The sequence below is a fragment of the Tyto alba genome, unplaced genomic scaffold (genome assembly GCF_018691265.1).
Source record: "Tyto alba isolate M040663 unplaced genomic scaffold, T.alba_DEE_v4.0 Super-Scaffold_1000006, whole genome shotgun sequence".
NCBI lineage: Eukaryota > Metazoa > Chordata > Aves > Strigiformes > Tytonidae > Tyto > Tyto alba.
The window spans coordinates 19,777,657-20,066,014 of NW_024881272.1; the positions used below are offsets into that span (position 1 = coordinate 19,777,657).

Here is a 288,358-nt window from a genome sequence, read left to right on the forward strand (position 1 = left end):
AAATAAAGGTATAAAAAATCCACACAATAATTTATGGGCGTTAACATATAGGTGTAAGTTTCTCCAGGGGTAATTATGTGACTATGCTAATAATGCCAAGGATGCTTTGATACATTAAAACAAATTCTCACAATGATGATTTTCATTACTGTCAGGAGTGTATATATTTAAACAGGAGAAGGGGATGAGAGAGGCCCATATGTCTTTGCAAAAATAACCCTCTCCCTTCATGCTACAGGCAAGCTGAGGAAGCCCTGTTTGACACAGAATCTTACCTTAGCCGTGTTTACTGGAAATCTCCTGTTTTGAGAGCAGAAGACTACACAAAATGGGCTGAGGGGAGCAGCATGTGTGGTTTGCAAGGATAGCTGGAAGAATGGGTATTACTGACAGCAAAATGATCAAAACCTCCTGGGCTTTACAGGACTTCTGTACTTTTAAAAAGTGCAATCTAGCAGAGTTTGGAGCAGACTGCTGTGGTTCAGAAATGCACCTGCAGACCTCCATGACATGTCTGACTGCCAGGATAGATTAGCAGGCCTTGGAGACAGGAAGGTTCCCAGTTCAGAGAAATTTCTCCCAAAGCTTCCCTTGACTTGCTGGCCAACAGCTGGCATGGAGCCCCAGGTGTCCTTGAAAAATTCTCCAGTACATTGCTCATCACTCCCATGGTGAGGGCTCAGTATATTTTCAGTTGTTGTGGAGACACCAGAAAGCAATCCCACCATAAAGGCTGCCCTGTAAAGTGGGCTCAGGCTGCAATGCCTGTGCTTGTTTTCCAGTATTGTAATTGCCCAGCTGGCATTTAACTTTACACAGTTGAAGTTTTTTTGCCTTCAAATTTTTTTTTTTTTTAAGCTTTTCTTCTAGTGAGGCTAATGTCTAATCCTTTGACCTCTTGCATTAAGTCTGTGTCAAATTGCACTCTTTCAACACAGCAAACCACTACCCTAATGATCCACAATTACTAGTGTTACAGAAGCATCAGTGACAGGGAGACAGAGTTCTGCCCTTGCTCTGGGGTGGCAGTGGCTGTGGTGAGGGTAGGAGATGTCCTGGTGGGTGAGCGAGTGGCAGGCGTGTATTTTGAGAGGCTGTATTTGCATTTCCTGCCCCTTGCAAGCTTGTCAGGCGTGCTGGGACCGAGTCTTGGCTTGTGGAAATGATTACAAGGCAATTTATACCAAACAACAATCCCTACTGTTGTGTTTGTTACAAACTTGGCTGCAGCACAGTAGTGTTTAGTGGATTAATAATGTCTGCTTTTGGCCTCTCCGATTCCCTCAGCAAACAATTTTAATGTATAATAAATGTTCTCATTTAGTCTAACTAGAACAGAGCCCAGGGGGCAGAATAGCCATACCTGCATGCTGAGGAGAGACTCTGGGTTTCCAGACGAGAGACAAGCTTTCTCCCCTCTCCATGCCAGGGTCCAAGACTTCTGCCATTTTGCAGGATCAGCTTTGCTGAAATCCCCCTGAAATTGCAGAAGGGGCAATGCCAGATGTGTCCTTCCACAGGAGAAGGTCTGTCCAGTCAAAAGGGTCACAGTGGGCAGCAAAGGCAGCACAGAGTCACAGGGACAGGCAGATATTTGTTGAGCATTTGGCATTTTGAAAAAGAACAGCACATTTTAAAATTTAAAAATATATGAATATGTATATAAAATATGCAAAAATGAGTATTTCACACCAATGATTGATCACAGTGCATGCTGTGAGGGCATATGAGATGGAGTAAGTGGCGTATGGTCTTGCCTTTGCATAGGAAGCCTGAGAACTACAAACCGGTTAGAAATCTGTATGGTTTACCTTGTTGATTATCAGTCTCTTCTGGGAAACAAAGAGTCTGCCCATGTTTCATAATGTGTGTAGTAGAAATACCAGGATATGCAAATACGGAAGTTACACAATGAAAGCAAAACTGAATTAAAGCTGTTTACAGTCAAAAAATGAGGGAACCAGAACTGCAGCCTTTTTATTGCTACACCACTGACATGAGTGTGTGCACAACCTGGCTATTTAGGTGCTTGTAATATTGTATGGTACAACTGTTTCCATCTTCCCACTGCTGTTTATGCCTCCTCAGTAACAGCTAAAATGGAGGCTACCAATCTTGGGTATAATGAAAGAGGAATGTTTTAAGTAGTCTTATGAAGCTTTATGACAGCTATCATTTGATCAAATAATGAAGAATAGCAATTAGCACTTAAAGTCAAGTGATGGACTGTTGACTTTTAGCCTGGGGAGGAGGGCTGTGGCAACACCTCTGTGACAGCCGGTGGATGGAGTCTCTTTACTATTGAACTCTGTGACCCAAATGCTGTGGCTGAGCATCTACCGTAAGAAATGCAGGTTGTGTGACAGGTCCAGGTGCCCTCTGATGCACCATGGTGAACCTCACCCGCACTGTCTCCAGTGACGGGCTTGCCATTCCTGTACACCAAGGTCCTGCATATGCAAAGCTCTGGGCGAGACGGACAAGTTCAGTCAGACAGGTTGGGCTAGTGTCTGCCACAAAAAGGTGGGCAAAGAAATTCATTTTGTCTTGGCTTATCAGAGTGATGCCCTACCATCCCACTGCTCAGTGTTGTGTGTCACTGGCAATTTTCACTGCCACAAATAGGTGTTGCTTGACCACTGCTAGTAAAACAACTAAAAGTATATACGTAAAACAATTTGACAAGCATCAGAGAAAAAACATTGTCAAACAAATTATTTATCAAATGTTATTTGGTCATACTCAGGGAAAAGAAAAAGACTTATTTGGTGCAGAATATCTAAGCTATCTACATTATTTTCCCAGAGCTATGAGACTTGGGTTTGCCTTTAATCCAGACTGACTAAATAGGAAATCTTCTCCTGCACAATTCTCCTCATTAAGCATGCCAGATACATTCTTCTTATTTCTTCACGAAGTATTCACAAATGTTTTCTGAAATTAGTTTGTTTGGTACTTCATACGCTTTGTTGTTTGGTTGATTTTTCAGGGTGAAAAGGGACGGAAATCTTCAACAACTTCTTGCAGTTGTGGGGCATTTCTTTATATCTACTCCCTTTTAAGACACTGTTGTAGAGAATCAGTAGTATGGAGTATGAACACAGCAAAACAGAAATGTTAGTGAGAAAGCCAGATCTCTAGACTGGAGTTTATATTAGCTACTCAGGAGGAAAATAAAAATACAACTGAGATATAACCCTTTAAATAAATGTAGGAACATATTAAATACAGATACACTTTTGAAATCTGAACCCAAGAGTATATCAGGATTTTGAAAGTTAGCTTTGTCTTTATAGCAAGTCCATGCAAACTTCAGGTTCTAAGCCTGAGACCAGAGGTATTGAAAACTAACAGCCACATTTGTTGTAGTGTGAAAATGTAGGTGAAATAACATCTTCCTTCAAACATTTTCTTCTCTTTTCATTTTTTTTCCTAATTGTCTCCATTTTTCCTTTGTCAGCTATAAAACATGTAACCAACCACAAATAACTATAAAGATGGAAGAGGGAGACTGTAAACAGGCCATTTTCGCTCTTAATTTATTTTGCTTATTCATATTTTGGACATGTTTATTTGTTCATAAGATTGCTGTATATGAATAAAAGCACGAGAAATACTCCCAAGCCATTGGTTACAAATGATTTAAAGCTCACTTCTTCTCTAAAAATTAATCATGTAAAATGAGAGCTTTCTGTCTGCAAGTCTACTCATCTCCCTGTCTGTATCCAATTATGTCAGCTCTTACGAGATTCAGCCCAAACTGAGCAGAAATGCTGTGATTGATCTCAACAGCGCCTGGAACACGGGGCGATTTTGAAGCATTTTGGGGTATTTTTTTCTCTTGCTAACTGCCCAGCCCCGACAACCCAGCTAACAAGGCAGGTTTCTGTTGTCCCTGCTGTCCCATGTCCGGCGTCACTCAGAGGCTGCCCCAGGGATGCCTGTGAGGTGCTTTGGGGCAGCCTTGTGCAGCAGCGGCCCGGCCCGGCGCTGGTGGCCAGAGGGCCAGGAGAGAGCGGAGGGAGCGTGGCTCAGCACAGGCAGAGCCTGCTGGCCCAGCACCCAGAGAAAAACAGCCATCATTTACCTGCACACCACCTGCTTTTATGGCTAAGAAGGTGAAGGTGTGACACATCTGGCAACTCACAGGGCCATTCTTCAGAGAGAAAATATAGTTTAAGAGAGACATTTCCTACACTTTCTATGTCATGAGGGGCTGTGCTGTTTGGGAGGAACGGTTCATTACATCCATGTGAAAGTATTGGTGCAATTTTTGTAGTGGATTATCAAATGCCTGAAGGCTTTATAGATGTGTTCATTCTGTGTACAGATGAACCCACCACTTCTCCAAGCTTGCTCGGCAGCGCGGTTTAAGTCTCCGATGCAGGTCCACTGATCTTTGGATTTCCTTGAAACAGCCCATTTGGAATGATCGTTAATGGAATAAAAGGTGGAATTCAATGGCATCCCTATTAGGTTTATGTTATAGACGTGGTAGTTGAGAGAGCAATTTGAGGGAAGTTTTTGACCAGAATGCTGCCAGGATTCAGCCAACAAATCGGTTTTCAGTTCCTGAGCCATCCAGGCCACGTAGATATCTGTGGAATAACACAGGGTGTGGGAAATTAGTCTTTAACGTTCCTTCATTTCAGAGGGGACTGAAAAGCATCACCTTAACTGGGCTCATTTAAGTCCAATGCATAAAGTGAGCCAGAGGGAATTTTGCCCCCTCCCCTTATTTTGAATTTTATTTCAGAATTTAATTTCTGCTTCTCCTCGTTCTCCTGAAAAACCTGTTACAAACAATCAGCAGGAAGAAAAAGAAAGGAAAAAAAATTTCAAGCCTTCTTCATAACAAAAAGAAAGCAGATGATTAAAAGCCTGTTTTTGTTCTTTGTTGTAACTGTTGAATAACAGGAAATAAATTTTCTGAAAACCCCACTGTGGAACACCTTAAGGCATTTGAAGGACCAGACAGCTTTTTGCTTTGTGGGGCTGAGAGAGTATTATGATGGGACACCATTCCTTGCCTTCTGTTGCATTTATTTCTGAAGCTGAACTTCTTTTTTCCCACTCAAAGAAAATACTAATTGCCAAAGAGCATATTAATTGCTTATTTCTTGCTTGAGAATGTGTCCTAGATAGAGCAATAGGTACTCTTACCATCTATGAACAAGTGTGACTTTGCAAAGTGAAGAAAGGTTTCCCCCTGAGCTGACTGGAGCTTGGAGAGGTGGCGCAAGGGGACCGAGGGCAGCCTGGACCCTGCACAGAGCTTCTGTAGGTTTGGGAGATCAGCTTGAAAGATGTTAGGGATGGAACAGCTGTAGATTCCTGGATTATAGCTCAGCATCTGTTGATCTGAGAAAAACCCAAAGAAATGAACACATGTGGTATTAAAGTGGGTTAAAGAGAAGCAATCAGGAGAGTAAACAAATCCTTCTTAATCTTCACAGCCTATCTCCTGGAAGAGTTCAGTGTCAAAGTATCTTATTTTAGCAACCAAAACCATGTTTAATTGCTTTGTATTCTGACTGGCCCTGCAGCATGTAGACTGGCTGGGAGAGTATGCTCAGGTTTTTCCACTTATACCTCATTATTCTTAGCAGAACTGTTAACCGGTGGTCTCAGTCCACTGCCACTTCCAGCCATGCTCATCTTCAAACCTCTAAGCTGTCACAGCGCTCAGACAGCATGTGTAAATCCAAGCCTGTCCATATTTGCAGTAGTAGTTTCCAGCCAGTTACAGTTGCCAAGCCAAATGCAAACAGAACTGCCACAAGCTCTAGTTTGGTTTGAGAACCTAAACTTTCAGTGTCTGGCTTGAATTTGCAGAAGAAATCTACTTTTCTGTACAGTGCACAGCTTAACTGCAGAAGTCCTCGCGATGGATATTGTAAAGAGGAAGGGAACAAATGGGCTCATTAGATGAGTTCATGGAAGACCAGTCCATCAGGAACTTTCCAGTCTTTCCGGCTCAGGAAATCCCTGAACCACAGATTACCAGAAGCTGGGAGGATGGAGCAGGGAAAGCATTAGTGTAAGTGTCTCATTTTCTTGTCCCCTTTTCCTAAACACACTCATACATGCTCTTCCACAAGCAGGAACCTGGTTTAGATAACTCTGGGGTGTGGCCAGCCTGTTCATTTGCAGAGCGTATATGTTTCATTAATATAATTTGAGGTTTGTAACTGAGGAAAGAGTGAAAAACAGTGTGAAAAGTGTTAAGGAGCATGCCAGTATGGCTTCTTGTAATGCCTTTTGATAGTCCCTTTTCAGGATTCCAGTACCAGATATCACTGTCAGATTGTTCTGAATCTTACAGGTATAGATTTTGAGGCTTTTTATTTTTAGTATTGGTATTTTATGTGGCTAAAAGTACCTGGGTAAATTCTGGATGATATTTCTTCCATACTTCATATTTCTGATGTGTCAAGGCTACTACTCCAGCTCAAACAGTGGTTGCCTTACATCCTACTTGGTAATTCCAAAGCATTTTGTATGCATGGACTGAGTTTACCCTCGATTTGCACTTGTGACTATTAATATCTCAATAGTCCCCACAGGGAGATAGAGATAGAGTGGAAAAGTGAATTTCCCACAGGAAATCGTTGGATAAGCATAATTGAAGGCAATAATGATGTTTCCAGGCCCCACTTGGTTTCCCAATTTGACAATGAAGGACAAGAACAAGCAATTTTTGAGGCAAAGCCTCAAGGAAAGCAGTCAGAGAAGTGCAGTGGGGCAAAGGCTTTCTTAGGGAGATGATTTTCATACCTATTTCTGTGAACTGGTCATATTTGAAGGTTATACAGATGGCTGTCTGTCCGTAGGACTCCCCACTAGCTGGGTACCCATAACCATCCTCAGGGATGGGAGGGAACAGGGGCACGCTGTGAATCACCCAGAAGCCTTGGGATTTGTCCAAGAGCAGAAATCCTGTCAAAAAAAAGTTATTGCAAATGAAGTAAGAAGGAAAAAGCCCTGAGATGATAGAGCTGTGTCCTGCTTTGGATTTGCTGCAGTAGATACCACAGTTCAGTGTGTTAATGTCTACAGTAAACTGGCTCCAGAGTAGATTAATGGATTATAGGAGACACTAATATTGTATTAAAATTGCATTAATTCTCTCCAACATAGCCTAACTCAAACTATCACCATGTTTCTTTTGGAAAAACAAAAAAACAAACAAACAAAACAAAAAAAAAACCCAACCAAACAAAAAAAACCAAAAACCACTTTTCAAAACCTTTCTTTCTCTGCTCAAATTTGGTCTTCAAAAAGTCTGATGATTTAGTGGCTGAGACCCTCTCTCCACAACCCATTTTCCTTCCCTTCACATATTCTCTGTGTATGGGGAAACAGAGTCTGTCAATACCATGTCTTCTTCCACAGCCCAAATTCTCCTCTGCGGAGAAGCAGCAGAGCGACGGGCTGTGCCTCCCCCCACAGCAGGGTGCTCTGGGGAGCAGCACAGCTCCTGAGTCGTCCCCATTGCTGCAGCCTGAAAATACAGCCCTGCAAAATGTGGTCATCCCAGAGTCAGGCTGGGCAAACCTCATCTGCTTCCTCAATGGAACATTCAGACCTCCACTGAAGTTTACGCTTATTTAAAGACTTGCTTTACTTTAACTGCATACTTCAGCACATCCATGATCTCAACAACAGTTTCTTGCCCCAGAGAGTTTGGAGGGGTTTATGTTTAGGGTGCCTTTCCCTTCACATCTTGTGCTGCTGTTGCTATTAGACTCAGGGCAATGTGGTCTGCACTCGCTGAAAGTTGCTATATGAGTTTTAATTCTTGAGAATAAAGAGTCCATAAGCCCTCAGATTTCGTCAACATAGCACAAGCATAGCAAAACCAAACCAGAAGCTGCATCATATATAACTATACAACAAACCATGCATCACGCAAATAATTCTCCAGTTTTGCTTTAGGCAGGAATTTTAGATACGCAGATAGACAAACAGACAAATAGATGCTATCCACAACTTCATAAAGGAGAAAATAATAGCTTGAGACTCTCCCTGTACCTTTGGTATGTCCTCTTTGCCAACTATTGGAGTCTGATTCAGGGACCTCATCGTTGTATATTGCATACGCAATGCTGTTCCTCTGCAGAAAAACACACATTTCTGAAACATGATATTCAGTAAAAGGAAGGCATTTATGCAAGCATGTTCTATGGGAACAGAAGAAAGAATTCAGGACTTCTCTGTGTGAACATCATGAGCCTAATCCTTCTCCCAGTTGAGTTGACACAGTCTCTGCAGAAGTTACAGTAAAATAGACCTGAAGACTCAGCATTAGGATCCTGGTTAATATAAAGTGGAAGTTCTCTCAATCGTTGCAGTAGCCCTTCCTCAAGAGGTCGAATATGCTCACTAAGACAATTTATATGGGCTTATTGGGCACTCACTTGCAAAGAAGTTCCCCCTCCTTTTTTTTTTTTTTGTGCCACTTTTTGATTTAGCAACCAGATCCAATAAAAATGTTTGCTGAGGAAAAATAGACATGACAAGTGTTCTTATGAAGGACAAAAAATTAATGCTTTTTTGCAAAATACTTGCATATGGCCTCACCTTATTCTCCCTGAACTTCAAAGAAATTGGGAGATGCTTCCCCTCCCGATGTACTTTGAGTTTGTAAACAGTTTATTACAATTACAGCAAGACTTGGAATAGGACAGTTGCTGGGTTGCCAGTATTTGACTGCCTTCTGGGAATCTCTTCTACATAGAAATTAATGACACTCTACCACCACTAACCCACAGCAGAAATGCAAAGACACACCCAAACTCCCAAGAATACTATGTAGATGGTAAAAAAAATAACTATAGGCAGATCTTGTGGTATTTTATAATCACTTCACACAAATATAAATGAGGTATCTGACTGTGGAGGGAAAAAAAGGCCTAGCAAGCAGCATATCACTGCTGAAGCAGTTACAGTGATTTCAGGGAGAAGAGCAAAACCCAGATTTGATTTGAGACAGAGCATGAAAGACATGCACATGGGAGGACTTGGGACAAGTGTCTGTAATAGTCACCACTGGCCCTGGTCTGAGTTCATAGCGAGGTCACAGCTTCAGATGTTGTTCAACATGAATTGCAGAGAAGCTGCCAAAGGGACTACGTACCAACACTAATTTTTTTGATGGGCAACACTTTAAGTGTGTGAAAGGCTTGGCTAGAAATTGGAAGTTCAAGGGTAACTTCTAATTGTAGCCAAAACTGCAAATAATCTGCCCAGCTGTCAAGACACTCCCCTTGACTTGCTTTAGTAGATCTAGTTGGTCAGGTCCAGGCATACCTCTAAGTGCTTATTTTGGCTGGTTTAATTTCATTTGCATGTAGTATCAGGTAAGTGTACTAATAAAATGATAATTAAATGTCACTTGCCTCAGATTCATACATCTCGTACAGCTGCTTCAGTGTTTGTCCCAGAGCACCCTGTGTCATGTTGATGAGGTATTTACCGAGCTGCCACTGCGGAGCCAGGGTGTCCATGTACATGTACTCCAGCCCCAGCATAGGAATCTCTCCTTTGGCATGTTTTGGCAACTTGTAAAGAGCAAACCTGCAACAGTGAAGAGCAATTGTTTTTTACAACCATCCTGTTTGAATGTGTAAATCAGTATCTCCTTCCCACGTGAGGATTTAAGAGCTGGGGATGCCTATGCTGGAGGGGGACCAGTGCCACCAGATGTGGTGTGGATGTCTCTCGGCCTGGAGGAAGTGACCAAGTTTAGGAACCAGCAGCACTTTGGCAGCACAGTACCTGCTGCATACAAGTTTGTTCTGCTTCTTAGCAAGCAAGGGAGGCTGTTTCTGTGGCCAGACTGCTGTTTTGGTACCCCGAAAGAATTTGAGGTGGTCCTGGTTTGGAGTCCTGCTTAGCCACCAAATCCCTATTGCTCCTGGTTCTGGTAGAGAACCTCAGGTACCAAACTCAGTCTGACATTCTCATGGTCAACCTGGACCCCTCTTACCAATACATTTTTATATTATATAACTTTATATGAAATAGATAAAATTATGTATTAAAATTATAAAAATGCATGTTATATTTATACATATTAAAACCACAAAATAAGTATAAAGCCGTGTGATAATGCTGTTCCAATCCTACTTTTCTTAACAGACTCACACTCTGCTGAACTGTTGCAGACTGGATATTTGCAAACCATTAGCCAGAAACACAAATCTCTTCAAAATTGTAAAGCAGTCAATATTGTCAGTAAATGGCTCAGTTCATATTAATGTCTCTGATGAACTAAACAGGTTTTCCCAGTGCACAAGTCCATGGGATTAATTGCAATACAATTAATTGAGCCACTTTCTTTGAGTGCTGTACTTGAGTAAGTTATTTATGCCAATAGTAAGAACTGAGTGGCATTATATTTAATCCTATACTATTTACTAAAAATGCAGCCTGACTGTACTTGACCCTTCAAGTATATCAGGAGGAGCAGCCTTGTCCTACCAATTTACAGTCTTAAATTGGTCAAAACCAGCATCTCTGAAAGCAGGTAAGAAGTGGCAGGAAAGCATTTTGCTAGAAGAACTTTTAATCTATGGGAAACATACATGTACTAGCAGAAGAGAAACACTTCACTGGTGATCCTGGTTTGCCTTCATTGCCACTGAGTGATGTTCCTTAAATATCTCAGGAGAAATTGTTGCTGATGACAGATCACAGAGAAGAAAAAAAATAAATCTATATAGCAAGTCTGGGGAGAGCTGTCCATGCATGAGGCGTCACAACAATTCCTTTATATGATATGAAGATTTGGAAAGCAGAGGAACAGCAGTAGCTACAGTAGTACGAACTGATCCAGGAATTAGTATACAAAGCCTTTCCAAACATTCCTTTGAAATGTATTGGAAGAATTTATGCTCTCAGGGTGTTTACAGCCTTGAATCTGACAAATCCATGTTAGCAGGTATGCTCACGGAAATGGCAGTAGTTGAGCTATCAGTAAATTGCTTGCCAATTCCCAGTGGATACGTGTTTTGGCCCTTTCCAGAAAAGCAGTTGAGTGTATTAGCAACTGAAGTTGTATAAAAGTCTTCACTGCTATTTGTGCACAGGAAGTTTCTCAAGAGTTTAGGCATTTGTGGGAGCAGAGTGAAAGTTATTTTCCTGAGAATTAAGGAAAAACAAATCTGCTTATACCCGGTTAGCATTGTCACATTGCTTGTGACTGAACACTAACTTACTACAAGTAATCACATCTTTACTTCTTAATCACTTCTTCTACCACCACCCCCCAAAAAAAAACCCCAAACAATGGACATCAGTGGCTTCAATCCTTGACTCAACACTTCTTGGAAAGCAGAGTTTTGACTTTTATTTGCATGAAAAGCTTCCCACAGAATACAGTGAGTTTGGATGAACAAAGGAAAGCGTCTGTGCCCTCTTAAGAGAGCTCACCCTACGGCCATTTGCTCTGGTAGCCCCTGTGAGAGGTGAAGATGGTGGGATGAGATCCTGAGTGGAATGAAAACATGGGGGAGACTTTTGCCAGCCCAGACACTGCGTGTGGGTAGGAACTGCAGGCGCGGCTGGGGAGCACAGGTGGGATCAGGTCAGATAAGGCAAGTGATTCCTCCAGTTCGGCAGCAACTGAAAAGATGTCTGAATACATGAGTAATTACAGAATATTGCAGGATGAAACCACTGAATACTAAGAACTCACATAAAGCTCTTTCTAACTGAATATAAAACCTGCAGTGCTGTGTTTGTTTGAAAGGGCATTGACATATTTTGGTTAAGAGGAAGCTTTTCTCAGCAGTTTCAGTTCTGCTTCTCCTATCAGCTTCACAGCAACTAAATCCAGAATCAGGAAAAATCTGACTATTTCTCGTCAATAAACTAGGATGATCCCTGCAGATAGGCAAGCTTCTCTTTCATTTGATCATGGCACACTGGAAAGGAAACCTTCCCTGTCCTTCCTGCTAAATTTGTCAGAAAGGAACACGGTTTTGCCTGTGCAGACCCCTCAGTTCCCCTCTGGAATGGGTCCCACGTTGCTCGTGTTCACACAGAAGCACAGGTGACTTACTCCTAGCCACAGCTTTCAAATAATTTCTCAGAGAATTTGGACACAAGAATTATGTTCATTTAAGAAATGGATGGTAAATGTTTTTTTGTTTTTGTTTGTGTTTTGATCTGTTTTTTTTTTTTTTTTTATGTTTAGCTTTAACACAAACAGACTCAAGGAATAATTGCAGTTTGTGGAGAAATGAGGTTTCTCTTAAGTTGTTGGCTAGCTGCACCAACTAAGAGTCCGATTCCTGAAAAAATGACATTATTCAGAAGGGACTTGGCAAGGGTGACAAGTCACAGGGATGGACTGGAACCTCATATGTTTGATGCTACGCTAATACAGAGCAAAGCTGGCTTTATGCTCCTTGAATAGCCTGCCTGCAGTGTGAGAAGCTCCTGCCTTCCCTGCAGCTAGCTCTGTGGGCAAGGGAAGGGATGTGCAAGAATAGCACCTACTCCTTTATCACTTGTATCCAAACTAATCACTGTTCCATGAGAAAGACACTTTTATTTTGAAACTGGTTGATATTTATCTTTGGGAGGCTTCTGTGCTCTTTAAGAGCTCTTGTTTCACTTTTTAAGCGTGGGCTGGCTATTACGTAATTACACTTTGTGTCTTTCATCTTCAAAGTGCATTAATCCAATTAATCATTTAATACCCAAACTTGGGCTCACTGCTGGCAGCGGGATGGCACCAGCTCTAACGTGCTGGCGGCTCCGGCGGTGGGGAAGGACCTCCGCTCTTCAGTCACGAGGTGTGGACGGCGCTTTCCCACACTGCCGCCCCTGTCCCGCGCCTCCCCCACACCCCTCCCGGGGCAGCCCAGCCTCCGCTGCCGTTGGGGTACGAACGACAAGGCTAAGGGCAAGAAACGGATGTTTGCCCTCAGCCAGATGAGCTCCGTGCCGGAGCCCTGGCCCAGGCCAGGCACCCCCGGGGCCGCTGGCGGCGAGTGCAGCCTTGGCACGCGAACACAGGTTACACTCCCTTTGATGATGAGACATGAATGCTGTGTAAAACGGTGATTATTTTGCGGTTAGTCATAATGCAGTAGGGTGGTTGGTTCAGTGAAACAAAATCACATTTCAGTAACTTGTGCTAGGTTTTCCAAATGCAAAATTCAGCTACTACTCACAGGCTAACAGGAGTAAAACAGTGATTGCTATGTATTACTTCTCCGTGATCCACCTACTTGACACGGTTTAATCTCAAGTGTTATTTACTCACCCAGAGTTTCTCCCCTGCGTGGTATTTACTTACCAATCGACCATCTCCCCATCTTCATTCCTGCAGGAAATCTCAGCTGCCCACAGGGGCGTGGAGGAAAGAAGCAATAGCACAGCAAGGTGACACGGTGCAGATCCCGCAGGCATTTTGGTTTCTCGGCAGCACAGGGCGAGCACTGAGTAGGCTCTAAAAGGAGAAGTTGTGTTGCATTAACTGTCAGCTCCTGCTGTGTGAGGCAGTAACACACCCTGGGTGGCTGGCGGCAACGGCTGAATCAGCCTGGGGAGTCGAGCTCCCGCCGCAGGGACGGACGGCTGTCGTCAGTGGGGCCAAGGCTCCTGGGAGCAGCTGGAAACTGCTCACACTTTCTTTGGGCAACAAAATGGCAAAATGACAGTTGTCAAGTTATGGTTTTGGGAAAACTTACTCTTGTATTTTAGGAAGTAGTATTTTGACTATCTAGAATATTCAGGGTATTCTGCTTTAAAAAAAAAGAAAAAAAAAAAAAAGGCTGAAGATACCGAAACCCTTTTTGTTTTCTTTTTAGTGCTGCATGACCGAAGTACGAATTTTTTACAACTATCTGAAAAAAAAATGGTGTTCAGACAAGCAAAACCAAATCATTTCCACCTCACTACCTCTCCATCCAGCCCTTGCACAGCCTTTGCACTGTTCCTGCAAAGAGGGTTTCTGGTGCGGTGTGGAGCCCTGCCCGGTTGTGGCTCTGGCAGTGAGGCCTTCATTTGTCTGTGGGGATTGAGCCCGCAGGGACTGACAGTCAGAGAAAATGCTCTGATCTCTGAGCCACAGTAATTTACTTACAAGTAGTTAATATATTTTTTTAATTATCTTTTAAGTGCATTAGCATTTCTCTTGGGAACAATGTGTGAATCGAGCAATTTTACATCTGATAATCTTTTAGCAACTCACACATAAAAAGCTTCAATTTGTATTTTGGTGTGTAAAATATTCTTTCTCCCTCCTCATTATGTTTACATTAAAAGGTGATGATTTTCATTAAAAGATGTTGATACCACATACGGGATATTTCAGCCTCAGGGAAAGTCTTGTGCAATAGGCTCTGGGCATTTTAGCATAACAGAAACCCTCACAACCTTCTCAGTATTTTGTCTCCTTTGTAGTATAGCCTTTCCAACACTGTAATAGATGTGTAAATTGGGTGTGTTCGACAGAATCAGGATAAAATTGAATAGGCTTAAAGTAAAGAAAATCAACAAACCCAGAAAGCCAGGATTTTGAAGGTATGGATGAAGACCTGAATTTTGCTGCTTAGACTCGTTTATTTTGCCTTTGGTGGGAGATCAGAGCTCTAACACAGTTGTGAGGAACCACTTTCAACCAGCCCAGCCCGGTCTGTCTTTTTTTCTTGCTCTCATGAATTGCAACGTGCATAGAGGGGGTAAATAAAACACACAATGTGCCAGGAATGTGTTAGCTGTTCTCATTTTCTGTCTGGGACTTCTGACTGCTTACAAAGCAACCTTTCCACTCCTCACAAAGAATTGCCTTGCTAACAGGGGGTTCTGCCATGCAGGATGCTGACCATGTTTTGCCAGCTTCTGAGTGAAAATGGAGAGGGCTCAGCGCATGGTACACGTGACACCTGGCAGCGGTAGTGATATCTGGGAGCCAGAGGAGTAGGTGGTGGTGAAAGTCTGTTCTTGGTGCCAGGGAAAACCAGGAGTGGTATCTGGAGAGGCACAGCCCAGCCTGGCAGAGCCAGCCCCGGTGGAGTGACAGGGAGGCGCAGGGGTGCACCCTGTACCTGTGGTGACTGATTGCACTGGGACAGTCTGAGTGCAGAAAGAGGCGATGGAGGGGAGACTCGGTGGAGGTCTGTGTAGTCAGGACTAATCTAAAGATGAAGAATGAGAGAGACCAGTTCACTGTTATTATATGATCTGCCCTCCATAAAAGTTTAAACTTTTAAAATTCTATCACAGCTGCTACTATTGTAATAATAACTTCCTAAGATATTTTTTCTTCCTGTTAGGACTTCGCAATGCATAATGGAAATATTTTCATTATCACAGGTAACCACCGAAAAAAAGGCCATAAACACTGTCTATGTTTCATTGACTGAGTGTACCTCAGGCTTCCATTGAGTTCCTTTACAGCTGTCACATATTTTCTCTGCAGATCAAGGATGTAGAAGTCCTCAACTGCGAATATGGCAAGAACACAATTAAGTTCCTTCGCCTTCATAGAGAAGGGAAGAAACATTTCGTTAAAGAAGTGGAAGTGTGTACGCATCTCCGCCTGACTTCTGCTCAAGAGTACCTGGAGGGAAACAACTCTCTTGTGATACCTACAGACACCATAAAGAATACTGTCCTTGTGTTGGCCAAAAAAAATGGGGTATTTTTTACTTTTTTAATAAGCCTTTAATAAGCTGTTTCTTATGACTTCATTTGGAAGTGTTTGTGATACTAACTTTATTTTCAAAATGCATCAAAATAATCTCTCCCCCATCAGCATGTGAGATCAGCACTAAAGTCACCTTCAGTGATTTAGGAGAGAATTTTCCAGAGCCTTTTTTTGTAGATCTATCATATGAGAGTCATCTTTTTTTTTTTTTTTTTTTTTTAATTTAATTTAATAGCACATAATACTGTATTATTCCTATATAGCATTTTTAAACAGAAGGCCTCAAAGTATGTGAGACTCCTCTTAATTCTGTTAACTGCGTTCTTACCTCCCTCAGTTGCATCTATCACAGTGACAATCTGTAGCATAAATTGTCAGTCTCAGTAATGAAATCCCATCTTTAGCCAGTAAAGCTTAATCAGAATATCACTATGATTATTTCAGCATTATATCCTCAAAGTGTAAGGCTTCTGTAGCAGTTTCTCTCAGACCAAGGACTGCAGTTTGCTATACCACAGAATGGGGGATTTCTGACATGACCCTGTAGCTGCTATTTGCAGAGTATGCTGCAAGCTGATCAAATGACTAGGCACAGTGCACAAAACCAGAAATGAGAGAAATCTGTATTTCTAACAACATTGATCCTTCCCAAATATTTACAACAATCAGAACAATCTATTTTTGTATGAGGTAATTGCTTCTTTCTAATAATACTGTTTGCTGTCTTAGATCTCAACTTTGGAACAATTTGCTATAGATATCTGCAAACACTTCATGACAACATTTTGCCAAGTGGCATACGTCAAAACCTACGTTCAAGAAGTACCATGGCAACGTCTACATGAGGTATCTACAATACTAATACATTCAGTTTGTTTTAATGGAGCCATTTGTCTCTTATTTCCTGTTTTCAAGTTAAGATAGTATTTACTGCACTTTTACTTACATGTCTGCTCTAAATTGCAGAATGGCGTTCCCCACATCCACTCATTCATATGCGTTCCTGATGGCATCCGCTTTTGTGAAGCTGAGCAATGTCGAAATGGTGAGAAAAGAATTTGCAACTTCCCCTACTTCTCTGTAAATATTTCCACCGATGAGAGATGAAGATGGCTTTAGAGATACCTAAAGGCGTTGCAGGGCTTACAGCACAGCCAAATCACTCCAGAGGTCTAAAACAAAGAATACTTTTATATTCTAGTTTCGCAGTTCTTGATCTCTGAGACATGGCTGAAGAACTACTGTAGCTCTCATTTGTATGTATATCCTAAACGTATAATGGTTACAACAGCACATCCAGCAGAACTGCTATATACTGTCACAGGATTTAATAGCCTTCTGAGAACAGTCTGCCTACTTTTTTTTACATTATACTATATTCTGCAGTCTCATTATTATCATTGTGCTGTAGAGATGTATCATGAAACCACACGCTGTAGGCCAATTGCCTAGTTTGCAGTTATTTTCAAAACCCTGTCAACATGCCTTGCTTTTATTTCTAAGAAAGATGCAATTTCATTGCTGCAAGCTTCATGAGCTCTCAGGTCTATATGCAAACAATTTTTCACGTGAAAATACTTCAGAGTGTTTTTACTATTTTTGCACACCATGCATAAACAATGCAATTGTTTGGCTTCAGTAAGAGTTTTGTGAACTTAAAAGACATAGGCTTTCAAGCTCAACTGTCTGTCTATAAATTGGCATTCCAAAGAGAGTGTAAAAATCATCTCTTCTTACTATGACTCATCACAAGAGCATAAATTCAAGCTCACTGTGTTGGTGTTTCATTTAATCCATCTCTCAGACTACTGGGAACTGAGCTGAGACCACTACATCATTTCACACAGTGGGTTTAGAGGTTTTAGACATTAGTTCGGTACCTATCTATTACTGTCCTAATGTATCTTAGAACTATTTCCCATCCTACCCTCTCTCTATATTTTCCTGAAGTGTCAGGGTTAGGACCAGTGGCAAGACCAGTTTCACTTTCAGACAGGACACAAGTTCTAAAAGCTGCAGTTGAGCATTGTCCCTGTCTTCCTATTGAAAGAAAAGGGAGAGCCCGTACAAGTCTCCAGTGCCTCTTGGCCTAATCTTTTTTAATCTTCCTAGTAATGTTAACTACTGCAGTATTTTTGGCAGCCTCAATAGTATTGACTTTGGTTTCTGGAAAATGTTAAGAAAGAAACCTGAATGAAAAAAAGAATAAAAAGAGTTTATGCTTTCTTGAAAAGCTGCTGCTTTTAATGTGCAGATTGAATTAAACTTTTCATCATCTTGAAAATTCAGCATGAAATTTTGCAATTTCAGGTTTTACACAAACAAAAAGTCTTTAAGGCTTACTAAAGACATTGCCTTTCCTTCTTAAGTCTTCCCTTCATGTAGCCTTTTAGCTGTTTCTTTAGGATTCCCTGCCTAGGTGAACAATAAACAAAGAGAAGATTTTCAAATCCCTTTTATTTTTCTTATACGAGAACCTTCTCTATCATTAGCATCCTCCCATGCACCTATCAGCCAGACACAGAAATGTATTTCTCAGTTAATCCTCTCTTTTAATGCTTTTCTCATAATTAAAAGAAACCTAGTGAGGCTTAATAGAATTATAGGCTTATTTTTTGCCATTATATCAGCTGATAAAAGGTTCAGAGTTCTTTGGAAACTGAAAACATCGTAAGGAACTTAATGGAGTCAACATTTGATAACTAAAGACAGCAGAAGCACAAAACAAACTGAAAGCACAGCATGGGCTGCTCACCTCAAAAACTTTGCCGAGTCATTAAATTCTCCTGTGCAAGTTTCAGGTCAATTGCTGCACAGCCAGCCAGACAGCCAGCCTTTCAGTAAATCATTCACTGCAAGGAGCTCTTTCTAACAAGGCTATGTATTTGAATATGAGATAAATATATCTCCAGGTTCACTGATAGTATCTGCACTACATTAATACCCGTGTATTACAGTCTTATACCCAAGCAACGAATTCATCACCCCAGAATATCCTGTCCAAGGACAGTATCTTTAGATTTTTTTCAAAGCTTTCATAACAGGGGGATGTAGCCGAAATTACAGATACACCTCCTTGGACTCATTCAAAAACAATAATGAATGTAAACAAGAGAAGAAATAGATAAAATGCAGGTTTGATAATTTCCAGTGACAGAGCAGTTTAAAAAAACCAAACCTCTAAACAATCATGTAATTTAGAAATATCCATCCCAATGAAATTATTTCAAGTGTAAATTCCTGCAAAGACATGGTTTAAAGATAAAGTCTGTTGTTATTCCCAGTCCAAGGCAGGATTACTATGTACTGGATGTATTCAAGGATTAATTTTGAACTAGCTGGTGTGAGCACCAAGAGCAGCACAGAAACAGCAGCTTGGGTTTCAGCCACTGACTATCTGTACAGGCTCTGAGTAAGTCTGTGTGCCATGAAGTTTCTCTTTTCTGGATGTGCTTTATTGGCAGCTCTGGTCAGTGAAATTTTCAGTTATCAGTTTGGTGTGCTCTAGATGACTGACCGCTTGAAATTGTTTAGATGCCATCCAAAAGGTTTGTCAGAAGAAAAAGTTTAGTACACAACTGTTTGGTCTTTAGAAAAGGATAATCCACCCATGCAGCAGCACATTTCATAAATATTGCCTGAGAGCAAAACCGCTGTCAGTTTGAACCTGTGGGTGGCATCTGTATCAGTGCCAGTTCCTAGTAATTAGCTGAACTGGAGGGATTTGCATTGGCTCTTCGCCCTCTCATTCTTACAGATGCAGAACTCACAACAGGATGGGTATGTAAAGTGAATTTCTGACTGAGGCTCCAAGTCTTTGTACAGAGATTTTCTACACTTGTCTGTGTTGTTAGAAAAGGCTCATCACACCTCTCCTGTACACCGCAGCACTAGTAGCCTATTTAATTTCCCTTTAGATCAATTAGTGTCTGAACTGACAGCAGTGAGAGCCAACCCAAAGCATGCCCCAGCTCCAAGGAGGTGAGATAGAGAGCCCTCCTTGACTGCAGGTCACTTGATGGGATTCTCTATTTTCTGGACTGAGCTCTGGTTTCAGTAGTTTCTGTCTTGTTTCTTACCTTTCTGCTAACATCAGTGCTAGGCTTGCAACAGAAGCACACGAGTGAATCCTGGAGAGATCGCTTCATGGCTCTGGAGATGTCACTCTGTATGCACCCAGAGGTTCCTTTCTCTCTGCCTGAAAAGGAGCTCCTATTGTCTTGTATTTTTGGATCACAGGTCCTCTGGTTGTTTTTGCTGGAATTAAAGATCTGAAACTTATGAAGACAACACAGTCTGGATTTGAAGGCTTCTATAAGGATGAGTACACCACTCTTCCTGAAAGGAACGACAGGATTTTATGCGGAGAACTCTTCTGCAAATGGTCATATGGAGAATGCAAAGATTTTGACTTTGACTGCATATGGTATATGTCAAATCAAATAATATTTATTACCTAATCTATGATCCCAAAGATCCTCTATACAATACAGCAGGTGTGAGGGCCAAATCTACAGTTGTGCACCAGCTACTCTCACAGATCACAACAGTGGTGCTAAGCACTTGTTAGGAGGGGTGAGAGGCACTTCTTGGCGGGTACTCCTCTCTCTCATGGTGCATCAATGGGCAGTATTTAAATGGACAGTTCAGTGTTCAGCACAGAACACTTTAGGAGAACAAACTAACAACTAATTTGTTAAATACTTTTAGCGAAACACCTATTGGTGAATTATAGAGCTGGGGGAGTGGAATTTGGAGGTGACAGGACAAATAAATTGTTCTTCCATAAAATTTCATGTGCTATGTATTTGTCACAAAAGGCAAAGAAAATAAATAATTAAAAAAAAACCCCTACATTAAAACATTATGGATATAGACAGACACAGCTGATACAAGGTTTTGTAAGAACCTGTGTTACCTCTAGGAACAAAATCCGTGAATGTATCCTTGAAGCCTTTTCTGGACCACCTGACTGTGGGGAATATTCACCCTCTTACCAGAAAACTGTCAACGGTATCCAGATGCTTGTCCTTTCCAAAGTGTCACAGGTATCTTCTTTCCTCTTGCTGATGTTTTACTTGAACAATAATGAATGTTAATTGGACCACTGAGAAGACCAAAATGAGCCTACTGTTTCCTCCAGCAGTTCTAAGACTGGAAACTGTTTGGTGGCACAGCTAGATGGTCTGAAAAAATATGAACACACAGAAGTTCATATGCTGCTCCCCAGCTGTGAACACAATGGAGGAGAATATCACTCAGTGCTTGGCAGGACATGAGTAAAAGTGAAAGAGGTGCTGCAATATTGTCTACATGTTCAATAGATTGCATTTTATCAACTGTACATATGGGGGTGGGGGTTGCATTGCTTTTCTTTACAGTGAGTGAAAAGACTGCCAGGCTGTGTGCTGAAAAGGTGCCCTAATTCAGTGTCTCATCCATTTTCATGGTTTCAGGTACAGGTCATAGAAACCGTATTGAACAACACTTTTTATAACGTCGTAGATATGAAGAATCTAGGCTTGACCAATGACAAAGAAGTAAGTAAATGCTCTGAATGCGACTTGCCTTGGATTCGTTTAGAAGTACTCAGCCTTACAGCATAGCAGCAATTCTGTATAGAACAGAGTTAAAGGAAGCAAACTTTCTCCCCCAGCCCCAGTGAAAGCTCCACCTTACCTCTAAATGAAATTTATGCCAATTACATAAGAAGGATAACTGTCTTCTTGTGTTGCTGATAAAAGCTGAAGGAGCACAGTGGAATGCTTTGGAGATCAAAGGGATCTGTCACAGAGACTACCCCTGAAAAATTATTCCTCTTTTCTCCACTGAATTTGACTTTTAGTTATAATGTTAACCTGTGTGGTTTTAACCAAGCAGAACATGTCATGGCATCCTTTCACACAGCCAGGTCATGTGAAATGCTAGCCCACTATGGCTTTTTTTCCTGCTCCATTGCCAACACTAATGAGGCCAGGGAGCATCCTTGGTGCAGTGGTGTTACAAGTAGGTTAGCCAAGCTATAGGCTAACTGTAGGGGACAGAAGACAAGGCCAGGTTGGACAGGGCTTTGAGCAATGAGGTCTAGTGGAAGGTGTCCCTGCCCATGTCAGGGGGGTTGGGACTAGATGATCTTTAAGGTCACTTCCAACCCAAATAATTCTACGATTCTATGAAGACCAGCACTCTAAGGGAGCAGTGAGGGGATGTTTCCGTTTCCGTAGCCATTAGGAGCCAAAGCAGATTGGTCCAACAGTGGACAATGTATAAGCCTGGGATCAGGCAGAGGGTGAAAGATGTTGGGGAATGAGATATATTTGCTCCTCCCTCCACAGCTGCTCTAGCTGACAGCCGAGTCCAGATGAAATTATGTTATCCTCACATGACAGAGAGAAACTGGTTTATCCCATATTGCATCAATGGTCTATAGTCTGTTTATTCTCTAGTCCCTCCATATGTCTTGTGATTCTGCTGCCATCCTATCCCACCCTTGCCCTCTTTCAGGTGGATGTTATAGATCCACTTTCACTTGAGGTAACAGCAAGATCTACCACTGATGCTCATATGAGAAGTAAAGGACCTGGGCATGATTTTATGAGAAGAATAGCTGCAGTTTCTGCTGTGATGGTGCTGGCACACCCCTGTCTCAGAAATAACCTCTGTGTTTGTGGTCATCCCCCTCAGGTTCTGGTTCCAGTGGAAGCTCCCTATGGCTCCTGTGCTTGCACGCTTGGCAGGAAGAAGTTCTTAGAGGCACAAGGCCGTGTGCTAAAAGATGAAAGGCAAAGTCAGTTTGGACTGGCAGCTGCTCAGGGAAACTAAACCTCCTGGCTACACTCACACCTTCCTGATAACAGTATGGCTTTCCTATCAACATACGCTCCTCATCGGCCTCTTTCATTGCTGACTACTTTTCCCCTCTATGAACTCCTGAGGTTGGGACTTCTGAAGGACCCTTAGGAATTTAGAAATCAGTCTGTTCCTGAATCTCAGTGTGATTTGCAAGTTGAAATCCCCTATGCTCTTCTGAAAATCCCAGCTGGAAGCATTATAGTCAATTAATTTTTAAACCAGCTATTCCCAGGCCTCTTAATGAAACAACTATTTTGATAACGTCTGTAACATGCTTTTGACATGTAAAATCAGCAACTTCATATATTCTATTTATTAATGTTCTTTCAGTAAACTGAATATACAGGCACAAGACCAGATGTTTCATTGACATAACTGTCGTCACCCCTTGATGCCACACTGACCTACAGAGCTGAGGTTCTGACCCAGTAACTGAATAGGGAATCAGTCAGACACTGATTTCTTTGTGAAGGAAATGACAAAAGAAAAAAAAAAGTGTCTCATATCTCCTTTGCAGTCTGAATAGTTACAGCTGTTGACTAGTTTCTCTGCATATATTCGGACTGCATGGCTGCTCCTGCTACTCATCAGACTATACAGTTACTATATAATTACTTTTATATTAATCACATGAAGTGTTTTAATTTTTGGGCTATCTCTGTAAATTTAATTAAATAGTTTTCTTTAATAATCTCATCATGACTTCTGAGCAGGCAGGAGTCAACCTAAGTAACCCCATTACTTTTGGGAGAGGTAGAGATAAAGCTAGACAGGCAGACAATGCGTATTTTACTTTAGTTACCCTAGGTGATAGCTTTGAACATAGAGATAAAACTATAGAGCCAACAACTCTCACATCTCAAACTGGTGACCCATCCCTGGAAGGGTTCAAGACCAGGCTGGACGGGGCTTTGAGCAACGTGATCTAGTGGAAGGTGTCCCTGCCCATGACAGGGGGTTTGGAAACAGATGATCTTTAAGGTCCATTCCAACCCAAACCTTTCTGTGATTCTATGATTTGCAACAGAAGTCCTGATCAACTTCTGACAGCTTCTAACTGCTGCTCTCATTGCTCTGAGCATCATTTTCACAGACTCCATGTGACAGAGTTCAAATCCGATGGGAAACGCTCAAAGTTACTCTGAAAACTGCAATTCAGTTGCCTTTGTGACTTCTCAATTTGGCAGACCTACAGCATTCCTCTGGGTACAGTCATTAAATTCACAGGCACTGCAAATAAGGAACATGTCCTGCACTGTGTGACATTCTGAGGCACTCTGCAAGATAGGAACTTGCCTTGGTGAGCAGGACGTAACAGATGTGACAGGAAGGCACTGTTCACAAGCCTGAGATATCTCCTGAAAAACAACAGGACAAATGACACCACAGAGTTAAGCTGTCCCCAGATATGCTGTTCTCTGGTCATTAGCCAATTCTGAAAGTTTTTTTTTACAACACACTTAGCTTTTGCCAGGGACATTCTTTCTTACCTTGTTAGATTGTGTTGTATTGTATTTGTGGGCTTATGTCTTGCTATTTCTGCTGTTTTTAGGTGCTTGTAATTTATTACTGTATCTTTTAAGGGTAAATAAAGAGCAACTTCAAAAAACAAATTAGTATTTGACTATTTACCAAATAAAAACTGAAACCACTTACATATAAATGCAAACACTGTAAGTAAAAGAAGTATGTTTAAGTTCAGTCAATTTTCCTCAAAAAGTGAACAGTCTTATTCTAAATGACAGTTCACTACCAATAGATGGAAAAATAGATTAAAAAGGATCTTACTGAACATTTCAGCCTTCACCTCTTTCTAAAGAAGGCAAATCGTCACAGACCACTTCTTTCCTACCTTAGGAGAAATTTATTGCATTAGGCAGAAGGTTTCCTTCATTACTATTTGTGCTTCATTTGTGGGCTTGTAAGGTAGTAGTGGACTAACTTTCATGGCAGAATAACACAAAGGAGCAAGAAGTTTTTATTTAGACTTTCCTGTGGCAACAAGCACACATGTACACTCATGCAATGTGGTTTCTATAAACCTCCACAGACATGCAGACATTCAGCAAGTCTTTAAAGGCTCCTCAGCACAGCTCAATCTAGCACTGCAAACCTGAGTCACTTACGTGGGCAGATTGATTCTAAAGAAAGTACTTTTCAATCGGTAGAAGCCAAAATTTTCCATATGGCAACTAGATTCAGGTAACAATGGTATAAATCATTCCTGAAAATGGGACTTAGCCAGACTTACTTGGGCCTGAAACCTGATTAAATTCCCATTGGTTTCATTAGATTCAGTCTCCACAATGGACTTGCATTATTTTAACTGAGAGATTATTTTTTTTTCAGTTCCTGTCCTGAGGAGCTATTCAAGTTGCTTACTGTGTTTTATTCAGAGGCAGCTGTGAGGCTTTGCTGATGAAATCACACTTGAGGAAAATGAGCAGCAGCTAATAGACTGTAAAATCCCCATTTAAAATACATCTTCTTGCTGGTAACATGAACCTTGCCAGTCCTGTACCCAGTAGTTCATAGGGCCTGGAGCCTCCTACCAAGAAACAGGGTTTTTCAAGTGCACAAACATTTTACTATCATTTTAGCATCCGATTCTTTCACATCCTGTTTCTGTTCAATTCTGATAGCTGCCCAGGACAGTCCAACCACAATCCTCCTCAGCTGCTGATCATGCTTCGTGTGCAACCAATGCCACATAGATAAAATGCACTAGCTAAAGTCATTAGTCAATATCTAAAACAGATGAAATGTCACCGTCAGGGTCAGTACAAGTGATCTGTCTTCACTGGCTGTATTATTCTAGATATATATTTAGGCTACCTGCTTTCTAACACACATTTAAACCTGTCAGAGTTTTTATTAACTATTATAACTATTCTTTTTCTTTTTTAAAGTTGTCTTTTTTTTTTTTTTTTTTTTTTAAATCTTGCTTTTATCAGGAGTACAGGACAAGTTGAACTGAGCTGACTTAAAGTGACCAAAAAACCCCCTTCTGCCTAGAAATTTCAGTATACTTTTTAAGTTAGAATCCAGCTAATTGTGTAAATACAACAGCCCACCACCTTCTTCCTGGAAAGTGCACAGCTGTATCTAGAAAGGAAACTTACTAAATTCCTCCAGTTATAGGAACAAAAATGTCAACTCTCATCTCAGCTATAATTAGAATATAAACTGTTTTCCAAGACTGAACCTTACCATTCATAGCAGGCTGAGAAAGAAAAGACACACATGTATCCGAGTGCATGCACACATGCCTGGTCTCATAAGTATACATACATATTTAAAAATGTATGTATAAATGGATCAGCTGGTGTATGACTGATCTATGGCAATCAAGTAAGAAACAACATGAGCTGGGGTTAGTTGTTACATAGTTTTATTACAGACTTGCAAACTCTCAGCTGCACTGAGTTGAAGCCTGCCATGTTCCCTTCAAGATCCATCCCAAATTACACACCAGGACAGCAGTTCACTGCTGTCAGGCTCACAAAAAAGGAAACGGGTGGAGAGAACCAGGAAAGGGGCACATACCCTATTGCTGCCTGCCAGAGAGAACTGGAGGAGTACTTCATGGGCCTGGGGGGCAGAAGCAAAGGTCATCATTCAATCCCATTAGCTGACCACAGCAGGTCACATACTGCTGCAAGTAAATGCTGCCTCTGGGAACAGACTTTTGTAGCCCAGGCCTGGAGCGATGGAGGTGCGCAGGGAAACCAGCCTGGAATGGGAACATAAAGTAACAGAGGCAAGAGAGACTAGAAGATAAACAGGGAAGATGAGGGGGGGGAAGAGGAAGGAGAAATACAGTGACAGTAAGAAATATCAGACAAGACAAAGAAGGGAGAGAAGAGAAAATAAAAAAAATCAGTGCGGACAAGTATCTCTCCTATCTTCAGCCACTTCAGAGACATAAACAAAAACCCAAAACAATATCGGAGGAACTCAAGGTTAGAAAAATAAGGGGGTAGAGAAACCTTTGGTGCAGAAGGAAATGTAACACCAGAAACCAGAGTACTGAGGGGGGGCTTCTGCCACCTCTCAAGAGTGGCATGAGGCATGAATTCCCACATTAACATCTCCATCTGAATGGAAAAGGCAAGAGCTCAAGTTTTAATGTGCTTGTACTCCAGCAATGTTTCCAAATCTTCTAGATTACACATATTTCCAGACAGAGAAGCCCAGGGAAACTAGCATGTGGTGTTTATACAGAAGGGAGGAGGGAGTAGAAGACGAGTATCCTTACGAAACAGGATTGCTACACCCAGGCACACACCCACTTCTACTCCCTATGGTTTGGTCACCAGATGGGAAACAAACTCAGCTACAAGTTCCTGACTCTTTACTTCCTTCCTCCTGCTGTAATCCACCAGTCCAAGACAAAGCAATGTTACTCTTGAATTGGTGCAACTGATGAGCCTTCCCTCCCTTTTTTGATATGATTTAGCTGCTACGAAGTCTGGGGTATCCTCAACATAGCAAGTACTGCAGAGTGTTTACAGAGGGGCAGCTGGATGTAGCAATCGTCTGAAAAGGGGAAAAGAACATCTTGAGATGACCGCAAGCCTGCCAATGCCAAAACATTTGTTGTTGCCTTATCAGCAGATCGGCTGATGATACAGCAGTTGTAACTGCTGGCTGTTCCTTTAACAAAGATGCTCATGAGTGCAGCATATAAATACAATGGTTGTCTCCAGTGCTCACCAGCAGCCTTCAGCAGCAATGAAACTCTCACATGGAGACTTGCAGTCTTCATGGTGCTCCTCCTTGGGCTCTCCAGGTGCTTGACATTACAGTTGCATTCCCCAAATTTACAGTGTTACCAGCTGATGTTATTCAGGAATTAAGTTAAATACACATCTGGGATCCAAAGGAACATCACTAAATCAACAAATTCCCTAATTACAGGGGCTAAGCAAAAAAAGAATTTAATGGCCGGGTTGGATTATCATATTAAAAAGAACGCAGCCTTTCCCAACAGGAATGAAAGCTACTTATTAAATCAGTCTGCCCATTATTCCAATGGAGACTGCCCTTGCAGGCTGCCAGGGGGCTAATGACAGCCACTGCCCTCTGCACCTCCCTTGGGGGAAGCTGCTGTCAAAACTGAGCAATGCAGAGGTGAAGGTGTATGGAGGCCTTCAGTATGACAGAATGGGATGTGGATGGGCTCTCCTGGCTGACATCCCCAAGCACCAAGTCCTCTCGTTCTGTTAAATGAAGCAGAAGCCAATCTCTTGCCTGGGTAAACTGTCCCTAAGGTGAAGGTGAGAGAGTGGACCCTTCTCTATACCGCTCCGTGCATCCTGCTGCCTACTGAGCCAGTGACCATTACACTCTTCACATGCACATTTACAGTCAATTAATTTCCCATATGACTTTTGGGCTAAAACCCATTCCCGGAAGGGAAGGAACTACTGCTTTGACTTGGAATAGCCAGAATGGAGGCAGTGAGAATATTTTTCTGGTCCTGATAAGACTCAACCTTCAAATTTTAGACAATACTGCTATTAAAAAAAAATGAGAAATAAAGTCGTAGCTTCCCCCAGACTCACAGAAAGTAAGACCCTCTGCTTTTCAAATAACTGTGATTGTAACTTAAGTGTGACAGTGGAAAGAAGAGTGTTGATAATAGACCAATTAAATGATGATTTTTAAAAAGAGAAAACGGTAAAGGTCTTGGTAGAATTTGAACATGTTGAAAAAAAGCAGAGAAAAGAGTTCATTTAGCAAGTAATCCCCGACAGCAAGGGCTTAATGTGACATTTTGCCTAGACCATTTCCAGCCAGAGGTGGCTACTCCCTTCACTACAGCTACCAAGTCTTGTCCTGTAACTACAGGAGTGAAGAATTTTCAACAAATTGATAAAGAGCAGCACATTAGAGCAAACTGTTTTAAGGGGAATAACACACAGGGCTGGAATTTATCAGCAAGCAGACAAAACAATTTTCACTGGGTTGAGAAAGTGACCTTTGTGTACAGGCACAGTCACAGCCTCCATAATTTGCCGGCAGTTGCCTTACACATGGTACTTGGCACTATATTTGGATGCAAAGAGAACATGCTATGCATTGCGTATCTACAGCTTGAGAGAAGAGCAAATATCAGAGCTGATGAACAATACCAATATGTATATTTCACAACCATCACACCAAAAAAGGCATGCTATAATGCTTTCAAACCATTTTTAGAAGTGTTGTGAAAGACTCCAATAGATGTGCGTTAGTGGTATTATGAAAAGGGTAAGAGGAGGGACAGGGAACAGGAGGACTGTGGCTGCAGCGCATCTTCCTTCTTGTGCTGACCAGCAGCAGGGCAAGGCAGCTGACTGCTGCTTTGCTCCTTAAAGGCGCCTCTAGGAGGAGGTGGCCACTCTAAATTACTGGTTCAGTGTAATCAAGACCTGCAGCACGGAGACCGTTGTCACTCCCACACCCAGTATCAGCTGAGCAGTCTGTCACCTGGCAGCCTGACCACCACCCACAGCCCAGGGAGGGCTTTTAAGGAGGAGGGACTCTCCCAGACGCAGGCACAATAAGGGCATGTTATAAACTGCATTCTACATAGCTCTGTGACTCCTAGAACTGCAATACTGACATGGTATCCAGTAATGCCCATCAGTTGCTTCCTCATCTCAAAAGCAGCTGTGTTTTCTGCAAGAGGAATGGTAGCTAAAAATAATCTGGCTTTGACTTCCTCTTTCAAATCCTCCAGTCTCTTTTAGAAAGATTTTATTTTTTTTTTGTTCTCTCAGAAACAGTAAGGAGAATGTAACAGACAAAAACAGAACGGTCACCCTCACAAAGATAACAGCAGCATTAGAAAGCTCAGAGAACAGTAGGACACTACAATAAAAATCTGGGATGGTAAAAAAAAATGTTACAGTTCTGAGCAACATCCTCCACATTTCCTTTCATGCTTGCAGCGAGCTTTCTGTTAGGCCTCTATTTGTATGAACCAGTTAGCAGTGGTGATCAAAAGAGGAATACAATCTGGATGTTTCTGAATGCAATGCATTTACTCATTAAAACATATTAAAAGAATGAACAGCGCTCAGTAATCACTACATGCACTCTCATGGCTGCACAGTGGAGATTTTTTACTCCCTCACAGAATAAATATGTTTTACTTTTAATTCTCTGTCATCCGTAGATCTGCAAAATGTGTCAATCCCACACTAAACATGCAAATGGAGAAAGAGAGAATATTCAATTCATCCTTCAGTAACAGCACTATGTATTCTCCTCCAACAACAATTCTTCAAATACAGGGTTGGTAGGTATCTCCAGACTGCTACACGCAGCTGCTTCACATAATCCTTTTCATAAACATACCTAATTCTGTATTAAAATATTTAGGAGTTCCATGTATAATTTTTCAGCTGCAGGCTGTAATTAGCCTGATACAGACTGTACCTGAAAACTCCCCAAGGCAGAGATGATGGTCTCTATTTGAATCTAGTGTTGCAGAAGATCCCTACTCCCAGTAGGTATTCTATGGACACTACTAAACTATAAATCAAATCATAAGTAGAATTCAGAGTGTGACTTACAAACCTGCTGCTAACAGACCAATACTTGAAATGAGCACAGTACCAGGGACAGAAAGAGAAATGGTGAATACATCCCTGTCTCCTACTGTGTGTCTCAAATTCCATAAAAATGCTGTACAATATAAAGCTTAGAAAGTATACAAGAAAGCATGCTGCTGTATATAGTCTATGTATTATACCATACACTGTGAGCTTTACCTACAGCATAGCTATTAACATGGCTTTATACCTTCTCAAACCTCAACACCAGAAACCATAAGCAACTCTAGCGCTGTAGCATCAAGTCACCTCACACCTGGGCAAGTCAGGCCCACAGCCTAGGCGGGAGACTACAGGAGCTTCTTCCTCTCCCTGAATCCTGTCCCCACATGGCAGAAAGCACCACTCTTTCTTACGTTCTCCCTTCTCAGCTGCACCCCCTCACCATTTCCACCCACACCCTTTCCACTTTCACCACACATTCCTGCTTATTTCCTACTTCCAATTCCTTTGTTCGCCCTCACTGATGCAACCCCACGTTCCAATTTCAGGGGTCATCACAAAGCTGTCTGGGCCAGAGAAGCTGGTGAGCCCAGACAGTACCATCTGTGGGCTATCTCCCAGGCATTCTGAGGTAAATCACCCTGCTGTACCAGGGTCAGCACCACTGACAGCTCTAGAAAGGGGAAAGAGAAGCACAGATGTTACTGGTGAACTATGACCAGGGCTTCTCCTTCAGCAGTATGTAACACTAGATAAGAAGCAGCAAAAATAATGAAATCTTTAAATATCTCGGTAAGTGTTGTTAAAAGTAAGCACAAGAACATAGAATATTAAGTAGGTTTTGGTACCTTTTTAATGGGAAAATGAAGAAAAACAGGAGCTCCAATATACCACAACAAAGAAACAGAGAAAGTAAAATATCTGTAAAGTAAACTGAATCCAAACAGAAGCAATGCTTTATTGGGATATAGCAAGCAACCTATCAAATAGGGAACTGGTACAAACAGATTGAACAAGACTCTCTTTTAACAGAGATGTATGGTGACAAGACAGCTTCTTTCAGTTTTTAAAATAAGTATTCAAACTGTTAAGTAAAGCATTAAAAAAAAAATGAACCATTACAACACCAATGACAGACAATATTAAAAATGTGCAGAATTTTACTCTTTTTACAAACTTCTGCATAATGCTAGAAAACAAGTTATCATAAATTAAAAAAGGAATAAAATGAAGCTTTTTTTTTTGCAAAGCAACACAAACTTTTAAAAACCAACTATATTTTACATAGAGCTACTATTAAAAACAGGTGAAAACAAGCTGAAAATTTAAAGGACAGCAAAAAATACACAACCCAGTTTCACCTGTCAGCAACACCTTCTGCTATCGAAGGAGTTATGTTAGTTTTATGTACAGCTTTAAACATTGCAGCATACCACAAGTAAACCTTAATAAGGTCAAAATAGGACCCTCTGCAAAAAAGGGTGAGTTGGCAAGCGTCAGTCCCATCCTAAAATTATAAGTAGTAATAATTTTAGTAGGTCTTTAGTGTTAACCAAAACCTACTTTAATTGGTTTCTATCTCCCAAAGATGCATGTAAACTTTATTTGGGGGTGGGGGTGGGGTGTGTTTGGTATTTTAATTAATGAAATCAAGAACATGTCTGGCTCAAAAATGAGAATGACATACCTCCCATTTGTTCTGGATACAGTGATGTAGTTATCTCAACATGCTCATTGACACTTCCTAAAAGAGAAAATCATTATGTACTACCTAAAAAATACACACTACCTCTCTCATTTCAGACTCAGTATATAGTATATTGCCAACTCTATCCAATAGGATATATATTGTCATTTGGTTTAAATTCTTAATAGATATATTCTCTCTTTACAAAGTTCCATCACATGAAACCAAATTGCTTATTTATTGTTTGAGGCACAACATGACCCCAATTAGACAATTTGCTATAAAGAGTTGTTCTTTAGATGTTGTGTCTGTAGAGGTTTTACGTGATATTCATAGATTTTCAGCGCAGGCCCCAGTTTTAATGAAAGTCCAGTCAGTACATCATTTCTTGTCATCAACAGTAATGATTTGCCATCAATTTCCTATAAGAAGAATTAAAGAGTTGATAAAGACAAATGTACAAATCTAACAGATGAGAACAGTCATGCAACAAATGGAAGACTACTAATGAGGATCAATGAGAAAAGAAATAGTAGCCTTTATTTTCCTGAAACTATGTTTATAGCTGCTAAATTCTGCTGTCTGCTTTTCAAGCGCTCACCTGTGCTAAGGCAAAAATACTACTTAGTCAAGCACAAAACCCAGATGAGCCTAATTTCAAAATTCCCTCCTTGTAAATCTGTTTCAAATTAATAGGTACATGTGCAGATTGCCTAATTATCAGCCATTAAGGGAAGGATACTCTTAAGAAGATGACTTATGAAGTGCATTTCAGAAGAATTACCATTGACAGCAATATGCAAGTTTGGACTAGTCAGCATCTGCTAATAAATTCAGGTGCCTTCTTTAAAAGGCCAACCTTCCCATGTGTCTGAGGTGGGGGAGGAAGAAAAAGACTCCTGCAATCAAAAATTTTTCAGCGGCCTACCTGTGGAGCTCAACACTCTGAGGGAACTTCTCTTCCTCCATTTACAACAGAAGAGGCTAAAAGTAGCAACTTCCCAGCTTAGATCTCAACAACTTCTAGTTGTTCCTGCTTAAAAGTCCCATTTTTAAATCATAGATATGTTGGTTTGGGTTTTTTTGTTTTTTTTTTTTTTTTTTCTCCTCTCAAACCTTGGCTTTCTGACCTAGATTAGAAATCCTGTAGGCTTTGGGGTTTTTCCCACCTCAAAACCTTGTTGCACGTTTGAGAACTACCTGTAAATGATTTTTCAAACATCAAAATGGAAGAGAAAGAATCCACATCTCTCAACTCCCATCTCTATTTTAGACATGGGACGGTGCTTTTCTTTATACATTCCCACACCTCAATCACACTGCACTGCTTAGGAACAGGAACTACAGGTACAAAACAATGCATTGACTGGTGTCTCACAACACAGCAAGACCTCCCAAGGTCATCGTAGCCCAAAGAAGTATAGTCTTATGGCATTCCCCTGCACTGGACTTCACTTTGCTGTTGCTTTCTTTTTTACTTTTAATAAAGCACCCCAAAACACTATTAGCTGTTGAATCTGTTATCAATAGCCAACAACCAGTTCAAATGCTTGCATATATTATTGTTGTCCATGATAATACATTGCCAAAATTTTGCATTTTTATGAATATTAAACATCACACATCAATTTATCCCACTGCAGCACCTTCCTTTGAAACATTAAATGTTGTCTTGAAAATGTCAGAGATCCCATCCTTGATTAAAAGTCAATGTGAAAAGAGGAAGACTTAGATGAGAATTCAGCATGAATTTGTCCAGACTGACCTCTCTCATGATTTGATAAAGTTTATAAATACAAAATACATGGACAAACCACTACATAGTCAAAGCTCAGCTGAAAGTGGAATTTAAAATCTCTCCAAGAGATATGACTGCTAATCCCTCAGAGGAGCACAATGTAACAATATTGCTAAAAGAAAAAAAAGTTTCTAATAACTTTTTACCCAATTATAGCAGGTGCCTCTTTCCAATTACTGTTGAGAATCTTAATGGTTAAAACCAGTTTCTATCCTCTTTTCCATTCGTCACAATTCATTCTGTGGGAATTTTGACACCAGTGAGTATTTTGCTCATTGCTATGACCGATCTGAAGTTGCCTTTTCTGCTGCTGTTCAACGATGCTATGGAGGAAGAACAGCCTCCATCTTGGTAGGATCCAAATGAAGTAAGTCCAGTACCTGGAACAGGAGAAACTCCAAGAACAGGAAAAAAGCATCTATTCCTTTCCCTTCTTCTTCCACAGGGTTCCCTGTGGACTCTAGAAATGCTGGTAACTACTGAGGCTTTCACTGAATAGAAAACCTGTTCTCTAAATATATCTGGGTAGAAATGAGTGATTACGTGTTCAGAATAAAGTATTTTATATCTTTTTGTGTACTGTAAGGTTTACCTCTTTGACTTCTTTTTAGTTTTCCACTTAAACCTGCTTCTGTACGTTTGTCATAGTCATTCTGTTTTCTGGCACCAGGTAAGATTTTGTGTGCTTTGGTGACTTCTCTGAATTTCTTCTCTGCTACTTCTGTATTTTCTGGATTTTTTTTCAGGAAGCAACTTCAATGCCACCTTTTGGTATGCTTTTTTAATGCCATCTGCAGAGGCACCCCCTGCACAATTAGATCTAACAGTAATTCCCCACTGTGCCATGATGACCTCAGCAGAAATAGCACATTGTCTTCAGCAAATAACAAGAGGACCGGTGAAGCTTCAAGTCCCCCCAGCACTCTTTCTGCTCATTCTCCAAGTGACTGCAAACTGCAAGGTTTTACAGTACAGCTGACAGAAAAGCATGGCAGCCAGCACACTCACATGTTCCTCCATGCCATGGCTCTGCTAGAAAGCAGCAGTGGACACAAGCTAGCATCAAACCCCAGCTTCCCTTCTGGTAAGGCACTGCAGTGAGGCCAGCAAACTACCACTGGGTTACTTGGGCCGCATGGGCAATAACGAAGGTCAGGCATAACACTAGCATGTCTTGAGACATGGCAATTGGAGTGGGCCACAGCCCCCTGTGCTCCTAGGGCTCCCAAAGAAAGCTCAGCCATGTACTAGCAGGCAGCAGTTCTTTGAAGGTCACCCTCATCCTGCATCTGGTCTGCCTCTCTCTTTAGTTATCCCGTGACCTCAACTTCTTGGCTTGTCTGATTTGCTTGATGTTATGTTTTTTTGGTATTGGGCAACATCTTTCAGTTGAATCTGTTTTCATCAGTGAGCTCTTTTGACTTGCTGACATCAGTGGAACTCCAAGAAGGAATAACGTATAATCATCATACAATCATCACTTCTTACCAGCACTTAAAATACAGTTTTAATAAAACATTCCGCAGTCCTTAAAATGTCTTCTCATTTTTCTCAAAATGTTGTAAGAAAAATTCAGGTCTTAAAAATTCTTTTGAGTCATTTTCTTTGGGTGAGTCCAGATGTATTCACATTCATCAAAAGAAAGCGTGGCTCAGTTACTGTTGTGTAAAAGCTGAATGTAATAATAGGTCTCATGGTTACATTCTGGGCTATGACTGTTTTGTAAGGAAATCATTGTGCTACCTCTACTGAAGCAGTTCAGTGGAAAACAATTTCCCAGTGTTGTAGGTGAAACAGAATACTTTCCTTTACCATCTACAACTTCAGTTGTACATATTCAAGGCAGTAGCGGATCAAATTAATTTAGGTTTCTGTGGCCCAGGTAAGCTGTAGTACAAATGGCAGAGAAAAACGGAGACGGCTAGAGCTTCAGCTGCATGCCTGGTGACTCTATAGACAGAGGATGGCTAAGTATTCAAAGTGAACCTGACTGCACTGCCATACCTGGAAGACCTGGGAGATCCTGATAACAAATACCATAACTACACAGAGTTAAAGTCAGTGGCTAGTAAACAGTGTAGAAGAAACAGAACGCCACTGCTGGTAAGAGGTTTAGGACAAGGTTGCTCCTGGGGCTGTTCCTGATGCAGGCAGCGAATGGGCTGGCGGAGCTGGCATGGAGAACCAGGCACCTGATGCTCCTCATGCTGCTAAGGAAACAGAGAGGCAATGACTTCGGCTGTGAGTGTCCTTCCCACATCTCCTGGCTGCATCCTGGTGGCAGCTGTCAGCCTCTCTCTCCAAGGCATTGGCATAAAGTAAAGTTGGCAGTGGAATCATAGCCACATTTCTGCCCATGGCTATCCTAGCAGATCCCTGGCAACACACTGCTAAAAAGCAGCTTACTTCAGCTATCCTCATGAAGCCATTTGCCCTCATTGCAGAATACTAATAAAACCTTTACACTCTACTTCTATACTGCTTTCCACCAGGAAATTGCAAAATTGCAAATTGCTTTGCCAAAACTCATGAGCTAGCCTCACCTTGCTGCTGCAAGATCAGTAGTAATTACTGCAGTATTATTGACAAGCCAGCTGAGGTGCCAAGAGGTTAAGATATTTGATCAGAGGTATCTGTCAGTATAAGGAAAAAAACCCAGAGGCCACAATTACTTTGCCTGTGTGTTTTTTTTAAGTCACATTTCCAGGGCTGTTGGGGAAACATGGATGCTGGTATTAAAAAATGGATATACTTAAACAAGTTTCTTTGCCTGTTTACCCATCTTCAAATTCTGAAAAATTAGTTGCAGCTGCAGAAAGAGCTTCTCTCTGCACCCTACCAGAGAATTACCCAACACCAGACTTTTCACTCCCAAGAACAAAGAGCTAAATTTAGATACTCTGTTATTATCATCAATTACAATCAGATGGGATTTCACTGTCCAGGTGCTGAAGGTCAGCAAGATTAACCTGACCAACAGTAATGTTATTTCACATTAGATGTACAGTTTCCCTGCAAAATGACAAGAACTTGCACTAGCTCAGTGCCTTGGAAGATCAAGCCATCCATTTTGATAACTAAAAACAAGTGTTGGTAACTTAATTTCATGGTAGTTGCATGCAAACCTATAGACTTGTCAGGGAAGGTGCTGAAATGATGATCTGGAGACGTAAGTTCATAGAATCACAAAATGGTTTGGGTTGGAAGGGACCTTAAAGATCATCTAGTTCCAACCTCCCTGCCATGGGGGCCACTAGATCAGGTTGCTCAAAGTCCCATCCAGCTTGGCCCTGAACACTTCCAGGGAGGGGGCAGCCACAGCTTCTCTGGGCAACCTGTGCCAGTGTTTAACCATCCTCACAGTAAAGAATTTCTTCCTTATACCTAATCTAGATCTACCCTCTTTCAGTTTAAAAATGTTACCTCTCATCCTATGACTACACTCCCTAATAAAGAATCCCTCCCCATCTTTCCTGTAGCCCCCTTTAAGCACTGGAAGGCTGCTATAAGGTCTCCCTGGAGGCTTCTCTTCTCCAAGCTGAACACCCCTAACACTCTCAGCCTGTTGTCATAGGAGAGATGCTCCAGCCCCCTGATCATCTTCGTGGCCCTAAGTTCCTTCTCTACAGAACAGGTGGGCTGTAGGCCAAGTAACCCAACCTCCCTATCTTGCCCCACTAATACACCCTACCAGTGTGCCAATAGGTGTTAAGGTCTTTGCTGATCAAATCTACCAAAAGAAGCCACCCATCAGCATCAGCAGTTACAAGGCCCAGAAATTAAGACCCAATCTCTTTCTCAGGCTGAGTCCTACAAATATGCTGCTCCTGTGCCTTAAAAAATTCTTCTCCTTGTTACCAAATTCTTACCCTGTCCACTTGCACTGCCAAGTTCAATGCAACACAGCAGCTCCTTTTTCACCTCTGATCTTCAAAAGCAACATGTTTCATAGGAGCCCCGGATTTTATAAATACTCAGGAGTGTATTTGCACAATACACTAAGGAAGAAGGGAACTACCATTCACATTTTAAGTAACAAGACAGTGAAACTGAGTGAGTTGTATAGGGAGACTGAGTCCAATCCAGAAAATGTGGTTAGATTCCTCACCTTTCAGATGACTGTTTTAAACTCCAACCCGTTATCCATACCTTGTAGAACAATATTATTACTCAAAGATCATAGTCCCATGGATTTCCACCCAGTAACACACCCAGATCCCTCCATTAATGTGTGATTTTCACTCCCATTTAACAGCATATAACTGGGTCCATGGCAAAAATGTGCAATGTGAGAAACTGGTGGCAGTCAAAAGGTGTTTCCTAACAGATTTACCTGTTCTTGAAAAGCACTGGCTTGTTCTTCAAATCCAGCTGTTCTGAAATAATTCACAACATCGATAACAGCCCAGTCAGCAGGATCTGGAGGTCTCCCATTCTCTACTGAACTGCAAAGTGCAAATCCAGAGACAAGTAATCACTAAATGTCTGCACTGTCTGCTGCTGCTTTGTCCACATCTCATGTACATCCCCTCCCTCCTTGTTCCTCCAGGAAAAGTATCCTTTGACACACCTCCTCCCACCCCAGTACAGCATAGTCACTCCTGTTCTCTTCCATTTCAAAGACCTGATGCTGGGGACAACTGAGGCACCTCTCCCTTCAGAAAAGAAGAAAGCATATGAATCCTCACATCATCCAAAGGTAATCAGTTAGGATCTTTTCCTGCAAGTGTGCTGCTTCTGCAGTTGGAGAACAAAGACAACCATGACTGAGGTACCAAATCCTCTTTCAAGACTGCAGCTTGTTTTCAGCTACCAGGTACATATAAAGAATTGCAGTATGTGGATTATTCTTTTCCCAGATGAGACTGTGCTTCCTTGTAACATGGGTATAAACTACTGGAAACCATCTTTACCTTGTAAAACAAAAAAAAGAGGCACCAATGATTTCACTAATTGCTCAATATGGAAAGTTTCCCACAACTGCTTTTGGACTCATCTTTGGACTTTTAAAATAGGTATGAATCCGAGAAAATATCTGTTAAACGCAGTCAGAATAAATTCCTTCTGTGATTGGCTGACCTTGAGCAACTGCTTTCCACAGTAGCAAAACCAACCAATCATTCATATTACTATCCTTATCCTGGATTTCTTGTCCTCAGCCTGCCATCACTCTATCTCAGATAGCTTTTGTGTACCTGCAAACTCTTGGTAAAAAAGACACATAGTGAACTTGATTGCCTTTCCTATAGAAATTTAGGAGGATGAAGAGGAAGACATCAAAAGAAAGAGCTTTAACATGGTTTTCCAATTAGAACTTCCAAAGTTCACACCAGACGTTTTCCACAGTTCTGCATGCTTAACCATAATGCTAATGAAGAAGTATCAAAAATGTACAGATCAGGGCAGATGTCAGAATCCTGTCCATTTCAGGTCCTGAAGCTTAAGAGGCAGGACTTTGATTTTCAACAGCACCAGCTAGAAAAGAAATAGAGATTATACTCTCCTGACAGCATTTTTGCTCTGTCCTTCAAAGTTTTGTTTTCTAACCGCCACCACCTCTGTCTTGCCTAGACCTGTATGTCTTTCAGCAAAATAACTGAGTGAATCAAGGGCCAACCATTTTTCCAACCAGCCATAAAAAGAGCAGAATCACATACAATGCCTCCCATCACTGTTTCTACAACATTCCAATTTCTGCAACTAGCTGAACCCTGGGAAGGAGTACTCACGAATACAGTAATTTTTGCTTCTCCCCTAGCTCTTAGAATGTACCTGTCAACATGGCAACAAAACTCTGGCCCTAGGGACTCACACTGCAACCTTGATCTCACACTGTATGTTGCATTTGTCCTTCTAAAAGCAGTTTCTTTCACTTATCACATGGAATATACACGTATCTCAGAGCAATGAGCAAAGGGCCAGAGTTTCTTACTTTTGTTCATCAAGTAACAACTGACTTTGTGAATTACTTCACTGATTGTGATTACACAGAAAAGCAACACTCAGCAAAGTTGAAAACGAGACTATCTGGCCTTATCAGAGCTGCACTTTTTTTTTTTTTTTTCTAAATCAGGTGATGTCTTTCAGTTAAGATTTTTGGTGTTGTACACATTCTGAGACTTAAGTAGTAAAATGTGCAAAGCGCCACGCAAAACCTACATGTATTTGTGAAAGCAGCATTTGAAGAATGATACTTGAATATTTGCATTTTCCCTAAGACACAATCACTTTCAATGACGCATCTTCTACTTAAAATTAAGAATAAATAAAACTCCAACAACTTAGTATTTAAAAAAAAAAACCCAAAACATAATAAATCCTAGAAAATATTTAATTCCTCCTAAACAGCAAATAAAATATTCAATCTGTAAAAATACCTCCTAACTGTATTTTGCTTACTTCCCAAAACACTTTAATTTCAAACTAAATATGGTCCCAAACCCTCCTTCCCACAGTTCTGTATTTCAGCCCAGGTATGTTAGTTCTTCATGTAGCTCTTCTTCTGCTAGGAAACTACAGTTTGGCCCTGCCCCATCCCAGGCTCAACTGCAATGACTTCAGGGGCTCTACCTTAGTCATTAACTAATGACAGGAAATAATTGCAAGTTCCTGCCTCAAGGAATAGCATCATGCTGGACCTCAAGAGGAGCCAATTTGCACAGTTACAGCTGCAAAAGACTCAAAGGCATGTGTCAGACTGTTGGAGGCTGGCTGGATTTTAACCCATCTACTCACACAGATGCTCATTTGGCTTCTAGACTTTAGCAGTCTCCTCCTTGCCCTGCTGTTGCACACAGCTCTATTCCTTAGACAAGAAAACGGAATATATAACAGTCATGGCTTAGCCATACACTGGTTCATGCCAGACATCCTGGATGCTGTAAAATCTTAAGAGGACTGGTATTTTAGGCTTGTAAGGAGGTACTAGATGCACTGATAATGAATAAAGATTAGGCTTGTCTGCTTTTCACCCCTGTCCCTGTGCCTTTATTGCCATCATGTGGTAGAAGCATCAAGGCCTGAAAGGATATAGCTGTGAACAAACAGATTTTATCCAAGCTATTTAAAACCACTTCAAGTAAGTGCCAAATACTTCCTTTATAGATACACACTCATACATATTGTATACATTCATTTAGAAACCATAGCTCCTGAGCAGTTTAATTAAAATCCCCATCAGTTTTAAAAAGCCACCTTCATAATTAGTAGTTGAACCTTTATCACCTAAGCCTCAGTGGAAAATGATTACACATAAGCTGTCCTTGCTTTGACTGCCTCCTTTCTCCTCCCACCACAGAGCCCTCACTGTAGAAGCAAGACTGCCTACTGAAGGTGGCTTCTGAGGGACATACATGATATAATCTATTCAGGCACTGAAAAGGAAAATGCATTTTATGTTGGTGTGGTATAACCAATGTCTCAAGTGAAGGGGGACCATGCTGATTTTAATGGCTGCCATCAGATCTTCTGATGCTGTGTTAGAATCAGATGTTTTATCAGCATCCTGAAATTACCATTATTATTATTATTATTTATATTAGTCCAGTGCCTGGGAGCCTAAGTATTGTCAAGTTTTCTTGGAAGACTTATAGAAAAGATATCTGAAAGAGAAGAATGAGGTGTACCTTTGCAGAAGTGTTGCAGTTTGAGAGGACAGACTAAGAACTCTCTCTAGCAATTTTATTTGGGTTTTGTTCTGTTTTGGGTTTTGTTTGGGTTTTTTTGTTTGTTCTTTTGTTTTGTTTTGGGTTTGTTTGGTGTTTGTTTGTTTTGTTTTGTTTTTTTTTTTTAATATATCTATATGTGTATATATATCTATCTCAGCATGGCTTCTATAACCCTAAAGCAACAAGGCCAGATTTTTCCAAACAGAACTCCACTTCTCAGATCATAACTTCATTCAGAATTGATGGTCCTAATCTAAGAATTGCTTACATGTGAGGATACAAAAATGTCTCCAAAACAGTTCCTATCCTTTAGCCTGCAGTCCACCACACTACAGAAAATTGTAGAGCAGTGCACACCATTTCTCTGTCCTATTCCTGACCTAGGTCTGAAGTAAAAGCTCAGCAGTTTAGGGCTTCTCCAGCAAACAAAGTATCTGTTCCAGAAGAGAACTGATACCAAACACATGCTGCTGCTACTACTTCTCAGCTTTAGATGGCTGGGCAGTCAGCAGAGAAGGGCGTATGTGTCTCTGAATGAGACAGAGAGAAGACTTCTACACAGGTCACTTCTCTCCATCAGACACCAGTACTGCAAAAGCCACCAGCAGACATGTGAGCAGAGGTACAGTATTGGTTACCGCTTGGCTTTAGTTTCTGGTTGAGAGGAAACATCAGTGGAGAAGAGTATACCCCTAAATTAAGTTACTAGCTCCTACATCTCTCCATTGATATACAGTCCTCCCATGTATCACTTTTAATCGATTCAGTGCCCGAGACTCTTCTATATTGATGCTAAAATACAGTAAAAGTAATTGAGAACAGGGAAGGTTTGAAATGAGCAAAGATGGAGGTGCCCACCATTGCCAACAGCATTAAGTCAAACTACAATCAAAATCCATGTGCTGTTTACATAAACTGAACACTATGGATTCACTTACTTTTTGACATCCAGAGAGCCATTTTCCTTGTTTTCCATGTCAACAGTTAGCATGGGGAGGATAGAGGTTTCTTTTACTTCAGCAACTGATCAATAGGGGGGAAAAAAGCTGTGTTTAATTATTGGTAGTATGAAAAAAGCAACATAATGTAACAAAAAGCAGCATTCTACAGGGACACAACCATGTTTCCACCTGAGAGCAAAGGTGCTGCCAAAGACTGCTTTCCTCAGAAGCCTGATAAAGTAGAAAATAGCTAATGAACTAAGAAAAGTTGACCCGTGCTTCAAACACAATAAACTCTTTATGCCTGAAAAACAAGGAAGGTAATGTTACATTTGATCCCTTTTTGAAACTAATAAAATTTTGATCAAATTATATATTCATACACATAGAAAGTGACCTGCAACATATAGCTAGATTTCAAGAGAGCTTATTATGCCTTCAGTCATCCTGCTATACAGAGGATCCAAACAGAGGTTTTAAAATCCACAGCCTTGTTTTACAAATGGAGAATCTGGGATACAGATGAGCACAAAGTGTCTTACACCCATCTCAAACATAAAGCTGGTAAGCAGAGTTACTAATTGAGTGCCAAACTCCCGAGGCCTAAATCTGCATCTTATCCGTAAGACCATCCTCCTGCACTAGCACAGCTTCTTTTATAGGTATAGTATACTGAACTCTGAAAAGGAGCATACGAAGGACACAGGAGAAAATCCAGTTTGTTTCCCTCCTCACAGCATGATGGAGTACTTTCACCACACAGCTTTTTCCACCACTGCATCTACCATGCAGAAATGACCGGAGCCTTTTCTTTCTGTTCTCAAGTAAACCATTTCTATTTCAGAACTGACCAAGGACTCAGGATGTTCTTGCTGTAGCATTAATGGATGCCTGTGAAATGTCACAGAGCTCTAGAAGTACAGAATAGGGAAATTACACTCTTCAGCTAAAACTTTCTAAAAATAGAGGATAGCAATTAATACTGCTGTTTAAAAAAAAAAAAAAAAAAAAAAGACCCTTTATTATACAGCTAGCAGCACGCAAAGCACCAAGAAACAGTAAAAAACTAATCAAAAAGAAGCTTCTTCCTGCACTGCTAACCAAATAACTCAACGCATTCCCTCAAATCACTTCTTGGTTCACCTGAGGTGACTGCAAAACGACAACCGCACCAGCCCATCTGCAGAAGATCCCCCGGCCCCGGCCGCGCAGGACCCGGCAGCCGCCCCGGGCTCGGGGCAGGGCACCTCCCGCGGAGCCCGCAGCCGCCGGGGGGGCTCCCGGGGCTCCCCTTCCCCGCGGCGGGCGAAGGGACGGCTCCGCCGGGACTGTGTGACACGCGTTCACCATTTTACAAGCATCTCCAAAACCGTTCGCCAAGCAGCACTGCACCACATTGTCATTTTTTGGCCGGGGGGGATGGGGGGTGGGGAGAGGGAAGAATGGGGGGGGGGGAAGTAATACAGAAAAACCTACCTACGAGCAACTAAACCAAAGCATTGCTACAGGGTGCTCCGGAGCGGCGGAGCCCCCGGCTCCACGCCCCCCCCGCCGGCAGCGGGGCGCTCTGAGGCGGCTCAGTTTGACACCGGGCAGCCGCCCCGCCTGGCTCCCGGCCCGCGTGACGCGGCCGCCACACACGGCCCGCACCAACCGCCGCCCGCGTCATGGCGGCCGTTTTAAAGGCGCAGCGCCGCGCCGACCCCGGCTCTGTCAGGGGGCGCGGGGCGGCCCGCCGCAACCCCGCGTCCTCGCCGGCGGCCGCACCGCGGAGGCTCGGGGAGCGGGGTCCCGCCGGCAGCGCTTACCTGCGGGGCGGCTGCGGGCAGGGCTGCCGGCACGGGCGGCTGAAACGCCTCCGCGGCGCCCGGGCGGAGAGGGGCACGGGGGGCCAGGTTCGTGACCGGAGCGTTTCTACTCCGGCTAAACGGGGTGGGTGCAGGAACGGTGGGAGTGAGGTGGGGGAAAGGGAGAAACGCTGCAGATAGTGTTTGAAGGATGCGGGACTGAGCCGAGGAAATTTTATGCAAGGTGGGAAGCGGGAACAGCCAAACCTCAGAAAATTGGTAAAGTTGCATAAAATTATTTTCTAGAGAGAGATCATCAGCTCGCAGGTGAGTAGCAGACACTTGGCTGTTTTCTGGAACTGGAGTGGCGGCGGGCTCAGGGTGACGGGAGTGCCGAAGGACAGCTTCGTGCCACCGCCGCCGTGCCACCCCTGGGACCCAGGCAAGAGAGGGGATGGAGACAGCGATTCCTGTGAACGGGTACGTCTCCTACTCGTGTAAGTGCCGCACCTTATTTCACAGGGAGACTCACAGATACCCATGGGATTTGCTGTACAGTCAGGTACAACTCAGAGTGTCTACCAACGACTAAGTCTGGCCCACTGGCAATAAAATGTTGCCCACAGAGAGCAATACAAACGTTGGCAAGTTTCTCCAGCAATTGTACTTTTTTTTTTTTTTTTTCATTCGTTACACTAATTTTTAATTTATTTGTCCACATTTCCCTTGATTTAGCTGTTCTCTAATGGCATATATGCGTTACATGGATGACGGGCTGTTGGCGCTGAGGAAACAACACAAGCAACACCAACCATCCAGCACAGCCTGCCCACTCCCCAGCCCCCCCACAGCCTCTGCAGGCTTCCCTTCTGCACCAGGGCTGTGTCCCAGCCGCAGCGCAGATGCTGTGACCTTTTGACCATCCTTAACAGTCTGGGTTAGTACAAATTTGTGGGATGTTTTACTTGCAGAATTTCCTTCTGGGTCAGACCACTCAAATCACACCCTCACTGTTCTCCGCAAGACAAGGGGGACGTTCCAAGCTACCTAGGGGTTTATACAGAACCAACTGGTGGCTTCAGCCTGATTTCTGCAGAGCGAGTCACAGCTGTGTGACACAAGTGCCCCAAGCCCGCACTGATGGAGCCGGCAGTGCGGGCGTGGGGCTGGCCCAGGCACCGCACGTCTGTCTCCCAGCAGCAGCTCACTGCATCTCGGCTGCACCTGTGAACAGAGATCCAAGCTGCCTCACTGCTGTCTGGACACAGCCACAAGCACTAAAATCACAGGGAAGGGGCACTTCTGAGCAAAGGGCTGTGGATGTGACTTCCCCAACCATTTAATTTTGCCTGACTTTCACGCTGTCAAATAAATAACCAAAGCTCGCAAAACCTATGCAAATAATGGGACTTGAGTGTTGGTAAAAGCATTGAGAATGGGGACTAGTGGGAGTCCTCACTGCTTTGGATTTTAAATAAATGCAGATAAACAAATAGAGTATTAAACATACTGCACCCTAAAGAAAACCCTCTTTACTTCTCATCCCAAAGTGTACTGTAAAACGTGGCATATGTGTGTTGGACAAGCCGTGCAATGCAATTCTTTTTTGTCTCTCAAGGAAAAAGCATTCTAAATGAGGCCATAATGAGTTTTTTGCATCAGCTGGTTTCTAACTTTGGTAATGAACTGACATTTGAGGATACAAATATAAACCAGCTATTTTACTCACACTCTTCTTCCTTCCATCATGCTCTTCAATTAATCCTTAGAGTATTGGAAGTGAGGCTCACACACTGTGTGCGTTCCATCTAAAAGACCTTGAAAAGCAGGGAGAGGAATTTTAAGAAAACAGGCTATGAAAAAATTCAATGTGGAATATGATGTGTGGTTTGTATTTTCATTCACTGGGGTAATTTAATTAAAAAGAGATTATGTCTGGAGGGAGACAAAGCAGAAAAGTGAATTAGGCTCTTGTTTGTCTATTTGCATCCCTCTTCTGGCAAAAAATGTTTCCAGGCCATGTAGGGAACAGAGCAAGACCGGGGTTGGTAGATCCATGTTAATGGGTCAGCCCTGTGTGTGTCTGAACTTTGGCTGTTACACAAGGAGAAACATGCAGACGTCAGCGTAGATATTGTACACCAGTTGACCCTGTTTTCTGGGTATTGGAAAATGCAGGTATTCTACTGAAAAGCTACTAGTTGTCCCTGGAAGTGAAAGCAAAATGCACCGTGCATGTGGCAAAGGAGAGCGTAGCATCCCGTTAGCTGTTCAGCGGGTACCAAACTTCAACTCCCCCAGAGCAAAACAAAGCCCTTTAAACCTTTGTTATTCCAACGTTCTGGGTAAAAACACGGCTAAACGTGTTGATAGGGAAAGTTACGTGAGAAAACAACGAAGGACTTGTGTGATTTCACCTTGAGGGAAGCTAGGAAAGCTCCTCTGCATAAACTAGTCTCATGGATTATATCCGTGTACGAACCGCCTATTGCTTCGCCAACTCAACCCGCCTGCCCCGGGCCGCACCGCCCCTCAGCCGCTCGGGGCGCGAGGCGGCGGTAACGGCCGGCGGCCGCTCGCGCCCCGCCCCGGTGGGCGCGGGGCCTGCCGGGAACTGAAGTCCCGCGCGGCCGCGCCCCGGGCTGTGGGCTCCGGGCCGCGTAGCGGCCGGCTGCCGTTGCTGACTGACCTGCTGCGTGGAATAAACGCGGGTGCGGGCTGTGCTTTTTCTCGGGGGGTTCGGGGAGACATTTCGGGGCTGGCGCCGACCGTCTGTGGCTCTGGGCAGCCAGATTGGAAATGCTGCTCACCCTGAGTAAGAAAATAAACCAGAGATAGCCAAAATGCTGAGACTTCATCCAGACGTAATCAGTGGCCAAAAGTCATCGGATCCTCTTAGTGTACAACACGGGGGCAGGGGAAACAAACAGGGGATGCAGGCTGGTGTTAAGTAACTTTTGTCACAGATGTGGAAGTCACACAGGTTTAAGATAACTGCTTGCCACCTAAACTGGATTAATTTATAGCTATTTCCAGTCTATTAATAACAGTAGTAAAAAATTCCCTTTCTCATCATTTCCTTCCTAGTAATACTGGAGGAAAGGGACCTTCCAGGCCATGGAGTCTGACCGCTTGCCACCACAGGCAAACCCTCACAGACCCACCTCCGCATCGAGCGCTGGTCCCGAGCCCGTAGGGAATCTCACTCCACTCCACCACTGAGAGCCCGTGTCAAGATCCCTCCCCTTTACTGGTTGTTAAGAACTTTTGATTCACAACTTGAAAAATAAATGAACAGCTTATACCTAATTGTTCCTATAGTAATATTGTTCAGTTTAATAGTTGATTTATTTGTTTCTCTGATATTTACTTGCTTATGCAGACTCAGCTGTCTGAATGACCACAGCCCTTTTAGACTCTGTAATAAGTTCTGCATTGTCTGAGCTTGTTCCCCTTCTCTCTTTGTGCACATTTGATTTCCAGAAGCAGACATTTGTTTCTGCACCCTAGGGTGCAGTAGGGTCTCCACAGTGCCTTCTGCCTTCCCTGTCTGAATAGCCGCTAGCTCCACACTGCACTTACGGGGTCTTTTATCACACCCATATGGCACTGATGGTTTTAGTTATCCTGGGATTGGTAAGTACCTCAGGGTCTTTTCCACAGTCCCTGGCAATTACTGTACACCTAGAAAGAGGTGAAATCCCTGTTACTGGTCCAGGTTGCAACTTTCCAATATTTTACTCTCCAAAAACTGTCTTTACTCAGTTAAGGTCTTTTCCACTCCAGCCCATATTCTTTCCAGTATGCTTGAATGGAATTTTGCCACTTACCTTACTTCACAGCATCAACAGCTTAATACCCATCAAACTGCTCTCCCTTCCCTGTGTCAACATGGCTCAGAGGAATGAGGGACACTTCCCAGCAAGGTACTCCAGTCTACCCACCAAGTCCAGCAATGAAGCACCTCTCTTCAATACCTGCCTTGGCCAGGAAGGTCATCCAAAAGCCATGCCATATCTTCTTCACAGTCCCCTTCTAACCTGCCTGGGTTTTCTGCATGGCTGAGCATTGTCATGCTGTTCTGAAGTTCTGTATAAAGCCTAGACAAGAAGCCAAAGATAGCATTGGTCTGGAGGGAAGGAAGGCAGAAAACCTGTGGCAAGAATACATCAGAGTGACTTGTACCATCCTGGTATTAATTTCTAAGGCAATTAAGTTGAAGCACGTGTTTAAGTACTAGGTTAGAGCACAAGAGCCACTCAGACTCAATTATATTCCATGCAGTTATCTGAGTACACTCTTATAAGGTAAAACTCAGGGTCCATAGATGTGCAAAAGGTTTTGTATAAGCTCTGGGTTTCAGGACCAACGCACGGGTTAAGAGCTCTGCAGGTGCACAGTGCTGAATCAGCAACTCAGCTCCCTTGCTGCAACCACGGAGGGGAGGAGCACTGCTCAGATTTACTGACGAGGCAGTAATTAACGGGATGGCAAAGACCCTCTGATTTGTCCTGATAGGGAGTCCCTTAAATCATTGCTTTAGTATGCTAAGGTTCTTTTTACACAATAAGTATTATCCAATCTGCGTTTTTGTTGTTTTTTGTTGTTGGTTTTTTTTTTGTTTGGTTTGGTTTTTTTTTTTTGGTAACCATATGAATCTCCAATAAGATGACTAGAGTTGCACTCTCTTCACACCAGGCTAAAAATGAATACATACAGCAGCTGACTACAATGCAAGGCCAGTGGCACCTTTCTGCTTTTGCTTCCTTTGGTTTCTAAGACTGAATTGCTTAAATAAATCTTCCTGCACATGAGTTATATCCACTTCACTGAGAATTTCCTGCCCTACTTACTTTGTTATGCTCCTTGTTATTCTGATAATTGCTTTATATTTAATAACACCACTGTCCAGACTTAAGATCTTGTTATTTTAAAGCTTATACTTTATATATATAAAAAAATCATTATATAAACCACAACTCATTCTGCCCCTACTAGCAGTAGTATCTACCACATATTTGCCTAGCTTGTGACAACATGGCAAGAAGCTTATAAAAAGTATTCATATGAAATACCAACACTGTAAACCAGAATCCAGCCTAATAAAAATATTTTAAATAAATATGGCTCAGGCATCTCAGTGAGGTAGCTGTTAAATCCATGGGAAAGCTGAAAGGTACCACTTTGGTTGTATGAAGTGAGACAAATGAAAAAGGACAACATGCTGATGCATACAAGAATGGAAAAACAGTTATAGACAGAAAAATGTCAATAAAACACAAGCAGAAATCACAACTATATTTCAAACACTACATTAAGGAATTAGCGCTAGTTTTTTCCTCACTTTGCTTTTTTTTTTTTTCCCCAGGAGTGAAGAATCTGCCTGTCACTGAAAGACCATCAAATGCCTGATGCCGACGCCTCGCGGCCCCCTGCCCCGCTCGGTGCGGAGCGCTGACAGTGCGATTCACAGGCGCTTTTGCTGCCGGGGCGGCAGGAGCCCGGCTCCTGCCAGACAGCTTTCTCCTGCAGCACGGTACGCTTCTGCTCCTGCTCCTCACTCTCCGGACAATATTTACAGGGGTGAGGCTCCCATCTTCTCAGTAACAAGACAGTCCTGGCTGTAAAGTTGACTTCTGGTACCTCGCCATCTTCCTGTATGAGCTTTTACTTCCCTGGATGCTGCGCCGGGCAGCTGGGCCCAGTACAGGCCCCTGTGGAGGTCAGCGTACCTACGAGCCCACACTGCTCTCACACGACGCCTTTTCAAGAAACAGGGGAGACCCGCACCCAGACACCTAGTCCAAAAGCTGGAAAATATTTTCTGCAGGGACAACCCCAAATAACTCCTCCACTTCTAAAAAACCCGATTTATGCATTATTTTTACAACAGATAAGACTAGTGTCTAGTTTCCTCAGTAGCCACCTGACAGCAACAATCAAAATGTTCCAATGCGGTTGTGTCGAGCTCTCCCCTGCTTTCAATATGGGGATATTAAGAGCTTTCTCCACACCTGACCATGGAGGTTTCTGCTCAATCCTACACAGACTTTCTGGAGTGTCTGGGTTTCTCCTTAAAAGCATAGTTATAACATTCTTACATCACCTTCCCATTAAGAGGTTGTCTTAGAAGTCAAGGTCAGTAAGATTCAGCACCATGTACACACTTGATTAAAAAAAAAAAAAAGAGCAGAGGCTTAGTCACAAACCCACCTTGGTATCAGGAGTTCATATTAACCAGTCCGTTCCTTTATGGTTTTCTTCTAAAAAACTCTTCTGAGCATGCAGTGAGATCTACACAACACTTGGATAGTGGCAAGCTCTTGAAGAGCATCCACCTTTGCTAACGATAGCCATTTTGGGGAATGATCATATTTCAGAGATGTTCAGGCAGATCATTAGTGAGTTTCTAGAACAGTGAGGTTTTTCCACCAGATATCTGGTAGGCAAGCAGAGTTAGCCAGTAGCAGGTAGTTTTAACAAATCTTAGAAACTGGATGTTTCTAAAGCACCCCTGTCCTGGTAAATACTGTCAGCTTCTCTACTCGTTGCAGTTCTGGTTTAACTGCCAGAACTGATGTGAGGTGTGGAAGACCAGGATATGGCATTTTATCCATGGATCAGCCATGGCAGATGCTGCTCCTCAGCCTGCTGAAAGCACCATGGACCCAGAGAAGGGTGTTTTCTGCAGCTCTGTCACTGGTGCCAGGGCTTATGGCTTCTGTAGCTGCTCATAGGCAATAAATTATGAGGAAACTAAAAGAAATCATGACAACCTATGCTTTGTGTGTAAATATGAAAGATCAAAGGATGTGCATGTTGTTTGGCAGACTGTGGTTGCAATCCATACCACTGACTGTAAGAAAGGAATCAGCTACAGCAGGACAAGTGTTCATTCACACATTAGATGACCCTGTTTCCCCTCTCTACTCTCTCTTGATAGAAACCAAACCCAGATATTCACATGTAAACGTGAGCAGACATGACATTCCAAAGTTACACACTAAGGTTATAACAGTTAAACTGACCTTTTACAGTTTTGCTCAGCTCTAATTGGTTGATGAAGCTCTGATCAGAGGTGGTCTCAAAAACATGTTTGCTGTAACTTTACTTTCTCTCCAGCTGCTCTGGTGGTCATGTAACTCAGAAAAATATTGAACAATGTTTCTTGCCTGTAAACATAATTAGTAGAGATACATCTAAATTTGTTCAGAATCCAACTCTAGAAATGTATATCCTCTCTACTATAAATATTATATATTTAATGAACCATCTTAGAAGCACTTTTCAAATTTCTTTGGTGACAATCTTTGGTTAAAAGTAGTGTATTTCTGAACTTTCAAGTGCACATAATACAGAATTGTGATTGTGTGCTATTAAAACAGACCACTCACTTCTAGCCACTAATGAAAATAAGATTTATCAGGGATTTTCAGTGGAATTTTTATACAGCTTGTGCAATAATATATAGTATGAAAAAAATGCCTTTTTTTCCAATTAGTGTCAGAAACTCCTTTTTTTTGCGGATGCTGATATGAAAACCAGTAAAAAAATATTGCAGGTATTAACAATTAGCTCTAAAAGGATTTAAAGGCAAAATATACTAATACTTAAACAACGAATACTCATGGCTGGTATTGCATATATTACCTGACATATTTTGTGACTGGTACAATCCAAATTTCTCATTCCCTACTGCTCTTAAGTATTTTCCAAGTCTCTCATTCTTAGATGTTCTGCAGCTGACATTTCTTACACACACTGTTCAACAGCACATAAATGTGCCATCTACTGGCAAATGAATGCAACTAGAGCATTTTGTTATAGAGAAGGTGGAATCACGATTCATTTTAGTTTATAGGTTTTTGTAGTAGTTTGGAACATAAAAAAATTTCAAGAGAAGTCAGAGTTGAGTTCAGTTGGTCAATAAGTAGTTGCAGAATTAAGACCAGTTTAATAGCTTCAGATATAATACTAGAAATGCCCTAAAGCATAGCTTTGGAGTCTGCAAATCCCAAGTAAAAAAAGCATATATGTTGATATTTCAAGTTTCCTTCTGTGGCTTTAAAAAGGACCAACTAATTTATGAGACTTTAGGAAGTTATTTTTCCCCCAGCATTCACTACAATACTTCTCTTAGCAGGAAACGTACCTTGCAGCTGACCCAGTCGTGTTATGACATTCTCTTCCAGAATGAATGAGCTTTGGCCATGGGAAGCAGCCCCCTGATGTGGATGTCCTCTTGGAGCCAAGTCCCTGGGTTATGTTCTAAACCACAGAGCAGATACTTCTGGGGAAGGAGAGCCACACTCCTGACACGAGCTAACCTGCCAACATTAGCAAACTATATCACTATGTTATACACATAATATCACGTAGCCCTTAGAATGACTCTGCCACCATCATCTTGTTTCTGGTACAACATATTTTTTCTAAGGCTACCTACACAGCTCCTTTCTTAGTTTTCCCCACGGGCAAGTAAGCTTGCCCAATGCGTATTTCCCGGTATGTATGGTAAAAGAATAAAGGGAAATAAAGATAATGTATTTACTGGGACACACTTTTTTTTTTTTTTTTTTTTTAAGGTGGCAGTTGGAAGAGAGGTTATTTTATAAACTCTGGGTATTTATGAAATGACAAAATATTGTTTGCTTAAACTCAATTAACATACCTGTGAGATAGGAGAATTACAGTGGTTTATTCATCCAAAGTGTTACCTATCATTATCGGAGTCTTGGCACCTAGATCTCCACTTTACGTAAACATCAAGTAGAAAGATGATGGTAAAGATGGAAGAAATTGAAAGGACATCCCAGTCAAGCATTCATTTTGCTGAACTGACTATTACTAAGATAACTATTTATACATTCAAAGTAGCAATAATTCCAGTAGAAGAGAGTTCTTGTGATATTTCTGTGTAGACCAAACCACTGATATGCCACTAAGTGTAAATGAGGTGTTGGATTTATTTATTTTTTATTTATTTACTTATTTAATCAAATTATCTTAATAGTGGAATAAATTCGGGAAGTTAAACAAGCCTTTCCAGTGCTCCAGTTTTCTCTTCATTGCCCTAATCACCAGTATTTCCTCCTGTAACTGACTGGACACACTCAGAACGTACCACACTGCATGGTAGGCTGCTGAGACCGTGATCCATTTGAGTCAATATATCTACAGCTGTGTCCTCTCCAATTTTCCACAGCTTCTAGGAAGCAAAGGCAAAGGACAAAGCCTCCGACCTCTACTTCCCAGCAAAGGAAAATATCTGTTACGGGGCTTGGGTATGTATTGGAACAGATCACTGACTTCCATACTCAAAGTCCTTCCAACTAGAACAACCTTTTAATCCTAAAGAACTTTTGTGCTGCAACTGTGTCCACACCTTGGGCAAAGTGTTTTCTTGATCTTGTCCTTAGCAAAGATGCCTCATCCTCAGATAAGCTGTTTCTCAACAGAAAGAGCAGAATTTGCAATTAGATACAACATAGCTACTGTGTAATCTATCAAAATCCAAATCTTGTAAACTTGAGCACTAGTAAGGAATGTGCAAGTTTGTCACTGGGTCTTTCTTACATGTTTCACTAACCATGAGCTAATGCAAATGAACACCACAAATATGCTGCTTTTAAAATGTAAAGCAACAAGCCATGTAAACACAATTTTTAGAAATACATTTTTGCAAAAAACATTTGTATTTGACCCTCTGAGGGAGGGAACAGGACAACCAGACTGTAAGGATTCTAAAGGAAGTTTTACAGGCTTTGAAATAGGCTATTAGGAACTCATCCCAATGATTTAATGGAAACCTCAAGCTGTTGTTATCTCACTGAAGTAGGAACTTTTTGTAGTAGTGAATTACAAGAATAAACTACATTTCCAATATATGCAAGTTTCTTTCAGGCAGACATCCCTTTTTGTAGTATTAAAAAAACCAAAAAAACAAAAAACCCCACAAACCAAACCCCAACAACAGAAGGTCAAAATGCAACTGCATTTCAGACTTAATTCAAACTTTTATTCATCATCAAATTCAAAAGTTAGGAAGGGAAGCTATCTTGATATCCTATCTTGCTGTGAGATACCCACCTTATCCTCCTAAATACCCCAACACTTATATGACAAATATTTACTATCTATAACACAGGTAAAACATCCTTGTGGAGCTCTAACCCTTTTTACTGGAAGTGATCACTGCCCAGCCTGACATTAGATGCTCATATTTTTACCCCTTCTGTCAGAGGCCTCGAATTAATTGATTCCTCAAGCTGCCAATTAAAGACATTTTCTAAATGTTTGCAGCAAGATTCACAATTGTAAAACTAGGGTGGTCAGACCCCAGCTAGAGAGTGGAATTGACTTTTTACGAGTTTCTTATGGAACAGTTCTCAAAATTCTTATCTGGGATAAGTCCTCCTTACACGTGGCAAATTAGAACAACAACAGATTTGAGTGACACCTTCAAATCTGCTGCTTGACATGCTGTGTTTGTTTGTATGGGAGCTGTAGTCATAGCAGAAGACATTTTTTTTGCAGTTTCTTACCTCAGCTTTAGAAAAAGTACAAAGGTCTTTAAAACGTAGTATGGCTTTGTACTACGAAACCAAGAACACAAAACCACAGTCAGTAGGTGTACAGCAGCAGAAGCAAAGAGGCCGAAGCTCCGCTCAGAAAGCAGGAGGAGGAGCAGCTGCATTACAGGGAGCAGGTACCAGAGCCTCTCTGAACACCACTTGCAGAAAAAGCCTCAAGACAGACAATGCCAAGACCATGAACAGTCTTTACTTCTATCAGTTGTTTCACAGCACAATGAGACACAGCACAAAGTTTGTACAGCGGGATCTGCAGACAGTTTAGAAACAGGCAATTATCTTTAATAAAAAGCATTGAGTCTGAATGTGAAAATATGAAGACAAACAATATTGCAGCTAACAATCACCTTGCTTGCCTTGGAGTGTCTAAGAAGTCCAATTCACTGACTTCTCATAGTGGCTTTAATGTTCTCCACACCATCTTCTCCAAACACCCTAGTTCATGTAAAGCTTAATGGGTCCTGACTAGTATGTGCAGTATGTTTCATAACCTTGTCCTCTTGCTTTCAAACCCTGTTTGCAGTGTGTGGGGAGATGCAACGACTCTCATCATACAACATTCTGATTCACAAAGAAGCAGCACAAGTGTTATACATAATTTAATTTGCACTTCTGTATATAAATGTTTACTATATTGCACACTATTGCAGCACTTAAAAACATCTAATTATTTGCAAAAATTAGTAAAATACTTTAAAGGATTTAAAAATAAGGGTTTTAATGCAACCGACAAGATAATAAAAAAGCAATTTACTTAATGAGATACAATCCTTTATGTTGGAAATGAAAGTTACATACAACTAGAGTACAATTAAAATATGCCATATAGTTCAACACTTAATTCCTCAAATGTGTAAAATTAACAAGCTTCTACTGTCATAGATATACAATTTTTCCATATTGTGAAAAGGATTTTTCAAATTAAATACAGGTAACATAATATTCTGTAGTTATATTTTATGACTGTGTTTAAATGAGAGGGTTGTATAATACTCACATTGTCAAATGTACTCACTAATGCCTTGGAAATTGCACACTTCCCCTCCTTTTCCAAAATAGAATCTCATTTCCATACTGAAGTCTATTATGCCATATTGGAAAAGTATTTTACTTTCTAACAGGATTTTCATAAAATTAAAAAATAGCATAATATCATGGCATTAAGATGACTTTTCCACTTATGCCCACGTAGAATTTAATCTGGATATCAGACAGACATGTCAGAACCAATTTCCTAGATTTTTGTCTTATTGTACACGCAAGATGAATGATTACAGTATTTTACAAAACAGGAAAATCTCTGAACCTTACTAGAATTATAAATGTAATGATTAAAAATTAAAATCATAACAGAATCAAATTGTGATCTCCAACATTTATTAAAATCTTTTCAAGTTCATAAACGACAACAAAGTTACTGTAGAATTTATCGCATACAGCTAGCATACAGCAGCATGTCCTTGGTCTAAATGAAATACAAAAGATTTTAACATTTTCATACAAAGGATTTCTTTAAATTTATTAATGTGACGATATATCTTTGTTACATAAAATTTGCTACAGCAAAGTATCTTATACTTTTCTTGCACATATGTAAATATGGGTGGACAAAGACTGCATTCAGTGTCAGCCTCCTAATGACGTTGTGCAAAAATGCTCAACAACCTAAACATACAGAATGTTAGATGGTACGTTTCATACTCTTTTGTAAAATGTCTACAAAGGCTTTTCTTAAAGGAGTGTCATACAGATTAAAAGGAAGGAATGCCAGTGGTTTATTTGCACTGACATTCAAACAAATACAATGGCTATGTATCAATATAGCTCATTTCTTTTAAAAACAATTCATCCTTGTATGCATGTAAATTTATCATAAAATATGAGTCTAGTTTAAATGGTTTAGATGTCCTGTTTTAAGACAGGTCACTGAGACAGCCAGAATCAAGTGTACAAATAAAACTACTATGAATAAGTTTAAAAGCAACCCCCAAAAAAGTGCTGAGCCACTGATTATTAACATTGAAATAAATGTGTAAAAGTGCCCAAAGCTAGCACATGGTAGCAATATCTTTTAAGTCAGTTGGTGAGAGTATACAAAACATAATTAAGCCCAAATACTTATATCTGTGTGACCATACATTCTGTTTGATTGAAAGAAAGTAGGTTAGAAATGAAGACACAATGCAACTAAAATAAACCCAGCTGTTGCAGTTTTTAAACTTTGTCTCTTTTCTTTGTGAGTGAAGTGCTGTAATTAAAAAGAAAATGATTGTAGCAGTACTCCATCCTCAGTTTACTAATATAGTATACCAGAATAAAAACTTGGCAATAACCTCTTATTCTTAACAGCTAACAAAAAAATAACCGTGTTCATCCAGCGATGCATCTAGAACATTATTTTGCATTTGCTAAACCATTTATTTGTTTTTCATAGCTAATGGCAGAGCGCATTTTGCTTTTTGTGGTGTGGTGGTTTTCATTTTAATAGATGCCTTTTTTCTTCAAAAAAAGGCTCAAATCAAGGAATATTTTGGGAGCCCAAACATTGGCTTTTTTTTTTTTTTTTAAATAAGAAAAAAAAAAGGTGAATCAAAATTTATTATATTCTCTACAATACTGACCAAAACTTCCTTTAAAAGTTTAGGGTTCATGTTCTTAAAAAAAGCCATTTCACACCTGCCCAACTGGCTGGTAAGTCGACTTGGTTAAATATGGTCCAAAATCCAGACCAGGTAGAATTACTCCCTCTCACAAGACTGTAAGCTTTCCATGGTACAGTCTGGTTATGGCAATTTACCTACTGCCGAGGTGGGAAATACAAAGGAAGGAGGCAGTGACGAAAACTGCAGGGATGTAGAAAACCAAGGCACGGGGTCTAGCTACTGTCCCCTACTTAAGCCATCCAATTGATTCTACTGAATTTTGGTCAGTCTCCAGGAAGAAATGTTAAGTTAATTTAGCAGACATTTATATGGCGATAAATACTACCTTCAAAAATGCTAAAAATGTTGGCTAGGTTTAGTCTGAGCTACTAAAAAATTATTATAAATTGTAGCCTCAGACACAAGACAGACAAGAATTATTGGCTGGCACAGACTAGAAGCAACATTTATCTTTCACTTCAGTCTAAATCACACTAGCCGCAACACCTTCCATTTCACTCACACAAATAATACATTATTCAAAATAAAATGGAGCATTCTTGGGTAAAAAACTACTTCATTTTAAAGGGGGAAAATGAACAATACACAGAAACAAAGAACGACAGAAACCAAAGTTAAGTAGGAAAGTGGTCTATTATTCTGTGTTACTGCACAAACAGTGCTTGCTTAATTGTGCCTAGTTAGAAGGGTTGGTGCAAACTGCACACATGGAAGATGGCAATAAAGACCTCAGTCAGCTTTGTGGAATGAAGTAACTAGGTAACTGTTTTGACATATGATGGTCTCAGCTCCACCTCATCTGTTAACAGAGTGCAAAGATCCCAATGTGAGCCCTGATGTCATCTTGTCCTCTTACTCCTACTAAAAATCAGCAAATTCTTTTGCACATTTTTCTGTTAGAGACGCACGAATATCTTCTTCTTCATAGTCATCAAAGTTGCTGGTATCTCCAGGGCCTCTGCACTTTGGTATGAACGGAGCTTCTACCTGTGTTTGGGGGTAGGGGAAGGGGGAGGAAAAGCACGCAAAATGTTATTGGCCTAATATCCTTAGATTTAACATTGTGATAATGAGCACAATAATATTCCCATTACTCCTCAAATCCTGCCAAAAAAACAGATATTACTGCTTGAAGTCACAGCACATAAATAAAACCAGCCTAAGAAGGTGCCGTCCTAGATGTTCTGAATGTAAGTTGAAAAAACCTAATATCTCACTGCCAAACATCCATAAAGATGGGATACCCTGCTCTCTTCAGCTTATCAGTTGCATGGTGAGGCTTCCAGCATGGCAAGGGCTGCACCTAACAGTTGCACAGTCATGGCAGAAGCAGAGTAGATTGATTGCCATCTCCACTCAAAAATCTTTGGAGAGTTTGGAACCTCTCTCCTTCCACTTACCAACAATCCTCTATTTCCAAATAAAAACTAACCCAATACAAGTTTAAAACAATTTGTTGTGCATCTCCTACAAAGTTCCTCCTAGGACCTAACTGTAAGTGGAAGTGAAAGCCTTCTCAAAATTAGACCACAACTGAGACACAAGCAAAGAGTTGAAGGGGTCACTAAAGGGCTGTACAGAATGCCAAAACAGCTCTAATTAATGATGGAAAAACCCCTTCTGGTAAAGACTGCCTGCACATCCTCTCAGATCCATATATATACTCAATTAGCCTTTAGATTCAGTGCATCTCATGTCAACTGTATGGTAGCAAGCCATTCATGCTCAGGTATTGGAACCAGTTCTTTTCCAGGACCCTCTTAACTGCTGCTTCTTGAAGTTGAGGGAACCCACAGCATTTTGAAGTTGGCCTTACTATAAAATCCTTGGGTCTGGCTAAAACTTAACAGTCTCAATCTTGCTGTCCCTAATTTTAGCCTCTACTCGTCTTGGAAGTTAAACTAAAGATGACATTAAATGAAGTTATGGGTTTGCATAGGGACATACCTGCATATTTACTGGCTAACAGCTTATGCTGTCCCTATACAGTTTAGGGAAAAAAAATAGTTCTTGCCAACTTGCAGACACTGAAATGCTATTTTTGGGATCAGACTACTAAATTCTAACTTTACTCAGCTAATACTAATTCAAATCTTAATCCTTCTAGTCTATGACATCTCAAAGTTCAAAATTAAGCTTAATTGCTTTTTAAAATAACCGAAATTTTAGAATCAACTGCATGCTTGAAGAAGGAAGAGGCGGTGTTTGGGGTTGATGGGAGGCAATAATGAAGAATGAATGGTAAGGAAGGGATCAGAGGATGGAAGACCAGGGAGGAGAGATGCTCTACTGCAAGAGGTCTCTGACAAACTGGAGTGTGAGGCATAATTATCAGTACCACATTCCTCATTTTCATTTGACAGGTGCCTGATTTATCTACTTTTATGGTAAGCAAAATGACAGCAAAATTACTGAGGTGATACAAATTTAAATCCGGAAATGCAAAGTAATCAGACAAATGTGTGTCTCTGGGACATCCCAAGGAGTATGTGTGCCAGAGGCAGCACTGTGGGGAGACAGCTAAGCAAGGCAGGCATGGCTCCAGGTGAGGCAGGGGATCAGATCACACTGTGCAGCCATGGAGCTGCTCAGTGCCCCATGTAGATTCCTGATGGCGCGGGGTGTGTGGGTGGAAATCAGTAAATTAAAGAGGTACAGCACAGACTAAATACAAATTAAACTCTGCTGACTTTGGGCGATAACACTACACCCCCCAAGAAATAACACTAACTTTCTGCATTTATAGACTGTGCTACAATTGTCCCATGTGTATCCTTTTGTTTCTAAAACAATATACGTGTTTAAGTGATTTATCCCAAGGGGATACACAGTCTGTGTACATACCTAGCCTACAAAGTCACATATTTACCATTATCTCAATTCTGTCTCGGTGCCTTGTCAAATTGATTTTCAATTACTCTCTTACAACAAAGCTCAGAGCACAAGAAATATCTTATTTACTGCTGGAATTTTAGAACACATTCAAATGAGATGCCTCAGACTTTTTCCTATTATCTTCACCAAGGAAATCGCTAAAAAGAGATTGCAGGAGTTAACACTGGTTTGTAGTAGAGATACCTCTTTAGCCCTAAGTACAACCATATTATCAGGCAGTATTTTAGTAAACAGCTATGCAAATACACAAAGAAAATAAGACTTGATCTTATCTGAAATATTAAGTAATTGACTGGTTCACTTATGACTGTAGCATAACAAATTATTCACATTATATTAGCTGCCAAGGAACACTACGTTTATTGAGGAAAATACATGCTGCCACTGTGAAAAGCTGCTATAAACCCAAAGTTTATTGCTGTATTTCTATGACTGCCTAAATGACATTACAATCCATGCTGTTGTTTCAGACCCACCCTTAGTATTACAGTATTTATTCCTTACAATTAGAAGCTTAAAACTTACTCAGCAACAGTTTTCACAATCCCTTAAAACCAGTAATAGCTATTCTGACTGTACTACTAGTTCACATTTAAAAATATGTCTTGTTTCTGTGAAAGTAATTCTCTACAGCGGTGCACTAGCAATACTAAGAATATTTAGCACAGTATTAAAACATGTGATTTAATATTATGTGGCCTGGGTGTCCCCAGACAGCATATCGGCGAATGAAACTCAGTACATATAAATCTGCCTTGTAAACAGGCATTAAGAAAGCAAAGAACAGATAATTACAATTCTGCAGTGGGGAATCTTTTCTTAAAAACATCTACACTTAATTCAAAGAACACAGGATGTGTTAATTATAACCTGTCTTCTAGTAATTAATACATTAGCGAATACTAAAACAACTGCACTGTCAGTTTGTGTAGCCAAACAACCAGTTTCTTTTTATAAACTATTGTTAGTATTTAGCCTTGGCCTTTACAATACTGCTGTTATAGCAGCAAGTTCATGCCTCTATAGTGAGGTCTATTGTCATTGCAACAATGTAAACCAATTCCTTCAAACATTATGGCTTAACTCTAACCTTTTTACCAATATATAGACACAAAATTATTTCTCCACCCAAGTCTCCTGGGACACCACCAATTAAGTTACTTTAGTCTTCTTTTTTTTTTTTTTTTTTTTTTTTTTTTTTTCTGTCTATTGAAAAACCAAGAATTCAGAGGTTGCATTTAAGAGAACAAAAAATTTCTTAGGAATCTCTTTCTAGTAACTCACTAATCTACAGATATTTAACGTTGGCTCTACATTCAAGGGGAGAGGGAGCTTTAGAGCTACTGGAAGGCAGACCTAGACTGAATTGTCATCATCCTCATCCCTTTCCCCAGCTTCCTCTCCCAGTTCTGCTTCATTCATCATGGCGGCTACTAATGTGCTCCCCTGAAATTGATATGTTAACGGCTGCTCATGTTCTGAAAATATTCCCAGTTGTCTCTGTTGCTTGTTTTCTAATGCAAGTCAGAAGTTCATAGTGCAGACTGGGCATGGACTTTCTAAAAACCACAGTACAAGTCATGCTGGTCAGGCAGGTCTAGAAAACCATTCTAAAAATGCCAGAAAAAAGCATTCAGCAGGGCTCTTCTCATTGCCGCAGCTTATGGAACCACTGTCAATTAAAACATAGTGTCAAAAGACAAAAACCCCTCAGCAGATACAGAGGACTGAGTAGACACTCTCTACATCTGATCCTGTCACAGATAAAGCAAGAGCAAGAAGGAGGTAGCATACTTGTTTAGCAGAAAAAGAAAAGCTCTAGCTTTGGATAGAGCTTCTCCACACTGAAGGATGGTCTGACTGCTAAGAACTAGCTGGAAAGAAAAACAGATTCCTCTGTGCTGTGGAGGAGTATTTATAGATGCCACTACAGCAGGGGTTAAATAAAAAGCAAGAGAGGCAGGAGATGGCTCATTCTGAGATATTCCAGAAATAGACTAAAGCATAACACTGGTTAAGAGAACATGAATGTACAGAGGTCCAGGATAAAATACCAATATGAAACAAACATAATTCAATCAATACCTACTCTTCAGAGTCTTAAAGTACTTTCACCTTTTCTCAGTTTAAAAATGACAGATTTAAGAAAGAAAAAATAAAAAAAAATAATTAGGAATTTTACTTCAACCGCTTTAAGACCTGTAATAGTTTTGATCAGGAAGGGTCTTACCTTTCTCTGATAAATGGCAATCCAATCTGTAGTTGCAAACCACTTGTGATTCTTTATGTCATTTACACCATTCTTGAGATTTCCATATCGTTTGGTCAAATCTACCTGGAGTAAATTTCTTAGAAGATCCTTTAGGTCTGAACTGAAGTGTGATGGGAACCTTACCTAAAATTATACATCCACAACATTAAAAAAAACAATATACAAATTTGATTGATCCTCCTGTGAAGTAAAACAATATTCACATGAAAGGAAATATGGGAGCCATTTTTTATTCTTCCTCTAAAAACAAATCAAGTAGGAATGCATGAAAAGAGAGATGATGTTGCACATGTACTTCTGTTTCACAGAGCTTTTATCAATAGCATTACCGTGTTGATCTAGCATTTTTTGCACTGAGATTTTCTAGATCTGACTGAGTTTGGGAAAAACATTTATTTAATGTAATAATGACATAAAAGATAAATTTAACTTGGTGTCTTGCCAACATAACATAATCTCAAGGCATTCTCAACTATTTTCTAGGAACAGATTTTTAGATTGTATTATATATATACACACACAGAGGAGATATAGTATAGTATAGCATATATACAACATATACAGATAAGCTCTGAAATAACTGAACTTTCAACAGTCATATATGAAAATTCAATCTGGAACTTTATGCTGTAATCCATATTTGATAACTAAATACACCAACACCAAAAGACTTTACATAACCAATACAGAACTATTTGAAGATAGCACAAGTGACTTGCCAATACAATTCAAACCTGGCTAAGAAATATTTGAAGATGATTCATGGGATGTAGTTACATAGGGTTTTACTAGTAAAAGATCTACTGACACCATCTGAGATAGCAGAAAGAAGAAAGGGGAAAAGAACAGGCATAAAGTTGTATTTGTCATGCCCATAGTCTCAGAGTTCGACACTCCCTATATTCAGCTGATCATTTATGACATAAACACAGAACATGGAATTAGTTAACACAAAAACACTTTGTGAAGTCAAGAATGACAATGAAAGACACTGCTTCAGTTTACCTGTCAATATGGCTCTATTTTAGTACATGAGAAATTCATGGGTTTTAATGAATATAATGCTTAGACAGCTTAGAAGTAAGGAAATATTAACTCAGTTTTTTAAGTAGATAACTAAGCGCATGAGGTAGACCAAATGAAAGACTTAAGGTTATAAAGGAAACATACTGCTAGCTGAGAACTTAACATTAGAGTTTCCAGGGTTCAAGTCCAGTGCTGTTTCTGCAATTATCCATGAACTCAGTGAAAAAAGTAGATGACCAACAGTACAAATGTCGAGCAAATTAGATACAACTGCAAAAAATGCCCATGTTTTTTTTAGTTTAGAAGATAAACATTCCTTTAAAAATGGATCTTTGGAAATGAATTCCCATATATTCATGGAGACAGCTGACAGGTCACAGTATTACAGCCTTTCAAAGTGCAATCACCTCCCTGATTTAAACAAGGCCCTAAACAGGAATCAATCTCACTGCAGTGTACCACAGGGCCTACTGAGGCCTTTCTCTTGATTAGAATTACAGAAGTACGTAAAATGTGGCTCAGCATGTGTTTATGCAGGGAGAAGGAAGAGAGGAACCGTAACAAATAAACTGAGCACAAAGAAGCACAAAGAGACAACACTGGCTGGCAGGAGAAACAACACAATGATCACATTTTTGTGCTATCTGGCACACTATGAGATATTCATGAAAAATAAAAGGGAACAGTTGGAAACACTTTTTTAAAATTTTATGTAACAATGAAAGCTGAACAGAACATTAGCCATGTCTTGAACTACAGGTCTGTTGAAGTAAAGAAACCTACTATGAAATATGGAAGCTCTTTACAACTTCTCAAAAGCTGCAAAAATATTTCTAGAAAAGAAAATAGCTAGGCATATTAAGCATACAGCTAAATAGTTGTTAATAGTCATTGGATCATTTTTATCCAAGCATAAAAGGATATAATACCACAGTGTCTGTAAATTTAATAGCCTGCATTTTAAATTAGAAGGCAGGGAACAGATTTTTGGAACTTTGATTTTTAATATTATTATAACAGTGTCTGTACTTAAGAAGTATGCATTACAAGCTTTTGCCATATTCTTTCCAAATAGCTCACTGTCTAGAAGCCAGTAAATTCTGCATCTAGTTCACATGAAAAAGAGGTTCTGCAAAGACAAATAACTGCATTTGCAAAAATACACAGAGCCCTCACCTTGCCAGACACAATCTTCTCATAAATTTGAATGGGCTGATCTGCAAAGAATGGGGGATATCCAGCTGCCATTTCATAGATTAACACTCCTAATGCCCACCAATCCACTGCCTTGTTGTAACCCTGGATAAAATGAGAAATACCACTGTTAGTACCATTTCTAACACAGTTTAAGATTTTCAGTATGTATTCATGGAATACAAAGAAAGCAAATGCATTATTCCTTGTTTGATACAGAACTTACAGCCTAATTCAAAGCAAACCAAAGCTCACAGATTCCAACGGCAATATACTTAAAACCTACCACAGCGATGAAACATTTTGCACACATTCCTGTGCTGAGTTTCAGTGATGTCTTTACACTGATGTGAAAAGACTCCCTAAGTGACAGAAATGGGCACAATTTATTTACTTATTTAAAATCAAAATAAACTTGTTACAGAATGATTGAAACCTGTTTCAAAGCTTAGAGAAATTTCATTAAATAAAGCAATAATTCCTATATTGTATACCATCCTCTTTTAGCTTGAACACCCCAATTTCAGAACATTCACTTTCATATTTAGTAAACTAGCTAAAAGGTTTAGTTAGTTAGCTGTTATAAGTTATGATCTGATCTTTAAAGCCTGAACATAAAATCATTAGTAAAACCTATTAAATATTAAAAATGACAGAAAACCCCACCAGCCCCATCAATTTTGTATGTGTTCTCTGAGATCTTTTACAAACCTCAGGGCTAAGACTCAGTCTTTCCTGAAAAATCTACTATGGAGAATTTGTAGTAGATGTGTTGCAATTTCTTCTGCTGCTTTAGCTGCACAAGGGCAAAAAAAGCTTTAAATAACAAGCATTTTCTCCCCAAATAAAAGTATTTTTGGTTTACTTCCAAAGACCTGTAAAGGTTATTTAATTAAACCACATATCAAATGCATAGTTTAACATCATGCATTATGATTGTTTATCTCAAACAGATCCATAAACTGTAAGGATATTTTGCCTTTGCAAAACATAAAGAGCTACAGTTGAACAGCTATATGATAAACAATATTTCTGCTATGTTCAAACAGTGCAAGTACTAGACACAATTGGATCAAGAGTAAGCTTAGACTGCATGTATTTTATGTGTAAAACCAGTGGTTTGTCATGTTTGATTTCATGTAAAGTGCTTTAAACCTGAAACATTGTAACTAATTATTTAATGACTACTGATTCATCTACTATGTGTTTCTTGTTACCTCTGGAGCTCCCCTTCTAATCTATTACCATATTAGGATGTAATCACTCAGCTATGCTGTTCTGATAAGGATGCCAGTTAAATAACCTAATTACAGATTGTTTAAAACCCTTTTCCCCCTCAAGTTACATGGCAAGCATATGCAGAAAGTTCTGTACAGTTACGTGAAAATCCCTGCTTTGGAATAAGTTTTAGTACACTAAAAAAAATACTTACAATGCACTGATTGCATTGTGTAATTCATGAAGAGCTGACTAGACAAGATTTGATTTTTGGAAGTATCAGCAATTGCTTATCTCCCACAGTTTAATAATTGGGTGATAAAATAACAAGACAAAGTACCTTGCTGAGAATTATTTCAGGTGCCAGGTATTCTGGAGTCCCACATAACGTCCAAGTTCTTCCTTTTACTCTTTTTGCAAAACCAAAGTCCGTGACCTGTCATCAGAATAAATAAATTGACTGTAAGTGCATTTCTACAAGGAATTTTAAAATTAAGTACTTTTGAAATATTTTGGAAAGCTACTATACAGAGGAAAAATTTATTTCTCAAATCACATAGTGTCATATAGTCAGATGTACCTTTAGTAGCCAGTTCTTCTGATACTTCTAATTCAGATAAATAGAAAGTTTCTCATGATAAAATTAATAAACAACACAAAATACCTATTTTCCCCCGACACAAGCTTCTATTTATAATTTTAAAATTGAAAAAATCAGTGGGAACTATGGCTTACTAATCTTCCACATGTACTTCAATTACATTAATCATTTCTCTTATACTTTTCACATCAGACTGTTTATACTGCTGAAAGTTTATAAAACATGAATACCAACAAGATATTTATCTTTTCCTTTAGTTAACAAATAAATGAATCACAAAAAGGGTCAAGATATCTACCAGTCTTGTAAATTTAGAATTTTATTGCCTAAGTGTATAAATGTTATATGTAAAATTAGTGTGGGAATAAGACAACATAAAAGAGGTCTTTCCAGTAACTTCTGAGTATATTTGAAAGCATCAACAGAGCCAAGCTTGTTTATTTGAGGAAACACAGCAGTAACTGTATTCACAAATGGCAAGTTCTTGGCCATTAAAAATTCTTCATTCCACTTGTCGTGTTTTCTGCATTAAGTTTTCAGAACTCTGTATGCAATATCATCCTCTCTGTGATTTTTCCTGGACTGCATGGAGGAATACATACAGAAGCCAGGGAGCTACATGTATAATTCTGGGATCAGTTTCAAGATATCAAGTCTACATTTGTTTGGGGATTTGTTTCTTTTGTCTCCTCCTTCTTGGTATCATTTTCAACCCACTCCCAGAGAAAGCATACTGTACCACAATGATAAGAACTGGTAATTATACAATAACTTGTGCAAATGTTTCTGATACACTAGTATCACAAACAAACAAGCCAAACTCCAAACTATCAAGGCAGCTTTTGCTTCATTTTTGGTAGAAACAGCAGCAATCACAGCTAGAACTGAACAGAGAAGGTAATGTGCTGACTAGACGGACCTGCTTCAGTCAACAAAGAATCATTTCTGTGTTTGTGAATGCACATCAGTCTATGTAAGATTACACTGCAGGTACAGGACAAATGGTAACGGCTTTAAAATTCAAAAAGAAAATGAATGGAGTTTCTAAACAAAATTTAGTTGGAGCTGCAGTATCAACATATGAACACAAATCCCACTCTGTTCAGAAACAGAAGCAAACCAACCGCACATGGGAGGTGTAACTGCTGGATCCACTATCATTTGCAGTTTGCCCACTACAACAAAAACATACTATTGCATATAGAGGGTCGCCAGTCTGGAGTAAGCTGCTCATACCTTTACATTAATGGTGCTCCCCAACCACATTAACAGAACTTGTATTTCTCTTCTCCCTACAGCGTTATTTTATTCTCCATGTAAAATTATTTTACAGTTATAAACAACATAAGATACGAACCCTTCTCACTTCTCTCAAACATTTTTATTCCCTAATTTTCTGTTAGATTCTGCTACGGCAAAAGGTGACACAATGAGGAAAGAAAAGCTTCTATAGTTTAAGGGCTGCAAAGCACTGTAGAGTGCTTGTTGCTCTATAGCACAAGCCTTCCCATTTGCCATTTAGATCAAAAACATTAGAGCTAAAAGGAAAATGAGGAGGTGCTGTGAGAGGCTGCTGTAAAACCGAAGTCATCATTTGCAGCACTGCAGTTCTGGTGTGATCTCAACTCGGCTCTTACTCCAGATGTGCTGAAAAGATTAGGACTCTCCAAGGGTGGGATTCATCTGGCTGAAATTAAGTACTATAGTGTCAGTGTTGACATCTAAGCTGGTTATCCTAAACTACTTATATAGGCAATACAGAGAACCAGACGTTCTAGGGCACCTTTCATCTTGTTCTAGAGTAGACGTATAAAATAGGTCAGATGAACAGAGCCACGTAATCACCCACTTCTCACCACAGACCCCAAGGGAAACCTTGACAGCTTGGTCAACTGCAGACAGCTCCATTCTGCATACTTAATTTTAGTCAGAGGAAGTACAATCCAATGGTTTTAACCATTACTAAGCAGTAGCACATTTTAATGCTCCTGGAATACATGCTGACATGCCAACCAGCTTCAGACCATTTATTCTAAACGCATCTGCTACAATTATCTAACCCTACACTATAAGACAAAGAGTCCACTCCCTAAATATACGAAGAATATCATACCTGGATGTATCCTTGCTGATCAATTAAAAGATTTTCGGGCTTTAGATCTCTGTAGATGAGGTCTAATGAATGGAGGTACTCAAATGTTAGCACTATCTGAGCTGCATAAAACCGTGCATGTGGTTCACTGTGAAGAATTAAAAGAATATTAAGTACCCCAATGCTATGCTAAGATACTGAAACAACTATGTAACTGCCAGGGATAGGCAAATTAAGTATCTTTTAACTGGTTCTTCTACTGTATAACAAGGAAAAAAAAAAAAGACAAGCAGCAAACATCTTAGAATTGCTACACTAATGCCATAAATTTAATTTAAGTCTTGCAGCTAAAATACACATGCAAATCAAGATGAATGTACCCCACAGTACAGAGCTTAGACTTTGAATTTAACTTTTAAAAACTATCATCAACTTTGGTGACAATATGCATAAGAATTCCAAGATTCCATTGTGCATAGATCACAAATGCTTGCATTAACTAACTGAAAAATAATAAATAATTACAAGTTTTTCATTGCCTGACTAGTTTAAGTCCACTGAAATAGGGGTAAATTAAATGCACTTATCCCTTCAGAATTTTTTCTCCAATACTAACAAATTTTATAAAACCTTCTTCCCAAATTAGCAACCTAAGCCTTTTTAAAGAAATAATGTCATTAATACTCTTACCTGAACCTTCCGATTCTTCTTAGATGTGAAAACATTTCACCACCAGGAACATACTCCATTACCATGTATAAATTAGAATTGTCCTAAGGGAGCAGGTAAACACACACAAATACGTATTAGGCATGCTATAGTCTCCATAATTCCTACATACAATATATTTTATTAAAGAATGAAAATAAAAAATTCTAGCCATCCAATGACCTTAACAAATACAAAGCAACACAGGCAGAAATTCTCAAGAAAGTGCAGACAAACGTGACAAAAGGAGTATCAGATATCTCAAGAAACCTACTTTAAAGTAAGATTTGAATAAAGATAATTAGTGAGTTCCTGATGCAGAATGGTAAGTGACCTGAAGGAAGAGAAGATAAGATGCCTACTGCAAGACAAGACCTATACTCTTAAAAGTTCAAAACTGACAGCCTGAGGTATTCTTGTCTCCCACAGCTCCAGTCTCAAACCTCTAAACTGTAAAGATTAAGGTAGAACATATTTGTTCATTTTAAATGGTATTAAAAATTAAGAAAAAAAAAAAGAAGGAAATATGTAGAGGACACATATCAGTCTATAAATTAGGAAAACACTCAACTTCTTTGCAGATTGACTATCACATACTGTCATGAAATTAGAAGCTAACCTCAAAGTTCTTTCCTTCATGGTTAAGACTGTCAGTAAAACCTGCCTCAGGTATGAATCTCCAGAAAAAAATCTGCAGAACAATTACAAATTTACTATTCCATATATTGGTACAGAAATACCTCCTTTGTTTACTCTCAAAGACAGAATAATGCCTAAAAGCTCCCTGCTGTACAAAAGCCAGTTTCCCTCCAAAACAAGGAAAATCTTTAAGAGTTAAATTAAGAGTTTAATTTGTTCTAATTTTTCTGGTTTTATTTATTTATTTGGAGATATCCTTTCAACCATCAGCTGGTGATCTGGGGTGCATGTGAGTGTGCACACAACTGTAGGAACCTCCGCCCAAGCCCAGGCAACAGTTCCAAGCAAGGCATCTTTGAAAACAAAAATACTTAAACTATAAAAGTACTGTAAAAGTTAAATGTTTTACTATCTAAAGATTGAGCATGCACTTCCTTGAAACCCAAACAACTACTTTCAAAATAATGATTACCTTAAAAGAATACTCCAGTTTTACAAGGAAAGGAAAATTCACCGCTTGTAATATTCTCTTCTCATTCAGTGTGTGCTCTATTTGCTTCAGTTTGACAACCTAGGAGAGAAAAAACAATCTTCAGTTTAAGTACGATATTTTATAGCTGTTGATAAATTTTTCAGCCTAAAACAATTAGTTGAAAGCAAGCTTGTAACTTTACAAATAATGAACCTTATGGATTACCAGTACCAGTACAGTGCCTAGAAAGGATTTACAATGTCAACAGACCTTTTAAGAGTAATACTCATGCAATATGGTTTCCACATAACTTTAGTAATAGTGTTTCTTACTACATGCTGAGTATAGGAACCTGTAAGGAAAACACCTTTACATTTTCTTATGAATTGATTGCATTTGTAATGGAGATACTTCTGCAGCAAGATAACAGTTCAATAAAACCCATTTGATCTTTTAACCCTTTGCTAAAAAAGGCAGGAAATTGTGTCAGACATGTTTAATTATGAATTTTGTTATGTGTGAACAGGAATAAACTGACTTATTTTATATAGCTCACACATCAGTGAGAAGACTAAGGAGAATACAAATCAAAAATTTCCATTTTTCTACCAGACCTTTGAATGGGTTTTGCTTTTCTGCTTATCAAACCACTTAGCAAAAGTATTAAAAAAATTAAATGCTACCTCCTTGCAATCCATGATAACGTTAAGCTGCTAACACAGCAGCAAGTGGCAGATCTCCGATCATTGCTATTTCTCAGTAATTAACAATTGGTTTCCTTGTGTTAAACCCCAACATTGCATAATCGATTCTTTCCATTTTACTTAATTCCTATTGCACAATTTATCTGTATCTCATTTTGAGAATTGTGTGATTTCCAAGTAAAGTTACTTTCCCTCCCCCCGAAACAAGGATAAAATGTAGTGATAAAAGATAAAAGAGTGATCAAAACAAGTCTGGTTTTACATGTTCAGAAATCAGATTTAGCCGCTATAAATAACAGATGAACAAGGTATTCCAACCCTGACTGAAACAGTGTTTAAATTTAACTTTTAGATGCAAAAGGTAATACTTATAAAAAACCACTACTGTTTTGAAATAAATGTCATACAAAACAAATAGTGAGTTAAAAATATTAAATCTCTTTTGAAACACAGATCTTTGGGGACCAAACCAGCTCAAATCAGCTGATTTGTGGGAAGTGTCCCCTTCATCCAGAAAAAGCTATGGTACTGGAATTACCTTGGCCATCAAAGCACACAAGCTAAGGTTTTAGTTTAATATTGTGAAGCGTTCAGATGCAATGATACATGAGATTTTACCACCTTTCCTGCATCTTCTGCTGATTAGATACTGGAGGGTGATGGCAGCAATACCACAGGCTGAAGCTGCTGTTTAACACTTCATAATATTAAACTGGAGCCTCAGATAACATGGCTTTGCTCACATTTAAGCTCTGGCTCAGGGCATGTCCAATGACAGCTTCCTGTAGGTCAAATGATATCTGGTAATGGCAGATTCTCCAACAGCTTGTTTGTGTCTGAAATTCTGTTAGCAATATTTTCTTTCCAAAAACAATTATGTAATGAAACTAGCCAAGCAAGGGTATGTTGCTGCCTTCCTAAATCAAGGCAGACAAATAAAGGAGTAACTACCCTACACACAAACTGACTGGCTACATCAACATCTACTACATTAATTTTTTTTTCATATCCTGATGAACTAAGCATGAGATTGGACAACAAAGGGACACACAATATACTTTCTCTTGTTTCAAGTAAAATGTAAATGAAAAATTATAGGCAGCCTGCACATTGTCTATTGTCTAATTTCAGACATCTGTAGGTTTTCTGTAATATACAAAGTGATAGAAATGTGTTCTCCCTAAGCCAGCTCCTATTTTTTTGATCAATTAGTGGAAGTTACTAATTTAACACTAATATATTTCTAATCGAATACATAAATATGTAATTATATATGGTAACTAAGGTGAGTTGAAAAAGGGTGTATTTCACAAAGGAACACTTCAAGACTTCTGATTATAGACAAAACCATCTAATTTACCAATAGAAGACTGATGTCTGGATGCAAACATCTTTAATCCTAGGAATCTTTTACTGCAAGTAAAAGATAACATTTTATTTTACTGATAACATTTTATTAATGCCTTGGACACTACTTAGAGCCTCTTCAGCCTGTCATTAATTTTACTGGCTGTTGTACAACAACAACAACTGAATCTGCTGGCTAAAAAAGAAAATCAAACATTTAAAGCATCACCAGTATCCAAGTGTGATAAGCAAAAGCACAGTAAGTGCAATATAGTTTACCCACAGTTACCAGATCTTTGTCTACATCAAACTCTTCTGTACCACAAAAAACACTATAAATTACACCAACCTTCTGTTTGTCCAGTATCTTCATAGCATAATACTGTTCTGTGGATTTATGTTTCACCATCATAACTCTCCCAAATGATCCTGTTCCGAGGGTTTTTTGCCTCTCAAAATCATCTAGGCCAGCAGTATTCTACATGTACAAGGATATAATGACATTATTTACAATCTAATAACCAAAGACAATTTTAACTGTACAAATGGATTTATAGAAGAAAATTAAGTAAAATTACATTTATCAAAGACAACTATAGGCAAGTATACTGTTATAATTTCATGCCTGTCATATTTTAATAAGAGATTTTACATTGCACCCATTAAAACAGAAAAAATTAACTGAACTGTATCAACATTTTTGTATTTTGTCCATACAGATGACACATGCTTAGTAAGAAACACGTAGCAGTAAACAGATCATGAATTTAACATGCAGATAAACCACCTCATGCTTCACAAACAAGTATATTAGAACATGCAAAAAACCCCAAGCTCCAGAGACAGTTCTATATGAGAGTTGCCTGGAGAGCATATCACTGAGTAAATTTTCTCAAATTTTCATTACAATAGCATTTCAAATGCTGCTTTAAAAACAAGAATGACCCTGCCCCCAAAACCCAAACCTTCAAGTTCAACTTTTAAAAGATTTCTCCCTAACCTGCTCCTTAACCTGCCCCAAGCTCTATGTAGGAGACTTAATACCCTAATTCCTCTTAATATCATTGGGGGAATTATTAACAGGGTAAATTACAGATGTGCCAATGCTTACTGTTATAAAAAGCCAGCTAAAATATGCCAATAGATTTTCAGTCTTGTCATGTTGATGGTAAACATCATTCTCCGTAAGAGAAAGCTGTTGTTAAGTATGAGCATTTCATCAACTCATATCTGGAGAAGACCCAAGAGTCTTTGCTGATGAACTTCAATGACAAAACTGACATTAAAAATAGAAACTCCTTTAAAAATTGTATTAAACTTATTTCTGTTTTCTGCACTGCTCATCATAGACTGATAACACACTGATAACATTATCAAACAAATGCAATACAGAAAATTATTGAATGCTTAAATGACTGATACCTGAGGGGGGCTTTCCCATTTTCTTAAAAAGTCTTCTTTGGCTTTGGCTAGGAACTCTTTCACTGAAAACACACACAAAAAAGTACATTTTAATTAATGTAATTCATGATGGATGTGATGGAGATGCTTTGTTAATAAAATACGTAAACTTCATTATCAACTTCTTTCTTCCAATTGTAATATGCTATTTTCACCATGTATGAAAGCAAGCACCAATGCCTCTAGAACTTGTACAATATCTCCAAGTGATCCCTAAGCTTTCTGCAGTAACTACATCATTCTACACAAATTACTTGAACTATACCAGCTCTAATAACTCACAGTACTGTATATGCAAAGCAGGCTTTAAGGTGATGTAAGACATACTTAATTCGACTGGGGAAAAAACCACAAATATCTGACATTTATAAATACACATTCTACAAAGTTAGATTTTTAATCTATTTTTGTTAAATAAAAGCTATGCTTTCTTTCAGTTGATTGACTGTAATGTTAATCTCGTTGCTTTTTCCCCTCATCACCTTTATTTAAAGGGCGTTTGCAAGCTCAAGTACTAAATGGACAGCATTACTGCAAGCAAAGACAAAGCACAGGGCTACGACACTGCACATTAGGCCTGCCCACAGGCACAGAATGTATATTTTTAATATTGATTTTCCATTGAAATTGAAGGAATGTATAATAGCAGAATTCTGGACGACTGTTTAAAATGTGCACCAACGTATTTTGTTCATATCATCTTTCATTTGTTCTATTTTTTTTAATATCAATTATCAACCAGATCAATGCAGATTACTTAATGCACAGCCATAACTGGGAGGCGTTTCAGACATTACTGTGGTTCTGAAAGAGTAACAGAATCAAAAAGAAAATATCATACTGTTTTGTGTTCTCTGAATCATTTCACATATTAATAACAGTGGATTTCTGTACTGTGATATTCTGCCACAAGCAATTTCTAAAAATACTCAGCAATGTGCCGAGATTATTCTGGTCAATATTTTGAAATATATGTTTTAGCAACTGTATTCTACCTTCTGACGGTCATCAAAAATTAGGTTTATAAGGGGTTGTAATCAATCACCTGATGAATTGGAACTTTTTTATACTTTTCCTTTCAGAGATTACTAGTGTCTACACAGAGAACTTTTCAAAAATTCTCTTCTATTACCAATACAGTTACAACAGCAGTAAAAACAATGGCAGCCCTGCAGAAGCGTGGTTGTGATTTTTTTTGTTTTCCTTTTTTTCCCCCTTCCAAGTGTGCTATGGGACACAACTATCATGAAATACTCAATGGAGGTTTATGGCTCCCACCATCACTAGCTCTGATGGAGCAGAAAATATTATGGAAATTTCAGGAAAATTGTCAAAAGTTCTGGTTAACCTCAAGGTTAGAAAAGTGTTTAAAGCATGATATTCACTGAGTAATTTTATTTTAATGGAAACAAGCAATATCAGAGAGGAGGAACATATTTACCACCCTAAACTTAAGGTTGAGTAAGAAAAACATAGTTTATATCAAAGGATCTATTTTAAACTGGTATTAAAACTCAGTGAGAGTTAAAAATATTTTAGTGGGTAATCAGTAAAAATGTTTGACATATATATCCTGTGTGGGGAAAATATTTCCACTGTTTTTAAATTATGGGGGTTACTCATGTAATGACTTTTAATGATCCTAATTTGAGAAAAGGACAGGATTTCCTGTGGCATGAAATAATGTCTCAACACAAAAAAGGGAAGCTAACAATGTCCAAATTCATGCCTGATGATTCTTCTTTCCTTAGGAGATCAAAGATGACTTGATAAAGTTTTTAAAACATCAATTTATGTCAAAGTAGCATGAACATCATTTTGTCTTAATGACAAGAAAAAAAACTAAGATGATCATTAAGATTACCAAAAACCCGAGCCTTCAAACTTAAGTGACTGTAGCTTAGAAATTAACATTAACACTACATAGCACAACCAAAACATTAGTCTTTTTTTTTGTTTGTTATTACAGTACATATTTCTTAAATATTCCTCATGCTATCTCATTGTTCATATAAATAAGTATTTTAAGTTTCCACATATTTTGCACTGATATATCATTATTCTGTATTTATAAAAATATACAGTGACATTTAAATGTAGTCATCTTTGTTCCACTTACAGAATAAAGAATCCTGTTTATGAAAAAAATGTGATCCAGCTGGAAATATTCAGATTGTGGAAGCATGTGAAAAATCTCTCATTTCTAGAGTATCACGCTCCTCTTCAACAAAACTTCTACCTTATTCTACTTTACTTTCGCTCTCTTTTCTTGGAAAGCAGCATTGGACACGTATTTTCAAAATAAAGCTACCTAATGGTGCTCACTTATCTTAAAATAGCTATTTCATATTCTGTGGTGTGTTTTATTAGAATTACATTTTCTCCCTAATGAGAAAGTGGGTCAAATTATGCCTGGTTCTCATTTTCAGAGGTCACCTGGGTTCCCACCACAACATAATTCAGCAGGTGATTTCAAACAGAATTTAGGCAACTTAAGCACATACACTTCAGGCACTTCTTAAAATAGGACTTAGAATTTGAAACAGGATAGGTACTTTTGGAAATTACATATCAATCAGAAAACATTAGCTCTTGCTACAGGAAAGCAGATTTCATTTCTACTTTTCAAGCACAGAATAAAAATTTACACCAACTGGACAGTAGTGACCATTGGTATTATCGTGATGATGCAAACAAGTAGATTTATTAGAAGTTTTCCTCAAGTGCACATTTTTAGCCACCTTACATTGTGATGACGTGACTCTTAATTGCTTTTCTAGTCTTTAAACTGTTCCTAGCATCTGTGACTTTGGGCACTAATGAAGGAATGAGCATACCAAAAGTCTCTATAGGTTCCCCAAGGGTTTGCAGGAACATTCACCCACACAGATGAGATGATGAAGACAGGAAAGAAAGAGAAGGAAAAAAAACATTTTATGCATTTCCACAACGAACACACAAAAAACACAAATACATTCCACCCTTTCCCCTCCCCGCTCAAGAATGGACCCTGTAATAAACCAGCCCGTTCCCACACAGACAGAATGACTCATGCTAAAATCACAGAATGTTTGAGCAAAGAAAAAATTAAAAAAAAAAAAAAAAAAACAAAAACAACAAAAGGCAGCTAAATTCAGTACGAAAAAAAGATGATGCATCACAGAAATAAGCACAGCTTACAAAACTTCAGGAGATCAAGTTGGCATCTCTAATAATTAATCTATTCCAAGACATACACATCCAAGGAACTGTTGCTAACAAAAGTGTATCTATCTTCATCGCAGCATGCTGGATCACAACAAAACCTGTAATCGGGTGATCTTCCCACTACTTAGCACTTTGTTCCAAGACAGAATGTGTGAATTGCATGGCATGTGGTGGATAGCACAGAAATGGCAAGCAGTCTCCCAAAAATTTCACAATCAAATTTCAGTCCCGTTACCCAACAACAGCCACAAAAGCCCTTGAAAAGTCTGAACTGCACAGAGGAAGTTGCTGTATACAAACTGGAATGCATATGGGAATCCTGTACGGTCACCATACAAGTATGATTTAATTTTGTAAGACTGTCAAAAAAAATGAACCCAGGAAAGAGATGCTGACATAAAGGTTCCCATAAACACTGAAGAGCAAGGTTAACTCATATATGGTTGAGCAAAGTGAAGATGAGGATGCAAGGTGTGTATGCAAAGACCAGCAAACAGACCCTATTCAGATTGGAATCACTGGTATAGCAGAAGTTGGAGCGAAGGAGGCTGAAACGAAAGGAGGAAAAGCTGTTGCTCAAGAAAAGGAAGGTGCTGGAAGGAGAGAGAGAAAAGCCTGAGTAACATCACTGGCATAACGAGGGCCACGGCAGTGGTCAAAACAATTGGCTGCATCAGGAAGGACACCAGCTGGAACTGGAGAGGATGCACCAGTGGCCCAGATATTAGGGAAGTACAAACACACAGTGCCAGCCTAGCTCTTCGCGACCAGCAAAAGCAACTGTTGGCAGGAGACACAAGTTTTATGCAATGCAGAGACCCAAAAGCACACAGTAGGAAATCTGGGAAGATTCAGGACAAGGTAGTAGGGAATGGGGTAATGGCCAAGGAGTCACAACTGAAAGACTTCAAGCAGTTTTATAACTTCTGCTTGCTTCTGTTCAAATCCTGGTCAGAAGAAATGCTACAGGTGCACAGGTGGCTGGAGGGGATCTAAGCTGTAGGGCTGTGTATCATAGGTGGTGTGAGACTGGGCCTGCGCAGAGCTGTGCAACTTGGTGATAAGCTGAGAAGTCTGCTGGAAGAGATTTCTAAGGGATGTGGAACTCAAGATCCAGAGGTTCCTAGGCAATACTGACACACAAGGAGGCACTAAAAAAAACCCAAACAAACAAACCCCCAAACTAAACAAATGAAAAAACTACCACACACAAAACCTGAAAACCCCTGAACCCATCCCCAAACAGCAGGAGACTGTTATCAGTATATTCACACAATGCACAATATTTTTGTTTATTGATTAACTTTTGCATGAAAAGTTAGCAGGCTTATAAAAAAAAATTGTTAACAAAGGGTATGAATACTACAAAGTGTACTCTGGCCTAAAACATGGCTTAAGAGCGAGTGAATCAGAGGAAAGCTCCTGAAAAAAATTGTTAGGACCTCTCAGTTGCAGAGGTGCAATGACAGCAGAGGGAAAGGGGTCACAAATGGAGCAGTCCTGAAGAGTTACCATGAATTACTTTGCCTTTCTCCTACCTCCCACGTGCACTGTATTTGTTATTCTCAAGCACATCTCCCACAAAAGCCAGCAAGCCAGATTTTTTTTTTTTTTTTTTTTTTTTTGGGGTGGGGAGGGGTGGGAAACAAAACGTATTTGGATAGAATTCATGGCAAGAAGCAAGAACTAAACTGATTAAGACTAAACATCGGGCACCGCTACAAACCCCCATCTGCTGTGCTAAATGCCAATCTCTGCTTGGTATTTAAAATGCCCTTTATCAAAATACAATTCAATTTTTGTTCCAAAACTGTAATATAATCACTTGAAGTCTGGAGTTAAATGGGGTATTTAATCAAATATCCAAATTTGATCTAATGGAAAAATAAATATGTATGAAGAGATTCTGATAAATATATATATATTTAATTTTTACAGAAACAGTATTTATAGCCTTCAACATTATCAAGATGTATATAGGTGTCTCAGTGAATCCTGTGGTTACAGTACCACATTTCAGAAGCAAGAAGTGTACAATTCAAGTTCTAAGTCCCATTCTTACACCATTAACCTGTCATCTTAAATTTCTCTTCTGATTATCAGGAATAATATCACATGGCTTACAAGAAGATTTATCTACCCTGGCAAGTGCTTGAAAATGAACACAACTAAGTGTTAAATATTATTATACACTCAGATGAAATAGTGTGAGCACCAGTTAACATTTTAATAGTTGGGAAACACTTTAAAACACAAACTAAAATGGTATATCGAAACAGACCATCAGCAAGAACAAAATGCTGTTTCTCACAATATGAAAATGGTGGGGAAAAAAAAGTCCAATGTGATACAAGCCTGGTACAGGGCAAGTCAATCTTGTCTTAACACTGCTGTGAGACACACTTACTGGCTCCCTTGTGAAAAACTGACCAGCTACAATTTTGTCTTGCTTCTGCTCTAAAAGTTGCAAACTCACTAAAGCTAGATTAGTAAACTCTACATCAATTTAGTAATGAATTTATCAAGTTTTTTATTTTGAGAGCAAGATCTTGATCTTGTATTTCTGTTTAAATAGTAATTCTGATAAAACCAGGTAGAACAGAGCAAAGCAACTTAGAAGCTGAAATGGATAAGAACCTTCCTTCAGTTAAAACAAACAAAATCCATGAAAAAATGAAAACCAAAACATATGGAGCAGTTCTGAAAGAGCCCATTTGCTGGAATATGAATCTTAAAAGTTCTTAGTAAGTGAATGATCAAGTAAAAATTATTAACTGCACACAGGTTTGTTATTAAAATGAAAATGCTAATAATATAACTGCACACAGTAAGCACTTCTATGGAATAATGGAAAGGATTGGTAACAATTGGAGAAGGGCATAGAAAAACCATGGGGAAAAAGGGAGAAGAACAAGATAAATGGTAAATTAAGACCAATTACAGCTGCAGTGCCTAAAGACTAGAAAAGAGTAGTAGAATCTGATTTTGGGGGGGTGTACATTCAGGAATTAATTTACAACGTACAGCAATTGCAAAATACAAGTTGTTCTTATCCATCACAACTCAAAATTTGGAACTCAGGCAAAATCTTATTTTAATCCTGTCCGCAACTTTGAAGTCTTGAGCTAGACAGTATTTTGCCAGTTTTATAAAAGCAAATTTGCAACAGTTAAGAGCTCTGTAAAGAGCCCAGCTTTTATTTTTTTTTTTTTTTTTTTTTTTTTTATTTTAGTTTTCAGTGCTACAGGCTATAATTTCAAACTGTAATTTAAAGCTCAAGTATTACTTAATGTTCACCTCTTTACTTGGCTGGCTAGACAGCAACAGCCCGCACAAGAGATGTGACAGATTTAGACAAACCAAAACAGAAGTCAGGTTTTCAGCTATCAGAGATAATACCTATCTTTGTTGAATTCTGAGCAGTAGATACTCTACTACACACAACTGCCACAGTCAGACTGACTTCCTTCTTCTATTTTTATTAGAGATAATAAAATCAATTCTATTTCCAAATACAATTTTCAGTCTTGCCCTCTTATTCTTTTTCTTATGCCGTAAAGTACTGGTTCAAACAGAGGTGGTGAACACTGCTAATGCCAAAAGTGCAACACAACAGACACCACTCTGGGGAGACAGGGCCAAACCCAACCAATAGTCACTTAAAATGTGAATCCCTGAAATATTGTTTACAAACCTCCAAATGTATAATGTAAATCAGCACATTTATTCAGTCACGAATACGATCAAGTCTTGCATTACCTCTGCTCAGCAGAGTTGTACATGCGTGTATGTCCCAATTCAATAATTTTTCACCCCCAAAAACTGCTTTCATAATCTGAAAGAATCCAGACCCAATGCTCATCAAAATTACAAATGAATATACTTCATTAAAAAAGTGACTCCTCCCTCAAGACACATACAAATAAATGCCAAAAAACCCCAAACAATCAAAACCTATGAACCAAGCTGGGATTTATTATTCAAATTGTAAACTACTGATTATATGCAAGGCTTCCTCAATGAAGACAAGCAAAATAGCTTCATTTGAACATCCAAGCATGGGCCATGACCTGAAGTCTCCTGCAGGTTCTTGGTGGGCAAGAGCTGTTTCATCCCTTCAGGTATTTTGGTCTTTGTCCTGGGTTGAGTGAGTGGTGGGGTTTTTTTGGTGGCAGGGGAGGGGGCTATAGGGGCGTCCCCCTGTGAGAAGCTTTTCGAAGCTCCCCCAGCTCCAAGTCAGCTCCACCTCTGTTTGGAAACTGAGCCAATCAGCTGCGCCTCTGCGATAACGTATTTAAGAAGGGACGTGGTGACGGGCAGTGGGACTTGTGAGGAGGAGTTCTGCAGCTGCATGAACACCAAGGTCAGTGAAGGAACGGAGGAAGAAAGGAGGGGCGAGGTGTGCCGCAGCAGAGACCCCCCTGTATCCTGTGGTGAGACGGCAGGGCAGCCACCCCCTGCCACCCATGAAGATCTATGGTGGAGCAGACATTGATTTATGGCCTGTGGCTTCCGCCAGAATGATCAAGGTGCTGTGCCCGAAGAAGGCCGGGGTCTTGTGGGAAAAGGTGGCCCCCGCTGTTGTAATTCAGCGCTGGGAGGATTGCAGCATGCGGGAGGGTCCCACGCCAGAGCAGCTGGGGAAGGGCTGCAGCCGTGGGAGGGACTCCAGTTGGAGAAAGTTAGTGACCCATGACGGAGCAGTGTGGGGAACGCTGTGGCCCATGGGAGGAACTCATGTTGGAGAAAGTTTGTGGAGGACTGACTCCTGTGAGAGGGGGACCACGATGGAGCAGGGGGAAGAAGTTCCAGAAGGTCCCCCCACTGAAGATGGAGAAAGTGGTAGCACTGACTGCACCCCCCATTCCCTCCCCCACTGGGGGGAGGAGGTAGAGATATCGGGAGCAGAACTGAGCCTGGGAAGAAGGGAGGGGTGGGGGAAGGTGTTCTCAAGATGTGGCAATGCTTCTCACTGTCCTACTCTGTTACATGTTGTTAGTGTCTGTAATAAATGTATGTTGTTTTTTTCTTCCCCTAACGAGTCTGCCTTTCGCTCGTGACCATAAAGGGGGATTTTTTCCCCATCCCAGTCCTATCTCGAACCCCAAGCCTGGCTCTCTGTCCCTTCTTATTGCTGGAAGAGAAGGGAGAGAGCGCTGCTGCATGGTGGTTGGCTGCTGACCAGGCCCAAACCATGACAGTCTTTCAGGGTGGCACCTCTCTATCTTGCTCAAGCTTTCCTTTCAAAAAGTGTTATTAGCAACCTTTTTCTGATTGGTTATGGTTGATTTTTTGTTCCAGTTCTCTAAACCGACCAGTTAGAACTAGCATCCAGTTAATTCTGGAATATGTGAAAACTAAACTTTAGCTTAAGGAAATGATACTCTCTTGTACCCTCTTCCTGTCCTTGAAGTGTTCATTAAAGGGAATTATTCCAGACTGCCAGAGATGGTACATTCATAAATCTGCTTCCTCTATTGCAACAATCCACATGCTTTGAGGCTTAAAAATCCAAGAAATAGCAGTTTGGTTTGTTAGGCTGCAGTTCAGTGTTCAGTATGGACTAGTGTAAATACAAAAAATGCCAGACCTGTCCTTCCACAGTCACACATTCCTGCCTCTCTACCATGAACTTCCTTGAAAGAGCAAAAGTATCCTTGTGGCTGACTGCCAAACCAGGTCAGGGAATTAGGCCAGATTAAAAAGTAATGGACAGAAGGCGGGGGAGGACAAGGGAAGCTAATTTTAATCCACAACAGATCCCAGTTATTTTCACCACATGAATGTTTCTCCCGGGGTGAGGGAAAGGAGAAGTGGGGTGGAAATGGGCAAATATGTAGGACAGGAGAACTGCTCCTTTTCTGAAGGAGTGACAGTTTGTGCTAATGTAATGTGACCATGAAAGTATAGCATTGGACTACTGAAAAGACTTCTGAGAAATAATTCTAAATTATTAATTTTCAATTATTTTATGAGTTAATTATGTGAACTTAAAATTTCAAATTAATAAATTGTAAGTTTAATACAACTACTTTCAAATGCAGTACTTAACACTTCCTACATGTAAAATTAGTTCACACAGAAGAGGTTATGTGACGAAATCTTAACATGTACAATCCTCAGTTATCATACGTTGATAATGCTTTGCGAGCAATTAGAAATTAAGCTTCATCTGTGCACTATCACCCTCTATAGTTGTAGCTGAACTTTATCCAGCAACTGTGTTGCAACTACCACAGGACCTTTAGTATAAAAGACTACCTTCCTGTGTGAAATATAACAGGTATTACTTTAAAAAGAAAATGGAAAACTGTGTGAAAATTCAAATACCTTGTTTCTGCAGTGCATACATTTCCATGGTTACCGGGGGGGGAAATATATTTTAAGAATGAGTTCCAAGAACAAAATTTTCTACTACTATAAAATATCTTGTAAATGTATCACATTCTTGAGTAAAGGTTTTCAGCAAACTCTAGTAAATAAAATATACAAAACAATCAGATTTTCCTCTTACAGTCAAAACCACTTACCAAGCAAAATGTTTACAGCACCTGCTGCAGTTTTCCTCTAGTTTGGCTGTCCAGCCCTCTGCACTGTTAAGAATGCCAAAGTGGCTAGCACAAACTTTCCTCTTCATATTACTGCCCCACATTCCCTTTTTGTAAAATTTCAATGACTAAAGAGGGTAACATATTACTGGGAAGCTATCACTGAAAGCATGTTTTATTGTTATATTATTAGAAACAGTAAGCATAAATCTGCAGGTAGCTGATCTGGTCTGCATATTGACCAATAAATTCCCTGCAAGCAAGTAATGCCTCTCATAATACTTGATTACACTCATGCACAAATATGCTTTGATTTAGAAGTAACCCAAGTTTTAGTAAACTTATTTCTTCCTTATACTTCAAACTAAACAACTACAGGAACTGTTCACTGTATGGATGCATTTTACAAGTTACTTGAAAAGAGCAACTCTTGTGTTGCTTGTTCTTTTTTCAAGTATTTCGTATAAGGCATCCAAAAAATAGTAGATACACTCTTGGTTTACCTGTACTCATGCCTAAGTCCACTTCCCACAAAGCTACTTTGTCCCAGCCTTCACATTAACAAAACTACACAAACTCTCATATACATGCACTGGGATCAGTAAGACATATCTTCACAGCTGTCAGGGTAAATCAGCAAAATAGCTCTTCCTCTCTCTAAGATTTGAGCTTCTCATACATTGCTATGCTGACATATCTCCCGCAGAACACACTTTCAATATTTACAGGAAAGGGTTGCCTGCAGTAACTAGCCAAGCAGAAGTTCATTTATAACCGTAAATAGCAGAGAGACTGACTTCCTGAATAAGGAAGTCTTATGTAAATAAACACATTTCACAATTCAACACAAGAAGTGAACAACAAGTTTTTGTTTGCCTCAGGATTAGGGCAGTCAAAAAGCAGGTAAGTGTTTACTATCCATTCTGATAACGAATGGGGCTTTAGAAGGAAACTCTTAAAGTCAGTGCTTATTTGGATAAAAGGCAGGCTTAAAACTTGCAGAGAATTGAGTTGCAAATCCTGAAAAAAAAGAAAATTAAATGGAAAAAATCTAAGCCACATGAATTCTTAAGGGGCTGGAGTATCTGTCAGCAACTAGAATGAATAAAGGAAACACCAAAACCATTACTGAAGTTACAAAACTGCCCTTAAGAACCTCTGTAATTAAAGCTGGGCAATGCCTGTTGCAAACTTTGGCCTGCAACAGCAGTACCAGAAGCAACAGATAATCATATAAACAATTTGAGATGTAAACTAAAAACCAAAGAAATACAAAAAATGGTTCTGGTAACAAGATACATGTAAGAAATGTAACAACAAGGACTAGAGTAGGTAAGTCACAGTTCAAGAGACACAAGATTATGACATACCAAATACCCTTTCCTTTGGAAGAAACCTCAATTCTATTAAACTAATTTTTTGTTTATACCCCAAACCAAGCACCCTGAGGGACTGTTCACTGTATGGATGCACTTTAAGAACTATGTCAATGCAACAACTCTTGTGCTGCCTTTTTTTTCAAATATTTTTTTCAAATATTTTGTACAGGAATCAGAACAAAACATGAACCTAGGTCAACACCTAAGAAATTATCCTAGTCTACTCTCAGAGGCTAATGGGTAACATTATGGAATTTTTGAAAGGAAGAAACCATTAGTCCCATGAGACACATATAGGAAGATGTATAGTTCTGTCATCTAGAAATTCCATGGCATCCTTCCATTTTCTATAGCCTTTTCACCAGTAGAAATAATTACTTGCTACTTGTCCTTTGCCCTTAAAAGATGTTCCCAATGCACAGAACCAAGGTATTTACACTACCTCCCTTCACCCTCACTCTTGAAACATTCCTATTCTCCAGTGTACACAAAGCTGGACAATAATTCAGCAGTCTGTTGGCATTGCTCACACTCTTTCCTCATACTGCTCTATCTCCCTCCTCACACATTTGGTAACTACTATTTTATGAGTGTAAATGTCTGTATCAGCAATTATCTCTGCAGTATTTGAAAGTACTAGCCCAATCACATACTTGGTGATACTTGGGAGTACTAAGCGTATTCCTAGTGAAACCGAAGATCTAGCAGAGTAGCACCTTTCAGAACTGGGAGATGGGACTATTAAAGTTACTTGGCCTTCCAGTTTTATCTGTTCAAGAATGTTCTGATGTTCAAAACAAAAAACCTAACCCAAAGAAATAATAGTTTTTTCTTCTTTTAAGTCCTTCCAGAAACAACAACAAAAAAATCATATAATTGGAGCTCTCCTGGGCAGGGGGAAAGAAAAGGCAAAAAAAAAAAAAAAAAAAAAGAAAGCACCAATTGTACTTGCAATTGCAGAAAATACATCACTTTTTCATTGTGGTTTCACTTGCATCTTGGCAAAGGACAGCATCTGATTTTATCCACTGACAAGGTGTAATGTAACACTGCTGCAGTGAAGACAGCCACAAAGGTGCACTGAAAAGCAGAAGTGGTTTAAATGGGGAAATGTTTACAGCGAAGCCTTAATCTAATCCTCTCTTGATGGAGCAGCAGATAGTCACCTTTCCCTTGTCAAAATTAGGCTTCTCATTTATAGATCTTTTTGATTGGGAACTGACACTTGGTAAAAGCTGCAGCTATTTCTTTCTATTTTTAATGGAAGCGGGAGGCTGAATGTCAAGATGAATGAAATCTACAGATGCAAATTGCAGAATAAAGCCCTAGGGAAAAGAAAATAAAACAACCACTTTTCCTCACCGTCCCCCCCCCCCCCCCCCCCCAAAAAAAAACCAACAAACCAACCAACAAACCAAAACATCAGTAACCTCTTTTTCACCTAGTTTGTGAGAAATTTATTCCCTTAAAATGACTCAACCATAACTGAATACCAAAAAAAACCAAACACCCAAGCAGCAAACCTCAAAATTCATAGAGCTGATTTCCCCAAACCTTAATTCCTGTGGAAGCTATAACCTAACTGTAAGGGAAACAGAGGAAAAAGGTGATGGAAGCCTCAGCCCGGTAGCTGGTGAAAAGCAGAGACCTGACCCGATGCGAGGCCTCTCCACCAGCAGCCGGAGCGGCCGCGGGCCGCCGAGGACGCCAGCGAGCGTGCGGCTCCAGCCCCGCGTCCCCTGAGGCCGAGCCGCGGCAGGTGTCGGCGGGGGGGTCGGGCCGCCGCCGCGGCCCCGCGGCACAAGCGCGGGCCGGCCCCGAGCCGGCGAGGCCACCGCAGGTCCCCAGCGGCTCCCGCCTGCCGCCATCCCCAGCGGGCCGCGGGGAGCCCAGCCGGGAGGCCGGGCCACCTCTGCTGGGGACAGCCTGCGTTTAGGTTTGCTTGAACAGCTGTAACGCCGAATCTCCATAATGTACGTACAAAGTTCTGAACCCTTGTCCTATACCTGTGCCGGTTCTGACACTTGTATATTGTACTCCGCATACCAAGGAAATGACAGCCACGCTCTTCGTTTCAGGGAAGTTGACCTCAACACATTTGTGTGAGATAAGTATATATAAGCTGACATTAGATAAGGCGGTGGGATGACTCCTCCCACTCTATCTCATGCCATGTACAAAAGCGAAACCTTTGTAAAAATGGTCCTTCTTATTTGTAGGATAAAGCAAAACCACACAGAGACACACACAAAGCCCATGTACATAATTAACTGTTTTTTCTTTTCAAGCATTCTCTAACTGTCTTAAGTAATCTTCCAAAGCTCCAGACTATCTGTTTGAATCAAAAAAGGCACAATTTCAGCAATGAACATATTTGGGCTTTTCACAAACAATTTGCAAAGGATATCGGTTTCTAAGGATATATATGTACAGAATTTATATATTTAGATACAACTTTCAATATATTCCCAGTAAAAACACAGTACTTCACAATTCCATTAAATTCAAAGTACCTTATAAGAAGTAGTCACAGTGGTTTTAGAAAACAAACACCTGCCTCAAGTTTACTAGATCTATTATAGTATCTCATTTCAAATGAGAATCCTCTCCCCTACCTTCCATGAATGACCTCAACTATTCTGCTATCCCATCATCTAGAAAGAATAAAAACCACAGAGGAATGAGCTGGTTCAGATGAAAAACAACAGAAGTCAGTTTAGAATTTCTAGGTGATGATTATAATCATTTCAGGATGTCTCTCTGATTTGTATCAATTCACATAAAATAATTTATTACGAGTGGCACAGAAAATTGAGTGAACCTACATGTATATCACTCAATTATAAAATTTTCCAAATCAGATTATGTGCCTTACTTAATGAAACACTTATCTCTAAAAGAAAGCTTTAAAATAAAATTTCAAATACTAAATATCAGTTATGCAAAGCCAAATGTTTAATAAAAACTGCAAATATTTAAGATTAGGATTTTTTTAATAGAAACCCACAGTGAGACGATTACAAAAACAAAGAGCTCAGTAGTCGATGCAGCTATGCAGACAAGAAAGGGAAACCTCTTAGATTTTTCCTGATTCTGAAGACTGAACAAAAAAATAGTGTCAAAGATAATAGAAAAGACTTACCATTCATGCTGAAAAGCTAGTTTTCAGAAACATATTGCTCCTAATATTAATCCAATAGTTGATGAAGTATATTAATCTCTACCAAATCAGTGCTTCAATCTCTAAACACACTTATATGCTAACTGGAAAGAGAGAACACACAGAATCCAGAGAGCTGTTCTTCCTTATGGGCTCCTTGTGATGCAAAAAACTATGAAGCACAAGATACCAGTAGTAAACCAAAATCAATATTCAGGACACGGGTATTTGGTTGTGCTCATTAACTACTTCTGTTCTGACCAATGCTACCTATTCATGTCTAAAGCAACTCAAAATGGCAGGGGGAAAAAAAGCATGCAAACACCAGGAGGTTTTAAGATGTTCTCAATTATATCAAGCACTGGTTGTTTCCATGGCAACCTTAGACCAGAATTATCTGTTGACTTGTACCCAACTAGTAGTTATTCTAAAGCTTTAATCTATTCACACGATGTACTCTGTACATTATTTCATATTGCACATGTATTTTTCTCTACACACACGTGCACACACACACATACATATATCAAAATTATTCAGCTAAATCTCTGTAAGTCATTCCACAGTATTTGATATTATTTTGAACCAGTGAGAGATCAAATGATATTCCTTTGACCATTCATCACCCATCCATTTGCAATTTAGACTATGAAGATGACAAAAAAAATGCACTAGTGGTGACACTTGACCATTTCAGTTACACAAGTTGCTGATATGTTCTCTTATTATGCACGAGTTTGGAAAATATTTGTATCAGTTCAAGAATAAAAGATTCACAGTGATCTTACTGTCTCTACATTCAAAATCAAGCAGCCTCATTCTCCTTTCTTTTAGTTTCCCATTTTAATTTTTCAAAGACCAACAAGCAACTAAGGAAACAAAACAAAAATCAAAACGTACATTCCACATAGTTGCAGGTGGTCACAGTCAAGACATCTAAACTAAGAATGAAATACATTACTCTGACGAGTACCATCACATCCCTTTCATCCTTTGGCTGTGCAGCACAACTGACCTGGTTACCAGTTCAGGCTGTACAATCCCACATGCACTTAGTCAGCTTTTTAGAACAGGCTCCAAGGCCCACAGTGCCCTGAGCCACCTCTGCTCTACTGGATTCTGAAAATTTTACAAAACACATTTGTTTCATGCACCAACCAAGAATCCAAGGCATGTTAGAAAAACTGTTTTACATATAAAAATAATGATGTAAAGATGTTAAATTTAAAAATCAACCACTGAAAAACCCCTAAGGCCACAGACCACATGGAAAATTACTCAAACCCATGACACTAGACGACTGACAACACAAACAAAATGTCCACCCAGCAAGCAGCAGCCCCTTCCCCTTCAGCAAAGCCATAGCTTCAGCAGTATCTGCTCGTAAAAAGACATACATAAAAACAGACCTGTTACAGTATTTCATTACAGCAGAACATATAAATATATTAACTTCCTTTTCAAATGGACTCTATCTCAAACCTAAACCAACAGAAGTTCTGAGAAAACACTTTCCAAACTTTTTTCATCAATTATGAAGGCTGCTTTTGCCTTGAACTTTGAGAGTAATTCATGCTGTTTTCTATGTAGCTTCACTCACCTAAAACCTTATGCTGACATTTCTAAGTTGCAGTGATATGGGCAAAATAGTAATAAATATTTGAATATCCTTAAAAGACAAACACCAGTATGTTTCTAAAATACTGCTTATTCATTAAATTTTCTGTGAAATTAATCTATGACCTGAATTCAGTGACCCTATGCAATTCAATGACATTTAACTCTCAGGTAAAAACAAACAAAATAAACAAAACCAAAACAACCACCTCTGTTTTCCTTTCATTATTCACAAATGATGTATTTTTCTGAAGATATAATTAGGAGTCAGCAATAGACAGAAATACTCCCTCCACTGTACTCCTTATCTTCTCTACTACTCCTTCAGCGACAGTGGTAGTGAAATAAGAATCCTGAAATGTAGACTTAGTCCATGTGTACCTACAATACTTCTATTTATTATTTTTAAAATATAATCTACAAATTGAGAGTAAAAGTTCTGGATAAAGATTCAGAACCTCACCCCCAAACCAAAGCTACATAATCAACACCACCATTCTGCTACCAGCTCAGTAACTTTGGCTCAGAATAACTGCATGCAACCACTGTGCTTAATTATGACTTAAAATAGCATTCGTGGAACAGCCATTTTCACCATGTTTATCATCAAGAGACACGACAGTCCATTTCCTCATCAAGCATGTCATACAAGGAAGGCTGCCTTAAATAGAGGGGAAAAAAATAGTAGACTTGTGAACAAACAGGTCACAATTTGTAAGTGTCAGTAGGTCAATACCATTTTTTCCTTCATGTTATATAAACAAAAATGCTTCAGCGTTATTTTTTCAAATAGCTATTTACATAAAAAAGAGCTTCTACATAAACACAAGTATGCGTCTATTTTTACCAAGCTGAAAATATTTTAGAGAAGTGGAAGCACAGAATTTATGCACTTTCATCATTTATCTCCCCAACAAAACTAGTCGATCCTTTCCCATCTCATTTGGGAGACCTAGATTTAATCTATTTTAGGTCAATGCATTAACACCTTTTTGTTTCCATGTTTACTGCTTATCCTCTGAGAACAGATTCACTCCCTACTCATGTAATATTTTAAATTCCAAGCAGGGAGATGTATAAACACTGATTTTTTCATGGTAACACTGTGATGCTGAGCATTTCCAATAAGGCCTATTTGCAACTGAAATAATTGTGCTATCTCAAATCCATCAGTGAATCTGAAATATGGAACAAAATTATCATCAATTACCATACTGTAACATTTTAAAACCAGTATTTAACCAGAAGTAATAATTGCTTTACAAATAATAAATGGCTATAAAAGAAAAACAAAAAATTAAAATCAAATATCAATTTATTTAGATTGTGATATTTTTTGAAACCTCTCACTTTTATTACCCAAAATGCAATAATGAGAAGTTTTAATACATACAAGTGATACTGTAAACTGTTCATTAAAAAGAAATTAAAGCTAACGATAGTCAGCATTCCCACACTAAATTAATACAGAGTAGTTAAAACCAACCACAATTTTATATTGCTAACTGCTGTATAGAGCGTTCTGATGTATAAGTCCCTTAAAATAAAATGATGAATGATAAAAAGTCCTATAATTAGAATTTTAACCTGTGCAGCTATGTCTGCCTATTCTAAAGTTTAAAACGTTACAATCTTTAATGAGTTTTCTATTTCTGCTGAACTAGCTGATTTAATGTAAAAATAAAGGAAGTAATTTAGAAGTAAAAATTGGGGTGGGGGCTTGCCAAAAAAACTGTGCCTTAAGAGAAAAGAAAGGATGAGGGATAAATTCTCCTGTGAGCCATCTGTCCATGATCCAGACCCCTATCTCCCCCTACCTGATACACTATGCTATTCTTCAAATTAATTTAGGTATCAAATTAATTTAGGTAATGAATTGTTAAATTGCCCCCGGAACGTGTCACAGATCAGTGTTCATACTTGATTACAAACATCCAAGTTCTTTGCTTACTAAGCGAACTGAAGAGCAAATATCTATTAAAAAAAAACCAACCAAACCAAACCAAACCAACTACCAGTGCGCTCCCCCCGCCACTTACTTGATTTGTCCCATAGGACAGCAAGTTCAGAGCAATGTTGGCTCTCATTTTCCAGAGCCGCTCTCTGTTCATGTGCACCACTCTTTGAATGCCTATGGAAAAGGCGATTAGCAAAACCTTCCAGCCTCTGCAGTGCTGTGGCTGTCCCGGTGCACTGGTTACAAGGTACCTCCTTCTGAGCTGCCATCTATACACACTGGTGACTTTTACAAAAGCAAAAGAGAAAATATCTAAAGGGAGCTGGACAACCCAGAGCCACTAAGAGCTATGCATGTGTCAAGCTTCCTGTATGCAGTGTTTTCTAACCACTACTCTCTTCTACTTCCTGTTAAGAAAAGCTCTATAATATACGGGTTTATACTGCTAAATGTCTCTTTCATGTCCATCGAAAAGTGGGGTTTTTTGAAAAAATATGCAATAGTTACTCTAGCATGTGTTTTCACAGCTTTTTAATGCATCACATTTTATGGTTAAATATACATTTTACATTAAAATACTATAAACAATTTGTTCAGAAGTAAAGATCAGAAGGCAGATTTTTTTTTTTTTTAAATTTACCACAACCACGCATGAAAAAAGAAAAGTGACTATTCTGCAGTTCTTCCCCTCTTAAGATGGAGTACTACCATCATCATAGCAAACATAACCAGCTGTAATCCAATTATTAGTAATCTCATGTTTTTAACTGAACAACTTTTCTAGGCAAGGAGGTTACTTGCAAAAACTACTGAATAAACTATTATTTTATTATTGGCAGAAAATGTACCATTATTCTTTTCTTTTGAGAAAAATCAGAGTGAAGAAGTTGAATTCTAATATAAGGATAAACATGACTGCATTATACTTATCTAAACTGGGTTCTTCTTACTCCAGGAATGATCCAAATGCAATTAACTTTTTCAGGAATAAAATACCAGAACAACCAGTGCTGGCAGATCCTTATCTAGCAGCGTCCTCACTCTCTCAGCCCCAAAGGCAGCTGGAAGGAGAGTCACAAAGTCATGGTCACCAGCTCCTGACATTGCTTACATAAAAGCTTTGCATGCAAGTCTCCTGGTATTGCATAAGAAAGTTTTTTCATTCACAAGAAATTTGAGTATTTTCAACATACTCAATTTGAGTATTTTCATACATACTCAATTTGTAGAGTATGTCTAGAAAGCATCATTTTTAATGGTGCAAAACACAGAGGAAATAAATTGAAAACTGTGTTTAATATTAAATTATATTAATTTGCAATTATGTATTTTTACATGCTTACAATGGGTAATACTAAATATTCATTTTTGTGAAAATGGAAACACATACATTAGGCAGGTTTCCCAGTATACCCTCTGCACATATAAGATACGGCTTCTTAAAAATTTAGGCTATTCTTAAGAAAGATTGAAATAACTTTTCCACAATCTGTCTCCTGTCTTACAGTCAACACGTGTTAAAGACATACCTCTCATTTTTCACCACCATACTTCTCACTGAATAGTTTTCAAATGTCAGCAGATATCCATCCTTGGACATTACATAACTATTTCATAACAGCTCTGTGCTTCTGAAAAAAACCCATGATGACAAACCGCCTATGATAATGATAAAACAATAAAAATGCCGAGGGACAGACTTTACAGATTTGGCTACATTTCTCCTAAGGGGCACTTCGTGTAATCGGTCTGTCAGCACAACAGTTTACATTTGTAGACTCTATGCAAAGCACAGAAACACCCTTTGCTTTCAGGTTCCAGATACACTTTGAAAACACGATTTCTTTCTCCAGCACCTGTTCAAAATTTGGAACTGTCTAAACGTTCACATTTTACACACTCGTTTGCAAATCTGGATGAGCACCTGCTATCCTGCTGGTGACCAGGCTGCTCTCCCTGGCCAGGGTCAGGTGCTGCAACCTTCCCTGGGCACCAGTCCATTACAAGACCTTTTCCTGCTTACACCTTTCAGCCTTTCACCTCCTTCGTTGCAAGCTCAATGCTGACTTACACAACATCCCATATGTTCAAGGCTCTGCTGCCAGAAACAAGAGCTAGTGAAGACCATGGGGATCCATCTGCCTATTGTGGGTCATAAATAGGCAGAGGGGATATATTATATGCCATATATAACCAAACACTTTATGACAGAGTAATACTATGCCATCTTCCATACAGCAGTATAAGAAATACTTAGACAATAAGAAGATGCTTATTTCCCCACCTGGTGAGCTTTATGGGACTGGAAGAACCCCTCTGGAATTGTACAGCTGTGCTCCCCTTAAGCTCACTGTAAGTCTTTGGGCATCCAGGGAATCCTTCCAAGAGATTATTATTTCCTCTGACTTTACCTGTTTTCTTCAGTAATCAAAGCCACCCAGTATGATGGTGTGCTCATCTCGTCTCTCTCCTCTCCCATGGTTCTGAGCCCTTACACTACTGTTGTCTTATCTTTCACACAAGTCTTCAACTAAACCATTTGATTTCCCTGATCTAAAAGAGAATAATTTGCAAAATTCTCATTGCTTTACATTACATAAGTTAGTCTGCCAAACCTCCAGTCAATGGAGAGGTGCAGGAACTGTCAGAGAGCAACTCTGCCCACCAAAATTCAGAGCTCTGTGAGCACCCATGTGACTAACCTGGATGCTTGAATTAGGTGCCAAAAATAGGAAGCAGAAATATCTATCACAGAAGTGACCCAGTTTAAGTGAAAACAGGTTATCAAAAAGGATTGTTAGAAAATATCCTAAGAGAAAACTTGGATTTGCCAGAATTTTACAAACAACTGCCAGTGAAAACTGTTACAGAATTTCTTCTCTACATGCAAAACATGAGAAGAAAGTACTGGTCATATTTTTACATCAATAGTAATACACTTTCCTAATCTAGGAAATTTTTGGCATTGATTGGCACTGCCCAGTGATAATATGAAATACTACCACACTGACTTTCTGTGAGGCTCACATCCCACATAGAATTCAATGACTTCAAATGAAGTCCATGATTTTTAAAGGTGGAACCTCCTATTTCCTTTTACTTAATCTTTCATCTTATTGACATACTAATCTTCCAAATATATTAAACATTAATATATCCATACCAAGTATTTTATATGTTATATATGAAGCACAGAATCCACAAACTCTGACATACTATTTTGCTGCCCAAAACCTCATTAATCATCAATGGATGGTGCATTATCCAAGGTAAAATTCTGTGGCTCTGCTTGTCTTACAATTTCCACTTGCTGGCCAGTACTGCTTTTCCTTAGAACAACTTGTAAATCTTTCAATACAATTAAATGTTTATACAGACGTGCAAACAGACTTGAGGTCATCTTACTCATGCTCGGAGCTGGAAGAAGAACCTGAGTCAGCTTTGATCTAAAGCTGTGCAGTGCTTATGGTTAAGCTTGTATGTACTCCCAAAAGAGAAAAAGCTGGCTCTACTCTAGACAGACCATGAACATCCAGATGTTCTACCTGCTCAATGCTACAAATCAGATTAGGTGTGTGTCAACAGGTATTACCCATATAATACCAGGCCTGATTAGGATGCATTTAACTTTCACTGTATATAGCTTTTACTCTACAGTCTCTGTGACCTAGGAAACCTTTCTGTTACAGAATAAAAAAAGCTTACTTCAGGTCTGTTACTTAAAAAGTAATTAATGCTTGAAGACATTAAGACTAGTCAGTTGCCATCCAGGTCTCCTATTAGTTTCACCAGCTGCACAGTGTTGAAAATCTCTTCCTCGTTCATATTTACTTCGAAATAAACCCAAGCTTCTCAGGCTACACAGTGTATGTGCTACCTGGTATATGCCAGGCAGCTCACAACCCTGGTGCCTGACCAAGCAATGCTGGCACAGGGGCTCAGTGCTGGCGTGGTGGTTCCCTTTGCCTGCAGATCTCCATCTTTTCCAAAGCACTCCCAAACACACGCAGTTCAAAGAAGCCAGGCATGCAATTTAAGGAAAGTGTTAGTTACACAGAAAAAATGTAAAAGAGAGTTGCTTCATTGTTTCTAACTGGTTTCTAAAATTTCCATTCTACAAGAGATAAGGAAGCTGCAACTTCTCTTTGCAGCCAAAGTCAACACTGAAATGTTAAGAATTTCCTTTAGGCAGAAATGTTATTTTCACTAAACTCTAGCCACTAAGTCTCGGCAATATTTTAAGCACATTAAAAAACTCAGAGAGGGGGGTAAGAGATTCAGTTATGAATGTGAACATGACGTGTAAATTACCATATTTTGATAAATACTATTTCAGTAAAACATTTTAAGATACTCTCCCACAAATTTATAAAAAACAACATAATGATGATAGCCATAGAAAAGGGCTAACATTGTGGCCCTCTGATCTGACAAAGACAACAGAGCCATTTATACTTTTCCTGATGACAAACCCATAACCGTGTGTGCATTTCCCAGTGGCTGATGCCCAGCATCTCTCTCAGCCATGGGTAAGAACACATAACACTATTAACTCAGCCATGGACTCTTTCAGCCTCTTGCTGAAAAAGAATCAGGAATAGTGTAGCTACATGGAAAATTTCTTTTTAATAATCTCTGCAAACACATAATTTCTCAATTTCTAAGAAGAAATTCTACCCTACCTGTAAAGTCTTAAAACCTAAGGATTATGGAGGAGAGCACCCTCCTTTCCTTTAAGAGCCTATATGGTTGAGTAATGGCATGATTTGTACAGTCCTGCTTTAATTCAATACAGAAAAATGCACAATTTTAATTTTAAAATATTTAAAATGTTTCTCAAGTAAAGTGACTGTGGAATTCCTAAATTTTAAAGAAGTACAAAATAGAAAAACATTAAAAACTACAGCACACCTATACATCTTTGAAATGTATTTATTTGACTTCTAGGATCTAATGCCATATTTTTTAGTTTCATACACAGAACTGAAATTCCCTCACACTGTGAAAATTGAGTGTCTTCTCTAGTGTTTAATGAAGGTTAACCATGAGTATCCTGCAATTAAAAACATACAGGAGCTTTTATGACAACTAACTGTATTCCTTGACAGGACCTTGAAAAACAGATCCATGATTTAAAATAGATTTCAGATCATCCACAGCTAACAAAAATTTAGGTCTTAATTCTAAATCTTGAAATCTAATACTTTCCTGGTTACCTATGAAGCTGAGTCTCAATATGCCTGGTTATGCATGTTTTATTTCTCTTTAAGGGAAAAATAAAAATATTCTTTTCTATCTTCTTATTTTAAACATTTAAAATCAGTATTTCTCCTTTCAGCATGGTCATTCATCCACAAGCAAAAAAAGACATATTGTGACATTTTCTGCATATTTATTTTGTTTGTAATCTATGGAAAAATAACTTAAAGAAACCTTATAAATGAATAATAAAGAAGGTTAAAGACAGGTTATTTATTTGCTTTAAAAACTGACAGCTTGATAAAGCATATATTTTCCTTTATGCATCAGTTATTTCAACAATGAAAGTCCAACTTTAGTATTTATTATTTATTACAAGAGGAGTGAGCAGTTATTTGATACAAAATGTTAGTGAGAGTTCCTCCATTTTTGAGAGCCTGAGGATCTTGCTGAATTTTGCAGGTCTCCTTGAACAATAAAATATTTATAAGTTGGACAATGCAGCCAACACATTTAAGAAAAAGAAAATGATTTAACTGTCTAATTTTGAATTAGAAAATACAGAAGCTTATAAGCATTAATATATTAAAGAACCGTAAGCGTTCTGTGCTATAAGCCTGAGGAAATATATATGATATTTTTCCAGTTGTTACATAAAGCTTAAGAGAAAAGGACATAAAACAAAGTATACAGATAGCCATTTCATAACTAAAAAATAAAAGAACATTTTCCTCAGAAATTATGTAATTAAACATTATCCATTTTGAGTCTTTCCAGGCATGCATATTTCAGAAAGTAGTATGGGTAGAAATAAGAGGCAGAAAAAGACTTATTGAAAAAGCAGATGTATTTTGATTTTCACTATACGTCCAGCACTATGCCACTAGATTGCATTTTTTTTTAAACACACAGAAGGAAGAGCAGCATTTGCTAATATCTTACAGATTTAACAGCTTTCCATTTTGAAACAAAGATTTTTTTTTCAAAATGTTTATAAACAAAATAAATGCAACCAATAATTTCACTGCTTAATAAAACACAAGAAAGTAAGCCCATGCAGTCTTAGTGTACCTTCATGTGTACATTTTTTCTAAAAAGGTTAACCCTTACTAGAGAGCCCCTCTGAGATCAGTACTAAGGCTGTAACTGCAGTACTTCTATAAATAGGACTGCTAAGAGGAAGTTGTTGCTATGGTAATGCTGGTCATAGTTCTATTTTGGCTCAGTAGACCTCTACTGGCATCTGCTGTACACAAGCTTAATTGCAGCAGATATCTAATACCTTCATTTCTCATCAGGAAGCATAAATTAAGGCTCACATGGTCCAACAGCATTGTTTATTCTTTATCCATGATGATAATAAATTAAAAAATTAACTAAGAGCATAGAGAAGTAAAAAAAAAAAAAAAAAAAGAAAAAAAGAAAAAAGTCAAACCCTCTTTGTAGTCACTGATTTTTTCATGCACAAGCTAAAATCTCTCATGTTTCCCATCAGTCTTCTTGTCAAAATTTGACAAATTCATCATCAAAGATGATGTGATTTTCCATGTAAACATACCATGGCAGGAGATCAAGTTTTCTCATTTCTACCAACACATATCTTGTTATTTTGAAGTCAAATAACTTGTAGTCACAGTCCCAAATCTAGTGTTGAGAAAAGAAGGGGACAGAGAATTCTTCCATTACAAGCCAAATCTTCCATACAACTGTCCAACTCACCAAAGAGAACTGGCTTCCTCTGTTTTCTAACATGGATTCTTCCTCCTTGCTCTTCTTAGAGCTTCCTCCAAGACAATGTGCTCGCTGGTGCTTATGGTCTGGACTGACTGTCATATTGCAAGATAGAGGTTTTCAGAACGTAAATAAAGATTACACAGTAGCTCCATAATAAAACAAAGTTTAGTGAAGATCCATCTATGAAACAGCTGCTTTCACGTAAGTACATGAAGTCTTCTGAAATTACTTGCAGAAATCTGTTTGTTCTGTTCCCTTCCAGATCATAGGCTACTCATATAACCCTCCAGAATTACTTCAGAGCAGTATTTAAGATAGTTTGACATACAATTAGAAGTTTTGCACAAACCCTGATACCTTCCAGCAAGAGAGAAAGTAGCTAGCCTAAGACCTGTGTAAATGGGTTTTGTTATACTTGCATGAAATAGATGTCTGCCAAGACTAAGAAAGTTGTTTCTTGCTTTTGGACAAATGAGGTCTAGGAAAAACAGGGAAGTATATGGATTCATTTAAATTAAAATCCAAGGTTAATTTCTGAAGAAATTTAGCATATGACCTCAATAACTCTCTCTAAAAAAAACCTAACAGCAGACAAAAGTTTTGGTCTACTTACAATAAAATATACTTTTGATTAATAAATAATGAGCATAAATGGGTTATCCATCAAAATTAGTAAGATGAAGTTCCTGAATTAGAAGAAACACACTAAGAACTTGGACATTTTGCTCAATATCTGACTGGCTTGAAGGAGAAGCTACCTGCTTGAATTCTGGCTGATTTCCCATCAGAACAATGATGCTGAAGATCTCTCCCACAGAAACAGTAAAGGCTCCTGCAGGGAAGCAGCTGCTGCATCTTAGCTACAGAAAGCTTCAGGCTGATGAGATCTTTTTCTAAAATCTACAGGGTCTATCCTTCCTCAGTTTGGTCACTTAGCTATATGAAGAAACTGACCCATAAGAAGAGGTACATTTATGTTTGAAAACTGTGGCTCAGGACAAATTAAGCATTATGTGTCCCGAGTCAAAAGTGCCTCACATAACAAATGATAATTAAATCTGAGGGATCTGGGGTCATACTCAGAGCTAATTCTTTATATAGGATAATGGGAAGACATGAGAGAAGGGACAGTAGTAAAATGCTCACCAAAACTGAAGTCTGGTAGATAAAATTTCTTTGCTATAGTAGTAGCTACACTCTACTATCAGATTCTGTATTGTACGGTAAAAGACCAGAATGATAAATACTAGAGTAACTACAATCATTTCGGTACCTCTCTGAGGAAGCCTGTCTGCATTTTAAATCACCAGCACATTCCCTAGAGAAAAAAAAAAAAAAACAAACCAAACCAAAATCAACTGATTCTACATTGAGCTAAATATTTTAAATTAATACTTCTGCTTTACTCCAAAACTGGAGTGTTCCCCGCTTATATGCCATTTAGGTTCCATTTGGAAAATGTCCAAATAAGAAAGAAAGCAAAACCAAGGTTACTTCACTGGAAGGGATAGTGCTTTTTCACGGAATGAAGAGTACAGAGTGCAAATCAGGAAACAGTAGTAGCTTTCATAAAGCATGGTCTAAAGTACAAAACATTTGGTCACGTAATGTGGAGATGCACGTACATCTACTTTTATTGGAAACAGATCCTGTATTCCTGCTAGACTACAGACTGCCCTGGAGTGTCCTGGTCCCTCCACTCCTACCAGCCTGTTCACCTTCAGATACCCTACAAAATCAGGGAAAGACTGAATTAGTATAGATCTAGCACTGTCCTGCACAGCAGTGAGAGTGGAAAATTAGCATTAAAACCCTGAAAAGTAGAAGGGATGCCGCTGGCCCCAAGACAAGAGGCTGTAGAATGTGTAAGAGGATATTTCAAAGTTTGTTAAATGTTCCTAATACATACTGTGCTAAGGAAGCAGTATTCCAGTTACAGGAACTTGCATGAATACAGAGGCTCCAAAAGTATAGCTCAAACAGGATTTCTCTATACCCTAAAGTGAATTACATTAGGTTTACAAGATTTATGTTAGTCTGCACTTAAATGGAGTAACAAATGCCATCTGCTGGTTTAAGACCAAACAAAGTGTAAGGTACAAAAAGTGTAATACTTAACAGTAAGTTTTAAAAGCATTCACTCATTCATCTCTAATCTGTTGTATAAACACAACTAAATATCTCAGATTTTTTTAGAGGAGAAATAATTCACACACCAACTTTTTAATTACTGGCTATTTTTCTTAGTGAGGTAGCAGCAAAGTGCACAGATCTTAATTTTTTCCCTATCTGTGATGGGTTTTCATTTATAAATTATAATTTATATCTAGTTTGGTTTGTGTAAGGTGAATTTATTTATTAGCAGTCTGGATATATTCCTAAATAATATTTGCATTGGGTTATAACAGAAACAATTCCCTAAGTTAAAAAGAATACTTAAAAATAAACATTTCCCTTTTGCTATTTATGAAATGTGTTTTCCAACTACCAGTAAACAGACATGTTACTTCCCAGTCTGTAATATCCTTTGGCATTCCCAAGAGTTACTTTACAATAAAGGCCAAAAACAACTAAAGCTCAGATGGGTATCTTGAAATTAGAAAATTTTTTATTGCAAGATGCAATTGCCAGTAGGCAGAATGATCACAATATCTGTCTTTCATTCTTACATTTATTAAGAATGAGAGAAACACATGACTACAAATATACTTATTTTATTAGAATATTTGTTTAAAGCACAGGAAAACAGAAAGCACTTTCCAGGATAGAAACATTACAAGGTTAAATGTATATCTGTTTCTTTTATTTTTCTTAATGTAAACTTGCCAAGATGCTGTTTCACTTGATATTTATTAATACAAGTAAAGACAATTTGAAGAATAATAATTAAGAATTCATAAAACAAAAATCCAAAAGTTGCTATATAAATGTCTTTATTCACAACTCTGAACTGGGAGAAAAGCTTTAGAAGCAAGTATGGATAAAATACACTACTACTTGTAATTCTCCGAACAAAACCAGAACAATTCACATGGCATGTCAGTTTAGCATGCAGTCTGAATGACAGCACAGAAAAGATACAATTCCTTAATAATGTATCCTCAAGTAGCCACAACCTTGTAATTGCATTTTCACTCTCAATGCAAAATGATCAAAGATTTTTTTTTTTTTTTAATAAGATCAAAAGAAACTACAGATGTCCTTCACCACCTTACAGGGAATAAGTTACAAGCTGTGCTGAACATACAAATTTTGCTTATTTTTAGTGCAATATCAGTGCCTGATAATACCTAACATCTTTATTCCAAGAAGTTCTGCAATTCTGCATTTTCTTTAAAAGTCAAAGATTTTCTTTCTAATAATTTTCTTTCTTTCTGGCTGGCTCCATTACAGCTCACTCCACTAGACCGAATAAACAGCAAACTTATCCACAGTTCAAGGATATTTAAATTGATTGTAAAAGATTTATTTTCTTAAATGTAACAAACTTTTAACTGACAAGTAAACTGACAGCAAATATTCTTTAAGTTATTTTTTAATTAGATACAATTATAACTAATAGATGTTCCTGTATTTATCTTTAATTTGCTTTAAGGAGAAATAGGAGCAAACAATAATTAAAAACGCATCTGAAAAATCACTGTTATTTCATGCTGTGAAATGCCACTAACAGCAGCTTCTCACACTAGGTCACTTCAAAGCACTGACACTTAAGCCCATACGCTCCTCAACAAGGATACTGTGAGACTCTTCTATACCACTGTTATCCAAAAAAATTCCCCAAACTCATATTCAAGCTAAATTTGACCATGCAGCTATCTTTCCCTTTGCCTACTGAGCGAATCAACACTCTAACAGGTAAAGAAATTTTTGAGACATAGATCCAATGCATTTGATACTGAACAATATTAACTATCAAAGTTCACTCTCTAATTTCCTTTACACTGGTTCTCATTTCTGGTATTTACAGAAATGGAATGTTCACGACAACATAAGTCATCTCAACCTCTACAAACCTTTAACTCCATTCTCACCTTGGTCTCAAAAGCCAAGAGATGTACCTGATAAGAAATGTTGTCACAGACTGAAGAGCTAACAATTCCCAGCCAGAGCTTTGAGTCTTGCTCTGACCTTTCACAGATTAACTATAAATTGTTTAGGCTTATTATGTGATGACTGTATGGATAAAAGCAAGCCAAGGAAAACAAGTAACTGTTCAAAGACAAAAGTTTTTGGGAGATGCTACTGGCATTCCTTTTGATTTGTCTTGATCAGCAGAACTCTTGCAAAGAACATCCACCTTGAACTGTACATAGGAAACCTACACAGGTCAGAACTCAAGAATTGTTGTGACAAATGACAAATGTCCAAATATTTTCATCCCTAAATGAGAGACCTCTGACAAAAAGTCTGGAGTTGCAGCAATGTACATGTCTGAAGTAACTGACAGCTTCATTGCACACCTCCACTGCAGATTGCACACCGGGAAAACAGAGAATTTGCCTACAAAGATTGTGCCATTAAGTGGGATTCCCACCAATAACTGGGAATGTCATCTTTAATCTAGCAGGGATATGGGCATTCTATTAATGATTACTACTGGAAAAAAAAAAGTTTTGAATATTCCTGTTCTGAATAGGCAAAGTCTATCTTATGATAGCATCATTTGGGTCCTTCTAATTTCTGGGAAGCAGAGCTGAAAGACATGTTATCTCTTGAATTTATCATTTCAATTTCCTTAAGCCACTTTAAGAAAAATGCCTAAAATTTTGTTAACTAGCCAGTCGTCTTCCTCCTGGAAGAAAAAACATGTTTCACTTAGAGCTGCTCTCAGATGCTCATAACTTTTCCTAACAACCTCAATACAGAGTTGTTATTTCTGGGAGTCACATGGCATGTGGGAAGATTCTGGTTTTCTTCCAACTCCTCTGAAGTTAAACTCTACCCAAGAAAACTGCCAAAACGAGGTACCAGTTGCAATACATTGGGCAAATTTTTAAACTTATTTCCACTATATCCCAACTTCCTCCACTCTTTGGCGGGGATGGGAGGAAACACATGGCATTCAATTTAAATGAAATAACAAAATAATGAACTTAGTAATTGGAATTACTGAGCCCTCTCCTCACCTTTCTTACATGAAAGAAAAATCCCAATACCTAAATTATGCAGAAACGAAAGCCTATCTGAAGTGAAAAGGACTGATTATGTATTAGTAGGTAACCTACTTTGACATTTCCATTTCTTTACCTATGTAAAGATGACACTTCCAGCAGAAAATATCAACTGCTTTATCAGCCAAATAAGGCATATGATCTATTATTTTAATTTTTGAAAACACTGCTGTCACCAAATTTTTTTGAGAAGTTGTGAAAGGTTAACAAAGCTAATATGCTGCCTAATGCAACTCTGTATGGTTCCCGGAGGGTTTTCTGGGCATTCAGAATGTCAAGCATGGCCTCGTTCTGAAGATGAATGGCTTCTAGGGCTCCACATTGAATGTGATAATATGTTCTACTCAGTTTGAAATCTACATTTAAATTAACTTTTCAGGTATGCCTTAAATTTATGCAACTCCTTCTATATCCACTGAAGTAAAATACTACTTCAACACAGGGAATACTTTTCAGAGGTTAGAATGGATAGGTCCTGAAAAACACATCAAAATGGGAACGTATTACTTGAGTCCTTAATGATTCAATTCTGAACCTAACAAGGTGCTAAGGACATTGCAAGGCTAAAATGTACATATGGAAAGATGGGTAGAAAGAGAAAGGAGGAAATGGGCAAGAGATGATCATGTAGATAATCATTTGAACTCACTCAAGTGGTGCTGCTCTTTCCTTAGTTAAAACAAAAACAGCACTAGAAGATTCATTACTCATCTGGATTTTGCTAACAGTTTCTAACCTGCTCACTTTTTCTTCCTTCTGCAGATTCACTTGTCGTAATTACTAGATTAACTACATCTCTGTACCCTCCTTATTATCTTCAGGCATATGTTCATTAAGACCTCTGCCAATGAGCTAATTAGGGAAGATTAAATACAGTAGAATCATAGAATACCAGGTTAGAAGGGATCTCAAGGAGTATCTGGCCCAACCTGTCTTGGCAAAAGCATGGTCTAGACAGAATGGCCCAGCACCCTGTCCAGACGAGTCTTAAAAGTGTCCAATGTTGGGGAATCCACTTCCCTGGGGAGATTATTCCAATGGCTGATTTCTCTCATTATGAACAATTTTTCTCTTGTATCCAATTGGAATCTCCCCAGGAGTAACTTGTACCCATTACCCCTCAGTGATCCAAATATTGCTTCATTGGCCTTGTCATGTTGGTTTGGAGATCCGTAGCGGATGCCTACTGTAAGACCCCCCTTGGAGACAACCCCTCTGATCTTGACCCAGAGGTATCCATTAGGGCTTCCACAATTTCCATAGCTGACTTGTACACATTCAAGGTTCTCCTTAACATAGAGAGTGAGTCCTCCTTCTCTTCCTTCCTGCCTGTCTTTACAAAACAGCCTGTGGCCATCCATCGTGATCCTCCAGTCATGCAAGTTGTCCCACCATTTTTCAGTTATTTCTATGATATCAAAACTTTCTGACTGGGCATAGAGCTCCTGTTCCTTCTTTTTGTTCTGTAGACCGCATGCATTGATATGCATACACCTGAGGTGGCTGGTCTTCTGGTTCATATTTTGGGAGGCAGCTAAAGAACATTTATTCCTGCTCTGATTGGCCTGGCTTACTCCCCAGTTGGTTGCAATGGTGTGTTGCCACTTTGGACCCCACCTCCCAAGTCCTTCAGTTTAAAGCCCACTTCATTGCATTGGCCAGCCAAAGATTCCCTTGCCTCTTCTAGACAGGTGGATCCCATCTCTCCCTAACAGGCTACAGTCATCAAAGAATGTCTGGTTGTCATAAAAGCCAAAACCCCCATGACAGCATCATACTCCGTTCATGATGACTGCTTCAGTAACTCTAAATTACGTCTACCAGCAATCAGACTAGTCTATGTGCAGCACCAGCCTCTATGGAGAACAGTATTCCAAACCCAGTAAAAACATACCATACGGACATCAAGCTCTGGAGGTACCTTATCTCCTCATTTTGTGTAGGATAACCCAACTCATGAACTCTACAAACAGAGAAGCATAGTCTACTCATGTAATTGAAAAACTACACCACTAGTTCAGATTCAAGAACAGTCTTTATTAAAAGCACCTCATTAATGTTCATTACCACCCTCTACCAAAATCGTAGCATTTGAAATTGTATATAGTACATCAATCTGTTATTTCACAGAATTAACAAAGCAGACTTGGCAGATGGTCCAAAAGTGAACACAGGATACCAAATTTGTTTCCACCTTCTCTTATGCTTGCTTCACACACATTCACTTCAACGTAGCTTACAGAGTTCCTTCCTAACACTCTACCCAGCCTACACTGAAGAGATTTATAAAACTAACCTAAAATCAGTTTCTCTTACTCCTTAATTACAATAACTTCAGCTAGAAGATCAAAACTTTGGACTTTGCTGGAAAACTTGCAGCATCATAGCCATTCATACTGAAATACAACGTTTCTTTTCCTTCCTTCCTCTCAAGAAAAATGGGTAAGTATATACTCACCCCAAGAAAAAGAAAAGAAAAGCTGATATCCTGGGTATAAACTTTATTCTACTTAAAGCAACCAGCTCAAGGAATACAGGTAAGAAAAACATACCTTCAGTAGAGTTCCAAAGAAAACCATAACTAACAACCCTGATAACAAAATGCTAGCAGTCACCTAGAATAGATATAAAAATAGCAGGGCAACAAACTTGGCATGAACTTTTAAATCTACTCCTTGTCTACAAAGACAAATTCTTCTCAATACTATAAAAAAAAAAAAAAGCAACCCATGTTTATGGGTATATTAATTCTGAACATCATATATGAGTGTCTTTATATGAAAATAGGATATGCAGTGTTTTTGAAAATCAGAATATCTCTCTCCCTCTCATTTGGACAGTTTTTATTGAAATTATTGGTTTCAATCCCTTAAAGGAGTGAAATCACATCTAGAGATACGTGTATACTGACACCCAACTGGGACACAGTCGTTTGGAAGTCAAGAGGCCACTTACATCCTGCACAGTGTGCAGTGAGGCCAAGCTCAGATGTTCTCTCTGCCTTTCTTCAAAACATCCTTTTGTACCCTTAGTTTCGTAATCAAGTAGCGCCTTGATATAATTTTGTCCCACATATTATACATTAAAATATTTTTCAGTTCAGCCTGACTGCTCAGTATGCCAACATTTCTAATCATACATTCCATCTGTTTTCATTAATCTATAAGTGTAGTCTAAAAATAATTGGTAACCTGAAATTTAATATAAAACTAAGGTTTACATATGTAAACAATCCAAATAAAATTGACTGCTTTTTGTTTAAATTAAAAATAAGACTTAGTGTTTCATATGCTTAAATTGGCATCCTCAAGTTCAAACACTTATAAATTATTTTTTTTCCATCAGCCAAGAAAAGGTATGAACATCAGACAGTAAACAAATTAGGTGACATATTACAGATTAAGAGAACAAAAAGTATACAGAAACAAAAGCCACATTTAATAAGGTCTGATTTTTGTCCTAAATCAAATAAACCCGAAATTAGGGCCTCCTAAGAAAATATGCTGATTCAAAAGAGTAAAACAGATCTTTTAAAGATATGATAGTAATGCTTACACCAGCAACCCTGAGATTAATTATTGATGTAAGAGGTTGAAACACAAAAGATAAAGGAAACTATGCTGCCTTCTTTGCTTACAAATAATTAGTGAGCTATTAATATACAGCTTAAAATTAAAATATTTTCCTATTCTCTGCCATTAAGCGTCCACTTCAGGAACAACTATGATACAAACACAGGGAACATAAAATACAAGAATTCACCAGAATATCTCTGACATTCAGTCAAAAATAAAAATCACAATAGAACTGAGAAGAAAGGGGCGGGGGGGGGGGGGAAATGGAATGAAAAATAAGCAGAGGAAGGGCTAACTGTCAAGGAATTGAGCCCTGATGCAAGGCTGCATTTGGGACCTGACACAGGAGAGAGGTGAACCTGACACAAGGAGCTCAGAAAGGACAGGATGAGGGCTCTGCATCTGAAACAACTACTGCGAGTGGAGGCAAAATTTGAGTTTGAGTGTAAGGTATAGAGCAAGAAAAGGCATCTTTTACTGATATTTTCCCAAACAATTAGAATAGTTTTATTTTCTCATGTTAAAAGAGAAAAAAAAGGTCAGGTGCTAACTACAGCCTTATTAAAAAATCACCATCAGACAAAAAGTGAGAAATGTTGTACAATGCAAGTCTCAAAGAGCATAGGCAAAATCTTTCTAGATTAAAAGAGGTCTGCCCTATCACTATTCATGGAAGAGAAAAAAGCCTAACCCCTCACTGCCCTAATTTTTCATCCATTTAAACTTAAAGGACAATACTCTATGTCTATATACAATTCCACCCTTAATTCTGTTCTAGACATTAATTTTAGAAGGTCAAAGGCCAAAACTCATTCAACACAACCTCATTTCAACTCTTTTCATTTCAATTCTCAAATTGAAATGAAAACTGAATTTAGTTACTGACTGCCTACTGTGCATAAATGAAAGACAAAACACCCACTTCTTTAATATTCTTCAGTATTTTAGCAACTTCTGACTTAGCAATAGCTAACTCAGGATATAAATACCAAACTACAGATACACTTTGGGTATGCTGAGAAAAAAGAATGCCTCAAACACTAGTGTTTGTTAAATCTGTTTTGACATCCTCCTCAATTTATATCTGATGTTGCTGCAGATACTAATGGAGATGTTTAAGTTGTAAAACTTAGTGGCTGCAGCATCACCAGCATGTTGATGTCTTCATATGGAAAAAAAAAAAAAAAATCTGACCTTGAGGTGCTATCTCTTCAGTCAGAAACAAGGCTGAAGCATGACGAGTGACTTCAGAAAACCCACACAGCACTACTGCTATTTAGCTCATAGGCTAACCAATGCAAATATCTGCAGTCTATTGTGGATTGTGTTTGTCAATGTTTGTCACCTAAGGGTACTCCCTTGGATCCCTAATTATCATGCAGTTCAGACTGCAAAGATAATTAATGTTCCTTTATCATGCTTTGTTAAATACTGGTATCACCTCTGTGGTGCTGCTTGTGGTTGGTATTTTTGTCTTTGTAACTCTCAGACTGAATTACTACAAACAGCAATTACATAGATTTACGCTCAAAAGCCAAACTACAATCAATGTACAACACAACTATATATTCAGATACAACCATGGAACCAACCAGTTCAGTAAAATTTCATCTGGCCCCCTTGTCTGTCTTATTTTACAGCCGCCTTCAGCCTATAAAATACTAAAATTCTTTACTGCCTTGAAGATTCTCTCTTATTTTATTAATTTTCATGACTATGACAATTTGGTGCGGTAAGATCCTGCTAGAAAAGTCCTAACATTTAACTTGAACCACATGTGGTGGAGACAGAGATCCCAACTGACCATTACAAAAGAAATATTAACTTATACATAACTTTCAAGCCATGACTCCATGCTTAGAGAGTAAGAAAGGTGAAGACTGTTTGCTTTCCATTAGTCAATATGTTTTTAATAAGAGGCATTCAGTACATGTTGAAAAGCTTATAACAAACACACAGGGAAACATATTTCTTTGGTGTTGAATACAAGGTCACAGAGAAAGAGTTTACAAAACAAAAAAAACACAATACAATTCTGAGATCATGACTTACGGCATACCTCTCATTTTCCTTTGCAATATCAGAACATTTTCAAGACTGAAATAGAGAAGATGGAGTCTGCCCAGCTTGCTCATTTTGAAGAGGAATTTACACAATTCACCTGAGTTTTATTTAATTTTTTTGGATTAATAAACATAGAAGCCTTGAAAGCCAGAACAACCAATGGATAATACAGGACCCCATTAGGAGGTACTTTACCCAGAAACACATAGGAAACCTGCTCTGTGGCAGAAGCCAAAAGTTTGCAAAGTACTTTGCCAGAGTCCATTTAGATTTAAAAATAGATAAGTAGTATTATGATACAGCAGTCACATGTGGTACATTTGATCTATTTTGAGCTAAAATTAATAAGCACTTTGAGAACGTGAAGTAAATTGATATACTAATTGCCATAAAATAAGGTATAGTTGTCTCTCTAAAAGACTTGACAATTTAAATGCATGACTGGTGAAAAATGAAGATACACATTATTTTAAGTTACTAGAAGTGTTACTATAAGCCTATGGTAATTATAAGAAGTCACTTCACTGTATTGCTGTAAGCCCAAGTCTTCTAAAAAGTTAATCTTTTAATAAATATTTGCAGTTAGTTGCCAATTTTTCAGATGAAAGGTGCTTAATAGTGCCAACTAATTTAAAAAAGCTAATAATTTTCATAAAAGCTATACTTTCCCTAACAGAAATTCAGAAATGATTAAAAGCAATAGGACTGTAAACCTGATTGCCTTGCCACTGCCTTGTTTTTCTGGAACATCGTGACTGAGAAGTAAGGATTTAGACAATCATATGACTTCCAAGTTTAACATCCCAGATTTTCAGTGCATCAAGCCTAAGTAGGAAGGTCAATAAATACTGCGGCTTGACCTCGGATAGGAGCCAAATCGTATCTACAAACAACTTTCATACTGCGATACCATAGCGTGACACATTTCTGTTATTCCTACAAAACACAGACAAGTGGGTTTTTAATGTAATAGTTCTGGTGAACAAAGGCTTATCATCAGTACCTATTCCCTTCTCGCAATCCTAAGTTTTATTTTTTAAACTTGAGGTAGTATGTATACAAATTGATATCTTCCCAACATTTTTAAGAAATTCCTCCAACTTGAACATAAAAATATGCAAGCTACAAACTTTGCCACTGAAAAAGCTATTGTGTTACCCCTTAGCTTTATTGTACGTTCAATAAATAAGCAGAAATTCAACTGACATTGGATAAAGTGAAATGATTCTCTTTCAACCTGTTGTCATACTAATTATGAATATTTATGAAGATAATAACTGACTAGTAAAAGTTACTACCATTTTATCAGAAGACATTTACAAATCAAACTGTATAAACAACTAATTGTTTATGTAACTTATTAAAAACAGAAAACTGTGTTTTAAAAACATTATTTATATTTCATATTTGGGTAGTCAAAAGCATTAAAAAAATAGAATTAGCATCATTTTAGTAACCTCAGAATGGCCTTCTTTTACACATGCTTTGTAACAACAGATTGAATCATGTATTCATTTTTCCATGGACTGATACCTCCAGCCATACAGTATAACAAACTGGCCTGGCAGGCATTCAGGAGTAGGCAATAAAGGAAATATACCTGTAGGGCTCCTTTGTGTAGGGTGGAAAGATCTACACAACTCTGGGGAGCAGCAGGATACGCTGATGATGAAGGCTGCTGAATGCCATCCTTGAGAAGCGGACACTATCCCTGCTCTATGACAAGCTCCTTAAACCATACTACTTTCAGCTGCATGTGCAAGAAATAAAGCCTTTATCATATCAAACAGGGCTCCCTAAATAAAGGGAAACATTTTACCTTCATCTCTCAGTGTCTTAGTTCCTTATTATTATATGAATAAGAAAATATGAACATTATATGAATATTAAAATATGAATAAGAAAACCTCCTCATTTAGTAGGATGCTGTAAAGGTAAATTCAGTGTTTGCAAACCAGTTGTATACCAAGATAATGATTCCTGCATAAAGCTCCCGAGGAACAGAATAATATGCAGTAGATTAGGCAGACAGCCATTCACTGAAAACAGTAAAGAAAATACAAATAAAACTTGTTTAATGAGCATTACTCAATGTCCTGTGCACTGAAAGTAGCAAGGTCCTTTGGGGGTGGAGGGGAAGAATGAGCAATAACCATGAAATTTTGTCTCTTACACACAGGTGCAAGGGAGCCAAGAACACAGTCACCCAGGTAATTTTAATTCTTCATTTTCTGCCTTTTAAAATCTGATTTTGAAACATCACTGTTTTTCTTTCTTTTCGATTTTGATTACAGAAACTTAGAGATTTTTTTAAAAAAGACACCTAAAAGCTAAATACCACCTTGCTGCATCATCTAGATTAAGGAGTGGTTCATCAGCAGACCCTCCCATAAACCTCTGCCATATCAGCTATGAAAGTGTGTGTCTCAGAAAAGTTTTCAAACAGAAGAATGGCAAATTTTGAAAAAAAAAAATGGTTTCCATTCACATTTCTGATGACAAACAGTTCTGTTGATCTCCTTGCCACCTTTACAGTTTTCTTCTCAATCCTTACATTTATTTTACCTGTGCTACGGTTCTGAAATACCCAGTACATCTACAGTCACAGGTACAGAATCTTACGATTCCCTACCTCATAACAAACACATAAATAAAACAAAGTTGTAGCATAATAGCTTAAGAACTCTGTAATATCAAAATTGCTAAGATTTCAAGGCTACTTGAACATTTCGTTTTATAATACAGTGAGGAAAGTTGGTCCAATACTGCATTGAAGCATTATTTTTCGTTCCACAAAGTGATTAGAATTGTAAACACAAAAGTGGGGAGGAAACTATCATTTAATTTTATTCTCTATCCATTGTATTGCTAAACTTTTGGTAACATATCAAATCAAATTACTTTCACATAGCACTTCTATATTAAATAGTTTGAAGTGATGTGTGTGTATATTATTGTATAAATTCCAATCTGAGCAAAAACATAATGGAGACATAAAATTAATCTGGCTGAAAAAGACCTAGGTAGAAAGACAGCTTAAAAAAAAGTGCAACAAAAAAAAAAGGGGGGGGGGGAAGGGGCATATATGGCATATATACTAATTACATCTGAAAGAAGTTCAAGAAGAATCATAAGAAGAATACATTAGAATGAAACAAGTTAAATTCCTCAATAAAAATCTTACCCTTCCCTCCCATGATACTGATTTAAATTTGCCCAAGCAAGAAATCTTGCAATTGTTATCAGAGCTCTACAACCGTAAAAGCTTATTTTTCAGCTAACTCTTTTTTCATGGACAATAAAGGTCTGACAGAACTGGAAGAGTTGCACCACAATTTTTTTTAAAGCATATAAATTTATGTAAGAACTGCAAACTTGCTTAGCAGCAAGAAAGCATCAGTTTTGCAAAATAAACTGACACACTGTGTATCTGATGGCATGTAATCACAAACTCCAAGAACCAGTTTCTATAGAGAAAGTATATATTGGTATTTAACTGCCCAGGGAAGGAAACTGATGTATCAGTTGAAAAATTCATGTTTTATCTTGTTGATATAAATAAGAAACTGTAAATCTAAAGCAAAGAAATATGACTAGGTAGGAAGTACAGCAAGAGAATCTTCAGGACAGTACGTATCATTACAGCTGTAACTCAGTCAAGAAAGAAAAAAACCCATGCTGCTTACACAAACACTCACTGCTGCCTACTTGACCTGAGCTGGTTGCCTGTTTCCATCATCCACTCACCACTTGAATATAAACAGGTGAGATGGTGCTCTCTGCAGATTATCTTGATTCAAACTTGGGTACTTGCAAAGAATGTATAAAAGCCTAACTCTGCAAGGAAGAAATGAACCCGAGAAGGCTTTTTTAGCCATGATCTGCCAAAAAATACCTTGCTTTGTTTTTCACAGGCCATGTTCCACTTTTTGCTCAAACTGTACCCGGGGCTTTCTTGCCGTGTCTTTGATTCCCTCAGAAACATACATACACACATCTTTACCAAATGATATTCAGGCATGCTCCTCAAGTGATACAGTTCTCCTTCCTGAAATATTTCACCAGTGTGCTGCCTGTTTGTTTTTTGTTTGTTTGGTTGGTTTTGTTTGGTTGTTTTTTTGTTTGTTTGTTTGTTTGTGGTTTTGTTTGTTTTTTTCTTTTTTATTTGAAAACATTAATTTTATCAGTTTGAGATTTGGTGGATTTTTTTATATACCAGGAACAGGAACGCTGCATTTCCAGCCTTCATTTTCACTAAAAACCTATCCAACCCATAATACCACAACTGTGATAGCAAGAAGGGGCAGCAGAAGAAACATTTTCAAAGGGTTTGAATAATCCTATTCTTATCAGGCAAAGTAAGATACCAAAAATCCCACTGAAATAATGTAATCTTTACCCTAAGTAAAGCAAATTTTAACTAATATCTAGTAGTTAAAAACACTAAAATTCAAAGGTTTAATTCTGAAATAGACACCAGTATTTATTATTTAAAACATCCCTATTATCCTGAAATAGGAGATAAAAATATCCTCTTGAAATGCAGAGAGTTACAAGTACCCTGTGACACCTTGTTTCAAAAAGATGTAGGTGTCCTCTTTCTAAAAAAGTGGAACTTCTTCCTGATTACCTGAATAGGTGCAGGATTTGAGGGGTAAAGTTTGGTAAGAATGACAATCTTGGCAGCCTGTGGTAATTTCTATACTAGATTTTAAAGACAAAATAGAGACAGATACAGTGTATAAACACCTGTTGACAGCAAAGATACAACCCAAACTTTAAACATTTTCTTTTAGTGAGAATACTACTAGTGCTTGGGATTAAAAACACTTAACCGAAAGAACTTAACAGAAAATACTCTTCAACAAAGAAGATAATCACATTTTTTATGTTGCTACATGTACTAAAATAGACACACTGAATTAAGACCAACTGTCTCAATATTTGCAATTTTTTCCTAAACTAGACTATCTTAGTTAATAAATTGACAAGTAATACTGCATCATGCAACTGGAATTAATGAAAACGTTGTACTTACATTGTCTAACAGAACACCAGAATATCTGATTTCACTGTAGAAAGTGTTTCAGTTTCTTAAAGTGAGAGTGACTTCTTAAAAATGCTTTTAAGAGGCTAAAAAATTAATTGAGATAAGAAAAAAATAAATGAATTGTACCACACTGGTATGAGCAAGGGCCAATAGAAGAGACACAGTTCCTTTGCTCATTAATGAAATAATTCTAAAAATTCAACTTTGAATATATATATATCAAATTTTTTTCTATCCTTAACCAGACAACCACATTACAAAATATAACTACCTCACCACCACCACTAAACTGTTAATAATTTATGGCCTATTTACAAGGATGTTACACATATACCATTATCTTCTGATCAAAATTACTGCTGTTTAGAATACTAGTATCATCCATATATTCAGAGATTACAATGAAAAAAGAGAACATTTCTGTAGAGTATAAATGTTTCAAATACACTTTATTTCCTTTCATATAAATGAATAAACCAAATACACCTGATTTAAAAAAACCCACAACATACTGGAAGACCTTCCCTTGAAACAGGCTTATTATTTTGGTCACTTTGTCAAAATCGATGACTAAGATGTAAATGGCACTATAATTAGCTATCATCTCCACTCCTTTGTGCATTTACTTGAAAAAAGGTAAACTGATCTCCGACGACCTGTAGTATCTCACATAACTCTACAGAATATTAACGCATATTACAGAATTTTAAATTACTAATACATGAATGTTTCAAGATGTAACTGTTGACATATTAAGCACCATTTCTTCCCATTTTTCTAACTTCAACTAAAATGTATCACTCCCCAACACTGCATCTGTCAAAATACAATAAAATGTTTACAAACAATGATCTTACCTAGAGCATAATTATATTTTTCGTAACAAAACTGTTATCCTTCTCCTTACTTTCTCTAACCTGAAAAATCATGAAGTGGTGGTGGTGATGGGGAAAATTTCCTCTTCCCCTTGTTCAGAGATTTTCCTTCAGTTAAGTGAATTCCATCCATACACACAGTAGATTCATACTTCGGTATAAGGAAGCTGTAAACATTAGGCTACTGTTATGACTAGATTTTTGCCTTCTTAAATTGTAACAACCTGAAGGACTAGATTTATATCTGCTTGTATGTCATCTTCCAAAACTGTTCTAATTTTGCCTTCTTAAAAATCATCAATACTGAAAAAGTACTTAAGAAAAACAATTAACTGGAAGTACTTTTTAAACAGCAACAATGTCTAATTCTGAGCACAGTATTTCAGTACTTCACACACCAGTCCTCTAAATTCAGTTCTAAATTATCCAATGCTGTGACAATTAAGCTGTGTTTAGACCACAAAACCACACCAGCCATCTATAAAAACGAAGTATTGTTTTCAGTTGTGGTTCCACATTGTCTCCTATCAAAGGATACTGCAAAGTTGCTGCTGTTGCAGCAGGCAAGTAATTATGATTCGGATAACCCTCCTCCAAATACACAAAGGAAAAAGAACCTCCCGAACAGTAACAGATGTCAGCAGCATCTGCAATTTAATCTTTCATGAGAGAATATGCTCTGACATATGACGAAACACCAGAAAAAAATTGCTACCTTTTACTCAGTAGTTCTTGATGTAATCACAAATAGGGAGGTATACTGTTTCATCATATTCTAGGAGCACAAGTAAAGGTCCAATGACTTCTTGTCAGCAAGGAAGTGAGGGTTCCAAAGAAGAGTAACATTACGAGATTTGTACAGAGGATGATCAGACCTTCTTTTCTACCTCATCGAGAAGTGAATGATCCTTATTACCAATAAATAAAAATTGAGCTTTTACCTGTGTCAATAGGGTTTTTTGTTGTTGTGGGTTAGGTTTGTCTGTTTTGGTGGTTTTTTGGGTTGGGTTGGTTTTTTGTTTTTTTTTTGTATGTTTGTTTGTTTGTTTGTTTGTTTGTTTTGTGGTTTTGGGTTTTGGTTTTGTTTGTTTGGGGTTTTTTTTAGACATAACACTAGTGTAATTCTGTATTTTGGAAGAGGAAAAATATTCATCATGCTATAATGCTACTGCTGCTACCTGTATCATTAGTAAATACTTAATAAGGACTATTGGTACTACTTCTTTATTCTCTTGTATCTTCCTTCTTCAGTATTTACTACTCTTTTGACTCAGAAAACTGCCAATATTGTGTCTTACTCCCATAAACTGAATATATTCTGTCTTTTGTAACTGCAGCATACTTTTTCCCCAAACTCACTAGATGTCTCTTTTTCCATGATTAAATGTACATTCAACAAGAAATCAAAACATTTTTCATATAAATCTTGCCCTCTTCAGGCTATCCAGTCACCATCATGCCATTTGAGAGGAAACGAAATTCTCACCACTGCTCTATTTCTCATAAATGCACCTGATATCTGTTCTCTCCTCCCCAACATGCAGTTACTTCCTACGAACCCCTCTCAAGTGCTGCACAAGTAACAAAGTATCTCAGTTTCAACAGACATGTTTTGCTACTCAGCTTCTCCATAACACATCATAGAATACCAGGTTGGAAGGGATCTCAAGGACCATCTGGTCCAACCTTTCTTGGCAAAAACAAAGTCTAGACAAGATGGCCTAGCACCCTGTCCACCTGAATCTTAAAAGTGTCCAATGTTGGGGAGCCCACTACCTCCCTGGGGAGGTTATTCCAATGGCTGATTTTACTCACTGTAAAAAATTTTCCACTTGTGTCCAAGTCCAAAGGGACTTCGTGTGAAAGGCTTGCATTTATATGCTTTCCATACAGAATATGTACTCTTCTGTTTCCCCAGCCACTGCATGTTGGGCTAGTCCTCTTAACAACAAGACTGGCAGCTGAACAAGTAAGTTTGTATGTATTAGCAGAAATGAATGAGTCAATTTAGTTGGTGGAGAAAATTACAATGTTCTGAACAGGACTGCGGAAAAGCAGCCAACTACTATTTTCTGTTTGGGGCAATTTTCACACAAAGGCAGGCAGAACTACCATAAGTTACCTTTTGAAAGAAAGAGCAGTAAGGCTACAAACTTTATTTTCACTTTAAATGAAAAACACATCCTGCAGAAAATTGGTATCTTCACTATTAAGTGGAAAATACAGTTCAACTGCAGAAAAGGTAAACGCAAGAGATGCCTTCATTTTTCTTGTCGAAGATAATACTAAATTTGCAGTGCTTATACCTCTAACCTTACTGTATCATTTAGGCTAGATTTGCTATCTGGTTCTTTCAAATATCTCATTGTGCTACTGCACAGATCTGCATGTCTCTCTTCTTCCTCCTGTTACTCCCTACTCATATGCTGTATCTAAAATAAGTGTGTATGTATTAGTCATCCTCCAGTTTTATTTGTCCAAACAAATACTTGAGTACATTCTGGAGTAATTAAAAATACGAAGAGGAAGGCTGGTGATCCTTTTGATAACTTTGTCAAAATAAGTTTTCTTCTGATGACCGTGAGGGCAATCACATTTAATGGAACTAAAATGTTACAAATTCTGTTTTAGCCTCAGTAGTAAGTAAAAACGGGACAGCTTTTGCTGATAGTATTTGAGAATGGCATAGTAATGCATATCATTACAGAAGTCAGCCAGTAGCATCTCTGGTTGAAGAGGAAGCTCCAAAGAGCCCCTCAAATTAAAAACCATCTCAGGTTAACATATCTAAAAGCTTAGATCAACACAATGTGACACCAGCATTTTCTCCTTCCCTTCAGTGAAATGCTTACTATATTTTCTTCAGTGGCAAACTCCACATACGACAATGTTTCAGTCTTTCTTTCACATCAGTCCAACACCAGGTGGGACAGCATTTTGAGAGAAGTCTGTGAAATTAATGGGTTAAAACTGCAGAGCTGGGCAGGAGCAAGGGTTTTAACCATTTCTGTGGTACTTCAGGGCAGTCCTCAAACAGCTGTATCAGCACAGGCAGAGCAGCAAATTGTAACTGCGAGCAGAGCAGCAGGGGTGATCAGGGCAGGAATTTTTCAAGTCAGCTTTACTGCCAAAGAAAATTGGTCATGTAACTACTCCGTAAGCAGCAAGCTGAAGAAAGTTTCATAATTATAGCCTCAAACCTCAAGCTGGGGACAATACAAACATGTTGTGGTGGTTTTGTTTTGTTTTTTTTTTCAAAAAACATACCAGCAAAAATCAGGTTCTACTCTGAAAACACAGCTCTTGCCCAGCAGAAACTATAAAATTGCTTCTAGAAAAGGTCCTGACAAAAACATTCTAAGTAATACCAACAAGTAAATGTGGATATAACTGATTTAGAAATTCAGCCAAATCATCATACAACACTGTGCTATGGTTGAAAAGCACAACAGTTATTTGGCCAAATTATGCTCAATATTCCTGCTGTCAATTACTTAGCAAATGCTTTTCTTCAGTAAATGGCATAGTTTCAAGTATCTGTTTAAAAAAAGAACAAACAAAACAAAAACCAAAATGCACCACCACCAAAAAAACCCAACTCTTCTGAAGGAAACAACTTTATAGTATCAGTTTAGCTCCTGAAAATAGCAAGCTCCTAAAGAGACACCATCCAATAAAAAAATAAAATCCTGTTTGAAGGAAGCACCTAGGATTATCATGCTAAAGAGATCAGACAAAAGGTACACTTTGGTACAGCAAACAATGGATTTCTTCAGTGCAATGTAAAACTGTCTTACGTCAGACTACAGAAAAACATAGGCGAGGATTGCTAGGAACACAGTTAAGTACACGAAGAAGATTAGGACTGTAGGTAAACAAGGGACTCACCATAACAGGTACACAGCTGAAACCATACAACTGACCAAATATACCTGGCAGCTGTGGCAGAAGAAGGATACGGCTTTGGGTATCTGGCACGAAGCTAGCCACCGGTGCCCTGACCCACAGTGGAGCCTCTACAGCAACACTGTAACTCCTGCTTACAAGACTGAGGAAACTGTAACACCAGCAGAAGACTGCCGTCCCTGTGCTATATACCTGCTCCCCCACTCAGTGGTTCAGCAGGCTTCATGACACCCAGTTCACCTTCACAGCTTGTCTTAGAAAATTCCACTATGTGCTCACACTTCACCTTCTCACCTTTTATCCTGCCCAGACAGGAGACAGGATTTCCTACCACCAGCAGAGGCAAGACACCAGGTGGACCAGCTTGTACTCTGGGCTAAATTCAGAGCCTGGCCAGGAAAAATACTTTAAAGAAAAATGGGCACATCCATACTGCTGTTCATGGGGTCCCCAGACTTCAGCTCTCTTTGGGATAAGGTGGAACACACACAGCTGCCATGGCCTGAGTGGGACAAGTGGCAACTCCTCCTCCAGCTTCTCCAAAACCTCTTATTAAGATGCAATTCACTCACCTTTATATTTATACACTTCCCCTCTAAGGCCTTACATGATGTAGAATCGCTTCATCAACTCCACTGGCTCTCACCAAGCTGCAGCTAGGAGAAAGGAGCTTCACAGGATGACACCGACACCTGTGGCATTTACTTCCACCTCCTCAGGTAGAGCATCTCTGGCCAGTGTTCATCAGCTCCCCCTTCCACGACTGGAGAACATGGACAAGATCGAGGCCATGCACTGCTTAGTGCTCCCTTTGGCTCCCTATTTTACATTTCTCCTACACCCCTTCTTTTACCAGCTGTTACCTGGTTTCTCTCCATTCTGTTTTCTGTAGTTCCTTATTCTCAATGAGGGCCCTAATGTTTTATTAGGAATAAATTTGTATCTGTCACTAAGGAAAAAGCTAATAGAAACAGTGACTCAAAGTGGCTGCTTAACAAAAGCAAGAACATGGCAAGCATAGGAAACTTCTCACTTCCCATGCCACACACCATTTTATAAATCATATCCTCTACCTATTCCAGATAGAAGAGACGTCACTTACAGAGTAAATCTTCGTATGGAAATCATTAAGTACCTTTTGCCATCCTTGCCAACCCTTTCCTGAGTGTTTACCTTAGATGCAACCCTTTTGATATGTTTGTTACCTACAAATGGCAACAAATGTTACTCATCAATGAAAACAGAAGGAGGTAGAAAACCCAAACCTATGGACACATTCATTTAAAGTTCAAGAGCATTCTACCTTGGAGTTCAATATAAAAAAACTAAGCTAATATGCAAATGAAATAAATTCTGCACTCGAATACGAAATGAGTTACTGGACAAGAATGTAGGTAGAATTCAAAGAGCAATCTTTTGGCAGAAAGCATGTCATAACTAGACAAAATTTAGATAGAAATTGAACTGTTCTTAGGTATTAGAGCAACCTATGTGAAAAACTGGAGGTAATTTTGCTTTCGTGTCAGTTTTGCATCTGATCATTAGTCCTCAAGAAATTCAGAGGGAAAAAAAAAATCTGCTAATTTTCAAAAGAACCAGCAGACACCGTAAGAACCATTAAAAAGCACTCCACACCCTGAACCTCCCAGGCGATTCCACATCCCATGAAGCTGCTGTAGACTTCCAATAATTGCAAAACTTGTTTGTTTTGCAGTTTGATATTCATATAGGTCATTAAATAAAGCTAAATGATCTAGCACTTTATTTCACTCTGAAGTTCGGTTCACATGGTACCACAAAAATATAGATTTTTAAGCCAAGGGAGAGAAACCAGCATGAACACAGGATGCACTGTTGCAATCTATTGATTTGGTACATTTAACCCGCAATTCCCAAAGCAAAGTACCAGTGCTGGGATCTGCAGTGCCTAAATAGTCCTAGATTTCGGTAAGATTCCCCCCTCCTCATTGCACAAGTTTTCAAGAAGGACCAAATGTATGACTGAAGCACTGTACTTTTCAAAACTACTTGATATAAAATAGTCAACGGGTCAATGAAAACCTATCTCCTTTTGTCATATTGACACCTGTTAGAAAGAAATACCATGATCTTTCAAATTGGTTTGGCATGATGTCAGCTATGTAATGCTTTTTCTCTCTCTCACCACCCATCCTGTTTTTCAATGAGAAACCCCCATTAAAACCTCCAGACTCCACATAAATCTATGGCTCAGTTAATAAAATGCTTGAATACAGGTAATTTGCATTAAAAACTTCATCTTAATGATAGACTTTGGTGCAGTTAAGTCACATCTTCCCCCTGTGCAGAGTAAGGCTAGATTATCATACGCTTAACAATTAGAATTTAAATATACAGTAATATTACTGTTACCTGCAACAAGACAAAGAATTTCAAACTGCCTAATATCACAGTAATCAAAACTAACCTTAATTACTGTTACAATGTACCTGCTGATGTATCTGAGTACACATACCCTTAATTATGTCATTTCATGAGAGGGAAAAACAAATGGATTCTGGGCACAAGCAAAATAACAATCTTTTCTATCTTTAAAGTTTCCATCTTTGTGCCAGAAATGTAGTTTCCTTTGTTTTAATTTCCTGAACCACACTGCAGCTGTGAAAGTCTGTGGGTTTACAGATGAGTGCTAACAGTAAGTGCAGTAGGTTAACAAGTACATACTTGCTGGAAGCAGCTTAACTTGAATGAAATAAACAAAAAGTTCCTCATGTCCTCTGTTTAAACTTTACAATATTTCAACAAAAGCAGAAGAGTTAACAAGAAAGACAGAGGGATAACAAAATTAAGGCTTACCTTCACAAATTAGCCAGCAGATTAGATACTCATTCATCTAGCAATGTGTTGAAGAATTTTTTATGTCTCTTTTTCTAAAATCACAGGTAAGATTTCTTACTATTTCAGTGTTAGTCTATCACATAGATACCATATCTCTCAGAAGAAACAGTCAGTGCAAGGTAAAACAATTATTGTCTTCCCTTCCTAAGAGGAGAACCTGGCTCAAAATGCTCATCAGGCTTTCTCTGGTAGAGAACAGCTATGTAATGGAAAAGATTTTTGCTTTCTCAGAGTCTGGAGGCCCATTTATCTCTAACATACAGAGTGTTTTTATATACCTCTATGATTTTCTGAAAGACTTTCTAAAACTCTCAAAACTACTGCTCAAAACTACAGATAGATGATATGCCAATGTAAAGAAACACCAAGACCAAACTGATTGCTTAGTCTGGAGTCATAAAAATCGTAGCTTTTTTTAAAAAACAAATAAAAAACCCCAAAACACTAAAAACCAAAAGAACAAGGTGTTTCCACACCTGTACTACACAGTAAAATGTTACACAACCCAAGCAGTAAGCCTGACCCTTACAACATCTGTATCTAGGAATATAAACCAGAGCTCATTATATCACAATCTAGCAAGCCCTCTATGATTAAAGATGAGCACCTCATGGAAAATCAGAAAACAGTTTAATGAATGAATGAAATAAAAACTTTGGTACATTTCTTAGTTTGAACATCAAACTGGCAAAAAGAGAACTGAAACTAAATACATAATGAAGAAATTAAACAAAAAGAAAAATCTAAAATACTGTTGTCTTAAAGACCCATATGATAAGTGTGGAGATGGAAAGAAGCAATGTTTTGCTACATTATTCTTTATCTTCGTGAAACTCTAGAAGCTTGAAAAAGCCAAGTCCAACGGCTAGGTGCTAACATCCCTCACCAAAACTTCAAGCCTTCAACAAATTCATTATATGAACAATGGCACACAGGAAAGGGGTATTTTGGAGTAATCATTTTTCCAAGAAGTTAGCAGGGTGAGGTCTTCGGAAACTGTTGAGTTCACCTAAGACCTCAAGGTTAAGAAAAAGAATTTCTTTTTTCTTGACATCTCACCATTTCACTGCCAACAGTGCTTTCAGTGCTTCCTTTGAATCTGTCTCTTGCCATTTGATACCTCAGTGAATTGATTTGGTGTGCAAAATAATTCTAGATAACCCAAAGAGATAAAAACCACAGTTTTCTGCCCACGTAAACCAGCTTATCAATGGATCAGAAAAACACTAGAATTGTGACCTGTGAAGGGTCTAGTAATAAAAATGGATTTTTCAACAGTACAAGGCACCAGATGGGCTCAGCTGTTTCGTGAAACCTTACTCTTAGTGGATGTTATTCTGCTGTGATGCCGAAGAAACAGTAAGCAGGATGCCAAAGAGACAGACTCAACCAAGCACCAAAGAGATTATTTACCAGTGCTGATTCTGAACACCACAGGCAGGGCTATCCCAGTATCTTCCTTTTAGCTCCCTGCATAGCAACATCTACAAACATACCTTCAAATTGCTTTATCCCTATTTTCCTGCTACGCAGAATAACAGTCTCACTTTCATCTTGTGCTTCCCATCTGTCTACATTCACCTTATTATCCAAAACAGAACATGGGGGTTTTAGAGAATAAATTGGTTTGTGATTAGCCCTCCTGAACACCAGGATAATACAAATAAAATTACATAGAGGAATATGTGTAATCCTTTCCCAACCATACCAGGGAGTGGGGGGTGGGGGACAGGGGAGGGAAGGGAGTTAAAAAAAAAAAAAAAAAAAAAAAAAAAAAAGAATGAAAAAAGGAAGGTAATTTTATCTTCTAGTTTTGCAACTCCTAAGACAATACATTTCTCCTTTCACTTACCTTGTCCCAGCTCCACTACTACTTTGTCTTTTCTCCCATTCCCCAGGAAGAATTTCTACCTCACAGCATAGAAACTATGTATGGTAGGAAAAAACTTGCAAGTACAGCCTGAAACCACAGCACCATAGCTCTCCTTCGTCAACAGCAGTAGGTCAGGCAGCCCCTATTTTGTGCCTGCTATCCAGTCTCACATCTGTGCCATGCGCCACCTGCACTGGTACAGCTGTTAGCGTAGCTGCACTGAACCGGATCAGGAAGCCAATCCAGGTTAACTAAAGTCCCTTCTGCTTTCCCTTTTCTGCAGGGTTATTTTTAACCTAGATCAATCTCAAATTCAGTTCACCTTGTTGTCTCATAAATAGTTGCTCCAGCACACTTGAGGGCACAGGGCAGGGAAAAATGTCGCAGGGGACAGAAAAGCAGAATTGCAACAGAAAGAAATGCTTATGAAATAACACCTTGCACCTGTAATAAAGACAAAGCCTGAGAGCAGCACTGCAGGGCAGATTCTTTGCCAAGTTCTAGCCCTAAGTTTCACAATTTTATAAGAAAAATCCCCAATGACTCAAAGTTCCTAAGTCTGGAAACTCTGCAAGCTTAAATGACCAGAAGCACTGATTAAAAAAGTACACTCTACTTGAATCTCATCTGGAACCCACCTGCTGTGTAGCAAAGACAATATCTTTTATTAAACCAACTGTTGTAGTTTAAAAAAAAAAAAAAAAAAAAACAAACTTCTGGGCAAACAAGTCCTTCATGATGTCTATACTAAATATGCAGGCAAAACATCCAAAATCTGACAGCCATCCAAAGGCCTTTCCACAGTTCTGTCCAAAGGAGAGGTGTGTCAGTTATGGAAGAACTTAACTAACTTGAGAAGACTCCCTGACAGCCTGACGTGTGGCATGCAGCACAGCCCTCCACTCAGGCAGGGCAGCCCATGACACTGTAACTTGCAGTGTTGCGTCCTTAAAGTTTTTCCACTTCTCCGTCCATATTCTACTTCCTGTACCAATGAGATGGTTAATTTCTGCAGCAGAGCCATAGCCTTAATTACACTAAGGAACAATGTGACTGTTGCCAAAAATACGAGATAGCTGAGTGTTTTTCATAATACTACTTTTGACTGTGTCATTTCTATGAATGTGGATATATGGGTAAGTGAACAAACACTAAAGAAATCCAGCATCAAGGGAATGTCAAGTAATTTAAAATATTCTGTCTTTAAAGCAGCCTGAGCCTGTATTACAGCCCTAACTACAACAGCTAAATACATAAACTAATTTATCACTTGGAAGTCCTTCTGACCTTTTGTTATACTACCATGTGGCTATCATTTACCAAGTGATAGCCTCTCTCTGCTAGTCCAAGCAGTGAATAAGCATTTTGTTTTTAATTAAAGCAGAATTTTCAGATGGTGCCTCTTTTCAGATGGTGCAAACTGGTAGTCTTACATTAGTGATTACAGCAAAGGAATTTTTAGATATTTCTTCAGCAAGTAATTATGACTACTTCTGATTTTCAGATGATGAAGTTCATTATTGCTGTAACCTAACTGATCGATAGAGAGACAATACAAGCCCAAAAATATGAGGAAAAAAGTTTTAAATACATTGTTTAGAGATATTATCCATACAGTCCATTCTGGCATCATTGGATATATTTACTGATAATTATTCTATACAATATATACTACAGCTGATGTTCTAAACTGTATAAGCAAGGCTTCAAAAGTTATCCCTTTCAAAATCAGAGAGCATAAACACAATGAGCAAAAGAAAAAAGATAACAGCTGTCGAACAAAACTTCACTGAGATCAAAAACACTGAAATGAGGGTGTCTGGAAAAGTGACAGGGAATCAGCAAGCCTGGAATAGTAATGGACACAGAGTTTTCACCTCTGCTCCACCAATCTTAATCTAATCAAGGTCAAGCAGTGACAGAGCTTTGCCTCGTCCAGTCTTTATAAGAAACAAATTTGTGGTCTCTTTTGGTCTTTGATGAGTAATTACAGGAGAAAGACCCAGAACTGAATGCACATTAAAAATAAGGGGGGGGGGGGGGAAATCTCAGTTCTAAGAAGTGTCCCTTGAGAACGTTAAAATCTACTGGCAAAGGAAAATGAAGAAGGTTGCATCTTCCTGTCAAGCACATTTCAAAGGAGCACTACTTACAGAATAATTATTAAGAGTTAAAAAGAGAAGAATTGACTATAATAGGAATTCTGTCATACTGAAGATACTGTAGTGGGAACGCTTTGAGGAGGAGGAGGAGTGAATGAACATAAAATTCACATGCAGAATACACATCACACACGCTGTGCTTGGCTATTTAAAGACCACAGAAGCTGAAGTTAGTAAAGTCATGTTAGATTAATAAATTCCTCATGCACTGGAAGCTGGAGATCCAGCTACCAGGTAAGAAGATATGTGTACAGAATTATGTTTTGAAAATCATGTATAGTTTTATTTTAAACATACATTTTAGGAGCAATTTACTACCCCATATTGCTATAAAAAGCAGCAAGGGCCATCTGAATCGTGGCTAACACAACTGAGAAGCAAAGACCATGCGATTTCAAGATCTTCTGGAAGAAAAGAAAGTATACAAATATTCCAGCCAAGAAAAAGCATATTCTAATCACCTGGTCTCTAATCCAGTTTGGTGATTTAAAAGAAAGAAACAGACAATATCACAGCCAAGTATTCTTCAATCTAGGAGGGAAAAAAAAAAAAAAAAAGGCCACTACACTGAAACAATCAAGCAAACAAAGCACCAAGTGGGACTACTATTAATTTCTAAACAATCTTCTTGGCCAAATGTATGACATTACCTTGAATAACTAAAGGAGCAAGTAATTCAGAGCCATACATAGTAATTACTTCAAAATTCTGTATTACTGAGTTGTTTGCAGAAAGTTTGGGGTTTTTTTTCTTCCAACTAACTTTACAATTTACAGGGCTGACATTCATTTCAGTTTGGAAAAGAGTTCCAGTAAAGTTAAAGCATTCCTGTTTCATACAAAATCAATAATGATCTTGAAAAGTAACAGGTTTACTTACTGGATTAAAAAATATTATGGGACCTTTTTTAAACTCAGAGATGCATTGTAGTTATGTTTCTTTTACATTGTGTGCTATTTTAACGAATTATTCCAAGGTAATAAATATTAATAAAGTTAACATTTTCCTACATTAATTGCAACAAGTTACGGTAGACTCTTTTTGGCCTTTATTTTAAAAAACGTCATTTACCACATGTTGACATTTTTAACTCGCAGGTTGCAAAAGAAGTTCTCAACTACCATAAACTGAGCAGCTGAAAAAAACCTCCCAATGAAGTGAATAATTAAATGAGTATTAGGATGAAGGATCAAACTTGGAGAACTTTTAAGTCAACTGACAATTCTGTCTCTTCAGATTTCAGATGAAAATCACTTATTATTCTAAAAGACCCTCAGAATTTGTAGGCTGCTATGCCCTGTAGAAAACCATGAACCCATTTAAAACAGCTACAGAGTGTAAAATATGTACAGAATCCTTAAACTTCCCTTTAGTAAAGTGCCACTTTTAATTTTGGTCCTCCAAATCAAAATCCACAGCATATTAGGAGAACCTCAAACAGAAGGGCATAGAAAGAAAACCGTAACAGACCACACTGATGCTTTCAATCTTCTGTATATATACACATGTATCCTGCCCACCCTGCTATGCAAACCTGCTTTACTTTTTTGCTAAGCTTAAGAGACTTAACCAGCATCAACATCACATTCACCTGCAACTTCTGACTAGAAATACTCTGAAACATTTGCTCCTTCTGCTACTGGTGTTCACATAGAAATGGTTTTATTCCTCTTCATAGACTGAGTGATATAACAAGTACTGAAGATATCTGAATATGCATGGAAAGCTAAAATAAACAAGAATAATATAAGGGCCACGGTTAGGTGAACAGCATTTACCGTGCTGACCACAGATAGTGAAAGAGGTCTCAAATTACACTTCATGAACTAGTAAGTACAGTTATCAGTGGAAGCTGCGTTACCCTTCATTGTTCTTTCAGAGACCTTTGCATGTCCTTGATCCACACAATACCATATGCTCCATGCATGGATCAAGGGCATAACATCACCTTTATAAGTCAAACCTGGATATTTTTCTGTTACCACTTCAAACAACTTCATTTTCAGTGTCCTGAAGTTTGGAATATGTGCTACTAAGGACACTTAACACAAAAAACAGGAAAACTGGCTCAACAATGTGAATATGTATCAGAAATAAAGTTCCACCACATTTTATGTTTCTTTAGTTTTTAGTTGCTGTGTATCATATGAATAGATTACACATCAGTTTCGCTGCCAGTAAACCAAATCTTGCTTCTAATAATTTATTATGTGTATAGTATTCATATACTACTGATCCTCCATAGTAAGTGAATACTGGTCTCTCCCAGCAGTATGTCAATAATGATCAATTTATTCTCCTAGTTACAGAAGTTATATCATTACAGAGCTTTTTGCTGCTAAATATACAGAGTAATTGAACACTGGACCTTGATGTCCCTAGCAGCATTTAATTTCTAAACTCTAACAAAGGGAGAGAGAGGATTTCTGAAGCAAACTCCTTCCACAACTTAAAAATCACTGTATTCGGTACTATGAGAAAAGAATTAATTAAAATGGGAATAAAAACTGTGTGGTGTAGTGTTATTTAACTGCACAGACTAATGGCGATACAGCTACTATGAAGTATGAAATGCAGCATTCTCTCATCTGAAGTACTTCAAACAATCCACCCTCCCTCTCTCTCTTAACATGTATCTTTACAGGTAAGCTAAAATACTTCCTATCAAAAACTAATGTACTCGGCTAAATAAATTAAAACCACTAAACAATAGTGGTCACTCATCAAACATTTGCATTGTGAAATCTATAATAATAATGACATAAGACGCAAGAACTGCAAGGCCAAACCACGGAGCAGAACTGGGTAGGTCAAGCAGATCCCCTGGTCCCACAGCTGGAGACACCCATGCAGATCCCGGGGACGCCAGAGGAATGCTGCGTGGGCAGGAACCAGCCTCTGCAAATCAGGTTACCCAGTTCTAGCCCAGACCTCAGTAGTAAACGCACAAGAAGTAAACAAACTGCACAAAAAGTAACAAAAAGTAACTCTGATGTTTAAACTTCTTTCCATTTTAATAATGCCTAAGGAATTTCCAGTAACAAAGGGCATTGTTGTAGGAACACTGAGCTTGCACAACTGGCTGCTCTCTACGTCTTGTCTTTTCTCTTATCCATCACAAACATACCCAAAGTTTTCCACTAGAAGCAAAGTAAGGAAGTTAACTTACTAAAAATAAAGTCCAGTTGTTTTTTTTTTTTTTCCCCAACAACTAAATCGGGTTTATATTATTTTAAGATTAGGGTGAAATATTTAGGAAAAATAAAACCAAAACACCCAGCAAAAGGCACCCCGAGATGACAAGTTCAGCTCAATGCTTTTGTCTTCCATTTTACCGAGGGCTCGGGAGAGCCGGGTTTGCACCGTGCGCTCTCCCAGCGCGCTGCCGAAGGCTGTCGGTGCGCCGCGGGGCCGTGCCTGTGCCGCGGGGCGCGGGCAGGCCCGGCGGGTCACCGGGGCCGCACGATCCGGGCAGGCTGAGGAGTTTCTGACCTACATTCCCCGCGGTGGGATGGAAACCCTCCCGCCGCAGACGGAGCGCGGCGCGGCGCGGCGGGAGGCCTCCCCCGCCGGCGAGGGTGTGTTCAGGGGTGGGGAAAGCGAGCCGGCCGGGGCGAGGATGAAGGCTGGCGGAGTCGCTGACACCTGCCCGCCGCCACCCCGGCAGCTCCTCCTTCAGCGGGGACGGACACCTGCTGCGGGACAGCCGGACGCGCGGCCCGGCGGCGGCCTCGGCCCGGCGGCCGCGGGCGGATTTATCCCGCTTATTTCCTGAGGCGCTAAACCCCGAGGCGGGCGCGCCCGCGGGGAGGGGAGGGCGGGCGAGCCGGGGCCGGGGCGGGCTCCCCGCGGCGCCGAGCAGGCCGCGCCGAGCTGGGGGCCTGCGCGGGGAGGGGGGCTCGGCGCCTCACAGCCGCTAGGCCGCGGGGCCTGCGGCGGCGGCGCGGGGCGGGCGCGGCGGGCCGGGCCCCGCCAGCCCCTCCTCGGGAAGCGGAGCCCGGCGCCGGGCGGGGGCTACAGCGGCGGCTCCCCCACCCTTCGCGCTCACTCACCGCTCTCGATCTCGTTGCCCTTCTTGGCGGTGGCGGCGTTCCCCATGGCCGGGCCGGGGCGGGGAGGGGGGGGAGGGGGGAGGGGGACAGGGGGCGGGAAGGATGCCGGGCGGCGGCGGCGGCGGGCGGGGGCAGCGCAGTGCTCGGCTGGCGGGGCGGCGCGGCCCGCGGGCGCGGCGGCGGCTCCCGGCTCCCCTCGCTGGGTCTCTGTGTCTCCGGCCGCCGCGGAGGAGGAGGCGAGCGCTCTACCCCCCTCCCCCACCCCGACACACGGCGGAAATGACGGCCGAGGCGGCGCCTCCTCCCTGCTACGCCGCCCGCCGGGGGCGCGCGGGGCGCAGGACGCCGCCGTCCACGGCCCCGGCCCCGGCCTGAGCGGGGAGGGGGCGAGGTGCGGGAGCTTGGAGCGGCGGCCTCAGCGGCTCGCGGAGGGCCGCGGCGGGCGGGCTGCCCTCAGCCTCCGCGTCTGCCACCGCTGCGGGCGGAGGCGCGGCCGCCTCCGTGCAGCCCCGGTCAGCGCCCGGGCTCGCAGTGCCGGCGGCGCGGGAGCGCTCCCGCCCGGCGGAGGGGCCGTCCCGCCCGCGGGCCGCCGCGCCTGGGACGGGGGTGAGGCGCGCCGTGCCCAAGGTGACTCCGGGCGGCCGCGGCGCGTCCAGGCCCTGTGGCCCGGCCCGCCCGGCGCCGGGGGCTCGGCCCGCCTCGCCCCGAGCATCCCTGGCAGGCCGGGGGCGCCCGCCCCGCGGCTGCCCCCCGCGGCTGCCCCCCGCGGCCCCGCCGCGGGGTCCGCGGCCGCCGGCGCGCCCGCCCGGGCCTGCGCCCCGCCGGTGTACGCGAGGAAAGTCGCACTTGCCGCCTGTTCACAAACTGTTTTTACATGGCTCAACAGACTAAAGAAAAAAGTAAATACTGAAAGTGAGCTGCCAGGAAAGATTTTTTTCTTTCCTCCCCCCTTTTGCTGCCACTCATGTCATAAATAGCTACAGCTACGCATTTTCAAGCGGTATTGTGACTTCCGAGTTGATGATAGCTCTCCTTAAATATATATATTTACCATGTGAAATGCTTCGAGTGTGTTTTAGCTCTGGAAGGGAAAATGCTTATCAAAAAGAAGGCTCTACTTTATGTGCCTTGAAGTGGGGAGAGCAGAAGTGCTAATCTTACTGATCACAAACCATGTATATTCTGCCAGGATAATCTATGTGATACCCTGCCTCTTCTGGCAGCATTCTTCCCCCAAGGCTGTAGGCTGCATGAATTGTTCTGGCGGCACCTGTCCTGGCTACCATCTTTCACACAGGCTATCAAAATCCTCTCCTGACACTGGGCTGCCTGCTAGTGCAGTACACACTGTCACAGCCTAATACTGAATTACCTTAATTTCTGCAAGACAGGATTTTATACGCATACATGCACTAATGTGCGCTAAAGGAGATAACCTCTGGGAAATTTCCAGTCTCCTGAGCCTGTGCAGTGGAGTACATGGCGTGGGAACGCTGGGCAGACCTAGGCAGCATGTGGCTCTACCCTCACAGTGGTACAAACTGCCTGGATTATCCAGCTGCAAAGTTTTGCAAACACTTACCTGAATTATCTTGATGTTTTGTAGGTTGAAGTTCTATTGATGAACACTTCAGTTAAGGGATTTTCTCTTGATTTTCACCTTTTCGCTTGTATTATCCTGATCTGTGTGATACTGCATGCTTCAGACGAGTACCTGTGTTTTTGTGATTAAAGAAGCAGTCTCTGGGGAAGCCAGGTCTTTATTGCTTTGAAGATCAGAAACAAGACTTAGACACAGCGAGGAAATAACCTGCAGACCATTGGGGGCGGTGAAGCTGCTACTATTGAAGAGGGCTGTCTCATTTTGCCAACGCTGGAGTCTGCATTCTTTACGTACTTACCCAGAGGTTCAGTGAGTTACCGGTAAATCACTCTGCCAGGGAAGCTTGCAATGGCCAGATCTGCACCAGGAGGAGAAGTTAAGCTTGGGAAAAGAAAAGGGTAATTTTGATCACTCAGACAATGACAAAAAATAGAAACCTGAGGTGCCATACTATTTAAATAAATGTTTAAAGATGTTATCATAGATAGGTAAAGACATTACCCCAGTTTTAAACATTTTCCCCGCTCCAGTCGTCATCATTTTCATTTTGGCCAGATTGAATCTGAGTCAGCTGATTTTCATCCAGGTGCTGACAGGCATTTTGATATCCTTGAGAAGAGAGCAGCAGCAGCACTAACAAATGAGATATGCTGCAGCATCTTTAGCGTATACTTGGCATTACAGCTCATCTTTTCACTAGCAAATTATGCTGCATAGGCTCCCTATGTGAGGATCCACCAAGGTCCAATAGCCATTACTGCCCTTTGGGGTTTGGTGGACAAGGATCAGCTGGTTGTTGCACATACTCCAGCAAAATCCTATATATACACACATAGCACTGCGCATATATACATGTGGCAATGCATGACGCTAGTTCTCAAGTAAGCACGTGCTCTGAATACACATGCAGCACCGATGGATTTGCATAAATGCTTATACCCAAACACTCTCATAATCAAAACCATAACAAATATAAGTCAACAGTGCTGTGAAACATTAAAATGTGCCAATTCCACAATCCTAGCATTACATGTCTGAGCGAAGGTAACAGAAACAAGGACTTAGGGCCAGACTTTTGCGTTCTTGTTCACACCACTTACACAACTTACGCTGTATTAACAAGTTAATATTCATTAATTGCAGAACATAGCAATGTAGTATAGATTGTATATGTTATGTATATATACTTATTTAGCATTCAGAGCATCAACTTTTATTCTAGCCCTAATCTTCAGTTTGCCTTAATTTTCTTATATAAAATCCTTTATATATATATATATAAATAAAATGTCTTTTGCTGCTGAAATGCCTCATATCACTGCTCATACGAAAGTAGTTTGTCTTTTTTCTTTCAACACAATTGGTTAAAAAATCAAATCATATAAATATGAAAAATATTCTGTTTGGATATGTTAGAATATTTCAATAATGGTGCAATCTAAAAATTCAGATTTCATTTGTTTTGCTGATCTGTATAAGATTTTAAAAAATAGCTATACTCAAAGTCAGCTCAGCAGTTTTAGAACTATACACACTCAGTGATGTAGTTTCAGTGACTCACAGCAGGTTTTAATCAATTTTTCTACATATTTGTTGGGAACTATTGATTAGGAATATCCTAGCAAGACCAATCTTTTTCTCTGAATATGCCTAATGCTCTGTAACAGATGTATAGCTCCCTCATGAAACTTGCATATTCCACTCTACATAGACTCAGAACTAAAAATGAGTGGGTCATTTCAGGACAGAAAAGAGAAATTTCTGTTAGATCAAAGGCTCTCACATTCTTTTGGTGGAAATCACCTTTTCATATGGTAATTACTCCTGGAGCCACATATCATTTAATTCCATAATCATTCCAATTTCTAGATGAGATACTGGCATTTCTGTAGCAACTACAGCAGTTGTTTTCAATGCACATTTGAAACAAGTCACTAAATCATTACGCATCTTAATTTTCTTTGCTCACATTTAAGGTGCCTGCGTTGCAAGGGATTGACATATATAGATTGATGGTTTTGCCCATCCATAAGGATAACTCTTACCCTGAGGATGTAGGCTCTGCTCAGGTTATGAATATGTACCTGCCTTAGTTGTAATTTTCTTTATATTGCCTGCCTGCCCTACCGTTGCAGCAGTGCCTGTAAATTGCAGGGTTTGAATATCAGATTTGACTGCTTTTCCCCAAATCCCACATTCCTGAATCTTTGAATACCCCTGACAGACTCCTTCTCTACTCCTAAACAGACTGATATATTTGGTATTTTAACTCTTTGTTTTCCTTTCAGGTTGTTCCAGACTACTGGCACATTTCCTGCTCTCCGCTGACCCCTGCTCTGCCAGCGTGGGATGTTTTTCTAGCAGATTGCTAATGTGCCAAGAACCATATGTATCTCTTTGTGAGTATGGAAGTTATTTTCCAGATTTTACAGCTTCTGACCCAGAAACAAATATTCATCACTGCAGCATAATTTCAGACCTGCCAAGAATATATCAATTATGTCATGTAGATGTGCTAAGGGAAAGGATGAAAGCAGGAGTAGTCAATTCCCCCTGCTCCCTGCACTAGCTATACAGAGAGCGGTGAAGTACATCCTTGTGCAGGTAAGACCAAATCCACTGATAACCAGTTAATTCCTGTTGATGACTCATCCTCACAGAGAGGAATGGAAGGTCTTACAGCGTGTTTCCACAATATCTGAGATAGCCAGCCCCTGAATCCACAATGAAACTAGAGCAACTTGGCCAACAAATTGCCTTGCCAGATCTCCTGGAAAATGTTCTTTGATGCCCCCTTGACTGTGAATCCAGAAGGAACCTGGAGCCTCAGGAAAGTATTCTGACACTGTGACTGTTACAATTTTGAGGGACATTTTGGTTCAATGAAGGAGGGATTAAGGGTAACTTGATCTTCCTTCAACACAACTATGTACACCTAAAGCAAGAAGCTCCAAAGGAAGTTTACACGAGCAGCCAAAACTTCACTGCTGCCAACTTTCCTGTCTTGGCATTAGATGTTTACCAAGATAGCCAATGGTCAAAAAAAACATGTAAACATAGAAGCAAAGGGTTTATATATTCCCTTACTGATTTTTAGCTAAGCTTATTTCACCGCAAACCTCTCAAGAGTCATAAAGTTGTAAGGTGTTTTGTTGTTTTTTTTTTGTGATGGTTTAAACATAATTTAAAGAAACGGGTATGTTTGGGCTATGCTTTTTCTGTCAATATTGCCACTTAACAAAATAGCAGTTGTCAAATTTTTTATGGGTAGTGGCTATATATTCATTCATAGGAGGTAACAGGTGCTGTCTTGTGATCAGTGTCCTGCTGAGTAGACATGTTTTTTGCAGAGATAAACTACAGACTTCCTTAATGGGCAAGTCCAGCTGCTCAGTTCTTGGCCTTTATCTCCTATGATCATTCAGGACAGGGGGTGTAGTCTCTTGCTATCAGTCAAGCAGCACTTTTTTCAGTTGCTTATAATTGTTCTGCAAATTATTCCATATTTGTAGAAGATATTGCCTGCAAATTTGTGATTCAAAAGAAATTTCTAATGACTGTTAAGGAAAATTCTTACTGACCTGCCTCTGTAACTGCCTTTGTGTTCCTTTTGTGGGTATCTGGCTGCCATCAAGCTCATCTAAAAAGTTTCCTTATCCACATCAAGAGAAGTCCTTTGCTTTTCTATATAGGTGTTCCAAATTTTTTGAATCCATGATAGATTGCTCAGCCTAAGAAAAAGGAGATATTTTATAATAACTTGATTTTCTGCACTTCTGAATAGTTGATTGTGTACAAAAATTGACTAGAGAAAAAAACAAAAAAACACAATAAAAAAGCTTAATTGCACATTTTGCTCTTGTGTTTTTAGTAGTTCAGGAAGATATTTGGACTGCTGCACATAAACTATAGAAGGAAAGAAACTTGAGTCAAAATTGGTGGTATAGTCGTCTGACATTAGGTTCTAATCTAGTCACACAGATTTAAACATAAATACTACTTCTGTAGTCAAAATTATTCAAATGCATTGCTGTTTAAAAAAACACATAGTAGATCACTTTCAGGGTAGTTGACTTCATTATCTGCATGCTTACCATAATTGAGAGGTGATCAATATTACACTGATGTTTGTTTGTTCTTACTGTCTATTGAGACTCTGAATCACTTTCCTTTTACAGAATAAAGAAGATTAAAACCAAAAATAGTGGTGTTTTTTAATTTCTCTTCTTAGGTCTTTTCTACAGAGATCTCCAAGTTAATTACAGCTGTTAATTTAAAGTAGACTAAGCTATATTAAGTGCCTCAATATGTATTTTTCTTCAGAATTAAAAGTGACCTTAATTCAATTTAGCCTAATTCACTTTGGAAGTGAAACAGGCTATGTTAAATGAAGGTCACTTTAATTCTAAGACAGTTCACACAAACAGTTCACCAGGCTTTTGTACATACTCTGCACTCAATAAATTAGGAATGATGAGGACTAGTCATCACACATCTAGATTTAAGCTTCACTGTATTCTGCTCAAATGCATGTCCTGTAAATTGTGTCCCACTGTCACATAGCACAGTATTGGGTAAAGAAGTATAGCTAAAAAGCATTTTAATGCATAATCAGCCATTCAGCCGTAATATCTTTAATAGTGCCATCTGAAAATAGAAAAACAGTCTAAGATGTTTTTCCTGGTTTATTATTTATATGCAGAAACATATCTTTTAAACAGAAACAAAACCACTTTCCTAAACCTGGAATTTTATCCATTTATCTTTCTATAACGTGGTGATTTTCTCTTGGGGTCACAGCACAGTTCCTAGAAATACGAGAAGTTGTGCACGTATGACTAATTAAAGGTAATGTGTCTCATTTGCTTTCATGGTTATTGTTTCTTCTGCACATGCCATCTTTTTCTGCAAGTGTTCTTTGTTCTTAAGAAAACAATCACCTGAGGCAGAGGTGTTGGCAACATGCAGTGTGTTCGTGGTTCAGACCCCTGGCGCTTGTAGTCAAATTAATACAAGCTTTTGCTTAATGTTCACCTTCTCCCATCTGCTTTGTTTATTTTGTTATTTCTCGCTTATGATTTCAAGCTCTATGTGCTTTTCTGCCTCTAAGATCTTTGTCTTATGTTATTTTGAGCTTTTTGTCATATCTAAGGTGTCAGAGCACAGTCCAGTCCAACACTTATTCAAGTACTAGTTTCTTTGCATGTTCTAATTTGCCTCGTCTGGAGTCTGCTTCTCCAAGGAGTCTATTTCTGTATCATTTGCTCCACTTTCTGTTGCAAACCAGTGGCTTTTTAAAATTGGAAGATGTTTGGGTTTGTTTTTTGTTTTTTTATCTACAAATCTTCATTAGATCTTACCCTCAGGCAGGATAATGCCATGCTTTATCCTAACACCTGTAATAGATAAAATTGCCTCCCCAATCTTATAAACCACAAAATACTTTTAAACCTTCAGGTTCAAAGCATATAAATTTCATATGCTTCATTTTTAATTTGGATGCAATACGCCTCATTTTTCTGTAACAGCTTCATGAATATTCTCCTTTGTTTGGATTGCTGAAAACTGTTAAATATGCCAAATGCATCAGCATTTGTTGTTTTCAGAAGGAAAACCTCCTTCTGGTTGACTTGCTTTTAAATAACACTTACTGCTTCCAGATGTACATTGAATTGTCCTTGACTTCTTTTCCAGTAGTTTCTGATATTTCCAGAGTTTAAGCCTTTGAATGCTCCATTTTTTCCTCAGTGTTTTTCTTTGATTTCTTTTTATTGCTAGTGCCATAAATGAGGAGTCATTCCAGGCTCAGATGACAGTAGATGTTCTTTAATCATATGTGTCCACAGTGCCTTTTCCTCACACAAGCTGGAAAGCTAAACCTCTAAAAGAACATTTAGACCAGTAGCCTTTCATTAGCAGAAATAATAAGCAAAAAAAAAAAAATATAGTATCATATTAATAGGTGTGAATCTATTGGGAAAAACAAACAAACAAACATGCAAGAAACAAAGAGTAAAAGCCACTTTACATCTGGAAAGAAGCAGCCAAGAAAGCAACTTAGAAAGTTTATTTAATATTTGTAGATCTATTTTTGGTTTGTGTTTGACTGGCAAAGCTAGAAGGAGAAATATCTATGGTGCTAGCCAAGAACATATTAATCCTCAGCAATACAAAGAAGTGGCTACTTCAAGTGGTTATAATGCAAATGTCAAGGTAAAAGCTTTTTCCTCTCAACTCCAGAATCTGAGAAACCATTGGCAGAATGTGTTTTGATATTGGTAGATGTTCTGTATATTTGATAGATGAATGACTGATCCACCAAAAGAGAGAAATTTAATGTTTGCAAGCATTTTTTTTTTCCTCATGAAAAAGAGAACTTTGACTTCTACTTGCATTTAGTACAAGCCAGATTTTCTTTAAACTCAGTTTCATATCTGAAATGTTGAACTTATTTTCTAATAATAGTTGAAATAAATATAGTGCTTCCAGTGAAACTTTTATTTTTTGAATCCACATTAGAAGATGATAACCATATGAAATACATTTTTTTCACAGGCTTTTTACTTGGTATTGGGCATTAACATTTTAATCATCACATTTACATGGAAGAGCTCCATTTATTCTATTTTGTGCAAAGGATGGATCCATTCCCAAGTAATATATTAACCAATAAATGCCTACATATAAAAATTACCCTCAAGCATTCTTGTTTCCAATGCTGTAATTCCTTTCAAATAATTTTTGGTTAAGATAATCCATCAAGGTCTCTAACAGGGGATGTATATAAGTCTGACTATATAAATATCTACACTTATTTGTTACGTCCAGGTGCAACATTTTAACTCAGAGGCAATGGGATTTTAAGTGTAGATCACTTGAAACAGCTGCTTTTTTGTCCTTTGGTATATCGCCTCAGAAATCTTCCCTTCTGTCTACTTTATTTTTATCACAATAAAAATTATCATCTGATTTAAGCATAATTTTATTTTATTCTTCCTAGTTATATTGCTAAAATTAAAAAATATATATATATATTTCCATTCCTCTCCAAGAAATGTCCTCTTCTGTACCACAAAGACTTAATATGCCTTCAGTCTCCCACTCTGCTTTTCCCCTTTTTCTATCCCTTTTGGTGTCTCTTCCACCCTTCTCTCACCTTCTTCTATTTACTTGCTCATTCGCTTTGCTGTACTTCCAATTTACTACTAGAATCATTATTTTGTAAGAGTTCATGAAGCTAATGAAATTCAGCCACACACTTTGGTGGTGTTTTGTATCTTTTGCTTCATCCAAAGAACTGGGACATCAGATCTTATTTTCACTAATAAGGTTGAACATAAAGATGTAGGCATGTCTAAACTGACTGGGGCCCTACTTGGCCATTACTGGACAGACATACCACAGTTGAGTTTTCTAATCCCCTGAGCACACTCACGCAGTGGAAGAGGCCATAAAAACCATTGCTGAGGAGACTATTTTTGTGAAGTCTCCAATGAAATCTTGCTTTTTTCATACTCAAATGACGTTTTGCTATCAGTGACATCAGGGTGTTACCTGCAACACTGGGCCTGGGTTGATTTTCTAGTTTTGCAGCTGTTACTTCTCATAAATTATCTTAAAGAAAATACTTTTCTTACATGCTCTCTTTCATTTACGCCATAACATTCCATCAATTTATTGCAAAACAAGAGTATAATTAGCCATATCCATTCCCTTAAGGTTAGCATAGGACAATGTAGTGAATGGGCACAAAAGACATGTTATACATGGTTCTCCTGGGTAAATAAGTTATTCCTATAATTTCTTGGGAATTATAAATGCAGGTTACATTGCTCTCCTTCAGTTAAAAGAATTTTACCTAGGGAAGACAGGGGAAGGATATTTCTTTTCTGTCCACTACCTGTTTGAGGGGGGAGCTAAATGGTTTATATAATGATCTTTTAGAATGCAAGTATTAATAATACAATCAATACCAATACTTGTAATTTGTGCAGTGCTTTTCCATAAACTCAGGGTGAGACAGTCAGGTGAAGTCAGAGGCTTCTGAAAGTTTCAGTGGTGTTGGAGAGTGGCAGTCCCACAGCATCTGGGATTTCAAGGGAGGAGAGAGGAGAAAGGCTGGAGGAGGTACAGGGAGAGCAACTGAACCCCTCAGGGAGGGCAGCTTCACCCTGCTGCAGAGGGTAGAGCATGGTAACTGGTAAAGGAATGAAATAGTGCGGGACAAAAGAGAAAAGGGTTTGAAAATGGTAAAGAGAGAGGAAAACAAAGCTGGGAGAATTGGAGCACATCCATGCGTAAAGAAAGGAAAACACATAAAAACATTATGGAAGAGAACTTGTAGAACTTGCCTTATTCAACAGGAAAATATGCAATATGGTCTTTTAAGAAAGAAAATAGTAGAGGAAGTAACCTGTTTCATTTAGAGAGAAGAAGTGTTGCTAATGACTAGGAGAACCTGTGATTTTTTTACAACCTCAGCAATACATGCACTGTCCAGGTTCATCCCTGCCTGTGTGTCTGCTCTGTGTGTGGAGACCTCTGCTCACTCCCTGATGGCTCTGAGTGGAATAATTTGCAGACTTCTGGTCTGGACACAGTCTCTGAATACATGTTTGGACAGCTGCATTACAACAGGGGCCTAATTTTGAATGGGGTCTCTGTTTTCTAGCATAATTGAAATAATAAATCATAATCACTCAACAACGTTGTCACTATCACTTCTTGGACACAGAAATCCCACGAGACCATAAGGAAATGTAAATTATGTTATTATTATCTATTATATTCACAAAATTTACAATCCATAGTCTGAACCAAAACCAAAAATCACGTCTCTGTAAACTATAATTGTAGCAGTCTTTTGTTTCTTTGCTACAACAACTAGCTGTGAAGAATTTGAGGGATTCTCCTATCCCAGGCTGTGTGTTTCTTCATAGGCAGGAAGCTCTGCAAAGTTCCTTTCCTTTTTGTGATTTTGGAGACTATAGCACAGACAGGACAGGCCCCTTTAAATCTCTCTGATTTATCTGGTTGCTTAGGACAACCCCTGTAAATATCAGTAGAACAACATGTGGTCTTCAAAAAGCTGGGGACCTTGAGGAAGAACAGGTCATTTTGGGATGGACAAATCCTGTGTATGAGGAGACATATGATTTTGCAGAGACTTATTTTGCACATTTCTTTTGGAATGTTTCATGCTTTTATGGTCTGTTTTAATTTGTGATATATGGCAAAAATAAACATGTTTTCTGGCAACAGCTGTTTTTCTTGTTTTCTATATTGCTTTCTGTTGTGACATAAATATTTACTGATTAAATATTCATATATAATGAAAGAAGAATCTGAGAAAGAAGACTTTGACTCTACAAAAGTGACAACTGCTTATCATTTTGTTTTGATAATGTGTTTTTATTCTGCCCTTCGAGATGATTGCTTAATAGAGGTGAAATAGTGGGGAAGATCAGATGTTACCCTTTTCAATATGAGTTGCCAATTAGACATGATAAATAGAGGGCTTAAGTATTAGCTACTTGATAAATATTTCAAAGCTTTTTCTTACTGATATGAAACAGCAGTTTCTTTCTTATGCAGAATTCTGAAGAATTAAAAAAACAACAAGGTGGTTCTGTCTCCCTAATATTTCAGAATTCTTTTTTTTTTTTTTTTTTTCCCCTCCAGATAATGTTTTAGAAATGAGATTAAAAGTTTATTTAGTTTGTCTCCTCTCCTGGCAATGTTTCATTCCAATGAGTTGCTTCAAAAAATTGTTACTATTACTGTTACATATGTTATTACACTACTACTTTTCTGGATTTAAAATGTGATATTCTTCCTATGTATCCCTCCCTTTCATTGCTGTCTATAAAATAATTGCTACCTGTGGGAGATACATAGATGGGTGAACTTGATTGTGCATGAACAAGTTAACTTTGACCTCTGTTTCATGTCTATAATATTTAAGATTAAAATCTCCATTTAGTTCTTGCTAATATTGTAGCTCTAGAACTTGTGCTCAATATAAAAACACACTTCCTAAAGTTTAGCTATGAAAATCTCATGGCACAATGTCATATTATTTCATGTATTAAACCTGTGGGTTTGTGATTAAATCATCAAAAAAGTCTGAAGGAGTAACTTTACTAGACTAACTGAATCTCACAAATGAATATTAAGTTATTTGGAATTTATGGTTGAATCCTGTGAATGTCACTCTTCCATTATTTTTTTTAAGAGAGAAAAAGGAATTGAAAGCAATTCTTGTTTACGTAATACAAATTCATATCATCTTAAGTCTTATATAGTCTTTCAAATGAGAGCAAATTAAGGGAATATGCAACTGAGTCAAAACAGGGAAAGATGCAGAACAATTACATTGAATGTGAATTTAAATCTTGTGTAACTGTGGCTGGAACTTTAAATGGTAAAATCTTATCAAGTCTTCATGGACTTGCTGATTCCAGTGCACTTTTTATAAAATGTGAAGTTGTACTGAGCTATTTCTCTTCTATCAGTTCCATTGTAATAGACTTTTAGTCCGACATAGTGGTCGGATGGGACTTGGAGAGTAGCAAACCCATAATCTGCCACTGTCTGCTCTGTATCATCAGCTGAAAAACTCTTATTTTTAAATAGAAGCATGGTGCTTTAAAAAAATGAGAATTATTACCAGGCTATCCTTTCTATGTTTGCATCCTACTCATTATCTTAAAGAGGGATAAAACATCTTTCAAGACATGAGCTATTTTTTGCATGGAAATACACATAAATTCAGTGAGATCATTTCATAGTGTGCTATTCCACAAGTTCTCACTCCACACATTTCAATTTATTTTATAATCACTGTTAATAGTTCCCATTGGTGAATGCTACACAATAAAGACAAATTTTCAACCTCTAAAAATGATAGGACAAGAGAAAATAGACATTATTCAACCTATAGAAAATATTACCTCTGTTGGGGTATTATTTGTTGTCCTGCAAGTTAACCCCTATATTTTTCATTTTACCTAGAACCAAAAATTCCTCTTATAAATAGCAAGGAAAGTTTGACAGAAAGGGTTCAGTAAATAAAACTCTATTATTTCTGAACAGGGAAGTTCCTTCTACAGTCTGAATTTAATCTCACATACCTATTCAGATAAATATTAAGTTAATATGAGATATGCAGTACAAAAGTTCTTTGTGAAAGATAACCCACCCCACACACACTATCTATACTACAGCATTTCAAAGGGAAAATGCTTAGATTCCAAGTTCCTCTGAATCCTGTTGAGTCAGGGCACTAATAAGCCTTAATTGCCCTGACCAGCCTCATCTGGAGCCTCCCTCACACCCACGGGCTCAGGAGCTCTATTTAAGTTCAGCCTGAGGCCTCAGCTCTCGTTGGAGCTCCGTTGCAAGGGTGCTGATCTCTGGTGCAGCTCGCAGCCTGACCATGGCCCCTGTTGATTCCCAGCACGTGGGACGGCTTCCCAGCTTGATACCAGTCCTGCTTTATCATTGTGGATGTGCCTGGCAACTGCTGGACCTTATCCTTGCTTCTGGACTGGTTTCCTGGACCTGCCTTATCACCATGATGCTGCTTTACGGTATGGGCTCATGGCTGGGTCTGTCCACTGTTTCCAGGTCTGCCTGGCTTACTTTGCTTGGGTACTGTGGGGCTGGTCCTTGGAGGTCTGGTATCTCTCTTGGCTCATGTTCTCTTAACAAGCAGCCCCGTTCTGGCTGCTTCCTGACATGTTGCATCTTTGTAATAAAAATCTGAACTCTTAAAGGTTCATCTGATTTGCAGAAGACACGGGCTGCTGCCCATAGCCCAGATCCAGTGAGTACTTCCATTCAGTTCTTTCCTGGGTTCTGTATTTCCTTCATGTAGAGCTGTCCCATCCAAATAGATACAGATCCTATATCGCTTTTTGCCGTACAGCTCAAGTTCACATTTGGTAGGATTTACTACATGTTTCAAAAGAGGCCACTATAATTATAGACTTAACTATTCCTGTGAATGCCAAAGGATAGTTCTTGTCCCTACTACAATAACTTCCACTTTTTCTCTGCAGAAATATCTTGTCGCTTCTCTCACTCATGTCCTCTGCTGCGACATCCCAGTTTGCGTGGGTGGGAAGCAATGTGTGCTAACTTCAAGCTGCCCACCTTGCCAGGCTGACAGGCACTCCAGAAAACTGAACTGCATTGTAGAGGCACCTGAGCATCTGACACTAGGTAAGCAAGTGAGCCCTGATGGGTTAGAACTCAGTACATGTAGTTAGATGTTTTTGCATTGTGCACCTTGTAGTACTGGTATTAGGAAGATTTTTTTAATTGTTAATGAAATTCCTCTATCTTGCTGCCCTGGAGAAGTCAGTATCGATTCTAATGTCATCTTAATAGTTTGATTTCTTTCAAACATTTACCTAGTGATGAAATGATTGAATATGGAAATATTTCATCCCTCCTTCAGTGTACCACATGGTACAGATACATTTATCATGCCTTTATAAAGAAGGCAAAGTATTATTTGTTTTTTATAAGGGGGGGGAAAAAAAATAAAGCATGTATACTAGAAAAAAAATATCTACAAGGATTCTATAGTCCTGCTGTTGTTATTAAAAAGTGTTTGTCATCACTGAAAAATTAATTTACAGTTGTATAAAAGAAAAATGCTTTCCCTAACAACCTAAACCCTGTTACCTGTGCAGATGAAAACTGCTTGGAGGTGCAATGGTAGGCCCAAATAAAGAGGTTCTTGTATCACCTAAGATTTTTTTTTGAGAAATTTGTGTGTAGAAAGTGTGAGGAACTAACATATTTCAATGTTTTAACAGTGCATATTAATTAAATCCAAACTTCAGATTAATAGTCTGCATACAATTTTATTCTATTTAAGATCAATTCTTCAACAGTCCTTTTCATATGAAGATTATTGTAGTTCTGTGGTGTGAAGTTCTCTGTAGTTTAGCTAACGTAAAGACTTACTAGAACTAAGATTTTGGAAACAGATTTGCTCGTTTACTCTAGGAATGCTCTTCAGAACACAAATTCTGAAGGTATTGTATGAAAAAAATTATTTTCAACTATACTAGGAAACATCACAAGGCTATAAAGGAGTATGCCTTAAATATGTTAAATTTTGTAAGACACTGGCATCTAATCTATCGAACACATGAATGGGATCTGGAAGGACTTGTGCACCATGTTCTGCCAGGCACTCCAGAGGTCATGTTCCAAGCAGTGTGAAGTAAATTAGATGGATGCTGAAAATAGAGCTTTCTCAACACTGTACGTGTTTCAGATTACTATCTCCTGTGTGGCTTTTGACAATGTACTTATCTGATAGGCACAAATTCATTGCTGACATGACATTGAACTGACAACATTGGAATAAATTTGAATTGGTATCCATTGCCTTAATGGAGATGCATTATATTTACCTGATAGGAATATTGGAAGAGTACTTCTTTCACAGTATTGTTAAGCAAATAAAAGTTTTGCTTATGACAAAGGTATACTAGCCTATCCAAACAAATTCTAATATTCTATGCAAAATGATTTAATTCTTTTCCTCCCAGCCCAAATTTAGGTTAACAAAGCAACAAGAGACCATGATAATGCAAGTAAGTGCAGGCTTTCCTCTGTCAATTGAATCGACATCTTCAAAAGCTTCTTTATCTCATAAAGCTTAGATACAAATTATCTTCCTTAAAAATAGTTATGGTGACAGTAATACAGTATAGCACACAGTAGTTATCACACTGCAATACAGTAAACTAATGAACTGATCACTTCAGACTTCCTTCTGTATGAAACGACTATCAGTTACACCTGGTAAGGTGGGGATTGAATGGGTACTGAGAAGGTTTAGACTGTGAAAGGACACACTAACTACATGAGAAAAGAGCACAACTTTGCAGTGGTTACTGACCATATTGCTTAAGTCATGATTTCATTCCTATATCTAGCTGCAAAGGAGGAGCAGCTCTCACCCCTCTACTTGGGCCTGCAGGCCAGCAATAGCATAGGAAGCCTTTAGTAACACTATATGATCTTGTTCCAATTTGTGAATATTTATGAAAAAATTGGTTTTATTTCCTGGATGACCACATTAACTTAGTTGTCCAGCAGATATAAATTTTCACTTTCCTTCAACTTATGCTTCTTAACCTAACAGCCTTCATATAGTGGAAACGTGTTTTTTTTTTTTTTTTAAATTTTTTATTTACTGGTTTGGTGGCTGCTCAACAAAAATGCTTTTCCAAACTGCTGAAGTTCTGGAACTCCCTTTTTCTTAAACAGAGGCGGACAGCAGATGGGAACTTGAAGAGATTATTTGGAAAAAACCTCCAAGATTTGATTACTAAAGAGATAAAGACACTGAAATTATATTTCGTGTGGTTAAAAATAGAAGTGCCCATATCTTAAAGCTGTTCAAAAATATGCCTGAAGCAAAGGGGCCCGATTAAGCTTAAGTGTAATTGACTGTTGTCTATGGATACCATTGGTGTTATGGTATCTGCTTACATCAGTACTGAATTTTACCCAAAGCATGTTTGGAGTGATGAGGACTATAAAATGTTATTGTATATGAAATGCTACTTTATGTCAATATCATACTGCTACAGCTTGTAAATTCACATTGATCTGTATAACAAAAGATGCTTACAGCAGTAATGAACTCAGTCAAGCATGTATTTGCTGATATATAAAAAAGTAACAAGTCATCTTGCTGGGTATTTGATTTCTAAGAGATAATCCCAGACAGTACTTTGAAGATTAGAGAGGTAGGAGATAAGAAGCTGTGACAGGCTGGCAGTATCTGTGTGAAACACAATCCCCTATTACCAGGTGTTGGTGCTGCTGGGAAGCTGGTGCATGGATTTTGCTAACTCACATTGAGCAGATGGCTTATAAAAGAAATGGGTGTTGCTTTTTGAAGCAAAATATATCTATGGGCTGAGAAGTTTTGTAGTGAGAATCCTGAGGGAATATAAAGTATAGGGAAGGAACTCGAGCTGAACCTTGTTTCTTCATTGGTAATGTTTTCTAGTCAGACACTAGGAAGTGGGTTGGTTTTGACAGCACAGACTCTGTTTGGACATATTTTTATAGCAAAGGGGAAAATGCACCTGTTCAGGAAAGCATAATTAACTACTTAGTAAATATGAATGAATGATGAAACAAGTTGAATGTTGTGCAAACAGAAGAAAATACACTTGGAATGGCTAAGTTTTCTATTATATACCTACATGCTAGTTCAAAAGCTTTGAAACAGAGCCTCATGATTGTTACTTTTAATGCTTTGAAACTCTGTCTTTTTAGCATTTCCCAGCACTAATAGTTGCATGATGACACAACCCATTTCAACAGCAGATGCAAAATACAACTTCAGGTTTTCTGGACAGTACCAGACTGCATCCTACTGCAGCTCTGTAAACTGATGGTTGAGTGGACAGGAGAAATAGGTCTGCATTACAAAGTGTATTTAGTGAGTTTGTTCAAAGACCAATATTCTTTAGAGAATTTAATTATCATCTTTGTAATTTGAGGAAATGATATTTACTGACTTTGAGATAGTTTACATATATGTATCATTACAGCGCTCATAATCATTCAGGGAGTATGTTACTAATAACGGGAAAGGCGAAATAAGAACTATGCTCAAATAATCAACCCTTCTCTGAAGGATAAGATTGATCTGATTGCCTCCATTGTTTTTCTACTATAACAATTAAAAGTCATAAAGGTACCCAGGACCCCTGGATGGAAAAACAGGAAAAACACCTAAGAAAATTAATAGAAATATGTAGATTTCTGAGAAAACACATTAATATTGTGTCTGGTTTTGTTTTGCCTATGCTTGTTTATTTTTGAAATTCACAAAGATGATCTTAATGTCATAAAGGGTATTTTTATTGCTAGTTGTACTTGCAATAATTATTTAGGCACATCTGTTGTCTTAAGTGTATCAATGTTCAATAGTTAAACTAGCTCAATATTAAAAATAAACTCTATTTAATGCTCTTAATCAAGCATCTGTATATTTAATACCCTGTTTTGTTTTCTTACTAAATTTTGTTAACTCTAAGGTTTCAATATGGAGGTAGCGAGTACTGTTCACTTTCAGAGTGATTCAGAATGCAGATCACGTTAAAAAAAGTAAATCTGATCTGCTTCTGGGAAACAACAACTAAAAGCACATTCTGGAAGAGATTAATGCCTCCTGCCTCCCAGGAATGGAGATGAGAAAAAGCATTTATGCTGTCAGGCTCTGGTCTTTGCTGGGAGGCTGTGTCATAGGTTGTGATTTCCCAGCTGAGACCAGCATCCGTTTGTATGAACACTCCGCTGGTGAGGGGAAGCATTAGCTGTGCCTTGGAAGTCAGGCTGTTAGGAAAAGCCTCCCAGGAGCAAAGCAGGGCACAGTTGTGTTGCCCAGTGCCATGTCTGCCTGTGAGGTGTAAAGCAACAGCTGGGTACAGTCTCTTGTCATAAACTCTCTGCTGTGATTTGCTGCTCCTCCCACTACATAACAATTCACACAGCAGAGAGGTGCTCCCAGACTTTGTGGTGTAGAGATGTGGTTTAGGGTATGGAATGCAAACACAGCTAAAACAAAGCAAGCTTTCATTTGGGGATAACATGTAATGCATGTAAACATTGTAAATGGTTTCATCTGCAGTCAGTGGCAATGTTCCAAGTGTCTCACGGAAAGAAAATCAAACCTTTCCCCACGAGCATCTTCTAACACAGCTTTCTCACACCTGTGAGAAAAAGAATACTTACAGGGGGACCAGCTCAGATCCCATTGCCTCTGCTTTAGCATGGGATTTCTTTTATTAAAATTTAGATCTGTTCCTACAAACATAAATGTGAATTTCCATGATATTACATGTTTGTGGGCAGAAATTATACCTGCTTTTTTTTTTTTTTTGACAGGCCTAACAAAGGATTATGTGGTAAATAAATTAAAATTTCTGTGGATCAGTAAAAAACACAACGTAAACTGCAATCAGACCCAATGAAAAAGACTATGTCTGTAAAAAGTAAGAAATTCTTCAACTTTACAAGCTACAAATCTGTACCACACATGAGAAAACAGTCTGACATCTATCTAGGATCCCCTAAAGGATTTTTCATGTGGCCTTCTGTTTTCAACAATCATTCTAGTAGCTGCAAGAACCCCACAATTTGTTCCTATTAAAATATCAGTTTACCTTGCAAAGTGTTAAATTAGAACAAAACCCCATAATGCTTATTAAGTTGCAATTAAATTTTCAAAAACTTGTTTCACATCATTTAACATTGTTAACTTCCTCTGTTCCAGTTCTTTCTGACCAAGAAAAAGAAAACGTTAAACTAAGGCTGCAGAATATATATTTATTTCTAACTGCTTTAGAAAGGTAGTTGTAGAGATTCTCATGGAAGGCCTATTTTAGCCAAGAGATTGTGGAGAAAAGGTTAGACAGAAATCAATTTTAAAGGTATGTAGTAGTGAGGAATGTAATAGTATGAATAAAACAAGTTACTTAATTGATAAAACAGAAGAAACCCCAAACATTAGCAACCAGAATAAGTCAATAAAAGATTATGGCTAGTTCCACAGCAAACATAAATCAGCCTAAATCCAATGCCACAGGATTTCCACTGCTTGTGAATCTGGCTCCTAACCTTGATAAATAGACAAAGAGGATGCTACGTAACCTATTGAGATAATGGATAAAATTTCATTTGGGCTTTCATTTATTCTTTTAAAAAAGGATATATTTTTTTTTAAGTTTCTTATTCTGTTGATAATATTCCTTAGTATCTTTATTTGACAAATGTTTCTGTGTTTTTTTTTTTTTAATTATTTTTTATTTTTAATGCATGTATCTGATTAGGTCATGTGCCTTACGGTAGGATGAAAGTATTTCAGGGAAAGACAGGGATGGCTCTTCCAAGGTGGCAAACAGCCGTTATGCATACAGGAGGAAAACCACTGATTGTGAGACCGGACGGGAAAAGGGGAAAAACCAGCCTTGAACAGGCGTATAAACCACCAGGGACTGCCGGGTTTCAGCGGGTGCCGGCGGGGCCCGGGGCAGGCTCCTCGCACCTCACGGCGATGCCCGCTCGGGGCGCCCAGGCCGAGGCCCGGCGGGGACTGCCCGGCCCGCGCCCCCCGCGGCCGGGCGCCCCAGGCTCGCCCCGTCAGCCGGAGCCAGGCCCGGGGGGGCGGCTCCGAGGGGCCGCAGGGCGGCGGCCGCCGCCGGTGCTGCGGGGAGCGCGCCCCGCGCCACTGCCCGGCCGTTGCTAGGGCCTCCGCGCGCGTCCGCGGGCGGGCGGGCAGCGCGGGCCGCTCCCACCGCGCGCGGCGGGGGGGTGGGAGAACACCGGCGGCTGGCGGGGGCTGGCCCCCGCCCCCGGCGCCGCCCGCCCCGCTCCCCCGGCACCGCCCGCCTCTCCTCGGCCGCTCTCCTCGCGCGTACTTGCGTGGAGGGGCCCGTCCCCTCCAAGCCGCCCCGCCTGGCCGGCCACGGGCGGTGCCCCCGCGCGGGGAATGGTTTCTCCCAGCTCCCCGCTGTAACCTCCCGCTCCTCCTCCCGCTAGTGCCCGGCTCGGCAGGCGCCGCTTCGGGTGCTGCCGCCCGGGAGAGCCCGGCTGCGCCGCCCGTCAGGCGCGGCGCGCTCCGCCCGGCCGAGGATCGGAGCGCTCGACGGCCTCCCACCCTCCGCCCCGACAGGTAACGGTGAGGCGCTCGCCCTCTCCGCTCCGCGCTTCGCCTCCCCGCGCCTGCGGGGGACCCGCTGCCGGCCGCGGGAGGCGCGGGGGGGCCGTCCCCGGGAAGAGGCGGCGGAGCGGCTGCCCGCCGTGATTCAGCATAGCCGCCCGCGAAGGAGGGGCTGCGGGGAAGGGCAGCCCGGCCCCGGCGTAGGGACTGCGGGTGCCGGGCAGCCGCGGGGCGCGGGTCCCGTCCCTAGCCGTGCCGGAGCGGGCTCTGTCGCCGGCTCGGGGAGATGTTCCGGGGCGGGAGTGCGGGGAAGGGCCGCCAGCTCCCGCCGGTCCTCGGGCTGCAGAGAAGTGCCGGCCGCAGGGCCGGAGCCCGGTCCCTCAGCCGGGCCCCGGCCCCTCGGGAAGTTTCCTGAACGCCGCGGGCAGCCCTCGGGCGGGAAGGGGAGGATAACTGCGGGCGTGTCGCAGGGTGAGGAAGAAGGAACAAGGAGGTGTTTCGGGATTAAAGGTGTTAATTTTCACGCTCACCCCGCGATTTCGCATGCGAAGTTGATCGTCTGTGCAGGTCGTATCGCATGTGCGGCCAGGTCTCTTCACAGCCAGTTAAGGTTAAAACGGTATCGTCTGTTGGCAGTGGTACCCAGTGGAGGATAAAATGTAGAACAAGTTAAATCTCTGGAGATGCAAGTCAAATATCTTCCTGTGCTTTCTGCTCTTAGTGGAAAGCCCATAGTCTGTGGGGTCTTTTTGAATTTCTGCTATTGAAACCATACATAATTGTAAGCAAAAGGGAAAAGAAACTGACGCTGAAATTTGCACATAGTACTGAACCCTGGGAAATGGATGTAAGGTCTCAGTATCGATGGCTTTTGTGGCTGCCTTATGTATTCGAATTTTGGTACTCAAACTGCAATTTTATTCCTTCTCAAAAACCCCTTAAACAAACCAAGCAACAGCCCCCTCCTCTCCCTCCCTTCCCTGCCCCCCCCCCCCCCCCCCCCCCCCGGTTTAGTATACTTTTCTGCCTAAATCCTTCATTGATTTTATGTGCCAAGGGGTTAGTATCTATCTAAATAATGCTCCCAGAAGTCCTGCTGGTTGTTTTCACAATTGCAAGACTAGAAGCACTTTTCTGTGTGGGAATTGACTGTTCCCCAAATTCTAGAGTATCTCAAAATATACAGTGACTTAGCATCAATAGCTAGCTGCTTTTGCCCCTGTTTTAAATACTAGGATGTAGTTTTTAATAGAAATGGGATATGTGTCAATGCTACTTTGAATAAAAAATGACAGAGGCAGTTATTATGCCAGGGTTTTTCCTACATGGTGGGTAAATATAATGTCTGCACTGACATATGGAAGTATTATTTCTGAAGCCAGATTCTCTGAAGACAAATGTTACAAAGTTTCAGAAAATTACATGGGCTGTTTTACCCAGAATGTGGAATTTCTTTCATAAGGAAAGAATGTATTTTTAGCTGTAGGTATCAGCAATATTATGCAAGAAAGTCTGGAACAATGATTGTCAATTTATATATATATATATATACAATATTATTATTTTTTTTTTTTTTAGAAAAACACCCCCTTTCTATGTTTCTGATGGTTTGGATACATTCCACGTACTTCCAAAGGGGTCTGCCTGCCAATTTGGGAATATTAGAAGAGGCCAGGACATGAAGCCTGTCAGCAGTTATTAGGTAAATATTCCAGTAATCTATCAATCATTTTAGTAACCTGAGGCTCAGGTTTGCAGTCAGATAAGTTGCAGTCAGTTCACATGCTCTTCCAAAACTGACAGTGTGTTAAATTGGCAGTGTAGATTAAGTTGTAGACAAATCTGTAGAAGTGAGAGATGAATTGGTTAACAAGCAGTTAGACACTAAACCATCTTGCAGTCTTTTGTACAGTTAGGACTTTTTCTAAGATCTTTGAAATACTCTATGTTGATAATAAAAGACATAAATTTATTTTTGAAGGTGAAATGTAGCAGACTAATGCTGAATGCTGAATGTGCTTGCTCTGAATTGTCAGCATCAAGAAAGACTGAAATATGATTTCTTAATTTGAATCTCCATCTGTGGTTATTTATTATAAGTGTTAAAAGTCTCTGTAGGATACATATGGCAAATGAGTCATTTCTTGAACTTCCACATTTTCTAAGGTTCTGGGATTTTTTTTTTTTTCTTCCCTATGTTTTAATGTTGTATTAAGGAGTATTTTTGCATTTAATAGGTACTTGCAGATGTCTCGTATGAATTAAGAACATTATTAAGAATGGAAATCTTTAGAAAACCAAGAGAATTGAAATAGAGAAATTGGTAACACTTCCCAAGCTACCTTACATCTACTTCTATAGAACTTCTGTCTTAATGCACATGGCAACATGTTGCAAGATAATTTTTTGATATGTGAGTCACTAATGCTTTTCAGTTTTTTGATATCATTTTATCAGTGTAAAGACAGCTTATTGAAACCAACAATGCTTATTTCTTTTATCTATAAGTTTCTACAAATCTTCAGAAAATTCTGAGTGTTATTACTACCTTTTGGGCCAAACCTAAGTGTCAATAGGCTTTATATCAGTCCCTGAAGAAAAAGATGATGGCTTGTCAGTCTTTTACTTTTTGGTAAGGTATTTCCATTATCCAGAGTTGACACTGACACTATAATGATCTGAGGGGGGAGGGAATAGTCGTATTTTCCCAGAAGAGGGCTGGAGTCTTCATGAAGATAGAGTTTGTTTGTTTTATTTGGAAAGATGCATATAAATTGTCAAAGTTAGGAAAATTCATTGCAAGTGCCATAGTATATGTATTGGAGGATATTAGCTGGGTTATGTTCTTCCCTTGTGAACTTCAGTATATTTAGCCTCAGATTCACTTTTATTTTCTACACATCTAGGAAACTATTTGGGGCCATTTGACTTCTGGCAGTAGGATTCAAATGTCCCTTATTAAGACAAGAAACTCATTAAAGCACCATTAATGCTTGCCTAAAACCTTGCCAGAACTCTTGCAACTACTCCTTTTGCAGACATTACGAGCTTCCTTTAAAGCTTACTGGAACCAATGAACCTTTTAAATATTAATATTTAAAGTACTAATGTATTTTAAATTTAGAATGGAATTTATTGATGTCTACTACACTGATGGGTCAGAGAATCATCTGTAATTGAGAATGGGTACAGGAGAAAAAAATGCTGTGACATACTGAAGTGGTCAACCTTTGAGTCTCTTGAGTATTAGAGCAAATCTTCCTGTTCTGCTGTAGCACCCCTCTTGGAACCAGAAGCTCTTTCAGATCAGGAGGTTCCATAGTGCCTCAGTCAACTGGATACTCTTCTTTGTGGTGGTGGGTGCAGGAACCTACAGGTTCTGTAGAGGGTAAAGTCTTAGCTTTTTGCTTGTTCCCAATGTTCTTCCTTCCCTTCTCTCTTAAATGCTCATACAGCTGTACAAAATAGTTTTAAAATACTACCACATTAATTTATACTCATTCATTGACATTTTTGCCCTTGCCCTGAATTCCATGCACCAGGAAACAAGCTCTAACATAATGGTGTAAATTTTTGGTTTTGTGTTTTAAAGGACGAAATCAGGCATAACGGTTCTTGACTTCAAAATCGGTTTTAAACAGAATACAAGGTCTCCAAAATGAAGAACAGTGTATACAGTTTTAATATTTCTTTTACCAGTGTTAAAAATATAACTAAAATAGTTAAAAATTAGCATTAATAATGAAAGAAATACAAAAGAAAACAGCATTCTGATTTAGGACTCACTTTTCACTTTCCGTTCTGTGGAGTGAGTGGCATGACAATTCTCATTTACGCTTCTGTTTGGTTTTGGAAGGATTCCAGATTGAAGTCTGATATGCACCACTGCTCAAATGCACCTTAGATGGCTACATTACAGCTAATTGATAGAAAAACTGATTGCCTATAAGGATAAAAGTGCTTTGTGCTGCAGTTCAGAAGCTGTTTCTGGCCAACAGTAGTAACAGAGTACTAACAGTCACTCTTAAGAAGAAAGAAAGACTAAATCTACTTTTCATATGTGATAAATGCTACAGAAAGAATTGACTGGGGCGTGGGCTTCACAGTTAGACACAGAGATGTGTTGACAAGTTTATTTTCATCCTTGCTTAGTAGCAAAATGCTAAATATATTCTTCTTTGGTTACATTAAAATATGTTTCCTTCCAACCTTGTCCTTGGGTTGACATGTGTTTGTTTTATTTTTAGCACTTGAAAACCAGCACAGTAATATCCCTACAGGGTGCAGTGGAAGCACTGGAGTAGAGCATGAGAAAATGAAATCAGATGATTAATACTGAATTTATGCAGGTGAAGAGGCAATGATTTAGATACTGCTTATGAACACAAAAAGAGTGGACTGACAGGGCACAAGATTGTGAGATTTGACAGGGAAGTTGCTCTTATTTGCTTGTTCAGAATGGACTTCTTGAAAAATACAGAATAGAACTATGTGATGGAAGTTTGTATTTTCTGTGCTTTTGTGGGTGTTTGTCATGTGTTTAGTGTTCATAGAACATGAAATTTCTGTGAATTTGTTACATTGTTTTATCCTCCCAAGCTTATCTTGGCATGGGGGATGGGAGAACTGTGCTAAAACACTTTATATGAATTATTGATGGAAGAGATCTGTAAGATGTGCAATTTATTCACCCAGGAAAAAAAAAACCCTTTTTATTAAATTTTATTTCATGAGGTTTTTTAGAGGGATGTAACATTATCCTAAATTTTTATATTTATGTCAACCTGAAACCTTTAAAGGTCTATAAATTACTAGTGTGAATTAACAATTAGGCATTAATTTGAATAAAAGATTTTTTGCTTAAAAATGAACAAGAGTGATGTGAGAACATAACTTTGGTACATTTTGTACCATTTTTAAAATGGAAGCATATACTGAAAAGAATGTTTCTGAGGATGGAGAGGGTATATTTGGTAAGTAAAATGAAGCATCACTGTATGATGAGACAGGAATCAGTGCTGTTTTGGACTGTTGCAAGATCTTTAGTAGAGTTGGGAATCTTGTAGGATATTGACTCAGAGCAGCATTCATAAGTGAAGGAATAGAAGAAAAATAAGGGAACAATACAGAGTTAGATTTGAAATTCTGGACACCAGTTGAGAAATGATGCAGTTAATGACCCCAAGCTGTTGCTTAAAAAAAGCCTATATATTTCCTCTGTTTCCTATAGGTAGGAAGAGAAAATGAAAGGACATTGTGGCCTTTCCGCCAAAAGTAACACTCAGGAATACAAACACATACAGGGAGCAAGTCTTTGATATTTTCTGAGAAATCATTATTTCTTGAGAAATAAATGTGCTTGCAATATTGTCTGTGGGATTTCATTGTAGTGTTTTTCCTTACTGATTTGTGTAAAAGGAAGAACCATACTACTTATGAACTGGGGAAAATGGCAACTAACTGGTAGAGCTGTTGACTTTTCAGAACCTTATTTCTTTGTTCTTATGGTGCAGATATGCTCATTTGTTTGATTTTCTATTTAACTTGAGCGGGACATTCTCTGTGGTTCAGAGAGAGCACATACTCTTACAATTTGTAAACTAAGGGAGGAGGAAGTAAGAGGAAATTTCTTTTATGTATATTGTAGTCTTTGCACATTCAGCTCCCAGCTTCATTCTTTCTACCTGATTCCTGAAGGATGGCAGTACAGCTGGTAGGACTACAAACACTTTATGTGAATGTATCCTTCTCCATCTCACTAGAATCTGACTCTCCAGATATTCTCAATACTTTTTCTTTGTGGGACAGGTCTGACAGTGGTGGTGCAGTTGGTCTTGTCTGGCCCATGCAATGGGCCTGACTGCTGTAAAACTGACACACAAGAGAATGGAGTAGTTTCCTCCAGAGTTGTTTTTTTTTTTTTTTTTTTTTTTTTTTCCCCCCCTCCTGTGAGGAGAAATAACCCATTTGAACAAAATAATTTTTAATAATTTTGCAAACTATTTATTGTCAGATGGCCTCCATGGTCCACAGTCCATGCTTATTAAAATGTACTGAGCTGTCAGATCAGACCAATCTTTTCTTAATGAAAAAGAAAAATAAGATGACAAAGAAAAGTCATCTTGTCAAATGATGTCAGAAAACAATTTCTCATTGATATGATTGACATAGTAAAATAAAACAACCAAGTTTAAGAATTGTGAATGGTTTCAAACTACAGAAAGAATTATCCCAGGAAAGGAACTAACATTTCACTTTCCATCACTTAAGATTTGATTTGGTTTAAAAATTGGTCTATAAGGTTGTAATCCTGGCCTTACTGCAATCAAGTTAGTTTGATTTCAGAACCTGAATTCAAAGGCTGGAAGAGAATCATAACCATTTTTATTATAGCAAATTATGAACTATTCATCTTCTTTAGCTTATTTCTCTGCTACTATTATATGTTGCTGTCATCCTGACCACTTGTTGTGGTTTGGGCCTGATCGGCAACCCCCGCAGCTAATCACCCTCCCTTCCCCCTCCCCGCCTGGGAATGGGGGAGGGAAGTAGAGGGGTGAAGGGAGACTCGCAGGCTGAGATAGGAACAGTTTAATAATGGCAATAAAACGAGAACAATAACGATGCTAGGGGGAAAACAAAAAGAAATATATAAACAGGCAATGTACAGCGTAATTGCTCACCACCCACTAACCAATCCCCAGCCCGTTCCCGGCCAGCGACCCCGAGATACCAAGATCCCGCAATCGCAATCCCGGAAGCGAGAGAGAGAGAGAGAGAGCTCCTTCCCAACCATCCCTCCTGTATATAGTGAGCATGACGTTCCATAATATGGAATATTTCACTGGCCAGTTAGGGTCAGGTGCTGTGGCCGTGCTCCCTCCCTGCTCCCTGTGCCCTTGCGCACGGGCAGGACGTGGGGAGTCGGAGAGTCCTTGAAGCCTCGGTAGCAGCTGAAAACATCAGTGTACTATCAGCATTTTTCCCATACCAAACCCAAAGCTAAATCCAAAACACAGCACTCATCTAATCCCTGAAAAGGAATATTAACTCTATTTCAGCCCAAACCAAGACACCACTTAATTCTACATTTGGAGAAATCGTTGTTCTGGTTACAGTACCTCATGTCTCTGGTATAACTCCTTCCCAGTCACTGAGTCATTTTCTGTTTTTAGATTTTACTTCTCTTTATCATTATGGCTAAATCCTACTGACTTTCTGCCCACAGCTCTTGTCACACTCTAAGTGGGAAATGATGCATTATTTTCTTATAACATGTATCATGCCTTTCTCTTTTCACCCAACACACAGGGAGAAAATACCTAGAAGGGGTTAAGAAAGAGATCTAAAAAGTACCAGGGATAGGATAAATGGGAAGGAGCTGCTGCAGTGGCATGTCTCTCCCTGGTGTACCAGCACTGTCTGAAACTGTATCAGCTGTCAATTACTGATAGAAAAATCTCTTTCCAGAGGGCTGAATCTTCATATAATTTCAGCAATGCAACACTAGTGGTAAGTGATTTCATTTTGCTACTTCTACTGAAGAATTATTTTAAATCTGTTTCTGTATCAGTAGGAGGTCCTGGTATGACTGTTTATTCTGCAGTATGTAATCTTGTCAGTTAAATACATTATAAATAAACATTTTGCACTCTTATCAGTAATTTGTATGCAGAAGAATTTGGTATATCATCCTGCCACATGGTGCTACTAAGTTGTGTTTTTTTTTTTTTCCTTCCCCTACCATTGCTCTCTATTGTAGACTGTTAATTGAAGTACATTGTCTTTAGTTTGAATACTTATGCGTTCTATCCACCACATAAATTTTGGAATGAGTTATTTTTTTAGGGTTCTTGCAACTTTTCTCCATTTTTATGCTCTTTCTGATCCATTCTTGATCTCCCAGTTTATCTTTCATTATAATAGAGAAATGGATTCAGGAGCATCTTCTGAATACAGTAAGTCTAGATCCATTAGTTAGACAAAATATGCTTTTGGAGAACAGCATGAAGGTTTTTCTGTAGTGATATATGTATACATCACCTGCACAGTAATTTCTGTTTCTGAACCTGTGAATCCTACGTAAGCTATAAAATATGAAGCACTGTGTCTAGACAGCCAAGCAGTTCTGAAAGTGATTCTTGAATCTTATAATCCTTGTCAAGAAATAGAGAAGTTCAGAGGCAAGTCAGTAATCTCTACTGTGACAAAGGTTTGATTTAGATGGACTGTAGTTTTTGACCTGGATGAGATATGGGTTGGTCTTGTTACCAAATCTGTCTTAATTATATTCTTGAACTGTGCCACCAGAAGGATTGTTGTGGAACTGAAACACTATGATATAAACTTCACAAAAGTCAACAGGAATGTCTATTTTTACTTCACTGGGCTACAGAGCATATCTTATTACGTATGGCTTGATCTCACTTACACTGTAGACTTGAGACAAATGTACTTTGTGTACATTTCTTCCAAATGGTGGAACTGGGAAATTTCCTGGAGAAAAGCTCTTTCTTGCTTTGAGCAATCTAAGGAGCATAAACAATTGGGAAGAATTTTCATGTTTTTGAAATAATATTGAGAGTTCTGTAACAATAACCAACTATGAATCCCAGTTTATTCTCTATTTCTTTCTGTTTGGTTTATCAATGGACTTCTTCATTCTCATTTGTACTAACACTTTGCATTAAACATTTACTGAAAGATTTATTCTTCCGGTGAATAGGTGTGTTGTAACTTTTCCATACCTTTGAATTTATAAATGCATTTGGCTCAGTTTGGTGCATTTCTTTTTTCCTTATCTGTGGTTATCAGATAAATATAATACTCCCTGGCTACAAAAAATTCTTCTGTAGTATGGAGGGTGTGATATGTCTGTGAGTCAGAAGCACAAAACAATAAACATTGTAATTTTCAGCCTAAGTTAATATGATGATTAAAAAAAGGACTATGTGGATCAGTTCTCAGTCATGTTTCATTTTGGGTGTTGGTGGTGTGTGTTGCTATAACATAATAAGAAATTAATGTATTTGTTTCTTTTGAATATTTGAAAACCAGTTAACTTTGCTGCCAGCATGTATTTGAGTGTATAAGTTTATGCCTTTCTGCTTCACTAAGAATGCACACTTTAAAAATATAAGATTAAGCAAGTGAAAACTCAAACTGAGCACTGCTAAATTAATTGAATATCACACTGCTTTAGCCTCTGGCTGAGGACTTTTATTTCAGTACATTTCTCAAGGATAGCTCTTAACCAACACACAATGGCTTTTTTTCTTTTTTGTTTTTTTTAACCCAGAGTAACCAACCAAACACACACTCCAGAGCCAATTGCTTTTAGGTGTTACTTTTTGGGAGTTGACTATGATGGATGAGAACAGGACTAACTGTGATATTGTTCTGAACTTGGAACTGTGCAGCTGCTGTGATTAAAGTAATAAAGGCAAATAGGTGTGCTTAGGGCAGTTATCTCCTCAGATTTTGGAGTTATTTTAAACTACGTTAAAAGCTACTATGCTAATGTCACTATGGTCTCTGTTGCTCAGAGGCAATGTATGATTACTTAATAAATAAACTGTTTAATACTACAGGGTTGGAGCAGTAATGCTGTACTTATCATTCAGAAAGTACATTATTCTGATCCCGTGACTTCAAGTGTAGCCTGGTATATTAGTTTTGGTAGGTTATTCTCATGCTTTGTTCTTTTAAGCAAAAAGTAGAGCTAGTGAGTATGAAGTCTGATGCACTTAATTTTTCTTTCTTGTTTTGGTTATTCAAAGTATTCAATTTAGGGTCAATGTTTAAAGCATGTTATTTTTCTAGGCTTTCTGACTACATACTGTATTTCTCTACAGGTGAGCAGTATATACACAAAATAATCTTGTTGTAGGATACTGGAGTCTCATCTCATTACTGATGAGGATAGTGATTCTCTTTAGATCCCCTACAATGGACAAAAATAGCGTGACACAGAGCATTTGGAGTCAATCCAGCCTTTTAAAGGATTTTTTATAAATTGGGTCAATTCCAGTTCGAGAAGCTCCTGAGGACTCGCATCCTTTTGAAACTGCTGATTTTCTCCTGCTTTCATTTACAAAAATATTTTCAAATCAGTGGTACCCCACCAAGCCCCAAATACTAAGCTGTGGAGAGGAAGGCATGTTTTTGCTGAAATGTTCTGTAGCTGCTGGAGTTTCTGGCTGGCTTTATCAGCTATTTGTAAAATATTACTAGCACTGAGTGTTTGTTGGAGTAGTCCTAATGATACTGTAGGCCAACTATGAATATTTCTGACTTCCATTTATTCTTTACAGAGTAGAAGAATGTGGCACAGTCATTGAAATATTAGAGGTCTACCGACCCTCATACAAGCATACGAGTACTCCCAGTGAAGCTCAGCAAGTTGATCTGTAGTGGGAAGTGTCAGTATAATGTGATAAACAGTTTGGTGATCATGTAAGAGCACCTTTCTTGTACTTTCACGGTCAAGAAGACTTTAAATAGATGTTTCTTGTGAGTGCACTTGGTAGCTTATTCGAGGCCTGCTTTTTGTTTAACATGTACACATCAGGTGCTGAAACCGCAGGCTAATGTCTGCCAATTTATATTTCAGGCTGCTGTGGAAGTGTCATCTTTGTTGCTAAACTAGAGAACATTGCTATGTGGAAGCATGTAAATTAGGATGATGTAATCCTCAGAGTCATTGTGGGCCATGTGTGATAACTGCGGTCCATGTCTAGAGATGCTGAAGTAGTTCTATGAATTGTAGACCTGTAAATAGGAGACAAAATGGGTCAGACTTCATGTGGAGATAAGATGTGGTTCTTGCAATACACAGAGGTCTGTAGAAATGATTTTAACCATATATGTGTTCTTGTATCCCTGAACTTGAGGCTGTTTTCATACCAAGCCAATGCCACCAACTTGAAGCAAGGGAGGCAGAATTTGATGTGAGGGGGAACCTTCTAAAGATATCCTTTTTTCTTTTTTCCCTTTATTCCCCAAGATCCTTAGTAAATCTCTTCACAGGAGTATTTATAATAGAACGAATCATTGCAAATGTATCGGTTTCATTAAAGGATTGGTGCTTTTTCTGTTATACTAAGACAACTATGCTGAGATAAGTAAAATGTTCAATTGTCCTGTCTTGTAGACCCCTAAGATCATTAACTCTTGCTAGAGAAATAAATCTTTTAAGAAGTGAATGACAGAAAAAGAAATGAATAGTTTAATTCCAGCAGTAATTAGTGTGTGGTGTACACAATTTAAAATACCCTGTAGTACGTGTTGGTGCATGTTGACATGCTGTATTGAAGAGCATGTATGGCACACTGCAGTGTCAAAAGCAGAGCAGAGATGTTTCCACAGGTGCCACAACTCAATTCCTCTCCTAACTCTCTCTTGTTTACCCTTTCCCCTACCAAAACCACACTGTTAATGTCAGACTTCAATGTTGCTATTACACATAATCATTATTGCACCTTATCATCTCTGTTTCTTTCATTAGTGGCCATGACTGTCTCACCACAAAGAGCGTTGGCCCTTAATGCATGGCAGTCTGGCAGTCGGCACGGTTTTCTGCATTCATGGTCCCCAAGAAAAATCAGAGAAGGTTTCTTCAGCTGTTTTTTGCTTCATTTGAGGTGACGGGTCCAGCCCTCCTATGGGCAGTAGGTATCATGCCACTCAGCTTGCAGAGCTGATGTGGCCAATGCACTCTAATGTAGTGTATGTTTCTGGGCTGAAAATGCCTAGGTCACTCCAACACTATTTTAAATAAAGGTGGAATGATTGTTGGTGTTGCTGAGGTAGGTAGTTAGGATAAATAGTGATGGTTTTCCATTTAGCAGAGTTCAGTGGAACTTACTGTGATCAGGGGCTAGGAATGCTTTCTGTTCTGCTGACAGATTTATGGTGTTATCAACACTTAATGAAGTGGTGAACAGTACTAAAAGACCTATGCATTGTCTATGCTTTTTTGCTGACAGAGAGTAGAACATTAAAGCTGATATTAGCAGCAAGTGATGCAGGTATCAGGTATATATTTTCTGAAATTAAGATTTTACTGTATAAAAAGCATGTTTACACTTTGGGTTGTTTGGGCTATTTTTAAAATATTTTTCCTTGCTATTTTGAATGCTAAATGATGTTTATTAAAAATTCCCTGTATTTTATTTACGAATCATTGATTTGTAAGTCATACAGGTTCTTTGCACTTGCCAATTAATATATTTCCTGTGTTTTACTAAACAAGAAAGAGGCTCAAGCCTTGTCCTTTTTATTGTAGTCTTTTAATTCTGTCTCACTTTCTTTGATGGCCCTCTCTTTCAATATTCAGAACATAACGATGGAACTCCATAATACTCAATTTGCTAACTGTCTGAAATATGTTATCACATTAGAAAGGGCTTTTGAAGGGTGAGAATGAGCCAACAGATAGTCACATTGTGTGCTCTGTGATGAAAGACACTTTGGAGGTCATTTTTTAAAGAGAAAATCAATCTTCAGCTCTGAAAGCTTTGACATTGATTTACATTTGGCCAAGGATCTGAAGTTTCCTTTTGGAAAATGGATGAACACAAAAAGAAGCAATATTGCTTCAAGACAACACTGAAAAGAAAAAAATTATTACTTTTGTGTCCAATTCTGATCTCTGTATATTGTGAGTAGGAAATTATTAATTCCTATGAAACTCTTATGTTGTGACACTTCCACCATCTTAACACCTTCTAATACATTTCCTGTTTTCTGAATCAGGGATATATACTTGCCATGTCATAGACCTTTTGTGATAATAAATAATGAAAAAACTCAACTGAAAGCTGGGTAGTGCAAAGTCAGGAAAGACCAAAAGAAAATCTCCCATGAACTGAGACCACAAAGCCCCTGGGGCTCTGTGCTGACGTGCGTGGCTGAGCCTCAGAGCTGGCACTGAAGGGTCATCTTCTGGCCAGACTCCAACCATTTAAGATAACGCACCTTTTATGTTCTCCAGCAAAAGATACAGGTTTACAACTGTGACGCAGATGCTATTCTGCATTGTGTTTTAAAGGTAGACTGGAAGGGTCAGGATAGTTTATGCTTTCAGGCAGTGTAAAATTACATTTACTATGAAAGGTGTGTTGCGGAAGTCTAAGACTGATTCTAGGGCCTTTACTGATTGGGGTTTCAAATGGGAAATGACAATTGTAAGGTTAAACTCACACAAAAGTAACTGTAATTTATGGATTCAGAAGCAGAGTTCTGTTACCTTAGCTTGGTTTGGTCATTTTGGTAGTTCAGAGAAATTTTGCAAATTTTATAAATGCTGGCCATTTGGATAAACTACTTCAGAGAATTGTTTTACAGAACTGCATGATTCAAAGAAGTTTTAAATTGTGTAAATCTTGCTGTTTGTATTCTTGTGTAGCTTGTAGCTGTCTGTTTAGCAAATCAAACACCTGAGAACTCTGTACATTGACTTTATCTGAAAGAACTGCTGAATAAACATCTCATCTCATTTGATGGTGAGAGCAAGGGGTGTTGAAATTAATAGATTTCATTTGACTTAAGAATATTTTGAACCAAACCCTGATGTGTATGCATTTTTAAGCAGCTGACAGATAGCCTTTTAAAAACAAGCTTATCACTTTGACACACTGAGCCTCAAAATGAGGATTGCTTTTTGCATTTAGAATTTCTCTGTAGGAGTGAGAACTTGCCACCAAATTGTTCTTTTAGCATGTTACCATAAAACTGCTTGCTTGCTTGTAGCAGGAACACTTCAAAATACATTTTGTCAAGACACATGTTAGAAAAAATTGTGAAGGGGTATGAGGCTTTTAATTCTGCAATTTAATTACTGCAAATTGTTATTACCTTGCTATTTGAGGGTGGTACTGAAAAACACATTTTTGTTTATTATTATTTCTGTTAATGTCTTCATCTCATTTTAAATCTGCATTTTATAGCTTAATTCCAGATCAACAGTAGTATAGTTTTCTATAACTGTAATAAACAGCAGACCCCTCACTATGGTATATCCAGACTCTCACACTCCAAGATCTAAGGGAGCAAAAAAATTATTTAACTTTAGATTGAAAAAAAGACCCCCAGAACTGAGATGTCTGCTAGGTCAGCGCTCTGATTCACTTCTTTCTTTTTCATGTTTCTGTGTAATTTTTTCTATTTTAATTTTCCAGCTGATCGGGGAGTGGGAATTGCAGTGCTGTGATGCTGTCCTTCTGTCCCTATGGTCATCTGCCAAGTTCTATAACTGTATCTTCAGTGTGTCTCCATTTCAGAGTGGAAGCTCCATATGTCAGGAGCTTTGTGGATTTCTTCCCAGCTATTGAGCATTTCCAGACACTTTTGACAGCACTGAGTAAATTGCACTAATGGGCTCAGAGGAAAGAGATCTGCTAGTATTAAAATCTATTCTAAAATATTCCACTGTTGGTGAGTGATTACTTGTCTGTACACAAAGAATGCAGGAAATTAAAATAAAACTGACAATCCAGTTTTTGTAGCATTTCACCTAGGTAAATAAGATGACACTTAAGAAATGTTAGTTGTCCTTGAGAGGTCTTGTCATATGTGCCATGGCTTAAGATCTGAAGTCACATTTTCAGTTCATATATGTAAAGTTTAAGCACATGCAGAGCCCGTGGAGCTTTTCAAGCTGGTCACCAGTAGTGTCACAATAGCTAGAAGCAAGAAAGAGGTTCACATTAAAAACAGTGCGTTGAGTGATACAGCATTGTCCCAGCTTTGGAACATGGAGTATTTTGCTAGTAGATGTTTCTACCATTGTTAATGCTTAAATGTATTAGATTAAATCTATTTAAAATATGCATATGCAGTCTAGTCTCATTTTGTTAGATTACATGGTAGTGGTTTCATAGTTACTGGTATGATCCAAGTTTGCTTGAAGAATCTCACTGACTTGAATGTTCTTTGGAATAGATTCTCAAGTTGCACCACTGTATTCTAAGTTTTAATTTGACTCCCTTTTATCTGTTGTGATCTGGTGAATTCAACCTTTTGCTGGGATACTTTGGAAAAAAAAAAAAAAAAGAGTTTGATGCCATGCAATTCCTATTTAGAGATTAAAAAATAACCTTTTCAGCTCCACAATGCATCAGTATGTAAAGTCAAGGACCATGAAAGGCAGAGGCCACTTGTGAGCAGTATGGAGCAATTAACTTGGGTAATAAGAGAGGGATTTGTTCAAAAATATTTCTGTATAATTTAGGCCAGAAGAATATTTTTCAGGCAATTTACTAACTTCTTACGACACAATTTGTGTAACAGCAAAAAAACCTCTTAATTTTTAATTTTCTACAACATATCGCAACTTGTTATCAAGGAAACATGGATCATCCTGTTAACTATGAAACAAACCCCTTCTTCCCACTGCCCCCTGTTCTTCACCCAGACACCCTCGTACCTTGCTTAGACTGTTCCTTTAGATGGATTCAAGCATCTGCTTTGGTCCCTGTCTGTGTGCAACACTTATGTCTCCAGAAAGAGTACCCTACCTCTGCTGTCCCTGGGGGAAAGAAGTTCCTTCCCTCCACCCCATGCTCCCCACCCCCCCTTCTTTTTTCTCTTATGTCTCTTTCTAGGACAGGATTGTGTGCAGTGTATCTTTCTTGCTGTCTCTCTCACACCTTTGTCAGGAAACAGTAAAGATAACATCTGATCTTTTTTTTTTTTTTTTTTTTTTTTTTTTTTCCCCCTCTGGAACACTTCTACTCAAAGAGCTTGCTTGTATAAGAGTGTGCTCACCTGAGGACAGTGCATTCATTTCTTCTTCACAAGTCTTTCTCCATTTATAGGTTAACCATTTTGAATCAGTATAAGTGAGCAACAAGCCTTCACCAATTTGTTTGTATCATGATTTCAGGAGAGAAATGGTACATACAGCAGGAACTACAATCCTTCTCTGAGTGTGAATTTAGAGATTCCCAATTGCTGATTTACCAAGGTTAAGCAAGCTCTTTCAATTCCAGTTTGGAAATATACTACTTTCTTCCATGTTATTGTGATCTCTTAGATCTTTTCAGGTAGGTTACTAAAGAGATATGCCTCTACATTGTTGTAGCTGAACGCAGGTTATAGGTTATGCTTATTTTATAAGTAAAAACTTGTCACAGTTATAAAGACTGACTAAGCATGTGATGTAAACATAACCTGACCATGCTGCTGCCGTTACTGTTGCATGATCCGGTGGGCCCTGCAATAAGCTTTGCCCTGGAACTGGCAATTCCATCGGGGTGACAGAGGCTGCTCGCAAACCAGTCTGCGCTGCAAGCCTTTTTCTTCAGCATGCCTGAGACAGCAGTGCTCTGATCTGGGAGTAGGGCAGGGTAATAATAACAAATCAAGAGATGTGAGCTAGAAAAATGTGCCTGGGGAGGACCTGGGTTAGAGAATGAAGCAACTCTGGGATGATTTCTGCTGTACAGAAGTCAAAAAGAGGAAAGATGTGTGGGAGCTTGTGACTGCCAGGGCCTGTGGCATTGCGGTGTTGTACCTCAGTGCTGTCAGTATGTATCCCTCTCCTTCCAGCTCCCTCTCCTCAGCAACAGTCCTTCATTTATTGCTTTCTCAGATGTATTCCTGTCTCTCCCAAGTGACCCATTCCCCCAGTTAGAGATGTGCTCATCTTGGGATGATTGCAGCTTCCTCAGTATTCTGGTTTTAGGTTTTCTTGCTGCGCAAATGGAACTTCTCATGGTACTGCACTGGGGATATACCAAGCATGGAGGTCTAAGCAGGGCCAAGTCTACTGCTCCCATGGTTTAGCCTGAAACTCACAGCTAGTGCTCTGGGTAACGTGTTCCCCTAGATGAGATGCTGTACCTCTCATCTGTCACTTGAGATGATGGGAAGAAAAACTGAGACTCTCCAATTTAATTGGACCCATATTTGCCCTTTGGAAGGAGATGGGTCCAGCAGGAACAAAGGGAAGGACTGCATCCTATGTAAAATATTTTTGAAAGCTACTAATTTGGAACTGCTGCTGTTTTGATATTTGGTGAAATGGTCGTTTGGAGATAGGTCAGTTAAGTGAAGCAATTGTAAAACAATTTTATATTATTATATACAAGCTCAAGGCAGAATACAGTTTAACTTTATTGGTATAGGACAGTGATTGTGAAAATCCTAGAGTAAGTTTGAATACAGAGTACAGCAAAGCTCCATTTTGTCTTTGAAGAATTAGATTTAAATGAGGATTTGACGAATAGACTGCATGTGTCTTTGTAACAAGATTTGACATCATTAGAGGAGTGTATGCTTCGGCTCTGATAAAAATTATATCATCTGTAATCTTGTCAAGAAAAGAGTTACTTCAACGATCACTTTGCAGGCGTTTTTGTGAGAGTTGGTCCAATTTCTTTGTTGTCCATATAGACAAACTACTACTTGTCCATAGGATACTCTAAAGGTGACCATAAATCTTCACCATCAACTCATGTATGTATGCTAACAAGTTGACTGGTTGAAAGTCTTGGACCTTGAGTGTTGGTGATTTTCTATTTAATCCTTAAAGAGTATGCTCTCAGAAGAGTAGAATAGTTTCTATATAAAGGAAAACAGTAATTCAACAACATAGTGCAGTTTGGAGCTTTGTGGTTCACCTTCAGAATACAATGTGTTATAGTAACTTTGGGCAGATATTTTTCTGTGTCTAACCTGAATGAAAGCTCTGTGACTGCTTAGTTTTTATTACCATATCATAGCTTGTAAATCATGCTGTGTTAGTAAGGGCTGACGTTATTCACATGGAAATACTAGTCATCTTGACATTCTTCCAAATTTGTTAAAAGTTTTTAGCTAGTACAGCAGAGGCACAACTGCTATATATGTTCATAGAAGTCCTTAACTGGCTGACAGACATACTTCAGTATTATTCCCAGGAACTAAACATGTCTTGTACTCTGGTGGTATTCTGAGTTTGAGAAACAGATAGCATGCAATACTCAGTGACTCATTGTGCCCAGCACTGCTTTTCCTTCACAGTGGTTTTAAGGAAGATGAATGCTTTGCTTTCCCATCTCTGTGTCTAATTTTACTAGGCCAGCAGGCAGGAGGACTTTCAGACCACCACGTGATGGCATCCAAAATATTAAAACTTGAAAATGACCCGCCAGTTTTAGTTCAGTTTGAGGAAGTTTTCTTAGAGAATTCTGGTTCATGAAAATATGTTGCAAGTAGGTATGGCTGGGTGTTACTACTGTGCTGTCGAACATTGTATCTGTGTGTAAAACATCTTATGTTCTTACTTTCTGGATAAATGCACAGGGCCGTGCTTTAGTGTTAATTTGTAGCACTCTACTAAAGGGACATGAGGGAGATTTGTTTGTCTTGCTACAAAGCAGAATTTGGCCACCAGTACGCTGGCAACAATCATAATCTGTTGGTTTTATCCTTTGTGTTAATGGGCTGTTAAGGGTAAATTTCTATCTTGAAAGGCAATAAGATCTTGCAGCTCAAAGTATCTGCTTTTATATTTTCTTACCAAAAGAGTGACTTGTCCAGAATGTAACTGTACCTCTCTTTCTCTCTGATATCTGTGTACACACACACTGAAATAAAAAATGAGGATTTATAAGTAATGTTTTGGTAATTTTTCTAATGCACATTTTGTCTAATCTTATAACCAAATATGTTTTGCATCATAAGTCATGGCTGCATTTGACTTTACTGTAATTTTCTGCTATTTATAGCAGAAGAAATTCCTCATGCTCTAGATAAAGCTATTTAAAATAAGTTTTTGCTATCGCCACAAGCGACGATATAAATTAATCTAACATGTATACCTGCAGAAAAGAAATGAAATCATCTAAAAATCAGAAACTTATATTGTATATATTTCAAAAACTTGCAGATTTGTTTGAGGCAGCCTGCCAAAGATAGCATTTGTTTCCTTGCAGACTTTGTTGTAACAGTGTATTTAGAATCATTTTATTCCTGAAGGTTTTTTCTGAATATTTTAGCCCATTGTTATAATGTGCTTAAGCTGGATCCAAAAAAATTTTTAATATGTGGTATTTTCACATATTATAGTGTAATCATAAAAAAAAAAAAAAAAGTTAAATTTAAATGTTGAAAAATGAAGATGTGAAAAAAGATTGTTAAAGTGATTTCAGTTATTACCCATTTAATACCTGAAAACACATAATACATTGTGATTGATTTTAAATTTTTAAGCAAAATACAGTTTAAAATTTCTAAAAATTCGGTGACCTTCATGGACATAAAAGTTTGCAGTATTGATTGAATTCAGTATTACCTATTTTCATGTCCAAAATCTCCCATACACAAATGAAAATAAGAAAATGAGGTAATACAATCTAAATTTGAAAACTAACACTGCAAAATGATTTTTCCCTGGAACAAAACAATTAAATTGTAATGAACAAAGTTTTGTATTTACAATAACTTGATCAATCTTTAAAATAAGCGTTACTTTTGACTTGTTATTAAAAGCACTTCCATAATTAGCTTTTTGCTGTTTATGTTTTTTCGGGATTTCTCTATAGCAAAGTTTCTCTTGTATTTTTTTTTTAAACACAGATATCCACCCATTCCAGAACTAATAATTGCTACAGCCAGAGACTGAAATGGTATGACTGGATCTTTAAATAAGTTGGCTTTGACAGCTCCATCATTTTCTGAGAACTTGGAACGGAATTTGGGCTTGGCTTCTGTACTGTCCTAAGTTATAATGCCATCCTTGCCTAATGAGGGAGGTATGCTAGTCTTGGATTTTTAATGTAGCCTATTAATTATTCACTATGCTTGTACCTCTAAGTTTCAATGAAGTAAATGTTTGTATTTTTAGTTCATTTGTTTACGTTATTTGAGATATAAAGATGTTGATAGTTACAACATTATTTTTTAAAGATAACCATGGAACTGCTCCTCTGACTTTGAGTTCGGAACTACCCTACCAAAGCACAATTAAAAGAAAAGTCAGAAAGAAGAAGAATGGAGTCATCACTGCAAATGTTGCTGGCACAAAATATGAAATTGGTAGGAAGCTACATATTTTGTTTTCATACTGATAGCCACTGATGTGAGTGAATTACTAACTAATGAGGTGAATTAATGGACTGTGCATCAAGGTGACAGTGAGACATTTCCAAAGGATTTTCTTCTGTAAGATACCTTTTTTTTTTTTGTTTTTTGTTTTTTTTTTTTTGTAACATTGAATTGATAGGTTTGAACACTGCATCTGTTACTCCCCATTTGTTACTCAGGGAAGGACCTTAAAATGCAAGAACTTAATTAATCAAGAAGGCTGTGGAAAAACCCTTGAATTATGAATTATTTATGTGTTTGGAAGTTTATTTAAGGCCTTGAATGATGAACAGTGTAAATTTCGTGTTAAATACTCCAATTATACAGAAGTTTCTCAATAAAATCTGCTAATGTTTTGTATTTTGATGCTTGGGACTACTTCAGAAAAATATTTTCTCCTAGAACTTGAGATATGTCTGGCACATAAACACTTTTATCTTTTTTTATATTAAAATAATATATACATTTTCTTTTGTAACTATTGTACCTTAACTAAGGAGACATTCTAGTCCCCTGTCTGTAGTGACACTCACGGTCTTCACTGTTTCAAAATTAACGTATGTGATAGCCAAGATTAAATCTAAAAGCTGTGCGAGTGGACTTTTGATAGGTGATTGTGGAATTTCCTGAAGCTCTTTACAGTTCCCATCAGTGGTAGTGCTCTGATTCCAGCTTCAGTACAAGGTGCTGTAACTTTGTAATGACAGGTTTGCAACAGACTGATAGAAATATTGTAAGATAAAGAGTAGCTAGTGTTCCAGCATTTTTCTCATACAAGTTGAATATTGGAAGTGTTTAAAATCTTAATAGATTTTTTTTTTTAAATTTTGAAAATGAGTTTATTTTAGAGATTAAAAATAATCCCTAAGTATACGATTTCTCCATAGTACGTGTAGTGATACGAGAAATGGGATTTGTGAAAACACGTGATGAAGATGAAACAGCTAATCTTATATGGTGTGATTCTGCTGTGCAACAAGAAAAGATTGCTGAACTTCGGAACTACCAGGTAGAGTTGTAGTTAGGATTTCTGACATGTTTCAGTAAATTGCTTACTGCTTTACTCTGAAACATTCAGTAATGTGTCACTTTTGGCCAGTTACGTTTATATGGAGAGAAAAAAAAAAAAAACCCAACCACAAAACACTGCCAACCAGACTTCAATAAGGCTATACCTCTACATATTTTAAAATCTTATTCTCTTTTCCAGAGTTACTTGTTCATACCACTTGGAATCTGGTGTTTAAATATTTGGGGCGGTTCTTTCTTGCTTTTGTCTGCCAGTTGGGTGTTGTGAATGATCAGAGCTGGAAAGAAGATGCAAAACATCATTTATAAGTTGTTCATAAGCTTTTAAGCTGTAAGTTAACAAGAAGAGCTCTCTCCACAGTTTCTGTGAATAAATAATTCATTTTTTTACCATTTATGATAGCATTCTTTGTTCCTAGATAGCTTTGTTAATAAGAGTATGATAGTCTCGTTTCATGTCTGAAATTAAATATCAATGTGCATACTCATGCTGGTGGAGGAGAATACAACTTACAGCATATTTGGTATTGATGAAAATACATAGTATAATGTAAGATATTATCTTAAATAATTTATATGTAACACTAATTATGTTTGCCTGAGCATGCAGTTGAACATTTTACATGATTGTATTAGGTATGCCAGGAAATCTAAGAAGTCCCAACTGCCTATCTTTTTTTCTTCTTCCTTAGAGAATCAACCATTTTCCAGGAATGGGAGAGATCTGCAGAAAGGATTTTCTGGCAAGAAACATGACTAAGTAATCTTTCTTTTAATATTAAGAAGTTTTTCAGCTGTAGTATTTAGTGCAGTACAATACTGAATTGTTGCTTGTAAGGTTTGTTTATTTTTACTAAGAGGCTATGACAGGACCAAGAATAATTTCCAGAGTTTCTTAATAACTTTGGCTATGGTCCTGAATCTGTAGCATTGGAGTGGGCTACTGTATCTCTCCAATTGACTTCAGTGTAAAATGGTGTCGGCTCAGTTATCTGTCTGTGCATTGCAGAATGTAGGAGATGCTTAAATGATTGTATAATATACTTAATACATAATAGACCCAGGTATATATCCTATAATGGTAGAACAGAAAAAAATAACTAGTATGTGGATGGATATTATTTGTTTAAAATTATTAATAACTACATTGTTTTGTATCTAAAATTTAAAAAATGTGAAGTGTCTTACTATTTATATAAGAAATAAGTCAGAGAGGCTCATTTGTCTAATTATAAATTCTCCTCACTCTAGCGGGATAACTAGGTTCTGAGGAATTGTCCTAGCTGAGAACCTGTGAGTAAGACCTGTAAGAAAACAATACTAAATAATGATTCAACAGCCTGGAAAAAAGGAAGAGTTTAGAGATAAATGTGTGTGAATATTTTGATTCTTCTAATCTAAATTAGTGTAAAATGCAATGATTAATAGAGTTAAGCTTTTGGGCCCTACACTGCATTTCCTGTTACCAGAACAGAATTTGTTTTCATATATGAATGTAAGTAATATGATATCTCCTTTCTCTCTATTTCCTTTTCTGTTTTGTGACTACAACGCATAGTGTGTAGAAAGTATGCAACTGTTATGATGCAAATATTACATGCATTGCTATGTTGTCTATGTGTTCTACATGTGGACCAGAACTTCCTTGTGTCAATAAATGCTACACAAGCACTTTTCACTGCTCCTTCTAGACTTAAACTCTAAGTAAAAACATAGAGATAGCACAGGGAGGCAAACAGCAATTTGGAGAGGTCTTGGAAACAGTGAAACTGCATTGGTCAGCTTGGTAGGCAGTGGTATCCCTGTGTATTGCTACAATTCTGTGATTTTTAAAAAAATGTGCAAAATGGAGAAAAGGTTCTTGTTATCATGCACACATTGTTTTCAATACATTCTGATTATACCTCTCAACCTACCGAATTCTGACTTTCAAACAGTTTAAAGGTACTCAATGTGGAGATTGAATATATTATATATAAGATGGGATTAGTTTCTCTGATATGATAACTCTGGGTCAAACATATCTATGGTGTGACTTCACTTAATATCAGTAGATATAGCAGAGTTTTAATCAGTCTGTTTTTCACAGTGCTGACCTCACAATTCAATACTTCGTATTCATAATTTATAAATGTCAAAATGGTATGCCTTCAGACTGCTTGTGAAACAGACGTGTGTGAAATCACAAGTCAGTTGGGATACATGGTTGGGCCCGCTCTTGTCTGTAGTGGAGGATTTTGTTCCATACAGCTGCTGTTCTGTCTTAAAATTTATTAGATCAGGATTGTGCAGAAACACTGATTCTGTTCTTTTGCTTTTCTGCTGCATGCAGTCTTTTCTGTTCCTTTTACTGACTCGTACAGAATAGCTGTGGATTTTGTGCCATTGAAAGTTCATGAAACTATTGCTGAGAATTGGTGGAGAGTAGACTCTTCTTTTTCTTTTACTTCTACCTTTGTTGTTGTACTGATCTCATGCTTCCATTTTGTGCAAGCTCTTGAGAATGGAGCGAAAGAACAAATCTACTGGACTCTGAGGCAAATGCTGTTTGGGAGGAATTGCACTTCAGGAATTCCTCTTACAGCCAATATCCAGGCACTCTGAATCACAGATCAATGTGGTTTTCACATGCAGAAGGATGTAAGGGAGTGATGTAATATGGAGCATGTGTAATAAGAAAGAAGATGACCCAGCAGTGAAAGTGTAGAGATGCAGAGTAATGGAAGAAATACACTCAGGAATGTATTTGAGAACAAAAGGAGGAACAAGCCTTGTTTTCAAGGGGAATAATCAGAACACAGAAAAGAAGAAAAAAAAAAAAGCAGAGGTGCCATCGTAGGGCCAACTAGAGACCATTTGTAAATGGTTTCTTAGATGAGATCTCCTCGTGTGAAGGATAAGTGGGGTTAATGAATACAGTAAGTGGGGGTGAAGGTGTACAGGATGAATGGAAAGGGGAACAGACCCATGTTTGAGAGAGTCATTTTTGCAGCACCTTTTTTGCTTCCATTTAAAAGGTTTGTGAACTGATCATGGACCAAGAATCATTCTCACCCATACCTACCCACTAAACTCCTTTCATGCCTGAGAAGTTAGAGGATCTTGAAACCTAAGCAGCTGAACCTGCATTATTAGACTGACAAATCATGTCTTCAGTAACCTATGTTTTGTTTAAAACTTTTGATTCTTTTGCACAGAAAGCACTCTGAGAAACAAGAGCACAGTCTGACCACATCTGTGAGCTAAAATAGCACTCAGAAGAACAGTAATTTGCTGTTTAATTCTCAGACCTCCTGGTAAGGACTGCAAAGGCTAAATGATAGAGCAGCACAGTGAAAAAGTGGTTACCAACAGCAGTGGATAGCAGATGTGCTGGAAAATAGGGCTATTGTAATGGAATGGGTCTTGATTTCACAAGCTACTCGTTGATGTTTCTAAGCCATTTATAAATAGGGCCAAGCAGGGAAAGAACAGGGCTGAATTCTTTTGTTGAGTTTTAGTGAGCACCAGGATTTGTAAACAATGGTTAAGTATTCTGCTTCATGTTATTAAGTGTTTGTAGTCTAACCAGTTATGCATAAGATAGAAAAAGGCACAGAGAGCTGATGTGCTTGCAGTCATGAAATAATATATCTAGAATACCATGAAACTATATTCATTGAGTAGGGGGTATGTGTATTGAAACATGTGAGTAAGTTAAATGGCAAGTCTCTGTCATATAACACTTCAGGATGCATATGATAAATAATTTGGAGAGGGATGGAAACTAACACAGAAATTACTTTTTGCCTAAAAAGAGGATAATTTCTGCCTAGATAAGTTATTCAGTTAGCAAGTTAATAACATTTGTGAAAATATAGGAAATGGAGAGTAGTTTAAAAATATGCATGAATCAGGAATTATAATACCTATTTATGTTTTTTAAAACTTTTTCTGAGTATTTGGTGGCTTTCATCAAACCAGATTTGTAGAAATAGTATTTACAATGAAGCTGCAGAAGCACTGAGTCTCATGCAGTACTTCAAGATTTCTATAGCTATTGTGGTTTCTGCAGAGTGTTTGCTGGGTAGTTGGCTAAACAATTTGGTGACTGTGTATCTATTATACCAGTAGGGCTTGGCAACAGTCCTGGCCTTACAGATGTAATTGGTGGCTCTGTTTTTTCCATCGGTATTTGAGTCACTTAAAGAAAAAGCGACTTGTGCTTCATCAGGGGTGTTATGTAGGCTCATAATAGAAAAGAAAAATTGAAATGATATTGTAAGTCTCTTTTAAGTTATCCTGATGCTATTAGTTTTCATTACAAAAGGAGAAGTATACCTAAATCTGTAATTAATTGAAAAATATTAAAATTCATCATAATGCCGTTTTTTAAAATATTGAAGTTGGGGAAATTCCTATGTCAGTTAATCTATTTTTAAACATCCAGTCACTTTCTGTTGGCCTGGGAATATTTGTATTTTAGATGTGTCCACCCTATGTTACAGAGTAGTTTTGAGTTACCCTAACTGATTTCATATGAAGTTATGTATGAAGTTTCACGTAGTATGAATACCTGAAACAAGCTAGCTGCACCAGTATTTAACTCAGCAAAGACTAAATTTATTCTGCTGTGAACTATGGTATACCAGTCTGCATAGTACTACCAAGTCCACATTGCTCCTATAACTTGGCTGTTAACCAGTATTAAAGCTACCTTGTTTAAAGCTAACCCATACCTATGTAGCCCATACTGTCAGTCTGGTGTGGGTATATGCTTCCTGTCTGCCAGATACACAGCTTTGGGTGATGGAAACTTCTACTAACTGAATTCTCTGCCATTTTTCTTCTTCTATTTGTCTTTTCTGCACAGGCAACAGAGCTATAAAATGAGATATGCTTACTACCTCAGCTGCCACAGCTACTAAAGCAAGAGAGATCAGGATCTTGCTGCGTCCTTTGACCAGATTAAGTTTCAGAGATTGTTCCCTATGATGTCTTAACCTTATTTTTGTTTTAGTTCTTCTATTTTTTTTCCTCCCTTGTCTTGCTTTGCATTTCTTTGTTCTCTTCTGTCTAAATAAGGTGCTCAGGGAATCTCAATCACAATATGCTGGTACTAAACACAAATCCAAGCTTGTGTGTTTTACAGGTGCATGAGCAATTGCTTGACCTGTGTCAAAGTGTATTTACTACAATTCCTTACTTTTGAAATTCCATCAAAAGACTAGAAAGAAACAAAAAACTCTTCTTAAATTGCTTCCATTTTAATTTGAAATTCAGTCCTTGTTATTACTATTTCTTATACCCGTGAAGAAACTCCAAATATTCCAGGTCCTCTTTTTTTTGTGTGTGTTGGTCTTCATACATCCCCAAACACATACCTATATGAAAATTAAAACACTTACCAAATATCCCCACCCTTCCCAAAGAAAGAAAAAGAAAAAAACAAAAAAAAAACCCAACTCAAACAAAGGAAACGGAGTAGCATTAAATCATCAGGGTAAGTGAACAAAAACTATAACAGGAGTGAGATGGATTCCAGTAACATAATAAGCAAAAATGCACAAGATAGTCTGCTTTTCTTGTTCTTAAAGTGTGCATGTGAGTATGTTAACTGTTCTTAAACTGCAGAAGTTTACTTTCATATTACAGCATTTTGCTAAAATGTTTTCTTGTCAAATTATTGTAAATGCTTTTTAATTCAGAGGATTGAGGCATCAAAATAGTTAAAGGATTTTAACTCAACTACACTTTTTTGCAGAATGATCAAGAGTCAGCCTCAGGAGTACAGTTTTATTCCTCGAACATGGATCTTCCCTGCAGAATACACACAGTTTCAGAACTATGTAAAAGAACTGAAGAAGAAACGTAGACAGAAAACTTTCATAGTCAAACCAGCTAATGGTGCAATGGGACATGGGTAAGTCGTACGTTAGCTTCAGTCTTCTCACTCACTAAAGGTGAAATCCAATGCTATTTAAAACACTAACAGAAGCTGTGTATTAGTAAGAAGATTGTATTTCCAGTTGTATGATGTATGAAAGTTCATGTATTGGATGAAGGAGCAACAAGCAGAAGCAGATAAGATATAAAGCTAAATCAAAGTGATATTTTAATGTTGTTATGAAAGTGGTATAATTAGAGAATGCATTTTCTGATGTTCAAGTAATTCTTAATATCAGGATTATTTTAATTATGAATTTATATGAAAAATATATGGATTAATCTGTTGCTCTTAGACTTAGAAGTGAGAGTGTATTGGGCATAAATAGCAGAGTTTAGGTGGCTGGGAGCTGCAGGGGTGCCATATGTGAAAGAAGATCAGGATCCTCCACAGTTCTAAGACCAGCTCAACCCCCACATTGTGTACTAAAGCTGCTGCCAGGCAGAGAAGCACAAAAATATTTGAGAGCAGCAGCTCTGAGGTGTAGGAGAAACAGAGGAGGCACTGTTGGAGGTGATACCTGTGCCAGAGGAGGGATAACTCTGAAGAGACTGTGACCTGCAGTTGAATTGAAACAGTTGATAAATTGAAAGGAACAGTAGCAGCATAATCCAGAGAAAAGCCTGGAAAGTACTTCAGTATGTTAGGAGTATTCAGCACCAGAACACTGAAATGTATCATAAATAATAGAGGGTAAGATCAAGGCAACAAAGCTATGGGAATTCAGGGTTAATAATTATGTGCTGAAGAATATTAACTATTACAGTTTTTTAAAGGTCTATGTAGTTGGGTACTGTTAGTTTATAGTCCATATATAAACCATTTTTCACTCTGATGTGGGGAAACTGGAATACAGAAATACTGAGCTTAATATATGCCATCCTTATTCACACTGATCAGTGTCCTGCTTTGCAAACAACATCACTAAGTCAGGTTACTACTGAAAGTTCTTTTCAACCTGTACTTTGGGCAGAAGTTGTGACAAAGACTGGAAGCCTATTTTTAGATCTGCATGGAGAATAATCACAGAAGCTGGAGACTGGTTGTTCTGCCAAACAATTTCTAAAGTGTAGAGGGAACCCATTATTACAAACTGTTCAATCAAAGAAAGCAGAGAGTTATTTTGAAATGGTTCATTGCCTTTTTTCATCCAGTGAAGCACCATAAAGGGCAGGAAACCAAAAGGCATTTAAGTGAATGGAACTTTTTCTCTACCCTACAAATCAGATACACAAGTTTCTTTCTGCAGGTAAACTTTAGCCTGACTACCTGGTTGGATGACCATGAAAATCTATTTCGAAGAGTAATGTCAAAATTCTATGTTTTTAAAATAACATTTGTTTTTACCAGGATCTCTTTAATAAGAAATGGAGAAAAGTTACAAGCTCAGGATCACTTGATTGTTCAGGAATATCTTGACAAACCATTTCTTATGGAAGGCTACAAGTTTGATTTACGTGTGTATATTCTTGTAACCTCCTGTGATCCATTAAAAGTATTTTTATATCATGATGGACTGGTGAGAATGGGCACGGAAAAGTATCATCCCCCCAGTGACTCAAATTTGGTAAGTTGAAGTTCATTCCAATTTATTGCTTATGCGTGTAGACTTTTACCTGGGTAGTGTTTGGAGGAGATAAAGTAAGTTGTGACATGAGATGTAATTGGTATTCATCTGGCTGAACTTTTGCATTGCCACTGAAGAGTAAAAATTAAAATGAAAGATAATTAACTCATACTTTTCTACTAAAATCAAAAGTGTAGCCATATTATTGCTTATGTATAAAAATTTTATATGACATTGCATGTATGTATGCTAAAGAGTTTAAATATTTCCTAATAGAAAGCAAAAAATATTAATTATTGACATGCAGCCCAGAAAAAAATCAAGTAAAGAAAATAATTTAAAGAACAGTTACGTTGCTTTTATATTTAGCTGAGACTCAGTTTGGGGTTGGGTTGGAGGGGTGGGGAGATGAGGTGCTAGGTCACTGTTTAACATGCCTGAAGTTTAGAGCTTCTGCTGAGGATCCTGCAATGTTTCAGCCATTGTGTTGGGAACCTATGCAGAAAACAGAGAAACAGCGATGCAAAAGACCAGTGCATGAGCGTGGTCACTGCAGTCCCCGAACGTGAGGGAATGTGCTGCTGGTGCTGCCTGTCAGTGACCGCTTCCACAGGGAAAGGAGTGTGCACTTTGACAACTGTAGGATGATACGGCAGGGCTGCCTGTAAACTTGCAGACAGCCAAGAAATGGTAAGGGATGTGCCAAAGTTTTTGGACACTTGAATCCTCCTGTTCCTGTATAGCATCTTCCCCTGGTGAGAGTTGTAATGTCTCTCTTCTGGCAGACACCAAAGTGCAGATGTCTGTAAAGAAAGAAGTAGATTTGAAGCACTGGGAGGCATCAGTAGACTTCTTTCTTATACCTCACTGTATTCTGTTGCTACTGTATCTTTCCTTCCTCATACCATATACTTTTAGAGCTACTCCAGTGTAATTATGCAATAAATACATGGAGAGCCTTTTTCCCAACTTGTCACTTAAAATTGTGACTGTCTCTTAGTGCACCTTTGAAGAATGCAGGTATAATTTGAAGCCCAGTGCAAATAGTATATTTGGAAGAGTTCCAATATTATATTTGTAATAGTTTGCTATTAATATTTTTTTACTCTTACTAATCTCAGCATTAGCAGTGCTGAAATATGCTCTAAGCAAATAAACAGAACAGGCAATTGCTTCTGTGTTCTCACAACTGTTCTTGTTGTAGTTTGTCTATTATATGAAATAACCTGGCTTATCACTAATGGCATTGTTCTTTGGATGACATTGTTCCACAGTGGCATTGTTTCAGATAACTTCAGACTAAAGATGAATTCAGATGTTTAACAAAACACTTTCATTTTTTTTGTAGTCTGAAAAATAATTGCTTTTGTCTGAAATAACTTGAATTTCATGGAAAGATGACAGCTGTAATGACTCAAAACCAATAGGTTTCAGAGTGATTCTCAAAACAGTGATTGGAAACCATGGAAGAAATTAATTAATTCAAGTGCTAATACACTATATTGTTAATTAGCCTGCAATTAAATTGATTGGTTTTGTTGATTTCATTAAGTTTTTTAAACATAAGTAAGTGCAGTGAGATAAATGACAGCAGAAGGCTTGTGTTATCTATTGACTGTCTTATCAAAAAGAAATTGGAACCGAAGGCTTATGGTCAGCTTCGAATATCAATTACACTCCAGTAAAGAATCAAACATGACAGAGAACTGTCACTGTGATGAGGACAGTCATTATGGTAGTGTAAGTGGAAAGCTGAATGCATACCTGTACTGGTAGATAATGTAAACATATATATCATGATTTATAAATTGGCATTGGAAAAGTAATTTTTTTTTTTTAAATTCAATTGATAACATGAATCTATTGCTGGTGACGTTTTCCTCCATAGAGAAACTATAGCACTCACTTTAAGCATTTATGTAATGTATATCCTGAAATTTACCTCCCTCTGATGTATGGCTACCAGCCAGTCAAAAATGAGCAATTTTGGCAGATATCAACAGAGCAGATGAGTTTATATGTAAAAGATATTTTAAAGTATCACTATAATGAGAACATTTCTCATAAATAAACTACAGTGAAAACTGAAATGTGGGATTGTCTATGAAACAGATGCCAGAGTGTTTTTTAGCACTTTTAAAGTAGCACTTCAAAATACCATCTTTATTGTTTGCTTCTTGCAGAGTGTAATAATTCTGTAAGTTATGATAATTGCTCTTCACTTTTTTAGGTAGTTATTTACATGCAGACCTGCAAAAATGCAGATACATTATACTGCCTAACCAGATGTTGATTGCAGGTCAGTTGACTGCAATTGGCTTAAATGTGAGCACAGGTTTTGTTATAAGCAGCCTAGAACATTTGGTAGATGAAATCTCCAAGAATCAGAAACACTAAACCTACACGTAGTATATTTGCAAATATGAACTGTTTGACTATGGAATTATTGATTTAACAATTTTTTTCTTTTAATGATTTTGAATTGACTATTCTAGATTTGTATTCAAGGGTTTTTTTGATGTCTTTTCTCTCCTTTCTTAGAGTCAATTGTATATGCATCTGACTAACTACTCTGTCAATAAACATAATGAACACTTTGAACGGGATGAAACAGAAGACAAAGGAAGCAAACGCTCCATAAAATGGTTTACTGAGTTTTTAGAAACAAATAATCTTGATGTCTCCAAATTCTGGAGTGATATTTCAGTAAGATAAAACTAATATGCTTTTCTTTATTTTGCGTATTCTTAGAAAATTACTTGTTTCTGCTGTCCACTTTATTGGAATCCAGAATGATTTCTGAAATTTATTAATCCAGATTCTCAGCAATGCATGCCACAAAGGACATATTATAAATGACTATTATGTTTTTTAAAAGACTAAATTCAGAGTCTGATTATAAATTTAATAAACTTTTTTCTGAGGGACAAAAGCCCTTTCAAACAGTTATTCACATAAATGATATGGTACAAAGGAACCATCCCATTTAAATTCTTGAAGACTTTTTCTAGAGTATAAAGTGAATTTTATCTGTGGATATTTACAAAATTGTGGTCAGCATTGCATATATCTGTGGACTTGAACCTGCGCCGTTGAAGTCAGTGGTTGTTACAGGTGTCTTTAGGTGAGGAACAAACCTAAGATTATTAGAACTTAAACACTCTCTTTACATATGATTCTGAGAATACTTATTGAAAATTACATTGCAAAATGAAATGGGTGATGATTGGCTATGCTATACTTTGTTCCCAATATGCCTTTAGTATTTAAGTTACTACATATCTAAAAGTACATATGTACTATGGAAGGTATAGCAATATACTCTAGAGTTGTATTAAAAAAAAATATTTGTTGCTCCATAGGAATAGTTTATTTAATATAAAGACCATTTATGTGGTATTTTAAATCTTATTTTAGTAGATACTTTAATGAAGTTTAAAAGATTAAAGTATGACACACATTAGTTCAATATATACTGGTGTCTTCTCTCCTGATGAATTTTTCTGAAAAAAATCCCTACAGGAGTTAGTAGTGAAGACTCTCATAGTTGCAGAGCCACATGTTCTTCATGCTTATCGCATGTGCAGGCCAGGGCAAGCACCAGGAAGTGACAGTGTCTGCTTTGAAGTCCTGGGATTTGATATTCTGCTGGACAGAAAACTAAAACCATGGCTCCTAGAGGTAAACCTCTTTAAACAAATGTAAAGTAAATTTTTAAGAGTAAAGTTAACTAGGCCCCAGCTGAATCCATATCTATGTAAGAAAACTTCCAAAGTAAATCTGTGCATTGCAGGAGATACTGTTGTTGAGTACACAGATGGTGCTTTTTCTGCAGCCTTCATATGGAAACTGCCTTGCAGTGATTTTTGGAGACTCAGGTAAAGGTAATTATTTTTCTGGAGGAATGTTGCATTTCAGATGCTTTTGAAAGTTTTAATGAGAAATGTATTATGAATCCAGTTATTATTGTAGCTGAAGGATCTTGTTTATAGCAATTGATTACTACATACATTTCCTTCATGAGTATGGCTCTGTAATATGGCTCTGGAAACTTTTTGAATGCATGGTCTTAATTTTCTTTTTCTGAGGGTATGTGTTCTTTTCCTCTACTGTGGCTTTTAAAAGCACTCACATAAGCATAGGAAATTAATTCAATATACATGAAATGCTGTCAAAGAATTGGTGTGAATGGACTGGAAGAAACATTTCTCCTCTGATATGTTAGTGGTACAGTAAACTTAAGTGCTGCTCGCACACATTTTTCAACCAGGAATGTTTGAGGTTTGTCTATTGTGTCTCTTTAATGATACTATTAATAACATATAGATTAAGTTGACTTGCCTTTTTTCAGATTGTCTTATATCATTATGTTAACTAGCTGGGGGGCTGTACAGCTGGAGGAAAAAAAATAAAATGTATTAAAAACCTGCCTATTGACAATAAATCATGAATATGACTTGTCTACTGATGAACAAAATGTACACAATTAATTTACTGAATTATAACCTTGTTCTCAGGCCATTAATACTGTCAACAGTTGTTTTGTTGTGCTTATTTCTCTCAAGGGATCAGTATAATTTTAATTAGAAGAATAAAATTCCTTCACTGTTGCCATGCAGGCATAGGCATATTTGATGGCTTTGATGTGTTAGTCAAAAGCAGCACTTGACATGTCAGTACTACATTGACATCTGATTTTGTTGAGCAAAGCCTACAATCCTTTTCATTTAGCTCTACACATGCAGATTATCATCTGTAGGTTGCCTGTAGCTTGTATGTAAGTATATGTAGTTGTTTAAGTACAGACTGAAGTTGGCCTGTGCATGCACTTCATTCAGCCTTGTAGCAGATGGTGACACACCTCATTTATAAGAGATGGTGAGTCAATCTGTAGTGAATCTGTTCTGAAGGACACCCTTATATCTTCTTGGATGTTTACATGCAATATGGAGATTTTAGGGGGTTTGATTCACCATTTATGACAATGGGTCTCAGAGGAGAATCATGCTATTTCAGACTCCTTGTTTGTGGGGGAGGGATCTCCTAAAGTAGTAAGTGCTGCTCTGGTATTTTGGGTTGCTGAAGAATAATTCAGGACTTGGAGTTGTGTATCTGATTATTTTTTTTTTTAAATACAGATGTTTAATTATTTAATTTTCTGCTTTTGGTGATACAGATATCCTTCTTATCAAGCTTATTTTGCCAGACATTGAATTAAACTAACAGAAATTTAAAACTTTGAAACTTAGTAATTCAATTTCTATACTCATCCATTAATTTTTACTGTGCTTATTTGTGTTTTTTGCAGCAGTCTCGGAACACACACAGTATGTATATATATGCACACTGTATGTATATTATATGTAGTGTAGTAAAGTTCAAATATGCAGTGTATATATATGCACACTACATAATATGTATATTTCTATATAATTTATTTCCCCCCCCCCCCCCCCAAACCACTTCTGGCTTCTTCCCCAGCTTTCCACTTTTATCTCTTTTCACCATTTCCTTCTTGCCAAAACTCCCTTAGGGGAGTGAATCATTTGTTCTAACAGTAGTAACAAGTACTAATCACAGGGCCCTGAATGTTCCCAGTGTTATGGGAAAATTGCCAAAATAGGATTAGGATGGTAAATCTAGTTTCATATTTCCATACCTCATGTAGCTTTTCTGTTATAAAGATAGCTTAATAAACTATTATAAGAAATAAATTGTGTAACATTATAATGACTCTGCTTTCCTGAGATGACTTTTCTTTTTATTGCCTTGATGCGATGTAGCTCTCCTGCTCCTTGATGCTACTGAACTTCCGGAACCTTCTGCCGAAGTGAGGGCTGTGGGAAATGCGTGATTGCCATCTTGTGGCACCAAATGTTTCTGGCAAGCATCTGTGCAGTCCCAGCAGCCTGCATTCTTTCTGAGTAGCAACAACTACCTAGATCTCCCTTCAGTTCCCAGAAAGCTCAGTTTTACTCTTTTTGACCAAAATTTCCTAGCTAGGTTATTTTATGTAAATAGGAAAATCATACAGTTGAAGTTCTTCGATGGACTCCGGCCTTGTTTAGCCTCATTATATCCAGTTGGGATCACAAAGTTGTGATCATTGGAGAGAAAGGTCACATTTTAATAACTGCCTCGATTGCAGGGTACCCAAATTCCCTTGTGATTTATGCGGGTGAGAGAAGCTCACCTTATATACAGATCCACAAATTTATTATTTAGTGTAACTGAATAGCAAAATCTATTCAAAACTTTGTTCTTAATCCAGTTAAAATGACTTTGGACATTTTAGCCCAAAGTATCCAATTGTTGCTAATTCCTATTATTAAAGTAGTTAAAGCTCACATACACAAGCTTTCTGGCATCTACTTCTTTTTCTTGTTTAGCGTCTCTCAGACGCTTACTCTGCCTGTGCCCCTGGAGATTGAAAGGCCAACAAGGGGCAGGAGAGGTCTGCTTCTCCAAAGGAAGATAGGTAAGTGGTTAAAGCAAGTTGTCAGTGTCTTGTGTTTTTCACCAGGAAGAACACACTGCTGATGGTGAAGGTTTCTTTCTCTTTGCTTTTGGCTTCATTCAAGGTTATTTTTATTCATTTGCTGCCACTGTCCACTTACTGGCTGTTCATTCACTGGCCAGCAATTTCACATTGTTTCCAAGTTTTACCATAAAAGGTTTATGTTTCCTGGATTCTGCTCTGTGTTCTCTTTGCTATTGCTAGACACAGTGTTATCTAGTTCACATGGTTACATTAACATAGTGAACATTACTTGGCCACTGTGGTTGGTGTGTATCTCAGAGTCTCTGGATTTTTCAAGGCCTTTGCTATCATAATTTGCTTGTACTTTTGGGGCACCTCACTCAGTCCTTTCTTCGTCAACAGTATTCCAGATGTGCCTTCCTGATAAAATTACTAATGTTACATTAATTCGACCTAGTTATGTGTATGTCCCAGTTCTTGGGATATTGTCTCTCAGCTGACAGATACATATACAATGCTTTGGTAACCAGTTATTATGAATAACTATTGTGATAGTATCACTGATACATTATCAAGATTACTACGCTACTGTTTTACAGATTAGTCAGCAACCACATTTCTTGTCTGGAAACAAGGGATAGCTGTGTGAAAAATAAGGGACAGTACTTTCTTTTAAGGGATATTTTAAGAGAAGAGCACTTTTCTTAATGTTTTTACCCAAGACGTCTCAAGATTCTCACCCATGATCACATTTGACAAAACAAGAATATATTCAGTCCATTACATGAGTAAAATTATGTTCAGCTATCGAACAACTGAATATATAGGGTAATGGTATTTCCATTTCTTGTACTACTTAAACTACAGCTGTATGGAAATACATTTCAAATGTGTCTCATTGCATTTAATTGGCACTTGAATTGTTCTTGTGATAATATTTTTCATAAAGCTGCTGCATAAAAATAATCTTTTTTTGTCCGAGATAAAATTCTGCGTCTCAATCAGCAATGTGGCTTGTGGAAAATGACCAGTCTTCAGGAAAATATAGAATATTCTGTCCAGTTTTGTGGCCCAGAGTAGGGAAGAGACATTGACAAACTGGAATGAGTTCAGTAGAAAAGTGCTAAGGTAGTTAGGAGGGCTGGAGCACATGCTGTATGAGGAGGAGCTGGAGGAACTGGGTTTGCTTTGCTTGGAAAGGGATGGCTTTGTGGGCAATCACCAACTATATGAAATTTAACAAGAACAAGTGCTGGATTCTCTGCCTGGCATGGGGTAATCCTGGTTATACATACAAATTGAGGGATGAGAAGCTGGAGAGCAGCCCCATGGAAAGAAATCTGGGGGTTTGGGTTGATGGCAAGTTGAATATGAGTCAACAGTGTGTCCTGGCAGCAAAAAAGCCCAGCTGTGTCCTAGGGCACATGAAGCACAACAAAGCAGCTGGTCAAGGGAACTGCACTTGTTTGGCCCCACCTGGAGTACTGTGTGCAGTTTGGGGCATCTCAAAGAAGAAGGACATCAAACTGTTAGTGTGTCCAGAGTGTGGCAACCAAGATGGTGAAAGGCCTCAAGGGCAAGACTTAGGAGGAACAGCTGAGGGTCACTTGGCTTGTTCAGCTTGGAGAAGAGAAGGCTGAGTGGTACCCTCATCGCAGCCTACAACTTCCTCGAGGCGGGCAGTGGAGAGGGAGGTGCTGATCTCCCCTCTCTGGTGAGCAGCGATAGGACATGAGGAAATGGAATGAAGCTGTGTCAGGGGAGGTTCAGGTTGGACATTCGGAAAAGGTTCTACACTCACTAGAACAGGCTCCCCAGAAAAGTGGTTGTGGCACCAAGCCTGTGAGAGTTCAAGGTGTGTCTGGATGACACTCTTAGTCATATGGTTTAGTTTGGGGTAGTCCTGCGAGGAGCAAGGGTTTGGACTGGATGATATTCTATGATTCTGTGATCTAACTGAAGGCCTGAAGTGGGCTTGAGAGAAGACAGTCAGGTGCTCCTCAGAGAGGCACAGTGAAATGGCTGGGAAAACTCAGGAATAGTGCATAGCGGCATGATGTGGAAAGGTTGTTTGAATGAAGAGAAAGAGAATAAGAGAAACAAATACCTAGAAAAACTTTCTGCGTGATATTTTGGGAATTCTGTTATTGTTTCAAAATAGGGAAATATGTCCCTTGCTGATGCTCTGATAAACGCACATGGATGATTATGCAAAACAAGTGTGCTGCAAGTTACTTGTCAAGGAGAGAAAACTTAAACTTTTCATCATACAGAGAACTTAAGGTGAGATTCTCATCTGAAAAGTAACTGAACTAGCATTGTGGGCACCCAAATTTGTTATGCCTCCGTGGTTTCCACACAGGTATAAACCCATTTAGATTTTACAGTGACGCTGGCCATTGTTTCATAATAAATTAGAACCATTAAAAAAAATAAAATTCCGCAAGCTCTATAGTGAGTCAGCTTTCCACGGAGCACATGATTTATATTAAAACAGTGAATGGAGAACATTTTGAGTTTTTTTTTGTCAGGTACAGACAATCACCTGCAATATTCAGATTGATCTTAACAGTCACAAGTTAAGAGAATGTAAAAGTATTCTGTTTGAAGAAAGTGTTTACCACCTTACATGGTCAAGCAACAGCTCTTGGACTGCTGTTTCAACAGTATGTGTATTTATTGTATCAATATCTACTGATGTTTTCTCTGTTCTGAACACAACAGAAACTAAAACTAATGCATATTCTGGCATGTTTCAAAATATATGAAAATGTTGTAAATCAAATTTCATGTATAGAGAACCCAAGAATTCACATTGTTTATTCCTGAAACAGCAATCTGATGTCAGGATGAGAGGCCTGCACTGTTACTCTGCTGAGATGAAGGGCTCACTTCTCACTTCAGTGTCTCACTTAAGTTATATGAAGTCCAAATAAAAATAGTATGAAAAGTAATATTACAATAGTTACATTACTGTGTAAAGTAGAATTGTTAACTTCTCGTCTCTGCATATAATGTTAATAACTTTGATATAGGAATTCTGAGCTTTGTAAATATAAATTTTAAGCATGGTGAATTCCCATTCTTCTGCTCTCAAGAGTCAGAAAAACATAATGAAACTTGAAAATGCAACTCTGTAAAAACATTGGATTTTTCATATATTCATTGATTTAACTAACATTTCCTTAAAACATCTTTTGCAGTTTGTTGAAAGTTTGAAAAGGAACAATATATTTTCCTTGTAGGTTTGCAACAGAGAGCACTTGTTTTACTTGTATTCTTCTGTAAAAACAATGTGTTTCATAAAGCACTTCTACAACAGTCAATGAGGCAGTGTTAACAAAGGGGCAGTACATAGGCATTAGTGGTCAGTTAGGTGAGCAGAGAGCGCCATTAATTCTGCCCTCCTGTGGTCAGCATTTCAATTATGTGATGAGTTTATATATGCATATATATAAAAGAGAAGCTGTAAAAGGTCAGTTGTCCCTTGACCCAAGAGATTAGCAATATTTAGAACCTGTCCAGTTACTATTAGCAAGAGCAACTGGTGAGACTATTCTTTTAACTCTTTGGTTCAATCCTTTCCTTCTTTTTACATTTTTTTTTTATTTATAAGAAAGATGACTTCATACCAGTGATTCATGTGCCCAGGCAGCCTCTCCCTCTGTTGCCTTGGAGAACCATTTTTGGGGATTGCTCTTCTGCTGTCTGCTGGCTTTTTCCTCTCTCTGACACTTGTCCATGGGTCCTCTTTGCTCTCAAACAGTAGCAGCGAATCCGCTAAGCACACAGGGATTTAACTGGCTCAGTATTTGTCTTCAGTGTAACTCCTACTCTCCACAATTTTCCAGTGAATAAAGAGTTAAAAAGAGTACAGTTTGATTTAACATCTAATATGGTGTTACTGTGGGCAGTCGCCCAAACTGCTGGTCTAGCAACTTGCCTCTATCTGGTCATGTCTATTGGATGAGATGTTTGTGGTTGCTGTTTGGATGAACATCTGATTTATCATTCCAAGCAAACCATGCTTTTACAGTCATTCAGCCTGCAGAACTTCCTCATGCAGGGCCTGCACAAGACTTGGTCTGGTGTGGGGAGGGGAGAAGTGACATGAAGGCAGGACTAAGAGAGGGACAGCACCTTTGTGGCAGCCTGCAGTTGCACCAGACTAGGTAAAATGTGAAACTGCACCTGTATGAGGCAGTTCTGTGGTACTTAAACTGATCAATGTACTGGCTGTGAGATGTCTGGTCGTCTCCTTTCCTTTGTTGAAGGCATGCTTCCTGCTCCCTTCCCTGTGATGACACTGGTACTTGTAGGATTCCTTCCTGAGATGGTCAAGGACCAATAAAAAATAACTTTGTCACGGTTAATCTTAATGTGGATCACTGGGATCAGCTTTCTCACTCTCTGTGACCCCCAGTGCCAAGACAGTGAAGTAGGCAGAGTATGACAGCTTGGATTTGCATTTATTTAAACTGCTATGGAAAACCAGCCTTCTGCTTAAACTGAGAAAAAGGTGGCTAGCACTCTCACAATTTTTGAAGTTTAGAAACGAGTGATTAGAGTGAACTTCATGATTGTCTCTAATCAAAGATCTGCTCAATGATAACCAACCACTAAGGGCATTCTGTGTAGTAGGATTTTTATGGCTTGTAAATTTCTTTTGCTTTTTGAATTCTATTGTTAGCAATCTCAATAAATTTAATTAAGAATGAGAACTTTTCCAAAACGTTCATGCTATTCTACACATTGAAGAGAGATTAAATTCCTGTAATTGAAAGGATGAAATACTTTATTCAATTGATTTTAGGTTTATACAGTCATCCATGTAATTTCTCTTTATATTTGAAAGGTGGTCTTAATAGGTATGCATGACAGATAGTGGAAAATTTATTTTCCTACTCCATGTTAATATGGTGCAGCAGTGGGAGGTGAGAATATGCTCTTTGACTGTTTTGGTAAAGTGGTGAAATGCCAGTCTGAAATTTATCCCATGTCTTGGTGAAGAAGAAAATGATGTAACTTACATACTTACAGAGTTTCATTTTTGTAAAATCAGAATCCTTTGCAAATGTAACTGTGAATGGAGCCTTCATAGGAGGTACTTCAATTAATGCTTTTTAATTTAAGCATTGCAGATATGAGGTCCTCTGCTGACAAGTATGAAATTATGAAATACACTGAGCTACACAACTGCTGTGCTTACAAGCAGTTTGATTAATTGTATGTGCTATATTCAGAGAAATTTTAATTATGAAACCAAGATTGGAGATTTCAGTTGGAGAAATTAAAAACTTATGTGGACAATTCAGTTCTATAGCTATTGAAGTCATAGAAAGTAAAGAAGCTAAAGTATCATTGTCAGTAAAGCAGATATTTGGGGGGATAAAACTATGATATTGTATAAATAATAGATGTGACAAACATGTCAAGGAGTCTATATAGAGGAATACTGTATTTGTTTATCAAGCAATTTTCCTTTTCTGTGCATTGTTGTATGCAACAGATTAGAAAATTTGAAGTTTTAAATGTAGTTTATTCAAACTAACCTAATACAGAACACTGCCATAACTCCAGAATTAGTGTTGTAGAATCTGTCAAGTAGATTCAATCATTTATCTGCTAGTTAAAGAGTAGAGTAGTGCTGAATGTGGAAGATATTCAGCTAGATCAAACATGTAGTTATTTTATTCCTTTGAGTGAGGTTCCAGGTGGTTTGTAATATGAAGACACTGTTAAGGAAAAAGGCATTAGTTACCTCTGAGAACAAATGAGTGGAGCATTAAAAAGGTACTGTGTGATGAGACTGTAAATTGCTGTGATAGCCAGTTTAGTTAGTTGTGCCCTTTGCAGGGAACATATTATCTGTATGCTCTGGAGATTAGATTGTCTGCTACATGTGTTTTTTCCTGGCATTGAAGAGGTGTTTTCTGCTCTAAAAATGTTATTTATGTATTAAACCTTTTTTTTTTTTTTTTTTTTTTTTGTGACTTAATTATGGTTTCTTGCAGATTCACCTCGAGTATAGATGGTTTTGTACATCAGAGACCTATGCTGTGGGTTCAGGTTATGAAGCGTTGGATGGCAATGCTGAATGAAGATATGCCCCATTTTTATACCTCTCATAATTCCATCTACACTTAATGATAAATAAATATTTTAGCTGACACTGAAGGTCAGACCGACTTTTGAAGTTGATGTTGTGAGAAGGGAGGTGCATGAACAGATGAAGAGGGTTAAAGAGAAAAGTTTTAGTGAAGTATCCTTGCGCATAGTCATACTAAATCAAGAGGCAGTTCGAGTACACACATAGACAATTAGTATGGAATAGCTAATGAACTTTAAATTCACAGCTGCTTTCTATCTATTAACTTTCTAATATACCCAATTGCCTGGGGTTTTTTTTGTTTGTTTGTTTGTGGGTGGTTTTTTTTTTTTTCGTGTGTGTGTTTTGTTTTGTTTTGTTTTGTTTTGTTTTTGTACCGGATCTGCATCTACTGCTATCTGAAACATTGCACTAGGCCAAGTTTGCAATAGCTATCCAGAACTGGATCACTGTTATTACTGCCCCTTTGATTCACTTCAGGATTGAAGTCACAGTAGTATTCAGATTTCAAACACTGTTCATAAATGATATGTTAAAAAGTTGAGGATGCAGGTGATACAACAGTGCTCCAGTTTTAACTATGAATGCTGAAGCTTTTCAGCCTCTTAAATGACTGCATTGAAGTGACAGAAACCTTAATGTGGAGTGATTGTGTAATGTCTCATAATAGAATTTCAAATGTCTTCTTATATCTTTCCCAACCCCACTTTAATTTTCTGTTTAATAAACACAGTCAGTATGGTTTTGTTTATTCAGAAGTGCCAGATGTAGATTTTTGGCAAAATTCACCCTGTAGGAGAAAACCTATTTAAATAATTTTTCACTTTTCATAGTGTTAATTCTCACTGGTGCTCATATAAGTAACACATATTTATAACATTTTTATTAATGTAGAATATTATACTTCAAATTGTTGTAAGTCTAGGAAGAACCTAAACCAAATATAAATACAACAGTGTGTACTTTTGTCAAGCTATCAAGTTGGATGCTTCAGTGCTGTGTACACATGTGTCTGTGCATCTCTAGGAATGCAGTATCGGACCAATTTAGCATTTTATATGTTCCAAATAAGTTTTTGTATCTGACTGCAGTCTCACTGAATTTAAGGATTCAGTGTACATAAAAAAATCAGAAATTAATTTGTTGGAATTTAATAAATATATTTGTCTATTCACTTCTTTTTAATGCATGCAAAAACATTATTTCAAAGTGGAGTATTGTTAGTTTCTATGTGTTCATATGGAGTAAAAAATGCAATACGTGCTACAGAATATAATTTTGTTCAATACCTAACATTTCTCCTCAGTAAACAGTTGGGGCTTGAATTTATGTCTCTGTTTTCAGTCCAGAGAGCTTTTTGTGTACTTAGGTATTTGGTGAAGTATAAGGTTCCATACTGGATCTTCACACATATGTTTTTAAACATAAATAAATCCTTCCTGTATTAGACAGTATGATATCTCAAAATCAGAATATTTCCAATTTATTTCAGTTATCAGCTGCGTTTAATCAATGCAGCTCTAGTCAAAGTGTTTTGTTTAAACTTCATGTTGAAAATGAGACGTAATGTGTCTGTGGTCTTGTCAACTGCCACTACTCTCTAATGAAATGTTGGAGAACTGGGTTTTAATCCTTGGGCTTGTTTCTCTGAATAATTATATGCTTGATTAGCTGCAAGTGCAACATTAACATTTTTTTTAAAAATGAATGTCAGTAAATTTATGTACTATATCACAGTATAGAAAAAAAAAGTCAGCCTTTGTGAAGTGATAGGAGACATACAGGTCAGTGTAAGGAGGTTGCTCAATTAAATATTTGGATGAAAGTCTTTCAAAAAAGAATGTATACACTTTTCCACTACTTTTGCTGAATCTTCATGATTCTTCCTTCAACATCAGACCCCATTGCTCACTTTGTCAGTCTGTCTGCAAAACCAGCAAACATGCTGATTCTCAAAGCCAAAAGGTACTCTGCAACTATAAGCATAGGTGATGGGGCACCTGGGCCTCAGCAACAGGACAGTTGGGGGCTCTCCAGCCGCAGTAGTTCTGTCCCACAACTATAGAGGCTCTAAGATGCTCTAATGTATCTAAAGTGTTAAAACACTATTTAAACTAATTATTTTAATGACCTGCTTTTGCCCTCTGCTTTGAACATACTGACTGTATCCCGCTTCTTATTTGCATGGGGCACAAGGTATTAGTTTTCACTTCTGAGGCTCTTTAGTATTTGTCCCTTCTGTAACCAGCACTGCTCTTTCACTATGGAGGTGAGATTCCTACTTCTCATTAGCACACATCACTCATGTATAAATTTTTATAACAGCCTGGAAGGTGTTCCTAGAAATGTTGATGAAACTACTTCATTATCCTTCCTCAAAGCCTTCAAAAAACGGAAGCTCTTTTTCAGGGGATCCAAAGCTTGGCAGTGATTATACGGTGGTTGGTGGAGACTCCTGGCTGTTAAGTGTGTGATTTAGTCTCACCGATTCCCAGTTACATTTCCCTTGTTCCTCTGTAGTTATGGTAACACTTTTAATATCTTGTCTTGTACTTAGTTTATAAGTTTTTTGTTACTGAGACTGTTAATTATTCTACGCTTTCATGCTATGTACTGATTTAAAAATGTAGATCTCTAGGTGTTGCTGTAAAGTGTATCTGAGTAGTTATTTAAGCATACTTGAGAAGACCTTGAATTTTAGAGCCTCCTTCTGTCCTTATATAGTTGTTACTTTTTAGAGAAATATTCAGAGTTGCTTTCAGACTGGGAACTAGGAAAGTGTTTAACTCTTGCTGTGCTGTGCTACCATGGCATGGCACATAGTCTGTTATAATGGGCTTAACAGCACTTTGTATGCTAAATTTTCTGGTGCAGCAACAAAGAATAGATTAGACTGCATTAACAGTGCCAGTACTGGAATGGTGTTCATTGTAAATGTTTGGATAACTTGGTGGCTGAAAGGTACATCCCCTGGCTACCAGTATCTATATTACTTAATGCTCAATTTAAAAACAAACAAACAAACAAACAAATGGAAATGAGCTTCTCAATGTATATTCTCTTAATATCTGCTAGATTTGAAAAAATAGTTTCTCCAAAGCCTGTTAAAATAGATGTGTTCCCAGTGAATGTGAACATTCCTGAGTCTTTCGTATCTTGTTTTTTTTCAGATTAATCGTGCCCCAAGCTTTGGAACAGATCAAAAAATAGACTACGATGTCAAAAAAGGTGTTCTGTTGAATGCATTAAAGCTTCTCAACATACGGTAAACTTGTCTTCTTTTCTTCAATCTGTCTCTCTCTCCCTCTCTGTTGCTTTAATTTTTTTTTTTTTTTTTTTTTAAATTTGAACTGGACTAGGAGAAAATTAAGACCTTTTTTTCCACCTTCTTATTTTCAAAATATAAATATTACCCTTGCTGTCAGTTTTGCTGTTGAAATTAACTCAAATTTGTTTTTTCTTCTTGCTTATGTGTTTACAAAAAATAAGTGGTAATAGTAATTTTTGTACTTTCTTTTTAAATGATTTTTGAAACAGGTCTTAAAGTGGGGATATGAGTGCAGTCATGGGCATATGGCCAGGAAATTTGCTTTGGTAATAGTTTCACATACAGTCAAAAGCCATACCCCTCTACAGGAGAACTTTGTAGTTGGGGCATGTTGGAAAAAAATCACACTTCAGGAAAATAGATACAACCACACTTGTACATTAAATTATAGTATGGAGTCATTATAGTACGTCTTAAACTGTGAAAATATTGTAGCCATAAAAGTTAATATTAAAAAAAAACCCTCTTAATGAGCATTTCAGTTCTAATTTTATATCATAAACTTCACATGACTGACTGGAAAATAGACAGATGATATACTTGAGTTGAAAGTGCATCTCATCTCAGCTGTATTGGACTGACATATTTAATATCATCTGTGTTTCAGGACAAGTGATAAAAGGAGGAATTTAGCTCAACAGAAGGCTGAGGCTCAGAAAAGACTATATGGTCAAGGTTCAATGAAAAAGCTGTTGCCAGGTTCCTCAGACTGGGAGAAGCAGCGCCACACATTGGAAAGGAGAAAAGAAGAATTGGTAGAAAGGAAAAAAAATATGCGGTTTCTTGCCCATGGTTTATGCTGTCTTTTGTTTTAATTGTCTTATTTTCTTGATTTGTAGAAGGAAAGACTTGCACAAGTACGTAAACAGATTTCCAAAGAGGAGCATGAAAACAAACACATGGGGAACTACAGGTAACTATTTTTGACTGTGTTAGTAGGAAGTATTCAGTGCATTCTTTAAGAATAATGGAAACAAGTATTTGTGGTAGATGATAATTTTCTGCCAGAAATGTGTAGGCATTAATAGAAAATATATACATGTATACCAAGTAGTTAAGTTTTTTTTTTTTTAGATAGTTCAGTTTTTGATTCCAAGTTTTTGCATGCACTTAAGAATTTATATGCCATCAGTCACTCTAGTATTTGTGCAAGACATTTGCTTGAAAGACATGATTGTTCACATTCAGTGTACCAAGAACCATGACTGTCATTATGGACCTGTTCTATAATCACATATGATGATTCTTAACTCTAGGGGGGGAAATGTAGGGGTGTGAGTATTCCCCTATAAAAATAATTGCTATCCATGAGGCTTTCCAAAAGTTCAGAAAATTTATTGGTGCTTCCATCATTTTTGATAGAATGGCATTTGAAATATTCATATTTCTTAGTATGCTTAAACATAAGTATGTTCAGATTCCTTGGTAAAATACATTCAAAAGGAAGCTTTAATTTGTTGGTTATAATAGATATTGTCCAGAAAACAATAATTTTGTTTCATTATGTAAGTTATTATTATTATTATTATTATTATTATTATTATTATTATTATTATTATTATTATTATTATTATTATTATTATTATTATTATTATTATTATTATTATTATTATTTAATATTTGCTTCAATGAGAAATGAAAGGAAGGCCTATGAATATTTGGTGAAAGGGAGCAGAGTATGGGAAGACATGATAGGATTATTTTCCCACCCTTTATAATATTCATCCAGGATGTGGGATGTTTGAGTTCACATCTTTTATTCTGAATTAGTCAGAATGCCTTTACTGGTGTTCTTCATCACTGCTTTTCTGAGCAGATGTTCTATAATTCCCAGTAAATTTCTCATTTAAATAGATAGATGTTTCTGTGAAATTTTAATTTTTGGTGAATTAACATTTTGCTTACAAAAAGTCTTTCTTTGTAACATTCCCAACTTTAATTACATCATTTCTTGACATATGTGGAACTAGTACATCCAAAAAACCCCACAGTGAAACAGGCTTTTTTCATGATACTTAGACTGTAAGGAAGAGAATCACGATGCTTTAATACTTTTTGCTTTTTCGATAACTTTTAACTGTTCACATTTTAGGTTGTTTATTCAGTTCTTGACTGAAAATGAGCCAAATGTTCTTTATTTAGCTTTTTGGTTAATGAAAATCCATAAAAATACCAAAATATTTTATTTCTTCAGGAAAAAGTGAAGTGTCATTTCATGAGGAATGTGCACATGTAAAAGGGCAGAACAACCTCGTGTTTTCTTATTACCATGTGTTTGCAAAAAGGCTGAGAAATAAAGGAATCTTGGTTAGAGATGCAGATGAATTTTATCTGAGCATTATGCTGTATTTTCTCCTTGTGATGTTCTCCTGCAGAGCAGGACTAGCTTCTGTCAGGCATTGCCATAGAATTATGGAAATTTTGGGTGCTAGTATTGCTTCATGGATTAATATTGCTTTCTGAATAAAAATCCGGAGAAACCTCAGTCAACCCCAGCAGGTTTTGATTTAGTTTATGGACGTCAGTTCAGCAACTGGCTTAGCCAAGTGTCTGTCTGCAAGCACAACAAGCCTACTGATTCCAGTAGGAGTCCTGGGGTGGCCAAAGTAGCAGACATACTTTCAAGCTTTTGTGAATTCATGAGGAACTGAAGAGGATGTATATGGCTTTGGAATGGTCTTTAGCTGCAGTGTATTTCTACATATATTTAAATGAATATCCTTTATTTAAAATATTGTTCTATGGCACTTATTCAGCAGTAGTGTCAATAGCCTTAAAAAGTATTGACTGCCACTAGATTAGAGCTTCTACAGGTGTTTCATGCAAACTGGAACCATCTCCAGTTTGCTCTAGAACTTCCTCTAGTCTAATGGGATCATAACTATCCTTTTTTCATTGCAACAAAATCCTCATGAAAGATACTTTTTCAGGGAGGAAAAGACTAAAAAGGAAGAAGGAGAAAGAACCTTGTAAAAAATCACAAAATATCCACAAATACCTAAAAATCACAAAATATCCACAAATACCTAAAAATCCCATCATGCCACTCAATATATAAACGGTACCTATGCTTTTTTATACTATTGCACAATGCAGTCAATTAATTTATGGATTACTCCTTACAGTACATTAGAAATCAGTGTTCCACCTTCATAATTTCTGGCTGTGTTTCAGGCATTCGTGACAAATGGATTGGAGTGGTTTTCTTCAAAGCCCATTGTTGCTTGATGAGCATGAATAAATCACTAAGTCCTGCTTTTCTTTGTCATAATCTCCTTACCTGTGATTTTAGAGAATGATGGCATAGCTGCTCTAATGGAAAATCAGAGTCACCCTGTACATCCATGTACCAGAAAATTTTTTTTCTTATAGTATCTATTTCTTCCTGTTCATTATTTTGGAGGATTTAACAGTCAAGTGCAGTACATATTCAGTCTTTAATTTACATCGTGCCCACTAACTCAAAGCAATTGTTCAGATTTTCACTATTTTGTGTCCTTTTATTGCTGATACAAATTATTTTGTGGCTCTGAATTTTGCATGCAATATTTTGTTAGTGTTTCATGAGTCGTTCACACCTGCATGCATCATTCACACCCACCGAAATTTAAGAGCACTGCAAAACTCAGTTTGGGTATATCTCTGGAATGACCTGCATTGTATTTCTTTTGACTGGCTAATTGCTGGTTTAAACATGAATGTGTTCACGGAGTTAAAATTAGATTTAGAGAGCAATGTTCAGAGTATATATTTTATGATATTATATGACTATTATAGATGGAATACATGTGCATTATAGAAGAGACAGTGAATTAGCTGCATTACTTTTGTTCCTAGTGTTATAAGTGGCTCAGCTTCTATCTTAAACTCAATTTTTTCCCCCTATTTTAGGCGAATTTACCCTCCTGATGATAAGACATTACTTGAAAAGTATGAGAGTTTGTTAGCCACTGCTTTCCAGACGTTTCTTGCTGGGAGAGCAGCTTCACTTCAGCGGGAAATGAATAATCCTTTCAAAAGAATGAAGGTACTGGAGCACAAGAAGTATTGCCTTTATGATTTATCTTGGAATTCATGACCTTGTGGATTAGTTTCACAATAATCATGTGCGATGGCTAGTAAATAGCATTCAGTACTGTTTCTATCATTTTATTATTATTTGTTCAGCTTGTGGGCCAGATCCTTGGATCTGGATGAACTGCAGTGGACCCAGGGTGGAGACAGGCTAGATGGCTTTAAGCTACTTTACCATTTCCCTGATATTCAGCCTTACCCTTGGCCAAACCAGAGGTTGGCAGAAACTGCTTTTGAGATGGTAATTGCCTCTGTCTTACTCCAGTAATGTCCCCAGCCTGTTCACCTACTTGTATGGACCGGAATGAGAGATATCATAAAACCAGCTCCACTAGTTTAAGGCATCCAAAGCCTCTGCCTGGTTGCCTACTTACGTAATCAGAGACAGTAGGAAAATGGCTATAAAGTAACAAACTAATGTGATTTAGTTTGAAATCTAGGAAATAATTTCCCATCTTTGTAGTTGACATCATCCAGCAGTTTCACAGGAATCTTTGTTCAACCTGTTCTTCAGACTTTTATATTTAATAAGTGTTGACTTGATTTTAACTTTCAATTTCATATTGATTGCAAGTGGAAATGCATGCATCAGAAGAAATACTTTTATATCCTCCTGTGGAGGGATTCATAGTTTTATTTCAGGAATTACTAATCAAAGTAATTTCAAATTCCTACCACTTGGTGCTTGAATTTTGGGAGGATAGGATATGTCCTGCTTTGAATTAATTGTAATGAAATACCTGTTTCTAGGAAGAGGACATTTTGGATCTTCTGGAGCAGTGTGAAATAGATGATGAAAAGCTAATGGGAAAATGCACCAGGCAGCGAGGACCTAAGGTACTGGACTTCTAGGTACCAGTTTTTTATTTCACTCTGAAGAGAGGTAGTCTGAGAATTTTAAGTGAGGAATTTAGTTAGCTGATTCTGATGGAAGTTTTCTTCCTTCGAATGCCATTAGCCTTTTTTTTTTTTTTTTTTTAAGTATGAAGAGAAGCATAACCACCATTTGTCCAACTAAATCCCACTAAAATTTTAACTGGATATGAGATCCTTCTTTTCCTCTGTGAGCTATTTTCAGGAATTGTTGCACATGGCAACAACTGTTGTATAAGAGATTGCTTGATTTCAGTGTGTGAAATGATTTTTATATCCATAGCCTATCTCAAAAGAATGCTTGCATCTTTTATCGATTAGTGCCACTAAGGAATTTTGAGATCATGGGATAAGAAGCACTATGGAAGCTCAAGGGATTAATAATGACTGTGGTGTATCTGCAGCTTACTTACTTGCTAAAGGCATTGTACAGTATATCTTGGAGTCTGTTTTGAATCCAAAATCTGCTCTTAAAGTGAATGTATATTATTTTTAGCTTAATACTTTCTGGTTGTGTGTATAGTTCATGCAAGTCTTTGCCTTAAATACACTGCATGTCTCTCTAAGCCAGTGAAGATAAACAGTTTGGGCTTGGCTAAAATAAGTATGTTTCTTATATGCAAACATTTTAGGTCAAGTCTGCTTAGAATGGCCTACATTTATGTTTCTGAGCTCTGATGTGTTTGTTTATGGATGCGTGTAAATTTTTTTTTGCAGCATTTTATGTTTCTGATGACATGGTGCATGAATCTGGGCATTTCTGTACAAAATGAATGCTGACAATTGGGGTACTTTAGAAATGTGCAAGAATCCAAAGAGCTACATTTTATAGGCATGCATACTGGAAAGAAGATCTGCATACCCAATCTGGTATTAAGATAGATTTGCAGGAGCCTCATTACAAAAATGAGGATTTTGTGAGCTAGTGCTTTAATGGTAGTGGATTCATTTAAAGAAGAGAGAATAAAAAAAAAAAAATCCAGTCCGCCCTAGCAACACACTCAATCTGCTTTCTTCAGGGACTCTTTTCCTTGAGATTTTATTTTCACTTCTTTAACATAGGGTCCCTTAATTGAAGTTTGACATCTCAGTCATGTTTTTCCTTTTTCCAGAAGCCTATCTTTTCCCAGCAGCCCTCAGAGAGCATCTATCTGGTTGACTGTATGCACACAGACTTGATCTATACTATCTCTACACTGGTTGCACACAAGCTGTTCCCAAGCTGGAGGCCATAAACATTTATTAGGGTGCTGAGCCCAAACTGAGAAACCTCTATTAATTAGTTTTAAGATGAAGTTTGATCCATTTATGAGTGACACTATATGCCATGGTATTTCTTTATAGCATGCGAACGGTTTCTGTAGCTTACAAGCTGTTCTACCAATACAATGCTGTTTGCACTTACAGGAGAAAGAAAAAATTGCTTATGACCAAAATTCCCACTTTTTTTTTTTGCCATAAAAATGATGACATCAAAAAGGAAGGCAATGAAACTAGCTTATCCAAGGAGATTGTTTCTTTTCCTTGCAGTGTGCATACTTCATGCTGTACAGGATCTCTCTATTCCTGCATCTTTTTTAGGGTCCTGTTATACTTCTCAATCATTTAAACATGCCTACAGTGAAGCCATGTGACTGGAGACTTCCCTGGTTGCATAATACCCTATGCACTGCCTTTGAAATATAGATGCCCATTGTAGATGGTCCTTGTATCTTGTACCAAAAGAGCACCACCCCTTTCCTGTAAGGGGTAAGGTGCATATGGCAGTAGAATTTACTATTGCCTATCAATTTATCAGGTAAAAAAATAATCCAGCTGTAAAACTCATCTTCTTGTAATCATAAAATCCTACAGATAAAGATCCATTAGCATATAAAAAAAGTAACATATGCAAGATCTAATAGAGAAAACAAACCTGAGGGAACAGTACTGTTCACGTCATGTTACCCAACATGAAAGGTTCTTTCAGAAGGTCATAAAGTCCTGTCCTCTCTGAAAAGACAGCCTCCGAACTGCTGACAGAAGCTACTGTTAGGAGGTCAGATGCTCTGCCTTGGGCACACTCTCTTCCTTGGAAGAAGGAACAATCAGGACTCAGAAAACTGTGTACAGAATAGCTGGAATAGTTAGGACAGAGAGGTGTTTTCCTCCTCATCCTCCTCCATACATAGAAACATATATATGCATATACATTTATATGTGTATCAGAGGGGTAGAGGGGTGTGTGTGTATAAATAAGCTTTGCATGTAACAACTGTTCCATAATTGCTAGGAATTTCAGCCTTTTTATTTGAATGTGATTAGGAGCTCGGAGTAGAAAACAAGTCAAGAATTTTCCAGAATGTAGGTGTTTTTGCTTACAATTAAAATGTTACTGAATTCTACTTGGATTGAGAAATACATTCTGGAAATGTCTGGTTTATCTGTAGCCTCTAGAGGGCACCTTCTACTTACACACTGTAAGGTTTATTCATGTTTATTACATGGCACCTGTTGTGCAGGAAAAAAAAAACCTAAGAAACTAAATAACAGATATTTTAGAGGACATGAGCAATTACTTTTATTTTTATTCTTCTGATATAAAATCAGTTGAGTTTAATCAAGGAAAAATCAGGTTAGTGTAAGGGAAAAATCAAGGTGATTAGAATTGCCAAGCAATCAAATATCTCTTATTTTAACAGGTCAGTTTAAACTCAGATCTAGCTATTATTTGTCATTATTGTTTTTTATAATTTCATTGACTTTTCTTTTTATCCTTCTTTGTTAATTGATGTGAAGTCTTGGTCAGGATGTTCTTATTGCTTAGTGTAGAATGTGAGAGGAACATGCATATGATTAGTTGGAATGAGATCTACTATATAGCCCCTGTGAGTTCTGATTGAAAATGTTTATTATACCTTGTACAACTCATCAGGATTGTCTGATCAATATATCACCATGTTACACAGCATTTCGTGATTAGGACAGCTGTTTTTGAGAAAGCATGGTGTTGAGCACCTCAGTTTGTCCTTTTGGCAGGTAGATATCAAAATATTTTTTGTGTAATTGAACATTTCCCAGGGCTCTCCTCAATGGAATGTTCAGAAATTATGATTTTTTTTAAAAATCCCAGTTTTAATTTCGGTCCATTAGATGACTATAAAGATGAAGAGATCACCATAGCTTGTTATAACTTAGAGTTACTGGAAAGAAAAAAAAAAGTGACATCATGAGCCTTCTTAGGATAATAGATATAATGGAGGATATTGCATTTTTCTTGTATGCCTGATGGAAGATAGAAGAAGAAAAATTTTCATTTGTAGTTTCTTTCCTTCGATCAGTTTCTCTGTCTCATACTTTTTGATTTTTTTTTCTCACAGTATCCTTGATAATAGCACAAGATTAATTACCTAATGACACTGAATCCCATGTGCATATGGGACACCAAATACACCTAGCATAGCTTGCTGTATTCTTTCAGTTTTTGCTTTCTGCAGGATGTCAATTAAATCACTTTCTCTTTCAAAGTATACCATCCAAAGTTCCCTGATGTATTTCATTACTTCACATTGATCATTGTTAAACTGTAGCTTCAGTTACTGCAAATATCAGTGAGGGATTGAAACTGATGGTAAATGGTCTTTTGTGTCACTTGATTTATATATCAAACCATAATTCAGTATGTCCGGTAGTGTAAATCCTAGTTGAAATAAAATATTTTTTTTCCCCCTTACTATATTATGCTGTTCTTCATGTGAGAAAGATTAGGGTTACTCTGTAGTGAATGTAATTAAATACTTAAGCATTTATTCTATAATTAAGGATAAAATTACAATCTAATTTGGGAGGATTTAAATATGTACAAATGAACTTGCCCGAATCAGGGACCTAGTGTGATAGTAAAATGTTCAATTGGGATTATGAAGGAATTCAATTTCTTGGGTGTTTTTTCTGTAGCCCTTGTGTTCAATGCCAGAAAGTTCACAGCCCTTAAGAAAACTTAAGAACTACAATAGTGATAGTAGCTGTGATAGCTGTAGCAGTACGTCAGAATTGGGAGAAGAAACTGAAAAGGAAGATCACAACGAAAAAAAAGAGAAAAAAGTTTCATATGATCTTGAAGGAAACAAATACAAATCTTTGGAAAGATCAGGTAAGTTAAATGGCCACTTTTCCAAGTAAGTTTGGCATTCACAATGAATGATATAAAATGCTTCAGTATTGTAGAATGTATCAGCATTTGTAACTCAGGGTTAAACACTGATTTGCATTTCATCTTCTTTCAAATATTTACTAAATGAGTGAAAATTAATTTCAAAAAGAGGAAAAAATGACTATTCTTTTGCCAAGAATGCTGAAGAGAAAAATACACCTGAGCTACACTTGGAAATGGTGTGAATCTTCCTCTTTGCTCTCAGATTTTTTTTTTTTGGGCAGATTGTTATTTTTTTCCCTTTAAAAGGTAGTCTTACTAAGCTTGAATTTGCTGGAATATAGAAAGGATAAAGAAATGTATCTGGAAACATATAGAAGGCAATATATTCCAGATGAGATCCCTGCACAGATTTTTTGTGTGATTGTTTTCTTTCTTGCTGCAGAGCATTAGTGTGAACATGTTCTGTGGAACATAGTAGATTTAGCATGTTATTTTTTTAGTGGTGTATTGTCTCAAAGAATGTCATTATGTAATTCCACACATATAATGCTGCTTCTAAAATTTTACTTTTCATGTAGCAGCATCTTTTATTTAGTAGAAGACTGAATTAAAAAACTGTATAGCTATGCAGGAGTTGATGAGGGAGACCGGATCTGCAAATGTGGGATCCATCAACCAAATTTTCTTTCCTTCTTCCATATTCTTACAGTCAAGAAGTCACATAAAGTAACCACATACTTTTTGACCTACAGGGCACATGCACTCTGTCGTAAATCTGATGCATGTTTTACAGGACTGGGCTCTACCTGATTAAAGCTGACTATAAGGAAGAAATAAATGTTCTTATAGGGTATATAAAGTATGTATTATTAGGGGAGTTGACATGACTGACTGCTACATATATAGTTGTTAGTCAGCATACATTACAGTACAATATATGTGCACATATGTTGGTCTCATACATTGCTTGTTACAAAGACTGAAAAATTAGATGTTAAGAGAATAGCAATTACATCATTTGTTTAATTTGTCTACAGGTAGAATGAACTGGAAACCTTTGATTAAAAATATAAAATCTCCATCATACTCATCCCCCACATCATCCACAGGTCCAATAAGGCGTTCTGTAAGCTGCCCTCGTTCAATATCAATATTGAGTGCGCAGTCACAGGCAGCTGAGCAACGTCCTTTTTCAGCCAAAGCATCTCAGCAAATCCAGCATGCATCCTCAGTGAATAGGTCTCATTCTTTAAATCGTAGCCCATCTTCGGCCAGAGTCGCTCAGACATCCAGCTTGGGAACTATGAGCTCCTCGGGGGTGAGTTAACACAGAAGTTGCATTCAAAATATGTTCCATTTCTCTAACACCTAATAAATACATTACTAATTTTTACAATGTCAGAAAACCTGAGGTACTATAGTCAATGCTATTTTCACAGAAACTCAGGAATGTAAGATCTCTAGACCTGTATATGACTTACAGCAAGTGCTAGCTGTGATGTTTCAGTGTTCCTGTGCAGCAATACAGATGTTACATTTTGTAAGGATGTAGAGAGAGTGTAGAATCTTAGAGTTTTTGTGACTGGGAGACCTTCTCTCCTAAATAGTTTTTCTGAAGATAGAAAGAGTTTCTACTTCTCAAAATGTTTCTGTGATTTGTTTGGGGACTGCTGGTTCTGAAATAAGGATGTACTTACCTTCAAAATCTTTACAGTAACAAAAATACATCCATATTTCAAATTCGGTATATACTCCAAGGGTAAACACGTTGTACCAGAATAAAACATTGGTAAGATTTTGTATGGGTGTCCACTATAGAAGAAGGTGTAATTAATTTTCAACATACTTGTACCTATTTTGCATACACTATACCACTGCAGTAGAGCTCTACTTCCAAAGTGAACAATTTAAAATCTACAGATAGTTCTTGCTGTCTTTAGGATTTGCCACCGCAATAACTGTCTCAGAAGCCATGTTTTCATGTTTATTTTTGTTAAAGTGAAGGTAAAACTTCTTTCATTTTGAAACCTGTCCCTGAGGCAGACAAGCAGTTAGACTCAGATAGTCAAACTAAATAAATAATAGAATAAATATATCATATGAAACACTTCTAGCTGTTTAGAATTTGTGTGGTTAGTTGTAATTTCACAGTGTACTTCTGAGCCATAGATTTTTTTCCTTTTGTGGACAGACTGTCATGTCCTCTAATATCTCTTTCACAGCCCAGGCATTTCTTGTTTTGTGTTTGCATGATGGACCTCATATCCACTTATCGCTAGGCAGCATTTGCTGGGATCAGTTCCCAACTTCATTCAGTGTTGTATTGTGTGCTGGTGCCAGTGTGTTTCCATTCATACTTTGGTGCTTGACCTATATATTTCAGCACCCAAATAATTCATCTGGAGATGGGGCAAACCAAATTGGCACTTTTAGCCCATGTTTGCCTTTCTCTATTGTGGTGAGCTTTGATTGTGATAAATCCTTTTGTAATGCTAATTAACTTGCTTCATAGTATTTACTATTTCTAATCACAATTTTTATCTGGTAGAATGCTGCTCACTGTTTTGCCTATGAGGCTTTGTCTAAATGATGAAAAAGAATCCTTTAAAAATTGTGTGCTGACATCTTGTGAAATACTCCTTAACATGGTTTTCCATCTCTAAAGTCAGCTAATAGAATTGGAAAGACATTAAGATTGTGTCTTCACTGCAACGTGTTAAAGGTATTTTCTTATCACATTAGCAATCTCAAGTTTAAAAAGTACTCTTTTATCATCAAGATGTACTCTGAGAGTTTAATGAGACAGGGCTAATGTAGATTTTTCTATTCACATTAACTTTATATCAAATACAAATTACTGAAAGATTAAAAACAGTCTCGTAGCATCTGACATTAAAAATGGGCTACTCACTTAAATTAACATTAGTTAGAAACCATATTCTCTTTTTCATTGGGAAAACTCTACCACAGAAATGATCTTGATATGCAGAACAATTATGTTGGGTGATAGAGCTTAGGTCTTTCTTCTTAAAATAATGTGAATAAAATTACTTACAGAATGGATAAGAACTACTCGTAATTTAGCACTGTATTGTGAATGGAACTCTGTTCATAATTGTTTTTGCAACTAAGAATAATATGCTATATATTACTGCTAGAATAAAATTAGAATTGATAAACTGGAACTTACTAAGAAGAAATCATTTCTGCATGATAAAGTATTAGTTTATCTATCCTTTGGGCAAGAAAAGAGCAGTATATTGTGATTTTTGGAGGCTGTTGAGATCCAAATGTTGTAAAGGTATGGAAACTTGAGTTTAGAATAAGCCATTTACAGCTGGGAGTTTCAGACATATTATTATAGCAGTTATAAACAAAAGTGGATTTTGAAATACTTGCTATCTTATTATTCCAGCCACATTATTATGTACCATATAGCAAAATATTTTGTTATGATTGAAAGTATTTATCACTTAGGCAAAAATAGCCTTAAGTATTGTAGTTCTTACAAAATACAAAGATTTAGAAATGCCTAAAAATTTTGAGTTTCACTCTTGAAAAAACATAAAATTAAGTCCACTTAATCTTGCAAATACAACAGTAAAGAACAAGGATCAGAAATACTTCTAACTAGTGTCTAAGATTTAAAGAAATTCCCCAAACCTTACAGAGATGGTCTTACACAGACACTGTAGAAGTTCAGGTTGGTGTTGGTATAAAAAGTACTGATACTTTAAACAAAATCTTGGACAATCAAAGGCACTGTCAGAACCCCCACTGAGCAGAGTAGGAGCAAAGTGTCCTTGCTTTTTAATGCTTTCTGTAATCTTGGTACAGTAACAAATAATTGGCAGTAAAGAACTGAAAGAAAGGTTTTTATGACTAATAATTTTTTTCATTTAAATTAAAAGTCCATATATTTTAAATGGTGGGCATCATAATATCGAACATATGTTTGTTTATTCTGTTTAAACAAACTTACATTTCAACTGTTTTTCATTAATTTCTTGACAACTATAAGTAATGGTGATGCATTAGTGTACATGAGGTATATGTGTGTATATTAGTTATGTGTTAGATAATAGGTCTATATCCTTTAATATTACATTTTATTTCACCCTATTTATAATTTATTTTTGTCAAGGGAACGTCTTTGTTATGTGATCTAATGACTTGCATGAAATCTTTCCTCTGCTTCATATTGTTTTTTAGAGTGAGTCTTTGCTGCAACAAAAAACAAAAGAGCAAGAAGTTGCTTTGACAAAAGAAACTCTTCTGATTATCAATGACATGAGAATGAAGTTCCCAGGAAAAACAGATGAAGAATCAGAATTAATGATAGAAGATGTAAGTATCTATAAATAAGAAGGAAGAATAACAGGCTAGACACTTACTGTTTAGGCTACTAAAAGTAGAAAGCTCAATTTATGATTCATGAACTGCTGCGGCCTTAAAACTTCCAAAATGCAAGAGAATTCAAAGGATTTCAAAAGCTTGGAGCTTTGCATAGTTTCTGACCGTAAATGAGCAGCACGGAAAACATTCCTATGTCTTTATAAAATATATGAGAAACAAACAGGAAGGTTAGGGAAATTCAGTTTTTCATTGTGGAGAAAGTTCAAATTTAAGTAAGCTAAGAAGAATGTTACAATTCATATTTCATCTGATATTGTTAATGTAGATCCTGACATGTTTAACTTGGTCTTGAATAGGCATACTAGAGAGCTCAGAATGGTATGCTGCAAGGAAAACTAAGCTTGCTAGTCATAAAGAACAGCAGTCACGCTCTTTTTTGGCTCTTCTAGTCTGCCAGATTACCCTTTCTTACATCCAGCATTGTCCTGAGCCTAATAATTTGGTATCAAAGACATGTAAAACAATGCTCAATCTAAAGGGCAATTAAAAAGCAAAACCTAACATTAAGATATATAAGCAGAAAATATATCATATCTAAATCCCTCTTAAATATCCAGTGCAAAGAAATTAACATCAGCTTGGAAGGAATAAAAATGAAGATAGAAATTATTTTCTCAGTCTAGTAGAAATATGGAGTGTTCTGGTAATTTAAATTAACACCTGTATTCTGATGTAGTGAGCACAATCCACATTGTGTTAAAATTAATCTAGTTCATTATGCAGCCAGAAATGTCCTTTGCTCAGTGAACTCACAAAATGTTCATTATCTCTCTAGTAATATGTACAAGTAGATCACAGTGGAAAGGAATTCTCCTGTAATGATGGTTGATTTGGGTCATTCTGCAAGATAGCATTCATAACTAGCATATTGAGTTTCTCATCTTCGAATCAGAAATAAAATGCTTCATTAAAACTTCTTTCAGACGTGAGAGTGTGTGTGCATTTATGTACTTACGGGAGTGTGTGTGTGTGTGTGTGTGTGTGTGTATGCACTCCATCTAGTGGTGCTTTCTCATACAACGTCAGCATGGTTATAAACGCACTTCCTTATTGCAGAATTCTTTTATAAATTTGTCTGACTTGAATCAGTTTCTGATGGGAAATACTATTTCATCACAGAAGGAAACAAGTAATAGTTATTATTTGTCAGTGAGACAGAACTTGTCATAGGTCTGGAATAGAATAGAAAGATAAAATAACAAAATTAAGATAATGTATGTTAAGAGCTCAAGCTGTTTTGGTAGCACTTAGACATCATCAAAGGAGAGTATTTTAGTTCATGTATGATCACTTATAGAAAGGATGTTTTTTTCAAGGTATGTCTAATGTCCTTTCTGCAGGAAAAAAAATCCCTATTTAAATAGTCATGCATTATTGAACTTATTGATGTGTTCAAGGAATCTGGCCTGAGACAGTTAAGACAAGTTTCTCTATCTGGTTTGTAGTGTATAACTGGCAGAATCAGGTGGAAAAGAGGGCAGGACTAAACTGAAACACTGTACTCACCTTTGCAAATGTTCCCCTACACACATTTGCAAATGTTTTTCTATTTCTTCTAGTGAAAAGTTCTTTTCACACAGGTCTTTTAGATGCTCACATTTTTAGCATTAGGAATGCTCATTAATGAAATACCAGATTTCAGATGTTTTATATTTTTTTTGAAATGACTACAGATTATGGATAATTGGAAGTATCATAAAACAAAAGTGGCATCCTATTGGTTGGTAAAACTGGATTCTGTAAAGCAACGAAAAGTAAGTGAAATTTAATTTTCTGAAGATCCTCTAAAGTAGACATGTAGCAGTGTTTCTACTGGTGTTTAGCAGTAGCTGAGAGTGACTTGAGATGCTAAAATACTGGATATTAATACTAGCATATATATTAATTAATTTCATTGCAGGATATAATGTTGCTCCATATTTAGATAAGCATAATTATTCTGGAATATAACTTCGAAAGCAATTTCTTAAAAAATTAGTCTGCTGAAAGAAAAGCAAACAAATAAATGATTAGTGCTTACAAACCTAGTTTTTAGCAAACATTCTTAGAAGTGTGTTGAATCATCATATTTCATTGATAAGGGATAAACCAACCAGCAGTTTCAGACCAGGCATATTAAAACTCCATTAAAGTTTGTGATATTGCACTTGGTTATTTGAGCCTTTGACCCACAATATTACAACAGATGCTGCTGAATAAAAAATACACCTGCCAAGCAAAGGTTATAATGTTCAACTATTAGGTTTAGTCTTGCAAAAGACTAATTATATTTGTTTATCATTCTGTCATCGCTCATCTGCTATCTAGGAGCTACTGTTGTATGTAGCATCTAAAGGGTTTTTCATCTGTTTAAAACCTGACATACAGTAATCTGTCAGTCATATCTGTATGTCGTATATCAGTCAAAACCATCTTCCCAGTGTAATATTTATTTTCCTTAATGTAGTAGAAATTATATCTATTATTAATACTTTGGTGCCCCTAAAGCACTATTTTGGGTCTTTCTCTGCCTCAGTCACTGACATATTACGTGGATTAGCATATCAGGTCCAGGCATTTAATCTCCGTGTGTCTCAGTTTCACAATCTATTTTTATAGGCCATAAAAGAAAGTAACTTAATCAAAATACTGCATACATGATAAATATTATAATTGGAAAAGGTTGGTAAATTGTTATAGAAGAATGGAAGAATTATTTCAGTTTATCATCTCAAATTACCTTTAATAAAATCAGCAGTATGATTCTTAGTCTTTCAAATTGTATTTTATTGAATACTGCATAAAATGCTTGCATTTTCATAGTGGACAGAGAAAACATGTCCATTTAATGTGATGTCATATATTTGACTATTGAAGTTAAGTTCAGATATTAAATGGAATATGAGTCCACACAGCTTTCTAAAACTAAATTAGACATGACAAACTGAAGAACAACTTGGAAATTCTTCTCAAACCATGTCAAATGGCAGCACAGATCTATAGTTTAGCAGAGTTATTTCTTGTGCCATTGACAGGAATCAGTAGAGCAACCAACTTCATTGACTGAAATCACGCCATTCTTTGAGCTCTACAGCTGTTCTGCTGAATAGTCCTTTGCTTAAAATGATCTCTTAATTCTTTTTAATTAAAGGAAAGAGTGCTGTAATCCTTATATATGTGCACATAGATCTCTTCTCTTGTGTGCATATGAGAGATGTAGCCTTTTGCCCAAAACCAGAGAGAGTCTTAGTGGGGGCTTGTAGAATATGGTGATATGGAGGAAGAGGTGCTAGGAAGGAAGGAGAGAGTGTTAGATAAATACATACGTGCATACATAACAGGACCCCAAATTCACATTGCTGCTGCAATGGAGATCTTATTTTTGGGACAGTTCAAATTAGTAGGGGACGTGTTGCTATAATTGCTTTCTTTAGTCTGTGATGCCACAAGTGTGGAAAGAAGTCATCAGATTGGGCCCGTTGTTGCAAATGAGATACAGGGCTTTCACACAAGACTGGTTAAGGTGTCTCTTTCAACCCTTCCTCATAAATCATTCCCCAAAACTATGGGAAGGAATTGCCACAGGAAGAGTGAGAAATTTGCTCTTTGAGGGACTGAGTTTGTTTACTATACATTGTTCAATTGTCCTTCCTAAGCTCCATTTGACCATCTGGCTTAATTTACCTGTGTCTGTCTGGTTTTATTTTTACTTTTTTTTTTCCAGTCTAGTCAGAATTTTCTGCTTTAAGCATTCAGGAAGCCTACAATAAAGGGGGGTTCTGTCCTTGTACTTGACTGACAGTCATGTAAAACCAAGGGCACATGTACAAAGTCAGGATGATACAGGTTGATATGACAGGTTGTTATTAGCATAAACTGCACAATCAGGAATGTGGATTTCTTTGCTCTTCATGTGACAACTTCTTTTAAAACTTAGGAGACTTATAATTCCTGAATCACTAGTGGGGCCTTCATCTTTACTTGCGCTGGAAATGATTTGCCTTTTTTTTTTTTTTTAAACTGCTTTTAACCTCAATCCCTTCAAGCAATCAGATAGTTATTCTTAGAAGCGTAGTTTATAAAAACGGATTAACTTTGACAATGACATTGCAGCTGAGGACTGCCAAATGTGTAAGCTTTTGTTGATTTGAAATAAGTATGTTTTATATTCCAATGAGGTGGGTAAAGGAGAAACGAGCTCAAGGTGGAGAATATTTATGCAGTAAGGAATCTGTCTCAAAGGTACCTTCTGCGAGTTTGTGAAATGCAAACCAGAAACTCAGTCCCCTTCACTAAGCTTACTGAGAAATTCTAACACAAGAAAAAAATACCTGGGTAGTGTACTAGATTTCACAGTGTTCATCCCTGACAGCTATGTTTGCTTAACAGTTATTCAACATGAATAGTAGAAAAATTAAACTTCTGGTCATATTCTTAATGTGCAATATTCTGGCATTAAAGCAGAGGTACAGGAGGCATTGAGTAGCAAGCTGAGACTAAACTGATGAAATCAATACATACAAAAATGAAATTCAGTCTCCTAAGACTTCTAGGAAAAAGAGACTTTTGTATGGGAAGAGTAGTGACTGCTTCACGTTACATCACTTTACATAATTTCTTTAAAAGTGTTTTGATGGTTACCAGAGGGTTTTGAAAATGCTCTTTCATAACATCTTGTTCTGTTACACCTAGATAATTGGTTATGTTAAAGTAAATGACGTAAATTAAAGTAAACAGAAAGATGGAGGCAAACTAGGGAAATTAGAAAAATGAGGATGTATGTTTCATTAAGTTCCAGCTCTTGTGCAATGCCTTGTCTGTTTTCTTAAATGGATGGTTGAGGCCATGTTTGCAACTTAAGAACAATTAACTGGGACGTTTTCCCCTCTGGCATATTGGCAATATCAACAGAGTAAAAACAGCAAAAAAGTTTTTTTTTTCTAGAGTACCTGGCAGTCTGTAGCTTGCTTTAAGATGCAAAGTTCAGTCCTTAGTTTTCTTAACTCCAGGTGCTAAACTAAAAGAAAAAGCTCTACACAGGCATCATAGTTCTCTGTTCATGTCTTTTGGAATAGGGAGAGAATCTATATGGGGTGGAATTGTTCTGTTTTACAGTGGGGGAGATAAATGACTATTAGTGTAACATTGTAAAGAAATGTATCGTTGATGCTTTATGTTATTAAGGAATTTAATTGATTCAAATGGGTGTATACAACCACAACTACTGGCCATTTGTGTGGGAAAGCCTTAATCAGGTGAGACACAAGGAAAAGACTGCTTGAGAAGCATTAAGACAGTAGGCTAATGCTGCTAAGGGAATATCTGGAAATCTGGACCCATTCCACAAGTGTGGGGCAGTCCAAAATCTGGGTGTAGCTCCTGCAGTCACTAAACAAGGTCACCATCCTTAGCTTATAATTTACTGCTCTTTCTATCTCACTGGGAGGATGAAACCACAGGTGTGGTTTTTAGCGTGTGAATGCAGACACCTGCATTCATAAACATTGCCAACAGAGAGGACGGCACTGTATTTGCATTGGATTATTATGTGCATGGAATTAGTGCAAGACCTATGCATGCAGAATAATTCTTGGTTTTTCAAAAAAGAGCTTAAGTAACATCTAAATGACATATTTCATCGAGGTTGTCATTATTAGGTATCTATAGACTGTCAGCCCATTAAGCATTACTCTTTACTATGCAGCTTCATTGTGCTATTGCAAGCATTTTGTTTATTTATGCTTTGTTTCCTCCATCATGTCTAATTAGACTATTTACAAACATCAGTTTGTTATGCAGGACCAAATAATTGCTTCCATACTTTACTGTTCTACTAAATCTCTTTTGTATTTTGAGAGTCGGATGTTCCACTGTGTAAATCATTTTGTCATACATACCTGAAAGTTTCCTGGGAAAGTATTGTACCTTCTAATTTGCAACATCGTATAACAAGTAAATGAATAACTCCATTGGTTCATCACCCACTTGAGTCTGACTGATTTTTTGTTTGGAAGATGATGGTTTGTGAAAGAGTCAGTAAGGGTGTCTCCTTTACGGGAAATCATGTTGATTTAACTGTCTTCTTTGTTAATAGGTTGCATGTACCATAGGCTTTTTTAAGGACAGGTTTTACACTGCTCAGAATGCCAGTGTGGGACCTAAATACTACTTTGGTCACAAAACTGTTCCTAGTCTGATTGATAGTATCTAAATAGACAGAAGCCAAAACACTCTGGAGCTTGTTTCTCTCCAGGGATTATGGAGAGAACCTAGAGGCCTGATTTAAGAGAATGTACAGATGTTTAAAAGCAGGCAAGATGAATCCCACCTTCCATGTCCCAGCTTAGTGGGATGTTCAAAGGTGTGTCCAAGAGGACTCTGAGTTGGATGCATGACTGCCTATTAATATGTGTGTGTACTGAGTAGCTAAGACTTACCGGGTAAAAGTCGGTGCTATACAGAATGCAGCTTGGCATTTTCTTCACCCATATCTTTACATATTTGCATTTAAATGTAGTCCGTATGTAATAAATCTGTTGCATTTCTACAAACATTGCTATTTTAACTATCTTGGTGAATTATTTTCTTACTTATGATTTCACTACACTGTATCCTGCATGAAAGGTCAACTAAAATGGTTTGATCTAGGGTGAGACTGAGCTTAAACAGAGATTAAACCAAAAGCAGTTTGTAGCCTTTCAGTACATTTTAGTTCCTTGTAAAATAGATGGTATTTTTGAAAGGAGTGGGAAAAGAAGTGATAATCTTCAAATATATAATGTTTGGGTTGTTAATTATGTTGCTTCTAGTCTGTAATTGTGTCCATTTTGTTTCTTTTTAAACTCTTCCTGTAATTTAAACAAGCTAGTACTGAACAGACTGAAAAAAAAGCAATGAACTTTTCTGTAATAAAAATAAAATATTTTGATTTGGCTTTGCAAAATGTTATTGACAGAAAAAGTGTATCATAAAAGTTTGATGATCAATGCACAGAAATGAAACATAGATATCTGTGGGAATTTATAGCAATGCTGTCATCTGTGTGTGTGTTTGTGTGTGTATGTGTGCAGTGAATCAGTGAACAGTTGGTTTTGGGTTTTGCAATATGCCTTTGCTCTGATTTGCTTGGAATATTGTTTCCTAGGTTTTGGATATAGTCAAGACAAGTGTTTGTGCAGTTCTACAGCGTGTCTGGAAGGTTCCAGACATTGAAAATTTACACCTCTACCGTCTCTTTAACCGTGTGTTTAATCGTTTACTTTGGAGCCACGGTCAAGGTCTATGGAACTGTTTCTGTAATTCAAGGTAAGCCTATATTTCTTATCTTAGTCTTCTTCATAGCTTCACAATTACGACCAATACTGGCATACTTTGTTGCTCATTTTCATTCAAGAGAATTCTGTAATACACTGAACTTGTTTTAAAACCATCTAAAGATATAGTATAATTAGAAATCTAATAATCTAGGCCAATTGTTTCAGTAATGGAATCAGACATTTACTTATGTATTTACAAATATAAAAATTTAAAGAAAAAAAATCTAACTTTCAATATACCTGAGCTTTAGGTCAGGTCTTTAATTGGTTGGATGGTGCAAAATTTTGAGGCCACACCACTGTAAGTGTCAAATGTGGACTTACCATCAACAGAAATCGTCATCTATTTGAGCTCAAGACATACAAGGGAAGAATTCAGTTCACAAGTGCAGCTGATGCCTCATGCTAAATGCAATGTCATTTCTGTGATTTACAGATAATTTCTGTGCTTGATTACATTTACTGTTTTCCACACTGGTAGGAATTTAAGTATATGCAGAATAGGAAATGTGCACACCGAAGGAAACAGATGTTTTTGGTTTGGGTAGCAAATACAAGTTTTCTATGGGGGGAAAAAAAGATCAAGCCATATATTGAAAGTTCAGTATCCTATGCTTTGAACTCTACATTCCTGAAATCAAAGGCATTCATGTAAGGATAGGTTTTCAGGATCAGATCATAGGTATAAAATAATCCTCCCCCCAGTCTTCATCAAATAAGAATAAGTTTAAATATGAAAGATATCGCATACAAAAATACATTTTCTCTGTAATTATATACAATGTATAAAGAATGGGAGGGGTTTTGATTAGTTTGCATAGTGTGTTCTAAGAGATTTATTGAAAATGAACAACAAACTCAACAGTATCCTGATGGATATTATGTGTGCAAAGGATTCATGTCAATATGTTCTTTACATATAGTGATTTATCATATGTAAAGAATGTATGTAGTGCACTTGTTGATTGTTTCCCAACAAAATGGATCACTAGAAGAAGAGAGATCTGAGAGTATCCAAAGGGTCATCAGTTTTTTTGGCTTTTTTTACCATTATTTTCTCATTGCTGAAGGCTTCTTGTGCAAGACATTAGGAATCTTCATGTTCATGTTTTTTTTTTCACTGAGATGGGCCATGGGAACATGCAGATAATGTCAGCCTTAAGATTTGTTAGAGGTAGTTTTTGGGAATGCAGCACACTCCAGAAGTTAAAGTAGGGTGACCAAACATTTCTGTGTTTCCAATCTGAAACCTTATTTTGGTATAATTCTCAACAGCTGCAGGGTCCCTTCTTCATGCCAGTGTGTGAAATCCTGAGTCTGAGCTCAATTTTTGTTGTCATAAAATATTAAAATTACCTTCTAATAATGCTATTATTATTTTGAATTTTACTTCTGGTGTGCAAATCTTCTAATATGCATGAAAATTTTCATTTTAGACCTTTTTTTTTCTCTACAAAGAATGGTTTTTGTTCAAAACCTTTTAACAATTCTGTGGCTCACTTGGCTCAGGAGGAGAGTCATTGAGCCAGCAGAAGAGTTCAATGAAGAGTAGGATTTCTCATCTAGCAATAATTTCACTCATGCAGAACAAGACCCATCTGATTCCAAAATAGAGCTAAATTCTTTGACAAAGATCCAGTTCCTTGTAAGAGGAGTTGCTATGTAAAAGACTCTAAAAATACTGTAAAAGTAATATACAAATACCCAGTATATGTAGGGATCGCTCTGCATGTAATGTACTTAATACAGAATTCACAGAAGAAAACAGAAAGGCTGTTTGTACCTTCCCAGTATGTTCTTTATTAAGTTACAATCTCTTCTTGTCATGTAATCCACAACAGAGAACTCATGACAGCACCTCTGTAGCAGAGACGCCAACTCTTCATCACTCTTCCTTGGAGTTCATTACGCCATTTCAAAGAATAGATTGGAATAAACATAGGGCATGTGTAGAATCTGGGGAAACATGTCAGGAAGGGGTATTAATGTGCTAACTCAGAAAAAACAGGAATATGTGAAAATATATTAAGGAGTGCAGTACTTTGACTATTTGTAAGATATATGTCTTGGGAGAAGAACAGAGCTAATGGCCTTAAGTTTTCCTCTTGCTGGTTAGATGTCTGCTAGGCATATGCTATTTTAGCAAAAAGAATGAACAAAGAAAGCCTAAAATAACCATGATGTAGATGGTTTCATAAAGCTACATTTGTTTTACCTTATAATAAACAATTAAAATTAATAAGAGAAAACTGATAGAACCAATTGACTTCAGATAAAAAGAATAACACATCATTGACAATATTGCACAATCAAGCATAATACTCTTTTCTGGATCTGGTGTGGACTCCATGATTTCTTACTAATGTACGGAAACTAAAGTTACAGCATAACAAATTAAGCTTCCTTAGGTAATACTACTCTATCCCTGTTGACTGCAGTATAATTGTGTATGAACTGAATCAATACAGTACATGGAGGAGGTTGCACTGGTGCATTTATATGAAAGGTCATTAAAATTCACATATATATTTCCAAATCTCAGTCTTTGTTACTAAGGTAACTGTATCCCGCAATGTTCATAATCGGCTGTAGTTATAGCAGGCCATATATTATTCTTCAGTGGTAAAATCCCTCCTAACCATAGGAAAGTGATCACAGATGTCAAAGTCCAGAATTTAAGGAATTTATCAGGAGAGTTTCTTCCACAGGATTTTTGAGTTTTATAGATTGAATTAGAATATAATTATGCGTAGCACTGTGAATCTGTTGAATGAATGTAATACTTAGAGCTTCATCTTGCTGCTTTCTACCAACCATCACATGACAAGGAAAGAATGAAGACTAGATTAACATCCATGTAAAAATACATGTGAAAAGTTCCCAGGCAGGAAACAATGTTGAAAAAAATATATTAAAGAAAATAGTAGCTCTTCAAGTAGTAGAATTATTCAGTTTATGAGATGAAACAGTTTTGATGCCTTATAAACTATTGCTTAGACACGTAATTATATGGATAATAATTAAGGATAAATGCTTGTGCCACTTGAAAATTGTGTGCAGTGGAAATTCTGTAGGACTGAAGAGTTTCATCTGGAATATATCAGCCTGAAAAGTCAGTTAGCTATACATACTTATCTTCTAGTCATTAATGTTCATAATTCCATCCTAATACAGTGTAATTTAAAAAAAATCTCAGTAGCCAGAAGTAAGTTTGATGGTTCTTTGATGTTGTTTTAAGAAAAAACTTCCTACACCAGGGTTGTGAAATCTACTGCTGATCTCAGTGGACAAGGCTAAAGCATCCTGCATGCTATGTTGAAGCCAGATGCATCAAATTTTCCTCACTCTATGAATTGCTTCTTTCATAAACAAACAAAACCCCTCAAGCTTAACTAACCATCTGGGCTACTGGATAATGTTTTGACCAGAACAAAGTCTTCACAGAGGCCATGTTGCCTTTAAAACATGTAATGATCTGTAATCTGGTCAGAATTTTGCATAAACAAGAGTGTTGAGGTGTACGCAAAGAACTATTGTCATCTTCTGGGGTAAAACATACTTGGTTTATATTAGTATGGTAGGGTTTGGGTTTTTCTGGAAAGAGAAATGGCTTTTTAAGGAAAGAAAAGCATGATGGCCTGCATTTCAAAATGGAATGCTTCTATTGATATACTTTGCAAGTCGCACTTAACTGTAGAACAATAATACCATGTGACCAGATGGAATAGTAAGTAGTATTTGAATGACTAAAACGAGAAACTCTCCTCATATGCTTATTTGGATAAGGAAGCAGAGCACATACTAATCTCTTGTAAATTAATTTCACATTTGTTTCTTAGTATCATGTTCTTAAATTATAAGAAGAGTATTCTTATGCTGTGTAGACATTTAGAAATAATTTATTACTTTTTGTAATTCTTTTTTTATCACATCACATTTGCATTCCTGTAATAGCCTGTTAAAAATAAGTGTGTTTTGTTATTCCTGTTGTAAGACACATATACAATTAAGTGACAGTAAATCTTTATGTGCTAAACCTAAGTAACGGCCCTATAAATGCGTTAGGGAACAAACCAAGTGAAAAATGGCTGTGGACATTTCACATATGAAGATTAACCTCTTATTTTGTGTGTTGGACTCAACATCTGCCAACATTTGTGTTAAATAGTATAGACCTTTCCTGTAAGCAGGCAAGGTCATGCTTTTTCTCTTGTTTCTCTAATATTAAATCTGATATAAAGCAGTAAAGCTCTCAGATGGCAATTTGTGACATAAAACATGAAGTCATGTCTTTTTCCATAACAGGAGCTCTTGGGAAACCATATTCAGTAAAAGCACAGAGGTGGTGACTCCTGAGCAACTCCAGTGTTGCCAACGAATAGTACAGCTTTGTAAACACTGCCTGCTGGTGGTTTACAAATATTCATCAGATTCAAGAGGATCCTCTACAGGGATTAGCCCCCACTGGGATGACACAAGGTATACATTTCAATATTCTCTTCCTAACATATAAGTAGAAAGGATAATACTGGAACAGATTTCAGTGTATGCTGCTACCACTACTCTTTACGCATAGTTCACGATGTATTAAAAAAAAAAAAAAAAGGCAAAACCTCCAACGTTTCTCTTGATCCTGAGTTTCTATCATTCTGATCTCTCTATCCCACTCATGAAGTGCTACTGAAAGAAGACTTGATATACACATTTTGTGTAAAACTACACTTACTAAAGTCTTGATTGCCTACTGCCCAAGTAGCTGCAGCAAAGGCTTCCATAAAGTGAACTGAAAATTTCATTTCTTCCCCTTCTCAGATTCCTCAAAGTCACTGATTCCAGATTTGCATTCCTAGAGGTATCCTAACATGTATGATACTTCTGACTTCACATTCGCAGTGGGATGCTATAGGGGCACAGCTCCAGCCAAGGGTCAGGTGAGTGCCATCTGATTTACTGTATTGCATAGTTTTGCAAAGTTGATTTCCAAAACCTACAGATTAAAAGTTTTATTATTTCATTTTACAGAGCATAAATACATTTTCAAACCTTGCAAAACAGCATCATATAGTAAAAAAATTATTTGGCACTTACTCGATTCTCCTTTGGCTGGTTTAGCTCTCCAACTGGATACAGTAGGGATTATAATATTGTCAGTATAAGGATTACTGAAAATGCTGCCATTTAACAGTTGTAGGTGAAGAATTAAATGTAAGTTTCAAATTACTTAGGTTCCAAATTCTATCCATAATGGTAATTTGAATTATTATGTATATAAACTTAGAAATGCTTTCTTTATATAAAACATGTATGGACATTATTTCATAAAAGGTCTTTATGAGTTAAATATTATGTGAAAAGCAAATCTTTGATATATCATCTGCTAAATTTATTTTATGACTTAATTGCTTACTTGCTATATCTCAGTCTAGTTATTTGATAGACTTGAACCCATTTGTTATTGTCAAATGGATCTTAAGGCACTCTAACATGATTTAAAACCAAGCAGAAACTGAATTTGTTTGGTCACAGCAAATGTAGAAGTATACAAGCCACAAAACAAATCATATTCAATATTAGCATCTACTGAGCAATAGCAAGAGTATGGTAAAGTCATTTGGGTTAGCTAAGACTAGAAAATCTTCAACCTTGAAGTTTTTATTGCTTTTACTGTTAATACTGCAGAAAATTTTTCATCATGAGCAACCACAATCTATTCAGACTGATCGAATTACACTAATATATTGCAGCTAACAGGCTTGCATTTGGAAAACAGTGAAAGGGATGGTCCAATAGAACTTTCTCATCTCCAGCTTCTGTTTTTCTTTGGACACTGAATGGAAGTTTATTCATAAATTTCATAGGCTAGAGTAATCTAAACCCTCTACATCCTAAATATCAGTATGCTTTCAGCAATGGACTATCATGACAACATGATTAAAGTTACAGTTTTTATACTAATCTCCACAAATGTTATATCTATACTGTGGCTACAGCAATATGCTAATTAACCATGATATTCTGGATTTCTGAAATGAAAGATACCTATGGAAATAAATGCTGTTGCCTATTATGCCCCACAATTGTAAGTAATGAACTATTTTTCTAGAAATGCGAAAATCACAATACTATTTCACTTTTCATCTAGTTTTTTTTTTTTTTTTAATTATATACGAATCTGCACTAATAATAGTTTTCTTGACTCTGTAAAATTGTGTGAAGTGCAAGAAGAGATCAGAGCGTAATTTAATAACCATACAAGAAGTAAATTTTTTCAGGACCTTATATAATCCAATTTGAAGAACTTTGTTTTTTTTCTGAGCACAAACCAGTTTTTTGTTTTGTTTGTGTTTGAAAAAAAATGTTTGTGAAACTAAAGCTTTCAGAGATTATGAATAGATACTTCTTTAGCTGGGAAAATTTATTTGTGCAGGGAGAGAGAAAAAGATAATAAAAGCTGACAGAGAGGTTTTTTTCGCTTTTAAAATTTGTTCTCAATCCCATCTCCTAACTGTAAATCCACTATATGTCATGAAGAGAATGAATAGGAGTATTAATGTAAATGTGTATTAATGTCATTTTTTTCCTCATAAATTTAAAAGTGTAAAGACAGCAATAGGAGAGCTCAAAAACTATACCAAAATCTCTTTAAAGTAATAGCTAAAATAAAAATGTGTAAAAAGTCAGACTTTCAATATTTTGAGAAATGTGCTCACATTTTGAGAAATGTGTTACAAATTTAAAAAAAAAAAAAATACTGTCTACTGCTTGAACCTAACAGCTCGGTAAATAATATTATGTATTGCATAGTATATTTTCTGGAAAACATTAGAGATTTTTACTTTACATCAAGAAAAGGTAGGACTCAGTCTGTGACATAGTGAACTCTCAAGCTCACCACCAACCCATTCCAAATCAGACTTTATTTTTTTTTGGTAAATTGTTTAAAAAAATGTATCAATAATAGTATTTTTGTTAATAACAGCTTTTCTCAAAAATTAAACAAACCACACGTGTATACTTTCTTATATAGAGCTGCCATGCCTTTGACAGTGTGACACTGTTTCTATCCATGTGATTAGTAGGATCTGTCTTTTAACTTATTCATCATTAATCAATGATTCACTAGAATGATGAAACGATTTTTAAGCAGTAATTTATAGCATGTGTTGTGTTAATCCATCCTAACATTGACATAATTCATTATGAAATTCTGATTTAGTGTGGATGTTCTTTTTGCACACTTACTGTGCTCATCTAATGACTTCTACAATTAATTATTAGGAAACGATAACATGAAAAGATTTAAGAATTAATATTAGGTATATGATAATCTACTGTTTCTAGTATTATGTAAAATACAGGCTATATAGTTGCCTGAATTTAAGAGGTAAATAGCCATTGATGTGACTTACTAGGTTGTAGCATCATTGTTTCTTGCTTTACTAGAGTAGAGATAGCATATCTATTTTTAGAGAATTAGAGCTGGAAACCAAAGCTGAAAAATCTCTGTTTTTTTCCAAATCAACATTTTATACCACTTAAATTCTTATAAGGTTGTTAACATCAATTGCAGTTTTTACCCAGTTTAAATTAAATAAATAGAACTATAATAACAGAACAATTTATGAAGTATTAATTTTTGGTAGTAGTGTTACATAGAATGCCATTGTTTTATTTCTCTGCTTGCTTTAAACATAAGGGACTGGAAAGATGTTTGATCCTCATACAACATCTTGAAATCTTGCTAAGAGTTTCTCTGAGTTTTGATCTGTTCCCTGAGTTAGCTAGTGCCTAATGCCTGCCCTGTATGTTTTACAAATAGTATTTATTGTACATAATTTCTTGCATACAATGATTATAAAGTATGGCACACAAACAACTAGTTCCTTTGCTCTTGAATGTCATTTTGCCTGTAAAGTCTGCTATATTTTTCATATCCTTTCTAGGTATTTATTGCCAGGACCTTCACTGCTCATCATGAAATCATCCTCGCCCAACTTTAGCTGCAGTTCATCTGGAATGCCTCGCCCTAACATTTTGTTCACACACAGATACAGCCACTTGTGAAGCAAAAGGAAAGTTTCTGTTCTTTGTAAATAATGGCACTCCATTTTTTTTTTTTTCCCAAATTAAAACTTGTGATGGAGCTAAATATAACCACTGTTATATATTTACTACCACATTATGATAACATTTAGCTGAAAACCTACTGTAAAGGCATAGCTTTTCTGGAAACATAATAAACCTTGTTAAGTCATTTACACACATATGTGAATGTGTAGATCTTGCTAGGTTTATCAGTAATGCCTTCGTACTAGAAATGTTATTTTTTCTGCAGAATATATAAAATGGAATTGATCTTGAAGATCTTATTACAATGTTACATTATTTTGTAAGTACAATACTTTGACTTAAATATTATTTATTGTAAAGTATACTATTTATTGTCTCAAATGTAATTGATCCTTTAATAAGGCAGATGATTAAAAAACTGTAGTAGAACAGTAAAACTGTTATAGTCATCAGAAATAATCTGGTAATTTCTTGGACATGTTTAAAATAATCTCCAAAACTCTCTAAGCCAAACCTAAAGATGACTTTTTACTTCTCCTCTGAAATTAGAAGATCTATTTAATGCTGCTATTTTTCTTAAAGGACATGGTATAGTATCTTTTAGCCAAAGTGAAGGCATCTAGTACACAAAAAGTAAAAATACAGGTTTAGGCATTCAATTTCTAATTGGATTCATGTAATAGAATGGAAGCCAGTGTATGTTACCAGGTTCTCATTCACATTACCTATGTCCTGTGCCTTTAGGTTTCCTTCAGGAGCGATCAGTCATCTCCAACTTGCACAAGCATGCATAGTGCATAGTTTTTCTGTTTTACTGCATAAGTGGTGAAGCAGACATTTTTAGGACATACTGCAGCTATAGTGTATTATTTCAACCTTAAACTAATTGGCCTGTTGTAGTTTTTAGCACACAATCCTGCACCTACTGTGGAATGTATTTCTGGACAGTATTTTCTACATTGCTGACACCTTTAAATGTTGTAAGTCTATTTCATGAGAAAAGTCTCAGTCAGATTCGGCTTCCTGGACCTGGCTGAAGGGCACAAAAAACCCCCCGAGCCAGAGCAGGAGCCGAGTGTTAACAGGATTTGTAACCTGAAAACATCATTCAGGTTTTGCTACATACAGCCATTCATCACACTTAGCATAGTGCCATATGAGCCTTATTCATTATAGAAATAATTATTTAAAAAGTCAGTTAATCTAGATTTGAAAATTAATTAAGTTTTTTAACTGAGTAAAGAACAGAGTAGTTATTATTTACCAAAGACGTGTTTACTTACCAATCATGTAACCCTGAAACATGTTTGTAAATTATCAATATATTTCAGGTATACTTAAAAATATAATCTGGGATCTAATTATCCTCAGGAGCAAGTATGCTAGAGGTTTTTGATATCCAGAGATTTAAGATAAATATATGAGACTTAAAATATTTGAGACTGAAGTTGTCTGGAAATGAGTTTTTAAAATTTCAGTCATAGCATACATAAAACTGGGAATTTGGGTGAGACTTTTGATGCCTGTGCTGTAGTGCCTCAGCTCTAGAACTGCAGAATATATGATAGCAAGACTATTTGTAAACAATTAAAAAAACTTCTTGAGGTTAGCCAGATAAAAGCAGTCTTCTGGTCTGTTAAAGTCTTTTCATTTTTGTGGTAATACTGGTTTAGTAATATAATATGTTCATATTAATTGTTTATATCTTTTGGTCCATACAGTGACTAGTGATGAAGCATACTATGGTTACCTGTAAGACCTAATAAAAGCTGTAAATTCTCTCTTCTTGGACAAGGCTTCCATTTTATTCTGCTTTTGGCAATTAGGATAAAACCAGCTTCCAGCTTAGTTTACCAGACTCAAACAGAGCCTTTTTTTCTTTTCCCCTTTTCTATTTCTTTTTTTTTTTTTCCCCTCTATGTTATGATCTCCAGTCTCAGAAGCCAGTGCTGGGACAGGTCAATTGTGTAGAATATTCTGCCAGCAGAAAGAGGGCTACTAAGCATACCTGTGTGGTATGGACAGATCTAGGAAAAAAAATACATTTAGCATGTACAAAAGTGGACCAGATGGTTGGTTTACATCTGATGTTACTTAATATATACATATTTCTGGTAACCTTTCCTAAATTGGTACTGTGTTCTTAATAATGTGTGAATCAATACTTCCAATAAATGTAATGCTACACTTTCCTGCCAGCTCCTCACAGCCAGTGCGTGTGGTCTACGGGTGAATTATGTGCGGCAGCGACAGTCCAACTCCACATAGTGCCATAAGTCGAAGCACTCCTTTCCTTCTGCAAAACATCAGGATTTACTTTGTGATCAGATAGGTGGTCCTGGTAGATGAGCCTTTAAATAGTAATTAGGACTGGCCTTGGGCTCTTGCAAGCATGGCAGCAGCTGAACCGTCAGCCTGACGACCAGCAGATCTGCTGACTCTTCATCTTAGCCCCACCACCAAACCTTTATTTGGGAAGCAACAAATCAAACATGGAGGTGAGACAAACCTCCTAAATGCCTTTCGTGGTGCTACAGGATCTCAAGTGTATTTCCAAGCTGTATGGGAGTTGTAGTTAGAAGGAAAAGAACACCATAGGTTGATCTATACCTTATTTGTGTCTTAAATGGGCAATATGTTTTGTAATGGTGCATGATAATCTACTAACTTTAAAATAATCACTCTAGTGCAGAAATAAGATGCTGAGTAGCTTTAACGCAGGAACTGTGCGTTTTTAGGCTAACAGACGCCTGTGGGTGCCTCCAGGGGAGCACAAGAGCACCTGGCGTGTGGGCCCCGCCCCTTCCGGCGGCCCCGCCCCTTCCGGCAGCCCCACCCCAGCGCCTTGGTGTGAGGGACGTGTCTTCGCAGCACCCGCGAGGGAAGTGATTAGATTCCCTCAATAAGTTTTATTAATAACTGAATCTCCAGAAACCCACTGACATTTCGTCTAAAATATTGACCTTTACTGGAGATTTTTATTTTCTGTTACATTGCTATTTATTTTGATTAGAGCAGGCTGGAAGCCCAGGCACTTGCCTGTGTAGCCTGGCGTCGCCTTCTGCTCGGTGGCGTGAGCGGGGCTCGCCAGCTCCGCGAGGGCCGGGCGCGCGGTGCTGCGCTTGGGCGCTCTGGGCCACCGCCGGCCCCGCGTGGCTACGGAGAGGTGCCTGCGAGGAGCCAGCGGCAGGTAAGGGACGGCAAGGCTCCGGGGTGCCTCAGTCACTGTGCTTCCCTCGTGTGGTGGCAACTTCTTACTACAGCAACTTGAGCAGCACAAAAGTGCAAGGTGCGGGGCTGTGGGTAACTATAATCACCATAAAAGATGCCTGTCTCTCCCATATTTGCTGTCTTGAAACAATCCCACGTTGATAATGCTGCAGTTGCGGTAAGCTCACACGTTGAGTATGTGTTTAGAAGGAGCTGGCTCATTGCAGTGTGGACTCCGGCTGGCTGCTACATGCCCTGGTTCTTGTACTGTGTGAGTGAGGGCAGGATGAGCATCTGTAGGGATGGGCTCGGAAATGCCAATTATGGAACCTTACAAAGGCATCATTCTTTATTTGTGGTCCAGAGAGAAATGAAAATACGTGTTTGAAATCATTGCTTTGCTGAAGTAACATTAAAGGAAACGTCACATAAAATGCCTCATAAGGATGCTTGTTGAGTAGACTTCAGCCTTGGGTTAATGTCCTGTCTAGAAAGGAATGTCTTGTCCTCATTATGGAAAAATTAGTCTCTAATTGTTGATTGTCTCTACAAGAAACTAAACAAATTTATCAGCTTTTAAAATGTCATCTGACTGGTTTCTTAGATGGACTAGGAATTCTAGAACAGATTTACTTTTAAACATAAAACCGTAAGTTTACAGTTTATGACTTTCCCTGTATACTCAAGTGAAAAGACTGAATTGCATTGACAGTTATAACATCTAATTTAGGTGTTAGCTAATGTGAATATTTGCAAGTTAGCTTTTCATGCAGTGATAAAACAGTGAACTTGATGCTGTTGCATTTACTCCCATTTCCGAGAGGAAATAATTTGCTGTTAAATGGTATACTTACTGGAAAATCTTTCACTCCAGCATTTGCTAAAAACATTTGTAATTTTTTCTGTATGTGGTAAAATTCCTATGCATTACTTGTTATTCTGCATCTGTGTTGTTTGTTCTCTTCCAGCCACCTCTGTGCAGTTCCTTACTTTGTTGAAATCACTTGTTAATGTAGAAGAGTCTTTGTTGGTGTGTAAATACCTGTAGCACTTTAGGACTCTTAAGGAAATTAGGGGTAATTTTGCCAATTATGTATATGGAACAGGAGAAGATTGTGCTTGTGGGGGAGCAAGACAGATACATTCTTGGTCTTTTTTTTTAAATATATCCTCATTTCTTCATATAAAACAAAAGGCAACATTTACTTAGTAAAGAGAACTCTTAATACAGAATTTAGAACCGCCCTCCTTTCGCCACAGATGTTATTACTAATACTACAAAATGATACGGTTAAAACTGCTGTATATGGCCACTAAGTGCCCTCTGAACGGGTCTGCCTGCTCTTAGCCCCGTAGAGCCAAGTGGAGCCCGTGCCTGGCAAGGATGCCCGGAATCTGCTCGGGGTGGCGTGCTGGCTCGGGTGGCTGCACTGCTGTCGGTCACCCCCTGCGCCTGCCCACTCAGGAGTTAGTGGTGGCAGCATTGCGAAGGGTAGAAAAGTGTAGGGCAGTGCCCCATACCTGCCTTCCCTGCTGTGCCCTCACCCAGCCACTGCTCACGACTGCTGCCGTGCAGTTCTGCTGAGCAGCAGCATGCAGCGCGCTGCTGCAGTGGGGTTGGGCAGCACGGGCAGTTCACTCGCTGCAAAACGCTGGCTTCAAAGGCTGAGGGTGGCAGTCATGAAGTAGAGCAGAACTCAAACAGGGTATGAGAAAAGACATTTAGTGAGAAAATGCATTATCCTGGAGTAGGTTTCACATTAAAGTTTTTCCTCATGGCCATATTTGTGGAAATAATTCGCTCTGTTGCAGCAGAACAAAAGGCTATTCTATTTAATGCTATGTATGATTTTTAACTGAGTGGCATAGTCTCAGCTGACCATCTATAACATTATATCCATTCAGTTTTTCCTGCCACAATTCATCACAATCCACTGTTTCTTTTAGAAGCTTCTCAAAATGACAGAGGACCCTAATTTCTAAATAGAAGCTTTTAAATTCAAGATTAAAAAAAAAAAAAGTCATGCAATACCCATGTTGCAAACTTCTCTATATTGCACAGATTTTTTGATCTGACTCGGGTATCAGAAGCACTTGGATTGTCACTGCATAAGAGGGATGGGATTAATTTACTTTGCAAGGAGAAACACAACTCTGAGTGACACACAAGTGGACTCAGCAATGGCGCAGCTGGCACACTGAGCGCTCGGTATGTATTTCCAGGAGTGTGCACCTGCGGCCCACACAGCCCTTGCACATCGGCCCCTTTCTGCTGAGTGCCGAATGGCCTCAGATCTCGCCGAAGTTGCTTCCTGGCAGCTCTGACATTGCTTGCTGTGCCAGACTTGTGGGCCACATACAGCTGCAGGTTTCATTAGTACAAGTGTTTGTTTGGTGCAAAAACTGATATGCAGTATCCCTTGCAAGGGCAGCAAATTAGCCTAACAACTAAGCATTGCTTATGAGAGGCAGGGTAAATAGTTCTGTACAGAGATCTGTACTTTCTCTGCTACCTAATGAATTAGGGGGTGTTGTGCAGTGCAGACATATGTTTAGTAACTGTCTGTGGTGGGAAATAGCAATCCCAGAGAGATGTCAGGCTTGGAGGAGTTGGATTTCCTTCCAGCCCAGCTCCCCTTTCCCATTCTGCCCTGCTAGGTGATTGCAGCGTTCTGTTGAGTAAGATGATGGGACATGCAGTTTCTTCTCTCCCCATACAGGGTTTGTGCTGTTCGTGGCAGTGAGCTTTTTTTTTTTTTTTTTTTCACAATTGTGTAGGATTCAAGCCATCTGATTTATTTTATTCTGATTCAGAGAATTAATAAAGTAGCTGAATCAAAATGACATAGTACTAGGCAAATATGCTGCAGGGTGATTTAAGTTCAGTCACATTGTTGGTTGCTTTGGTGTTTAACATATCATGCAACCAGAAGCAATTGAGAAAGCTTACTGGCTTTCTCCAGTGAAAAATAAGTTCCTTGGGCACTTAAAATAATTTCTACCAGCATTGGTAAGATGGACCTGACAGCTTCTTTCAAATCTTTAATTTACTTAATTTATGGGATGATTTTCCAGATTAATCAGCATGATTGTCTACAGCTGTTTGGTTGGGTTATACTCAGGGTGCACTAAACTTCACTCTGTCACACACCAAGTGTAGAGTTTGTGCATACCTTTATTTTTGTCTGCAGTGGTTTCAGACTGTGAGTTCCTCTGCTGTCACCACATCCTCTGGTTTTGTTTTGAAACATGGGATGTGAACCAGAGATCGTTCCCTAACTTCCTTCAGCTGTGACATGCCTTTTGACATCCCAAGAAGCTAAATGCTTTGCTCCACAGGTGTGCCATTGAGTATGACAGTACTGGTCACAGTTGGTGAATAATGGGAACATAGGGAGGAAGAGATTGATTTTTTTTTTTTTTTTTTTTTTTTTTTAAAGCAGTGAACAGTGCAATAGTTTTATACTTGCCAGTTTACAAGCTGTTGGTACCTTGCTTGCACACATCATTGCAGCTGCCAGAGTAGTGTGGCTGTTCGCTGTGGTAGAGGAAGACGCTGCTAACAGACTGCTCTTTCAGAACAGCAAAAGTTTGCACTTATTCTTCCCTTCCTTCCTCCCACCCACAGCCTGCTCAGGTGAAGGAAACAGTAAGCTTTGTACTTCTTATAACTTCCAAATGTTAACTAATGTGGGTTTGAAGAAAAAGCTCTAATAGCAATATTAATTACCATCTAATGTGAATCAGTGTTCATGCTATTCCAGTGTATGTTCTTATCTGTTTTTGAATACAACACTTTTTATGTTAAACATGTTTGAGTTGGCCAGACACTATCCAATTAATATACTTCGTAACATCTTTGCCTGTTATAGATCTTCTTTCAAGTGCACATATACATGTATTATTAGTGATAATAGAAAACCTGTTTAGGATTAGAAAGCTGAGGTAATTGGATGGCTACTCTTACTTGAGAAACGCTCACATTGGGAAGAAGCTTGGCACTCAGTTAAGCTTTTGGAATGATGGAATCTATTTCACAGTAATATTTTTTTCTCCTGTACAGGCTGCAACAGCACAGTGAGGATAGCTTTACTGGCTATTACAGTTAAGTAAATAAAATTGGTATACACTTTTGTTTTAGTTGGCTACCGTATAACCTGTTCTACAATTCTAGGAGGATGATTATATATCTTTTTTTTTTTTTTTTTTTTTTTTCCGCATCAACGACAATAGCAACATCCAGTAACACTAATATGCATATTCTTATGTCAGCATTTTTGTTATTTAGGAATTCATATCTCACCTGAGTTGCAGGTTAGCTTGCAGAGCCTCAGCAGGAAGTATAACACTGTACTGTAATTATTTAGTCAACAATAAATTGTACTTTCCTGTGTTGTGCTATTGTGTTTTATTCTTTTTAAAGACAACATTGTAGCTTTCAGAAGCAACTTTGCTTTCATTGCACGTCTACTGGTGAACCATCACTCTTCAGTATAGTCTAGTAATTGGAGTCTATCAATGTTCCCTTCTTGTGACCGTACCCCTATAAAATTTAATACCAAGTTTTGCTATTCTGTGGGGAGAAATGGTTTCACAGTTTGGTTGTGTTGGTCTTAGACTACTGAGCGTTGAGATTATTTCTAGTTCTGGGAACTGTATGTGAACATGTGAAAGCAACTGAGCCGTACGACAAAGCACCAACGTGCTGCAGATTGCACGCTGTAGTACTGCCTACGCTGTGTTCTGTGTCACCTCCGGTCCTCAGCAGATGTCAGTAATGTCACCAGTTACACTGCGTGTGGTAACCATCATTTCCAATAGCAAAGATGCTGACAGCAGGGTCTGCGTCAGGCACAGTTTGTCATCTGCAGGAAGTTCCCTTCCTCCCATCCCTCTAATGCTGGGCTTCATTTGTATTTTGGTTCTGTAAGTCTGTATGTGCATGCTTATCAAAAATAATTCCCCTTTCTGAGAAGGGAGGGCTGTCTCAGCCTGAAGGATATGATTGTTCAAAACACTGGCAAAATAATACATTTCCAACCTGAAGCCCTTCAGCACAAAGGACTAAGGTTTTACGGTGCCATGTCAATAAAGGAATTACCTTAGCACTACTGATGATGATTTTTCTTAACTATAAATATTATTATTATTACTATTTTATGCAAAATCACTGGGAAAAGGAGGGAGATTTTTCCCAACTTAACTTTTTCTTGTTGCCAAAGCCAAGTGAGAGAGAAGTCTAGCAATAATTGCCCTAGCCTTTTCGTACTGGTAGTTATTGGTTACTGGGAAATATTTCTTCTGCAAGCTTTAATTCTCATGGACATTCTTTAATCAAATGATGCAAGTGACTCTACTTCTATTTAACTAAGTAGTAATTCTTTAGATAACAGTAACTTTCTATAAATTAATATCAAGTATCTATTAAAGAAAAAAAGAATCTTACATTGCTTTAGCAGATGGAATGTAAGGGCCAGCAGCATTTGTTCAATCAGATACTGTCAGACCGTAGTTTGAGAAGCATACATCTACAGGAACTCCGAGACAGCTAAGCATGCACCCAGCCCTTTGGGGATGGTGGTCTCTGCCCTCACAGGTAACCAAAGACAACCCCAGCCCTGCTCTGCAACTGCCCTGCTGTCCCGTTGTGGGAGCTCCGGGAGGCCGTGGGAGCTGTGGGCAGCGAGGCTACGGGGGAGATGGGCTTGGGCAGCAGGACTGAATGGGTTTAAGTTATCGGTATTAGGCTGGCAGGTTGCAAGAAAATCTGTCATGATGATTTCTGGAAAACCATATGCTTTGAATAGAGTTCAGTCAGGCTCCACTGGGCTGTAATATTTCTCAGGCTGAGTAGTTGCTAATATGAGGGCTTCTTTTCGAAGCACAGTGAATGGCACTTAATAAAAAATGCCTTCAGGATCAAGCCTATGATTGTCACATATAAAAATACAAATCCAAGGTGGCATCCCTACATTACTAATTTTTAAAAGCAATTTGCTTTAGCAGCATATATTTTTGAGTTGTGTTAAAAACACAACTCACATATTTTGTGTTGTGTGGCATCACATGAACATTACATTTTTAGTATTTTTTAATAATGCAACATAATATTACTGTTACTCAGGAGTCTGAAATATTGCTAGTGTGTAACTTGTATGAACTAAGTATGCCACAGATAATTTGGGGATTAACTTGTAAACGTAATTCATGTAATCTTAGTGATATGGGAAACTTGCAGTTGTTTGGAAGAGAAAAAGGCAGATTATCAGAGGTATAGAAAAGCCAAGTATTTTCTAATTACTGCTTTAGTTAAGGAAGAAAACCACAAACTCTTCTCAAGCTACTCCCAAAGGAGTTCTCTAGTTAAAATCAGTAATTGCAATTAAGAACATCAAGTAAAAGAATTACATGATGCTGCTCCATTTTGCTATTAAAAGCTTAAACTTTTTCTCTGTTAAAATTGGAAGAGGAAAAAAAATACAAAAAGGATTTAATTAACTAGTAAACTTGAGTGTTTATCAACTGTAAAAATGGTTTGATTTCTGTAGCAATAGGACACAAGTCAACTCGAAGATTTTAAAGATCAAAGTTAAAATAATTGTGAAACCAGTGATTGGCTATTTATTTATTTATATTTTTAATTGAATTTTAAAGCTCAGTATTTCAGGATATTTTTTCTCCACTTACTATGTGTTATTGGGATTTTGTATTTAACCTTGCATTTATTCTGTAAACTGTAAATGAAAAGGCTAAATAATCTGTGTGACCCTTACTAAAACCTCAGTGGTAGAACATTGCTCTCAGATATATCAGCTGTGTCAAGGGACTGTAACCAGCAAATTTCTGCCTTCTGTTCACGTTTGGGCTCAACTGTAACTGAAATTGTTTCAGTTAAGGTGTAGTTCAGATCAGCAACAGTGTATTAACTGGTCTGAACTGCGCAGAGGGTCATGGATGTAACAGGCTGCACCCTGCCAGCTGCAGAGAGCTCCGACTTGAAAGAGGGAATGGAGCCTTAATTTTCCTGTCCCCTGGGTCTCCAGGCTGCGGCAGCTTCTCTCCCGCTCAATAGAGCTGGCTTGCAGGGTGGCAGAAATGGAAGAGGGTGGGATGCTGACCAGGGTGGGGTGGTCCTTCCAGGGGACCAGGTAACTGTGTTGAGTAGAAACCTGGCTTGCCATTTGTTGGGGCTGGTTTCCAGAGAGATGCAACAGTGGGTGCTATTCCATGGAACAAATGAATTTTACAAACTCGGGGTGGGATTGTGTAGATGTCACTGTGACTCTTCCCATGTTAGCAAGCATTAGACCTACAGTTGTGTCAAGCGTTTCAAAGATTGAGCTCTCGCACATTGCCGTGCAGTTTTAAAGCGCGCTTGCTTGTGTTGTAGTTGGTCTCACGAGTGACAAGTCTGTATCTGACGGTACCAGACAGCTAAAAATGTTTGTTCTTCAATTAGTTTGTGGGACTTCATATACTTTTCCTTTGGAGCAGCACTGTCTTCTGGCTGACTCAAAGTGATTGCACAACCCCTGTCAAGGTGCTGGCAGGCACTATTTAAGTGGGAAACAAAGAATTATGGCCCTATAGCAAATTGTGAGAGCACTCGGTGAAAGCATATGGACAGTGAGTGTAGATACCAAACACTGCAGCTCTGAGCCCCAAGGTTTGTCCTTGTGCTGAGCCCAGGTATCTCCTCCTTGGTTTTTGCCCTGAGGTACTCTGAAGTAGTAGTGGTTTCACACTAGGGTTAAATAGAATGTTTTCTCTGAACATTTTGCTATGCAAGATGTGGTCCTGTGGCTGCATCCTCATGGACAGACACATGCCCCAGGACAAAGCTCTGAAACCGTTTGTGGGAGGAGGGAGATGAGAAGAGCTGCAGCAGACTGTTTCTCGGGGTCCTTCCATAACTTCACATCTATTGATTTGGGGCAAGTTTTAAGTGTCATGTTAGATATACTTGTTTGATATCTGATTCAAACTTGAATTATCATGATTGATTCTGTTATTTTTATTTAATGCAGATAATACTTTAAATAAGTAATAGTTGAGTCTTATTTTAAAAAAGTTTTCTGTACTGTGATAATTTCTCTGTGTTACCGGCGATCATCTTTTGTCTTCTATAATGTTATAACCTCAGTTATTCATATAATCAGATTTTAATTCTGGTGTTCTTGATATTGGTTTCCATTATTACAGCTTATTTGATATCCCTTCCCGTGAAATACTGTTGTTTTGATTTTGTTGTATGTTGCAAATATACACATTAGGGCAGTTAGTTAAACCAGCTAAATTTCTGCTCCAGGGGTGTGGTGCTGTTTATGAATTAGTTTATATTCTTACCATTCATGGCTTTGGCAAAATTATTTGACTGAAGTATGGCTCCTTTAATCTCTCTCTTCACTATTTATATGTAATAATTAGTTTAAAATTTCATTCAACAGGATAGCTGTATTAAGTAAAACTTCTAGTTACTGCTGGGGCAGCAGCTGCAGTGGCATGGTCATAACAGTTGTCCTGCTATTACTCTGTTCTGTGTATGGATGCAGCAATTTAGCTACACAACTTCCCTCACAGATTTTTAGAGGTTTTCAAGATGTTCAGAAACTCCCATCTGATATAACTCTCTCACTTTCCGGTGTGATTTCCTTTGATTTACAGATTAGGTGGGTACATCTGGATCATGCAGAATAAATAGCTTTCTGAAAGACATTAAAAGATAAGATTTTTCTAAATATCAGTAAGTTCTTCAGTAGCTACTTTTTTTTTTTTTTTTTACAGTTTATGCAAAATCTATGTGTGTGTTTATTTGTTGTTCACAGAAAAAGGAGGACAAAGCTTTCAAACTGTGATGGCTAAAATTATATGTCAAAAACATAAAACATATTAATACATCTCAGTAAAAGAGAAAGTATTTAAAGGTCCTGAGTGCTTCATTTTGTGCCACTGAAATCCAAGAGAACTGTTAAGTGTTCTCTGTTAATGAGGAATAATTCTCATCTCTTTTTATGTATGTATGTTTGAATGATTTATTTTAGGTGCTTATTTTAAGAAGATTTTCCTTTGTTGATTAGACTTATTCACAAAAATAAATTGAGAAAAGTATTTGCCCTCCTTTAGTACCTGTAAACCCATGTGTACCCTAAGGATTAATCTTTTTAATTTAGATTATTTTCCCCAAATGAGAAATAGCCTGAAGGTTACTTGGCCCTGTATAACTACCACATGGAATTGGTTATAAACATTATTACTGCAGTTCTGTGCAGCCCAGGTGGAAAGGACAGGAATTATTATTAAACATTTTTATAGCACAACAGATGCACACGCAAACAGTCTATCACAGAGGAGACAAAATAGGACAACAGCTGAGGAAAACAAGAACATAGGGATATCACTGGTGAGAAGGGGTCGGGTAAGGAAGAATTTAAACCATGTGGTTTATGAGGGTAGGAAGGGCCACTGAGGGTGAGATGCAGGAGAGTATACAAAGTGGGGAGGTCTGTGTTAGGATGCCGTGCTAGGTCTCCTCTGTATGAACAGTGATGGAGTTCTCTCAACAAGCGAGAGCATGAAGTGAATGGGCCAGTTTGTTTTAATTGTCATATCATGTTTCTTCTGCCACTATGCACAAATATCTGTGTTTGCACTGAAATTTTCAGTAAATGCTTTACTGGTTTGCTGGTCTTTGCTTTTCCTACCTTAAACCTCAAGAGTAGTAAAGTATGGCTGCCATTGCTAGATGAAAGTGCCAAAACAATTTATCATAATCTTTCTTCCCCAAATTATTCTCCTCTTTCAACATACATCTTTTTGATTAATATTTTGGTGCATGTAGATATGCTTTTGATCACTTTGGTAAACAGCCTGTGGCATATAGGACTCAAGCCTGTTGAAGGAGCTAGGACAAAACCAGCTAACTTTCTGCATCATTATCAATTTCTTAGCTGAAATAATAATCAGCTTTTATAAGGTATTTAAAATAAGAAGCTAAGGGTTATTTGTAAGCTCAATTTTGGAATCAGATTTGAATAAATATGTTTTAAAGGCTGGAATTGTTGTGCAGAGAAATTTGTGTCAGTACTGCACATTCACCAAAAGAGAGCAACATAGGCACACTGTACGTGCTTGAGGCAAGTGGCCATTTTACATTGTAAGCAGGAACGTATTGTCCTCTGTTTTAGAGTCTATATCTTACCTGCCTCTGGATGTGATGGATGTGGTGCAATTATTAGTTAGGTTTATGGCTATTGATGATGTATGTTTTATGGATCATATTTTTGTCTTTCAGATGTTTATGTACAATATGTTTCCTCATTCATTATGATTGCATTTAGGATACATGTTTATACATTTGCGGAAACATTGCTGCTTTTTTTCCTGTTAGAAACTTTTTTCAACAGCAGGCTTTGCATTCATAATTTTTCTTTGGCTAAAATAATTAAAATGTACTTAACATTTTTAGTTTCTTAAATGCTTTGGCATGATATCAGCTACTTGAAATAAAAATTGTGTAGGCCTAGAAATGTGCATTTTTTTTTTTTTGTAATATTAATGACTGTCACCATCCTGAGTGCGTAAAGACTGTTTTATTTTACATTTGGTTTCCTTCTGCTGAATAATCTTTTTTGCTCCAAAGCTAGTAAGTGCACTCAGATACGTTAAGTTAATTATTTAGGTAAGCAGGTGAAAGTTCCTGGAAGTTTCTTTTCTAAAATATAATGTCCATCTGAGGTTAGTAACTGAATTTTTTAAAAGCAAAACTCAAAGCAAAAATGATCCTCAAACTAAAAGAACAAGGGATTTGTAAAGGGGTTGTCTTCAGACAAGAAGTACTTATCTGCAGTGTCCAAAACATATCTGTTTAATTTTTTGTATCTTGGATTTGGGATTGGTTATTAGCAAGTTGGTTGTTTGCATTGTCTACATATTACTATAGCTTGTGGTCCTTAGCTGGCACAAAGGCGTTGGGGGCATGGGCTCGTGACCTCATTTAGAGCAGCACCAGATCCTGGGGGCTCTGTAGGCTGAAACAAGGGTAGTTTTTACTGCAGCAGGCAAGGGAAAGGGGAAGGTGACCAATGACGTCTGTCCTGTGCCGGGCTGGGAAGGGCAGTTTTGTCCCCCCTCTTGTACACAGGAGAGAACAAATGGTTTGACTCATTTTTCCTTGTTTTATTTCCTGTGTAGTCCAGAGGTTGAAATAAAACAGATCCAGCTTTGCTGCAGCTATTTTTCTGCTAAGCCAGTTGAAACTAAGTGCCGTAAACTTCCCAGTTGCTTCCAATGTCCCAATAATAGACATTTCTCCAGTACAGTAGCACTGACTGCCCACAGCAGCCCCGTGTTCGTGTTCGGGAGGACACACTGTGAGCTGGGGCCCTGGGGCAGTGATGGTGCCGGAGGACAGGGATGCGCAGCTTGTGCCAGTGGCCCTGCAGCTAAACAGCACGTATGCCCTCAGGCCAGTCCCGCACTCTGCAAGGACTCTTGAAAAGATCCTGTAGTCAAAATGGCTTTACTAGGATTTGCTTAAGGGGGCCCAACAAAATGTCAGCTGAATGACATCTTCAGGCCTGTGGAAGGATAAAGGAGGTCAGAGAGCAGGAGAACAGGAAAAATGGAGATGCTGAAGAATTGCTGTAGCAAACCCAGCATCCCATCATGTTTATTAGGAATGTAGATGATGCATAGTAACAGAAATGAAACATGAGATGTATGTAAAATAAGAGTGAGTTTGAATCTAAATGTAGCCAGAGGCAACACAAATAATTCTATGTTTTTAGCAGTCAGAAACCTCACATGAAAGGCTAGCTGGAGCCGGGAAGTGCTAGGTGTGGGGGTCACTGGAAAGAAAATGATAGCCTGGATTTTTGAATGCATGTGCCCCTATTTACTTTTATTGAAAAATAAAAAATAGCTAATTTCAGAGTTCAGTATTCTGTGAAAGTTCCCTGTGAAGAACAAAAGGGTAGCTCTGATATCTGCTTGGTGTGGGAGTGAGAGTATGTTGGGCTCTGGAGAGCTAAGCAAAGATATAGCAAGATTTGGCTGTGCCGGAGGCTTTGAGCCCGTGTTTGTTTGTTGTGGTGTGTCTGTTGGAATAAGTAGCTCTTCATCTGAGACCTCTGTGCACAGAGTGACCCTGTGTGTGCCAGGCAGACTCTGCCCCTGAAGTGCCACTCTCACATCTCTTTGCCAGCTGCGCATAAGCATTGGATTGAACCTGTTTTTCACTCCCACTAGAAGAGATGTCTGCATAAGCTGCCCAAAGTCTAAATGTAGGGACTGCATGTAAATAAGACAAAATGTGTATATACTTACAGATGTACATGCAGCTACATACATGAATTTTGCTGAAAATATTTCAATCCAGAATTCTGAAATAATAGATTGTTCAATAAAAATATCTTTTTCTGACTACTAGCCAAGACATCATCCTTTTTCCAAATATTAGCAGGCTAAATAAGCATTTGAAAGAAGCATAGACTAATAATTCTGAGGCTGCTGAAGTGTTCAAGATTTAGAACTCTGTATGCTTCACATCTGAGATTGAAATAGAGCATTTCTGAAACTCCTGTTTCAAAACTATGGGTTCCTGCAAAATAATCTTGGCTGGTTTTATTCAGAGTGTAGGTATACTGATTCTGCCCAAATGAGAGGTGTTTAGCATAGTTTAAAAAGCTGAATTCAGAAAGGCTGCTGTAGGACCTTATGGTTCACTTGATTTTATAGACTGAATTCACTTTCCTAATGCTGACTCCCAATATGTGGCAAGAGTATATTCCCTCTTTCTGAATTAATGAGATTCATCATGGGTTATATAGGCCAGGCTAGGGAACCCAGCTGAGGGAGGACCGTTTGCACAAGAGGCATCTAAACGAGAGACCCTCATGGATTTCTGAATCTACATTTTCATACGTAGTTATAGAGAAAAAAAAAAGGATATGTCCTAGAAATTATTTTTTTGTGAAAAATATTGAGTTGTTGAACTGGCTGTTCTTTTGACTCACTATAGTAGTTGTCTGTGTATGTACGCAGTCAATCAGGAATGGTATTTTAGTTATTAGATTGTGTAAATTTATCAATGTGAATTAAACTGACTTCAGTGTGCATGCCAGTACACACGGGGACAAAATATGACTCAATGTTTCCAGACAAGGTTTGTACAATTCCTGTGAACAAAAGGTGCTTATCCTTTACTAACAAGTTTTGTATTGTTCATTATAATCTGCAGTGTTGGTATTGAAACAGTCTTGTTTAGAGCAAGGGATGTTATTTTTATTGTTATTTTTATGACTGTTGTTGCTCTGTTCTTTTATCAATGGAAACTTTCTGCTTGTGATGCTCTGGTTTGCAGGAATACAAACAGTGAAACTACCAGTCCTAGACCAAAAGTTCTGACCAAGTTTTGGTGAAATGAGTTTGTGGCTGAGAACACGCTGCCTTTAGGTTCCTGCTCACTGAAAGCAGGGAAAACTTTTAAAAATGAGGGCCACTGTGCATGTGGCAGATGTTTCTGAAGTGGTAAGCAAATGAGTGTGTCTATGCCAAGAGCTTTGTCTGCTCAGGAAGTGCCCTAATATACACTGCAGCTGCATAGAAATTCCTTGCTTTAGCCTTCATCCTTTGAGAATAATGGGCTAGATCTTGAGACAGAGCTCCAAATTGTGATAATGTCAGCATAAAGAAACAGTTAGGGTTGATCCTGGAGCAGGGAATACTTTTCATGGTCATTCTGTTCTCCTGTGAAGGTCAGGTTTGAGAGAAACTTAACGTATGTGTGTGTGTGTATTTTTATAGATGATAATTTTTTTTTTTTTTTTTTTAAATCTGCCATCTGTTCCCCCATATTTTGGCCATATTTAGTAGTGTTCCACATCTATAGTGGTGTTCCAGATCTTTGCTGATTTTTAGTCTGCCTATTTCTAGTTTCCATCTATTGACAGCGATTTTCTGCTCATCTACCTATGCAATGCAGAGCCTAAAATGCTTTCAGGAGTTGGTAATGCAATTTCTGGAAAACACAGATTTCAGCTGCTAAGAGACAGATGTTATTGGAGCAGAGGAAACTTCCAACTCAACTCTTGCTGTGTTTGCTTCTGTGATTTGTTTGTGTAACACAGTACTGTAGCTCTTACCACCTAAACAGCCCTGCATCATCTGGTCCCCTGCTGTAAAGGTGAGATGGCTAAAAGAGCACAGCAGGGGCATGAGAATTGCAGAACTTGAAGATCAGAATTGACCACTACAGGACTTACAATAATTGTTTAAATTGGTAGTATTCAACTGGTGGTGGATTATGGCTTCAGACTTCTGCTTCTCAGAATAATTTTAATGAAGCTGCAGCTTTCCAGCCATATATGATGGTGACTTTGGAGACTGGTCATTGCTCTGCAGTACCCTCAACAGCAGGATGTGGACACTGCTGCCACACCGCTGACGAGATGTAACTATTACTGAAACAAAGCATGTGAGTAGTAGGATGATATCAGGTATTTTTCATGAAATTATTTTGGCTTTTGCTTTATACAGAAAGGCTTCCTAAAATCAGCAGTCATTTAAAATGCTTTTAGCATATAACTGCAATGTAACATGAATTATCATTTCATATTTCATTGCTATTCTTTGCATGCTGCCGGTGATTCCTGGCTCTGCAAATTATAGCTAAGTTAGGCCAACCTACAAATCCTGATATTTTTGCATAATCTTTGTTGTGAACAGTAAAAGCATGTGTATTCTGCTAATCCATATTCAGATAGAAGCCTCCAGACAGAGTGCTAAATATAACTTGTTTTTAGGCCAGGAAAAATAAGATATCATTTTTTTTCCCATGAAAACACACTTTGTTGCAACTGAAATATTGCCTATTTTGTGTGTTTTTGTTTTTAAAACTATTTTAAAATATTCCACAGCAGACATTCTACCCACAGAAAACAGCAGGAGAGTTTTCTTACATAATAATCTGACAGATGTGTCATGGTATCTAATCCCTTAAACCTCCAAAGCCCTCTGATAGTGGATGTTTTAAAAGGCCAGATTGAAAAGCATGCTGCTCTTTTATTGAGTCTTTGCCTTCAGTGCCCATTCCACACTCGATCGCTTTATTTTGCTAAAGCAGAGTACGTAATAACTTGAAGTCAAGGGAAAAAAAATGATATCTTAGAAAACAGAATTAAAAATACCATTAAAATAATTAATGCCAAATGAAAACACCATTTAAAATCTGGATTTACATCTGGATCTTCTCATTCAAATCTTTCTTCTGTGCTTTCTCTGAGATCCTATCAAGAAGTAAATCAATAATAATTACACACAGAAAACTACCAGCAGACTTGCAACTGAACCATCAAGATTTTCACATTCTTTAACTATGCAACCGTGTAATCATATTACTGTAACTCTTGTACTCTTTAGTCTCGGACCTTTCTGTACCTTTGAGCATCATGTCTGAGTACGCCATAGGCCTTTCAAAGTGGGGGACTCTGTCTTCTATGTGCATGGGTAAGCACCTGGCATACTTTTAAAAATTATAAAGTCGTTAGACTAGTCTTTGCCTCTTAGCTCATTTTAGCCTTTTCTTTTCAGAGAAGTTATGGCTTTACTAATCCAAATGTCAGAGGGAACATGAATTCAGAGGATCGGGGTTTCAGTTAATCATGTTAAATAAGTTCTCCTGATAGTTAGATACGGCAGCATACAACATTATTTCAGCTAGCAGGAATTCTGGGTAACTGAGGTTTGTGTAGTCAGCATTGCAATACATGTGACTACTGCGCTGTTTGTCACAAATTTGCGTTCTACATAATTTAAAAAAATCGTATCATGTACTGCTACGTGGGAGTTGCATCTGAACTTGTATCCAAACTTAAAGGAAGCAAAGGTTTAGCAAGAAAAGATGAATTATTTGGCATTTTTGACATTTGCAAAAGTGCAATGTGGTGTTAAATGTTTAGTTGAAAAACAGTGCTTTAAAATGCATAAGAACACCTAGAATTTCTTTCAGTAATGTTGTTAATGTTTGATAAAACCATAGGTTTCTAGTTTTTATAATCCTTATTACTTTTAGTAAGGCAATTATTTAGGGCTTTTTCTTTGAAATGTGAACTGACTTGAGATATCTCGCCTGATGAGGTTATCAAAGATTTGTGAAATGACACTCTGGGACTGAGAAACTAATCATCTCTTCTTTGATGAGACAAACCCATCTGCCTTTTTCATGAATGCAGCAGCTAACCTTGACTTTACACATGGTCAGTTTCTACATTTTTTGCAGTTTTGGTTTTGTTTTTTTAACAATGAAAAAGCAGTTTTCAACAAACTAATCCTATAATGCAGTGATTTCTTTTTCAGTGATTTTAGTTCTGTTCAGGCTAAGGTTCTTTATATACTAGCTGTATGCACATAAAATGTAAGCTAAAAACAAGAGGACAGACAAGAAATGAAGATTATAGACAAAGACTTCTAGGTTAAAGTGGTTCTGCCAGTTTAGCAAATGTGAAATACATGGTTAAAAAAAAGGTCTTTTTTATTTAAGGGCTGTCCTGTGGATTTCTGACCCTCTTCCCAGTATTCACAGATACTGTTTGGGAAGGGAAATCAGTGATACTGTGTAAATATTGCAGTCCAGGCAAATCTGAGAGCACCTTGCTTGATGTGACTGTTCAGGGCTATAAAAGAATGTGGAAGAAGAAGTTGGTCTCTTCCTTTCAGGCTGGCTGAAGTAAGAGAAACCTCTGTTGGTTGGTCTGATGTTGATTATACTGTCGGATAATAAGGGTTTTCAGAAGCAAGGGTTTGTCTTTCCATGAAACCATTTAATTCCAGAATTAGTGGTTTATTCTGTACATCTGTCCATCTGGTACTGTTCTAGTCCCCCTGAAATAAAATAACAGTTACTGGGGACTCGAATGCCTGCATGGAGAACTGTTACAAAACTTGGATTGGATGTTCTTCAGCAGCTCTTTTGGTCAGTTTAGCTTAGTTAATGTGCCATCAGGATTGATACTTTTTCTTTTTGCATTGCTGGGAACATTCTACAAGTGAAGTTAACCAGTTAAAGGAACACTGTATGCTTGATCCCTGCAGTATACAACAAGGTGAAGAAGTTTGTCGTCTTTTCAAAATTAAAGATATACCTTCTGCTCATGTATACAATACGCTAAAGGAAAGGAAGAGGCTGCGATTAAAGAGCTTTGATTTTTGGAGGCTCAGACTTTCTTCGCGACTTTTGAATGGTAGTTTAGGCTCAGATTCTCAAATGTACTTGAACAACCATGTAAGCCCTTAGGCATTTGATTTGCCTTTTAAATGGCAGTGACATTTTTGAAATCATCCATGCCTTGCTACCTCCACCAGTTGTGCATACCTTGTAGCCAGCCATTTGTTTGAAGCCTTCACTTGAAGCCACAGCCCTGCATGTTGATCGGCGAAGCTACATTGCAGAGGCAGTTTCTGAGCTGACAGCAACTGAACACAGCTCATGCACAGAGCAGCTGAAACCGAGAGCAGAGAAGCTATGTTGTGCTGAGATCAGAATGCTTGCCCAGAGTGAGAAAAAAAGTTTTGGTCATGTTTTCTTTTTTTTTTTTTACTTTGGAGTTTGAGTTTAAATTGGGTCTCTGGTACCTTTTGATAATATCCTAGGTTCTGAGCTGTAGATAAAGTATCCTTTTTTCATTATGAATATTACTTATATCAAGCAGAGAATTTTCAACAGGAGAGAAACACCTCACAGCAATATTTTGGTGGAGTGGGGTTTTGATTTGTGCTTCATCTTGATAGTTTGAATGATCATTCAAGCTTGTGAGGTGTTTAGATTTTGTTGTTGTTGTTTTAGGAGTAGGTTTTAGATATAAAGCAGTGGTGGGCTTTTTCAGGTGGAGAAATGGAGCTTCGCTCTATATTTTTAGCAGGTGGTTAACGGGTAATTCTATGGACTGGATCAGTCACTTGGGCACCCCGGCCTGGCCTCTCTGCCCTGTGTCTCACCTCTAGCTGCCGGGAGCTTCCCACTGGTGCTGGTGTTGCACTGTGCGCCCTGTGCCTGGTGGGTGGGAGTTGCACCGCCCAGCACGAACTATGCATGCTTCTCCTGTGGATCTAACCCTTCATTTCTCTGCACCTCTCCACTTGTAAAACAGAGAGGATCAACAACCTTTGTCACATCAGTGTTGCACGGTGAAGATTAGAAGGTGTTCAGATGCTGCATTGTGCTGCTGGTAGGGACGATGCAGGCATTTCAGCCAAGTGTGAAATGGCTTCACTAAGCCAGCTGCAGAGGTGCATTAAACTGGCAAGTTTCCACATAACTTAGTTCTGGTTTAATCTACTGTTTCTATTTGGATCTTTATTCCAAACTAACTGGTTTTGCTTGATGAATGCCCAGCTTTCACAACTGGCCTGCATTTCATGAAACATGACTGTGAAAGACCTTCAAATATTCAACATCCACTGTCAGATTGTTTCTGTCTAAATGCATAATTACTTGGGAAAGATGTTATTAAATGAATAATTGTACTTTTGCCTGTGTAATCATCACACAATTACTTACATTCCTTTCTTAATTTTGATGTACATTTTGACATAGTTCATGTAACATGTAAGACCTCGTGTCTGTGATTAAGTTTCAATAGTGAAAAAAAGACTTGATTTTAAAAAAAAAAAATTTTTTTTTTTTTATGTCCTGTATTTTTCACTCTGCTAGTGATATTTATATGAAATGTATTCAGCTTCCAAATAGGAAAAAGAGAGAGTTACTGTAATTGAGTACTGTTTACATTTCTGTGAACTGTTTGCTACATTGTTGAAGCTCTATATTTAAAAAAGCCCCAAACAATAAACCAGTTCCCTAATTCTAGAATCCTGTTACAGCACTTCCAGATGTTACCACATGTAATATTTTACAACAAAGCTAAGCTTTGTGTTTGATTGGCTTGGTTACTGAAGGGACCTTCAAGAAGGAAACATAAACCAAAGATTTCTAGAGGAGATAAAAACCGAGGGACATGAGGATGTGCAGGCAGTGCCTTCAGATGATATATCATCTTGTTCCTCTGAAAATGGGGCAAGAAACACACAATTCCTACCTGAACATTTAGGGAAATTACAGGCAAGAGGTATATAGGCTGTTCCTCTGCCTTAAGTCTATATTCCACTGATTATATAACAACTTTTATTTTAAAGAACCTTTACAGGTTTACTGCATTTATTTATTAGCAGAAAGGTTACAATCACGGAGAAACTCTTGAAATGTGCCAAGGCCCATCTGTCCCCAATTAAATTCACTGTTATCTTTCTACATCCCAAATTTAGGTGCCCGGAAATCATGCAGTCAGCTGGCTGGCTATAAAATGTTGTAGGAGAGCATAAATACAATTTCTTACAGTGAAACTCTTTCATTTTTTACAAGCAAGCTAATTGTTCCTATGGACAACTGAGACCAGACATTGGAGCAGCTATCTAGAAGAGGAGGAGACATGGTCCTGCACTAATAAACAGTTATTTAAAATAGATATTTTAATCCAACTTGATTAGATTAGGAAAACATTTTTTTTTTTTTTTAGAGCTGTGGATTCCTCCAGGTACCTGGAGTGAGGTGACCTGTTGGTAGGAAGGGTGTGCAGCAGGAAAAGCCTGGCTCTAGCGGAGAGGAGGTGCGGCAGGCAGGCGTACCCTTCTGAACTGACAATTCTGCGCAATTTCTGTGGGATGGTCTTTGTGTGCCATCACCAGCAGTAAAAATTCAGCAGGCCAAATTCTGATATTGCTTTCATCTGTGAAGAGCCCATGGGCTTACGCAGGTGTAATGGGTTGGAAATTAGTGACAGTAGTCAATAATTCTGCTGGCAATTCAGGAGGAGGAGTAAAATTCACAATCCTGTGAAGTTGGCTGGGGTGATTACCTGCACAGGGCTAGCAGGAGTAAGAGTAGGAGAAATATCTGTCTGGATAGACACTTTTGCACGTACAGCTATTGGTTAAAACTGGTATTATCTCCAGACCACTTCTATTGAACTTTTAATCAGGAAAACTAGGGGTACTATGTTTAGTTTTGCTATGTGACTATTTATTATCTTTGTTACTTTGTCAATGAATTAGCCTGCTGGTCACTGAGAAGGCGCACAGAGTGACAGGTGTCAGTGATATCTACTTCTGTTTTGGTTTTCTTCTGTTTTTTTGTTTGTTTGTTTGTTTGATTGGTTGGTTGGTTGGGTTTTTTTGTTTGTTTTTTGTTTGTTTGTTTTGTTTTGTTTTTAAATATTTAAAAACCCCATCACATCTTGTGCCGAATGTGGGACATTATGTGTGTATTATGATACTTTGCAAGGGCTCTTTGAAAATGTGTTGTGGCTTGAAATCAGAACTATCAGAAGCTGAGTAGTATGGAAACTTCCATACTTCAGATGAGTTACAGAGGCTTCTGGCTTTGTGGAGGGGGATTTTGTGTTATTGTTGTTCTGCCTGGTGGCTGAGGCATGTTCACAGGGAGCAGAAGCAGTGGGTGCCATTATTTTAACTGTTGTGATAGAATCACAGAGAAGGTGGGGTAGGCAGGGACATCTGGAGATCACCTAGTGCAGTCCTCCTGCTCGGAGCGGGGTCAGCTAGAGCAGGCTGTTCAAAGCTGTGTCTGGCTGGATTTTGAACATCTCCAGGGATGGAGACACAGCAGTCTTTCTGGGCAACGTGTTCCAGTGTTCAATTGCCTTTGCAGGAAAAAAGGGCAGTTCTTATGCTTAAATGAAATTTCTTGTATTTGTTATGGCCAAATCCTCTACAGTTTGGGTAAATAAACCCCATGGTTACAACACTGACAGTCTTTAACAACCTTTCCTCCCTTACCCACTCACCCAGCACTCGTCCATAACAATGATTGCAAGTAGCACAGCACAGGAAGATTTAAAGATAGTGTTTTGTTGTGAAAAAGGCCTCACTAAAAAGAACTGGACTTGACTTTAATACTGAAAACCAATATTGACAAGTGTGTACTATTCAAGCCTGACTACTGCTGCAGCTCTTTGCAGGTGATCTCTTGTGCAGTGAATGTCAGAAAGAACATGGGCTCCGAACTGGGCAGAGCTGACGCCCGAGGCTGGCATTAATTTAATTACATAAGGATAAAGTGGTACCAGTCTTCATTTTGGGATGTTTAATGTGGTAGATGTGTATCGCTTTAGCACAGAAACTGCATTGAAATGAATGGAGCAGCCATAGCTTGTAACGTTGGGTGGTTTCGTGTCCTATCACTAGCAGTCAGAGTTGTTTTCAAATTTCAGATTACCGTAAATTTGCTTCCAGTGTTTGGATGCTCAAATGCTAGCAGTTTCTGAAGGTAGCTATGGATGTCTCCACATATGTTTTCCACTGTGGTTCAGCTGGCATACTATTGCAGCTGCTGCTTTACCGTTTATTCCAAGAATTGTCATTTTTTTGACTTCTGAAGCTCTGTTCTGACAGTGCTCCGCCCTCTCAGTTCCTATGGAGAAAACTTGTTGCAGGATTAGGGTCTGAATTGGGACCAGTGGTCTGTGCTTATTAACAAAAATGCTTAGGGAGTGCAGATAGGTTAATTGAAGTTAGTTGTGTGTGACCAGGTTGGTTTGTCTTTAATCTCTTATATTTAAATTTTATATGCATGAAGACAATTAATCCTCTTAACTGCTGTAGACTTTGAATGCTTAGTAAATAAGTGGCCTCTTTAATTGATGCTATGGTGTTTACCTATTTAAGCCAAAATAAAAGAGCTACACTGGGCCTTGGGGGAATCTTCCTCAGTGTAGTGAGTGGTTCTGTTATGTAAAAGGCTTAAGAGTCTTCCCAGCTCATTATTTTTATAGTACTGTCTGCTTTGCTCTTTTAAGACAATGCTCCTTTTTTAGCATCAACAGTTTTGAGATTAGAGAGCACTTCCTGAGTCAAGGCAAATTGAGCAAGATATTTCAGCACTTGACAATCAAAGATGCACTTCTCATGCATGCAGGTTAACACTGCTTTCTCTCTCTCTTTTTTTTTTTTTTTTTTTTTTTTTAAACTGAAATACAGAAAGGTATTCCTCTCAAGTGAAGGGCTTGTTATCTTTGCCGTGTGTATAGTAAAATAATAGTCCAGAGCTTATTTCTTCACAGCAAATCATGAAGTGTTATACGGAGTCTATAACTAGGGATTACTCACTGGCCAACCGACCAAAATGCCAGTATTCTATACCAATAAATCTGTTAATAAATCAGTTTTAATGAGACGTGAAGAATATCTTCTTCACTTTTAATTGCATCTTGAATCTTGTTCAGGTAGCATGTTAACACCTATTCCACTGAATGTCATGTTAGTGACAGTTAACAAACACATCCTTGTTTATACCTGGTTTCAGATCATACCTATGTTTCTTAAATCACTGTTCAACTGCTGTTTTACTTTGGCCTGTGTGGTGAATAGATTAAGAGTAATAAGATGGAGGGGAAGAAGCTGACATTTAGAGATGATTTTTCATACATGAGGTATGATAGAGAAAGCGGTTATTGTCCATTTACAATTAAATCTAAATTCAGAGGAGTTTCGCAATAAATATTTTTGCCAGGCTGCAAATGTCCTCGGTATTATGCCAGACAGCAGCTGAGGACAGATGAGAGTCGTTAGTGCCTCAACTCAGCTTTTTCTGTAGGTGTCACGCTCATTCACTGCCTTGGCTTGATGCTGCATAGCTGTGTTTGGAAGTTCTCAGATCTGATCACATTTTCTTCTATGTGTAATTGTGTTCATATGTAATTTATTATTAAATTCAGTCATATTTAATAATTTTTGGCAACTAATAATCTATTTTAAGTACAGTCTGTATTTTTTAATAACTTTTTTTTGAGGTTCTTAATTTTTTAACACAACTTTTAAGGTCAGTGGTCCATCTGCATAAATTATTAAATACTTCTGAATTTTTTATAACTTTCCCCAGAAATGCAGACTGGATTTTCCCTTCTCTTCACAATTCCTGGACGTGCAGTATGGGGAGTGATACTGTACATCCCTGGTTTTTTGTTTCCGATCATAACTGTTAATGTGAAATCCAAGCTCTCATTGTACTAACTGTAGTAGCAACTCAAAGAATGTTTTGCTCCCTCCCAATAGAATTTACCTGCTTCTTTTATCTGTGTGAGTTTGACCAGCACATATCACGTTCATCCCTTGGATTGGGTTTCCTCTGCAGCAGAGCTGAGATACAGCTGTGGATCAATTCTCAAGACAAGGGCTGCTGCTACCCCAGAGCAGCACTGCTGGCAGCAAAATTTGATGGCCTGTATTTCTGCCAACTCTGAACCTGAAGATCCTGTCCTAGGACAGACTTTGCTCCTCTGAAATGTGGAGCAATATGATACTACTTGTTTTAGCAGGGTAACAGTACAGGGGAAAATTTTGCAGGGCAGGAAGAAGTTAAGTTGAGATCCGTTTGAACTAATTGATGAACTAATCCAAAGGAAGATGCAGCCATATGGAGATTTTGCTGCTAGCAAGTAGAGAGAGATACTTGTAGAGTACCTCTCAGATGGCTTTAGATTTCTGTAGTGATCACATGTTTGGTTTTGTCTGTTGGAGATCCTTCTCTTCTGTACATCACCCTGGCTCTTTTACTTTGGTATCCATGTGACTGAATCTATAGCTGTGTTGTGGCAACGCCATGGAACGGGTGCTTTCTCTATACTCCTGCTCTCTGAGCAAGGATCAACCTTTAACAACCTTTTATGATTGGGTAGGTATGTTTATAAAGTATCTGTGTAATATGGGGGATTAGAAGCTGCCAGATAACTCTGGGCTGTCAATTGCCTGGAGAAGTCGTCCCCGTCATTCTGTCCTGGTTTCGGCTTCCTCCCTGAGAATCCCATAAAGGCTGTTAACAAGTCACACCATGGCCACACGAGTGATGTGGAGTGCCACTGAACTGAGCTTCCTGGGCTGGTTGCAAAATTTACAGGCTGTATTACTTTCCTCTTCATAATTCTTGAGTGGAAGAGATTAACAGCTGTGGGTGCTGGCAGCTTCTTTTTATTTATTGGAGAGTGCAGTGCTGCTTATCCTTCCTTCACCACTTCCACAGAGAGCAAATGGGTTTACCTAGTTACAGCATATTGTGATGGGCACACAGGATATTGATTATTTGTGGTGGGTGTAAACACATTGCCAGTCACTTGCTGTAGCATTTAAAATTGTAAGTCACAATGAGCTAAAATTTTCCCTGTGCAGAATTTTCAACTGGGCTAGTTTATGCTCATGGGAATTGAGAAATATAATTTCTAGTACTTTAGTGTCCATTTACTTGCATGGATTGGAAATGCTTGTCTTTAAAGCAGTAACTCTGCTAGATAAACTATAGCTTTAGTAGCAGTTGTTTAAATTTGGAGGCTTGTTTCACTTTCCCATGAGCACATGTCTGGAACAGTTCAAATAGTTCTCAGCTGGAGACCACCATTAGAGGGTTTGGTGTCTGCTTCCCCCACAGTGGGTCTATTTTAACATTGTGCCTGCATCACCCCGTAGTCAAAAAGTAAAAATGCAGTTGAGCAATTGCAAGCATTTAAATTCAAATGTGAATTCAAATCTTTGCAACCATGACATCATTTTTGCTTGGGTCAACCTTTGGATGCTGGCTGCCCTCATTAATAAAAATCAGTGCAGTGTCTTCCTATCAGTGACAGTCACATCAGCTGCATAACCAGCAGCTGTAAAAGAAGTTATAAAGCAAAAATACCATTCACTAGATTTTCAAAAAAACAAAAATTACCCCCTCACCAGGAAAAACTTGCCACACTCTCTAGACAAAGTACTATCTTCCCTGACTTGTCTAAACGTAGAAATGTTGGTGATATAAATGTTCTATCTGTCATGTGGCACTCTATGTGTAAAGATAATGTGACCGTTTTTGTCTGTGATCCATTTTAGCTGCTTTAACACCTTGTTTGCTCTTTTCCTGACAAAAAAAGAAAGAAAGAGTATCTGTTTTACTTCAAAGTTCTGGAGGCATAGGGGATTCTCTTCCTGTATCCTTTTAATTCTAACATGACTGAGGCGTTTTGTAAACTTACCTACATTTTTTGAGTTTCATTCTTGCTGTAAGGAATACTTTCAAGTGGTGCCTGGATGTACCTTATGATTGCAAATCACAATTCTATATGTAAGGAATCTTAGGGAGAGAAACAGAAATTAAGAACAACTTAAAATGTAGAGACTACACACCGAGATAAATGAGTCTGTGCATAGAATGTTGCTCATGCTTAACTCTGTGACAGATACAAGCCAGCAGATGCCACAGTCTTCAAAACAGCAATTCAAATACCAATAAAAAAAAAAAATTAAAAAAAAAAATCCTTTTGCTTGTCTATTAACAAGAAGCTTGATTTTGTGCTGATGGAATTGAGCAACATGTAATGTTTTCTGATGCTGCTGGGTGTATGTGCAGACCCAAGTGATCACCCATTATGTGCCTTGTAATGCCCAGTCTTCTGAAGCATCTTTGCCTTTCCAGTCTGAGCTACCCTGTGCTGATGCTGATCCAATGCAAGCTATGGATGTTCAGCATTTCTGGAAATCAGACGCAGATTGTCTGAAGTTGGGTGCCCCAAATCTTCAGAAAATGCTACTAATTAGGTATTTGGCTGGAGGGCGCTCTCTGAAACCACCATGAGATAGGGTTACTGTGATTGAAGTTCCTTCTACTTCGGCATCTAATTTCAAAATGAGTGACAATAAACACAGTGCCTGATCAAAAGACATGCAAAGTATGGGGTCCCCTCCTGCTGCATATTTATATGTTGCAATGTGTTATAAATACATTTAACTCAGTAGAAACCATTGTAGTTTATATAAATCAGCTGTTATTGAAGAGCTAGCCAGTTCATTAGTGTGTGTGCTTCTGCATATATGCTGGGCTGCTGGGGGCAGAGAGCTTCTGGAGTGTCAGAGCTGTCGTGGTCCTCTCGCACCCTTTGGAATTAAAAGGTACCTTTTGCATTGAAAGCTATGCAATAAGTTTTGCAAAAAAAATACCCGAATCACTGTCTTTCAAAAATGCCTTTAAATCAGTTACGACACAAGCAGAGAAATCGATATGAAACATGGGTGACCTGGGGAAAACATCTCTACCTTTCAGAAATAGATGGTTCCTCCTTTTAATGTCTTTTTGGTACATTTTGTTTCAATGTTGAAGAAGCAAGCTTTGTCTCTGTGGCTTTATCTAAATCAACGTGCCTATGTCAGGAGAAAATATGACCCAGTGATTTGTATGTGGTTTTACCTCATAGATAAATATTATTGCATTGTGAGAGGAGGACCATGAGGCTTTATTCGTCCTCCTTGGCATTAGGACAACTTCCACAATGTGGAACAGAGAAAGTTCTCCATGGACTGAGTAAAATATCTGTATATGACACCGTTTTATTTGAGCTGTATAAGGGACAGAATTGTACTGTTGGAACTAGCTATGCATTTTAATTCCCCTGCATTCTTGTATATCTGTGAGAGAAAAATTGGGTTAGTCTAGAACATATATAAGCCAACTATATATATATATAAAAGATAGTTTAATCTGTTATCTACTGTATAATAATGTGTTATAGTCCAGTGGAAGCACTGACCAAATATGTCTCTAACATTAACAGGCTTCCTGGAAGGAAAAAAAATAACACGCAAGAATACACTTGTAATTTTCGAAATACAGAAATACCTCTTTTCTTTTGAAGATGTTAGTTTCTCCTCTGTATAGCTGTTTATTTGTTCAAGACACGCCAATACTTTTTTCTTTCTCTGAAGTTAAATGTTAATGGTGGGAAAATACCTGTCAAAGTGGAGAAGTTACTTCTTTGGGGGGATGGTGGTAAGGGAAAGGAATGCTCTTTCTCACCATCTGTTTTCCCTAGGAGGTGGCCCATGTGGAAAATTGCATTGTATAACTGTAAAGTCAACTGCTAATGAGCCACTGGGGGTGGTCTTGGAGTAGGAATGGTAAGTCTGATCAGTCTCCTGCTCGTTGTGCTTTATGCACATTAATGTTTGCAATATTCCATGAGTTGGTGAAATGTTATGCAAGTCTTAATCCCTTTTATATATCAGCAACAGAGCCTAGAAACAAAATTATTTTCTCACAGTCATAGGGAAAATCACTGCTGGAACTCGGCATAACTCGTAGGGAAACCTGTTTGCCTGTCCTTCACTCACAGATGCATCAAGATGATCCTTCTGAGTGTTTTCTCAGTGTATCTGTGTAGAGTGACACCAGTTTACTGCATGTGCATCATTCTGCCTTTCTTCAGTAATCTGCTCTGGCCACCATCTGCAGAACAATGAAAAGAATCAACCATTGAGCAAGGCTCTCAAGCACATATTTAACTTCAAGGCCATTGGACCTTTGTTTTTGGTGGGATTGTTGTCCTGTTTAAAACAATTTACAGATCTAAGCACCCTGTTGAAGCAAGGTATAGTCCTAGGCAAGAAACTCTAAAAATCCAGCTTTAACAAAGCTGCCATAAAGAGGTTTGCACCTCTGCAGAAGTACAGAGCCAGAGGGCAGCTGCTAACTCTGTGCCTCATTATCAAGAGTTGTGTGTTGGCTCGGGAGGTAGCACGGATCCGCTAAACCAGAGAATCTGTAGACATACATAATTATCAGCTTCCACTGAGCCCTGATTTGGACACCTGGCTCCCTTTCTAGCTGGAGAACTAGCATGTCGATAATAGCTGCTCATTTTACAGAAGAGAAGTGAAGCCTGCAGGAAAAAAATAGTTCCTAATGGTAATATTTGTGAAAGTCTGGTGGAATGTGGCTGAGAGTTGTCACGGTCACAGACAATATGGCGGGATATTATTTGTGGGAAAATGGGAGCAGCTACATTTTTTTGTTGCTTATTGACTCAGATAAATTGGATTAGTCTGATGGAATAGATAAATTAGGGGAGCTCAAAGTATTTAAGTTTATGAAAGTGTTTACTCCCTCCTCATTTTATTTAGTTACACTCTCTAGAAGATAACCAGATTGACCTAAACTGCATATATCTAGTAATTTTCAACCATTTTGGTCCATGGGCCATGTTTATTTAATATCCTTGCTGCACTGTTCTTAATAATTTTATGTATGTTGTGATCTCAAAAAAAGATTAGTGGACTTTTTGTTGGGTATGATAAAGAGAATATTTTTGTTCAGAAGCGTGTGCTGAGATGCGTTGTGTAGAGAATATTTTCTCACGTCAGGTGGCTGCCTAGTGGATTAAATTCTGTTGCAGAGACTTGATCAGATGTTTTTGGTGTCAAGCTGGAGGGTTGGTGGCATCGCTGCTCACTAAATAAGTAAATCCTAAAATGTTTAATGTAACCCTGAAATAACAGTTTGGGATAGTGATAGTTTAAATGTAGGTAGGATGGGAAAAAAGACCCTGAGCAGGAGGAATTTTTGACAGCAAAGACTGTGCCAAGGAGCAGTGTGCTTTGTTTATATATTCTCTTTTTGTTATAGATTTCTCATCTTCAGCAGATGAAAGGAGTTTGTGTTTTCTCTGTTTTAAACATAGTGATACCATATGAAGAAACTTCTTACTCACACACTGATTTAATGAATCTGTAATTTTAGGCTTGTCTATGTGGAGAGAAGGGATTTTCCAATGTTTCCTGAGGAGAGTTTCTGAAAAGCAATAACTATAATATTAAAAACCTCTAAGTCACCTTTTTCTTCTCACAGGAAATAACACAGCTTTCCTTGCATGTCTAGCAGTATTTAATTATACCCAAATTCTTACAGAATGACAAATGGCAGGTTGTCTCAGTGGAAGAAGATTTGAATTTTTAGATGTGAAATGCAGATTGTATAGGTCCTGGATTATCTGGATTTTGCCTGTGTATTGGAGCTCTGACAGATTTTCCTCTCTCCTTTGTACTGTAGAAGACACTAAAAGAAATGCTGCAAAGAGATGTGCAGCTAGCAGCGTGTCTATGATGTTTGTTATGTGCTTCTGACCATGACACCTTGGCCCGGTTTATTGTTTGACACTGGACATCTCCAGCTCCCAGTGGGGGAAGTGTGCTGAGTGGTGGAAAGAGGTAGTAGATGCAGATTTATTTTCAGAAAGCTTCCTTATTCCTTCTGTTCTTTTTGCTGCCTCACTGACTTCTTCATGATGGGAAGGTCTTTGCGTCTCGGTCTGGGTTTCTTTTTGAACATCCCACAGTCAAGAGTCCTTTTTGCAAATAGCTGCCAAAGAAAGGAGGACCTGCTGACCGGAGCGTTCTTTGGCAGCAGGGTTAGAGGCAGGTTATTGCCACAGTAGAAGGTGGTTTGCAACTCGGGTCCCCAGTTCTGAGCTTTGCAGGTATTGTCACATCACGGCACCAAAAAAAAAATTGCAAGGCATCATGTTTTTGGAGAGTTACTGGTTTGGATCTGACAATCTATTTTATTTCCCACAGCAAGCCTTGAGAGCAGTGCTGGAGCTCCAGCTCATGCTTTCTGTGCGGCATCCCGCGAGTCCTGACGGCTCAGGACGGTTGTGCTGGAGCTCACTGTGCCACGGAGGACATCTTGTCACAGAATTGACCCGTCCTGCGTGGAAAGGCAAAATAAACTGCGGCCATTCTGCAGCCAGCTGCGGCAGCTCCCTCTTTGGTCGGTTTGGGCAGGGGGACTGCACGTCCTGGGTGAGGGCGAGACATGCAGCAGGGGCTCAGCATCAGCTTTCAGCTTCTGCCCCCCAGTTTCAGCGTGGAGGAAAGGGGGGGCCTGTGCCCCCCCCCCCCCCCCTTCTGTTACCCTCCAGCTCCTCGCCAGAGCCCTGCACCGCGCAGCGCGGCTGCCACTCCGCGCCCCCTCCCCGAGCTGCGGCTTTTGCTTGAGAAAAAGCAGTTTTAGATTAAAAGTGTCGGGTGTTTCCCCCGGGCGGCCCGGCAGCCTTGGACTGGCGGGAGGGGCGGGGGGCGACAGGTGGCGCTGCGAAACTGCCCAAATTTCTCCCGGTTTGGCTTATTCTTCCCCCCCTCCCCATTTGGTTATCAGTTTCACTTAGCAAAGTCAAGCTCTCTGTTTCGAAATAGAAGCATTGCAAGACCATCTAATGTCTCCTCAGCTGAAACTGGCAGTGGCTCACTGCTTGACAGAGACCAGGACCAGCTCTGTGGGTGCTTTTTATAGTCATAATTAAAAATATATATATATGCACATTAAAAAAAAAAATCACCACCCCATTAAAATGTTTCTTTTTCTTGTAACTGTTGGTAAATGTGAATGCCTGCACAGATTGGGGCTGACTGAAACTCTAATCATTATACTGCAAGAATATTTTTGATGGATTTTCAACAGCTCCAGAGTTCCTGTCAGCATTACTGTGTGGCTTTTTAAAGTTCTTTCCTTTAATGGGTCCCAGGACCCGTGAAAACATTCAGGTCAGTTTAGTACCTGAGTCTTCCCAAGTAATTAGCAGGTAGAAATACCTGGTAGCACTCAGTGTTTTCTGCTGTAATCCATCTACAGAAGCTGCAGCAGAGTAATTGCTATCTCTGGCGGCCCTGCAAACATGTCTAATTTAATGTGTCAATAGGGATTTTTCTCTCTGTTTTTTCATTCCCGATGCCAGGCTGTGAATTTTCCTTTCAGAAGGCCAGACTCAAAGTGAGATGGATATATTGAACTTGTGGATTTCAAGGAAATGTTTTTCCCAGCAACTGTAAATGTGTAAAAGCATTCAGAGCTTGTTCTCCTCTCCACATGACTTTTCAACAGGTTAAATAGATGTATGTAGCAGACAGATACTCAGTTATGTGATCTACAGTTACTGGAGCAGATAAATGGTAGGTTGACCATGGTGTCTCCTCGCCAGCAGTGCAGTGTTTCGGTCCTTCTGGCTTCTTTGGGGATGTTCTGGTGTTCTCTGATGCTGACTCAATGGTATCCACTACTGGTGAGACACATGTAGCTTTTTAGTCTCCCCTCGGTAAACATTTGCTCGTAGTGAAGGAACAGATGGGCTCGGATCTGGTCCGAGATCAGGTGTGGAGTGGGGGTATTTACAGGATACTCCACAGGCAGATTTTCCACCAGCAGGTTCTTTGTTGTGGCTGCCTCACTTGGTACGTCTGTGGCTGTGTTCAGGAGCAGTGCTGGGTCAGAGGGCTGCAGTTTTCTTAACTGCTTCATTTGTCTAACCACCACTTTCATATGTGTCACATTGTGGGGGCTGTGAGGTTTTGTTCAGTAATGAAAAAAATCAAGGTTCTATTCTTCATGAGGGCAGGCATATATTCTAATGATAAAAGGGGTCGTTCCCAGAAGGCAGATAGAGAGATATACACATTATATATTCTCTACAGATCTATAAACAGTCCTTTGAGTCTGTTTATATCATGCTGAGAGTCACTGTTTCCTATTTAGTTTTCAGTGAAGACCCTAGCATCTAGGTTGTAAAGGAAAAATAAAAATAAAATAAACTCATCGTGAACAAACCCACTGGGCATGTTTCTGAACAGTCCTGGATACACAATACACAATATTCTTAGTTATTAAAGGAGAGGATGCCTGAGAATCAGAGTTGCGTTTTGTCAGGGATTGTAAGCATACAGAATAAAACTCTCCTTCCTGAGAACATGAGCAAGACCTGATCCTTGGGTGACCTAACTGGCATTGCTAAGCTCGAGGCAGCAGACCCATATCACATTAGCCACTTGATAGTATGGTCTTCCCTTCCTTTATGTTTTAAAAATTCCCTTTTGAAATAATAATTAACGTAGATTTGAAACACTAGAGGACTGTGGTGTGCTACTCAAAGTCTTGTTGTTTTCTTTTTCTTAATTTGAATTTCACAAGTTTAAAATGGAACCTTTGAAATTTAAAATACTGGTCCTAGTGGCTAGCACTCATGTATGTAAATACTGCAAATAGCGTAAATGGATATCAAGATTAAATAACTGTGGCAGAATCGGTAGTGAACATGAGCAGCACGATTTTATTAATGAATTAAGACTGTCATTTCGTACAAAACAAAACCAGACCTTACATCAATTGAGTCTACTGCTTAAATAAAACCAGAATTGCTTGTCATCAATAGCTATATTTTTTAATGTAAAAAAATATTTTCATTTTGTATTTCAAGGCCTTCAATCAGTACAATGTAGTGCTGCTTCAGAGTGGTCCTTTTTCAGAATGAAGAACTAGAAGTTTTATAGAGAAGTCACTCCAAACTGCCTTTCTATTCAGCAGATTAAAAATTGAGGTTCTTCTCTGGTTTCAATGGCAGTCAGAAAATCTATAGGTAATCCCTGTAACTTTTCATTTAAATTTGATAACAAAAGAAAGTGTGCTACCAGTATCTCTGTAGCATAACTAAGCTTCATTGCATAACTCAAACCATGATGGAGATTTTGACATGCTCAGTGGCAACCTGACAGATGTGTCATAGCATCTAATCCCCCAAAGCTCTTTGAGAATGGGTGTTTCTGAAAGACCACGTTGGAAAACATGCTGCTTTTTTATTAAGCTTTTTCTCTCAGTGGCTGTATTATTCCCAGTGTCATCTTGTTGTCAGGCTATACAGATCTGCACTAACTAGACTGGCAACTCTGCTTTGTTAGTAAAGAGGTAAAATATATATAATTATGTATATTTAAACTATACATTTTATATAAATTATGTAAAAATGTACTTGTTTCTGCTTACAGTTTGAAGTTGGGAGTTTATGGCTATTTTATCCCCCGTTTTCCAGTTCTGTAGCAACGTACCTCTGGTGTGTCCCAGCTCCAACATTTCTGGCATTTAAAAAAATAAAAATAGAGTTAACATTAACGTGGATTTGTGATAATTTCAGAAACTATTCCAGAGCAGTATTTGAAATGCCAGTTGTAGGGAGGAAAATGAACTATGTTCTTTAAAGTGATTTTGACAAAATGACTCCCAAATTTAAATGCAGACAGCGTCTCTAGTTCTGGGATTTGCCGGGATATCTCTAGGCCAGACTCATGGGAGACTGAAAGGAGGTTTCATTGCATCATCACCGTGTCCTATAGATTATGCTCAGTGGTGTCGCCGTTATTTGGATGACATCCACAGTTGGTAAAAAGAGAAAATTGGGCCAGTTTACATTCTGTTACAGAGCAGCTTCCTGGATGACAGAATAATTTCCAAACAAAGTGCCCTGGATTACTCCCTGCTGTGAGCTAATAGGGTGCTAATTAGCATATTTCATTTATTTACTTAACTGGGATAAAAACAATTGGGCACAGGTCCCATTTACAATGGTTTCCTGGGGAAGCTGCAAACTGCTGTAAGTGTAACTGTGCTGCATTAAAAAGATATAAGCTCACATAAACATAACGTGCAGATTGAACGCAAACTGGCATGGCTGTCCAAACGCCTCATACACTGAGAGTGGTTTAGAACATTGAATAAAACTGTATTTCTGTTTCTTTCGAGTCTTTAAGTGGGCTAAATGAAATTAGACCAGCATTTTTCCAATCTTTGCAGGTCCGCTGGTGACTACTGAACATGTGCTGTGCTGTGGGCAGCATCATGCTTTGCCTTGTGCTCTCTCTTGCACTCACTATTACCAGTACTGAAGGCTTTTGCAAGTATGGGATTACCTATGAAACATGAGTTGAGAATTGTCCCGCAACTTTTTTCCAGCTTTCTCCCGTGCACTCTGAGGGTGAGGCACGCTTGCCCAGCACATTGTGCCATTCTTGAAGATCTTTCTAGTTGCAGAAATATCAAAAGTGCTTGTTTATTTATTCCTGAGCCCCTAGCTTCCCCATGCTCCTGGTTTCCTGCATACTATAAAATTGATAACATTTCAAGCACCCAATTTAGTAACTCATCTAGGGAAATTTTGAATGTATATTCTATGAGTTTGTAGAGAGTGAGGCAGGAAGGAAAACTCTTCTGTTTGGTTGAACAAAGGTCTCTTTCTGAACTGTTTGACATTTTAAAACACATCTTTGCATTTTTATATCTTAAGCAAGAGTTTTACTTAGGATGAAATTCCTTATCCATTTTGATTCACATTCTGCTTAGTTATGAAAATCTGGATTTGCCCTAAGGCACTATAATATCTCTCTGCATCTGGGAGGCAAGTTCATTAAATGAAATGGAGAGATTTTGTGATCAAGAGACCTGGGGTCTATTTCTGCCCTCTTTACATCTTACTGGGTGACATTGAGTAATCTGCCTTTCCATTCCTCAGTTGCCTTATCTGTAAACTGGAGAGAATAACACTTTATCCTGCCCTTCTTAAAATGCTTTCATATTCTCAATTGGAAGATGCTTTTTGGCAAAGATGGGTTAATCCCCAGCTCACTCCCCCCATCTCAGCCATAGCTCTCTATTTCAGTACACAATAACCACCCGAGTATTTGTGTCACGATCTGCATTTTATCATTTGTCTTGTTTCCAAATTCAACCAGTTCTAGGGTTATCAGTCTTGTTACAATCATTGTTCTGATTTGTATGATCTGCCTTCCATCCTCTCCAGCTAGCCTGGGATGCCCCTCATTCTTTTCTGTGGGTAATCTTGCCCTTGTTTTTCTGTGACTCGAAAAAACCTCTGAGCTGGGAAAAAGAAATTCTAGAGCATGTTTCCTATATTGTATTGGATGAAATGCCACCGTGGAAGAATATTGCCCTTCTGCATTTTCTGTGCTTGTAAAACACATTTAGAGCATCCAAGGATAACAATTTATATACCAATTAGAATAGAGATCTGAGCATTGGAGGAGACAGCACCTTATTTCAGCATAGTAAGGCCTGTTCCACAGGAGGTATATGTTTTGTGCTGTTCTGGTCAAAGTTATCGTATATCTCATAAAAGCATCCTTTGCACCGTTCAGTACCTGTCCTCTCCTTCGGTATTGCCATACTATTCATCTCTTCTGATGCAGTGATATATCCTACAGAAATAAATATGGTTCCAGTTTGAGGTTCTATGAATAAGCCTAATTGTTATGAGTTACATGACAAAGTGAATTTAAACATGAAATCAAACGTTCTTTCTTTGTTTAGTTTGCTGTTGTGTTTTTTTTGTTTTGTTTTGTTTTGTTTTTTGTTTTTTTTTTCCCAGACCCACCTGAACGTTGTGAGAAAACAAACGAAAGCACCCATTGAGGACTATCATATTCACCAGTCAGTTTTATTGCTACAGTATTCTGGCACGAATTCAGGAAAAAGTAAAACTAAAAAAAAACTTCCCCAAGGCTTGTGAATTCATGACCACAGGCCCAGAAATGCGACTGTTGATCTCTGTGCAGAAGAAACTACTGGTCATTTTTTCAGGGCCATTTGAATTCCATCAGGGGCCAAAAATCTGGATGATAGTTCTGTATAATTTTAGTGTGTACCATGTTGGAGAGCTCATCATTGGTGAGCGAACCAATTTTTCAGTAATCTTTGTCACAGCAGGCAAGATAGAAATTGGTCTGTAATTTGTAATCATTACTACTTTGCTTGAGATTAATCCTGGATCACCCACAGTGAAAAAAGATGCCTCCTAACCTCAGGAAGGACCATTCTCCATTCAGAAGGCCACTGAGGCTTGCTGTTCACAAAGCACACTTTGTCTTGACCATCCTTCTTTTTTATGTCAGATGAACTTTTATCTATGTTCTGCTTTTCTCTACAAGACTGAATACTCCAGACTTTTTACATAAAGTGATTTTCTCAATTCTTAATACTGCAGAAGAGATTGGGAGGTGGGGGGAGAGCTTTGGAGTTTTCCTATTGATATATTTTTCAGAAGGGACCAGAAAAAGTGCTATAATGCACACAAGTAGATGTGGGTAGTGAATAGAAATAACTTTTATTAACATAGAAAGTCTCTACTTACTACCAGGTAGTTAATATGAAGAATTTGGGCTAGAGCTTACTGTGCTTCTAAAGATCTGAGTTGGCTTCTGAAAGCAAAGCACTGACAAAGCAACCCAGCTAGTCAGGCACTTCAGGCACTGTACTGTATATAGTGAAACCTGTGCATTGGAAAGCCTCTGATATTCTAAATAATTTCTTAACTGACCTCTTTAAGGTAGTACCAGGATTTCTTATATAATGTTGTGGGGTTTTTTTTGTTGTTTGTTTCTTTGTTTGTTTTTGGTTTTTTTCTAGTTAAAAGTCACCTTCATTTGGTAATTGATTCCCTTCCTTCCCGCCCACTCCTGGCTTTCCTTACAAATATTAAAGGGAGCTCTGGCCTAGAGATCAGTGTTCTGATGTACAATACTCTTCAGTTGAAATCAGACTGTTTGCTTTAATATTGAAGAGCTTCAAAATGAGAGATAACAGAAAAAAAAAAAAAAAAAAAAGAAAAGTTAGCTATGTGAATTGGTTTCAGGGAATGCTGTAGATACCAAGGTTGAAAACAATAAATGTGGTCATATCATTCATAAGGTGTTGTACTACCATTAAGGACAGGTAAGCATTAAAACCATTGTATGTTCTTCATCAGCCCTATTCAAGAATGATAAATTCAGTGTAGGATGGGTGAGAGAAATCTTCCGAGGAAAAAGTTATGGAAGCTGAAGGGCAATGTTCAAATACCAACAAATAGATACAAACGGCCTGCAATTAAATTGAAATGAACAGTTTCTTACTGTCAAGTACCTTTGTTGGTATATGCACATATCTATATGGTGGTATAACCATCATTGAATAATCTAGGAAGTCCTTTCCAGTATATTTCCTATACTGATGTGTCCCTAAATAGTTGTGTTCATGTAATTTTCTTGGATTGGGATAAAATGTCAGTATAATGTTTTGGGATCTCAGATTTCAAAGACTGAGCATGTGCATTGAAATACATATGTAATTTAAAACAAGTTTTAGGATTAGGAATCTTTGAATAGCTTGCTTTGGTTAACTTTTCTCTTGGTCTGCAAACACCACAGTTACTGAGCTTACTATAAAGAAAGCAGCATGAAATACTGGAAAAAATGTTTGACGTAAATTACTGGTCATGTCTTATTATTTCTTTTATTTAACCGAGAAGTTAGAAGTCTCTATTTTATACCTCAGATTTAAGATCATTCCAAGAAGGGGTCATGGGCAAATTTTGATTTTTCCTATCTATCCATTGAACCCATTAATTTTAAATGAATTCTTGAAATGTCACTGGAGGGCTGTAGCTTGATTTTAATTTTCATTGGTGTTTGTGTTTGATGTGGGATGTGTATACTTAACTGAAGTGAGCTCCATACAGACACTGGGGGAAACTTGGCACCTTTTTTATGTGTGGTAGAGACATTCTTCCTTATCTAACTGTCATGTCTCTGGTTTGAAGACTTTCCAAGATGACCTTCATTTATCATTTGTGGTATGGTGTTCTGTTATGGGTTTCTGACAGTCCCTGATAGATTTGTTTTATTTGACTATGCACCAAGACAACATAGAGGAGAAAGGTTTGGATATTTAGGAACAAGGTCTGTGGCTCTGACAAGAGCCAAGCATTGGCCTTCTCTGTGTCCTGCTCCTGGCTCTGAAAGAAGGGGTGCCCCTCATGAGGGGCAGGGTAGGAGTGTGATTAGTGAACTAATGCTGGCAGATACTTGGAGCATGGATTGAACGTGTGAGTACTCTGTCTCTGCTTCTTCTCTCCTTATGCTCTAGGAACACAACAGGGGTGCAGCAAAAATGAAAGGAAATTAAGCATAGAGTGTCTACTTCTGTCCCATTTCTCCAAATATTTCTGAAGTACAATGGTTTTGCATGCCAGTCCTCGCTGCCTGCTATGTCTGCACATCCTGAGTCAGGGATGGGTAATTGAGAGAAACTGAAAAGCTCCTCCTGGATCTAGGTAATTTATAATGTGAATATTCATATAGAAAAATTGGGGAAGGGTAGGCATTGTGGTAGTAGGATGACTGTTCAGAAAAGACAACTGGACATTCATGAACTAATGAAGTTTGTCTGTTTCTGCTTCCATGCACACAAGAGATGTACTCAGATATATTTACTTAATTAATTTTTGCTATTGTCTCATTTTCTGTGTTCCTTTGTTGCCTGATCAATCTTCTTGTTATTTGAGCTCGCTCTTTTCTTCTGCTGACACTGATATGTGCATAAGCTGTAGCAAAGATAGTTGAATATTGGAGATTTTGCATCTGTGACTCATTCTACTGTGAACTGAATACATTATTTCCTTAGCCTCTTTACCCTTTAGAAAAGCACTGAGAGAGAGAGATATACATTTTCCCTTAAATGAACATACCCCACCTCTGGTTAAAGAATGTTTGAAAAAAAAAAAAAATCCTGTGGCTTATTTTTTATATTTCAAATGTTGTTAATATTGGTGAATTAGTGGTGGATATTTTTTCTGCATACATCCTACTAAAAATCAAATTCAGAATTCTACTTCATCTACTTCATAGCAACTTAATTCCTTTAAATTTCAAAAAATAAAGAGCAACAGAAGAAAAAACAGTATAGATATAAAAGAAATATGCCAAATTTAAGTTTTTGTTTTGAAAATGTATTCTTAATCTGCATAGGTTTGTGTTTTGCATTGCCTGCAGGGCTACATTTCTTTTTCTCCATCATATAAGTCCTGTATTACCTTTTGTGGACTCAAGAAGAATCTGTGTGACCTACTGGGGAGTCAGGAACCCCTTTCCATGTCAGTGATCTTGGGCAAATCCATGCTGCTCTCCTTTCCATTCCTCACTCTCTCCTGCTAATTCCACATTGAGGTGTTCAAGACAGGGACCATCCGTTACCTTTGGTCTGGAGGACGTGAGAGGCAATCCTGTTCTCTGTCAAAACTCCAGGTTGCTGCTGACCAACAAACTGTAACTTTTTTGTTTTGCTTCTGACTATTATTAACTAGGAATTCTTCAGGAATAAAGTGTAATGTCAGTGTTGACAGCATGTGAATTGTGTAGTGGGAGATACTTGTAAGCAATTCACACCAGCAGTTCAGCTTTGTGGATACCAGCTTTTCATTTCACATTGTTAGTTGGAGAGCTAAGTGCTTGTTTTCTTAATGCAAAATGAGATTCATGTTCTTCCTTAGTGCAGTAAATGACCATGACTTATAAAATGCTAGCAGCTGACATTGTCATGACTTTGATATGCAGAAATTTTTACAACTTGTACTTTCTATTAATACTGTTTTCCTCACAAGGTGATGGTTCTCAATTGTATACAAGGATGTATAGAAACGGCTACTTTTTTTGATGCTTTATTAGAAGTCTTCATGCATCTATCCTTTTGTAAATATATGAAGCTGTAGAGAGAAAAGAAAAGCCACAAAGAGAATTGTTAAATCAAACTTGATGTGCTTTGTCAAACAAAGGAAAAGTTCAAACTGCATTGTAGATATAGTGCAAATGAATTTCTTTACAGCCATAGCCACTCATCTGTGGTCTTAATAAAGACCATTCTAATTCTGTCTTTTCTTGAAGACTTTACCACCCTGTCTGTCTGTCTGGAATCCTTATCAGAATTGTAGCAGATGGGGTGAGAACCTGGATCACCCTGGGAAGCTGGTCAGGATCTGAACAGAGCCCAAAACCTCTGCTAATCACAGACCATTTCAAATAACCTACCTAATAAAAAAAATGTGCTGGATTAAAGAATAATATTTTAAATAAGAGCTCAATTGTTCCTCTTTACATGAACTCTTCTTTTGAAAATCATCAAAAAATTAAGACAGTTACAGTATATTTGAAAGTGCTGGGAGAGAAAGAAAAAAGATAGTGTTCACAAAGACTAATTGAAGCCTAGAGATAGGTATTTTTCTGTATGTTCCATTTATTATTTTTCACCACGTGTTTTATTAGCATGCATCTAGAGTTACATGTTGCTTTAATCTCCTTGATTAAGACTTGCTGAAAGGGTCTGTCATTATTTATTGTCTGAGTGCCTCAGGTCCCCCTTTTTATTTTACATTAGCTGTGCCAACTACCTCTTACTTGAAAAGGGAACACTGTAGTTTTAGTAAAGTGTAGTAGGACTGAGCCTCTCTTTTTTTTTTTTTTTTTTTTTTTTTAATTAAAAAAAAAAACCAAAACAAACGTCAAAACCAAAATCAGTTTTATGAGTAAATATTGTCTTAAGGCAGAAGACACCACTGTGTGTGTCCATCATACAATGGATATATAGTAAATATTCTTTTCAACAGTTTTTCAGAGATGTTTTCTATGCTCTTTTCTTACCACAGGTCTGCTAGGAGTATTTGCTGATTCAAAGCCTGTTTTTCTCTCCTCTAGTAAATACATGTCTCCAATGCTTAGATATATTGCCTTTTTTAGAGGGAAAGAGTTAACTCAGCTTGCTGGCACTTTGCTGCTGAGCCACGTTTAAGTAGTTCATTGGGGCATTGTGACTGAAAATGAGATATAGCATCCTTACAACTGTTCATTTTTTTTTTCATAAATAAATAAAACTGCATCAGAAGATGTTCTACTTCTAAGGATTAAACAGTTAAAGATTATCCCCACCCCCCCTTGCCCTCCCAAGTCCCTAGAAAAAAAATCACAAGAGTTTACTATGATTTCAGCCCAAGAGGGTAAAATATGTTTTTAATGTAGGATTTTTTTTTTCCCTGTCAGTGAGTTCAGGAAGGTACTTAACAGGAGAATGAAATAAAGATCCATTGTAAAGGTATCTAACACATTACCACATGCATGCTGTACATTTCTGCTGTACTGTTGTCTTTGATATTACAAACTTGATTTTGATTTTTTTTTTTCCCCTTAAATTGGATTTTATATTCAGGAGCATATCCGGAATGATACAATTTAAATAATATTTCTAATATATGGTAGAAGTATTTGTATGCATGCAAATACCACCCTGGATCCCAAATCCAGCCATAAGATACATATAAGATACAATATTTTGATTTTTCTTTGTTTGTGTGTGTGTGCATTGGAGAGATTCCAGTTGTGAAAGACCCCAGCTATAATACCTATTGGTTAGGGAACATGAGATCTGCTTGGAGAATTGGTAGCTAAAAATGTTACTTAAATATTCTGCTCTGTTAATGCTTCAGGTTAATAAAAATTGCTGTAAGAAAATATTTTAGGATATAGATATTTAGAGCAGTTGGATTACTTTTGACAACACTGCAAGGAATCCATTCAAAGCTGATTTCCCCCTTTTGTTCACTGAGGACCTGCAGAATCTAAGATAAAAATGGCAGTTGTCCTCAGGGCACCCTGAGGCATGTCATTAAAATTGGAATTTGATCCTCTTTTCATGGTTACTTGGGACAATCAACCAGAGCAAACCTGAAAACTCATCAGTTTTCAAAAATATGACATGCCCTTGACTTTGTCAGTTTGGATTCAGTGTGCAAGATTTGAGTATTTCAAAATCCCTTTAGATGTCACTCTGTCTTCAAGAATACAAACATTGTGCCTTGTACTATATAAAAGATACAGTACTTCTAAACATTTCTGAGCACTTACCCTATTTATGACAAGGGACAAACTACATTATAGTCATCAAAGTAAAATGCTTTATTAATTGAGAATTTTGAACACTGCTAATTGTAATAAATAGAAACGTATGCAGCCCCATTCTTTTTAACTCTTAAAACATTTTTAAATGGAAAATTAGACTGTCTGAAGTAACCTGGAGCTTTCTAAATCTGGGTGAAACTATCCATTCTACCTGGCTGTGTATTTCTGTTTGATAACTGCAATTTTCAAGAATATCTGGAAAAGGGATGCAACACAACATTTTGCTGTTTATTCCTCTGTACCTGGACTCTCACTGCTATGAAGCACCTTGCCTTCCACCCTTCCAGGCTCCCAGGTTTTAAGAATTTACACACCTTTTATCAATAGCAGAATAATCGCTCTTCTGTTTCCTGCAACTGGACTGCCAGAAAATTGCATTTTGTCTCCATGGTAGAGAAACCGTGAGATGGCCATTTTGCCATCACTGCAGCTTGCCATTGGGAGCTTGCTGATGCTTGATGTGCTGGAAGCCATATGGCCTCCTCTCTCTTCCCTTCCTCTTGCTGATCCCCTGAAAGTTGCAAGTGGAGAAGGACCAGCTGCTGATACCAAGGACAAACAGGGACTTCGCTCAAGACAGGAACAATGATGGCAAGAGACCTTTGGCTGTACATCAGCTTCCCCCCAAGTCATCTTCCTTGCAGCTACCTTCTGTCCGTAGTCTTTCTATAATATGCCTATGCTCCTTCCTTCTTTTTTTTTTTTTTTTTTTTTTTTTCTTCTACATCTCATTTTACTTAGTCTATAAACTACAGTTCCTAGTTAACATGCAGATTATTTGTAACTGCAAATCAGTTCACTTAATAATTGGCATAAAAGTGTTACACATGGAGCAACACAAAACTTGACAGCACAAGGCAGGAGGAGGTTTCGGTGCCTAATCCTCACCAGGCACATGGGTTAAGGTGTTTACTTGCACCATTTGTGTGGGAAGGAGAAACCTTGCCTGTTCATGTGGAAATTCCTAATTGCTTTCTTTGTTTTGACAGATTTATGGGTTACAGCGAAGCATAACTGCAAGTAACATAACAAAGTAACATTCTCATGAGCACCTGTAGTGTTGCTATTATAAATAGGACTACTAATGTACAGTGTTGATTAGTGTAAGAGTACATTAATCTGCGGTTCTCTATTTTTTTTTTTTTTGCCATGCAGTTTTCTGTCTTGGTTTTCTGCTTCACTTTGGAGGAAAATTCCTTCAGTCTTCATCCTAGATGGGCAACATCTGTTGCCTCACTTTTCTCATCTGCTGTTCAACACTGAAATAGTTAATAGGATTTGCTAGAGGCAAGTGAGTACCTGGTAACCTGTTACTTGTCCTGAATTTCCACTTTCATGATTTAAATTAATCCCTGGGTTTTTGGAGAATGCTCTGATTTGTAAAGTTGTCCTCTGCAGAAAGGTGTTGGACTTTAAGACAGAATAAAATAGAACTGTGCCTCTGGCAGCTGAGGAAGTTACATATCTATATACTCTGCAACACAATGGGAAAAAAAAGATCCTCGGATCTGCTGCAAGGTCCACTTTGCTGGTGTGACTGTTGAGGGGCTTCAGGTGGATAAATGAGGGAAGGAATCATGACCTAATGTTGGAGAAGGTCATGGAGGTTGATATTTAGGACACCTTTGCTGTCTGCCTACTTCATGTACTGCAGAGAATGAGTGAAATTTTGGTAAGTCAGAGGCTGGGTGGGGTAGTCTAATAAAAGGAATAGTAACAGTGTGCCTAATGATGGCACAAGTCAAAAATGGATTTTCCTTGTGCCAATTTTGGTGAGGGAAGGTCAGACTTCAGTTTTCAAAATCCTTCCAAAAATTCTACCAGTGGACTGGCCCCTGACAAGTTCCTTGTCTGTGTTAATTTGGAAAATGTGTCTACAGGAGGGGTTGATAAGTAATGCAGGTGCAGAGAGTTTTATTAGGAATTGGAAGGACACCTACAGGTGTGTAAATGGTTTTGCTTCCTGTGGAAAGTGACTTCATGTTGGATTGAAGAGTAGGTATATCAAGATGTCATCTTATCTTGATTTCTTCTTAAGATTTGTAGTTAAGTGCTGTTTGTTACATTTGATGGGAGAAGGAATGTTCTTAAGGATTATTTGAGAACTGCTTCTTGATTTTTATTTCTTTTTAAGGTTAGATTTTTTTTTTTTTTAAATGAGCATTATGATTGTGGATGAAATTTGAGAGGAAGGTGAGAGGAATGGAGATAAATGAAATTTTTTGTACAAGTTCTAGATTTTAATTATGGAAGATTAGCTACATTTATACATTTGGATATTCCCAAAACATAATCTCTAAAATAATGGAAGTATCATAAACTATCATCAAAAAATCTGACTTAATAAGAAGAAAACATCTAAATTGTAATGGACTTAAATATTCTACATTTTCTTAAGCAACAACACTGGGAAACCAAAAAGAAAATTGACTGTCAAAGACAACTGTGGTGGTCGGGGGGGGGGAGTGTGTGTGGAAAGCTATCAGCAATAATCACCTTTTAAATTAAAGGCTGATTTTTTCAATAGAAAATGCACTTCTGTTGCCTGATTGCTTGCCTCATGCATTTTTTTTTTGTTTTTCAAAATGTGACCCCTTGAGTTCTTATTAGTATTAGAGAATTTCAAATTTCATTAATTGTAAGGAAAATTTCTAGGTTACAAAGGAAAGTTTAAAAAAGTGCTCAAAAGTGAAAAATGAACCTTGAAAGAAATTTAAAATGGGGAGACATTTAAAACAAGCTTTGCATAGGTTATTTTTAAGTACAGTTTTTTAAAGTCAGTTCATCATTAATTTTTCATAATTTCTTATTTATTTATAAATTTTTCATTCACTAGTGTTAGTATTTAACATATTAATTTTGGAAGGTTTTGAATTTGTTGTCAGAATTTGTTAGAATTTGTTTTCATTAGACTAGAATATCTGGAATAACTCCATTGACCTTGAATAAGGGGATGGCAAGTAGGCTCCCACTCATTCTGTTTGCTCTGCCCGTTCCTTTTTTACAGGATCATTTTTTCATTTTTTTTTGAACATGTAGATTTTTTTCATTCTCATAGTTCTGTGTCATTGTGCTAAATACCTCATAAGAGGTAGCAAAGATATATGCATACCAGTATATTGAAAGTCATATATTTTATACCATACATTAAAAACTGAATTAAGCTGGTATTGTAAATTGTCTACTGAAAATACAATACAAGCTCTGAATAAATTCTCCTGTAACAAATCATATATTTATATTGCAGTTGCTGTGAGACTGAGCCCTTACAGATTCTTAAACTTTCCTCGAGATAATTTTAAAGCTTCACTCAGCCTAGGATTTTAGCTTAAATCTGTTAAACAGAAAAGTCTTAAGATTGTCTGTTGGAGTTTTCTGTAGACAGTAACATAAACACTGGGCTTACTTGAATGCTGGCCTCTCTGGAATCTGAGTACCTTGAGCAAGGTGCTTCAGAGCAAGATCTGAATCTAATTTTAAAGATAAAATATTGATTGTATTTATTTCTTGCGGAGAAAACTCATTAGCATTTTAATATCAGCACATGTGTATTTTCTTATGACATTCTTTTAATTTATGTTTGGTCAATATGAAAAAACCCTTCTTCTGAGCCTCAGAAATTGCTGTCCTTAATTTTAAAGAAACATAGTTCTAATTCTGTGACCTTTATCGTAGCAACAGTGAAGAGTAAATCTCATAGGTAGAATGGAAGTTCAGTTCTTTTTGTAATGCTTCTGACAGCAAAACCTTGCCTTTAACCCTTTATCGTTAAAACACGACATAAATGTGTTTGCATACCAGATTGAATGCAAGTGGCTGTGCTATGAAATCACTGAAAATTAAATCCAAATCCGATGCATAGAAACAAGCGTTCCCTTTAAATTTCAGTGGAAGCATTTTCTTCACATCCTAATAGTGGAAACATTTTGCTGTTGGAGTGACAGTAGTATGCATTAAAGACAGTGATGGTAATACATGTTCATACTACTTACATATGGAGTTTTTGGGGTGTTTTTATCATGCTAAGCCTCTCTGTGATATGTCTCAACAAATAGCACCAATTAATCATCGCTAGTATGCCTTAGTTTTGGTCTGATTATTTTTCTGACACCAAAAATGTAGACTTGAAGACATTTAATTGTGAATATGTACTGAGGGATATTTTATTATTAAGATTGAAAAAGACCTTTTTTTTACAATAGAACACTGTGAATTCAGAAGTCTTATATGATGTTTCTTTTATCTACTGTATCGCATTTCAACCTTCATTAAAGATTTTATGATGGAAGGGAAATAGCTTGGCATGTTAGCTAAAACCGGTGTTGTAGACCACATTATGTGAATGTGACAATTGGTTAATGAGGGATTTGTAAACTTCACAAAATATATAATTCTCCTCCCAGGTTCTTATCTATCCAGTTTTCTTTAAGTATTTCATGATCAGTAAATAATAAATTCAATTTACTGAATAGAAGTTTTGTCACTTGAAAATACTCACTTGGAATATATATTTTTAATTGGCATCAATGGCACATTTCCCAGGGAGCATAACAAAATGGATCATTTAATAGATGCCCAATCTCTCCATCCATCTATCTATCAGCGCAGCACATGATGTTTTGACTTTAATATGGTAATTATCTCAGGCTGACTTCAGAGGAAGAAGCTGCCACCCACACAGCAGTGCTTAATTACTTTAGACTTCAGTTTGCCAAGAGAAAAATTGACTTTTTTTTTTTTGTACATTGCATGGAATTGAAATGATTTCATTGTCATTTTGTTTGAAATGCAGCCTGACATCACCATGGCATCATGGGAAAGAGAATGCAAAATTTCTCTGAAATTCTTAAAATAGGCTGAAAACTGCCTTATATTTTAATGGTTTTCTATGAAGCCTGTGTTCACATTCCTTGAATGTTAATGATGAACTGCTTCAGCTTATGGGAGGAATTTTTTTGTGTGAATACATTTCATTTGCAAACCAATGAATGCAGGTTTTTTTTTTTTTAAAGTTGCTGAAACCTAATACAAACTTTGGCATTTTAAGGGCAGGTGACTGTTCAAATTAATGTTTGCACACTGTACGGTTTGAGAACATAAGTAATACGGTAAAGGAGATAATGAATTAATGGTAGTGTACAGGTAGCTTAGGAATCAAATAAGTAATTTTTTTTTTGTCATTGACAATCACAGCTATTATTCTAAAATGAGATAAGAAAGTCACATATGTGTGTTTCCAGCAGCTGAAAGCTAAATTTAATATCTATGAAAATTAGTACAAGGTTTTATGTATATGTTGTTAAACATGATGCTAATTGATTTGCCACACAAATACTGGAGGCAACCTGCTTGAATTAAACACTGTAGAAAGATTTTTGTGCTCAAAAGAGGAGAACTTGATTCCTAGATGTCTTACCCTATGTCAGTTGAAGACAAAGGGCCATTTTGGGATTGATTTCAAAGGCTTTATTGGGTCTCCTGCAATCACTAATGCCAGTGGTGTTAAAATCCTAGAAGCCTAGGGGATGGGAGAGGAGACTGAGCAGACCAATAATAGCCTGTGTTCCATAGGGAAAAGCTCTTTGTTGCCAGGGCGGGAAGCAGAAGCTTGGGTCTGGGCTCTGATGCCTTCCAGCGCTCTCTGTGGGTGGATGGTGCTTTGCAGGGCTGTGAGTGATGCTGATGAGGTCTGGAAAATATTTAAAGGAATTGTTGTCTAACTACCCAGCATGCTGTTGGCTGTGAGCAGTTGTAGGTTTTGGCCAGTGTTTGCGCAGCATATTCTATGCCCATTTCACCTGGCTGTGCATGCAGAACTGAGACAGGAAAAATCGTGTGCATTTATCAAAATCTGTAATAAATCTTCACATGGTGAATGCTGCCAGTCTCGCTGTTATAATTTTACCCTCAACAAGAAAATTCAATATACTGTCTTCCCAAATGGCAAATAAGCAATATCGAAAGTTTTCTTTTTAAGGTAAGATGTATCTTCTTTTTTTGGTTTAGACATCTATATAGTAAAGACCCACTGAAATTATTATTTTATTGTCACATACACTTTTCACAAAAGAAGAATGCAGAGAAGCCTTTTGAAATAAATCTGGTGACACTAGAGAGTTTACAAATACTAGCATATTAATATACAGCTAAAATAATAATAAAAAACACCATGCTGCTAAAGATGTTTAGTATTATCCGCTCGCTGCAGGAGTTTATTAGAAACTCCAGCTTTCTTTTATTAAAATTTCAATTGGCTTGGTGAATGAGATCCTATGTTAGTGTCATAAAGTGAGAAGCCAGAAGGAGAGGATATTGGCATTTAAGTGCAGATTTAATTTTGAAATAGTGTATATTATACCAGAATATTACACATCACAAATATTACATATTAGTGGTGTTAGAAATAGTTGCACTGATTTCTATATTCATCAAATTGTCGTTGTTTTCTGTGCCATCTGGTAGTTTATACATGTAATTTTTAAATATATCCTAAGAGGTTTTTAATATAACTATAAATGGAAAGCAAATACTGCATAGTTCTGTGAAGATTTTAAGAGATGGTTGGCACAGATGATCTCCCAGAACTGGCTTCAGTGTCAAGGGATAAACTTTAAACCAAAAGATTAGACTTTTCTGAACCATTACAGGGAGGTCATGGATTTAAGTTTGACAATTGTATCTTTTTAGATATGTGATTTTTATTTAAGACTACTCAGTGTTTTTTTCAACTACATTTTCACTTATGTACAACAGCTGTGTGACTGTGATAGCTCACCTCAACTGGAAATTAGGGCTGGGGCTTTTTTGTTGTTGTTTTTTTTTATTTCTTTTTGAAAACTGTCACTGCTATAAGCATTGAAAAAGCTTTTTGCTGCATATTAGTCTGTGTATTTCCTGGAATCTTAAAAGAAGATGAGCTAGAAAAGAATAGATGACCAGGTAGTATGTGGGACAATGGGTGGGGTGGGCTTATCACCCCTCTCTGACCCTCCCAGAATTATTCTCCTTTGTGTATGCATAGAGTGACTGATCTGTGTCAGTCCTTTCAAACATGCTGGGGGTGGCAGAGGGTGAATAGAGGTCCAGTGCCAAGGAGCTGAGACAGCAGGATTAGTATGGGAGGAACATGACTCTACTCTCCCATTTCTCTGCAGTGGTGAAAAGACTTGGGGAAGAGGTGGTCAAAGCTTTATTCCACCTAAGATTCCACAGAAGGACTGTAGGGTGGGGGTGATTTTGAGACGGAGTGTGTTTGTGTGTGTATATATGCACGTATACACAATATAAACACACATATTTCAAATCTCAGTTTTGTACCTTTGCTTTTCAAGAGCATGTCTAGATTGCTGTTTAATCCTGAATTGAGATTTTTTTCATTTTTTTTTGTTTGTTTGTTTCACATAATATAATTTTGGTGGTCTCAGCACAGTGACATCTGGACATGTTGCAAAACAGCCATAAATTAGCCCACAGTCTTTCACATATTGGTGTAATTAACTTAAGCTTTTTTTTTTCTATTTTATTTTTAAAGAGATTCCTCTGTTCTGTTGTTTGTGATTGGATAATCAGTGTTTCATTACTGGGTGAAGTGTTGCTTTAAAAGTTGATGGCACCAACAACTCAATCCAGCTGGAACCCTCCATGATGGAAAAAAAAACCAAAACCTCTCTCTCACATCCCCCCATCTGGATTCTTGAAGATGCAGTGAGAAGTTTGCACTTCTGCAGCTGCAGTTCTTTCCTGACAGGTTCTGTAAATTTTACACATGGCTGCCTGCTTGGAAAATATTTTCCAGATTTACATGTTTACAGCAATGACATGTGAAGCTGAAGAGCCTTCCTTCTCGATTATGGCACAAGTATTCACAGATTGCACACTAACTTTATAAAATCTGGAAATGGATCATTTACAACTTTCAAACAAATCAAAGTGCCCTTTGATCTCGACTCCAAGTTTCTTTAAGAGCAACAAATAAAAATAACTTTTTTGGTGTTTTTCCCTAAATATGGTCATTATTAATGTAACTGTTGTATCTCTCTGAAAACTCAAGCAACACATTTAATCCATTTTTGTTTCAAAGTGATGTCCTTGGAAGAGAAATATTAATTCAGCAAATGTAGACACCATTGAGAACACTGTACGGCTGGTGAGTGTATTTGTAGAGGCTGTACAAACTCAGCAAGAGATATCCTGGTCCTTCCTTTATTCCCTCCTACTTGTGTGGTTTTGTTTTCAGTAATGTTATCTCAAATTTGGAATAGCTTTATTGGAAGAAAAAACCTGGCAATGCAAAGTCTGTGGAAATCTGTAGTTACTTTGATGCAAATTAATTTATCCCATAACCTTCAATTACATTTTTTGGATTTCTACATAACCACTAAAGAGTTTTAGTGGTTATAAACATTTTTAAACCAAGCATTAAAAATGTATGCTGTTGGAAGTGTGAAAAATCTGCAACAGTTACAGAACACTTGAATTTTAAAATACTTCATTCAGGCAGTCATCATCCGTGATGAGTTTCAAGTCACCATATTGCCTATAGTCACTATTTTCCTTGGCCCATCTTTTATGCTAACTTGAGTTATGTTTTAAGATATCTTTCTGAATGCTATAAAAGTTTAAAAGGAAAAAATACAGCTTGCTGACAAAAGAAATATGCATCGTTTATTAACAGTGGTGGGAAAGATATTTTTATTTTTGTTAGACATTGCTGTTTTTGCAAACACTTACTTCTGTCTCTTGCAAGCTAGCCTGGCTGGAATATGTGGTGCAGCATCCTCGGTATTTTCTTAATGTCAGTCACGGTGCTGCCTGAAATATTTTACCTTTATAACAGATAAACTCTGGCACAAAGGACATTAAAAAGCCATTTTCTGTAGTAAAAATAGACTTTAGGAGGAAAAGGTTGGGCATCTCAAAACAAAAACCAGCTTTGGAGAAATGTGAAATCATGCGGTTTAGTAGAGCGGGTATCAAATACCTCATCTGCAAGGGAGGGGTGACGTGTCCATGGGCAGTTGGAATGCTTTATATCCGGCTCTCAGAGAGCTGAGATCAGACAAGGTTTGAGCTGAGCCCTGAATGGTCTGAGGCAGCTTTTCATTCAGTAATATTTATTAAGATGGATGGGGTCTTCAAAAGAGTTTGTCTTGTTTTATTTGGGAAATTCTGGGGAGAAGATGATGGCTTGGCTGTGGCTGTGGCTGCCCGAGAGGTGAGGCTGGGCTCTGCAGCTGGGTTCTTCTGGCAGCCGCCCCCAGTGACAGGCTTGGAGGGCTCCAGTGAGTGTCAGGGGTCAGAGTGTGGAGCTCACCCTTTTTGTGGATAAGACAGGACACAGAAATAAGTTTCAGATGGAAGTACAGTATCTATCCCTTCAGATCAGCTCCTTGTTGATTTTCTCACACACATACACAAACCACTCGCAAACAAGCAATTGCATTGGAATATTCAATGTTTCTCTTTCAGGTTAAGGAGAGTCAAAGATTTTAATAGAACCAGAACAGAGCCTATGTCTTCCCTCCTTCTGTCCTCTTAATGGTTAAAAGAGTGCCCTCCCATGCTTTGTGATGGGAGCTGTGCAAGTATGAGAAGGCAGCAAATCATACGACTTTTAGACTCATTTTTGCATGTAATTCAGGGTGATGAATGACTAGGATAACCTAAAGGAGCAAGATGAGCTAATGAAAGAGTGATGTAAAATGCACGTCAACTGCTTTTGAAAAAGTAGCATCATCACTGTAAACAAGAGAAATGAGAACTATCACTTTGTATTTAGTTATACAGTACCCTCATGATGGACTGTAAGGCTGTTTAAAAAATGAACAAAGCAACAGGCTCAGAAAGACAATGTGTGTCTGCTTTCCTTCAAGAAAAAAATCTGCTTTTTAACAGAACTGTGATACTCATAAGACACTTAATGGTGATCTCTAAATACACAAAGCCACATTGTATACATGCACTGTGCTAGAGTGTACACAATCAAGACAAAGTTTCTGTGACTTGCTTCTAGCAGTACTATTTAATCTCTACATAGCTTTCTGATACATGGATAATTTTATTTGAAAATGAGCTTTACCGTCTTCTGCATATCTGAAATAAACAGCTGTAACTGTAATGCTTTAATTTGAAATTCAACAGTTTATAAAGATCTGTGTTACTTTATCAAGGCAAAATCAAAAATGTGTGGTATAGTTGCAAATGATGGTTATTTGAAACAGATGCCATACAGCTTCCAAATACTTTTCCCTGCTGATTTAATATAGAATTTCTTTACCATTTTTCCACAAAATAATATTTTTTACTCCTGTAGTAAAAATTCTGTGGTATTATACTCTTGTCCTGTTAATGCTTGAAAAAATAACTGTTAATAAAACTCATAGTCTGTGGGCTTGTTTATTGCCAATTGATTTTCTTTGGAGGAAAGAGAATGGCATTTGTTAAGCTAATAGTCATTAATATGTTAAAGTTGCTTTTTGAGATTATGACTGCTTGTTTGCTCATAATTAGGATTAAACCTAAATATAGCGGTTAGTGATTATGTGAATGGCAGTGCTGAGTGGAGAGAAAGGGAAGAGTATTTTATTTTTATCTCTGTATTCCATACCCCAGAAGTCATGGAGACGAAAAGTTTGCAGCTCAAGTGCTCAGGGTTATCCCTGGGTTGGGATGATGTGGGGGATATTTGCAACACCGTGTCTGCAGACTTCTCCTGATCCTCCTGTCAGTCTGAGGTCTGAGAACAAAAAGGGGTTATTTTCTAAAATCTGAAATTTAAAATACATGCTGCACTTCTGCACCCCTTCAAAGCCCTACAGTGTTCCTGACTGCTGCAGCTGGGCTCCACTGGAGGGAAGCAGTGAAATTCTCTACTTTAGTGCTGAATAGTTTACACTGAAAATTAGCTTAGTGTCACAGTGGCAACTATTGACCTCTTTTGCCTTCTCCTCCTACTTCCCAAGCTGGAGGAGCCAGTCCTCCAGAGTGGCAGGGACAGTGGAGGAAAGGCAGCGTCAGCAGTAGGGTTTGTCATTCCTGGGCAGCCACCATTGCTGCCAGCTTCTGATTAGTACATGTACCTTTTTTCATTCTTTACAATTGTTGAAGCAGTGAGTAGAATTGGGTCTACTAGATGGTTGTAACAACACATATGAGCTTTTTTAAGTTTTCATGCCTACTATGAAAACATGTTATTAGATCTGCTTCATTTACTTATTAGCTGTGTGATGCATTTTATCAAGCAGTGATTGGAAATCTTTGTGCGCATCTATTTAAAAGTTTAAATCAGCAGAACTCTTTTCCCATCATTGATTGTGTTCCCTGAGAACAATCCCAGAGATCTTCAGTGGTTTACTAACATAATGACAAAGTAAGAAAATGTATTTCTTTATGTAGAGTTTATACTGCTACTTAGCTTCAAGCATGTGGGTAGTTTCTTTTACATAACAGAAGTGTTAGTGTGTGCCATTGTACACAGGTGATTGCAGGTCTGAAAGTATACTAGCTTTCTTTGCTAGTGCTTGTGGAAAAAAAAAAAATGTTGCAATTGGTCTTTGTAATTCAGAAACATTTTCCTAGTGGGAAGAGTTTCTGGTCATTGAAACCAACAGAGATCACACAGCCTTTCTTTATTTATTGATGGCAGGTCCGGTACTTGTATGACTGGGAAGAGAGAGAAAGGGCTGGTGGTAGTATCTGTGCATTCTGTAACTTGATGAGGACAATTTCAAATATATTTTTATTTTATTCAGATAAAGCTGAGAGAAAGAGTGGTGTGATAACTAAGAGAATAGAAACTGCTGATTCCATGCTGCTTTTTTTTTTTCTTGGCATAATTTTTTTATTTTTATTTTTTTAGAGATTTGAGAAATAAGAAAGATCTCTGTATCCCAGCTCACCTCTCAGTGAAATGACTGTTACGATACTTACTGTCCAGAGATGAACCTTATAGTAGATTTCAAAGGCCCTGAGATTAATGGATAGAAGACAGTTGATAAATTAAATTGGCATCCAGATGTTTTCCCTTTCTGCTACTATAAATTTTTTTAAATGAGCTATTTAATGAAACTAATTGTTGTTTTAGTTGTTTCATCATACACAAAATTTTTTTGATTTCCTTGCTAAGTGTCTTGCCTCAGGGTGGTGAAGAATGTAAACTGTGTAATCTGATAACAATTATTTGAGTTTTCAGTAAACTGTTTGTGAAATATAGGCAGTGTTATGAATTCCAAGGTACTTGTTAGTGAGAAATTAACTTAGAAGATACTTTAAAATTCTCTCCACATAGCATGGGATGTGAAATGTTATCAATTTCGCCCAATGTGAGACACAGTGCTTTGGCTTTGTCATGAGGAACATATTCTCCTCATTCCTCATGAGTCTTTTAACAGTGACTTTTGACTTCCTGCTCACTCTTTGTGTGGAACTACTGTGGTAAGTGTGGTGATCTAACCCTAGTCCTGTACGCTACAGAGGAGGGAGTATGCTAAGTAGAAGGTGACGTTCTTCTCACTAGATCATATTATGCTTCCATGTTGCTGCTGCCATAAGCTTCTGCAAAGAGCTTCTGTTATTTGTCATGTAGATGTTAAAATATCAACCAGAGTCCTTCCATGATACTTAGTTTCTGGTCTTCCCTTTTTCATCTATTCATAGCTCACGGGACCCTGGCATCCTGAATTTAACTTTCACCAACCTACGGGTTAGAGGCAGTGAATCCAGACAACAAGCTTGACTCATAGTTCTCCGGGAAATCCACCTTGTCCTCATATTTTTTCAAATATTATGATATTTTCCCATATAATATGATGAAAAAATTTCCTAAATGTCATTATAAGATACAAATGAGAATAGATTCCCCCCCTCCTTAATAAGTAAGGTTCTCCATGTTGTATGACTGAGAGATTGTTTTCAAGCGCTTCTCAGGGGAGAATTTAAACTGATTTGATTCCACTGGGGATCGATTCTTTGTGTGCTTGGGGAAGTACTCGAAGAGAAATGGGAAACTAAGCACAGATATATCATAAAGCAGTTATTTCACAGAAAGCAGTTACAAGTCAAGGCTTCTGAGTGTTGAATCTTGCAAAGCATGGTTTCTATTTAATAACTTCTTGACCGAGTAAAAAAGGCAATTAGGAATTTTCCCCTGCCTTTATAATCTTCTCCAAACAGGAAAATCTCTAGCATATTGTACCCTGACTGGAAAATGTTCCATGAATTTCCACAGATAACACTAAGCAAAGAGTTAAGTGATAGATTCAACTTCTGCTGACTGTTGTTCATGAAGTAGAAGATGACCTAGCTTGACTCTCAGATTTGGTATCATATTTGCATGTTGGCAAGCAGAAAAGTAAACAGTGTTTAACTTGTAACCTTAGAACTTAATTAATGGTATTGAAGTAATTGAGAGAATATGAGTGTGAAATACCAAGATGCTGTTTTTATTGCACCCTATACAAAGCAGAACTGTTGTAAAAGTAAGTTATTCTGCAGCGTAGTGGAGTATGCATTATTAGTATGTTAACATTTGTGTTTATGAGAGCTTTTAATGGTTTACGTGGCAATTGAAACATAAAAAATAAATCCTGGAGACTGCCAAGAATCAGAAAGGACAACAAATATGTTAGGTTATAAAGTATAATGCAGTGTATTTCTAGAATATCCTGGAGAACAGGCAAATGCCATATTGGTATGGATGTGACACTTTACCAGTGTTGCCTGTGTGATGCATGTAGTTTCTGGGGAAAAAAAAACAGTGAGGCAGACGGTGCTACCACTCTCTGTGCAATCTTTTACTGGCATAGAGCCCGCAGGAGGCCTTAGCATTGGATGCCTGACACATTGTGCTCTGGCAGCCACCTAGAGCTGTTCCTGAAATCATGGCTCTGTCAGAGACTCTGGCTTGTTGCAGATGAGTCACTCAGACCTGCTCGTAATGTGGTGGTGACATCACTTTCAGTAGCTGAGCTGGTATATCTGGGAGAGATCAGGATCAGTTTGGTTCAAGGAGGTACAATTTCAGTTATCCAGCACTGACGTTTGTGATCAAAAGTCAGGAAAAAGAGAGAATTAAATCTCCTATGTTTATTTCTGTAGGCAAGGGCGCATACAGAAATATAATTTTGATGGGAATGAATGGTTAATACAGTATAATTAAATAACCTCCAACACTTTCCAGTGTAACATTTCTGACAGTCATAATGCAATGGCAGTACTATTAATTAAGTGGGTACATAGAAAAGTATGGACAGATTATCCTGAAGGGTATTTGAGTCAGGTAAAGATGAAATGAGAAATTTGAGTATAAAGGTGTGAAGGAGAGGGAGAGAAAGGAGCAAAATGAAACATCTGTATTAAAGACTTGTGTAACAGCAAGTCACCTAATTGGACTGATATTCATTAGGCAAATGAATTTGTGTACAACTATTACATGTTCCTGGTTATAAGTTAGCAAGCAAACTCTTAAAAAAAAACGAACAAAAATCTCTTAATTGATTGATTCATTGATTTATTGGAAAAAATCTCATGCATGTTGCCAAATGCTATCAGTAGTCTAGTAACGTTACAGAAAATAAATGAGAGTTTACAGTAGGATCTGTAGAATGTATTTTTTTTAATCACTATTAATTTCCTGAGGCTTTTTCCAGAAGACTTTTATAAAAATGCAGTAGAAGAATTCTACAGAAGTTGAATGCATTGTTCTAGAAAAAAGACAGTATAATTTCTAAGCAGTCAGTTTTTAAAGCTAGCCTGTAGGAATTTGTGAAGAATGTATCCCAAGGAAATATTCCTTGGGATCAGTAATCCGATAAGTGTTTATATGCATATGTATGCACATATGCAAAAAGGCATTCTTTGTTTCCCAGAAGGAACTAAAAACATTGTGACTGTGGATATAACATTACTCCACTACAAATAATGGCAAATCCAACAGTGAGCTTTGCTAGGTTTTTAGTCTTAGTTTTTATATATGTGTATTTTCAACATTGTATTATATAGAGGAACATCTTGTGGAAAAAGTAGTTCAGCTTTTTGATTATAATTAGTAATGTTTCTAGGAAATCTTCCTGAAATTAAACTGTATGTCACCTTTGAATATACTCTTTTTCTTTTAGTAGTGTAGAACAGTGTTTGACCCCAGCTAATGTTTTTCTCCTGTTGTAGTGCCTGAGAGAGAGAAAATATATTTGCTAGCTTTCTACCCTATAACTAAATTCATGGACTCAGGGACCAATTCATTAAAATTTTATATCTGATTTGTTTGGGTCATAGCTCTGTTATAACTTGTTATAAATATCTTATATTCCTTAATATTGCATACTCTATTAACATAACAGACATTAACAACAATAGCCCATCTGGAGCTAGAGGGAAAAAGCCATAATAATTTACCTTGCCAGCTGAAAAATGACATAAAAACCTTATGTGCTACAAAAGTGATTTGACCCCTTTCACGTGTAATTAAGGAAATTATAAATAATTAAATGGTCTTGGGAGGATCGATAGAAACTGTCCACATTCTTCCCCTAATGATCTTATCATTTTATTTACCCATTCAGGAATTTATTGAATGGTAGACTAGGTTAAGGACTTTTTAATTTTTTTTTTTCCTTGTTCTTTTGTAGGAGATATTGAACAATCCTTCCTGCTTTATGACAAGATTAAGGTAATGCTGCATCTCCAGCTTTTCTATAGAAATGATTTAATACATCATTCTCTAAAAGTATTGACTCTGACTCAGGACCAGTGAAAACGTTGAACTGGGGGTGTATTCTGCTCTATTCCCTCCGTTTCATTTGGCAGGGAGGGAGGGCTGGAATGGGACCCAAACACCTAAATGCCATGTAATTCCTCCATGGTTGATTACTGTACATTTTGCCCTTTCTAGTGCTTTTCTTCATTTTTTCCAAGCTGATCTCTTCTCTCTGGTAGCTATTTTTTTCCTTCCTGGTATCTAATGATAGGATACATGGGAATGGTCCAAAGCTGCCCCAGGGGATGTTTAGACTGGACGTTAAGCAGCATTTCTTTATGAAGAGGGTGGTCAAACACTGGAACAGGCTTCCTAGAGAGGTGGTCGATGTCTCAGGCCTGTCTGTGTTTAAGAGGCATTTGGACAATACCCTTATTTTACCATGCTTTCACTTTTGTTCAGCCCTGAATTGGTCAGGCAGTTGAGCTAGATGATCGTTGTAGGACCCTTCTAACTGAAACAGTGTATTCTAACATATTTTTTAAAGAGAGGAAAACCAGTCACTGGCAGTAGAAGGGCAATGTTTGCATAAATCAAAATATGAAGCCCTTGTGAAAAAAAGGATCAGAGATGAACTGACATTATTAGAAAAGCTATCATACACTGACCTTGAAGACAACTGTGTACAGACTCGGGTGGACCTATCGAGGGAGAACTACAGATGGTTTCCCTGAACTGGAAGGGAGCATTAGTAAGGAAGGCTTATAAATTACAGAAAAGTAAAGAGAGGAGTATTGTCCTCCTGGTAGAGTAGTTCCTCATGGTCAATTGGAATTGTTAGGATTTAAATTAGTTACCTAAATGATGTTAGAGGATGATGCTGGTTATCTCTTTCTCTCTACTCAAAGTGAGCTCCTCTGTACTTGCTTGGAGCACAAATCTCTACCTGACTGATGGAATCCAGATATGCCTTCCTCCATATGGTTGAGTAATCCACGAAAATTGTTTTATACCCAGAGTAGTATTTACATAAAAGCCAAAGTAAAAAACCCAAACAAACGTTGGAATCTCATGTTGATTGACTGTTGTTCTTTGAAATGTCATAGTATATAAATTATTGCTTATACCACAACTTGTGGCTAACTGTGCTGGAATGCATAGAAATGACATGCCACTAATTTTCTGTCTCCTGTCCTCTGAATCTAATTTAGATCTCATACTCCCAGTGGCAAAACCAGAAGTGGGATATATATGGTTGTTGACTAAGAGAGTGTGTGTATGTGTGTTCATAAAAAGAGGGCTGCTTTTGATCTTTGCATTTGCATGCTAAACTAGGCATATTATAGCCCTCACATTTTGGTCTTTGATCAACAAGCTAAACGTAGGAGAGAACAGGTGAACAAAATTGAAGAACAAAGCCTGGTTGCCAAAAGGTTGTCAAAACACTACACTTCAGTCATCTGCTACTAAATATCTGACTTGGTTTTTGAGTTCTTCCTGAACTCAAAACTCTTCTCTTGTGGAAGAGAGACCTGATAGGATTCTGCCTATATTCTGACAGTATACAGAGACAGTCTCTCACCAGATACTTATGACTCTTTAAAGAATGAGATGCAGATTCTTGCTGTCATTAACGGTTTTTGTGTCAGCACTGTGCAAATGCTAACCGTGGCTCATCAAGTGGCTGAACTGCACTGAACAGTTTTGCACATTAAAAAAAGTTAGGATAAAGCATTATTATTTGTAGCATTAGGGAAATGCAAAAACCTTTTGAATGTGTTAGCAGATTTGTGTCATCAGAAGTTTCTAGGTTTTGAGTAAGTTAACTCAATTAAATCATAGATGAGTATTGTTTTTACTTCAGAGAAAACTGGAGGCAACCTGTATTTGTGTATAGGTGGATAGTTTGGTAGCACAGTGCCTTCCATTCTCCCCCCTTAAATAAGATTTAAATTTTCTTTCCTCTAACACTAGGGTGAAATTAATCAGTCAGAGAAAGTGGGGAGTAACCTTTGTTTTTACTAATGCATTGTAACGTTAAACATGTGAAATGAAAAACCTGTTAAATGTGAGACATAGATCTTTCAGAATATTGCAGTGCAATAAAAAGATTGCAAATACTTCCATGCAATACAATAATTTCAAGGTGGGTTTTCTGACATGTTTTTTAAAACACATCTCAAGTCTTTGTGAAATGCATTTAGAAACTAGTGAAATATTTCTCTAGATTAATATGTTTCTTGATTGTAGTTACAAGGTTTTGTCATTTTTGTTATTAATCACAGTGGCAATCTTTTGTCTTTAGGCCAAGGGCAAGAGTTCCTTGTTGATCTAGTGAGGAAGTACTCTAAAGTTTGTAGTGGCATGTTATTAATATTTATGCTGCACAGGTAATAGAGTAAATATTAGGGCTATGAATTATTGAAAGTGAAAGAAAAGTGATGAAACACTGTTTGTTAGTTTGGTTGTTATGTAGTTTTGCATGTTTGTGAGAAATGAGGGAGTCCTGGAAAAGAGCATCACTTTAAGTACTACTTATGACTTCTGCATTAATGGGAATCTTTATTGTCAAATGATACGAATGATTAAAAATAATTATGAATGCTATTCTTATGATGAATTGTAGAACAAGAAAGCATGACAATAAATTAATACAGCTACTTTAGAAAGGATGCAGGAGTGTCCTCTACAAATGACTGCCCTCCCAAGGAAGTGTTGATACGCAGGGTGCTGTCAGTCTCTACCATGATTTTCTGTGTGACATAGGACAAGTGTTTCAACTCCGCTTTTCCCCAGGGTTCCAAGGTGAATGATGACATGTTTGTGACAGGCTTTCTAAATCATCATCCCTGAACTTCTGTTAATGGAGCTGGTCAGTGGACATAAGTATTTGATAGGCTTCGTGTGAGTTTATCTCTTAACTTTGGGAGAGGATTGTAGGAAAATTATGTACATTCAAATTGAGGAAGTAGTGCAGGTGGTGTTCATGTCTGCTGGAGTGTAAAATAGGGAAATGAGGAAGGAGTTTCTTTTTTTAGGGGTAAGGAGGGAGTTCTACAGTTTGTAGCAGTTCACAGCTAGTACTGTATTTAGCAGAGTTAATAAGGAAAGTAATCAAGGTAGATGTATAAGTAGAAAGTGAATGAGACAAAGGCTTGCACCAGCTATTGGACTGCTGACCTGTATATGCACCAACAAAGTAACAGTTATTATTAAGTAAATGATGAAGGATTGCAGAGCAGCCTGGCCCTAATGCCAGAGAGGATCTTGCAATCTGTGGTCACTCAAGGCCAGGTAACTCATCCTGCTGATGGTACTGTAGTTTGAGTTGGCTGACTGTGAACTGATTTCCCTGGTCACATTCTTGTTTGTAAAAGACATTCTCTGCCTTGACTATAATTTTTTCACAAATGGTTTAAAAATTTATTGATGTTGTATGGTGTGTCGAGTCCTTCCCTGACAGTGGGTATTCACCCCACATCTGACCATAATCTTTCTATCCTGCTCTGTCAGTTCTTTCTCCCCTGTAGCCCAGCAGCTCTATGGGGCAGCATTAGGACGGATGGCTGAGGGGTCCTAGCTGAGAACTGGCCTTTCCTCAGAGAGGTGTAACATGTTTCTGACAAGCCTGTGCTCTGCTGCTGTCACAGAGCCAGCTTGGAGACCCGTGCTCCTGTGGGAGCAGGAGAGGGTTTCTCTCTTGAAGTTGTGACTTTGCTGCCAGTGCCAACCTGCTGCCCTAGGCAGCTTTGATGCTTGTGCTGTAACTGTCTTTGTGTGCTGTTTACTATTTTTCACTCTCTTTTAAGAGAGACCATATAGCACTTCGTTATGAATACAGAGAAAAGGGTTAATGTAATCCACTTTGACATCCAATAATATTATTGCTAGATCAGCCAGGGAGATTACTTAATGGTAAAGACAGTCAATTCTGTAGTGATCCATGAAAAAAATTACCTAACCATATCCCAAATTACTGCTGAAGCCATAGCACTTGCCAACAGTTTGCAGGGTGTGGTATCAAAGTGATCTGAGCTGCTTTCTGTGTTATGCATATCTATCTTTATCATGTTTCTTTGTTT

The 288,358-nt window shown here is 38.1% G+C and overlaps 4 protein-coding genes across 20 annotated transcripts; 1 reads left to right on the forward strand and 3 right to left on the reverse strand.

The window, feature by feature from the left end:
* Nucleotides 1-3,522: 3,522 nt before the first annotated feature.
* On the reverse strand, nt 3,523-16,696 carry DNASE2B (deoxyribonuclease 2 beta). Of its 3 annotated transcripts, none has more exons than XM_009968633.3 (7): nt 16,614-16,696; nt 13,313-13,465; nt 9,402-9,579; nt 8,035-8,116; nt 6,778-6,939; nt 5,164-5,361; nt 3,523-4,598 (listed from the first exon to the last, which is right to left on the reverse strand). In XM_009968633.3, exons 2-7 carry the CDS (start codon nt 13,423-13,425, stop codon nt 4,243-4,245), a joined length of 1,089 nt encoding a protein of 362 aa, XP_009966935.1. In that variant the 5' UTR covers nt 13,426-13,465; nt 16,614-16,696; the 3' UTR covers nt 3,523-4,242. The 3 variants fall into 3 exon arrangements, with proteins under 3 accessions (XP_009966935.1, XP_032856436.1, XP_032856438.1); XM_033000545.2 differs by lacking the exon at nt 16,614-16,696 and adding an exon at nt 15,390-15,652; XM_033000547.2 differs by lacking the exons at nt 6,778-6,939; nt 16,614-16,696 and adding an exon at nt 15,390-15,652.
* A 4,036-nt stretch (nt 16,697-20,732) lies between these two features.
* SAMD13 (sterile alpha motif domain containing 13) lies at nt 20,733-43,793 on the reverse strand. 3 transcript variants are annotated; one of them, XR_006166861.1, is made up of 5 exons: nt 43,636-43,793; nt 42,157-42,241; nt 37,885-37,996; nt 31,754-32,175; nt 20,733-20,853 (listed from the first exon to the last, which is right to left on the reverse strand). XR_006166861.1 is itself a non-coding variant. In XM_042806542.1 (4 exons), exons 2-4 carry the CDS (start codon nt 42,207-42,209, stop codon nt 32,032-32,034), a joined length of 309 nt encoding a protein of 102 aa, XP_042662476.1. In that variant the 5' UTR covers nt 42,210-42,241; nt 43,636-43,793; the 3' UTR covers nt 30,989-32,031. The 3 variants fall into 3 exon arrangements, 1 of the variants encoding a protein (XP_042662476.1); XR_006166860.1 differs by lacking the exon at nt 20,733-20,853 and adding an exon at nt 25,399-26,289; XM_042806542.1 differs by lacking the exon at nt 20,733-20,853 and having other exon boundaries at nt 30,989-32,175.
* Nucleotides 43,794-55,898: 12,105 nt separating this feature from the next.
* PRKACB (protein kinase cAMP-activated catalytic subunit beta) lies at nt 55,899-130,755 on the reverse strand. Of its 5 annotated transcripts, none has more exons than XM_042805117.1 (11): nt 130,240-130,755; nt 76,668-76,676; nt 73,792-73,853; nt 72,719-72,847; nt 70,319-70,417; nt 69,190-69,272; nt 68,521-68,647; nt 66,147-66,242; nt 64,571-64,693; nt 62,327-62,491; nt 55,899-58,188 (listed from the first exon to the last, which is right to left on the reverse strand). In XM_042805117.1, exons 1-11 carry the CDS (start codon nt 130,283-130,285, stop codon nt 58,063-58,065), a joined length of 1,065 nt encoding a protein of 354 aa, XP_042661051.1. In that variant the 5' UTR covers nt 130,286-130,755; the 3' UTR covers nt 55,899-58,062. The 5 variants fall into 5 exon arrangements, with proteins under 5 accessions (XP_042661051.1, XP_032856399.1, XP_042661056.1 ...); XM_033000508.2 differs by lacking the exon at nt 130,240-130,755 and adding an exon at nt 88,107-88,508; XM_042805122.1 differs by lacking the exon at nt 76,668-76,676 and having other exon boundaries at nt 130,240-130,754.
* A 19,409-nt stretch (nt 130,756-150,164) lies between these two features.
* Nucleotides 150,165-225,715, forward strand: TTLL7 (tubulin tyrosine ligase like 7). 9 transcript variants are annotated; one of them, XR_006166901.1, is made up of 25 exons: nt 150,165-150,563; nt 152,130-152,253; nt 157,863-158,063; nt 170,115-170,290; nt 170,445-170,573; nt 171,509-171,630; nt 172,343-172,410; nt 177,394-177,552; nt 178,927-179,143; nt 181,685-181,849; nt 182,666-182,824; nt 194,904-194,998; nt 195,669-195,816; nt 195,901-195,974; nt 198,953-199,088; nt 199,886-199,972; nt 203,945-204,140; nt 205,181-205,461; nt 206,809-206,865; nt 208,356-208,490; nt 210,233-210,313; nt 215,683-215,843; nt 220,160-220,333; nt 220,667-220,785; nt 223,798-223,908. XR_006166901.1 is itself a non-coding variant. In XM_042806864.1 (24 exons), the coding sequence occupies exons 4-24, from the start codon at nt 170,266-170,268 to the stop codon at nt 223,916-223,918; spliced, it is 2,790 nt and encodes a 929-aa protein (XP_042662798.1). In that variant the 5' UTR covers nt 150,167-150,563; nt 152,130-152,253; nt 157,863-158,063; nt 170,115-170,265; the 3' UTR covers nt 223,919-225,715. The 9 variants fall into 9 exon arrangements, 8 of the variants coding, with proteins under 8 accessions (XP_042662832.1, XP_042662798.1, XP_042662810.1 ...); XM_042806864.1 differs by lacking the exon at nt 220,667-220,785 and having other exon boundaries at nt 150,167-150,563; nt 223,798-225,715; XM_042806898.1 differs by lacking the exons at nt 210,233-210,313; nt 220,667-220,785 and having other exon boundaries at nt 223,798-225,715.
* Nucleotides 225,716-288,358: the final 62,643 nt, after the last annotated feature.

Excerpts from the sequence above, each read along its gene's own strand:
- DNASE2B (XM_033000545.2), bottom strand. The coding sequence starts at position 15,553 with ATGCGTACACACTTCCACTTCTTTAACGAAATGTTTCTTCCCTTCTCT. Across the intron at positions 8,117-9,401 it reads ACGAGATGTATGAATCTGAG|AGGAACAGCATTGCGTATGC; the intron begins GCAAGTGACATT and ends GTTTTTCTGCAG. Across the intron at positions 5,362-6,777 it reads TGACCAGTTCACAGAAATAG|ATCAACAGATGCTGAGCTAT; the intron begins GTATGAAAATCA and ends GGTTTTTCTCAG.
- SAMD13 (XM_042806542.1), bottom strand. The coding sequence starts at position 42,209 with ATGCTAACTGTTGACATGGAAAACAAGGAAAATGGCTCTCTGGATGTC. Across the intron at positions 37,997-42,156 it reads GGCTCTCTGGATGTCAAAAA|TTCAGTAGAGAATGGGAGAC; the intron begins GTAAGTGAATCC and ends TGCACTTTGCAG. Across the intron at positions 32,176-37,884 it reads CCAGTGCTTTTCAAGAACAG|GAAATTGATGGCAAATCATT; the intron begins GTAAATCTGTTA and ends TTCTTCTTATAG.
- PRKACB (XM_033000507.2), bottom strand. The coding sequence starts at position 91,967 with ATGGCAGCTCAGAAGGAGGTACCTTGTAACCAGTGCACCGGGACAGCC. Across the intron at positions 70,418-72,718 it reads AGATACTGGACAAACAGAAG|GTTGTCAAACTGAAGCAAAT; the intron begins GTTGGTGTAATT and ends TTTCTCTCCTAG. Across the intron at positions 62,492-64,570 it reads AGAAGATTGTGTCTGGCAAG|GTAAGGTTCCCATCACACTT; the intron begins GTGAGGGCTCTG and ends GTATAATTTTAG.
- TTLL7 (XM_042806864.1), top strand. The coding sequence starts at position 170,266 with ATGCCATCCTTGCCTAATGAGGGAG. Across the intron at positions 181,850-182,665 it reads AATTCTGGAGTGATATTTCA|GAGTTAGTAGTGAAGACTCT; the intron begins GTAAGATAAAAC and ends AAATCCCTACAG. Across the intron at positions 208,491-210,232 it reads CAGAATTAATGATAGAAGAT|ATTATGGATAATTGGAAGTA; the intron begins GTAAGTATCTAT and ends AAATGACTACAG.